We start from the raw sequence: 288358 nt of genomic DNA on the forward strand, positions 1-288358 counted from the left end.
GAAGGGATTTTACCATAGCCTGTTTCTGAGCTACAGAAATAAAATATTCCATCAGAGCACTATTTTATTATTTCCATGATTTAGTAAGGCAAAGTAGTCCTGGATCAAGGGCATTATGTGGTAGGTATCCTTGTCCAAAAAGCCCTGTCTATCCACTCTGTTTAAAGGAATGAAACAAACTGAAAGAAATATAATAGAAAGTGACATAATTTAGGACTTTGATAACCTTGCATATCCCTAAAACTTAATTCTGTCACAACTAACGTAAACACTGGATCAGATGTGAGTAAATTTACCTTCAAAAATACAAACTGAACAGAAAAATTATCACAGCAGGTTTCCAAGGAGCTTATCGCACGAGATCCCAGCCATAGTATAGTGAAGGACATACTCTCAGAAAATCTTCACTTGATTGCACCAAGCAGAAGCAACCAAGCTAGAGAAGTAAAACTGATTTATTGACAAGGGTGTCGTATACTACATGAATATGGCAAAACAATGCCTGCATTTTCTCTTCTTCTCTTCTATTCCTTCTTTGCCTGACTTCTTTGCTTTTAGTTCCTTATTAAAGCCATATTGCAGGAGAAGACAGGTGTAAATCAGGGGTGGATTCTAAATTTTTTACTATCGGTTCTGTGGGTGTGGCTTATTTTGTGGGCGTGGCTTGGTGGTCATGTGACAATTCTTTAGGATTTAGGAGAGGTACTGGTCTACCAGGCTTTTAACTGCTTGCAGAGCTGTACCGGTCTACTCATTTGTTTTTGGAGGCACTGGTCTACTCATTTGTTTTTGGAGGCACTGGTCTACCCATTTATTTTTGCAGGCACCGGTCTACTCATTTGTTTTTGGAGGCACCAGTCTACCACCACACTGCCTTTTAACACTGATCAGCTGTAGGGCGGAACTTTGAAGCCCCGTGGCAAGAGTTTAAACAGTTTTTTTCCTTCTAGCCGATCATCTGGGACTTGGGAGGCAGCAATAGATTGGGGGTGGGGCCAAATAAAAGGCAAGAATAACGCGGCGGGGTGCGGGGGGGCACGGGAGGGCCCAGCTCCCAAACAAAGAGAACCGGTTCGGTGAAGTCATATCGTCACTGCTACCGGCTTGGCGGAACCGGGGCGGAACCGGGTGGAACCCACCACTGGTGTAAATGGATCTGTAGTAATAATCTGTTTTTGTACGAATTTCATTCTGATCAGTGGTGGGATTCAAATAATTTAACAACCAGTCCGCCCATGGTCAGGTTGGCTGTCGTGGGAGGCGTGGCTCATCTCCATCCTCCAATTCCGCCACACATGAGAGACGAGTCTCCTGCAACAGCCAACCTGACCCTGGGCGAACCACTTGTTAACTTATCACCACCTTCCCACTATCAAAGTGGATCCTGGGTGCTGTGCTGCAATGGAGAAATGGACAACAGAGCGACCGGCACGAGGGAAGGATTAGAAGCAGGGAGAAGGAAAGAGGGAAAGTGACCTCCTCCTTCCCTCATGCCAGCCACTTCATTGCCCATTTCTCCATTGCAGCGCAGCACCCAGGATCCACTTTGATAGTGGGAGTGGGGGGTGGGGCGTAATTTAACAACCAGTTTGCCCAAATCAGTGCGAACCGGCTGAATCCCACCACTGATTCTGATTCATTTTAAATCTAAACAATGGATGAGTTTTCCCAAATTATCAATGATATTTTGGTGAACTTTGCTTTGATTGCTTTTGCTATTTATGTGCATACGCCTTCCAGCAGTCTTTTACCATTGTCCTTGTTCTTTGGGAAACATAGCTTGCAAAGAAAGAAACCAACTAGGCCCATAACCAGGTAGATCCATTAACTCACCATGCATGGAGAATAAAAACTACTTTTAGCATACGGCCAGGTTTACTACAGCTCATCTTGTGGCTGCAAGGGAATCCCTATGCTTGTGTTACATACTTACCAATCATGGAGAGGAATTCACTGGAGAAAACAAATGTGTTTGGAATAGTAAGCGGTAAAAGGAAACCAGACCACCAAAGAACACAGTGGTTGGACACCAACAAAGCTGACACCGGATCATAGAACAACTCAAAGAAGCAGTGAAAGATCAAAAGATGTGGAGCAACCTGGATCATAGAATCGCCAAGAGTTGGATGTGACTGAATAGATAACATCATCTTTACTTACCAATCATTTACCAGTCAAGAGCTGTGCTGGCACAGTGGTTAGAATGCAGTACTGCAGGTTACTTCTGTTGATTGTCGGCTGCCGGCAGTTCAGCAGTTCGAGTCTCACCGACTCAAGGTTGACTCGGCCTTCCATCCTTCTGAGGTGGGTAAAATGAGGGCCCAGATTGTGGGGGGCAATATGCTGACTCTGTAAACCGCTTAGAGAGGGCTATAAAGCACCGTGAAGTGGTATATAAGTCTAAGAACTATTGCTATTGCTATTTACTATGGCTTAATAAATACAATTGGCAGAGTTGACATACTATACTGAACCATAATGATTCTTGATGAACATATCTTTTCTTTTATGTACACTGAAAGCATATGCACCAAGACAAATTCCTTGTGTGTCCAATCACACTTGGCCAATAAAAAATTCTATTCTATTCTAAAGTGATCACAGTGGAGCTGGATTCACAACACACTAATCAAAAATGTGATTGACATGAACACTATTCTCCTTGCCTTTGTGTGATACTAGGGAAGTTTAACCAACTGACAATTGGCTTCATCGCTCACCTTATCACCACAACATCGAAAATATTTTATTCATATTAAGGACAACATGACAGACTTGCATTGCATTTACAACAGGGTTTCCCAACCTTGGCCATTTTAACGTTGGGGGGATTTCAACTCCCAGAATTTCATAGCCAGCATTGCTGGTTGAGGAATTCTGGGAGTTGAAGTCCACCCAACCTAAAATGGCCAACGTTGAGAAACACTGATCATAGGTTGAAAGGCAATTAACGTAATTCATTTTAGGAATTTATTCTGATACATAGGAGCAGGCTGTTTTTTGTTTCAGAATGCAAAAAGGAGGAAGATAGCCATCCATTTTTGATTTGCAAAGGAGCCATCCATTTCTGCCCCAGCTTTTTTCTTTCTGTGTCAAAACAAGGTGGGAACTTCTTCCATCACTCTCCCTCTTGTTGGATATTAGGAAAAAGACATGTCAATGAACTCATTTTTGCTTATATTCACAGCAGTCTGTGTGCTACTTGCTCATCCATCTTCCAGCAAGTCAGTGTCCTGTTGTATGATTGATGGTGGAGCAGAATGAGGAGTATAAGCCAGAGGCTATATTCCCAGCTACAGAAGCAACTGACCTTTTTCAGAGTGCATTTATTTTTGTCTAATGATTTAGAACTGTGATAAGGTCTCTCTCTTCCCCTATAAGCTGAGGCAGATGCCAGAGTTAATATACCTACAAAGTTGCAACTCTTTCTCCCTCAAGATAAATGGACCTTTCCAACCCTATGGTCAAACTGCACCTGTGACTTGATTGGCCCATTTTGCTACCTGCTCACAACTGCAAAAATATCTGCTTGAGTTGGCAAAGCTTTCCATGGCTTTGTCTTTGAATGTTTGATCAATTTAGCCAGTGTGATTTTTAAACCATTGTGTGCATAGAGCAGGGGTCTGCAACCTTAAATACTCAAAGAGCCATTTGGAGCATTTCCCACAGAAAAGAAAACACCGGGAGCCACAAAACCCTTCCCATGCCTGACTATTTCTTGAGTGGCCACAAAACTAGCATTGTAGTTGAATTAAACGTTCTGTTTTCTTCTGAAACTTTTATTTTCTTGAATTTAAACCATGTCTGGCCTACCGGGGGTTGAAAAGCTCAATAAATTGCGTGCCAGCAGGTGTCACACATTGGCGGTTGTGACGCATATTTTGAGTGACAAGGAGCCACAGCAGAGGAGTGAAAGAGCCACATGTGGCTCCAGAGCTGACCCCTGGCATAGAGTAACCCTATTGTTTGAATTGTTTGAATCCAGCTGATTCTGGTTAATCCGTGCAGTAGAAATCACGGTCTGGTCCAGGTTATATAGTTAATGTGTGCTACAATGTGTGGCTTTGGAGTCCAGTTACTGGTGAGTCACAAGAAATTCAATTTCATTACAGAGATACAAAGGACTGGTTTAAGATTAATCATGCAGGTTTTTTTAAAAAAAATAATTACTTGGTCTGTCTGATCAATATTATTTATTATTCTAATAAAATGAGACAGAGGGCACCTGGTCTGGACAGAAATTGAAATGACTTAATCAATTGTCAAAAATTAAAATAATGCTAATATTTATTTAGGTACTGAGACCAGCCTTTGTGGTGCTTGTTGATAAACTTTGGTGGAGCCATGATAGTGATGATGCATCCATCCTTGTTCCCCTTGATTTCTCAGGGGCCTTTGATACCATTAACTATTGTACCCTTCTAAGATGGCTCCATGGATTAGGAATTTGGGACACCATTTTACAATGGTTGTCTTGATTTTCTCAAGACCAGTTCCAGTTGGTGTTGGTTGGGGGGGGGAGGTAGATCACTCCCTGGGCCCCTCCTGTAGGGGGGGCACACGGTTCTACTCTCTCTCCCCTCCTTTTCAAAACCTTTACAGAGCTTCTGAGTGCTGATATGCTAATGACACCTAATTATATCTTTTGACCATGAGTTAACCATTTGAGACTGCCAACATTCCATCCATCCCAGTGTCTGGAGGCTATGCAGTTTTGGATGGGGAGGACTCTGCCTCCAAGTCAGTCTTACCACACCCAAGTGGCAGTGAGTGTTTGGCCCAGCCAGATCTGTGGAAGTTTCATCTTTGACCTCAAATGCAATAGAATTTTAACCTTCAAGATTGACATTCCATCTGGAGGTCTCCTGGAGCTGGAGGATTCACAGCTCCTGCTTGAAGAGGAGCTGTAGACTGTAGGATGACCTTTCTACAACTCCATCTGGTGTGCCAGTTGTATCCTTTCTTATATTGGGAATGCTCTTCAGACAACTACTCATGCCCTAGTCACCTTGCAGTTTGACTACTATGATGTGGTCTATATGGGATTGCCCTTGGAAGCTTCAATTTGCCCAGAATGCAGCAGTGTGAGCAATAATAGGCATGCCTCAGTATGCCATATAACAACTCTGCTGTTTTGCTTCTGGGTTTGATTCAAGGTGCCAATTGTTACCTATAAAGCTCTCCATGGCATAGGGCCTGTTTACTTGAGGACCCAACTGTCTTCCAAAATATCTCCCTGGCCAATTGCATCTTGTAGGATTAGCATCATCTGGGTTCCTTTGATTAAGGTAAAGGTAAAGGTTCCCCCAGACATGTGTGCTAGTCATTTCTGGCTCATCTCCATTTCTAAGTTAGCGCTGTCTGAAGACGTCTCCGTGGTCATGTGGCCGGCATGACTAAATGCCGAAGGTGCACGGAGTGCTGTTACCTTCCCACCAAAGATGGTCCCTATTTTTCTACTTGCATTTTTTATGTGCTTTCGAACTGCTAGGTTGGCAGAAGCTGGGACAAGTAACGGGAGGACACCCCATTACGCGGCGCTAGGGATTCGAACCGCTGAACTGCCGATCTGATCGACAAGCTCAGCATCTTAACCACTGAGCCACCATGTCCCTTCCTTTGATTAAAACAGGTCATATATCATAATTCCAGAAACAGGCCTTCTTTGTAGTAGTATGTGCCCTTTAAAATAAGGTTGCCCCAGAAATCCAACTGGGCCCCACTCTGTTGTCGGAGACCTGGCTGTTCACCCAGACCTTTGGCAAGGGAGAGTGAGAACCCTCGCTTCATTGCACTTGCTATCTTTTATCTTTATTTTTTGTGTGTGTTTTATTGATTTTATTGCATTGAGTGTTGTGAGCTGCCCACTAGAATCATTGTCAGTCAGACAGCACACAAGTTTAATTAATTAATTAATGGGGAAAGTTCCCCTGCAAGAAAATTAATCAGCCCATGGATGGGTGGTTAAGATTGCAATAGTGTTTTAAATACTATGTGGAGAAGTATTGAAAGTCATTCCAAAAGGCATGACAAAAAAAGACTGGGGGGGGGGGGGGTTAAATTATAAGGAAGCAAATGTTGGTTGGGTTTCAGGAGAATTTTCTGAATGATAGCAGCTACAGAACAGGCTGTCTGAGGGAGTCCTTTGGAGGGGGCAGCTGGTCTTGGGTCAAGGATGCTATAGCAGTAAATTCCTGCATCAGGTAAGAAGTTAGCCTAGATCGGGGTGTCAAACTTGATTTCATTGAGGGCCACATCAGGGTTGTGTTTGACCGTGGGGGGCCAGGGTGGGTGTGGCCAGCTTGACATCACTCATGTTGGGAGCGCCTGTGGTGGCCTGAGCACTCTGTCAGTGAAAATGGGCTCCCAAGCTCCGTTTTCGGCTAGGTGGCTTCCTGCAACCCTCTGCCAGTAAAAATTGAGCTTGGGGGAGGGGGTGTGGATGTGGCCCTAGCGAGTTCTGTTTTTGCCTAGGATGGCCTCCTGCAACCCTCTGCCAGCCAAAATGGAGCATGCGGCCCTCCCGAGATCCATTTTTGCTGGCAGAGGCACCACGGGCTGGTACTTTGCTGTTTCCAGGGGTGGCCCCATGGCCAGATCTAAGCACCATGCAAGCCGAATCCAGCCCCCAGGCCTTGAGTTTGACACCCCTGGCCTAGATGAATTCAGAAGTTCCCTCCCAATGCTTCTATTCTATGATAATCTAGGATTTGAGTAATACATTCCATAAAAGGCAGTGGGACATAAAAGCAGTACATATCGTAGGACTGGATTACAAGATGTTGCTCAAATACCCACTTTATGGGTAGTTCATGTCTCTAATGAGTTTCTTTCTTATGCAGCATCTTATCTTACATCCTTTTGAAGCTTGTTTCAAATCTAGCTCTGCACGGCTACCACCATCCACACAAATACCAAAGGGCTAAGGAAAGAGATAAACATAAGCACGATTGCGAACATGCTTTGTTCAACCTCAAACGACTGATGTGCCACGCGTGTAGCCATCAGTAGTTTTTCCTTGCAGTTGATTAATAGGATAAAATTCAGTGACATTGTGCTAATTCAATTAGATCAGCAAATCTGTCTCCAATAGTGAGACTTGGCTTGTAATTGAACAATGCAAGCAAACAGCTAACAGGAAAAGCCAAGGAATTGTGTCAGCACCGGTTTTACATCTTCTTATCCAGAGTTTGAATTCCTGCATAAGAACTTCAAATGAGAGCTTTGGGGTTGTTTCTGTGCTATAGATATGTGATCGAGGTGGACAAATGTCAATTTCAGTTCCTTATTTTTCTAAATTTGGTTCATTGAATTTGACGGGGGTGGGGGGGGTTGATCCAAAGTTTATATTATGTGTATGACGATGCCTATTTTTCCAAACTTACCCAGCTTTGTTCACACATTTATTTATTTAGTTCCCCACCTTTATTATTTTTTTACAAATAATTCAAAATTGTGAACATACCTAACACATACCCTTCCTCCTCCTATTTGCACCTGTAAAATCCTGTGAGCTGAATTGTGCTGAGATACAATAACCAGCCCAAGATCCCCCAGCTGGCTTTCATGGATAAGGCAGGACTAGAACTCACAGTCTCCTGATGCCTTTCTAGCCTGGTGCATTAACATATCTGGTTTTTGCAAGCTGTTTACTTTTTTCATGAAGGCTTTTCCCTTAGGTTCTCCTTTCTAGTAGGCAAATTGCATTATAAAATTGGGAAAAGTACAATTTTTGAATAACTCTGTTTCAGTCAGTGAATATCAGTGTTTGTTGATTTGCAACTGTGAGACCAAATAAATTAGCAATCCCTGCTCCTACAGGCAGTCACCAGATAAGCCCCCTTTGCTTGAACATGGAGCTGAGCTTTTTTTTTCTTTTGCAAGACAAAGAAATGGTGTTGCGATCAATGGGGTGATTGTTTTTATTTTACAAAGAGTTGTCCAGAGGAAGTGGGCCAAGTAGAAGTAAAAGGTCAGTGAAGTTCCTTGGAGACTGAACATTTACTGTAGTTCTTCTGTCAAGCACACTTTCCAATATTTTTGGAACTTTCTTATCTTATATATCCAATGTTTGCTCTGGTTTATGTTTTCCAGGATCTTATGTTCAGAGAATGTGATTTGCATCTCTAGGCAGGGCATTGTTCAGAAACATGGGGGAGATAAGTTCAAAAATGGAGCCCCATTGTATCAAGCCATGATTTAATGAATCATCTTGTATTGAATTAACCACAACTGGATTTTCATAATACTCTAAAGCCATATATCACAGTCTGAAAACTGTAATATCTGGGTACATAAATCACCCTGATCCAGAGCCAAACAAGCCACATTATGGCTTGGTGAGTTGCATGAACTCATCCTGAACAAGATTGTTTCTTATATTAATCAAACATGGGCTCTTCCTGACCAGCTTGCTGCTCTGATCTTGCCTTCAGCTTCTTGAACTGCAGGGAATGGAGCATGCTGCTGGTATTTTCATTCAAGGCTCATCCTCAGTAACTCATGAAGAATAGAAGATGGGAATTGGTATGGAATTCTTCTTATCTCAGTTCATATTGAAGTACTTTTTCCTATATATGTTCGGCAGCAAGATAGGGTGATGTTTTTTTCTCATGCATTTGACTAAGTCTAATAGCAATAGCAATTAGACTTATATACCACTTTACAGTGCTTTACAGCCCTCTCTAAGTGGTTTACAGAGTCAGCATATTGCCCCCCAACAATTTGGGTCCTCATTTTACCCATCTCGGAAGAATGGAAGGCTCTGAGTCAACCTTGAGCCTGGTGAGATTTGAACTGCCAAATTGCAGGCAGCCGGCAGTCAGCAGAAGTAGCCTGCAGTACTGCACTCTAACCACTGCGCCACTGTGACAAAAGTTGTATATGTATGCAGTCAGACCTGCATACCATCCTCTTAAATGGCAAGTGGGAAGAGGTGTCCACAACGTGTAAATAAAATAATGTGATGGTGTGATTGCAGCTGTTTTTATGTGCATTGCCATCTTGATTTTATTTTATTTTACTATACTTATAGTCATCCTTGAGAGAGAGAGATTGCCTCTTCTCTAAAATACATAATACAAGAGCACATCTGACATATCTTTACACACAAAACACACACACAAAACACATACAAACATATACACAGACAAGCACACCGTTTTCCGGTTTTAATGGAAAATTTCCTGAATTTTTCCTATAAGTTCCAGTTAGGTCTCAGTTCTCAGATAATGGAATTAATTGAGTAAAATTTGCTGGTCACCAATTGCTCATCCTTTCCTGCCAAGATCTGAATGGGTGGTGGTGGGTTTTGGTGTCAGGGTTCCAGCCGATGCCCTAATTAAATCATGAGCCTCAAGCCAAGCTTCAAAAAAAAAAATCCAGTTATTTATTAGGTGCACAAACCAAGTGAAGCAACTCTGACCTCATTTAATTCACACCTTGGCTCTGAACCTGTTTCCCCCTCCCCCCCAAAGAGTGTCATCAGTCACATTCCCCAACAAAGCAATTTCACGGGTTATAGAAGTCACTTCTTCTTGCCACTGTGGGTCCCCCTGGAGATGACCTTAACAATGCTGCTCCAATGTGCTTTGTTTTGACTGAAGGGCAAGTTTCTCGATGCAGCTGTGAGGCTTGGTTTTCCCATCCCCCTGCCTATGGCAATTCGAGAGCAGGTCAGGAATGCTTCACAAGTTGACAGGCACCTTTTCTGCAGCCATAAGACCCTTCTGGTCAACATAACTTCCTCCAGATGGTGGATCTGATAGTTTAGGTTGCTGAGTAACTCTTACTTCTAAAGACTGCATAATACAGCTAATGTAGTGATTCAAAGATTTTGCAGAAGATCAATATTTTACAGAAGACTGAATTTATCCAAATAGATGCCATTATAATGATTTTAAAACATAGCAGTGCCATGCGTAAAAGCTGAATTAAATTATGAGCAGAAATCTTGATTTTGTGAGGTGATGGTATAATGAGGGAAGGTGTTGTCTGTTCCAGCAGATTTTCGTGTAAGGTTATAGTTTTACCATTGTACGTTAATTCAGTGGTTTAAAATTAGATCTATTAATAGTAACTGAAACTGTATTAAAATGTACATTTAAAGAAGTGAGAGAAAATTCACCTTCTGCTTGTCTGTTTTAGTTCAATGAAATGAATACATTCATGTGACACAAGAACAACAAATAATATAATTATATTTTAGCCTAATGTGTATATTGCACAAATCCAGCTGTCTTAGTTTGTGGTCCAGTACTGTGTAAAACTATAATATCTAGTGTTGTACAAACCCAATAAATCATGATTAACAAATATGGGTAAGCATACCATGAAAACATGCTGATGTTCTGTCAGGCAAATATAATCAAATGCAGACTGCAGACTGGCTCTACTCTATGTGAAGAGGCCCTTAGCAAAATGCTTTGGATTCTTATTTCATTTTTATACCTCCCAATAGAAGAAATGTTCGAGGGAAATGGCAGAAAATTTTAGAACATATATTATTATTATTATTATTATTATTATTATTATTATTATTATTATTATTATTATTATTATTATTATTTTATTTCTATACCGCCCTTCTCCCGAAGGACTCAGGGCGGTGTACAGCCTATTTAAAAACACAAAACAAAACAACGATTAAAATTTAAAATCATTAAATAGATTAGGCTCCAATTAAAATTCCAGAAATTTAAAATACCCCAATTTAAAATTATTATGTTGATAGCCCGGCCTGGCGGAACAACAGGGTCTTCAGTGCGCAGCGAAACACCCGGAGGTCGGAGATCTTACGTATTTCCGGGGGCAGTTCATTCCACAGGGCTGGGGCTCCCACAGAGAAGGCCCTCCCCCTGGGTGTCACCAGCCGACATAACTTGGCCGATGGCACCCTGACGAGACCCTCTCTGTGGGAGCGGACTGGTCGGTGGGAGGCTATTGGTGGCAGAAGTCAGTCTCGAAGGTACCCGGGTCCTATGTCATGGAGCGCTTTAAAGGTGGTAACCAACACCTTGAATCGCACCCGGAAGACCACTGGGAGCCAGTGCAGCTCGCACAGGAGGGGTGTCACATGGGCGCAACGAGTTGCACCCATAACCACCCGTGCAGCCTCATTCTGGACCAGTTGGAGCCTCCGAGTGCTCTTCAAGGGGAGCCCCATGTAGAGAGCATTACAATAGTCCAACCGGGAGGTAACAAGGGCGTGAGTGACCATGCACAGGGTGTCCTGATCCAGAAAGGGCTGCAACTGGCGAATCAGGCGAACCTGATAAAAGGCCCCCCTGGCCACGGCCGTCATATGTTCTTCTAAAGACAGCCGTGTGTCCAAGAGGACACCCAGATTGCGAGCCCTCTCTGTGGGGGGCAAAGATTCACCCCCAATAGTCAGCAATGGCACCTGCTGACTATATCGGGGCGCCGGAAGCCACAGCCACTCGGTCTTGGAGGGGTTGAGTCTGAGCCTGTTCCTCCCCATCCAGACCCGCACAGCCTCCAGGCAGCGGGACATCACATCAAAGGCATCGTTGGGGTGGTCTAGGGTGGAGATGTACAGCTGAGTATCATCAGCGTACAGATGACACTTCACCCAAAACCACGGATGATCTCACCCAGCGGCTTCACATAAATGTTGAACAGGAGGGGCGAGAGGACCGACCCTTGCAGCACTCCCCATGCGAGATGCCTCGAGGTCGACCTCTGTCCCCCTGCCGACACAAACTGCAAGCGGTCGGAGAGGAAGGAGAAAAACCACTGCAAAACGGTGCCCTCTATTCCTAACCCCCTCAACCGCTGCAGCATGATACCATGGTCGATGGTATCAAAAGCCGCTGAGAGGTCTAATAGGACTAGGACAGAGGAGCAACCCCTGTCCCGAGCCCTCCAGAGATCATCCACCAACACGACCAATGCCGTTTCTGTGCTGTACCCCTGCCTGAAGCCCAACTGGTACGGGTCTAGATAGATAGCTTGATCCAGGTGCCGGGGAAGCTGTCGTGCCACCACGCTCTCAACAACCTTCGCCACAAAACGAAGGTTGGAGACTGGACAATAGTTGGCTAATTCAGCCGGGTCCAGGGAAGGCTTCTTGAGGAGGGGCTTCACTACCGCCTCTTTCAAGGCGGCAGGAAAGGCACCCTCATTCAGAGAAGCACTTATAATCCCCTGGAGCCAGCCTCGTGTAACTTCCCGGGAGGCCAGCACCAACCAGGAGGGACACGGGTCCAATAAACACATGGCGGCACTAATCTTACCCAGAACCCTGTCCACATCCTCAGGAGTCACAGGATCAAACTCCTAGCTTAAGCAGGAGATCCTATACCATTTCAAACAAATTGCCATCCAGTCTCTTCTTGAAAGCCTCTAGTGATAGAGCACCCACAACTTCTGAAGGCGGTCTGTTCCATTGGTTGATTGCTCTCACAGTTTAGGAAATTTCTCCTTAGTTCTAGGTTGCTTCTCTCCTTGGTTAGTTTCCATCCATTGTTTCTTGTCTTTGTTATTGCCGCTGTTTCTTTGTTATACTTCAGTATCAACACTTGTTTGTGTTAACCTGCTTTGTAGATACAAAGCTTTGTATCTGATAGCTAAGGTTAAAAGCAATTTAAGTGGGTGGAATGAACAACAAAGTGCCTGAATAGAGATCCTGCCCTTTTCAGCAGGTGGCAACAGTTGGCTGACCTTGTCTGAACTTTAAAGCTTAAGTTGGGCTGGATCTGATTAATACTTGAATGGGAAGCCTCCAGCTGTTGCCAGGTGTGTTGGGAACAGTGAGAAGTTAAAAAAAACCCACCCTCTAACTGCCATACTGTTATTAAGAAAACTTCAGGTTTACACTACTTGAGAGTGTATTTTATCTTTATCTTTTAGAGAGAAAAAAATCAGCTTTGTTTCTCTGCCTAAATTTTGTTAAAATAGATATGAAGAGGAAGGTGCTTCTGACAGATCTGAATTTCTACGGAAGAAAGATCATTTAAAATAGATCTTTTAGGCTAGGTTTGCACAGCATTCAAGTAGGCTAAAATAAAGTTAGTAGCTTGTGGTTTGAAGTGTTGTGGGAATCCAGTCATAGCATATTGGGTGGATTAAGCTCTTGTGTGCATTTTATTTTATTTCTTTGATTATGGAATGTTATGTTGTTGTTTTTAACCATTTAGTCATGTTTGTCTAAAGTCACTTTTGGAGAGTTTATAGGCAAGTGCTCTCCATGCTACCTTGCCAAGCACAGCTTCTTTCAATTGTTATATGTTCGACTTTGCATCAGATTGTTATCAACCCTTGAACATGTTTTTTTGCTCAACCCTTCTTTATTCACTAACCATTCCTAGCATCATTGCCTTCTCCAATGAACTTGATGTTCTGTCCCTGTACCACCCCCGCCCCCCACAGACGGCCCAGAGTTAATAAGCCACACGACAAAACTCTTTGATGATAAGAGCCTTGGTGGTACAGGGGTTTAAGGCACCCTGTTATTAAGCTTATTAAGACCAGCTGCCTGCAATTACTGCAGGGTTCGAATCTCGCCAAGGCTCAAGGTTGACTCAGCCTTCCATCCTTTCTAAGGTAGGTGAAATGAGGACCCAGTTTGTGGGGGCAATAAGCTGACTTTGTATAAATATACAAAAGGATGAAGGCTATTGCTGAGCACATTGTAAGCCGCCCTGAGTCTTCGGAGAAGGGTGGCATATAAATCAAATTAAAAAAAAATGATAAAGCTGGCAGCAACCCAGTGGCTAGCTGCCAATTTATTTTCTGTGACTTTACTCACAGAAAACAAAGATTAGTCCAAATGCAGTCCGATAAAGCAGGCAAAGTCCAGTAAAGCAGAGATCATGGAGTATTTCCAGTTTTTGCTGATCACAAACTGAACTGGCCACCACACCCACATTTATACCCTGTGGGGTGTTGTCCAGTGACTCAGCTAATGGGGAAGGCGTGCCAGTGACTCTGGCACTCCTTCCCCTCTGCTGTGCACGCTTCTCCCTGCGCTTCTGTCGAGGGTCCAGCCAGCACTTATCTTCCTCATCGCTGTCCACCTGTGGCTGCGGGGATGTGCTTGGCTCTGAGCCTATCGTTTGGCCTTCGGTGTCCTCCGGAGGCATTGCCAGAGAGGAGGGTCCTGGAGAGGGAGGCCTTGCCAACTCCTTCCCCTCACTCTCAGAGTCTGCATCTGTCGATAGCCCAGGCTCAGGCAACGGAGCCACAACACTTGCATGCATAACATGGCCAAAGTAAATCAGATGTAATCTTATGGTTTTAGCTTCCAGTGGTGTGTTTGGTTTTATAATGAACTGTTATATGAACAAAGTAATTGTGTTTTGTTAACTTGGGCTTAGCTTATTGGATAAATCTAGAATACAGAATAACTTGGATTGGAAGGGACCTTGGAAGTCTTCTAATCCAACCCCTTGCTGAAGCAGGAAACCTTATAGAATGCCAGACAAATGGTTATCCAATCTCTTCTTGAAAAGCTCCAGTGATGGAGCACCCACAACTTCTGGAGGTTAATTGTTCTCACTATCAGGACATTTCTCCTTAGTTCTCAGTTGCTTCACTCCTTGGTAAGTTTCCAATCATTGTTTCTTGTCTTGCCTTTAGGAATCTAGCCTTAGAACAGAATGGTTGCTGGAATAGGTGTTGCTGAGTATAAAAGTGTTTGAAGATAAGAACAAGCATTTTGATTGATTTGATCATAGATCAGGGTAGAGAAGTCAGAACTGGGGTAATTTGCATCTTGTTAGCCAATTCATTGATACTGTTCAAGTTTAAGATCTGTAGCCACTGGATATCACCTAAATTTGATCTCACTAAAGTTCACTATATATATGCATCAGTGGTGGGATTCAGCCAGTTCTGTCCAGTTCAGGCGAACCGGTGGTAACTGCAGGAGGCTTCACCCACCCGCCCGGATGTAATGCGCGAGCAAAGAGCATGCACAGAAGGCCGTGCGCATGTGCAGAGGAGGCACGTGCAATCGAAGCAAACTGGTAGGGAAGGTAAGTGAATATCACCTCTGATATGCATGACTCTTGTCCATTGTACCTCCTCTGGATATCATGAATTAGGGGATACCATTGCTTTTCCTCTCCTCCCAGATGCCACTCACCTTCACTTATTAAAAAAATCTCCTCCCAATTGTTGAGGACTGGCTGTAGAATAGCAGAGTCCTCCGTTCTTTTTTCCACCTTCTGACAAAATGAACTTGTCAGCAAGAGAAGACAAGAATGTAGTGGATCTCTTGTGCTTGGCAGAGTTATATTTCCAGGAGGTGTTATTTATTCTGTGAGATTTTGGTATTTTCATACCATATGACAGTAACATCTATGTTGGTGGGGTTCTGTTATTACTGGGCATTATTTATATTACTTGTGCAAAAGCATTTTACTCCTCCTCAAAAGCTGGATTTGAATTGAATTTGGCCAGCTGTTCGGATCCAATGGAAAGCATTATCTGCATGTATGCAGAAACTACTTTTTGCATCCAGACAAGACTGATCAAGGAGAGATTCAACCTAGAAATAAGGAGAAATGTTCTGACAGTGAGAGCGATCAACCCATGGAACAGCTTGCCTTCGGAAGTTGTGGGAGCTTCATCACTGGAGGCTTTCAAGAAGAGACTGGACAGCCATTTGTCAGAAATGGTGTAGAGTCTCCTACTTGGCGGGGGGTTGGACTAGATGATCTACAAGGTCCAGGGCTGGGTTCTACTTACCTTTACTACCAGTTCGCAACGGGACTGCATGCACGCATGCACAGAAACTTCCTGATGACATCCAGGTCGGTGGGAGGAGCCTCCAGCCAGTTTTACTACCGGTTCTTGTGAACCTGTCCAAACCAGGGGCAACCCACCACTGACAAGGTCCCTTCCAACTCTGTTAATCTATTAATTTAGTCCAGGAAGTTATTTTGGTCCAACAGCACACTGAAAGATTCAGTCAGTCAGAACTTTGTTGAATTGAAGAATTCCTTTAAAGCACTAACATTCTCTCTCTCTCTCTCTCTCTCTCTCTCTCTCTCTCTCTCTCTCTCTCTCTCTCTCTCTCTCTCTCACACACACACACACACACACACACACACACACACACACACACACATTTACACACATACAAACATATATATTTCCTCCAGCAATTCTTAAACAGCCACCTTTTTAATAGCAGCATACTAAACAGAGATACAGGATACTTAAAATTTCATCTGCCCACACATTACTCATCAGAATGATTCATCTTTTAGAAAAGTGTGGATTCTCCCCCCTCTCTCCAGTAAGGAGTTAGATACTTTCAAAAATTGTAGCATGAGACTTGTCAGAAAGAAAATCAGAGATATTCAATGAATTGAAGAAGTATAATGGAACAGCGTTTTCCAGATAGTTTGGATTAATACTCCCAGAATCCCTGTCATTTGCTTTACTGATGGGAAGGCTAATGACTGGTGAGGGCTAAACTACCTAGAGCAGGGGTCCCCAACCCCTGGGCCATGGCCTGTTACCTGTTCAAAACCAGCCCACAGCTTGATCAAAACCCGGCCACGGGAGAGATGGGCAAGGGTGCGAGCAGAGGACACTTGCGCTTGCGTACAAAGCTTCACTCACGTGAGTGGAGGGTGCTTGCACTCATGTGAGTGGAGCTTTGCTCACAAACACAAGCACCCTCTACTCAAGTACTCCGCTCACGTGTGTGGAGTTTCATGCATGAGTGCAAATGCCTTGCATGAGTGGAGCTTTGCGTGTAAGCACAAGCACCCTCCACTCAGGTGCGAAGCTCCATTCTCCTGATTGGAGAGTGCCCGCACCCACCGATCGCACAAATGGAAGTGTGCATGCATGTGCGACTGCCACTCACGCCCCCCCCCCCCTTTGGCCACTGATCTAGAGTATCTCAGGTTGTCTATTCCTACCATAAATCATAGATCTTTGCATGCAGAAGCCTTACATTCGGACATAGGCATTTCCAGATGGAAGGATCTCAAAGAGTAGATGAGACACATCTTCTATGGTCACACAGCTTTCTATTCGAGCTCACAAGAGTACACAAGAGATTCTTTGACAGAATTTAGGAATACAAGCATCCACTCATGCACTTATCAACAACTCCTGTAAATAGAAAGGAACAGCCAAGCTCCATGAAGGCCAATTCAAATATCTACAACTTAGGAGCACGATATGAATATAATAGGTCTCCACATCTATGTTCCTCACAACATAAATACATCTGTTGAAGGCCTTCTTCATGAATCTATCTAACTTGCTTTTCAATCCCTCCATCCATCATTTTTTTTTGTTTGTTGCTTTGAAAGCCAGGTTTTCCATTTAGTTATCCAAATTAGCACCTTTATTTTTGAACTGTAGCCCATTCCTTTGGGGAATTCAATACAATTTTCTTTTGGCTTAATAGGTTGACAGAAAACATCAAACAACTATAATCTTAAGTGGAATTTTTTGCAAGGGTGATATGGACATGTTATCTACCATGGATCAGACATCACATTTTTTCTCTAGAGTGAGTGTTGAATCACATGACTATTATCAAAGTATATATATATATTTGTAAAATTATGCCTACTCTTATGTTAGAGATTGAATATTATGTGATATCAAAGCAATATATGAAAATGTCTAACTATTCCAAAAGTCTTTCAGCATGACAAAGCTGGTGGTTATCCATACATGATGTGGGAGCCAATTGTGAAGTTCAACTGGGCATTATAAATATAAATAAAAACCTTTCCTCTGTATCTGCCTCCATTCAGCTTCACAGCATGATTCTCAGATTATGAGAGAGCTTTCTCCCTGGGTCCATTTATGATTACTGAGGAACATTAAGGATAATGACAGGCCCGCATGGAGAAATGCTTAAGGGCTGAGAGAGTTGGGCCCTATCATATTTCAGCTCACCTCACTGGATTATTTTTGTGAGGAAAAAAAATTGAAGGAGAAGACAATTATTACAGGAGAAAAAGCCATGTTAGTGTACAGTAGCCCAGAATCAGGAGTCTGGTTGCATTTTTGCAGACAAATAAAAGTAAGCTTACATCTTTTAATAAAGTTTGTTAGTTTGAAATGATGTTACCAGGCACCTGATTTGTTTTGGAGTTGGGTTTTTTTTTTCATACTTTAGCTTTTAGAGAAAGGGCAGGATATTAATCTAAGAAATAATATTTAAAACTAAACTGAAAAAAAAAACCTATTTTACTTCTGAAGGACTCCTACACAACTCTGTTAATTTTTATTTTATTTTATTTTATTTATTTATTTATTTTATTTATTTATTTGTCAAACACGTATAAGATTACAGATATAAGTATAAACATGATTATGAATACAGGATAAGGATACAAATAAATGGGGACAGTAGGACAGGGATGGTAAGCATGTTGGTCCGCTTATGCACGCCCCTTACAGACCTCTTAGGAATGGGGTGAGGTCAACAGTAGACAGTCTAAGGTTAAAGTTTTGGTTGTTTGGGGAAGAAACCACAGAGTCAGGTAGTGCATTCCAGGCATTGACCACTCTGTTGCTGAAGTCGTATTTTCTGCAATTGAGTTTGGAGCGGTTTACTTTAAGTTTATATTTATTGTGTACTCGTGTATTATTGTGGTTGAAGCTGAAGTAGTGTTGTGGCCCGTACGTGGCCTGTGCAGCTAGTCGCTGATTCAGACAGCGAGTAGGCTGGTGTGGTGCTGCACTAGCAGCCTGTGCAGCTGGCATTCGAGTCGGACAATGAGGAGGCTGGAGAAGATGTGGTGCCAGAGGCGGGGATTCAGCCAGGGCCATCAGAACCTCCAGAAGCTCCCTTAAGTGAAGAGGATGAAGAGGAGGAGCCTCTTCTCGATGCACGGGTGCGCAGAGCTGCCAAAAGGCAGGAGTGGCTCCTCAGGAGGAGGTCTCCTCGAGAGTAAGGCTTGGGGCTAATTGGTCACTCCCTTAGCCTATTTAAGGAGGAACGCCGACTGAAGCAATTTGCAGGGAACAACTTAGTTCACATACCTTCACGTCTTGTCTTGCTTATCTTATCAGCTTCCTGCAAATTGCTTCTGGGCATTCTGCCAACCATAGTAAGCTTTCAGTTATTATTCTTTGAATTCTTGGTGGCTGTTAATGTAATTAATTAACAGCCATTGTTGTAAAAGACTGGTTTATTTAGTAAACTAAGGTTTGAATGGACTTTGTGTGTGCTGCGTTCTTTGGAGTCCGTAGCTGGGGCAGAACAAGTAGTCATTGACAGGTAGGATGTTATAGCAGATAATTTTGTGTACTACGCTTTATGTTTATGTTTATTACGTTTATTAGTTTAAACTGAATGCATTTTTATGATTTGGATCTGTCCATTATGGTAAGACAGTAATGTGGGTCACCTTGTTTCTTTCTCAAGGACATCTTTAAAGCATCTGAAAGCAGAATGCTCTGAAGCCACATCAAGTGGCCCCACATAAGACAAGCTCATACTACAAGTTGCCATGCTACATTCTGCTACCAGATTCCTGATTCTGGGCTATTGTATACTAACATGGCTCTTCTCCTGGAAGGTTGATAATTGGCTTCTCCTTCAATTTTTTTGTATATTTTTCTATTCATATCTGCCATTAACATGGAACATTGGTACAGTAACATACATGCTGGCTTCAAACCTTACATGACATTTTGGCTTTTTAAAATTATTTGTTAAACTAGCTATAGTGATCTAGTTAGGCCAAAAATCAAAAGTGTTGCACAGTTTACTACACAGCTTATCATAATGCACTGTGGTCTTCAAAACCCAATAATCATTTAATATTTAGCTGAATACACATATATTGTTAACTGAATGATTGGTCTGCAAGTACTGTCCTCTGGAACAAATTTCTTTCCTCTTTACTTATTTTCCATACACACTTTGTGAAACCACTAATGTATTTTCTGAAAAATGTAAATACCTGCCATGCAATATAACCTTTAACCTTATATTTTGTATGAGGTTACGTTAATATTTATTTCTTTCTATTTGTATCTGAAAGCACAATATAATGTTATTAATAACTTGCAGTAACTGATTAGTGTTTGATAACAGCACAGTTGGCACCATGTGGTAATTCAGTTTAGAGACCATCAAAATCAACATCTCCTAAGGAACACTCAGAGTTTTTAAGCATTTTTTTTTAATTTGATTTATATGCCGCCCTTCTCCGGAGACTCAGGGCGGCTTACAATGCGTTAAGCAATAGCCTTCATACTTTTGTATAGTTATACAAAGTCAGCTTATTGCCCCCACAAACTGGGTCCTCAATTTACCTACCTTAGAAAGGATGGAAGGCTGAGTCAACCTTGAGCCTGGTGAGATTCGAATTTACAGTAATTGCAGACAGCTGATGTTAATCACAATGCTTTTAGTCTGCTGAGCCACCAGGCCCTTTTTTACAGGATAAGGAACTGGGGCTGAAAATTTACTCCTTAATAGGAATTCAAATTTTGATTTTCAGATGTATCATTCAGAATCAAAGTACACACCACAAAGTGGCAACACCTGATGAAAGCAACTATCTGAAATGGAAGGACTGAAAATTTACAAATGTCAACTCATGGGCATTCATGGCTTTTTAATGCAATGACCAAATACATGCTAAACATAATTCTGAAACTTTGCCCAGATACGTATTCAAATTGGCTTAGTTTAGTCCATCCCCATTACTGCTTTTCTTTGTCACTGACTTCAAACTCACCATTGTGGAAGTAGCCTGCAAAGGCAGAAGTCCCGTTGCAGATTATTCACGATGTTTCAGATTGAGTAAAAATTAATTCTGTTCTAACTTGGCAAACAAGATGATTCTAGGGTTTCATGTATATTAATTGTCATACTCAATTATTAAATTCACTTCAGAGACCTTTGTATGCCCAATGCATAAAATTCTAATGGATTCCTCTTCCAGCTTCCTGCTGGATTCGTTTGTTCATCTCAGGAATGTAAGCTTCATTAAATACAATTTCCATACAATTGCATTGCAGCCTGATTAGCTATCCTGCAATCCATCTTATTTAAAAACTATTTGCCTGCATTTATACATGCATAAACTCTTCTGTTGCTAATAAATAGAAGTTAGGGTGGAGATACCTAAATGGAGTAGGTGAGGTTGGAAGGGGTAGAAATGCCACTTGTGTAGGAGACAATAATCAAACATAGTTTGCAGAATTCCAAGAGAGATCCAGAGTTCTCAGAGAGCAGATACAGTTTTAGTTCTCATCTTTCAGTAGGACTCCTCGCCTTTTCCCAGAGAGGAAATGCACATATTTCATTTACTGTAGCAACAGGTTGATCTGTCCTCTAGATATATCTGGTTTCACTAGGAGGAAGTCAATAGCAAGTGGTCTCTAATTCTTTGAGAGCGTTTTTGGAATTCTAGAGCTTATTCTATCATGGTAATATATGGCTTAGGTTTCCAGAAAATAGTTGAGTGGATATTTGTGATATGTTTGCCTTCCTAAAGATGGCATTGTGCACGTATCAACCATGAGATTACTTTCAAGCATGAATGAAGGAACATGGGAAAGATAAATAGGTGCCTGAAATATGTATGAGACTGCTTCATGCCCAGCTATACACATTAATGGATATTCTGCTTGGCTATTTACTTAATTGGACCACTAGTGGCATGTTTTGGATGGATAGTTATTAATTCACTCTGACTTTGTAACCATGCTCCCATAAAAAGCATGGTGTTCAAAGCGACACGGGTTATTTGTTTCCCCTAAAAGTTTGTGGTGATTTTTATATGAGCATGCATGAACGAGACACTCTACAGTTCTGCTTCTTTATCCATCAAAAATAACTCACATTATGTCTTTGTTTATAAGCCATCTAAACTCACTAAAGCCACACGGATAAACTGTCCATGGCTTCATGTCTGCAGGCTATTTTATTTACTGTATTTTTTGGAGTATAAAATGCACCAGAGTATAAGACGCACCTTAGTTTTTGGGGAGGACAATAAGAAAAAAAGCTGATTGGCAGGTGGATCGGCCTCCCAGAATACCCCCAATCAGCTGTTCCCAGAGGTGAATTTTAGCAACAGGTTCCTTGGTTGTGAGCTCTGTGGTTTTTTTTTTTTTTTTTTTTTTTCCCCTTTTTTTTCCTGCCTCTGAAAGCCTCCAAAACAGAGCTTCAGAAAAAGAGCCTCTGAAGCCCTGTTTGGAGGCTTCTTTTCTGAAGTTCTGTTTGGGGGCTTCTTTTCTGAAGCTTCTTTTCTGATGCTTTTTTCAGCCTCTGAAACCTCCGTTTGAGAAGCTGGGCGGAGCTACATACATTCAGAGTATAAGATGCACCCAGATTTTCACCCTCTTTTTTGGGGGGGAAAGGTGCGTCTTATAATCTGAAAAATACGGTAGTTTCTTTTTAAAAAAAATACCTGGAGGCATTTTGCCTTTTGTTTATATCTTTTACCTAGAATTTTTAAACTCACACATAATCAAAATATATTAATTGTGAATGCTATTGTGGGTAATGGCTGGAACCTCGTCGGTGCCACTTTCTTTTTCTTTTAATTTTTAAACTTTTATTAATTTAAGAAACCACATAATACATTTATAAATGCAAGTAAAACAATTTACAACAAGCATCATCTTAATGACATCTACCTATAATATTTGAATTGTTACAATATCAATATCCTATATTCTTCAGTATACATTATTTCTCTCACCTTATATAATGATAGTATTTTATTGATATCTGGTGTCTCTTTCTTAAATTTCATTTGATGTAAAAATTTATTTTACTCTATTGATATCTTTTTTTTATTTAATTTTTCTTTCTTTCTTCTTCTCTTTTTTTTCACTTTCCTCTAACCATTTATACCACTTTTGCCAGACTTTCTTAATGTGTTGGATTACAGGTCCCATCACTTCCACCCAGCACCATCTCCCTATTATTTTCAGCCAGCAGTAATATAGCTTAGTGAAAGGCATTCCCTGCAGTGGGGAAAGATAATACAGCCTCAGTCCATCAAAGCAATCTTAAGAACTCCCATCTCTTTGGTGCTTGGCTTGCTTTATGTCTGTGAAGAAAGATTCTCTCTAATCTGATTGAGAAGTTATTAACTTGTCAGGGTCTTCTTAATCCAGGGGTGGACCACCTTTTTATAGCTAAGGCTGTGCTTTCAATATTATTTGTGTTTCATTTGGTCACTGAAACCTTTGGGAAGCATTATATTAATATGACCACATCCCAGGGGGATAGCAGTAGAATTGTAGTCCCTTCTGCTCTTTAAAAACTTTTTTGGGGTTGGAAAGAAGAAGAAGAAGAAGAAGAAGAAGAAGAAGAAGAAGAAGAAGAAGAAGAAGAAGAAGAAGAAGAAGAAGAAGAAGAAGAAGAAGAAGAAGAAGAAGAAGAAGAAGAAGAAGAAGAAGAAGAAGAAGAAGAAGAAGTAGAGTCATTCCCACAATATGATCTTGAGCATATACCCACAATTTTCAAGGAAAACATCAGGAAGTATTTTGAAGTCCTGAACCTAAGAATCTGATAAACTGTGGAATAAACTGATAGAAGTTGTTAGTGATGAACATGAAAAAAAGACTGTTAAAAATGAAGAAACAAAACTGGATGACAGAATGAGCTGTGGAAATTGCCAAGAAGAAAAGAGAAGCCAAAGTCAAGGAAGTCAAAAATTTAAGGAACTTAATAAAGAATTTCAGAGAACCTTTACAAGAGACAAGAAGCAGCATTACAATAACTTTTGTAAAGATATGGGAAATGGAAACACACATGGAGAAACAAGGGAAGCATTCCATGTCTCAACTCAGAAGGGGGTTCCAATTTCAAGGTGTAAGGTTAAACAATGTCATTTGTTCTACATAGAGTGGTCTTCTCATTGCTCAGCTTCTGGGAAACCAAATAGTTCCTCTTACTTACAAGGGAGAGTATGTGCTACACCTGAGACTCTGTGACAAGGAACTGAAGTTGAATATCATCTGAAGTATGTTGATTTGCTGCTGTCATACTAAGCAAGTAAGGATTTGAAGAGTTATCGCTGGCTGAAAAACATGGGTGACACCTCTATCATTAGGCCACCTTTTTGGTCATTACTGTATAGTGTAGAGGCTGCTTGTAGATGAATTATGATTTTTTTTTGTTTTCATCTAATATTTTGGAAGGGATATTAGATTTTGGAGGTCTGAGTGCTTTGCATCTTTTTAGATAAAAGCTGAAATTATTTTTAGGGCTGATGGAATTGTCAAACTGCATTTCTCACACCTCTATTTAAGTCAATTTATTTTCACATTCATTTGTCATTTTGTTTTTTTAAAAGTCTGCCTGAAAAATTTTAATGAATCTTGCATCCATATATGTGAGTTGTATGTGCTGAAATATTTTTCCAAGCATATTTATCAAATTTCATGCACATTTAGACTAGTTTCTCCAATATAAAGTTTTGTGTACATATTTCATTTTTATCTGATATTCGTATTTGTGTGTAGCCTTTTTTTTATTTTTGCTTCTTTTCCAAAGGATCTTTCAAAATTCAGAAAAGCATTACTTGAACAATTATATTTGCAGGCACCAATTTTTACCACCTGGCCTTCTGATCCCTGAGAAAAATCATTTTGGGGATTGAAGCACACACACTTCTGAGCATAAATTATTTGGGGGATTAGAAAATATATGCAAATTACTTAATACAAATAATTCCTCATCAGGCATCTGAAGGCAAAAGCTGCCCTGTTTAGTATTGGTTTCTTAAGGTCCTGATAGCTGGGAAATTATAGGAATTGAAGTCTGGCATATGTACCAAAGGTGCTTTTTCAAAAGGCAACTGGACTTTCTTTGTTTTGGCTTGAAGACATTTGGGACAATCATGACCTGGATAACTGAGAATCTCCATAGACATCTGCCCTATGTAGATGATACCACAGTAGGTGGAAACGTAGCTACACACAAGTGCTTCACATCAATTTTAAATATAGTGACTTTCAATGACACCTGTTCACATATAAGTCATCTATACTATACCTGATAAATCAAGCACAGATAATCCTCAATTTATAATGATTTGTTTAGTGACCATTTAAAGTTACAAAAGTACTGAAAAAAAGTGTTGTGGCTCTGTTGCCTGAGCCTAGGCTATCAACAGATGCAGACTCTGAGAGTGAGGGAGAGGAGTTGGCAAGGCCTCCCTCTCCAGGACCCTCCTCTCTGGCAATGCCTCCGGAGGACACCGAAGGCCAAGAGATAGGCTCAGAGCCAAGCACGTCCCCACAGCCACAGGTGGACAGCGACGAAGGAGATAAGTACTGGCTGGATCCTTGACAGCGGCGCAGGGAGAAGCGTGCGCAGCAGAGGGGAAGGCGTGCCAGATATTAGCTGAATCACTGGACCACACCCCACAGGGTATAAATGTGGGTGTGGTGGCCGGTTCAGTTTGTGACGAGCAAAAACTAGAAATAATCCCTGATCTCTGCATTACTGGACTTCTGCCTGCCTTGTCGGACTGCATTTCGACTAATCCTTGTATTGCTGAAACTTTGCCTGCTTTATCGGAATGCTTGCAGTCTAATCTTTGTTTTGTGTGAGTAAAGTCTGAATTGGCAGCTAGCCACTGGGTTGATGCTAGCTTTATCTTCAAAGACTTTGTCGTGTGGCTTATTAACTCCGGGCCGTCTGTGGGGGTGCGTGTGTGGGACGGGGACAGAACAAAAAGTGAGTTCCGACTAGTCTTTGCACTTATGACAGTTGCAACATCTCCAGGTCATGTAATCAAAAATTGAGCACTTGGCAACTGGTATGTATTTGTGACAGTGGGAGTGTTCTGGGATCACATGATTGTCATTTGTAACTTTTCCCAGCCGGCTTCCAACAAGCAAAGTCAATCAGGGAAGCCAAATTTATTTTATTTTTATTTTATTTTTATTAAATTTGTATACCGTCCTTCTCCTGCTGGACTCAGGGCGGTGCACAGCCAAAAATAAAAAACATTCCAATACAAAATTTAATTTTTTAAAAAAGAATTACACAACTTTGGCCCAAAATTTAAAACATCCCAACTAAAACCCATAGACAATTAAAAATCTAACATCTCAAAAGGTGGTGGTGGTGGGGGTTTACGCCAGCCCTGCTTGGTGGAAAAGTTTTTAGGGCACGGAGAAAAACCCGGAGATCTGGTATCATGCGTATCTCCGGGGGCAAATCGTTCAAGAGGGCAGGTGCTGCCACAGAGAAGGCCCTCCTTCTGGGGGTCGCCAGCCTGGCTGACGGCACCCTGAGGAGTCCCTCTCTGTGGGAGCATACTGGCTGGTGGAAGGCTATCGGCAGCAGAAGGTGGTCCCACAAATACCCAGGTCTTATGCCATGTAGCGCTTTAAAGATGGTGACCAACATCTTGAAGCGCACCCGGAAGACCACCGGAAGCCAATGCAGCTCACGCAGGAGAGGCGTCACATGGGAGCGCCCTTTCGTTCCCATAATCCCCCGCGTGGCCGCATTCTGCACTAGTTGGAGCCTCCGGGTGCTCCTCAAGGGGAGCCCCATGTAGAGAGCATTGCAGTAGTCCAGGCGGGAAGTGACGAGTGCCTGAGTGACTGTGTATAAGGAGTCCCAATCCAGAAAGGGATGCAACTGGCGAATCAGGTGAACCTGATGAAAAGCCACCCTGGCCATGGCCATGATATGCTCTTCTAAAGGCAGCCGTGCATCCAGGAGGACACCCAAGTTGTGAGCCCTCTCTGTGGGGGCCAATAACTCGCCCCCAATAGCCAGCGATGGCACCAGCTGGCTATATCGGGACGCCGGAAGCCACAACCACTCGGTCTTGGAAGGGTTGAGTTGAAGCCTGTTCCTCCCCATCCAGATCCGCACGGCCTCCAGGCACCAGGACATTACTTCAAGGGCATCGTTGGGATGGCCTGGGGTGGAGATGTACAGCTGAGTATCGTCAGCATACTGATGGAACTCCACCCCAAAGCCACAGATGATCTCGCCCAGCGGCTTCACATAAATGTTGAACAGAAGGGGTGAGAGGACCGACCCCTGCGGCACCCCACAAACAAGGCACCTCAGGGTTGACCCCTGCCCCCCTGCCAACACTGACTGCGTCCAGTCGGAGAGATAGGAGGAGAACCACCACAGAACGGTGCCCCCCACTCCCAACCCCTCCAACCGGCACAGCATGATACCATGGTCGATGGTATCAAAAGCCGCTGAGAGATCTAACAGGACCAGGATAGAGGAACAACCCCTATCCTGAGCCCTCCAGAGATCATCCACTTAACAACTGCACAATTCACTTAACAAATGCAGTGGTTTGCTTAATAACTCTGGCAAAAAGTCCTTCCCCTGTCCTTACCACTTTTTACAGAGACAACTGAGAGCATCCTGTCTTATTGCATTACAATCTGGTCTGGAAGCATTACTGCTTCGGACAGGAAGGCAGTGCAGAGTGATAGGGATGGCAGGGAAGATTATTGGCAGTTGACTTCTGTCTATCCAGGACATAGCATGTAAGCAATGCTTGAGCAGGGACTGCAGGATTGTCTGGGACTTTGTGGGCTTTGTAGTATCTGAACCTCCGGATTCAGTCATAGTTTTGTTCCATACAGTATCAACCTTGTGAACTATCAAGCTTCCTCCTTCCGATATGTACTGAACATTTCAAGGCGCTTCAAGGTGTTGGTTCTCACCTTTAAAGCGCTCCATGGTTTAGGGCCAGAGTATTTACGAGACTGCCTTCTGCTACCGATAACCTCCCACCGGCCAATACGCTCTCACAGAGAGGGCCTTCTCAGGGTGCCGTCAGTCAAGCAATGTTGGCTGGCGGCCCCCAGGGGGAGGGCCTTCTCTCTGGGAGCACCCGCCCTCTGGAACGAGCTACCTCCCAGAATACGACTGATCCCGGATCTCCGCACTTTCCGTAAGGCCCTGAAGACGTTTTTATTTCAGCAAGCTGGCCTGGCCTGAATAGGTTTTATGGGTTAGTTTTTTAATTGTATAGCTTTATACAATATAGGGTTTTAAATTGGGAGGCTGATTAATTTAATTTATTTTTAGTCATCTTAACTTTTATATTGTATGTTTTTTAATTTTCGGCTGTTCACCGCCCTGAGTCCCTTCGGGGAGAAGGGCGGTATATAAATTCAATAAATAAATAAATAAATAAATTTATATGTATTATATGTATGTATAAATATGTATATATTTATACATATATACATGTGTATACATACACTGGCACACATTAAAAATGAAATTCTGTTGCCTGCTGTGTACACATAGATAAAACACATATACACAATACACACACACATACACATATACACACATATACACACATATATATACATATATACACATACACATCAGTAGTGGGTTTCAATTTCGTTCGCTACCGGTTCACTCATGGGCGCACACACACGATGCTTCTGTGCATGCAGAGATGTCTGGTTGGGTGGGCGGAGCCTCCCGCCACTGCTACTGGTTCGCCTGATCTGGGGCGAACCAGGAGCAACCCACCACTGATACACACACACATACATATACACATACACACATACATATAATGTGTATATAATGTGTATATGTGTGTTATGTATGTGTACACAGCAGGCAGCAGAATTTCATTTTTAATGTATGACAGTGTGCCCACAGTAAAAAATGACAATAAAAGTTATCTTAACTTTTATCTATCTTTTACCTTATCTTAAAAAGTAGTTAAATCAGATGTGACTTACTTAACAACTGTCTTGCTTAGCAGTGACAATTCTGATCCCAACTGTGGTCATAAATCGAACACTACCTATAATGTAATTCATGCATGCATTTAGTTTAGTATACAGTTTCTTGTAAATAGTTTAGAGATCACATCGTTCATATTATGTGGTATGGATTGTTTTCCGTTTTGGCTTCCATAGCTTTCAATGCAAATACTGATGTGATTTGGTGTTGGGAATGCCCAATTTAGTGTTTTTGATCTTAACAATGTAAGTTAGGCTGGGATGTTACTGAAAAATACAGTAACAGGAGCCTCATTATTGACATACTTTCTATTTGAACTCTAGCCGGTCAGCGTAACAAATTATGCCATCCAGAGTTGCTTTCAGGGTAATAGTAAATGTACGTGGATTGAAGTTGAACTGAAATGTAACTCAGGTCTTTTAGTGCTTGATCTGTCACTCTTTTTATGGTTGCTGTGGTCATCAAAAGAACCCAACATTGGCAGGGGTGGTGGTGGAAGGATTTGAGGAATGCAATCAGCCCCAGGGAAAAGAGGAAAGTGGAAGAGTAGGAATGTAACAAATTTAAGTCAAGGAAACAGGAAAACCAACGATCCTGTGTTGCTTTAAAAGCAAATGAATTTATTATAGTGGAAAGTTTTGTGGGTCATAATTTAGGTCAGTTAAACGCTGCAATCCCTTAAGGGGAAAACTAGTAATCTTTAAGATACCACAACGTTCTTTTTAAAATAAATAAATAAATAAATAAATAAATTGCCATACAAATCCACATTTGTCCGTTCTTTTCTTTCTGGAGAGAGAAAAAAAAATCAGAAATCTCTTCTGAAAGTGACCGGCTGCCAATCCACATAATGCTTACCTGGAAGTAAGCTCTACTGAACAAGGAAAGGCTACGATCGGGTTTTGCAGGTTCCCACACCCAACAGCCTTCCAATCTCTTCCCTTTTCCACACGTGCGAGCCTGGGTTTTCCTCTCTCTCTCTCTCTCTCTCTCTCTCTCTTTTGACCTTGAATCCAGCTGGAGGCGCAGCACCCGCTTCTCTCTTTCCCTCTCCTTCTCTGCCTTCTAGCAACGACTCTCTCCCGTGCTGTCTCCACGGGCTTCAAGGGCCTTTTTGTAATTGGACTGCTTCCTGGTCATTCTGGCTACAGCTCCCTCTCCATCTCCTCCCGCACCTCGCTACAGCCTCTTCGGGTCGCTTCCTTCCCGTCATGCAAGAACAGAGGTACCTCGGGAGCCTTCGGGAGGCTGCATCAGCTGACCGGGTCTGCAGCAGAGTCAGGATGACAACCCGATTGCAGCATTTTGATGGGGGGAGGCGGGAGAAGGTCTGCGGCGAGGAGAGTTCCACTGAAAGATGGCAACCCCCCCCCCCCGTTCCCCAAACTCAGAAGCACCCTCCGTTTTCACAACCGGCTCTTTCCCCATCCCGGTTGGGAGGATAGGGGTGGGGGGGTTGTCTTTCTTTTTTTGTTTCTCCCGCCCACTTCTTTCCCCGAGCCAGGCATCCTCCTGTCCTGGTTTACTTTGTTTTTTGACACGCCTTTCGCGAAGGACTGCGTCTCGACAGCTTGACAGACCTCCACTAACAGCCATACTGTACCGTTAACCTTCAGACGCCCCTTTGGGGGAAGGAACGTGGGGATGGGAGGGGCGAGGCAAAGCACGCTGCAAAATCGATACACCATCAGCAACAGCTCAAAGGGGGATCCTTCCGTAATGCACCAGAAAGCCCTCTCTCACCGGCTTCCAGGCTTTCTATAGTCGTCTCCAGCTCTCCCCACCCCCCTTTCGTATCCTAGCTTTCTCTCCCGTCCCAGATGTTTAGACTCCTGAGAATATAATGCAGAGTAATCACGCGCCGATTCCGAGAGGCTTTGCACAAAAACTGCTGACTTGGCTCCCCCTGCCTTTCTCTCTCCCCCCCCCCCAAATTCTAGCCCCGCAAGCTATTAAAGAAAACAGCAGATGTATTCCGCTCAGTAAATGATCTACTCTCGCCTTTCAATCCTCTCTTGTTAAAACAATAGTTTAAAAAAATAAAATAAAAAAGAGTTCAGGTTATAGGTTACACTAGGTTTCCCCTTCACCTCCCCAACCGATCCTCTTTATCCGCCAACTGTAGGTATGAGACCGGCAGACTCCTGCGGCAAGATGAGTTGCTATAAGCTTTTGCAACCCCTTACCGTGGGATGGTGGAGTGGCGCAAGTGTGTGTGTGTGTGTGTGTGTGTGTGTGTGTGTGTGTGTGTGTGTGTGTGTGTGTGTGTTGGGGAGGTGGGGGTGGGGTGAGAGGCGGCGGCGAATGCTAGGCGAGAAATGCCGATCCAGCAGCCTCGGTAGAGCGGGAGGAGGAAGAAGAGAAGGAGGAGGAGGAAGGAGCCGTCGTTGTGTGTAAGGAGGGAATAGTGTCAGTGGGATGGTCCGGAAATCCCGTGATAAAAAGAGGGAGTAGTGAAAGTAAAGGCACTGTGGGCTCGTTCGTTCTCCGCTACTGGCTCACCGTCGCGCCCGAACCCTATTGGAAGGAGAGAACTTCTTACGTCCGCTCCTATATCCTTCAAACAGAGGCTTTCGCTCCTGAGGCACACATGGAATCGGCTACAGAGGGTGCTTGATCTGCTGAGAAAAGAAGAAAAGCAGCTTTTTTTGCCTTCGCTGCCACTTAAAGGGAACGCAGAACTGCGGGAGCGCAGCGACCGAGAAAGGTACCCCCTCCACACATCCCAAACCCCTTCTTTAAAAAGGACGGTGCTGTCCAGGGTGCTGATGCTTTCGTATTCGGTAGCGTATTTTAAGGAGTACTGTAGGCTGGCACCGCCCGGATGCGAGGAAGTGTCCTTGGTACTGAACAGTTTCTTTCCTCTCTTTTCCTTCAAATACCTTGCCGTTCTGAGCAGCCCCACGGAGTCGGAATTTCCCCTATCTCGCTGTATAGTGGTGGTGGTGGTGGTTTGCATGACTTTATGATTGCATAAATTGGTAGTTGGCTGTGCAGAAGAATTGGGAAAGTATTGTGATGGCTCTATGGGATAGTGTTTTGGTGTATGTAGTGCACATGAACACCTCTCTAAAGTAGAGCTGCAGGCACTGGGACTGGGCTTCCCAAGCACACTCTCCGATGATACATTACTATTTAAATGCTTCTTGTAAAAAAGTAAGCAAAAAGAAACCTTTTACCCCAATTGTTGTTTGCAATGGTGATGTATGTAATGTCACTACAACCTCGTTGGAATTTGAAACATGTACCTCTTTGGTGCAGGAACTGATCCACCCCACCACTAATGTTAATCATTCTTCAGTCACAGAAGTTTTCAGTTAGAAAATGGTTAATTGGTGCAGCACTGTATTTCCTCTTTATAAATTCTCACGAAGTCCCATTTCCTTTCTTCTTTAGAAAAATGCAGCTAATTAGGGCTTTTCAATGGCATTCTTTTTAAGTTTAATTTAAACATTTTTGCTTTGTTTTGGAATAATTTGTAGCATGTTTTATTTCCTCTGCAGAATCACGGGAGAAGGGCTATTATTGGCTAAATTTCTTACTCTTTTTTTAATAGTGTTATCTACTTTTGGAGTTTTTGTGCATGAAAATTCATAATCATACTGATTTGCAAGATCACTGCCTTAACTTTGGCCATAATCTGAAATTCTGTGCCACAATGACTGTAATCAAATCCATTGTGCTAGTCCAAAGAAAACTTCTGAATGATGTGTGTGTGTGTGTGTGTGTGTGTACGTACGTACGTATGTATGTATGTATGTATGTATGTATGTATGTACGTACGTATGTATGAAAATATTTGTGTTTTGGAGATAGGACTAGTCTAGCTTTTAGTTCTCTTTGCATTTGTGATAGTGATGTCAGTTTCAAATAATGGCATATTTTAAAATGTATTTGGTGTTTAACTTAATTTGACTAGCGTGATTGTTCTAGCAAGTGATGCAGATGAGGCTGGCCATTAGAAGCTACCAGCAGAGAAGGCTGCTGCTGAGTATTCCAAGAGCACAAGTACTTCAACCTTCAAATGCCCCCAAGCACTGCCTCTGTTTTGAAGAGCTTTACTTCCCCAATTCTGGACATTTTTTTCAAGCAACCCCTAAGGATTACTGAAGTTTAACTTTGTGTCAGATAGGAAAGGACTAAACCCTATGATTTTTGCAATGAACTTTGGAGCTCCTTATAATGGTGCAATCTAAAAAAAGGAGAGGGTAACCAACTCTGGAAAATCCCATTAAATAGTCATTTTGGAAAATAGATTAAGACAGAGAAAATGGCTATGTTCATCTGTCATTTCTTTGAAAATTAAATTCTACTGGGATTTTATTATTTTTTTATAAAATTCAGAGCAAACAGTAATCTGATTCAGGCTAAATTCAAATTTCAACCTAAATTCAGATTTTACTCCCTATAAATTCAGGCTATCCCATGATAACCTAGCAGCTACCCTTTATCAGCCTTCCTAAAGTGCATTTCACAGATTATGTTATACTTTCTAGCTATCCAAAGCATGAGCAAGTAACTTCAGTGTGAGACATGCTGTGTGCATTTTCAGTATGCATGTACACCAAGCGTTTTCAACCTAGCAGATTTCTTAAAAGACAAGTAGATCCACTGCAGAAGGAACTAAGAGAAGAGAGATATTGCCCACCCTAATGCTTTTTTTCCCCTCTTGCTTTGTAAATTCAGCTGCAGGCTGAACCTCAGGAATTTGTCTCCACCTGACTTGCATGTGAGAACCGCTCTGGTGGGAAGGAATCTAAAGCCATCATCATGGAATTTGTAATGAAACAAGCTTTAGGAGGTAAGAACTAAATTGTGCTATTGGGTAATTGTTTAATGGGTAGAAGGAATTGTAAACCATCAACATGGAATGTATAACAAAAGCCCAGTTGATATGGTGGGTGCTGTTGCGCATGACCTGAATTCATGACTTTTCCTCTGCAGTGAAGTTTTCATTGCGAACAATGCAGATTTCCTATTGACAGCTTTGGTGAAAAGAACCTTGGTCTGCATCACTGAGCTACTAAATGGAATATACAAATAATTTACATTCCCCCCTTTTACATTCCCCTCTCCCAATACGTTGTGTACACCTTAAGCATCCCATAGATCGTTTGTTTTAGATGAAGCATTATTACATTATTGAATTTTCAGTCCAGTAGGAGGCAGGAGTGAGAACTGTTTCAGGTCTATGGTGGTTTCTGAATGATCTGTCCTGAATGCAGAAATATATATTTCTTCTACAATGGGTTCACCAGTGATTCCTCCTAATGAATCGAATAACTGTCCAATTTATTATAGGAGAGGAAAAATTTGCAGGATAAGATTGAATACGTTTAAGTAAGTTAAACTGTCATTGCTTTCATTCAAGGGATGGGATATCAACAAACCACATTTTACAAAGAATTAAAGGCTTTGACACATGTTTTTAGCTCATTCAACCAGCTCAAAATTTCTCCAGATTCTTAAGGAAAATTCATATCAATCAAACTACTTTCAACTTATTTGCTAGTTGCAATATGTCACCAGGAATTTTGATAACCGGGATATATATGGACATGGAACGTTGCGATAAGAAATCCAGTGCAGCTTGTTCATGAGCGTAGTTCTCGTGAACTGTTTTGGCCACTGTCTAATCTTTTGATGGTTGTCCTATTATATCTGTGGCCATGGGGGAAAAAAAGGAATGTTTCCAGGGACTGAATAAGAAAGTAGAGTTGAGAAACCTGCTGGATGACATTGCTATTCTGAACGTCTTTATGGTGGACTCATTCTCCTTCACTTCATCCAGTACATTATAGAGCATATCTTAAAATGCTCTTTCATTGATCGGCATTTCCAAATCCTATTAAGCCTTGAGTTGAAAGACGCAGACCGTTATTCAGATAGTTTGCAAGTCATGTTGGCTTTGATTTTTGTTCCACCTCAAGATTTATCCCGTTAGTGATAGGATTGTTGTTTATATTATGCTGTGTGGATACAATTTGCAATATAAACACATTAATAAGCTATTTACTTCATCAGCCTGATTTCTATTCAATTTAATTCTGCCTTACATACGAGGAAAATAAGCACTTTTAAAAATTATTTTGCAAATGAACAAAATGAAGAGCAAGCTCCTCGAAATACAAGAAAACAATATTTATTTTCCATTTTGTTTGACTGCGGTTCTATCTCTGATTAGGTGCAGAAATCTCATTTCATTTGAATTCCTTTTTTAAAGGACTTCATTCTTGGAAGTACATAACATGATTCAGCTTTTTTATGGGTAGAGATGCATCCATAGGGAAGGGCTGACAAAGGACCCAGGAAGCTCTTTTCCCTGCATGGCTCCCCTTCAGTGTAAATACTTCATTGAATTTGGTCATTGCAGAGATAAGTAGGCATACCAGAAATCAGTTTCCTGTTTGGTGGCTTGGCCTGAGAATTAGCAAGGAAGTAAGGAAGTGGATTCCATTAAACCTTATTCTTTTTTCTGGAAAATGCCCATCAGGCCCATAAATGTCGAGGGTTATTTTCACTGCTGAAATTTCAAGTGCGCCTATTGAGAAGATTGCTTAGATTAAAAAAAAAAAAACATGGGATGAACCTCCAAATAAAAAAATGTTTCTGATGTGGATTTTCACACTCCTAATTGTAGATCTGTTTAGACCATGAATGGAGCCTCCTGCTCCATAGAACCCCAAATATAAGAATTTTGACAGATGACTCTCCATTTTTGAACACTTGCAGTGAAAGAGAGTCTACCTCTTCTTAGGAAACTCTTGCTCTTACATGAGGGTTTTATTTCTTGACATTCAAGAAAAAAAAAGTCCTAGAATGAGAAATCATTAATTGTGGTTATGCAATCTGAGATGATAAAGATGAGTCCAAGTTCTTCCTCTGGGCATCAAATGAAACAAACAAAATGTTAAAAAGTTTTGATATTTGTGTAGTTGCTTACCAAGCACCTCTTAATTATATTAAAGTAACCAAAATAGCTTTACAATCTCCAAGGCATATCACAGCTTTTGAGCACCCATAATGTTTGGAAATTGAAAGCTGAAAATTTTGACATGCCCTATCAACAACATTTGAAACTTGAAGAACATAAACACACATTCAATGGGCAAGAAAGGAAAACTACATTGGAAATTATACAACGTCTCTAAGTAGGAGTGCCAACCTAAAAGAGAATAGGATAATACTGGAATAGTAGAGATGGGGAACTTATGTCCTCAAGGTGTGTCACTTAACTACATCTCCTAGCATTTCTAATTAATACTGGTTGGGATTTCTGGGAACTATAATTCAATCTCCCCTGAAGCAGCACAGATCTCTTACACTTTCTTAAGAAAGCTTGGATAAAGTAATTCTGCTTGAAAAGAGGCCTGTTCCAGAAACTGAATTTAGTTTGAAAAAAATTCAGTATAATAATTCTGTCAGAATTTCGCATGGCCAATAGTATCTGATGTGGATGGGATGAGACTGATAAGAAGGGATGAGGATGGCAAAAGCAATGTCAAGGCACTGCTCCTTTTATACATGGATTGTGACATTGTACTCACATACAAAAGGGATGGAGCTTGTTGTGTTTTTAAATACGTAGTTTAAAATCTATAGTATTGTTTTCATCAAGGTTGACTCAGCTTTCCATTCTTCTGAGGTGGGTAAAATGAGGACTCAGATTGTTGTTGGGGGCAATATGCTGATTCTGTAAACCGCTTAGAGAGGGCTGAGAAGCACTGTGAAGCAGTATATAAGTCTAAGTGCTAAATGCTATTGCTATCATTGTGACAAAAGCAGCAAATTGCTGAAGATATTCATAGCATGTCCTTCTTAATATGTTGTGCCTTGATTTTATTATTTCGTATCTAGAAATTTATAGCCATTGGTGCTGGAGATTGCTTTTAAAATTATTCATTATTTCTTTTTTCGTAACATTTTCTTCTCTACATTTTTCTGAAACAATTAGGGGTTTTGCAGGGTTTTTTTTAGTCTTTTTTGTCTTCTTGTGAATTTCTTCTGTGGCTAACAACCTTGCTTGGATTTCACTAGGAACATCGGATCGTAGGAGAGATTTCATTTGTATATATTGGATTGAATTAATTAGTTACAGTATACTTGGAGTAACCCTTCTGAGTTCAATAAAACATGAAATAAATATGTTCTAATCATGATTGAATCCAACTCATGACCTTATCCTGAAGCCAATGACATAATTTATGGATCTATATTTGATAGTTTATGAAATATACTAGCTTACAATATACATGTGATTTATCTGTATCTGGTTGATATTGGTGTTAGATTTTCCCATATCATTCCAGTCAATCATTTTTTTAAAAAAATATGAATCATCTACATTTATTTTATGAATTTTTCCTAAAGATTAAAAAATTGATACAGTTTCCCCCCAAAATGTGCATTTTAAGCAATGCATTTATCTATCACAGATGCTTTTCTATCACATTAATTCTCAATACATATCTCCTTTTTGCTACATCTATCTAAATAATTTTTATGGTGATAATTTTTTGACTAGAAAGTGACACTGCTGAAAACTCTACTTCACTTGTCTCTGTGTCACAATACCATCTATTTTGGCATTACGTGCATTATACCTTGATTTTTTTCAATCCTTAATATAAAGGAATGGGGAGGAATGGGGTAGGTTGAGGATAGGGAGGGAGAAGCAATAGATATCAAGTTTCTATCATCTTAACTCAAATCAAATTGCCACCTATTTTAAATATAGAAATGTGGACTACTTCAAAATCATACTGCTTGTAGACATGCACAATCAATGGTTAGAAATATACACATGTACTATATTTAATTTTGTTAATTTTGTAGTACAAAAACTCATTAGGAATCAGCATGAGAACTGCTCACTGCATCAATTTAAAAACATCTATTGGGAAACCAGTAATGTTTTGACTAAGGTAATACATGCATTATTTAAAATTATACATTGTAATATGTTTAGATTTCATTTCTCCTAGATTGTCCCTTTTCAAAAATATCTGTTATATTATATTAAAGGGAGGAAATACAAGTTGTTATAACAGTTTCCTGTTTTCTAATTTGGTGCCTTAACCTCTACGCCAAACTGGCTCTCAGAAAATGCTTCAAAATATGCTTTCTACAAATTTAGCCTGCAAATATTCTGCAATTGGTGAAATAAATCAGGGAATCAATATAAAGGACAGAGAGGCAATGTTCACCACACAGGCTGGAAATGCTTTGTGAGTAAAAGTGCATTTTCCCTCTTTGGATCAGGCTGAGGTTATAATAACAGGGTTGGCTTCCATTGATTTGTTTGGCAATTTTAAATAAGCTAATTTTAAAGGAGTTGGACTTGGTCGCTGCACAAACACATTAATATAAAACAAAGCAAATTAAATCTACCAAGTCCTTTGATGTGCGTTTCAGAATGTGATTTTGTCATTACCTAGAAACAATAGCAAGCCTGCTTATGAGCTTGACTTTATTCAGAATTGCCAGACAGTTAGAATTCCAGAATTTATTTGCAGCAATATTGACATTGGAACAATGTCATCCAAGTAGTTGCTATTTAAATTCAGAGCAATGCAAGCTGGAGGAGGAGGAGGAGGAGAAGGGAGGAGGAGGAGGAGGAGGAGGGGGGAGGAAGAGGAGGAGGAGGAGGAGGAGGGGGGGAGGAAGAGGAGGAGGAGGAGGAGGAGGAGGAGGAGGAGGAGGAGGAGGATCTTTTAGTCAGGAAAGTTTATAAAGTTGACTGAGTAGGAATGATGAAAACTGGAGAAAATATAGAGGCTCAATTCAAGACATTTTTGTCTCTGAAGTGAGCCATTTAGCTGCTATTTCTCTCTTATAGCACAAAAATATAATTCTAATATAAATTAAATGTTAGGCAATCAGGTACTCTTTGATGGCACTGTAAGGCCAGAGTTGGGAATAAATTGTGTTGCATTAAGTGGAGCTTATTTGTGAATAGGTATTTATATTGTACTGTAAATTTGATGCTTGAGGCTACTATAATTACAGAGCACATCCGCTACCAAGGGGCATTAGGAATACAGCTGGCTGGAGAGATAGATAAGTGGCAACTAAAAACATGCCATGTTCTCTGATGTATGCACACTGCACACTCAATGGCATGAAATCATCCCATAAGGTAGTATCAGCTCGGCACAAGAAACTAAAGGGGCAGAAGATAGCAACAGGAGGAATTGAATGTGGACCATCCTAATTGATCCTAGAGTTTCTGGTAACATGAATTTTAAGTCAATCAGGTAGAATATACTCTCTGCATTACTTTTCTCTCTTGGTGCATTTGTGTTTGTACTTTGTAATGATGTAATGTATTCAATGTATAAATAAAGAAAAAGTGGCATATGCATTTCTGAATGGATCTAATTTCTGGATTATGGAATTATATTGTACTTTTCTCTGAAAGCCATAGGATAGGGTAGCAAAGTAAGAGGTAGAGGTTTGAGATGGTCTGCACTCTGCACAACATAGGGACACTGTTGTCTTGACAGTTTTGAAACACCAGTTTGCCTAGAGATCTGTTTTCACCCATAAGAGAAATTTGCTGATAAGACATTCTTTACATCAGCCAATTAAAGAAACAAAAAGCACAAGGTCTTTTCAAGGTCTTCATACTTATATTTATGTTTATATTTATGATGCATTTATGGAGCAAACCTTCTGTCAAAGAAGGTTTTGAGTTTTGCCCCTAACTCTGTTTTCTTTTATAGACTAATTTTATTTCACTTCTGATTGAAAAAGAGAAGCTGAAACTTTAACATTTCACCTAATTTTTAATGGCTGGACTTAGTCCACTTTGCACATCAGTCTTTCATTAACTATTTTGTGACACTGATTTTAAATGGTTCATGATGTTTATTGTAAGTCAGATGAAAACAGGTTTGTATAAATAGATAACATGGCCATGTTGCTTTTTTGGACCTCTTTTTTTAGCACATAACTTTCAATGTTTTGCCCCCCCCCCACTTCTTCATGAATGTTCATTGTTTGAGCTTATTCATTGTGAGCAAATACAATACTTGAAATCCCTGCTAGATGGCAGGATAAACCACTTTGGAAGCTTGGAGTATCTGAACTTCTAATCAAATCAGGCAGAGAAATAGATGCTGTTTTCTTGAAAAGGTTTCTTCTTAAAGCACTTGTTACTAAGATTTTTCACTCAGGTCAGACACACCAAGTATAAATTGAAAAGGGAGGTCGAAATTATTGTAACCTGATGAGCTCCTTGTTCTATAATTCATTCCTTTCACTAGATCATCTTTTTAACGGTATGAGGGGGGTTTGGGTTGCTTCTAGGACCCATAGTTGATATGATTGCATAGGTGTTGGTAGCCCCTATACAAGACGTCTTTAAAATTTACTTTTTCTTTACTTTTTCTTTCCTCCCCCCTTTATGTAATACTTTACTGTATTGTAGAAAGGTGACTCAAAAATTCACATGTAATTCTTTTTTTAAAAAAATCAACGGAAGGTTGAACAGACACCATTATTGTTAATTAATGCAGTCACTGGAATTAAAAATGAAGAAATGAAAACTTCATATAAATTGACTGTTCATTGTGAGCCAAAGCCAGGTGCTTCGAGGAGCAATTTCATCCTTACCTAATTCTTTCTTACTTTATTTAAATAGGCTTTTTTTCTTCACTGTGCAATTGCATTTTTTTAAAAAAAACCCACAATTCTTTATTGTTTTAATTTAAAAGCAGTGTGTTACCTTTGAACTCAAACCTGGTTGAATAGAAAGGAAATGCAAATGAAGCAGAAATACCTGCTTGCTGAAGTTGATTAGTTCTGAAATTTTTCTACTTTGTTTGCATTTCCTTACTCTCCAGCCAGATTTGTGTTTAAAGGTAGCGCTCTGCTCTTAAATTAAAACAATAAAGAAAAAAATAGGGTCGCACAATGAAGAAGGAAAGACAATTAAACCAAGTAAGAAAGAAATAGCCAAAGCTATCTCTATTTTGGTTGTTTTCTTAAACAGATACGCTAAAGTAATCAATGTAACATGTGAATTCAGGATTGAAATGATTGCAGTGACATCAGAGGTGGGTTTCAGCAGGTTCTGGAGAACCGGTAGCAAAAATTTTGAGTAGTTCGGAGAACCGGTAAATACCACCTCTGACTGGCTCCACCCATCTATTCTCTGCCTCTCAAGTCCCAGCTGATCGGGAAGAAACGGGGATTTTGCAGTAACCTTCCTCTGGAGTGGGGTGGGAATGGAGATTTACAGTATCCTTCCCCTGCCATGCCCACCAAGCCACGCCCACCAAACCACATCCACAGAACCGGTAGTAAAAAAATTTGAAACCCACCACTGAGTGACATGTGTATCAAATGGGTATGAACATTGTTTTTGGAGCTTCTTTACTTGCTCCAGTTTCTCTTTCAATCCAGACTGTTATTTGCCTCCTTGAATAACCTGCCACCTCACCTTGGTGCTCTGATAGAAACTTTGGCTACCTTATGTGGTTAAGAAGAGCAGAGCTGCTATGACATATGCCTCATCAGCCTTGCCAGCTAGAATTGTTACTCTAATAATTTTATTTACTTTAAGAGCTGTGTTGGCACAGTGGTTAGAATTCAGTATTGCAGGCAAATTCTGCTGATTACTAGCAGTTTGATTCTGACCAGCTCAAGGTTGACTTAGCCTTCCATCCTTCCAAGGTGGGTAAAATGAGGACCCAGATTGTTGGGGGTGGCAATATACTGACTGTAAACTGCTTAGAGAGGGCTATAAAGCACCATGAAGCAGTTTATGAACGCTATTGCTATTTAATTTTCTGAGTGTCAGTCCTTGTGCCGCCAATTCCTAGCGCATCTAAACTGCAAGGGATATTCAGAAAGACATGTGTTTGGAAGGAAAATCTAATAAGAGGTCTTTAAAAATCCACCCTGAGTCACCTTGTAGGGGAGATGGGAAGCATAAAATTTAATAAATAAAACAGCCCTGTGAGTACAGAAATTTGAGTGGCTGGGAGGAGGGAAATAATGGATTGAATTGGGAATAGAGTTATGTATCCTCTTAGTGTCAGGCAGAAAATTCAGGTCCAATTAAACTGATTTTTTGCAATACCTGCCTATGGACAGGAATATTCTCAACTAATAGTTAACACTTGGTAGGAATTAGTTAAAGAGTAAACAAAATTCAAGAGGGATTGGACATAGCTTGTTTGTGGCTATGTAGGGATTCTAGGCTGATATCTCTTTTAACTCTGCCTCCAGATTCTACCACTCCTTCCTTTACACTTAGTGAAGGTGGCTGTTTCCTTGAAGAGGAGAATTTGATAGAGATATATACACACATATTCACGTTTTGTAGATCCAATTTGTAAAGCAGACAATTGTCTTTTCTATCTAGAACTCAACTGTACATGCCGCGCACACACACACACAAAATTATCACCCATATGATCCCATCTGTAAAATTATACTGCTTCAATGAAACAGGTTTACTTAGCAGAAAAGGAAGTCTTGACTGAAGTAATTGCAAGGGATGGACTATGATGTTCTACACCCATTGATATATTGAATGTAAGCAAATGACTGGTTTCAGATGGTCTCCATTCAATTTCATCAGTGAATTTCATTTTTCTTTCTTTGAGCAGAAATCTGTATCCCCTCCATAGGACTAGACTGGAAAAAAAGAAAATATAATTGTCTAAAAATAGTCAGTATTATAACTGACTTAAAGAGATAAAGAAAATTAGAGCTCCATGTATGTATAGATGAATTGAAGGAAGCATTATTAAAGCTAAAATTATCGCGCGTGTTTGACAAATTTTCCTGGAAAGAAAAGATTGTGGTCTCACTGTCTCACTAAGCTTTAGAAATTTTTTTGAGAATGTCACTGAATGTATGGATTCAAATTTGCCTTATTTTCTAAACTTTCAAAGTGTCTTCTTGGCATGGCTTTTCCAAAAATAAACTGGGCAAAATTAGCAATTGTGCCACAAGTAGGGAATTCTGTTTTGGATTGATATGTGGTTAAATGAAAGAAAACAGAGGTTGGAATAAATTGACACATTGACAAATAAAAAACAGCAGGAGCCCTGAAAGATTTATATGGGAACAAACACTTTTAATATATTCTGAAATCAGCATTTGAAAAGGGCAGGTTACTTTTAAAATGGAAATGCACTTCTGCTTTTCCACTTTTTAAAAAAATGCAAAGTTATATATGTACAGGAAGAAAAAAAAATACACCTGATAATTTGTAAATATTGTCTTGCCCATATTTCTGATCAAAATCCAGCTCGGTATGTGGTTTTTTCTGCTGTTTGTATTTCCTCCTAAAATGTGATATATTTTTTTTGTATATATTCACTAGTGAGTTTAAACAATTAGGCATATGATCCTGCACTGCCCCTGTATGGAAAAATTTGGAGAATCTGCAAAACTCAAATTAAAGGGAAAGGAATACTGAAACTGGAAGAAGAATATGTTACATTATGTATTTTCAGGGTGACCTTAGTATGAAAAAATAGACAGATTTTTATCTAGTATGATTACTCTTTAATAGCATATCTTCATGCCACCTAAAGGGAATAATTATTCTTAAATCAACTGAGAGATATTTGCCCTGGCTAATTGTTCTACGGTATTTTCTTTTAAATGCATTTGTGCCAACCTTTCTGCTCTTTGACTGTAACTGCAACTAAGCTAGACCTTTTATTCAGCAGATCAAAAATTGATTTTCTTTTAAGGAGTCTGGCATCGGAATCCAGAAATCTAAGTAGGAAATCTGAATAAGATCAGATTACTTTAAAATGCTAAAAAAGGGGGAAAAAAACAAGCAAACAAACATGTAAACATTTCCCGCAAGGAATTCCAACAAAGTTGAGCTTGGGCAAGAGCTGAGCTGATCATTCTCATCAAGCTTGTTGACCATATAAATTTTGAGAAATTCATTGTTGCTGCAGGACAAATATAATTAATACATTAACTTTGGATAAGGTAAATCTAGAGTCTCAGGATGCTGAGATCACCCTGCAACATATTGAGTATCCCAGTTTGCTAAACTCTGCAATGATGCAAAATTGACTGATTGTTAGATCCTTTGGTTGATGAGATAGAATTCTTATAGTTTATGACTATTCCAATCCTGTAACTTCCAATTCTAGTCTGCTCAATCGTGGATCAGTCTTTTGAACAGAACTAGGAGCATTTCTGGCAGACAGTTCTCCATACTTTAGGTCAGTAATTTTCCTGATCAAATCCAAAGTAATATTTTTAACAGTTTACCTTGCACTGAAGAGCTATCAGCTATCATACTAAAAAGCAGAGACATCAGCCTGCTAACAAAAGTGCGTATAGTCAAGGCTATGGTGTTCCCAGTTGCAATGTATGTACCAAGTGAAAGCTGGACCAAAAGAAAAGCTGAGCACCAAAGAATTGAGGCCTTTGAACCATGGTGCTGGAGAAGATTCCTGCAATTCCTTTGGACTGCAAGACGATCAAACCGGTCAGACTTAGAGGAGATCAACCCTGACAGCTCTTTAGAAAGCCAAATCCAGTAGTGTGTTCCACTTACCTTCTCTACCGGTTCAGAACTGTGAGTGTGCATGTGCTCGCTTTGCTCACATGCAGCATTTCTGCACATGCGCAGAGCATCCGTGGTGATGTCTGGGTGGGCGGGCGGAGCCTCCTGCTACCGCCACTGGTACAACCGGTAGAATCTCAGCACTGGCCAGATCCTGAAGATGAAACTCAAATACTTTGGCCACCTAATGAGAAGGAAGGACTCATTGGAGAAGAGCCTAATGCTGGGAAAGATTGAGGGCAAAAGAAGAACGGGACGACAGAGAATGAGGTGGCTGGATGGAGTCACTGAAGCAACAGACGGGAGCTTAAATGGAGTCCAGAGGATGGTAGAGGACAGGAAGGCCTGGAGGAACGTCATCCATGGGGTCGCGATGGGTTTGGACACGACTTTGCAACTAACAACAACAATGAAAAGCTATCACTTCCCATCACTGTCACCTTTTCCTCTTGAATAGACATCAATCTCACAACTATGAGTCTGCCTTTCTTTGTCTTCAATGGCAAGATTGTTTATGCCCTCCCACCATATTGCCTTTAGCTATTACTATTTCCATGTTCACTCCAAGCCTCTTTTCTAATTCCTCATTCTTCCAGTTTTCTTACACATCTGTTAACAGCCAACCACAAGCAACATGCATTCAGACCCCTCCATTCCCCTTCTCCTGGTCTCTGCACAAATATGCAAGAAATAAAAATAGAAGGATGGCTTCCAACTCATGGGAAGTCTTAATTCTATCTTTATCTTGACTCTGGAAACCATGCTTCAAGAATTTATTGCAAATTAATAGTTTTCAAATGAGAAGGGAGCAAAAAAAAGAGAGAACCTTTTTCATGGATGGTCCCTCAAGTCAACTGATGTAAAAGATTCAAGAGATTATATACTGAAAGCAAAGAACCAGGTCTGGGGTCATCATGAAATGATTCTGGTGATACTTTAAGAAGTGTTTCTAGCTTGTCAACTCCTGAATGCTTACGGAACAATATTTCAATGAATATATTGTTGACTATTCGCTCTGGGAGGAAGGTCTCAGTTGATCAATGTGATCATGCTATATTAGGCCACTTTCACACTAAATTTGGTGCAATACGGGTCTCGTATTTTAGTAGAGGGAACGGCATTGGATCTGGCTTCATAATTTCTTTCAAAAAGCTGCTCATGTAACATACAAGAGTAGAGAGTAAGAGCTGATACAGCAGTGTCTCAGACATGTTTCTTTAAGTCCCCAGGAGGCAGTTGGCTTTTAAAGGAACACAGCAGGATTGAATTCCTGGAGATAATTGGAGGGAATAGCGATGGCTTGAATAAGATTATTTCTATAAAATCTTTCAAGTCCTTTGAAATAAATGCCGACTTGTTGTCTGAGTCAGGTCAGACAACCAATGTATTGCAAATAATTGGTGTTGTGCTGTTGTTGAAGACATTTGTGAAGATGCTAAAACTACTTACACCTATTTTTAATAAGACTATACAATTAGGAAGTTCTTTCCTGAAATGGCCTTTCAACATCAATATGGAGTCTTAGGAATGGGAACCTAAGTGCTCTCAGCTCAGGGTATTATGTCATGTATGAGTCAGTTTCTGCCTAACATGTATAATTTCTAGCCAAAATATTTATGTGCTGCATTCAATGCACTTAGAATGATTTGATGTCTCCCCTCTGAAATAACAATATGGTCCTTCTTTTGAAGAGACAGCCTTCATGCAGACATCTATGTCTGTGGGTTTTGAATGGTTTAAATTCTCCTGGTGCTGTAGTTTGTCAGCCAGCCAACCTTTTCACAGTAAGTTTAATATATTTAATAATTCGGGATCCTGAGCAGTTAATTTTATAATTTGATACGCCTGAAGCGAAGGATCTCCAACAAAAAGATGTTCTAAATTAATTGTAGTACAAAACACTATGTTTCTTGTAGGCGAATCCGAGCATCAGTACTGGTTATTGTTTGTCTTGGCATGTAGGCAAGTGTATAATCATAAGCTTTAAACATATAATCATCTCTAGTGCTGCATGTGTAACGATAACATTGATATTTGAAAACATTCCCAAAGAGGCTTACGGTCAACAGGACACAGGTGTGAAACTGCTTGACTCCAACAATAATAGCAAAGACACTTTGTGAGTATAGTTCCATTCAATAGGAGACAGTTTTAGAGTAGTAAGCAATTTGTGTGCTTGTGTAATCTGACAATTTGGGACCAAGCACAGCCCCAACCAAAAGGCAAACAATCAATGGTCAGCAACAAAGTTGTTTGCTTTAAAGATCATAATGTACAATACAAGCACAGCATCAAAAGTCAGTTTCTTAATGTCTATTATAATCATGGAGAAAACACAATGTCCTCAACCAGTATCCTTGAAATATCGACAGAATATATTATGGTTGTTAATGGACATGTCAGGTGCAGAGTCAATTTCCATCTTGCTATCTTCCATCTTTCTATTAGTTAATATCGTTACAAACATTGCTTCATTTTAAGGCTCCTTCTTGTACACATTCTGAATGTGTTGCAGCTACTGATCCCCGTTATCTTCTGAACAGTTAAGTTCATGTGAAACTAAACAATGTGGCTTCTTGGTACCATCTTTGGTTTCGCACTAATGGAGCTTACGTGATATACTTATTTAAAATGGCATTTGTTCCTGCAAAGCTTGCATTTTACCAGTGGTGGGCTGCTACCAGTTCAGACCAGTTTGGGCGAACAGGTAGTTCTGACTCCTCCCACCCACCCCTGCTCCATCCTGTCCTATATTTCCTTCTTTCTGGCTCAGCTGATTCGCGCGGCACAGCTGATTTCTGCACTTCCGCTGTTCTACTCCACTGTTCTACTCCACTGTTCTAAGGGCTGCCTTAGAAGGTAAGCAGCTGAGCTTCAAATTGCTATATTTTGAATGCTGCGCACAAGCACGTTAGGCACACAAGCATGTGAAGCCCACGTCACAGAACCAGTTGTTAAACCAGTTGCAGCCCACCACTGCATTTCACATTCTTGAATCTGAACCATGAGTGAAGATGAGTGCTTACTCCAAAAGCTGAGTGAGAATCAGGATGTCTGCACCTATGTACAGCCAGTATGGATAGCACACTACCCATACTCAGCAGAACTGGTTGCTCTGAATTATAGATCTATTTGGTTGAATTGTTACTTATATTATTTAGTTTGTTGTATATTTGCTATCTTCTTCCATAACATGTAGCGGTGTGGAGCTTCATTTGGGTATGCCCTTGCTTGATTGAGTCATGGCAAATGCCAATTTTGACTTTGACAAAAGCTTCTGTTGGAGTATTTCCTGAAAACCTCCAATTCAAGTTCCTCCAAACTGCAATGTTGTGAATAACTATAAATTTTGAGATAGCTTGTTGAACCCCCTTATGCTATTTAAATCTCTGAACAATGATTAATGGTGCAGGGTAGCTTCAGTAATTTCACAAGTAATAGCCCTTATTATAGGAAAAGTCTGGGCCATGCAGACAATCAAAATGTGAATTCATGTTTGTTCAGGACTATCTTTGAGAGAAAAGCTTCACTGCCTACAAGTCCCAGGAAGTAGGGTAACAAATATCTTCCACTATTCAATGTGTCCAAACCCAGATATTTTGTTTTTTTCTGAGGATTTCCAAACAGAGGTTGCTTACCAAAATATGTTAATATCATATCATCTTCCTCGTTGTCTATCAATAATGCTATTTGATAGTGGAAAGAAGGGAAACAACATATGTGGGCTAAAAGAACAACCACTTGATGGGAGCAAACTGTCAAGCCTTGCTGATAAAACTCTGTCCAATAGAGGTAGTCCTCAACTTACGACCACGATTGAGCCCCAAATTTATGTTGTTCAGTGAGAATTTTGTTCAGTGAGTTTTAACCCATTTTACGACTTTTCTCACTAATGTTTGTTATGTGAATTACTGCAGTTCTTAAATTAGTCACATGGTTGTTAAGTGAATCTGGCTTCCCCATTGACTTTGCTTGTCAGAAGGTCGCAAAAGGGGATCACGTGATCCCAGGACACTGCAACTGTCATAAATGTGAGTCAAGCATCCAAATGTAAATAACATGACCAAGAGGTGGGGTATGCCGCAATGGTCGTAAGTGTGAAAACTGGTCCCAGGTCACTTTTTTCATTGCCGTTGTAACTTCAAAAGGTCACTAAATGAACCGTTGTAAGTCCAGGACTACCTGTATGGCTTTCAAAGTACATGAGCTTCCCTGGACAGAAAATATGGTAAAAACTACACAACAATCCCTTGCATACATAACAGAACACCCAGGCACTTATTCCGCTTTGTCAGGGATTTTTAATCTAAGATGGAATTCAGACATTGAAAAGTTAGAATAATTTTCCATAGTATGTAACATTTCAGAAACACATTCATGCAAAGGTGTCTTTGACAAATATTATTTGGATTACATGATATGAATTGGGGTCAAGACAGAATCACCCAAGCAGCTGTCACAAACTAAGGGAAGACTGAAACTCATATTCTCCTGTTTTCTGGTCTAGTGCCCTAACCACTATATCAAGCTGGATCTCATATTGGCAAGTAGGTATTCATTGGCAAAATACATTGGCAAGAATATACTCCAGGAAGATTTCCCTATCACAAAAAGAACTGTGTTTGGCTGACTTTTTTTTGTTGAGTATGCACTCAAGGCAAACCTGTGTTGTAATTGTGCCACTTGGAGGAATCACCTGAGGCCAAGTTCAAATTCAGTATATTTTTGAATATGGTCACCCATATATTTTTTCCAAACATGCCAAACAGTTTATAAGATGTGGGCAGGGGTGGGCTCCTAGGGGTTCAGTAGGGTTCGGGCGATCCTCTAACCAAGGATCGCCGGGGTTCAGCAAACTCCCAATGCCACCCCTGGCTGGCCACGCCCACCCTGCCCTGCCCCTCCCACCCACCCCGCCCCTCCCAGGAATCTCCACGTGGCCCGTTCATCATTCCAGGTAAGTGCAGGGACCGCACGGCAGGTCCGGGAGGGCGAACAATGGGCCTCCTGGAAGTTCCGGAAGTCCAGAAATGGGCCTGTTTCCAGCCTTCGGAGGGCCTCTGGACCCTGGGGGAAGCAGTTTTCGCCCTCCTGGAGGCTCAAGGAAAGCCTCTGGAGCCTGGGGAGGGTGCCCCGTGGTGCAGGTGACTGACTAGCCCATGCCCACCATGGCCACACCCACCCAACAACGGGGCAGCTAAAGGATCTGAACCCCCCCCCCTTGGATGTGGGTGTCCACACTTGCAGTACTTTGACTGAACCGTGACTTAGTTATAATGTTTTCAATGGAGAAAGGTATGAAAAATGAGACAAACACACTTTAGAAACTCGCAACTGTATTTTCATACAAGTGTTCTTTGATTAAATTACCTAACCGATGACATGGAGATGATGCAGAACAACTCATGTAAAAATAAATTACATGAACTCTAAGGAGCCGCAATATTTTTAATCTCAGTTAGAATGGAAATGCGGGCCAAAAGGGAAATTTAACATATATCAGGAGTTCAATATTTTATCTCTTCCCTAACCAGGAAAAAAAAAAATGCTGAAAAGAAGCTAACAGCATTCAGTTTAATCATTCCAAGGTGGTATTTCTTCCTCCATATTAATTGATATTACAGAGAAATGCCGCAGCATTTTGATGAAATCGGTGTTTTGTTCTTCCCTCTGAGAGTTGAAAATGTGATGTGGTCATTTATTTAAAAAGGCAAAATAAAACATTGAGAGCACTGAGAGCAAGAGTAAGCAAACCCTATAGCAACCATCTTCATCCTTCATTTGGTGGCAAGCCCATGAAATATGTTGACGTTAGTTGTCTATTTATCATTCTGATGCATCTGTAAATGAAGTCGATTAACTCACAAATTCAGCAGGAGGGCAGATGACTAACTAGCGAAAGTACATTTTTATGAGGACGCTTTTGGCACAGTTTTTGCCATTAGAAAACAAATAGAGCCTGGGAAGAAAATGAAAAGAAAAAAAAAAGGTATCGGGGAAGTGAAATACAGCACTCTTCATAACAATAGACCTTCCCTGGATTTCCCTGCGGGTTTACCTTGATAAGATTTGGGGTGCATGATGGTGTCCCAAAGTTCTAGTCCAGTGGACCACCCACAGAAGTCTGGTGTATCAAGTCTTTGTGAGTAAACAAAGACTAATCACACTAGAAAAATCTTCTTAACACTGAATTATTTATCAGAGCCTTGAAGGCTTTGCTCTGTATTACATGATTCCCAGAATTTAAATCATGCACCCAAGAAGAAGCAAATGGGCTTGACCCATAATGACCCAGTCCTAAATCCTCCTTCCCCCTCCCCTCCCCCTCCCTTCCTCCTCCTCCCCTTCTTCTTCTTCTTCTTCTTCTTCTTCTTCTTCTTCTTCTTCTTCTTCTTCTTCTTCTTCTTCTTCTTCTTCTTCTTCTTCTTCTTCTTCTTCTTCTTCTTCTTCTTCTTCTTCTTCTTCTTCTTCTTCTTCTTCTTCTTCTTCTTCTTCTTCTTCTTCTTCTTCTTCTTCTTCCTCCTCCTCCTCCTCCTCCTCCTCTTCCTCTTCTTCTTCTTCTTCTTCTTCTTCTTCTTCTTCTTCTTCTTCTTCTTCTTCTTCTTCTTCTTCTTCTTCTTCTTCTTCTTCTTCTTCTTCTTTTGTTCTCCTCCTCCTCCTTCCTCTTCTTCTTCCTGCTTTGTCATTGGCCAAAGAAAGGCCATGTTTCTAGTAGTAGCTGACATATCAGCAGATGGGCTGGGCTCTGTGTCTCTCCATATTCACATAGCATGTTGTTATCTGCTAAGAGTCTCCACTTGAGAATATTTGTGCATATTGAACATATTTGTTTTACATTTAGGCAGTCCAACTCTCAACCTATTCAGGGTCATCCAAGTATAAGGGAGGTCAGATCCGGGGTGAAATCCAAAATTTTTCCCTACTGGTTCTGTGGGTGTGGCTTGGTGGGTGTGGCAGGGGAAGGATATTGCAAAATCTCCATTCCCACCCCACTCTGGGGCCAGCCAGAGGTGGTATTTGCCAGTTCTCCGAACTACTCAAAATTTCTGCTACTAGTTCTCCAAACTGCTCAAAATTTCCGCTACCGGTTCTCCAGAACCTGTTAGAACCTGCTGGATTTCACTCCTGGGTCAGATCCTTCATCCAGATCCTCCTTAATGTTATTGGTTTAAAGTTAAACTTTTGCTCAGTTTAGATTTTTATCTCTTGCTCCAGAACTCCTTAAGGCTACACAAGAGAGTTTTCCTGCTTGTGTAAAACCCAATAGAAAGGAGTGAAGACAAGTTGGAGGATTATATTTTGTGATTAACTAGACCATCCTCAATTCAGAATGACCCTTGTGACTAGACTCTCATTGATTGTTCCAATATTAGCAATCCTTGAGCTCAGATCACTATAGATTGCTCACATTGTGATGAGATCACATTGGTAGGTAGCACAAGTTTATTTAGAGATGTTGAGGAAGGGCAGAGCAGGGGTAGGTCTCCAATTATGAGCACAAAAGAGTTTGGAGAACACTGTGAACCTAATCTGAACAAGTGGTTGTTGAGCTCAAGGAACTAAAATGAACAACAACAACAACAACAAAATAACATTTAATACTAAATCAACTGAACTCAGGCAGAGGGTTGCATCTTGACTTGGGAGGAGACACAAGGATTGTTGTTGCTAAAGGGATGCTCAGGAGGTCAAGTTTTATGCTCGATGAAATGAATTCAATTTATCTGTTCTTAAGCCTAGAATCAGCCCATCTCTATTCTCTAAGAAAACTAGCATTTAAGGATTTGTATACTCTTTGAAGGAAAATGCACACATATGTAGTGTCTCAGTTTTTGTAGAATTATCTGTAGGAACTGCCATGAGAAGACACGAAGGAACACAGGCATTGCGTGTATGGCGCAGTGGTTAGGGTGCAGAACTGCAGGCTACTTCTGCTGATCACTGGCTGCCGGCTGCCAACAGTTTGGCAGATTGAATCTCACCAGGCTCAAGGTTGACTCAGCCTTCCATCCTTCTGAGGTCAGTAAAATGAAGACCCAGATTGTTGGAGCCAATAGGCTGACTCTGTAAACCACTTAGAGAGGGTTATAAGTCTAAGTTATAAGTCTAAGACACACAAGGAATTTGTCTTGGTGCAGACGCTCTCAGTGTACATAAGAAGACAAGATACATTCCTCAAGAATCATAAGGTACAACACTTAATGATAGTCATAGGGTACAAATAAGCAATCAAATCATACTAGGAAACAATCAATATCAATATAAATCGTAAGGATACAAGCAACAAAGTTACAGTCATGCAGTCAAAAGTGGGAGGAGATGGGTGATAGAATTATACATCAACAGCTAGAATTTCACAGAGTAGGGATGCTGGTTATATCAGCAATTATCTATTACTGGCCCAGATTGGATAAAAACAAGCAAAGTGTCTATTAAATCTTGGGAGAAGTGGGGAAAGAAGTACAGAGTATAACAAGGATCTGCATTCTCATGTTGATAGAGGGACATCATCCCACTATTTCATTCATTTCATCCAAATGGATGCCTCCAGAAGTTGTGGGTGCTCTATCGCTGGAGACTTTAAAGAAGAAGTAGGAAAGCCAGTTTGTCTGAAATAGTATAGGGTCTCTCCTGCTTGATCAGGGGTTGGACTAGAAGAATTCCAAGGTCCCTTCCAACTCTCTTATAATGTTATGTGTTAGCCTTTTTGTCTAGCTGTGCATATCAAAGATCTGGATAGATGCAAGCCAGAAAAACTGAAGCAGCACTGGCCCTTTGTTGGGCATACTACCTAATATATCCATATATGTATACAACTTTAATCAAAATATGCTTTTGTTGCAATATGCATTTTTGTCAAATACAGTTTCTGGTGTGAATTTTTGAGTGGAGAATAACAGCCAAGACTAAACACTCTTCTTTGTGTCGGAGTCTGTTAAAGCAAATTACAGCATTTTGATCTCACTGAAATGGTAGCTGGCCTCTCTCTCACTCTCCAAGGATTTTTTCCTAAACAAATCTGCTCCTCTTATCAGCATACTCTGGAGTAAATAAAACACCCCCTCTATAGTTAGCCTGGTCCCAAATGAAAATTCAGTAGGCTGGTTAAGAACAGAGGAATATATCATTTCATCTTCAGCTGTCCAGCTTGGGATGCCCATGGTTAAAAAGGTATATGTTAAATAATTTAAATGGCTACTTGAGTCTGGAGTATTTAATTTCTATTCCCTTCATTAATTGCAATGGGAAAAGGAATTAGCAATATCAGCTCCTGGGACTTGTATCTGAGAAGCTCAGATCCAGGTTAGGATGCAATGGAACCAGCTTCTATCTATTTTCTCACCTTCAGCCTTACAAGTCGTGGTTTTTGCCTATTTTTTTTTCCTTTAAGAAGGTGGATTAAGGGGCAAAAGAAGCATGTTGAGTCTTTTATCCTCACATGACCCAATTCTGACTTCATTATTTTTGTCATGTAGCTCTTCACAGCCTTCAGAGGCTGCGTGCAATATTTGGGATGGCTCAGGAAATTGCAAAAACAATGGGAAACTAGGAATATATATAAAGTGTAGGATAAGAAAGTGACTCATTGGAATCAGGTTGAAAATGCCCATGGTTGGTCATTGATAAAATGGTTGGGTTTACACTCAGTGAAGTATTAATAGCCCAATAGCTTCTGCAAATCACAACTCTTTTCATTGCCCCAATCAAATCCAAGGATGGATTCTGAGTTGCAAGAGTCCATTACAATCTTGTGTAATCAACAAGGTTCCTCTAAAAACAGCCTATGTTTATACTTCTCAATGACTCCACTTAGATTTTCAAAGTTACTTATTTATACAGGTAGTCCTCGACTTACAACAGTTCATTTTAATGACTGTTCAAAGTTGTGGCACTGAAAAATGTGATTTATGACCATTTTTTTTTACATTTCGACAACTCTCAACAACATAGCTAGAAAGGTCATAAAATGGGGCGAACTCACTTAGCAACTGTTCTTCATATATTTTAGCCTTCAACTAAAGGCTAAAAGATTGAAGGAGTGAACATGATTGGATTTCACTGTCTCATCTCTGGACTTGGTCCTGACAATTTCTTTGCACTGTCCCCATAGTTCAGTGGTTGCCATCCATTCCATGGTGCAAAGGAAGGCACATGATTTATATGGAAATGAGAATGCTGCTCACCACTTCTCTCTGATCCAGCTACTCCTGATAAAAATCCAAAATACAATGTGATTTTAGAACAGTCTAGCCATAAACCGTCTTCTCCTCCATATCTATTACATTAAAGGCTAGTTCTTGTAATACAAAAGGGACCTTTGTGAAATGGCAGAAAGTGTGTTCCCTCTGTAAAATAATTAGAAAGAAGCTTCCGAGGTAAAGCTTCTAGGAACCAAAGTCCTAAATTCAAAACATCTCTTTTTTAAAAAGAAGCTTGGCTGGAACTTCATAAAATCTGGCCAGAATTAAGTTTTTAATTAAAGTACCATTCAGAATGATACTTAGAGTCATAATTAGCATCAGCAGATTTAATTCCACAACTTCATGGTAATTGGGGGTTTTTTTCCGCCATTGCCTTAATTATTTTCTTTTCGGTGGAAGAGGGACAGGGCAAACTGATATGAACCTGAAGCAGTAGGTTGGTTTGGCACTTTCATTACCAAATTGAATGTGTCACCAGTATAGAGGATGGAGTCAATCAAATACAGATGTGGTTCCATAACAGTGATGACTGGTGGATTCCAACATCAAGAAAGTGGTACTTGGTCACAATTCACCATTGATAGTCTATCCTTCCCACTTGGGCTTTAGACATCTGGACATTTCTTGGACTTTCAAGGAATGAAGTCATGTCTTTCTTTGGAGAAAAGATAGCTTGACATTTTTTAAATAGAAAGTTAATGGAATATTGCATGGCCCAGCTGCTTTCCTCAGCCTTTCTTAAATGTCAGATTTTACTCTTGATGGCTTATAATTCCGATGAGGCCAGAATGACAACAAGGCAGAAGCCGGAGACCAGTTAAATTTATTAATGTTACATCTGAGCCCAGGGAGCCCATTCTCTTAGAATGTTATTTTTTAACCAATATTCCTGGTTTCTACCTAACATATCTTTTTGGAAGCCATCCATTTGTTTGGGAGGAAAATGTACCGAGTGCTGATATTTCACCAGTATGACTCCTTCCCTCCTTCAGAAGAAGATGCATTTCATTATTAATTGATGCGAATAAGTAATTTACATAAGCTTTTAATGGGCCCATTTGATTCAAGCTTGATGCAACACAATGTTATTATCGGAAGACCTTTGCCTTCCCATAACTAGAATTAGATTTCTATGCCGCAAACAAATTGCTGTCGCTTCTGTTGGTTGTGAAACCTTAGTAAGCTTGTAAGTTGCAAGTCATTTCAAGTATTTTATGTAATTATAGTAACCCATGTTGTGTTATCATGGGTTACTTGGAGGGACTTTCAGGTGGAAGGTTTTCCAGTTCTCCATGGAAATGCTATGGATCTTTGTCTGCACAATCATCTGTTTTTCCATAAGGAAAACATAAGGTTATTTCTCAATCACAAAGCAAAGGAATAATTGATCATGGGGTTGTAATGTCTACAGCCAATAGTAATTTGTCTTATAATTTTGTCCTATAATGCGGACATCTTTCACCTCCAGGGGAACAGAAAGATGCTGATAAAAGGAAAATCACACTTTCAACCAAGGTTGATTGCTTTCATCTATTCTTCCAGTCCTAAGCAGAAGGGGAAGCCCCTTATCACAAGCTGGCTAGGTGGCTCAGTGGTTAAGCTTGTCGATCAGAAAGGTCAGCAGTTCGGCGGTTCGAATCCCTAGTATAGGTCTCTTGCATGAGCGGGGGGTTGGACTAGATGACCTCCAAGGTCCCTTCCAACTCTGTTACTGTTATAAGCTGGGACTGAAGGGTTGGGAAGTGAGGCCAAACCTCCTCCAAGCCTCGTTTCAACCTTCTAGTTTCTTTTGATATTCTTCAGAGATGTTTTGTGCAAAGGAACAAATTATCTTAATCATTTACCTATTTATCTTAATCATTTACTTGGAGGAAAACTGATGGCGATATTTTGAGATCTGACAGGCCCCACCCTTTCAACCTTTTGAAGGCTGTAAAGGCTCTTTCCCCAATCAAAGAAATTCTGTGAGCTTATGTTGAAGGGCTACCTGTAATTAATAATTGTGGGTTTCTCATCCTTTTTTGAGACTGCAGATTTTATGGTATTATGTCATGGTCCTCTTCAGATGAATAGGTGGGGGATTATGAGTTTCTGCCATTGCAATACCATGTTTATATCTTAATATTTATTTCCATCCAAATGTCCATCATTCAGTCATGTGACAAGTAGGACATCAACCTTTCATTCAGCTGAAGGACAATTTAGATTTCTATTCCCAGACCTTCATCTGATGGCATTACTGCTTCATTTGTCCATAAATCAATGAAAGGACAACAAGCAGAACATTCCTCTCGCTGTTCTTGGCTATGTCAGCCATTTTAATCAGTGTAATTAGTCTCAGGGCAGTATACATCACTTTCAATTTTATTTCAGCGAGGAGAAGGAAAAAAATAGTGAGATGCTCAGGGTTTGTTCAGATTTGCCTAATTGCCTAACGAAGTAAGAATGGTGAAGATGCTGGTTTTCACTCCATGGAATAGGACAACTTAGTGCAGCCAACTCACCATGGCCAACTTGCCACTGCCAACTTCCCACCACCAACTTGCAGTGGGACAACTCACTGTGGCCAACTCATCGTAGGACAACTTGCTGCAGGACAATTCAACATTTCAATTTAAGTATTTAAAATAATTTTAAAAATAATTTTAATTTTTGGCATTCACATTTCATTTTTGTCCCTCCTTTTGCATCCTTGGTCATGGTGAGTTGGCCATAGCGAGTTAGCCATGGCAAATTGTCCTAGACCAGTGATGGATAACCTTTTTGCCATCGCGTGACAAAAGTGGGGGGAGTGCGGGGTGATCGCTTGCGTGCGTGCCCACACCCATAATTTTATGTGCCCGCCCCCCATGCATGCACGTGTAAACCCCCCCCCATGCTCCACCCGTTTATGTCATGTGATGGCATGGTGGTGCCGGTAGGTCTGTTTTTCACACTCCCCAGGCTCCAAAGGCTTTCTAGGAGCCTGGGGAGGGTGAAAACAGCCTTCCCCATTCCCCAAGAGGCCCTCTGGAGACTGGAAACAGCCCGTTTGCTGACTTCCGGTGGGCCCAGAAGGCCCGAAAATCAGCTGACCAGCATGCACATACGTGCTGGAACTGAGTTAGAGCAATGGTCGTGTGCCCACCAATATGGCTCTGCATGCCACCTGTGGCACGCGTGCCATAAGTTTGCCATCATGGTCCTAGATCCTTCACTGCATTCTCCACTGCACTCCTTTCTTTCTAGCTTCCCATCTTTCTGTTCAATTATACAGGAATTCTTAGGGATAGGTCTCCTCCTACTGATTTTTTTCCCCCAAATCAGGAACGATCTCTTCCACTCTCCTGAAGCAATAAAATGATTTGACGTACTTCTGAACAAATTCTGTAGCATCTTGAGAACTGCGCTCCAGGAAATAGACAGACAAATACTTCTTTTGTAAGGAAATAAATTGGAGGGGGAGAGATACAGAAGATCAATATTATTGAAAAGCTCTCATTAGCAGGAGTGAAAGTGGAGAAAGAAAGGAAAGCAGTTTGGGTTCAGCTGTGTTTTTCCCTATTATAAATGCTCAAGATTTTTTGATGATTGGAAATCGTGCCGGTTGACTTCGCACACCTCTCTGGCTTAATTTTTTTTATACTGTATTTGCAAAACTAAATTTGCAAAATTTGCCAATAAAGCATCAAGAGAAACATGGTTAGGAGAGAGTCACAACATATTGTATAAAACTGAATAACATGATATGATTATTTGGGCTAAAAATTTTGGATATAATATTAACCTAGAAAATTGGGAGAAAATGTGGAAAGTAAATACTAAGCTGACAATGTCCGTGCCCTACAAAGAAAATACATACAAGATGTTTTATAGGTGGCATCTCCCCCCTGCACGTCTGGCAAGGATGTTCCCCAATACTAATCAGAACTGTTGGAAGTGTAAAACACAGAAGGGGACCTACTACCACATGTGGTGGTCATGCCCAAAGATCAAAAAATTTTGGAAAACAATTCAAAATCAGCTGGAAGAAATCACCACCCAAAAAGTGCCCCTCAGACCGGAAACATACCTATTAGGAATACTGACAAAGGACTATAAAAAAGAGACACAATACTTGATAATACACATCCTGACCGCAGCTAGAATCACTTTCGCACAAATGTGGAAACTGGAGGATACGCCATCAGAGGAAAAAATACTACAAAAAACAATGGAATGTGCGGAAATGGACAAACTTACCAAAGAAATACAGGGAAAAGAAGATTCAGTTTATTACTTAATTTGGCAAAAATGGTACAACTGGTTAGATAAAAAGAACACGAAATAAGGGAATACCACCCAATGATACAAAAATAAGGAAATAAAATGAAATATCGTTGTATAAACATTGATACATGATGAAGGATAAATATACACAGATATATAGATATATAATTACCGAAGTAGCTCTATTTTCAAAGTTCAAGCTGTATGACTTGAACTTTGATTTTACTGTATAGTTAGTTTATGTATAGTTTGTTTAAATGTCTACGTCTGTATATGTATGTTTGTTTATTAAATAAAAATAAAAAAACTGAATAACAAGAGTTATAAATCCATATGTAAAACACCTCCAATTTTTACCCCCACAACCTTAGGAAAGGGCATAAACAAACTGATGGGTGTTACCAAATAGGCAACTCCATCTGAAAGTTTTTATTGAAAGGCAAGAAAACAACAACAACAAAAGTTGCCTTCATTGCTTTTGTCTGCCTACTAGGATGGTGCAGCTAAACATCCAATAAGATATGGGGAAATAGCTGAATAGAGAAAGGAAACCTGCAGAAGAACATTCTTCTATTTTTGTACACTTCCTGATGCTTTCCTGTTGCAGAACTAAGTGGACCTTAAGATCTTAAAGTTGATCTGGAACATTCCATGGCTGATATTATTCATCACTAAGTAATGGCAAAGGTGCTTTGTTTTTCTTCCTGGTATCTTCTTCACTAATTCTTTCCAGTCACCTAGTCCATCAACAGTCTACCCTCAAGACTGCTTTCCATGCTTTTGTAAAAAGCAGAAGATTATCAGTGTGTATGTTGTCCCACCAGCCTCAAGTAACTCTTCTCTCTTTTTCTACATTCCTAGTGTCAGCTATCCAGTTGGCAATTCCAGAAAACGAAACTCCTGGGATCATTATTCTTACCAAGAACATAAACTTAACTGAATAAACCACATTGGCATAGAAGAAGCGAAACCAGCTCTGGGGTTTCCTGTGTAAAAGCAAGCATAGTTAATTCCCCCTTTACCCTATGGGCCACCCGTGGTCCAAAATGTCCACCAATCACACATGTTCCTTTTGTTATGGGAAACAGTCTGCAATGCCAGGACATCTTCTTGGTGTGTATTTGAGGTGCCAGCAATGTCCACAGTGCCGATGGGTGCTTGAATGTCATTCTCCCTCCCTTGCATTGCAACCACTCCTCCCTCCCTGTTTTTGTCAAGCTGTGAGTGAAGAAGAAATGTAGGTGAAAGTGTGACTCAGTCTTGACACCTAGACTCTGCTGCCCTATTTGTTCCATAGCTATATCTAATGGCTATGGACCCATGGTCCAAAAAGAAGGTAGTTCCCATGATTATGGAAGACTGTACAGACCGCTCATTTTTGAAGAGGTTACGTAGGGAAGAGGTTAAGTGGGGTTTCCTTCTCCATGTATTACCTGTTCTAGATAGAAGCATTTTCCTGTATGTTTTGCTGCCAGCTTTCATTCAATTTGATGAAAGAAAGCTTGTCTTAAGAATTATTTCAAAGGAACAAACAAGAGAACAAGAGAAATCCTTGTGGGTAAAGTATGAAATAAAGTTCCTGCATTTATTTATAGTTCAACCAAGCTGTGCGTGCATGCATGTGTGGGTGCGTGAATGTCCTGCTTTTCATTATACAATCTCTTCTCCAAAAATTCTGATTTTTCCTTGTTTCCTATGCTTCAATTAAATCCAAAGGGAAGGAAAAGGAGAAAGGAATAAAAAAAAAAGGAATAGGAAAATTGATCCCATTAGATTTTTTTCAGTAGTGTACTACAGTCTTTACCCATTTGCTTTCTGCTACAGGAATTTGAACAGATTATCCACCCATTTTCTCTTCCTACAGTTTAGTAGAGAATTTGCTTCCAAGGGCCTTTTGTATTTTGCTCCAGTTGTGTCCTAGTGGGTGTTTTTTGGGCAACCCCACTCTAGCTATAACAGTACCATTGTATCTATTCAGAGGGTAAACTTCCATCACACCCAACGTCAAGCCAGAGTGGAGTTTAGTAGGATATATAAAAAGCCATTGTTGTTTTTAGTCCATGTTTATGGCTGAACATGCTGTATAAATTCAATTACTTTTTCAACAAACCAAGGTCAGGAAAATCAGGTCCCTAAGATATAATTTGGAGGTATGGAAATGATCTACCTTCTAAGATCTGAGCTACAAAGTCACTAAAGTCGCTATCCTATATATTCATGTTTTCAAATAGGACCAGAAGAATGTTTTCAGCTGAACAGTTCCTAAAGGCTGATTTCTATAACTGGAGGTCAATCTTGATAGATGAAGCCGTTTATTTCTTTTAGAGGTTAATTTGATCCTATGTTATTTATGTAAAAGGGAATGAAGAAGATATTTTTTCTGCAATCAAAGAGTTACACTGTTTATCCACCTGTATACCTTAATACTAGTTCCAATAGCTCAAAGTGGCATTGGGGGACGGTGGGAAATCTAGGAAATGCACATTTTTTTTTCAATTGAGACTGTTAATCTTTTGTTTTTGCCAAAACATCAGAATCATTGCACTGCACAAATTTTCAAGTTATTTCTTTTCTACATTCTTGTCACCAAATTTAAGGAACGGGCACTTTTGTATATGGGAATCCTTTAAATAATATTTTATAGACACATTCTTATGTGCTGCAGCATCCTTTTAGCTGCAATGCAGCGTGTTGGCAAAATAGTTGATAATAAAGTGAAATGGTTTCTGCTATAAGAATGTTGCTTGGTCAAAAGTCACCTAAGAGACTACAGCTTGTCCCCATTTTTGTTATGTTCATCATCTAAAATGTTTAAACAGCCTTTATCTCTGTCTCTATGTTAGCCTTTGTCATTCCACACATTATTTAGTCCTGTAAGTCAGGGATCCATGGACTGGCAGTGCCAGCAACCAGGCCGTGCAAACAAGAGAAGCTCCATCTGCAGGATGCAGGCAGCAAAGCCATGCCCCCTCCAGTCCGTGGAAAAGCCTTTTGTCAACGTTCCAAGTAATGCATCTATAGAAAACAGAACTCTGAGGCAGGCACGTTCCTCAAAGAACAATTTATTGGATACATCTTATTGGCAGAACTGGTGAAAGCTGACTCTGAAAGTTCCTGCGGCTTTCATGAATCATATGTATAAATGGTAAATTGAAGTAAGGGAGAAAAATGAATATGTAAGAAATATTTACTGATGCGAAAATGTTGAAAAGAAGAAAATTGAAAAAAAATTCTTTTTTTGTTTTAAAAAAACTGTTTAATAAAAATTATATATATAATTTTTTTTATAATAAGTTTTATAATAAAATATAAAACAGCTGCGATCACACATTGCTCCTAGAAGCACAAAGCCGAAAACATCAGCCTGAAGATGACGAATGAGACTTCGTCGAAACGTCGCCAAGACGCTTCCAATTTTATGCGGGAGAAAACCCGAATAACCAAAGACCTACACACACACACACACACACACACACACACACACACACGTATGTGTGTGTGTGTATTTCTCTTTAGCCAGGTTCTTCCTACATAAACCAAGATTTTTAGGCAGACCTAGTTCAGTGAAATCCCAATCCACTAGTTTCTAGGCTTTTTTTTCCAGCAGCCAGCACATTTTTTCCAGCTGGTTGTGGAAAAAAAGCCTAGAAACTAGTGGATTGGGATTTCACTGAACTAGAGCTGCATAAAAATCTTGATTTATGTAGGAAGAACCTGGCTAAAGAGAAATACACATAAAGACCTACGAAAGCTGTCCAATCAAGGTGCTAGCCGGTTGCTTGATTACTTCACTCCTCCTCTGGCCAGCCACCTGTCCTTGGTTCCCACAGGAAAACTTTCTTGTTTTGGCTATAAAACCCCATCTACCTATTTCATCCCTCCCCATCCCTTCTTCTGCTTTGTGGCAATCCTGAAGCCTCCAAGATGGACCTCAGCCAGATTCACTTCAGGGTTGACACCTTTCTCCATGGAACCAATGCTGGTGCACAAAAGCTAGGGGGCTACTGATGTAAGTGAAACAGATGTTGGTAAAAGTCTTCATTAGCATGTTTTCAGGCCACAGAAGAAGCGGACATTGAGTCATAAAAAACAGTTGTAAAAATTCCCTAAAACTATAGGTGTAACTTGAAATGGGGAAAGCTTTTTGAAATGTGACATAATGAAACAGTTTATCATCCAGTTGATTTAAATTACAGAGTCGGTATTATTTATCAGTTGTTGAAGGCATTGCCAATCCAAGTTTGGAAATGCAGAACAAATTAGCTGGAAATTTGAGCTGACAGGTCAGAAGTTAATTAAGCTCTAGATCTGATAATGACAATGGACTTCTACTTTCTTGCTTTGGTGTTTGACAAAAGGGCAGAGTTTGGTTCTCCTTCAGTAAATCAAATTCTGTGTGCAAGGAAGATTAAGGTGTAGAAGGACTAGTAGAAAACTCAGAGCATAGAAATGGATAACCAGACAACCCCCAATGCTCCCCAGCATTATTCATTGAGATAAGAATCACAGCAGATCACAGGGAAGCAATCCATCTGGACCAGACCAAGTCCAGATTCACAGCCAAGAATGATTGTGTAGCAAGTCACATAACTCACTGAAAGGCTGAGATGACACAGAAAGAAAAGTGTGACGCTGTTGTCAAGGATTGGAAACAAAAAGTTTCAGGGCAGCTCATTTTGAAAGACTTCACCATTCCTGCATATTCTGATCAGACTTTTGCAAAGTTGACCAACTGGTAGTGCAGCAATGTGAATAAAAGTATGCATGTATGTATGTGCGCTTAAGCAAACTACATCTAATAAAGCTTTTGTAGGTTAATAGATCCTTTCTGTGCTATGTATTCCTTAAAGCAGCTTTGCATTTTTCCTCCGTACACTGGTCTGAAATATTCAAAAGGACAGAGGAATAAGTTCTATACAACACCCAAAGGATGATTGCCATATCTCTGGTAATACAAGACGTTTGAAATAGCAGTTGCTTGTTAAATCCATAGACCTTTCTGAATGAGACTCACTGATACATGGAGAGTGTTTGTTCCTATGGTGCAGTTTATTAGTAGGAGGGCTAGTTTGAAAAAAGTTAAGGCAAGGGTCTACATTCAAGATTCTTTATTATCCTAAAAAAATGGTAGCTACAATAGCTATGTCTATGCAAGTGTATTTAGGGGACAATATTCCATTAAATGTGTGTTTCTGTTGAAATGAATGGGACTTATTGCTCCTTGCACTCACTTTTCAGAAGTCATGCTATAGAAATTCAGGTAACAAAACTTAGTTATTGCGGATTGATTTAGAAGTTCCACAGTTGTGTCCTGTTCCTTCCATACTTTGAAAGAATTGAAAAAGGCAAGAACATTCTAGAGAATGGGTACTAAAATGTGACGAGTTCAGAAGAACAGCAAAGGTTGATTCAAGGGTTGATTCTGATTTGAATTTCAGAAAGAAAGTGGCTAATAGAGAGCAATTCTTGCTGTAAGTGCTCTGAAAAATTGAGAATCAGCTTTAAGTAGTAAACAAGAGAATGCTTTACTCTTGGCAACTCTTGGTGGGTTTCTTGCGTGGCTATAAAATTTTGCTTCTCTGGAAGTGAAAAAGGCTAAAGATAGTGGACAATAAAATTCTGGTGCAGATGTAAATGTATCTGATATGTGGACACTGAATTTTTTTGGGGGGAGGGGTTCAATATTTTTTAAAAAATTGATTTTAAATTTGGTTTTTGCTTTTATCCTTATCATTGCCCTGAGTTCTTTTGGCAGATAGTCAGCTATGAAAAGGAAGGAAGGAAGGAAGGAAGGAAGGAAGGAAGGAAGGAAGGAAGGAAGGAAGGAAGGAAGGAAGGAAGGAAGGAAGGAAGGACCATAGATTGTTATATCCTTGTTCCAGACATTTCTTTCTCATTATTCTCATATCTAGAAAGATGAACAAAATGGACAGACTTTCTTTCAGCACTAAACGGTTTATGATTTATGCTTGATAGTTAGTTTAATATATACAAGCCAATTCTACAGAGATCAGCCAAATATTCTTCCTTGAGTTTTTGATGCAATGCATGATTGCAAGCTACTTTTTGGTGCTTCACACATCTTTTGATGAACAACCAAGCGTGAACCAACAATCTCATATTTTAAATTTATTCATGAAAATCATTATGAGCAAGGAATATTCCAGGGGCATTTTATATGGAGAGCATTTCATGTGATGCAACTATCAGGTCACAAAAAATTTCCAAATTCCATCTCTTTATGTAGTAAGCACTCTCTTTCTATTACAAAATGATGCTGTCTCTTCTATTCCAGTTTATGTCATAAAAAAACTGGTTCCTGAGACTCTTTTAATCCAATTTAATAACTCACATTTCAGGGTGATGATCAACAGGTAGAATCAAACAATAATAATGTATTCATGGTTTGTTTTGTAACATTCAGAGAGCTATGAGCGATCTGTGTTCTGTGTAAAACCCTCTAAGAAGGGCCTAGAGAAGCTCTTGTCTAAGACCTCTAAGAGTTATTCGATATAACTATATTGACTTAGAACCTCCCAGTAGTCTAATAATTTAAGGCACCATGCAATGTTCCACGATTAATTTATACAAATAATATTAACCTGGATGTAAAACTGCATCAGTGTTGATGAGCATAAAATCCTACTTGTTTAGATATACAAGCAATACAAAAAACAAAAACACTTGGGTGCAGTTCACCAGCATTTGATGCAAATGCATTCTGTCAGTTGTGAAGGGCCTTCTTCTGAGAAGTGTGTGACATACTGTATGTTTACAAAAATACTTATGTGTTGCTCAGATTGCCTTTACAGAAGCTGACATTCAACTGGTAGATTTCTATTTTGATTTGTGCTTACTGATATTCATTATGTGATTTGAGTTCACATATTGAACTAGGCTGGAGATTATCACCCCTTTCAGCAACAGACCATATCCCATGAGTTTTCATGAGGTTGTAGACAACAAATGCAATAAAAAGTTTGTGAGTCCCCCTGTAAGAATCCTGTATAAAGTTTATTATGCAATTTGGCTATCTTCCAAGATTTTGTGCTATTTCTTTTTTCAGTAGACATAATTTAGGAGCATACTGCTTGCAGTATCATTTTAAAATTGTAGAGCTAGAATGAGAAAGGAAAGAAAGGAAAAAGGAAATAAATAGTGAAAAGAAAAGACTACAAAGACAAAATAAAAACAACAGAAGTGCGTGTTACATTATTCAGTGTAAAAATTACACTGTAATTGTACAATTTAAAAACGTATTGTTAAACCTTGACAACAGAATAATATTGATCACTTGTTTTATTACATTGATAGAAAAGCATTGCTAAGATGAAAGTGAGCACATATTGACAATTGAAGGTTGGAAATCTTTCTTTCTAACATTATAATCTTTTTTTGCTGCCTCCCATTACTGAACAATCCATAATTCTTCATATAATGATATTTTTCAAGTTTGGCGTATATAATTCAAAGTACATTCATATCTTTAAACCATGTTGATTTTTGTAACACTATATGTTTAACCCATTCACTGGGATGTCCATTAAAGGTGAAAAACAATCTTTTGCTGATTTAGTTTTATCATAAAATTGTCAAAAACATCTTTCCATTCTTTAACATCCTGATTAATATGGAATATTCCAACTCTTTAATGCAAATAACTAATATTTACTTCATTAACATTCTTCAATTGTTTATATTTAAAATTCTATGTTCTACTATTAGTAGTAATTTGGGTATTCTATACACCATGAAAGCATTTGGATCAGAGGTGGTATTCAGCAGGTTCTGACCAGTTCTGGAGAATCAGTAGCGGAAATTTTGAGTAGTTTGGAGAACCGGTAAATACCACCTCTGACTGGCCCCGCCCCCATCTATTCTCTGCCTCCCGAATCCCAGCCGATTGGGAGGAAATGGGGATTTTGTAGTAACCTTCTCCTGGAGTGAGGAGGGAATGGAGATTTTACAGTATCCTTCCCCTGGAGTGGGGTGGGAATTGCAGTATCCTTCCCTGCCACGCCAAACAAGCCATGCCACACCCACCAAGCCACACCCACATAACTGGTAGTAAAAAAATTTGAATCTGGTCTGGACCAAACTGAAATTAAGAACTGTTTTATTGAACATACTGTCATTTCAAAATTTTGGGCAATCCAATTTGCAGTTAAACTGAGGGATGAAGAACAGGATATGTACCTTAAGCATAGAAGTAATGTTCAGGATTGCTTTGTAAACTCAACTCAGCTTTCTAATAAATTGAATTCTTGTTTGCCTTGACCTCTTTATTTTTTTTAGTCAAGATGAAGTAATTAGAGTGAGTATAACAGAAACCTGGTGGATCAGAGAAGATAAGTGGAAATCAGTGATCCTTAGATACAGACTTTACAGAAAAGACTGGGATGGAAACACTTGGAGAGCTGTTGCTTTTTATATCAAAGAATGTTTAAGATCTGAGAAACTAGAAAATGGATTCTTTCATAGAATCATCGTGAGTGCCCATATCTGGCCAGAAATATAATTTAGATCTAAGGGTATATTTTTGCCATCTGATCAAAATGCTGAGAGTGGTCTTCAGATGGTAAAAGAAATTGGGGAGGCAAGCAAAATGCCATTCTAATAATGGGGAAGTTAAATTACCCACATATGGAACTGGGTCCATTTGTATTCACGCCACGGAAAAGAAATCCTGGTTCTAGATAAATAAATAACTGTGCCTTAGAGCAATGGGTCTTTGAATTAGTTAGAGGGAATATGGCCCTACATTTAAGTGCATACATGTTGACCATGAGCATGACAAAAATGTAGATCATTGAGCATGAGACAAAGTGACAGTGAAATCGATGAGATATAATTCTATTATGTTTAATTTGAATGCAAAGAGGAAACTGTCATCAGTAGCAGTGATGGGTTTAATTTTTTTTTACTACCGATTCTATGGGTGTGGTTTGGTGGGCATGGCATGGCTTATAGGCGTGGTTTGGTGGGCATGGCAGGAGAAGGATACTGTAAAATCCCCATTCCCACCCTACTCCAGGGGAAGGTTACTGCAAAATCCCCATTCCCTCCCGATCAGCTGGGACTTGGGAGGCAGAGAATAGATGGGGGTGGGGCCAGTCAGAGGTGGTATTTGCCAGTTCTCCGAACTACTCAAAATTTCTGCTACCGATTCTCCAGGACTGGTCAGAACCTGCTGAATATCACCTCTGATCAGTAGGTCTTACACAGTGCATTTGGCTACTTAATGGGAAAACTTCTTAAAAGCAAGAGGGCTAGTGAAGAAGAAACTAAAGAGAGGTTAAAAATCCTGAAGATTATTGAAACCCAGAAGAATGGTGGCCTGAATAGTATATTCAATAGTATATTTTATTTGGACTGGCCAAGAGGACCTACTGGGGATCCCGTCAATCAAAGAATTCTGATTGTTGGGATCCAGAAGAGTCGAAGATAAAGAACTGGAAAAAATCACAAAATATCACAACCTGGCCATCAAAACTACACGATTATGGATGAAACATGTAACAGTGATACCCATTGTCATTGGGGCACTTGGTACCATGTCCAAGAATTTAATGAAATACATCAAGAAATTGCAGCTTCCTGCAATAACACCAGCATGACTGCAAAAAACTGCGTTACTCAGAACATCATACATCTTAAGAAGGTACTTGGTTGATACCTAGGACGCTGGCAGCAACCTGTATCAACCATTAGCACCAGTCAATCGTATTTGTGACACATTTTTAAATGTTCAGTTGACTGAGTTTCATGTTTAATGAATAAAAGAGATAATAATAATAATAATAATAATAATAATAATAATAATAATAATAAATATTATTATTATTATTATTATTATTATTATTATTATTATTATTATTATTATTATTTCACAAAATTTCACAAACTGACTACCTACAACGCCATGACCGTGTTGCTAAAATCATTCACTGGAAATTGTGCCAGAAGTTTGGATTTGAGTACAGCAAAAACCACTGGGAACATCAGGTTGAGAAAGTTTTAGAGAATGAGAAACTCAAGATCTTGTGGGACTTTAGGATTCAGACTGACAGGCACTTGGTCCACAACACACCTGACATAACAATAGTTGAAAAGAAAAAAGTATGGTTCATTGACATTGCAATACCTGGTGATGCACGAATTGAAGATAAGCAGCAAGAAAAAATCACAAAGTACCGGGACTTACAAATTGAAGTTGAGCGACTGTGGAAAAAGAAATCGTGTGTTGTCCCGATTGTAATTGGAGCCCTCGGAGCAATACCCAAGGGCTACCCCGCTATTTAGAAATTCTAAATTTGCCGGACTTGAACATTTTGACTCTACAAAAAACCACCTTACTCGGAACAGCTTACATCCTCCGACGATACCTTAACAGTTCCTAGGTCCTTGGTTAGGACTCGAGCTGCTGAGCTATTAACCAGCCTCAAAGGCTGTGAATCTCACTAAAGATTAACCAATAAATAATAATAATAATAATAATAATAATAATAATAATAATAATAATAATAATAAGAAGAAGAAGAAGAAGAAGAAGAAGAAGAAGAAGAAGAAGAAGAAGAAGAAGAAGAAGAAGAAGAAGAATTCTCTTCAAGTTGTGTTGACTCCTGGTGGTGCCTGGACAAATCCCTGCAGTTTTCTTGGCAAGATTTTGGAAGTGCATTTGACTCCTTCCTAGGCGCTGAGAGAGATGGGCTCATTCCAAGGTCACCTAGCTGGCTTTGCACCCAAAGCAGGATTAGAACTCACAATCATTTGGTTTCTTGCTTTCTCAACACCATCACACTGGCTCTTGGTCTGAACAGCAGTTGAACAAAAATGAATGAAAATGAACTATAAGCAGTGTAACGTGAGTCCAAAAGCAAAATGAGGTAACAAGAGAAGATATTTCAAGACCTTTTGAGAAATGACCCTAAAACTAAACGCAAACACCATGAGACATCTACCTGGAAGTTAATAACTCAAGGGTGAAACAGCTGAAAACCTAGCAAAAATAAGAAGCACAACCTCTAAATAAGGCTAGCCATGTGTTCAGTTTTATAACATGATGTAATAAATGAAGCATTTGATGGGATCAAGGCATAGCATCCAGAAGTCTTAGAAAGGTGCCAGGTTATATTCTATAAAAAGATAATTTTTACCGACTGGGGCCTTACTGATCTCTGACTTCAATAACAAGATGGGTTTTCTAAAAAGTACCAATAAAACTTGCAATTGGACTAATCCAGTAATATAGAAGCTGCTTTTTCCTGTTAGAGATTATTGATCTCAGAGAATGGATAAAAATGAAAAGGGGAGAAAATGTCTTGAAAATTCTTTCCTAGAATATTGGTACTAAACATTCTACCTTCAAAATGTGCCACTGTTTGAAAAAGATTCATTTGATACTTGTAATTTGTAATTGGATTAGATGTAAGGATTAGTTATGTGGGGGGAAAGGGGGAGAGGGAAAAAAAGAACTATATGATAAATATGTCTTTTTAATGTTTTAATGTTCTTTTTTTCCCAAGAGATTTCTTCAGGGGCTCTTGCTTCTATTCTCCATTAAACAAAAGAGACAGAAAATCTCTATACCATTCTTGCCAGACATAATATATCTACTGAGATATTGACTAAAGTTTCACCAAATATTTGATATTTATGTTTGAGTTTATTCTTAGATATACCTAACCATATTTGACAGCTGACATTATGTAAAAATCCATGGAACTGGTCCTTGGTACCCAAAAGGTTGGGGATCACAGCACTAAGTTACCTTGCATTTGTATGGAAATGGTGAAGACTGAAAAGCTCAGCCTAAATTCATGGCTGAGTTTAGAGTTGAAAGGGGCCCAACACATAATTGATATATCCCAGCAGATACAGTATGTTGATATTTCATGATCTGCAAATGTCATGGTTCTGAGTAATGCTCCCAACCAATTCAAGACTCTGAGATCTTGGCTTCTTCAAAAATCTGGTTTATTGGGTACATCATATCAACCACGGTCAAAGGTGAAACCAATACTGAATAATTCCCATGTTTTTGCTATAATTAAAGAATAGATACTGTCCACCACCCCCCTCGTGTCACAGGTCACGTTAGTCAATCAAGCAGATGATGAACTTCTCAGCACTCCCTCCTGCCATTGCTAGGGCACGCTGATTTAGCCTTGGTTCTCAGGAGCCTTATCATTGTTATGTCTGGCACATTGGAGGAAAAGATTCTATATTCCATAAAACCTCCTCCGCCCCACATAAGTATAGTAACTAAGAAACGAAGCAAGAAAAATATCGCTTCAGCTAGAGTCATTTTGAGAATTGACAGCAATATTATCCTTTATACTACAGGATGAGCCATAGACTGGGACTTTCACCAGGAGATTATTTAAGTGTTCCTTGCTTCCAACCATCAAAATATGTCTGAGGTTTGTCAATGAGGTGGTGACTAAGGTGTGAATAACATATCCGAGTTGTTAGTCCCTGCCAGTTTAATTCTAATTTACACATCTTCTACTCCTGAATTTCTCTTTATTTATTCGGCATATAAGGTAAATAAAGAAAGATAACAGCATAAAACCATCATCTTGTTTAATGCTTTCCCCAATTTAGAAACATTTAGATCCATATTCCAATCTAACCATTGCTTCTTGGTTATCATATTCATTCCTCATTCTTGGCAAATGAAGTGGCCAGGAACTCCTGGATTGTTAAGGGCTTTTTCCAAGTTGGTCTATAAATCAATACCTTTAGTGTAATCATTAGAGCAAAAAATAGATAGCCTTTTGGAACCTGACTTTTAACAGGGTTATTAAATTTGCTTGGGTCACAGTTTTATTACCTTCCATAACAGAATGGGATTCTGTAAATTTCTTGCCTGAAATCAGCAAACATTGCTGCTGTGATTTTGGAAAATGTAAAAAAAAAAAAAATGGGGAAACAAAGGATGTCCCACTCCATTAGTCAGATGAAGAATGATGCTATTCAAATACTAAGGAAAGAGTTCCCATATTGCAATATATTTTCTGTTGAGCCACATCATTGGCATATCTGTAGTTCAGATTGTCAGCATGGATAAAAAAACCTTCCTGGAATCTCCACTGGAGAATTTCCAGCCCTTTCTGAGGATGTTTGGGACCTAGGAACAACTGCATGTCAACCAACTACTCCAGCCACCAGGCTACAATCACTGTGAAAAATCAATAAGGCAAAGAACCGAAACCATCAGAAAAACAGTTAAAATATCTAAAGGAAAAGGAACGTTATTAATATCTCCCATCTGCTAAACAAATACAATCTTAAATAAAAATATTTAAATATCCCCATACCTGAAATGGCTCCAGAAAATGTCGTATTTTTTTCAGTCTCCTTCTCATTCCCTGGAAAGTCAGTTAGATACTGTGGTTAAGGCATCAGGCTAGAAACCAAGAGAGTCTGTGTTCTAATCCCATTTTAGGCACAAAACCAGCTGGGTGATCTTGGGCCAGGCAACTCTCCCACAGCCCTAGGAAGGAGACAATACCAAGCCACTTCTGAAATATTTCTGAAGAAAACTGAAGGGACTTATCCAAGCAGTTGTCAGGAATCAACATTGACTCAACATACACACGCACACACACACATGCGCGCACACACACACACACGCAGAGAGAGAGAGAGAGAGAGAGAGATTTATGTCATCAGACAATGGCATACTAATGCAAATAGAAAAGTTATTTTTTAAAAAATTAACCATCTTATAAGGTGGCTCAGTGGTTAGAGTGCAGTACTGCAGGCTACTTCAGCAGACTGCTAGCTGTTCAAATCTCAGCAGGCTCAAGGTTGACTCCGCGTTCCATCCTTCCGAGGTGGGTAAAATGAGGGCCCAGATTGTTGGGGGCAATATGCTGACTCTGTAAACCGCTTAGAGAGGGCTGTAAAAGCACGATGAAGCGGTATATAAGTCTAAGTGCTATTGCTATTGCTATTATAAGAAACTCTGGGTGACTCCCAATCCAAATAGTTGAAGTTGTTACAGAGTTTATATTCTCAGGCTCAGAACTTCAAAGGGTGGTGACAATTAAATAAAAAGAAGTCTGCGTCTTAAAAAGAAGATCATTTAGACAAAATATTAAAATGTAGATACATTACAGAGAGAACAAAAGTACTCAAGGCCAAAGTTTTCCTAATTGTAATATGTGGCTGTGAAAACTAGATCAATCAGAATGGCTGAATAGAGAAAAATTGATGCCTTTGAATTTCATTGAAAATATCTTGGACCACCAGAAGAATAAATCATTCAACATCATGAAGGAAAGCCAGATTGCTCCCTAGAAGTACTAAGAATGAAGCTAAAGCTTTAACATTTTTGACATAATGCATGAGTCTCTGAAAAAGATCCTGATGCTAACAAAATCAAAGGCAATTAAAAAAGACACTGACGGAAGGGAGCTAGATAATATCACTGATGACACAAATAGGACCTTACAAGGAATCAAAAGACTTGCTGACTGACAATCAGACCAAAAATGTCCATCAGGTCATAAAGAGCTAGAAGCAGCTCAACAGCAATAACCATAAACAGATGGGAAAAGAGCTCAGCATTTGATCTCCCTTGGTGCTGCAATTATTGCTTTTCTTCTGGTCACTTTCACTGCTAAAAAAGAAAGCATTCCATCTAACAAAATGCAAAAATGTTGTTTTCCTTTGCCCTAGAGCAGGGGCGTCAAACTGGCGGCCAAAAGACTGGATGTGTCATGCGCAAGCCATGCTCACCCCAGCTCCGCGAAGGGAAAAAAAGTCACGATATGTCACACGACGGCAACATGACAGGGCGAGTTTGACACCCGTGCCCTAGAGATAAGAAGAGGAGTTAAACCTTCCCACTGACAAAGAGGAGAGAGAGTGGAGGTTTAATAGAAGTTGCTAGACTTTCAGCTTTGGCATTCCTTTGCTTAAACTAGAAGTCTTATAACTATAAGTTGGCCAAGTTCATCTGGATTCTACAACCCAGCCTCAGCTGTTGCAGCAAGAGAACAGGACACTATAACAAAGAGAATTTATATTGTCCTGCTCATCCATTAGAATGAGAATACAGGAAAGAATTTTCACCCATTACTTTTCTAGCAAGTACCTAGAAAGTGCCTTTTCTAGCAAATACAAGCAATGACATCTATTTGTAGAGTCCTTTTTGAAGGAAATGGGACAACTTGCCACAGCCAACTCAATGTGGCCAACTCACCATGGCCAACTTGCTGCAGGTCAATTTGTCATGGCCAACTCAAAATGGGACAACTTGCTGTGGGACAATTTAACAATTATAGTTAATTATTTAAAAGAAATAAAAAATATTTTAATTTTTCCAATTCACATTTCATTCTGTTCCTCCTTTTGCATCCTTTCTTTAATGATTCTATTCACTATTTCATTGATATTATAGTATAACTCTTTGATATTATAGTATAACTCTTTGATATTATAGTATAACTCTTGTCTCACAGCGAGTTGTCTTGCAGCAAGTTGGTCGGGGCAAGTTGGCCATCGTGACTTGGCCATGGCAAGTTGGCCGTGGCAAATTGTCATAGACCCTTCTGAAGATATGCCCATTTCCAAAAGCTTACTATTTTGTAGTCAAAATAGAGACTTTTCTTCTGTGTATCTTTCTGGCTATGGAATACAACTCCCAAACAGATTTGCTTGGCACCTATATTCCCAGCAGTTTGGGAAATGGCAAAAAAAAATATTTCTATTACCAAACTTCTAATGCTTAGTTATTTTAATAATACTTGTCTGAATTTAATTTTTTTTAATTTAATTTCGATTGTAGTGACTTTATGGTTCTGTGTTGTGTTTTGCATTTTTAAAATTGTGATAAGTTTGCACAAATAAAATATGGATATCAATTGAGTAAAAAGTAAACACAGGCTACAAATATTCTACTGCAGTTGGTTGGCAACCCTAGCTGGGAATTAGCCTTGAGTCAAATGGACTATTTGCTTAAAAGAGTACATCCTAGCTTTCAAGATGCACAAATATATTTAATTTCAACTCTGAAACCTTGAATGTTTACAGAAGAAGCCCTGATCTGTTATTGCCATTTATGTATATCCAAAATGAAAGTGATATTGGTTTAGTCATCTTACTTTTGCCATTGATTTTAAAAGCAGTGGCCTTCTAGAAAATATGGTTTTGTAATGTAAGACCTATCAGACTTTTGTTACATCTGGTGCTAACAAGAACCTCCAGAAATTCTTACACATTTAACATTTCCCACCAGGGTTCTGGTGGAATGTAATACTTTTATAGCAAGTAATCACTAGAAAACGTCAGCAGAAGCTTTTAGATGAATAACCTGCTGGTTTTTGAATATCTTTATTAAAGAATACTGATTGAAATATTAGCTTCTCAGCAGGGGTTATCTATATTCTGGCGAAGAAGGGCTCTTATCAAAGTTCTTTAAATATTTAGACACACTGATATGTTTTCCCCTTTTGTTAAAGAAGAGTTCATTTTTGGTTAAAGATTCTTCTGCTTTTATTCTAAGTAAATCTTTGCTGAGAACAAATGAGAAACATTCTAAGCAATAGTTCCAGAATCGCAGTAATTTCCAGAATTATAGGTAAAGAAGTATCTTCAATTGTTTAGTCTATTTTGAAAGGATGATGTGACGACTCACAGAAAAAGGCTATCAACAGGATCTTCAGTATTCATAAAAATGGCTATTATAGTAGGGCTTTGACTGCAGCCATCCATTTTTATTTTCTATGGATAATTGGTGAGCCTTATGTGGAGCCCATTCTTGGAAATAAAGATAATGTTAAAGAACTGGCATTTGCTTTATGATAGCCTTCTTTTCCATTTCTTCACAAAGAACATATTTTGAAGGTCCTCTTCATATAATCTCAGCTTCAGAAAATGGCATATGGGGATTTATTCTTGTATGATATCTCAGTGATTGAATGTTCTTCCTAGAAGTTTTTGGCAGCATCTATTTTGCAGTTATCATCCCCAAGCATTTCTACCCTAACCCTAACCCTAACCCTAACCCTAACCCTAACCCTAACCCTAACCCTAACCCTAACCCTAACCCTAACCCTAACCCTAACCCTAACCCTAACTTATCATCCCCAAGCATTTTAAGCCTAAACCTAAACTTAAACCTAAGCCTAAGCCTAAGCCTAAGCCTAAACCTAAGCCTAAACCTAACCCCAACCCTAACCCCATCCATCCATCCATCCATCCATCCATCCATCCATCCATCCATCTCTTTTGTTCCAATTCAGGTCCAATTCTCAGATAATGCCTGATAAATCCCTCCAGTTTTTTGGCAAGATTTTTCAGAAGCAGCTTGCCATTGTTTCTTTCCTAGGGCTGAGAGAAAGTGACTGAGCCAAAGTCACCCAGTTGACTTTGTTCCTAGGGTGCTACTAGAACTCATAATTTTTTTTTTAATTTGATTTATATGCCGCCCTTCTCTGGAGACTCAGGGCGGCTTACAATGCGCTAAGCAATAGCCTTCATACTTTTGTATATTTATACAAAGTCAGCTTATTGCCCCCACAAACTGGGTTCTCATTTAACCTACCTTAGAAAGGATGGAAGGCTGAGTCAACCTTGAGCCTGGTAAGATTCAAACCTGCAGAAATTGCAGGCAGCTGTGTTAATAACAGGGTGCATTAAACCACTGTTCTACCAAGGCTCATTTTGATATGGCCCAAGGGCTAATCAATAAATAAAGGCTGAGATAGAACTCATAGTCTCTTGGTTTCTAGCCTGATATCTTAACCTATCTCAAACTGGCTCCCTTATAGCAATAGCACTTATATACTGCTTCATCGTGCTTTTACAGCCCTCTCTAAGAGGTTTACAGAGTCAGCATATTGCCCCAACAATCTGGGTCCTCATTTTACCCACCTCGGAAGGATGGAAGGCTGAGTCAACCTTATATCATATATTTCAAGACTTACCAACTGCACCTTTAACAAAGTTAAAACACAGAATAGCGTTAGTGTAAAAACAGCAACTGATCAGTGATTGCTGTTGTTAATTAACTAATGAACAATGTGCAATGTGGTACAACACTTCATATCCATTGTGTTTAGAAACTGACAAGGCGATTTCTCTAAGAATTTAGAATTCTGACTAAAGTGCTACCCCGTGGAAGCAAAACTGCAAACGTGGAATCTGCTGTCAGAATGCACACTTAGTATTTACTACTAGAATGCTTTGAAGTGCCCATATCACTTCACTCACATTTATCTAGTAATTCTAATGAATGTATTATGATGCATTCATAATTCGTGCATTATGGTTAATTCATTAATAATATATAATTTTCTTTCTAAACCACCATGCATTTAGATTTGGTGTCATAATCACCACCGTCAACTCAACTCCATGGAGCAGAGACTGAGGCTGTCGGATAAGAGGCTTTACTGTGGCCACCTAACGAGTTTGTGCCTGCAGTGAGCTTTGAATAATTCAGACGGAGAACCATAGAAGCATGGAATTGGAAGGCGCTATTTAGGGCATCAAACAGAACTTTCAGCTTGGTGCAAGAATCCAGAAGAAAAGCAGCCTTGATCCTAGGGTTTCAAACTTATCCTTGAACTCTTAAGTTTCTATAAAGAGCAGGCTCTGGTTATGAAAACAGGAAAGGAGATTAAATCTCCTTCCCCACGCTTTATGTCATAATCCTGTCTCCAGATATACTGAAGCATCCTTCTTTTCCAGAAGTGCCCATACTTCCCAGAAGCATATCTCCAGATATACTGAAACATCCTTCTTTTCCAGAAGGGGTCAAGAGCATGCAAGTTAGATTGCTCTCTTGATTGGACCATCTGAAGTCTCACTCTTCTATGCCAAGGTCACTATTTACCTATTTCAAACTATTTTTACATTTCCTATTATCCTCATGACGCTGATGCGTTTGTCCTGAACTGTACTTCATACAGCAAGCTTCTTATTTATTGTTTAAAAATACACAGGCTCTATCTCATAGTAACAGGATATCTTTCAAATGTAACGAAAACAAATCACATTTAAAGTAGAAATGACATATACAGGATAGTCAGTCCACCTTCCCTTACGCTCTCAGAGCAGGTGTTAACATTATCTCATGCCCCTCTGTATGGGGGCCCACCCATATCTGACAATTCCCAATAAGGAGGATACGCAGTGGTGGGATTCAGCCAGTTCGCACCACTTCAGGAGAACCGCTTGTTAAGTTTCTGAGCAGTTTGGCAAACTGGTTGTTGGAAGAAATCATAAGGGCAGAAAACCAGTTGTTAAATTACTTGAATCCAACCACTGAGGACACAGGTTACTCCATGCCCCCTGATGATCAATATAACCATGAATAAAAGAGTCAGGGAAATCAATAAACCAATATAAAGTACCTTAATAAATAAATAATAGTCTAACAATAGACTATTGGACAAATAACAAGTAGACAAGCAATATGCTTTTATTACTGGAGCAAGACGGTTAGTCCATTAGAAAAGAGCCTCTATGGATGATTTTTACACAAGGGCAAACTCATAGAAGCACCACTTAAAATATTTAGATTGCAAACTGTTTTAAGGCTGTGATTTTAAATATATGTAGACCAGGGGTGTCAAACTTGTGGCATCACATTGTCATCACGTGACGTATCATAACTTTTCCCCTCTTCACTAAAATGGGGGTGGGGGTGGCCAGTGCATGACGCATCTGGCCCATGGGCTGCAAATTTGATGCCCCTGATGTAGATCCTTAAAAATACAAAATAATCAGTAGTGGGATCCACTTACCTTTGCTACCGGTTCGAAACTGTGCGCACGCACGCGGGGCACTTCTGCGTATGTGCAGAACCTTTTGCGCATGCGCAGAGTGTCCGTGATGACATCCAGGCAGGTGGGCGGAGCCTCCTGCCGCCACCACTACTGGTGGTAGTGATAGAAACGCTACTACCGGGGCGAACTGATAGAAACCCACCAATTCTCCCACTAATTCTGCTTGGAGGTAATTTGAGGTCCTGCTCCCACTAGACTTGGCAATGTGGTGAACACTGGCATCAGATGCTACAGGGTGTGCTTCTTTTCCAGATCAAAATTTATCAAAAGTATATCTGAAAAAGGATCTGGTGCCACAAGTAACCTGTGAACAGCAATAATTACACATAAATAATTCTCTCTTAATGGGATGATGTACAGGTAAATGGCTATCAATATTTCTATGCATTTTTTTTTAAAAAAAAACTGGAGATAAAAGTGATATATTCTGCTAATGTGGACAGGAGCTTTGGTGGTTTCAGCTTCTAGAGATTGCTGAATTCTGTCTCCCAACATACTTCATCCTTGGTGATACAGATTGGGTAGATGGAAGCTGAAATTCAAGGATGGCTGGAAAATAGAACACAGAACAATAGGGTTGGAAAGGACCTTGGAGATCTTCTAGTTCAACCCACTACCCATGGCAGGAGATCCTATGCCATTCTGGACTTTCTTGGGGCTTGATGGAATCATAACAGAATAACAAAACAGGATAATAGAATGGGAAGGGATCCTGATGATCCTCCAGTCAACCCCACACCCAAGCAATAAACCCTATAGCCGTGATGGCGAACCTATGGCACTTGTGCCACAGGTGGCACGTTGAGCCATATCTCTGGGCATGCGAGCATTGCCCTCGTTCAGCTCCAGCGCGCATGCACACACCGGCCAGTTGATTTTCGGGCCTTCCGGGCCCACCGGAAGTCAGGAAACGGGCTGTTTCTGGCCTCCAGAGGGCCTCTGGGGGTGGGGGTGGGGAAGGCCATTTTCTCCCTCCCCAGGCTCCAAGAAAGCCTCTCGAGCCTGAGGAGGGTGAAAAACGGGCCTACCGGGCCCACCATGCCATCGCGAGCCAAAAGTGGGGGAGCATGAGGGATCGCGTACGCATGCACGGGGGGCAGGGGGCATTGAATTATGGGTGTGGGCATGTGTGTGTGCAACCCCCCAGCGCTCCTCCCGCTTTTGGCACACGACAGCAAAAAGGTTAGCCATCACTGTCTTACACCATTTCAGAAAAATGGCTGTCCGATCTCTTCTTAGAAACCTTCAGTGTTGAAGCACCCACAATCTTTGGAGGCAAGACATTCCACTGTCTGATTGTTCTCACTGTCAAGAAATTTCTCCAAATCGCAGTTTGGGACTTTAAAGGCAAATAAGACATGACTTGAATTGAATTGGAAGCATGTCAATATTAGTGTAGCCCTTCTAACATTGGTATAAAATAATTTCAGCTGTCTGTACCCATTATGATCCTGGCTCTCACATTCTGCTCAAGTTTCCACGTTAGCTTCAAAAGCAGTCACATTTTCAGTGCCTTGCAGTCATCTGGTTTTTGTCAAGGCAGCCAGCCTTCAACCATTTTCTAAAATTAATGAGAAATGCAAAACAAGTTGGGCCACCAATTGTTCTTGTTTCCATGGTGCAAATGGCAGGGAGTTCTTTTGGCCATGTGCCTTCCTGCCTTGTTGATTGATAGTGGGGAGAAATACCAGTTCTTCTGGTTGCACAGAGAGATCAGTTGCTCAGCATCTGCAGATTGCCAATTGATTGTAGTCTTTCTGAGTTCTATCTTCCCTGCCTTATGGTGCATCTCACTGTGTGTAGATCAGTAGAAAAAGGAAGAGTTTTGCTATTGCGTTTTTTTTTTTAGGGCAATCCAGCTTTGTTTAAATCACAGTGACATGATTAGCAAAAATAGACAACCTGGAGCCATCCTGGAAGAAAATGGGATTTGAAGTTAAGGTGACTATTTTTCTAAGATCTAAAAAAAGGAAGAATAGAAAGAATATGAGCTCTGCTAAAAATAATCGCTAGAAGCATTTTTATATAAAATGTATTATAGTTCGTTTTTTATCTAATTATTCTGTTAAGGTCCTACAGAACAGCACTTTGCTCATCCGTGCCAATGTTTAAGAAGCCCAGCACAATTTAGGATAGTTTCAAACTGTTATAGTATCTTATAAAACCTAGTATTTCTTACATATTTATATTTAATTTATATTTAATAAATATAAATATATTTATAGTTATATATTTATGTATATAAATATAAATATATTTTATAGTTATCTATCTCAACTGTTTATAGCTTTTTAGACTATAGGTTGTAATCTTATAGTTTTTCTTCTGGTTTTAGGTTTATACTTTATTTTATTTATTTTTATTTTATTTTATTTTTCAATTTATATACCGCCCTTCTCCCTGAGGACTCAGGGCGGTGCACAGCCAGAATTAAAAACATGAAATACAAATATTAAAAACAATTAAAATCTATATAAATTTGGCCCAAAATTTAAAAAACCACAAACCAATTAAACATTTAAAAATTTTAAAAAAATTCTTCCTAAGCCAGCCCGGCTTGCTGGAAAAAGTGGGTTTTAAGGGCACTTGGGTTAAGCCTTAGGTTTCCTCTCCCCAGTGCCAATACCTCCAAAAATTATTAGCACATTTTATTTTTTTAAATGAAGGAGGGGAAAAAAATGATTAAACCCAGGCCACTCAAGGTCAGTGGTGACTCTCAGCTTGGAAAAAGCTACACATCCCTACCCATTTTGTTTCAGTTATCTTCTAGTACAGTAACAAGTTAACCTTCTCTTTCATAATTTCTTGTAAAAGCAAAGTAAAGCCAGAATACTACATCATAGAGCTGAATTTAATAAAATTTATCCTTAGATTAACAATTGATGGCTATATTTTCTCAACATATAAGTCACATGTATAGGATTAATTGATCTCTCTCTCCAATCTTATTTCCACCCCAAAGTATGGGATATATATAATCCTATTCATTAGATCCTAAAGTGTTACTGGGCTCTAGATATGATTATTTCTTAACCCCTCCCACCATGATAAGGAAGCCAAGTTGATGTGAGTGAGGACCCTTCAAAATGAGCATTGTCCTTTTGAGCAAACCCTGGCAAGAAGTAGCCCTTCAAAAAGATGATCAGTAATATGTGGTAACACTGGCATATCGTTCTTTAAAGAGTTTTTGAATGTAACTAAGAAGACCTTTGAATCAAGGGACATACCAAGCAGTGGGCTGCATAGTAGTATTGTTTACCATGATATCTTTGTAAGGAGCCTAGAACCATTAGAAATACTCGGTATATGTGTTCTCTACATGTAGTAGTATGAATTGAGTATTGAGCCGGAATACAAATTCAAGATTGTGTGGGGAATATTTCTCCAAAACCATTCAGGGAAAAAAAAAAAAAGACTATCTCTGGGTGAATTGGAAAACTCTTCAGGAAACAGCCTCCATGGAACAACCACAGAAAGTAAGGCCCATTTCCCATATCCATCCCAGCCATGTATCCATGCAAGGAAAGGGGTAAGGGAAGCAAAGCAAAGCTTTATCCAATCAGGAAAATCAAGGGGCAAGTGTTTTCAAAGAACATTTGCCTTTCAGGGAGCCTCAAGGAGGAAGCATTGCCTGTGGGCCCAAAGGTGTTTGGTATTTTGCAAATGAAGTAGAATTTTCCCAGGACTATATTTGAATGGGACACCAGGACCCGATTATATAAAAACACAAACAAGTGTCAGAATCAGTAGCAAAGGCAGAATAGAGAAGGCCATGGACAGTTGGAGTCACAAGTCCTTTTAGTTAGACTTATGCAAATCATTCTTCCATTTGATGGACTACAATAATAACTACAGAAAGTCCTTATTTGTGCAACAGGAGATAGCACTTGGTGTGGGTGATAAGGTCAGTGAGTGGGTTGATTCATCTGAATATTGAAATGTGGGTGGGAAGAATGAGATGATGCATGCCAGTGGTGGGTTGCTCCCGATTCGCACCGGTTCACAAGAACAGTTAGTAAAAATTTGTAGCAGTTCGGAGAACTGATAATAACATTGGCTGGCCACACCCCCAAACTGGTCCCCGGCCCGGTCGCCGGTCGCTTACCCTGCCCACCTCATCAGAGGCTTTTTTTTTTAACTTTTAAAACCATTTTTTCTACAACCTCTTCAGCTGAAAAAATGTTTTTAAAAGTAAAAAAAAAAAGCCTCTGATGATCATGCGTCAGAGGCTTTTAAAAGTATTTTTTTCTACAACCTCTTCAGCCGAAGAGGTTGTAGGAAAAAAAATGCCTTTAAAAGCCTCTGGTGATCCCAGTTGAATTGCCTGATCATCAGAGGCTTCTAAAAGCATTTTTTTCTGCAACCTCTTAAGGTTGTAGAAAAAATGCTTTTAAAGATTAAAAAAAAAAAGTTGGCCACACCCAGTCACATTACCCCCACCACCAAGCCACGCCCAAAAAATAAGCCATGCCCACAAAACCGGGTGTGGCCAACTTTTTAGAAAAAAAAATTTTCTAAAAATTTTTAGAAACCACCCCGGTTTCTAAATTTTACATTGCTCTGTACAATGAATAGTTTAGATTGAACAAAAAGTGTATATATTTAGTGCGCGTGTGTGTACGTGTGTGTTTTACCTGGCCACTACTTAAAAATCTTGAGTTCCCAGGCCAGTTAATTCTTGGCAGCCAGGATTTCATTCCTGCAGTTAATGCTTTCATTTACGCTTTTCACTTAAGTTCACTTCAATTTGCTAATGCTTATTACATTTGGTGCTGCTGAATATTCCAAACACCCAATTGTCCTTTGACTAAGCAAGTGACCCTGTTTGATATGGAGGTTATATGTGGGTTTGTATTTTGATCTGGGGCCCTCAGTTTTTCTCCCGCACAAACCTCAGGTGTGATTGTACTGTTAGGAGCACAGGAAAATTAGCAATTATTGCTGATATTGGAATGGAAACCATTCGTGATAGGAGCTGGAAGCCCTTATGCCACACAAAGGCATTTGAGTTGTCTGTGGGAGACTTTACTAGAGGAGGAAAAATAAAAATGATCACTGCTGATTTTTAATGAAACTCATGACAAGCCTAGTTAACAAGGAAAAGCCTGAAAATTCTAGCAGCAGTGTTCCATTTATCCTTGAATGAAAACGCAAAACAAGGTGTTTCAGTTTTCAGTTTCATATTTATTTGGGTCATTGACTAATAGGGAAAAAATGAAAGAAAGGATCTTGTGTTTAAGCTGAAGAATAATTTCTTAAACTGGAGACCTAAGGAAGTTGACATATCAGGCTCAAGTATGCAGAAGGAGATCTCTGGTCTACTGGTATTTCTCCATAAACTCAACCACCACCGCCTTGTTCCTTTCAAAGAACAAGGCTCCATTCACTTTTCTTCTCAGTCATATGACAACTTGATACTTCTAGACCAGGGGTCCCCAAACTTGACCACTTTAAGACTTGTGGACTTCAACTCCCAGAATTCTCCAGCCAGCATAGCTTTTTGTTCCAGCCAGCATAGCACAGCTGGCTGGAGAATTCTGAGAGTTGAAGTCCACAAGTCTTAAAGTGGCCAATTTTGAAGACCTCTGTTCTAGACTGAGTCTTTCCTCTTCTATAAACACCAAAAAGACACACTTTGTCCCATGCTTACTTCTACCCTACAACCTTTGAAACTTGGATGAGCTATCCTCCTAACTGCTGGCCTGCTTCTGTACCCAGTGTTGACTCATGTCAACACTGAGTGAATTTAGGCTACCAGATCTGGTAATCTTAGTAAAGGTGGGAATCTCTTGTCTCTGATATCAAAACAGTTTATTAGTCCATCTAGCCAGGTAGAGGTCATTCCCAACAATGATTATTGATAATGTTGTAAATTGAAGAACCAGAAATGGACTATGAGCCGCGGTGGCGCAGTGGTTAGAATGCAGTACTGCAGGCTACTTCTGCTGACTGCCAGCTGCCTGCAATTTGGCAGATCAAATCTCACCAGGCTCAAGGTTGACTCAGCCTCCCATCCTTCCAAGGTCGGTAAAATGAGGTCCCAGATTGTTGGGGGCAATATGCTGACTTGTAAACTGCTTAGAGAGGGCTGTAAAGCACTGTGAAGCAGTATATAAGTCTAAGTGCTATTGCTGTTCCTATGCATAGAAAGCAGGGGTTTCTGGCATTTGAACTCTAAACTTTCAACTCAGAGATGCTGTCAAAATTGAACCGCTTTGCTTCTTTCAAACTTTAATGCTTTTCAACTTGCCAATGAACTGGGGGGAGGGAAGGGGGAAGTAGAATGCTGAGAATGTGTGTGTGAATCGTGAGAGCTTGGCAACCATCAAGGTCTCCCCTGCAGGTGCTTGAGAAAGAGATGGACTGTTCTCATAACAAAAGGACGTCTCATAATTAGACAAAGTGACCACACAGGAGTGGGGAGAAGAGGAAGCTATTGTTTAACTAGGCAAGCATCTGCATGGGAATCCAGAGCTGGTTTTTGTTTCTTCAGTACCAAAATGGTGTATCCAATAAAGTTTTACTTTTGGGAATTCAAAGCTCCTGAGAATGTTTCCTTATTTGGGGTTCCTTAGCCAGGCAGTTGACAGATGCCTTCAAGATCCACCGTCTGCCCTGCCATTTTATGATTAAATTAATAAGCCAGTTCAATTTGCAAAATTGATATATTATTATAGGTCACAGCAAATGTCTTCCTTTTCTGAAGCAGCTGTGCAATTAAGGATGAAGGAGGACCACTCCTCTAACAACAGAACATTATTCACTTACTTTCTCACTTATTAAATGCAGGGATGCAGACACCCCACATTTAAGTACACAACTCCTTCATTTAAAGAATGGAATCAATAGGATTCAAGGCCACAATCGAGATAGTTTATAATTACTCATTTGAGTTGGGAACAAAAGTTATGTGGCAGTAATAACCCCCAGACCATTAGGAGTTTTTATATCTGTTTTCACAGGCTGGATTGTATCAGAGTTTGTTCGGTCTCTTTTTAGCTCTCTGTACAGAGCTGAAGATTTCTTACTGCTGTCTAAATATATAGGCCACATGCTATTGATCCACACTGCTTTAAGCTGTGGAGATCAGGTCACCTTGGTCTGCGAAGCTACTTAGAAAAGCTGAAGGGATCAGAGTATAATTGGAGAAGAAAAAAATAATTGACGCCATTTCATTTCCTTTTTCTGGAGGAAAGTCAAATGAAAATTGAAGGACACAGAACTTTTAAACTGAATAAAATGTATGGGGGGGGGCTCTAGTTAATAAACAGTATGGCATCCTTGTGAGGGAGGAAAATGAAGAAACAAAAAGAGTATGTCATATTGGACTTAATATGCATAGCATACTTTATTGCGGTCATAGACCAAAAAAAACCAAAACATCCAAGGCACGTAGCTGGCACACGACCAGACCGAAGTGCAAAACGACAACAAGATCAGTCGTAGAAAAACCACTCTGTCAAGTTCATAGTTCATGTGTTACAAAATTTTTTAGCTCCAATCTATATGCACTATGGTCGATTAAAATTATACATAGGTAGAAAATACTATATTGCAATTTGCATAAAATCCACACATCGGCACTTTATACAACCACCAGCTAGCTCAACCGCTGACTATCAGTGAGGCTGACCTCAGTCAATGGGTCCAGCCCATCCCTTCCCCTGACTCTTACATACCAATACTGCAGCAAAAAATTTTGCTACCTTTAATGTAATCTTAGAATCAGTATTTTGGAGTAAGAAGCGAAGGCTAAGATTTTCAGATGTTCCAGGAAATCTTTGGCAAATGGGAGAAATAAGTTCTGACCTTACCTCTCGATAATGGGGGCATATAAATACGATGTGAGCCAACGATTCTGGAGATCGACCGTCACACGAACAGTGGGTGGATTTCACACACCCCGAGCACCTGCTTTCTAGGACATTCGAGGGGATCACATTAAAACGTGCCTTTAGAAAGGCCAACCTGTATTTGACAAAGGATAGCACAGAAAGGTATTTAGGGGGGTACATTTGGGGAGTAATACCAAGAGAAAATGGAGAACATACTCCCGCACCAAATGCCAGATTCTGTTGTCTTTCAATATCATCCAATCGCTGGAATATCAGTGATTTGACTGCATCTGGGCCAAACATAAGAGCTTCAATAGGGGGAATACCTATTTTCATAAGTTTGGTGTGAATATTGCTGCCCAAGGATTGTGGAAGTCGTCCCGCCATAAACACTGGCCTAAATAGTAATCTGGAAGTCTGACCCACAGGGTCAGCCAGTAGCCAATAGCACGCTTCCACAGAACAGTAGCGAGTGATGGTGTGCCCAGTTCCAGGCGGATTGCAGCATTGCTCACACAGGGGGGGACTCCCATTAGACGACGTAAGAACTGGCTTTGAACAGACTCGAGGAGGGAAATATTTGTTTGAACCCAAAGAGGGGCGCTGTATGTAATGGCAGCTATCACCTTTGCCCTATATATTTTTAATACTGAGAGAATATGTTGGGCTCCCTCCGTGTAAAAGAATTGCAGAAGGGCATGCGTAGTGACCTTGGCCTTGGTGTGGAGGGACTTGACCTGTGCAAGCTACATGGCATTAGATTGAAAAAGAATGCCTAAATATTGGAATCTATGAACCTGTTCCACTGGTAGGCCATCGAGCTTCCATTGATAGATTTTCCTGCTTCTTTAGAAAATCATAATCTTAGGCTTAGAATAGTTGATAAACAGTTGGTTGACGCAACAATAATTGGAAAGAATTTTAAGGGCTCTAAGCAGATCCACCCGAGAGAATGAAAGAATCGCAGCATCGTCTGTATAGAGCAGGAGCGGGCACCTGTAGTCAGCTAATCTCGGGGCATGGATGTAATCAAGTTGGACCATTAACGCCCTTCTCCAATTGCTAATATATAAGTTAAAAAGGAGGGTGCCAATATGCATCCCTGTCTGACCCCCTTATTAACAGGGATGGCATTGGAAAGGTCCCCTTGTGGGGTAAGGCACAATTTTGCCTCTGTTCCCTCATGCAGTTGGGAAATGAGCCAGAGAAGTCTTTTATTGATGCCCCAGGAAAGGAGTTTACCCCACAGTTTATATCTGGGGATGCTGTCAAAAGCAGCCTTTAAGTCTATAAAAGCAACACAGAGACGGCCTTTCCTAGGGGTACAGTATTTTAAGGCTAGATGGTATAGGATCAGAGCATGGTCAATAGTAGAATGATCTGCTCTGAACCCCGCCTGCTTGTAACCGAGCAGACCAGCCTCTTCAACCCAGCACTCCAGCTTGGACAGGAGGAACTGGGCATAGAGTTTCCCCAAAACTGACAGTAAACTGATATTGCGAAAATTGCCTGGATTGGAAGGGGAGCCTTTCTTATGAATTGGCACGATGATGGCATCCTTCCAGACTTTGGGGATAATGCCTGTTTGATTAATCGCATTAAATACCTCAGTAAGGACAGTAGTCCACCAGTCCTTTAACTGAATAAAATGTATGTGGGGGGGGGCTCTAGTTAATAAACAGTATGGCATCTTTGTGAGGGAGGAAAATGAAGAAACAAAAAGGGTGTGTCATATTGGACTTAATATGTTCTTCAGATCACATGAAGGACAGACAGAAGAGTTGACCTAAAAAAGTGTCCGTTAAAAAACAATGAAATACAGACCTTATACTAGGTACTTCAAGTTGTCAGACTTGGAAGCAAAGATGATGGTATCTGGATAGAGCTATATGTATGTTTAACATAATATCCCCAAGTGCAGGGGTGGGCTGCTGGGGGTTCACACGGGTTCGGGCAATCCTCTAGCTAGGATTCTGCCCAGTTTGGCGAACCCCCAAATCCCACGCCTGGCTGGCCCCTCCCACCCCTCCCCTCCCAGGAGTCTCCACGCCGCTTGTTTTGGATGCCAGGTAAGTACAGGGTTCATGCGGAGGCTCTGGGAGGGCAAAAAATGGACCATTTCTGGCCTCTGGAGGGTCTCCGGAGGGCCAGGGGCAGCCATTTTCACCCTCCCAGAGGCTCCAGGAAAGCCTCCAGAGCCTGGGGAGGGTGAAAAATGCCCCCCCCCCATGATGCAAGAGGTTGACTAGGCCACGCCCACCATGGCCACACCCACCCAGCAACGGGGCAGCGAACCCATTGCTGAGATTTTTGAAGCCCACCCCTGCCCAAGTGGCATGTCTCTGTTGATTTTTGTTAACAGTGCATGGTGATTAGCCATTCTCTTCTGGCATCTGAGAATTTGAATGCCCTAATGCAGCCCAAAGTCATCATATCAGGAAATAATGAAGGATCACTTATCTCCATTGAGGTGATGATATGACAAGGAGAGAAGAGAATCTCGGGTTTCTATAACATCAAGTAGATTGAACAGGTATAGAAGCAAAGAGCTCAATGTGACCATTAGCTGGTCTGTAGAATGTAGCTGTGGTTTGCCTCTGTGAGCGAGGTATCCATGCTGCAAAGGCACTAGCACTGAGGGCCAGCACAATGCAACTTCATTAGCAATAGCAATAGCACTTAGACTCATACACCCCTTCACTCCTTCACAGTGTTTTACAGCCCACTCTAAGCAGTTTACAGTCAGCATATTGCCCCCAATAATCTGAATCCTCATTTTACTGACCTTGGAAAGATAGGAAGGCTGAGTCAACCTTGAGCCTGTGAGATTCGAACTGCTGAACTGTTGGCAATTGGCAGTCAGCAGAATTAGCCTGCAATACTACATTCTAACCACTGCACCACCACAGCTCTTAGGTCACCTTGCCCTGTTTTACTACTTATAATAGCCAGATGTGATCTCCAGAGCAATATAAAATAAGCCACATTATGATAGCTCTTAAGAGCAAAGTTGATTTGAAGGGGACGCATTACTTATTTAGTTATTAAATGCATATGCTATTCATCTCAGAATGAAGCGACGCTGGGTGATTTACAACATGATAAAAGCAACAATATAAGACATTAAATATTGAAATCAATAAAAATTAGCTCAGATAGGAAACAGGAAACAACGGAGTATGGGTGGGATCTTCTTTTTAATCCACTAACCACTTCCAGCATAAAATGCTCCCATTGGGCCCCCAGGCCAATTGGCTGAGCCAGGTTTTGAAGCTCTTTTTGGAAAGTCAAGATGGGGCAGGGTGTTCCAGAGGGTGGGAGCCACAGCAGAAAAGACTTTTCTCCTGGATCCCACCATCTAGAATTCCTTGACCGATGGAATCTACAGCATGCCCCTTCTTCCAGTACAAGTGAGGCAGGTCAATCCCATTGGGGTGAGACGATTCCTCAGGTATCCTGGACTGTGCCATAAAAGGCTTTAAAGGTAAAAACTGACATCTTGAATTGGACCCAGAAGCAAATTGGCAACCCCAGCTTGCGCAACAGTAAGCTAACAACCCCAGCTTGCACAACAATAATCTTACATGGGCTACCCTGTAGGCAGGGGTGGGATTCGACTGGTTCAGACCGGTTTGGGCAAACCGGTAGCTCCGACGATCATCAGCAAAGCGCGCGATCACCGAACTGGTTGTTCAACTGGCAGGATCCCACTACTGCCTGGGGGTCCCTAGAACTGTCTATGCAGCTTCTGTGTCATCTCTAACTTCTGAATACTCTTCAAGGCTAGCCCCACATAGAGCCCTATTATTGAAGCCAGGCTAACCATGTCTGGGCTGCAAAACTCCAGTGATCGCTAGGTGGTGGCCAAGAGGTAACACAAAACAAGTGGCCATCTGGATTTTTGCAGCCTAGAGATGGTAGCACAAATTGAAGCAAAGCACTTCCCTAGAGCACGACCCAATCCACCCATTTAGGTTATCCAATCTGAATGGTACAGTGCCTCTTTTCACCAGATGCTTTTTTTTGAGATCAAGATTTATTATAGGCACTGCTAGGTCTACTAAGGAAATTACAGAATGAAAAAAAAAAAAGAGCTGTGGTCAGTTGGGCTCCCTAACAAATGCATGCAGAGTTCCAATCATCAATCTCTGTCTCTTCAATTAAGATCTATGGAAACGTGAAATCCCAGATCTTGATAAAACAAGCATGACCTAGCCTCATTCAAAGCAACTGGAAAGGGAGGGGTGGGGGAAGTATTAAACTTTCAAACTCCAGCTACAGCCAAATGCTTCCAAGAAAGCCATCTGTAGCAATACGCTGCCACTGCAGGGTTTTTCTTCCTTACTCTGGTCTGAAAACATAGATCACTCACTGAAAATACAGATTGCAATCTTAAACTTATTACAAGGGCTTGAGTATCCGGAGACCAGGGTGTCCAGATGCAAAAAAAAAAAAAAAAAGACAGGGCTCTTGCCAATTTAATAAGTGTGTGCAATGAAGCCAATGTAGCTTGCCTGACAAAATGCACCTGCTCCTACTTCTTCACTAATATTAAAAATGCAGGGATATCTACCCTTTCCACTTTGCAACCAGTTACCAGTAGGTGACAAGAAATTCAGCATTATATTTTGAATCCAGGATCAGCAAGCAGTATTCTTGGATGATACTTGGAGCCGGCAGGATCCTGAGCTTTTCTTCCTTGCCTTCCCCACTCCTTAGGAAAAAAAAAAAAGTAGCTGGATCAGGAAGTTGCTATCTTCTTTTTCCATAATGTATTTGATACCCCTGCTGGATTCTTTTTTTCATAAGAGATTTGACATCTTTGCTACAGTGGTGGGTTTCTACCAGTTCGCCCCGGTTTGAGCGAACCAGTAGCGGCAGCGGCGGGAGGCTCCACCCACTCGCCCAGCCGTCAACACGGATGCTCTGCGCAGGCGCAGAAGGTTCTGTGCACGTGCGTGCTCACAGTTCCAAACCGATGGAAGGCAGGATGGTGGAGATTTTTAAATTCAGCCAATTTATGCTATCACTCATTAAACAAAGATCCCTCAGAGGAAAGAAGTAATCTGTCAGAATACTGGCCATCAAGGACATCAACCTTCTGGATAGCCTTGGTATGAAGGAGCACTACTTTTATTTGTTCTAAACCTTCCACTGATCATTTTTATGAGTGATCTTGATTTCCACTGCAGGATCCAATCTGAGTCTATCACTGGGGTCAAAGGATTTACTGTATTCTTCCAAACTTTTGGGCTTGTTGTAGAGCCAATTCTCAGGGAACACCTCTCTCTCTCTCCCTCCCCCTCCCTCCCTCCCTCCCTCTCTCTCTCTCTTTGTGTCTCTCTCTCTGTGTTCCTCCTTCTCTCACTCTCTCACTCTCTCTCTCTCTCTCCCTCCCTCCTTCCTTCCCTCCCTCCCTCCCTCCCTCCCTCCCTCTCTCTCTCTCTCTCCATAATGTGTCTGGAGATTTCTACTATTACTGAAGTGGTTTGGGGCTCATCTATCCTTCCTTCCCTGATTATACTTTTGTACCTCATAGTCATTCCTGTTAAAAGCAACCTTTGCTGGTCTATGATCAAATAAAGACTTTATTGATTGATTGACAAGCAAACTTTTAAGAAAAAACAATTAAAGCTCCAAATAATTAGTGTTCAGTGGTCCAATCCCTTAAACAATTAAATTTCTTTTAGGTTTAATAAAATTTTGGAAAACACAGTTTCCAAAACACTTTAAATATTTATATCAAAATATTTTAAAATTTGAAGTAATTTTGGAAAGCTACTCTCTATTGATGCAAATTTGCTGCTAACCTAAATTCAAAATATTTATTCCTCAAATAAATCAGACCCATCCAGCACTATTTGGTACACAGCAGCTAATTGGATATGTTTGGGATGCTCATCAGGCTGGGCTAAAAAGAGATCAGCTCATCCTTGTACTGCTTCCTAACACCAACATTTAAGGCATATTGTCCATGATTCAGGAGATATTATAAAGCTATCAATATTAATAACCATCATTAGCCTGATCCTCTGTGAATTTTTTCAGTCTTAACCTGATCCGAATTGGTTGGCAATGCCTAACGGCTGACAGCCAATGCCCCAATTTAACTATACTTTTCAACTCAGAAGAAAGCCTCATTAAATGTAATGGTATTTACTCTTAGGAAAGTCTGTTCAGAATTGTAGCAGCCATGACTGTAGCTGGGGAATTATGAATCACATTATCTGTTTTATTGTCAATTCTACCATTCCATCCTTGACAGACGTTTGAATTTCCACCCACCCACTGACAATAACGGGGTGGGTGAAAGGTTACATCAGCTTCAGGATTTGCATAACCAATATTGGCGTAATTATTATTTAATTTGTCTCATTAAATATATTGGATTTGATAGCAAAATTGGGAGGCATTTCATTTTAACTTCGGAAGCTATGCCAAGTATGCAGATATTTAAAAAGGAAAGAAACTGTACAGTACCTACTTTTTGACTTTGTCCTTGCTGCTGATTTATAATGACCTAGCCTGTGTAGCTTTAAATGCATGCAGTATAAAAACTCAGCACATTCAAAGATGCCAATTGTGACTATTTTAAATCTGTCAAAAGAAATTTAGATTGAAACTGCTTGCCAGATTGCAAAGTTGACTATTAAATGCTCCAGTTTCCTTGCTTCTCTAGATAAGTGCCAGAGGCTAAGTTGAATATTAATCTTTTCCTGCAAGTCATATACTGTTAAATTTTTGTCATTAAATAACTTGGCACTGTCTGAGTGAAATAAGTAGGATGGAGGGTGAGGAGAAATACGTTGGGTTCATGAGAGCCAAGGGAAGGTTGAAATATTGTGCCCTAGGAAAAAGTCATTTGTGATTAAAAATATAACCAGTTCAGCAAACTTATTCATGCCAATGTCAGATTCTTTTATATAATTTCCAGTTCTGTTGAGTTCTCTTAAATATTTTGATTGCTTTGTCTGCAAAGACATCATCCAATTTTCTCAAAAAAAATCTTTGGATGAAGTTGGGGTGGCTATTTTATGTACAATAGGACTGTTGCTTTGGAAAATATTATGAAAGTCACCTAACCCTACTTGTTACTCAGTGTAGAATCTATCTTTAGAACACAACCACTATGACGTTGTTAACACATGACCAGCTGGTCAAAGTTAAAATGTGTTTCAGAGTGTGCATGGCCATATATCAGGAACATCTTAAGTTAAAAGAGATATTTTCCTGACTGTTCTATTCTATTTTCCTAGGATTGCAGGGAAGCTTCATGAGTTTAGGAAAATATGTAGATTGTCAGGTTTCGGTGCTATCTTAAATAAGTTTCATTTTCAAGCGCAATCTCTCTAATGAATCATTTTTATTTAAGAACATAAAAAGCCGACATTCCTGATTACTATTAACAGGATGTGTCACATTGGGGATATAATTTTAAGTAGTTTTTGGATCTTCCTGTATACATTCCTTCTTCTTCTCTAGCTGATCTATTGATTCTCAATCACTGGGCACTGCTGTCCATGACCACTATAGCTTGAGCTCTAACAAAGACAGACACCTTGTTCTGTCCCCGTCTCACACATGCACACAAACAGTCAGCCAGGAGTTAATGAAACCAGCAGTCAGGAATTTCTTTGAGATAACAGAATTGGCAGCAACCCAGTAGTTGCCTGCCAAAAACTTTACTCACAAAGGGAGGTTTTTCTCCTCCGTCCGATAAACCAAAATAAGTCCACAAAGCCAAAGAATTGTCAAGTCCAGTCCATAATAAATCCAAGGAGGGCATATAACGAAGTTCCAGAAACGCAGTATGATTTGCTAGCTTTTCAGTTTTGTCCGTCACAAGGCCTGAATGGCCACCACACCCCCTTTTATCCCCTGTGGGGTGTGGTCCAGTGACTCAGCTTAATCTCTGGCACGCCTCCTTCTCTGCTGCGTGCGCTTGTCTTTCCGATGCTGTTGGGGATCCAGCCAAGACTCATCTCCGTCGCTGTCTAACTGCGGCTGCTCGGAAGTGCCTGGCTCCTGGCCTATCTCTTGGCCTTTGGAGGACACCTGAGGCATTGCCAGAGAGGAAGGTCCTGGAGTGGGAGGCCTTGCCAACTCCTCTCCTTCACTTTCGGAATCTTCTCCCTCTGATAAGACGGGCTCGGGGGTCAGAGTCACAACACACCTGGTTTCTTTAGAAGCATTCTTTAGAGGCCAAGTAATACCAGACCAGCATCTTCTGATGCACTTATCAGACCTCATGAAGCTCCTTATAAGCATGGTTTTGCGTTCTCTGGTCTTGTACTATAACTTGATTTAAATCAGGAGAGGGAGCCAGGTTCTGGCAGCTATGTACTGCTGATTCTGACACCATTGGCTGTATGAGTCAGGGTGGCACAGTGGTTAGAATTCAGTATTGCAGGCTAATTCTGCTGACTGCCAGCAATTCGATCCTCACCAGCTCAAGGTTCACTCAGCCTTCCATCCTTCCAAGATCGGTAAAATGAGGTCCCAGATTGTTGGGGCAATATGCTGACTCTGTAAACTGCTTAGAGAAGGTTGTAAAGCACTGTGAAGCAGTATATAAGTCTAAATGCTTTTTTGCCTACTCTAGTCTAGCTAGCCACATAGCCACCCATGGACTCAATGGAACAGGAAATGAAACTGGTCAAGTTCAGCAACACTTCCTGCCCTCATCATGGAGGCAAAATAGAGTTTGGCATGTGGGTAATAAGAGATCTTACACTGGCATGCTTTACTGTTGGTTCAAGGACTAGTAGATTGCAATTCAACAGAGGGATCTGACTGTGTCCATAGACAGCATTATTAAGGAGTTATGCACAGCTGAGCCAAGAACTGCAATTGATGGCATCCCTGCAAACTGTGAGGCACAAACTTAAAACGCTTCAAACAAGATGTTTCCCTAGGAGGTCAGATGTTGTTAATTGCCTGAAACTGTGGAGGGATTTTTCATTCTGCAAGACAGTGTGCCTCAGATGCTCCCTCTGTCTGGCCTCTCGTAATAGGAAGACTAGAAGACTCCAGCCATCCCTCTTAATCCCGATTCAGTTCTGGCACTACTGCTTGCTCTCTCCATGACCTTAGCCTCTGGCTGTTTGTTTCATGTTTCATATGGGCCTTGCCCTACCATTGCTCTACCTTCTCCTAATTTGAGAGCTCTTGTAACCACGACAAGGGGGATTCATGTAATCCACTGCTATAATCTGTTCCACATTCCAAACTGTGTATCTTTTTTTTCCTTACCAATTGGCGATTCTTCTATCATTGAACAGAAATCAGCTCCCTTGTCATTTGTTCTAATCCTGCCTGCTTAACCAGTGCAGTTCCATTATCTGCCTGAGAGCTTTTCAGTTATTCAAAGACCACAACTAAATCTGCCCTTCGTTTATTGATTGAAATAGGTGGTTGTTGATGATCAAATGTTGTTTTAGGTGACTGCTTTACCTGTTAAGATTCTGGCTTGATTGTTTAGCAAGGTTTCTCTTTTACATGTATATAGTGGGTGGATGAGATTGCAATGCCTGTGAATTGTGGTGTTATTGGATTATTCTTTGATGCTGTATAATGGGGGGGAAATGGTAATTACAATAGATCATGCAGATTTCTCCTTTCTGCTTGGGCTCTCTGAATATGACTCATTAAAGATAGATTTTGTTTTTGACAATGTAAACCCAGGCAATCCAGGGTTTGCACCCAGAGGAGCTTCTTCAAACCAGAAATACAGCTGCACTGTTAATACAGACAATGAATCCCCCCTCTCCCTCCCTCCCCCTCTCCATATTTTTCACAGGTGAGATGGGATCACATAACCCTTCTTTACCACACACCAAGCAGAGGGGTTATTCTATCACAAACAGAGGGCAAGCATTCTTTCTTTGACTATGCCTATTGTTCAGATGATGGAAAGATCAGATTGTATTTTGCACAGAGAAATGACAGGCAATTCCTCCTTGTGAACGCAAGTAGGGAGGGATTCTTTGATAGAGATTGAAGTGTTCGGTGTGTGTTCCTGGCAAAACAAATCTGGTTAATGAAGAGGTGTTATTGCTATAATAAAAAGAAGTACTTACAGAAAATACTGTACATTACAGGGATAGGCAAAATCTGCTACAAGCTAGCTACATCCAACCAAGAGGAAACCAAAGGACCTGTCCTCTGTCCATATATTTGTAAGAAGGCTGCAGAAGGAAGTGACTTCAGATTAGCAATCTGTTAGACAAGGAGGTATGCAGAGTGATAGACAAAGATTAGAACCAGAGTAAACTTTCTAGCTCTTTATCTGCACCATACTGCCCCTTTGTGATTAGTAGGCCATGAAACACTGAAGAGTAATCCCAATGGTGCTTTTTCAAAAGGCAACTGAGAGAGAGAGAGAGAGAGAGAGAGAGAGAGAGAGAGAGAGAGAGAGAGAGAGAGAGAGAGAGTGTGTCCAGTTGCCTTTTGAAAAAGCATCTTTGGGACAACCTGGATGACTGAGCATCTCCATAAACATGCAGCTGAAGAGTAAGTGCCATTGCTAAAATGCTCTAGAACTCCAAGTGTGGTCATCCTTTTTGGAATCTGCCTCCATCTTTAACATGAACTGCTCACTCATGGAAATCCCTCACCTGTCTTTCTCCTCTAATTTCCTGACAGAGTCAATAATGCAGAGATGGATTTTGAAATGCAGAGATTTGTTGTGATATATACAAATACATCTCCAAACTACATCTGATGGCATCATGCCTAATATTGTAGAAGTAACATGATTGCGGTCCTATGCATAGTTCTATAATACGTTTTATTGGAGTTAGTTGTACTTATATTCAAGTCCCTAGGCTAACTGATAAAGTGCACTGAGATTTAATCATAATGCAAACTTCAGTTTTTCATTAAAAAAGATAACATCTTGGAAAAAGCATAATTTAAACTGCCATGTAAAAGACTAGGTCTATCATAAACAAGAAGCAAAGTTTCAAATCTTTGCTTGGTTAATCTTCTTAAGTGGAAAAATATGTTGATGATAATGTCCTGCCCAATAACCCCAGTGCCTATTTATTCAGAGATAAGTCCTCTCAGAATTAAAAAGGATACGCCCAAGTAAATGTGGACAATATTGCAAAGAATTAAAATGACTGCTATCTAGTCATCATTCTGATCATACGATTTTGCATAAAAAGACAAGATTACACACTATTTCTTCAGCTATACGTTATTTTAATGGTATAATTTTGTTTGTTCTGTAGAAGCCACAACCATTGCATTATCTTTTCTGCTTCAATAATATTTTATTTCCTTTTGACATGAGGTATGATATTAAAAATGCAAAAATGTCTGCAGAACATCTTGATAGCATCTATGTTTGCGGGACAGTAAAAGAAGAAAATTCTATAAATATTAATTTTCGTACTGAAAACATGAAGGTTAGGAAAACAGTGCTGCAGATACATAACACATCATAAATAAAAGACTGTTAGCTTGAATGTAAATTTCAGGTTCTTCCCATGCTGTCACTCTTGCATAAGTTCTTCTAAAGTTTCAATTAAAACTTGTTGACCTCCAAAGGACCTTAATTCTCTAATTTGGAGCCATCAAAGGCATCAAGCTACATTTCCTTTCATTGCAATAAATGTGCCCAGGAAATGGTGCTTGGAGAGGATGACCATTGACTGCAAATGCTCTGCAATGAAGGAAACATTTCCATAAACTGTGGTATTTTTTCTGTGCTTGAAAGTCCAAAATTCTGTAAAAAAAATATCCCCCCATCTCTATGTCATGCTGTCCCCCCCCACCAAAAAAAACCCCAACAACATTAAGATTGCAGAATTGAAAATCCATGCATCTCTGTAAGGTTTATGTATCTATATAGACTGTGGGCTGTATTTATAGTCATGGTCAATTCTTCATAAGGACTGAAAATAAGGCATGACTTCTTGCTCACATGAGTAATTGCTACCTCCCAGAATGGACATGATCTCTTAAGAAACAGCATCGGCCAATAGGCAAAATGACTTTTTAAAAAGGAATAAAAACTGGAGGCTGCTTGGGAGGGATGGCTGCCTTCTGGTATAGCTCAGCCAGGAGTGGGCTTCAAAAACTTTAGCAAGGGGTTTACTGCCCAGTTGCTGGATGGGCGTGGCCTAGTCAGCCTCCTGCACCACGGTGGGTGGAGGCTTTTTGCCCTCCCCAGGCTCCAGAGGCTTTCCTCGAGCCTCCAGGAGGGCGGAAACAGCCTCCCCAGGCTCCGGAGGCCCCTGGAGACCAGAAACGGCCCCGTTTCCAGCCTTCCTGAAGTTCCAGTAGGCCTGTTTTTCATCCCCCTGAACCTCCATGCGTGCCCTGCACTTACCTGCATCCAAAACGGGCCATGTAGGTACTCCTCCCCTCCATGTAGGGGAGGGGCGGGGTAGGTGGGACCAGCCAGGATTGGGATTTGAGGGTTCTCCAAGATTTGAGGAGGCCCATGAAGGCTTGAAGAAATGTTATGATTTAAATTCTTTCTTGGGGGTCCGTGCGTGGCCACAAAAGGTATTTAAAAGGGGTCTGTGCTGAAGAAAAGATTGAGAACCACTATGAAATGGTTTAACCCTACACCAAAGAGGCCAATCTGCTTCATTCACATCTTAATTTACTAAAAACAATTACTGTAATTTAATTGACAATAAAATAGATTTCCCTAATATGAGGGATGACTATGAAGAAGGAACTTTCTTTCATCTGCATGAACTGGCTCTAGGGCAGCTGTGACCTCTACTCACAGCTTCACAGAGTTCATTAAGATAGATTCGGAGAGGACTATCATTCAGACAGACATCTGTCAAAGTGTCCTTTGTAAAGTAAAGGAGACAATATAATTATCCTAATACAGACAGAAGCACCTATACACTCATATGTTTAGAGTTACATGTACTTCTCGACCCCCAAATTATAAGTATAGAACAGATGAAATATTGTTTCACTCCTGAAGTCAATCAGGAACTATAGTTCATTTCCAGTCCTTCTTTGCCCCAAAGGACTTGGCCAGTCCTTAACTGACATCTCTAATTTACAGTAATATACAGTCCATATCAATGTACCTGGTGTTCATATATTGTTTACCATACATTATCATGCAAATTACTTTTGAAAAATGAAAAGAACACATACACATACACACATACAACTGATATACGCAAAACTATTTTTGTATACCTTTTTCTCTGACTGAACTTATTCTCCAATATACACAAGTTTGAAAGTAACTATTCTGAATCTGTGGAATTTCCCCCCCTTTTTTTTCTTGAATATTTATTAAAGTTTGCAAACATAAATAGAATAGAATAGAATAGAATTTTATTGGCCAAGTGTGATTGGACACACAAGGAATTTGTCTTGGTGCATATGCTCTCAGCGTACATAAAAGGACAAGATACATTCCTCAAGAATTATAAGGTACAACACTTAATGATAGTCATAGGATACAAATAAGCAATCAAATCATATTAGGAAACAGTCAATATAAATCGTAAGGATACAAGCAACAAAGTTACAGTCATACAGTCATTAGTGGAAGGAGATGGGTGATAGGAACGATGAGAAGATTAATTAAAGATTAAAGATAAAAAATTAACACAAAAGGAGAGATCAAAAATGAAAAAAGAAATACAAAAGGATTGAGAGAAGAAAAAAAGAATAAAACATAAAGATGATTCTTTCCTCCCTCCAGAAAAGCATCTGTAATTTCACTAATTTAACTCCTTTTCTAATATTTCAGTAATCAATATTATCATCATAATAAAAATCTTTTCTTCCTATACATCATCCCTTATCATTAATCAAAATATAAAAATATCATCACCCTGCTCAGCAAAAGTCTATTAAGAGCTATCAGGAATAGTTATATATATATATATATATTGCTCCTGGAAGCACGAAGCCGAGAACACCAGCCTGAAGATGACGAATGAGACTTCGTCGAAACGTCGCCAAGACACTTCCAATTTTACGTGGGAGAAGACCCGAATAACCAAAGACCTACATATATATATATATATATATATATATACACACACACACACACACATATATATATACATATATATATATATATATATATATATATATATATATATATATATATATACATATATATATATATATATATATATATATATATATATATATATACATATATATATATATATATATATATATATATAACTATATATATATATATATATAACTATATATATATATATAACTATATATATATATATATATATATATGGGATGATGTATAGGAAGAAAAGATTTTTATTATGATGATAATATTGATTACTGAAATATTAGAAAAGGAGTTAAATATATAGCTAATATATATATATTAGCCTCAGTGAAATACATCTATTTTTAAATCCGATTTATCACTTTCTCTAAAACATAAAACAAAAGAATTCTCTTCCCATTTATAAAGAGAATAGAACAATGTTGGAAGGAACCTTGGAAGTCTTCTAGTCCAACTTTCTACTCATGCAAGAGACCCTATGTCATTCCAGACAAATGGTTGTCCAGTCTTTTCTTAAAAGCCTCCAGTGATGGAGCACCCATAATTTCTGAAGCTTTTCCACTGATTAATTGTTCTCACTGTCAGGAAATTTCTCCTTGGTTCTCAGTTGCTTCTCTCCTTGATTAGTTTCCATTCATTGTTTCTTGTCTGGGGTTGTGGTGCTTTGAAAAATAGATTGACCCCATCTATTTTATGGCAACCCCTCAAATATTGGAACACTATGTTTAAAGAACTATTCTTTAAACACCATATTTAAACAATTATTCTTTAAACATTCAATTCTAGTAAAAAAAAAAATTGCCATTAATATTTACCAGAAACAACAACAAATCCATTTTTAAGCCCTATAATTCACTTTATAAACTTGTTTTCTTTTGAAAAGTTTGATCTTTAATCCCATCAAATAATGCTCCAGAAGTTGATTTCTTATCATTTTCACTTTGCCTCCTTTCAGGAATAGCTCGAATAATGTCACTCTCTCTTCTCTCAGGAACAGCTTGGTTAATTTAACACCTTCCTTTTAAAATCCAAGATGAGAGGGCTTTCCAAGTCACTCTTCCGATTGTAGGTTTCCCTTTTCATAATTAAAACATCAACTGGTTTCACTTAAGCATCATTTTCCATATGATTTTTATATTCTGCCATTTTAAAATCCATTTTCAGATCAACAGCATATTTTTCCATATCAGTTTTGTAATCCACCATTTTTAAAAAATCAAAATCCACATTCAAATCAGTCTCAGCCTCTATTTGATCCACTAAAATCTGTTGTTCTTCTAAATCCTTTGCTATGGTATCAAACAATTTTTAAAGTAACTTCTGAGCATATTGTTCCCAAACAGCTTTAGTTTATGTTATTGCTCCATTGTTCTCTTTTAAGAGTAATCTTTTATTCCCAGTTCACTCCAGCAAGCCTTCAAATCTCCTTTTATCATCTGTTTATTTTCAAATGAACAAAACAGTTAATTTCAAAAACTTCATATATTTCTTTTTTTTAAAAAAAAATTTAAACACCCCACAGGAAATATTCTTTCAAGTCTGTCTAGCCCTTTAACTTTCCAAAATAATTTTGCTCCCCTTTTTGCTGTTTTCCAAAAATCAAAGCTTTTCTTGTTAATGCTTAGTTTCTTTTATCCAGGGTAGAAGGCAAATCTCCTGATGTAATACAGCTTGTCTTTTGAAAGGTTCTTAGCATCCAGAAAATCATTAACAAGCAACTTCCTAGGGTAGTTAAGAGAGTAGATGAACGCAGTGTCCCTTGCAGGCATTAAAACCTGATTTAGGCAGATGTGTTCTCCTCTCAAAGAGTTCTCAAATCCACTGGAGATCATTACTTTATGATCTCTTTGCAGGGAGGCTCTAAATAGAGCAAACCTCTAGGTGATTTTAGTCCTTTCCTTAATCCGGAAAGAAATTCCAAGGAGCCGATCCCCACTCCCTGGCCCCTATTTTGACCATGATCATTGACTCCACTCTTACAGGGCCATTTTCAGTCCACCATTGCTCTCCTGGAAGTGCAATCTATGCAGCTTTTCCAAAGTTACACATTTAATATTTTTATATGCATGTTTTCTAAGTACAGTTTTGAGTTCAGTATTATTCTGAAGTGGTAGTTACTTGATTAAATGAATTATGTACCTGCTCTGTGCCATAGCAATTTTGGTAGGGAGGGGGCAAATGAAACAACTGGTTTAACAAGGGCATTCTTACAACCTTAACAGAAATAAGTAAGAGATGGGGGGGGGGAGTTTATTTAATTTTAATTTATATTTATACACTCATCTCACAAGAGAATGACTGGGTGGCTTACAACACTCAAGTACAATCAAGGCAATTGCTAACCCAGAAAACTGAATTGTTTTCATTGGACATTCTAAGGACTTTTCTCACCAGATTCCAGGAACTATACTCATAGCTGAGAAAAATAGCAAAATCACCCTTGTCCACCAAGGTAGGCAGAAGAATTCTGATGAATTCCCAGAAATACCACTGTTGGAAACAAGTGGTTAGATGACCTCCATCTATTCCTGTAAGCAAATTATTCCAGCATTGAGAGAAATATTTGACATCTGTAGATCCTGGAAGATGCATGATGTGAAGAACAGTTTTGATGGCATAACAAAGAAGATAGAAGTTGCAATATCAAATTTCCCCTTAATAATTTTTTGCAGAAACACAAATCTGCATCTTATTGATCAAATGCAACCTCTCCAACTGGTACTGTTGAAGTATGCTGAGATCATAACTTTTCAAGCAGCAATATTCTGGAGATATAGTCTTCTGAAACCTGGAGGACATCAGGTTGAGAGCTGTCCACCATTTAGAGTCCTAGGCATCAATTTGGTCCTGATTTTCTCCACAGCACAGGCAAAATAATCAGTGTCAATGCATTGTGCAAGAATTAATGGCAAACAAACAAGATGGTCCTCTGGGAAATGTAGTCTCTTTTGCGTCTCAGTTTAACAATTGTTGATGATTAACATTCTGCAAATTTTGCATAGCTCTTTTTCCTTTCAAAGGAAAAATTATTTGACAGTAATTTAAGATCACAAGGCCAAGGGAACATGAAATTGGGCATCATACCAGAGTAAGTTCATAGCAGAAGATTATTTCTACTGGAGCATTCTCAATTTTTTGAAATAATTTATTGCCTCAGAAATTAACTGCAATAAAATACTGCATTGTCGCATGTTGATGTTCAGAATTCCGGTGCCTTCTTTCTATGTTCTTCCCCACCAAGAATTCTCCTTTTTTTTTCTCAACAGTTAGACACATTCTGTGCTTACTAAGCATGCTAATTTTTCACAGGGCTGTCCTTTTTGGGTCATTGGGCAAGGTGATAATTAGAAATTCTAGCTTTATGAATTTTTCCATTGCAAGAAATGTCAATTTAATAGTGGCTGTTGTCATTTAGAAAAATGGAAGGGATCCCACCCCACCACCACTCATTGTTGATTTTCTTTTATGTTCTCTTAACTGTCCATCAAACTCAAGAACACAATGCACTTCCAAGTATTTCCCCCCTCCTCCCATTCATGTTCAGATGTAGTGAAATATTCTTTCGCATTGTCTGATTCATAATACCTGGAAAACTTCAATGAGGAAAGGGGAACACCGCCAAATTCACTTTCCCATGCAGTGCTGATTTTACATAGACTGGTACTGAAACAACTACAGGAAAAGAACCGAGTTCAGAGAACACCGAGAACCCAGAATCTTGCCTTAACTCCCAAGTCTGCCTTCATTCACCCCAGCATTCTTAAAACCAGAAAACCCACTTGTTGCAAACCACGGCCACTTTCTGCCCAAAGAAAAGAAAAGTGCCCTGTTTCCACATGGATGGCAGGTGCATATGGGGCATGTTCCCCCCCCTTCGCTCCCCCTGCCCCGCCTCCTCACCTCATGCTGTTTGCACGGGAAGATTGCTTGAGGCAGCAGCCTGAGCAGCACTGGCAAAGCATCTGGTCAGTGCTCCGGGGCCGAGGTTTAGGGATAAGACACACACACACACACACACACACACACGATAATAAGGTCAAAGCCATATTTCATGGGTCAAAAGAAAATAAGACCCTGTCTTATTTTTGGAGAAACACAGTAGTAGGAAAATGCCCTTTGGCAAGGTCGTCACTAATGAGTTATAGATCTAGTTATCCAATCATCTTCTTAATAAAACAGAAATGAGGACAGGTATTGAACTTGTCAGTGATAGCTTAGCGATACAAGAAGACACTGAAATTCACTAGTGGGGAAATGGCTTTTCCCCTCCTGCTTCCTACAGAATAAAAGCTGGCTTCCTTCTTTTTCCTTCTCCCATAAAGAATCTAAAGAACCAGTCTCTGGTAACTGACTAACTAACTAACTAACTTCTTTTATGCAACTTTTATTTTTTTAAAAAATCTTACTTGTCAGTTGGGACCTTACGCATATTTAAATGATTGGTTCTGCCAGGGATGGAACTCCAGTAAATGAACTCATTTGAACGAAACTTGGATGTTGTTGTATTAATAGAAAACATGCAAGACATTTTTGTAGTGATGTCAGAAGCATGTCAGTCAAGCATGAGAGTAAGATTTTATTTGTACTGAATATATAAAAGATTCTATGTTATGGGATGAAAACCAACATTTTGCAGTGAATGTTAGATAAGATTATATAATGCAGCAATAAATATGGATCTGAACATGAATGCATGGAACCTCAAGAGAAAGTGGAAGAAGCAATTGCAATTTAAATACAAATGACCAAAAAAAAAGACCCTCTACAGCAAGTAGATGAAATTGGTACTGTGTTTCCCCCCAAATAAGACCCTGTCTTATATTTTTTTGAACCCTGAAATAAAGCGCTTGGCCTTATTGCCATGTTCTCAAAAGCCCGATTGGGCTTATTATCAGGGGATGTCTTATTTTGGGGGAAACAAGGTAGAATGACATAGGAAAATGGATGGAGAAATTTTAAAATATGCCAATAGAAGGATAGTGGGTTGCAATGAAGAACTAATCAGCTGATCCCATAGGTCTATAGGTCAATCTACTATATAGTGTCAGTATGGTATACTGTATAACCTGAAAGTGCTGCCATTTGCTGAAGGCTTAAGACGGACTCCATATATGAGACACAAGCTCTGCTGAAACAGCAACAAGACTCAAAACATTTCTGAAAAGCGGAATCCCCAAATTCACACAATGCCTGAAATCTTTTGAGAATTTTCTTTCTGCGCCATCTGAGAAGTCACAGTTGAAGTGGCTTATAGCTTTGTGCCTCCTATTCATCTTTGGGAGGGGGGAAGCAGGCTCAGTAGATTGGCAGGACATTATAATACAGATATGGCATTTGTAAAATCTTATTCTGGAAACATTCTGCTGCTGGCTTCATTTTTTTTGTATAAAGCAAATTTGGACTGAAGAGACCTATGCCCTGCAAATAGAACATTTTTTTCCCCAAAAGTGTATTTTCATGCAAGGACATTTTGGGGGGAAGATATTGAAGGGAGGAATATCTAAGATATTAAGTGAACTTAGAGGCTACATATGGGAAAAGATTTCATAAAAAAGGAGAGATAGTGTGCTATGGAGATTAAGTTCAGGATAATGCCAGAGTCTTCAAGGTTTCTGTCTACCATCACTCATGAGTGAGTTATGCTCTCTCTAAGCCCAGCCTACCTTACAGTGTTCTTATGGGGAAGAATTGATATAGGGAATGCTATGAGCAGAAAGCTGCTACAATGTGGAGTCCTTGGTGCTCTCTGAGTTTGGTTGTTTTCTCGCAGACTTTTCATCACTAGGAAACATCATCCGTGCTAGTCACTGGTCACTGACTAGCACTGATGATATTACTAGTTTGGGTAATGAAACGTCTGCACAAAAACAGCCAAGTTCAGAGAGCACCAAGGACCCCTCATTTCAACCCTGAGTGACAAATATTCTCCTTTATTGAAACTGCTACAAGCTCTAGGAAGGAAAGTGGGATATAGTTATAACAAACAAGCACATTCAAAAGCAAGTCATCAAGTGAGGAGGTTTTCATAAAAGTTCTTCCAACATCAGTCTAAAGCAGGGGTGTCAAACTCGATTACATTGAGGGTCACATCAGGGTTGTGTTTGACCTGAGGAAATGGGGGGCGTGGTCAGGGGGCGTGGTCAGCTCATGCAGCCTCCCAGCTCCGTTTTCGCTGCCAGAGGGCTGCAGAAGGCCATCGCGGCCAAAAACGGAGCCCGGGAGGGCTGTGTGCAGCCTGCTGGCAGAGGCACCACAGACTGGTCCTTCTCTAATTCCAGGGTGGCCATGTGGGCCAGATCTAAGCACCCTGCGGGCCGGATCCAACCCGAGGGCCTTGAGTTTGATACCCGTGATCTAAAGTATTATTTAAGAATTTAAACATAAATTGACAGATATCTATCTTCTCCCAGAATAAAGAAAAAAATTATCTTAACCACTAAGCTTTCTAAACATGCATTCCTTGGACTTGAGTTTGAAACTTACACTGGGTGAACAGCAGAATTTTATTTTGGGAAAGGGGTGGGGTCTTGGTTTGCTTCTTTTGTTGTGAGACAACAGCAACAAAACATACTTGGTTCTTGGGGAGAGTCTATAGTTCTCATTCAGTTTGTCAAGAGATGATTTGTCTTGGATTTTTCTCTCAAAGGAGAGGTAAACATTAGAAAAAATTCTCATAGGTGGTAGAGATATTGCCAGGATCTGCAGCCTCCCTGCCTTCTCCTGCATAGTTGAATCACAAGGGAAGACATTGTCAGCCCTGGTTTGAACAGCAAGAGTTTAATTTTCCATTGTTTTCTGATTCCTGGATAGATTCCATTTTGTAGCTAGCAGCTTTGCTTGCCTTTGGATTGAATACGACAACAGAAACTCACAATAATAAAAGTATTAAATGTAATATTTATTCAAAATACTTTTCAAGAGACTTATTCCCTGGGGTGTTCCAAGCGGCAACCTAATTGGAAAAAAGAACTGCGGTTTATTTCATATCCTAGGAATAAATGTATACGGAGGATAATATTATTGATATGTAGCTAATGTTTTGACAGTGTGTGAATGTGTGTGTGCGTGTGTAAATCTGGCAGCACACACTGTTAGAAAAGGCTGTGATTCTGACCATGTTTTGCTTGTGGGTTTCCAATGACATTTGGTCAGCTATTGTAGGAGAAGAATTTGGGGGCAAATGGACTTTTGATCTGATCCTTTGTGTTTCCTCTTAATATTCTTAAGAAAAATATTCCTAAATCAAAGCTTAGCTATGGTACTATAGTGATTCCTTATGATATCTTAATGCCTTAAAGGTAAAGGTAAAGGTTCCCTTGCATATATGTGCTAGTCGTTCCCAACTCTAGGGGGCAGTGCTCATCTCCCGTTTCAAAGCCGAAAAGCCAGCGCTGTCCGAAGAGGTCTCTGTGGTCATGTGGCTGGCATGACTAAACGCCAAAGGCACACGGAATGCTGTTACCTTCCCACCAAAGGTGGTCCTTATTTTTCTACTTGCATTTTTTACATGCTTTCGAACTGCTAGGTTGGCAGAAGCTGGGACAAGTAACGGGAGCTCACCCCTTTACGTGGCACTAGGGATTCAAACCACTGAACTGCTGACCTTTCGATCGACAAATTCAGCATCTTAGCCACTGAGCCACCACGTCCCTTATGGTACCTCAATACTCATTGTTAATTGGTTCCTGGAGACATGAGGAGTACCAAACAATTTTTCCCGATAAGGAATAATGTAGTGAGTCACAAGGCAGCTGACAGTGATGAGTTCTAGTTTGAGTATCGAGTACCGAACAAATGACGAATATCAGGACAAATTTTTTAATTCGTTAAGTACCAAATTTGATGAGTTTCAAAGCAGTTGACTTCCAGGGTACCACTCTACTTGATGTTTATGCTTTCTGTGACTACTTCTTTCATAATATTTGGTTGTTTGTGGTATCAGAAGCAATCGGTGGAAATTTGAAGCAGGCAAGCTGCAAAACATAGACAAGTCTCTCTGAGTTGGAAAACTAAGCATTCTTTGCCATGTCACAGAGGCTACAGTTTAGAAATAATCTCAAATTCTGTTTTCTTTATCCATCACAGTGCTGTATAACCTTGAAGGGTTTTGGACTGATTGGAATGTTCCACCTTCATGACTTTTCCTAGGTGAATAGAAATGGATTGGAAACTCATACAAAGTGCATGTTTTATATTACTAGCAGATAATCTATTAAGGCTGCAGGGGGTTCCATACAGAAAATCTCTTTCCATTAGTTCGTCTTTTTCTCCTTTTTCTTCTTCTTATTGAATACCACCCCGTGAGAATTGGCTCGAATGAAAAATAAATCAACAGATATAAAAGTGCCACTGTGGATATGTTAACTAATTCTAGTGCCCAAGTAGCATCAGTTGTGAGTAGCAATGAAAGAGACATAAGCCACTCTCCCTGCCACTGTAGACCACATTAAACGTTTTCAACAAAGCAGTTGTTTTTAAAGCCATTGCAGGCATTGCAAATTAGATCAGACTTGTGGCTCTAGAGAAGACATTATTTACATTTTGCCTTGATGTGCATTTCTTTAGCTATTGTGAGACACCTTCCCTGCCATTGCTATTAGCTTTAATTGGGGGAGAAAGGCAGAATAGATGGAAGGGAGAAGACTGGCCTTAAGGGGAAAGAATTAATAGGAAAAATGTTTAGCAGACCTGTCTGCAGGTAAAGAAAGAAGGAGGTGGCCCATACGGAGCACTATCATATGTGTGGCACAGCAATTAGCACAGCAAGTAGCATACAGATTAGTCAAGATTCAATAGACAAGAATATTTGTAGCTCAGAGTTGAACTGTGGAGTCCTTAGTGCTCTCTGAGCTTGGTTATTTTCTTGCAGAAGTTTTATTACCAAACTAGGTAACATCATCAGTGCTAGTAGGGAGTGGGGTTGCTTTCATTTTATATATTAATGGCTTGGCCTGTCAGGGTTGGTGGTTATGGTCTTCATAGCTCCTATATTAAGCTGTTGTTTACTGCTTTGGTAGTTCTTTGATTGTGGTATTGTGGTATTGTGGTATTGTTGAGAAACTGCTTAGGTTTGTTTGTCTGCTTTGGAGTTCTTTGTGGTATTGTTTACTTCTTGATTGCTGGTCTAGTGTTAATCTTAGTGAAATATCTGCCATAAAACAACCAAGTTCAGAAAGCTTCAAGAATCCTACAGTCAAGGTCCAATTCAAATGTCAGATTTCAAGAGTGTGTGGTTTGATTCAAACCTGTGGTCTGAGATTGAGCTATCCAGATTCAGTTCAAACCAATTCTAAATTTAATTGGGTAAAAGAATCAACCATCGGCCATCATGAGAAAACATTAAAACATTGTGACTTCTTTATTATTTGGCAGAATGGGATGAAAAACACTGTACTTTCTTCTCCATGCAAGTTTTCTTTAAGTTTAAGAGATTCTAGTAGAAGAATGAAAAGGATTCTTGTTCTAATACATCAAACAGAAACTTCACCATAGTGGTATGTCTGATCTTAAGGAGAAATGCAAACATTTTAAGCTTCACATTAAATATATTTACCAAGAGCAAATGTTGGACAGATAGAAATTATCTGTTAGAGAAAATGTTAACAGGACTGAGAGACTGTGACCTAATTTGAATACATATAACCATTGTTGTAAGATTTTTTTAAAAAAAGCTTTTGGTCATTGGGTTAGTTTTTCATCCAGAATAATGTCACCTACTTTTCCAATATCATTAATAAAACAACTATCTTTGTTTCCCAGTATTTCATGAATGAACATCTTGAAATTAATTTTAAACATAATTTCAATAATTGAGATATATGCATTTTCAGACACTGACAATTTTTTTTTCATAAACATAAATATATACATGGTCTGCATATACATTCCTTGAATATTTCCCTCTGGATAAATACTCATAACTATTTCTTACAGATTAATAATCTATTAATATTCTAATTAAGCAACTTTCACAATTGTGTTTTATGATCAAGAGTGATGCAATCTTTTCTGTAGATGCTTATTTGGTTCATGGGACTCAATCTATTTAGAAGGAAGGCATCCATACAAAGAAATACCATTTTCCTCCTGATTAGGAGATGATCCTCCTGATCATCTTCTCCATTGCAGAAAGAACGTAGAGAATTTATTGTTTATTATTGTTTATTTATTTATTGGTTCAATTTATATGCCGCCCTTCTCCGGAGACTCAGGACGGCTTACAATGCGTTAAGCAATAGCCTTCATACTTTTGTATATACCTGCTTAGTAGGGCTTTGGGGCCCTCCCAGCAGTGTTCTTTTTTATACAAAGTCAGCTTATTGCCCCCACAAACCGGGTCCCCATTTTACCTACCTCGAAAGGATGGAAGGCTGAGTCAACCTTGAGCCTAGTGAGATTGGAACTTGCAGTAATTGCAGGCAGCTGGTGTTACTTAAGAGCACTTTAATCTGCTGCGCCACCAAGGCCCACCAAGAATTAAAGAATTTGTTTTAGTACAGGCTTCAATCCATCATGTTGAATTGCCATGGCTATATATTTTGTAATGATAAATTTGTAGAATGTGTATTTTGTACATAATACATTTCTGGGCTATGTATTTTGTAATGATAGATTTGATCAAAGTTTTATATAAATGCCTTTATATCAATAGTGAAATTACAGTTTTTCAAAATATATGCATTTTTCAAGCTTCAAACATGTGTATTTCTCTGGATTATTTATGAAACTAGCTGTTTTTCCTGATCTTTAGCAGAGAATCACCAGATTACTTTCATTGATTAGACTTTGAAATATTTCATATCAGTTCCATCTGGACCCCAAAGAGTAAGGTTGCCTGTGTAAAGCTTTAAACTGATTCTGAAAAGAGGCTTCAGAGCACTTGGAGTCCAAAGCCAGCACCTGTTTGGAACTCTTTAAAGCAGCTGTATCCTTTCCAAGGATGACACAGCTGCCTACTTCAGATGTCATATGATTTGAAGAAACCATGTGGCTGCTTCTTGAATGTTCCCATATATTCTGAACCATCTTCCCAAAATGAAATACAAAGCAGTATTTCATAGCCCTATTAAAGGAACTTCTCGCTTCTCAAGCAAACTCACCTTTACAAGTGCTCAGAATAGGTATCACTAGATCAGGCCAAGGCAGAGCCTTTGCCTGAAATTCTGAGAATCAGGTACAAGTTGCCCCAGAGAGCAAATATGAAATTGATAATCCTGAGGATTTCAACTGTGAAAGCAGAAGTGGATGAGTCTTTTTTGGACTTAGTGTAAGACTCTATGACAGTGAGGCTAACCTTTTTGCCGTCGCGTGCCAAAAGCGGGGGGAGCGAGGGGGTCGCGGGTGCATGTGCCCACATCCATAACTCAATGAGCCCCACCCTCCCGTGCATGTGTACATGACCCCCTTCACACTTCCCCCTGCTTTTGGCACGCGATGGCACGGTGGGCCTGGTAGGCTCGTTTTTCCCCCTCCCCAGGCTCCAGAGGCTTTCTAGGAGCCTGGGGAGGGAAAAAAACAGCCTTCCCCATTCCCCCGGAGGCCTTCTGAAGGCCGGAAGCAGCCAGTTTCCCAACTTCCGGTGGGACCGGAAGGCCTGAAAATCAGTTGGTCGGTGCACGCATGCATGCTGGAGCTGAGCAAGGGCAACACTTGCGTGCCCACCAATATGACTCCGCGTGCCACCTGTGGCAGCCGTGCCATAGGTTCACCATCACAGCTCTATGATGTTGAGCAAAATGTTCTAAACCGGAAATCTACTCAACTGTCATTCAAGCCAAGGTAAGACTTTAGAATTACAGCAGATCATATTTTTACCTAATCTATATTATCACAAAGGCCATTCTACTGATGTTTGCTTATCCTGAGCAAAAGGTCTGGTTCAGCTCTTACTATTTATTGTGCCACTGATCTACCAGATGCCAGTTTAGAAATCTCCAATACAAACCCTTCCTTCCTTCCTTCCTTCCTCCTTCCCTCCCTCCCAGGAGATATATTTAAAAGTATAGCATTGAATATGCTTATATGTCAGCCCTACAAGAATACTAATCCTATCTTTATTGTAAGGTTACAGTTAGAGAATTTTGCAAGTCTTTAAGTGCTTTCCCGCTCCTTGCCTTTATATTCTAGAGAATTAGGGAGGGTGAATTCTGAGATGTTTCTCCATCTCTATTCCTTCTTTGAACTTGGATTTATGTTACCAGACTATTGTCTAAGCTGCAGCTCTTCCTCCGGTCTCACAAGGTTAGTCTCACTACCCATTACATCAGAAGAGTAATTGCATATAAATTAGGATATAAGGACTCAAAATCCTATTTTTATCTAAAAGAAAGCTCTTCTGAATATAATGAAAGTACATCTTTGGCTAATAATTCTTTAGTGCCTTTATGTGTGTGCCCTAATTTAATTGTAGTTAGCTTGTCACACCAATTTTGATATGATTTGCCATAATAAACAGTATAAAAAAAATCCAAGACAAAAATTCAGGTTTCAAAGGATTTAATCAAAGTTTGTGCTCAAAGAAGGTATAAAAATTGCATAAAGTGCCACTCTTGAATATTTTCTCACATTTATATTAATTCTAAGTGGATTTTTTCTTTAAAACTATTTGTATTCATCTGCCGATATTAAGCATCCAAAAATTTAATCAATTCAAATATACTTGATGAATCAGTTAATACCACAGACCTGTACAAATTGACTCAGAAGTAATTGTTATTGATTTATTCTCAGATCAATATATATGGCTTTAATCAGCTAAAAATCTGAGCAATACCCCCAATTTATGAGAGAAAAATTAAACTTATTTTTTGTAAGGAGGACCCACAGTAATATAAAGTAAAGATAAATAATAAATCTTTAAGGCTTCGTCTATGCACTATAGTAGTAGATCAATAGAAAAGTTTTAGAAAGATGAAATATAATCATATTGAAAACTTACATGTATCTTACAAACACACTTGAAATGTAATTATAATTCACCATTACTTCCTTTGTCAATGCAATTTGGCAGTGTTTCAAAAAATCAGGTACAAGCTTTAAAATAAGACCAGGCAATGTGTAATAAAATTTAAAATGTCAGTATGTTCAAACTTCTATCCAAAACTCCCCAACCTTCCCCTGAGCTGCTTAGCAAAGTCATGGTGAATCTATCTATCTATCTATCTATCTATCTATCTATCTATCTATCTATCTATCTATCTATCTATCTATCTATCTATTTATCTATCTATCCATCCATCCATCCATCCATCCATCCATCCATCCATCTATCTATCTATCTATCTATCTATCTATCTATCTATCTATCTATCTACTATCTATCCATCCATCCATTGATCCATCCATCCATCCATCCATCTATCTATCGTCTGTCTGTCTGTCTGTCTGTCTGTCTGTCTTTCTGTCTGTCTGTCTGTCTGTCTGTCTGTCTTTTGATCGATCGATCGATCATCTATCTATCATCTATCTATCATCTATCTATCATCTATCTATCTATCAGAATAGAACTGGAAGGGACCTTGGAGGTCTTCTAGTCCAACCCCATGTTCAAGCAGGAGACCCTATACCAGTGATGGTGAACCTTTTCGGCACCAAGGGCTGACAAGGGAGCACGTGTGCATCAAGGCCACAACCCGGAAGAGGAGCTGCCCAGGGTGCATGCGCATGCCCAAAAATGAACTTCCGGTTTCAGCTACTGAACTTCCGGTTTCAGCTACTGAACTTCTGGTTTCGGCACTGCCGCATGCAAAAAGGCCAGCTGATCATCGCGTGCACATATGTGCCAGAAACCCGGAAGAGGAACAGGCGACACCGGGCATGCCAGGCGACATGGCTCCGTGTGCCACTTCGGGCACGCGTGCCATAGGTTCGCCATCACAGACCTATACCATTTCAGACAAGTGGCTGCCCAATCTCTTCTTAAAAAACTCCAGTGATGTAGCACCCACAACTTCTGAAGGCAAGATGTTCCAGTGGTTAATTGTGCTCACTGTTAGGAAGTTTCTCCTTAGTCCTAGGTTGCTTTTCTCTTTGATTTGTTTCCAATCATTGTTTCTTTTCTTGCCTTCTGGTGCTTTGGAAAATAAGTTGACTCCCTCTTCTTTCTGGCAGCCCCTCAAATATTGGAATACTGCTATCATGTCATCCCTAGTCTTTCTTTTCTCTAGACTAGCCATACCCAGTTCCTGCAACCATTCTTCATATGTTTTAGTCTCCAGGCCTTTAATCATCTTAGTTGCTCTTTTCTGCACTTTTTCCTAAGTCTCAACATCTTTTTTGTAATGTGATGACCAAAACTAGATGCAGTATTCCAGGTATGATCTTAGTAAAGTTTTATAAAGCGGTACTAATACTTCACATGATTTTGATTCCATGCCTCTGTTTATACAACCAAAGATTGTATTAGCTTTTTTTAGTTGCTGCCACACACTGCTAGCTCATATTTAAATGATCGTCCACTAGCAGTCTATGGTGAGTTATTTTAGAAATGAAATTTCTTTCTGGCACTTATGGTACAGAAATAGACCATTTAAACATTATTTTTTATTATATTTTATCACAAGGTGATAAAAATGTCCAAATGTGTCTGGATGAAAATCAAGACAATATAATTTTGGAAATCAATTTGGAATAATCAAAGAATTTCTGTTCCCTTATAATATATTCAAGCTGTAATCAGGCAAGAGGCAATAATTTATGCTGATATTTACTTCCATAGTAACTACATGGGGAACAGCTGTTAAGGATGGAGTTACAGCTCTAGATACAGCATGTGCTTTGCATGCAGAACAGTTGTTCATTGTGTAGCATTTTCTGGCCAGACTGGAAAAACAGTCTAATAGGACTGTGTGACATTTCTAAGCCCTTTGTGTAATGAGTTGAGGGAACATGCTCCCTAAAGGAGGTGGTACTTTAAGAAAGAGATGGGTGGAGCCAGAACAAAGAATCATAAAACCATAAAGTCAGAAGGGACCTTCTAGGTTTTTTTAGTCCAATTCCCTGCTCTGGCTGGAGGTCTTTTATTGGACAAATGGGTGTCCAATCCTGTCTTGAAATCTTCCAACAATGGTGCACCTACAACTCCAGGAGGCGAGCTGTTTCATTGGTTCGTTGTTCCCACTGTCAAGAAGTTTCTCCTTATTTCAATGGCAATTTAAATTTAATTACACGTTAATCAGTCAAATCAATTCAATCAATAACCACTTTTCTTCCAAGGGATTTAGATGTGGATCTCCATTTATTTTATCCTTACAATGGCACTATAGGTAGATTAGGCTAAGAATGAGTGACTAGGTGAGGATCCACGAATGAAAGTAGATACGAAATTTAGTCTCCCTGGTCTTAGTCCAATCCTTTAACCACTATGCTACACTGACTCTCACATACATTATTATATGCTTCTAAGGCATCTGTGATGGAGGCAGCAAAAAAGGTAAGAGAGCAGGGCTTGGATTGCTTAGTTGTGGCCACCACTGTAACTTTTTTGAGCCCCCCAAGCACACCCTAAGTTGTGTTAATTAAATACAATTAATCAAATTGTACCCAATATATTCCATGTTTTGTTTGTTTTTGCCATTAGAACAATGTACCAATTATAATTTAGTGGAAACTTTTGAAAGGGTTCCTAGATGCAGCCATCATGCTGCTTGGAGCCACAGATTGTACTTTAGACATGCAGTACAAATGGTGATGGTATGAAAACGATGGAACGTGATGCCACAATTCAAACCTTGGCCTTTTATACATGTGCCATAATATTGCACACATGTATATAAGTCACGTGATTTGTATTGTGACTTTCTGTTCTCTGTTTTCTGTTCTCTGCTTGTGAAGAAGGCACAGAAGAGGCTGTACTTCCTGAGAATACTCAGGAAGATAAATCTATCTCAGCATCTACTTCTGTCCTACTATCGCAGCACCATTGAGAGCGTCCTGACATACGGCATTCTTGCATGATATGGGAGCAGCTCTATAGCAGACAAAAAAGCTCTACAGAGAATCATTAAAACTGCTCAGAATATCATCGGACTCCAGCTACCAGCCCTGGACTACATCTTCGAATCTCACTGTTTGAGAAAGTTGCATAACATTCTCAGAGACTCTTCTCATCCTGCTTACAATCTTTTTGGACTGTTGCCTTCTGGTAGAAGATACAGAACAATTAAAACTCGGACCACATGTTTTCTGAATAGTTTTTATCCCAGAGCTATAATTGCACTCAACAATGAACTGAAGGGCCACCATCAGTGAGCTGTTGGACAGTATTACTTGGTCTGTTATGTGGATGTTTAGGTGGTTTGGGGGTGAAGAATTGTGGTGGGTGGGAGTGTGTTTGGGATTGTTATGTGTGTTGGACCTGGTCTTTGGGTGTTAAGTGAATTTCGTTGTATGGGTATACTGTGTATACACATACAATGACAATAAAGTTATTTATTTATTATTTATTTATTTACCAGTTGCCCCCCTCACCCTGCCCCCCTCACCTATAGTCACTGATTTGAGATAAATCAATAAATGATCAACAAATGATCAACATATCATCAACAAATCATCAACAAATCATCAACAAATCATCAACAAATCATCAACAAATCATCAACAAATCATCAACAAATCAACAAATTAACAAATCAATCACTCACTCACTCACTCACTCACTCAGTCAATCAGTATGGGCCAGGGAGAGCAGATACCAAACAATGTGGAGAAAATTGAGTAGATTACCTGATTTGTTAGAAAGTATTTTCTCTATTCTGGGGCTTCAGCTGAGATGCCAAAATGTTGAAATGCTGGGAGAGTCTTCCTGTTCTTGCATTCAGACAAATATGGAGTACGTGCAGAATAATTATTTCATTCCTTCTTTCCCCATCCATTCTCATTCGATTGGATGAAAGAACATTTGCTTCAGAAATCCTTTTGAAGTAAAAAAAAAACATATTGAAGAACTGCCTTGTTCATGGATGAAGTGTGATAACCGTGGACTCTTTTTTTTTTATGACAAGGAGGTCAGTGGATGCCTGCAGCTATCCTGCCTTTGCTTATATCAGTATTTCTCAACCTTAGCCAACTTTAAGATTTGTAGACTTCAACTCCCAGAATTTACCATCCAGTATGGGAATTCCACGAGTTGAAGTCCACACACCTTAACCCTTAACCATAGACGTACTATTTCGGCTATGCTATTACAGACATGAGGTCATAATGACCTCAGTAGCAAAAAGACATTTGATGTTTTCATGGTTGGATCTAAAAATTGATATATAGAGCAGTAAACTAAAAAATGTATTGATCTCTATCAAATCCACATTGCGCAGGTCACTTTTTGTTTCTCCACCCTTGAACTTCAATCTTTCTTCTCTAATTTTTACATTGATCCACTGAATGATGGCACTAATAATTTCTTTAGAAAGTAATAATTTCCAAATCTCTAGGGGATTAGGTGAATTTCCAAGATTTCTAGCTGCTGGCCATAGTCCAGGTAATTGCACAACAATATTGTGACTAGTGGTTCTGGACCTATTGCTTCCAAAAGATGCAGAAGACCATTTGAATTTGTTCTTGCCATATAAATTATTGCACCACATAGATTGTACCTGGTCATCAATTTCATTGGGAGCTTCATCATCGCTGATGTCAGATTCAGTGGTGGCGGCGGGTTCCTCATCGTCCATTACAAAATTTTTGTCACAATCTGATTCCACTTCACTCAGATCACTCTCTGCTTCTCCATACCATTTTAGAACACTTTCTTGAAGTTTGGATCACCAAATTGCACTCTTTTTGGCAGAAAAAGTGGCCCCGACATTATAAAAAAAATATGTTAAGAAAGATCTGCGGTCAAAATGACTGAAACTCAAATTCAAATGCTGCTACAGAAAACACCAAATAACTGACACAAGTGTGATGCTACATACAATCTTATTGGTGGGAAAATAAAAACTATTCACAACCAGAATGGTCCATTTCTAAAAATAGGGGTGTTCCGAACATTTTGGAAAACAGTTGCGATCACTATGACCGCAGGTCTGTGGTTATGGGTTAATGTTGCTAAAAGTGAGAAACACTGGACAATACAGTCCTTTTCCCATTAGTTTGCAAGCATCCCTGGTTTCCTTTTGTTGTGGTCTGCCAGCAGCCTGCAGAGTTGGCAGCAGAGTCGGACAGTGAGGAGGCTGGGGAGGAACATGGGCCAGTCCTGGAATCTGGGGAAGGCCCAGACGAGGGCTCTGCATCAGAGGCAGAGATGGGGCCAGGGCCATCTGGGAGTTATGCACGGACTCTGGAGCCTCCAGATTCGGACAGCAGAGAGGCAGAGGAAGAGCCTGTTCCTAGTGCACTCATGTACAGAGCTGCCAGAAGGCAAGAATAGTTAAAACAAAAAGGACGACTTGGGAGTAAGGCCTGGAGATGATTGGCCCCTCCCATAAGGCTTAAAAGAGGAGCAAAGGCATGTGGGCCCTTTGCAGGAAAGCAACATTGTTAATTCTGTTCCCAGTCGGCATCTCTGTTTGATTCTGGACTCCGTGTGTCTTTGCCAAGTAGGTCTTTGGCAGCATGTCAAGGGAGATAAAGGTTGGTGATTATCCCGAAGGACTTCTCCCGAAAGACTTTTTGCAACTAATTGGGACTCAGCTGTGACTGAAAGTAATTCACAGCTGTTGCAATAAAAGAGGTTTTTGGGACTACTTGTGAGTTTTAATGACTCAGTAAACCTAGATCACAACACTTTTCTTCAATTCAGTCTCATGAGAAGATCATAAAAAAAAAGGAAAAAAACCCTGAGAAGTGTGGCAGCCAAGAAAATTTCAAAACACTATAGAACTTAACAGTAACAGCAAAATAAGCAGTTGTGTCCTGTATTCCTTGTAACAAGTACGACAAGCAAATGTAAGTTTAGAAGCTCCTTTGCTAGAAATATGAAACGAATTTTCAAGCATCTGAGAATAATGTAGAAAGCTAGAAGTCTTCCTGAAAGAAACAAAACCTCTCACAATTTGCAAGGCAAACTTAAAAGAACTAACCCCACTCCCCACCCCAAATCTATGATTGTGTTTCTCTCTATCTCTCTTCCTTAATTTTTAAACCAACTGAAAGTAACCTCAAAGTACATCAAAAACTATGCTTTTTTTAAAAAAAAAAAAAATTCCTGGTGAAAATTCCATAGCCCTTTCCTGTTTGATTTTTTTTTTAGAGACCTGTTTATCTTTTCTTTATTGGTTTGGAAGAATCAGCCATGCAACCTTTTTTTTAAAAAAAATATTAATACTCATTTATTAATGATTAGATGGTCAATGCACAGCTCAGCACGCCACTTAGATTATCTCAGTATTATATAGGATGGTCTGATGTGAAAACTACAGTCTTCAACCTCAATATTAAATATGTAGGAGTTTGATTCTCTTGCACCTTCACACTGTAATATAAAGCAAAAGAGGTGTGGCTTTGGTTTGTTATTGAAAGGGAAGTATTTACCAGCCTCCTATAACCCCCTTGGATTTTTTTTAGAGAATGCAAGAATTAATAACATCGCTGTAAGTAAAGATATAAAACAAGAAATTATTATTTGTGGATTGAAGAGGACAATAAGGCTTTTTAAAGGAACCATAACTGCTTTACAAAAAGAAAACCAAAAAATCCTCTGGTTTTTCATTAGTTTGTTGCTCCATCAGCTTCATAAACCAAAGACTTTGTAACTGACATATGCATTCTCACTTCCAAGAAATGATTGGGTTTACAGATAGTCCTCAACTTACAACAGCAGGATCCTCAAGGTCACGTGACCAAGATTTATATGCTTGGCAACTGGTTCGTATTTATGATGGTTGCAGTGTCCCCAGAACATGCAATCTCCTTTTGTGACCTTCTGACAAGCAAAGTCCATGGGGAAGCCAGATTCACTTAACAACCGTGTAATTAACTCAACGACCGCAATGTTTCACTTAACAACTGTCATAAAATGGGCCAAACTCACCTAACAAATGTTTCACTTAACAACATAAATTATGGTCGTAAATCGAGGACTACTTGTACTCTATGCCTCATCTGGTGAACTATCTTCTACATTGCATTGTGGCCAATAATGATTTGATTGACTATCATTAAGTGTTGTACCTTATGATTCTTGACGAATGTATCTTGTCTTTTTATGTGCACTGAGAGCATATGCACCAAAGACAAATTCCTTGTGTGTCCAATCACACTTGGCCAATAAAGAATTCTATTCTATTCTATTCTATTCTATTCTATTCTATTCTATTCTATTCTATTCTATTCTATTCTATTCTATTCTATTCTATTCTATTCTATTTGAATGTAAAAAGGTTGAACTGCACTGGTGTGATAAAATGAAGAAATCCTTTGAATGAGTGGGTGGCTTGAGAATGATTCCTTCTTTTATGCAGAATTAAATGCCCGTGGCTCCTCCCCCCCATTTCCCCCTTTTAAACTACATTTTGATAATTTCCTGAGAGAAGGGGCATAGTTTTCATTCTAATTCACTATCCACCTTCTCAGAAAATCAGAGCTTTATAGTTCCACAAATCAGGGAAACATTATGTGGAGCCATAGGTCCAGAACATTGCTTATTTGGGAAGCTGAATCAAATGATTTTTTTCATTTATCCATTCATTCCTGAGGTTCTGTATTAGAAGCAATTGAACAAACTGCTGACCAAGCAAGGTGCCCCCTCAACTAAGCACACTATCTGATGTTGACTTTTTCAACATTGTATATTTGCCCTCATACCTCTTCCCTTAACCTAGCTTCATCATCTATCGTAAGCATTTTTTATTCAGAGTGTTATAAAATACAAAAGTAAATAGAAGAGCAGTGAGTGGGGGAAGGGAAGGGGAAGGAGGAGAGAAGCAAGGAAAGATAGGGGGTGGGAAAGAAAAGAAAAAGAAGCATTGACTTCCGACTCTCTCTTTTACAGTAAAATAAGGCATTAACATCAACTCACAACTTTTTGCTTTTCCATAACAGTATAAACAAGCCATTTCTATAAAGATCTATCAGTCTAATCTGTAAAACCCAAGGTCAGAGTTTCATTCTTTTCCACATTGAGCCCGAAGTTCAGAAGCGGTCTCCATGTGGAAACAAAAATACTTATATGTTTTTTTCTGTAATCAAAGTGGTCAATTTTGTCATTTCAGCCAACTCCATCAACTTCTGCAACCATTCTTCCATAGTAGGAATCAAAGTGTCCTTCCATTTTTGTGCATACAATAGTCTTGCTGCTGTCAACATATGTGTTTCCCCAAAAATAAGACCGGGTCTTATATTAATTTTTGCTCCAAAAGACACATTAGGGCTTATTTTCTGGTTAGGTCTTGTTTTGGGGAAAATACGGTACTAAATGCATCCATCTGACTGACAATCTTAACTGGGGCTTATTTTGGGGGTAGGGCTTATATTATGAGCATCATGCAAAATCATGCTAGGGCTTATTTTCTGGTTGGATCTTATTTTCAGGGAAATAGGGTAGTAAGAAAGTTCCAATTTTTTTCTCCAGTTCTTTTTCCATTGGGCCCAAAAGGAAAAGTTCTGGTTTCATTTTTATCTCCATTTTCAAAATTTTCTGTATTAAAATATGAATCATACTCCAAAAATGTTTTGCTTTATCACGTGTTCACCATAGATGATAAAAAAATCTCTTCTTTGCTTTTACACTTTTAACATTCATTTGACATACCTTTATACATCTTGGATAACTTATCTGGTGTTAAATACCTCATCTTATAGAAATTTTCTTTTAGATTATGATTTAATGTAAAACTTAGCTTCATCATCATAACTGATGTAATTTTTTACATCAAAAATCATGAGAGAAAATACAGCTAGAAAATGTAAAGAGGAAACTGAAATGAAATCTAGAGATTTACAGTAATCAAAAAGAAGGAAAAATAATTTGGCTTCATTGCAGTAAGTGATGGAAGCTGCTGAAAGAAAACTGTGAATTTTAATGTAATGTGGTTGAGGGAAAATGCTTTTTATCATCTTCAGTGTCATCATTCATTCAAAAATTGTGGTTGTGACAGCCATTATAAGTGTAGAATTGAACAGAAAGATAGTAGCTAGTTAAAACACTTTCTCAAGAACTGGCTGATATCTTACTCATTAAAAGGGATATATAAACAATAAACCAAGAGAGTGACCTGGATAGTTTTCCTGTATTGGATTTACAAAAAATGCTTGTTTAAATTTTGAATATTCTAATGAGGCAAAGAAAACAATGAAAAGAGATCACGTTCTATGACATTATTTGAATGGATGAAAGATTAAATTGGTTAGAAGTAAAAGGAAGGAATATAAAATTGGTTTATTTGATCAACATTAAAATAGATTTGTAGATTTCTTTTAACCCTTAGTGGGATTTTGCTGAAATGATTATGCTTTATTAATTGTTAATAGATAAGAGATGGAATATTGAAGAAGAGATAATTTATTGCATTTCAAGAAGAAGTGATAAATGATCAAAATTTATATTTGTAATGAATGTGGAAAGTCACATCTTTAATACACTCACACTCACTCTCTCTCTCTCTCTCTCTCTCTCTCACACACACACACACACACACACACAGAGTATATTGGGGGTTCATTCATTTATTAATTCAATCTGACCATTAATCACTTACCTTTGTAACCACAGATTGTACTCAAGGTAGCAAAACCAAAAATTTAGAACATGTAATCAAAATACAGTTAAAATACAACCCAAAACTTATTAAAAGCACATCTAAACAACAATAAAATCTGTCAATTTTTTTATTATTATTATTTTATTATTTTTTAATTTGATTTATATGCCGCCCTTCTCCGGAGACTCAGGGCGGCTTACAGTGCGTTAAGCAATAGCCTTCATACTTTTGTATATTTATACAAAGTCAGCTTATTGCCCCCACAAACTGGGTCCTCAATTTACCTACCTTAGAAAGGATGGAAGGCTGAGTCAACCTTGAGCCTGGCGAGATTCGATCTTACTTTAATTGCAGACAGCTGATATTAAATTACAGTGCTTCTGTCTGTTGAGCTAAACCAGGCTCCTATCCTGCATATAAGATTTATTTATTGGGAGGGAGGTTACTGCCAGAAAAATAAGTGAAAAGAAGCTGACCAGAACTTTCCTAATTCTCAGCAAAGTACAGAAAGATTATAGGATATTTTTTCTGAATGTTACAAGCCTAATAACATCCTAAAGAGGCATAGGACAGGCAGCAAAGGATGCAGAAGGATGTGTCAGACCTTGTAGGAAGCTGCAGAAAAGAAAGAATGCTCAGGGAAGGTTGGGTCTCTAGAGAAATCTACTGTAATGCAGTGAAGTTTATACAAAAGAATTTGAAATAAGATGTGATGGCTCAATTAACAGCACAGTTTGTTATGAAATCACACAATCACCCCATGACAGATATCTATGCTGAAAATCTAACCTGATTGAATATCTCTTGCACCATAGTGCTTTTTCATTTTCTTCATTGAAATATAAGGACTCTAACATTTCAGCCAGAGGTTGTAGCTGCCACATATTTCTTGGCTCTCCAACTTTTTTGTGTGTCATTGTCTCAGTTGGCAATAGATTTTGGAAACAGTTCAGGTAGTGTAGATTCTTTATTGCAGACAAGAAGAGAACAGCTATAAGGAACAATCTGCCTTCTGCAACTCCCAGAAATACAAACCTCTCTACATATCAGGGTTTAAATTTAGGTGTTTCCTTCCCACCTTTCCAGGTTTGCATCGCACACGTGTCAGAAGCACCAAGGCACTTTTGGGTTGAAAGGATTAGCTGGTGACATTACCATTGCCTGGGGGACACCCAATTGAGACTCCTTTCATGTCCATGACAGGAGTTGGAGAGAAGGATAGGAGCTCAACCCAGCCCCATGGCAGCACTCAGGTCTCAAAAGTGGGTTTGCGAGACTCCATCCCAGCATCCTAACCACACGAGCCAACATGCTCCTTACCTTTCCAGGTTAATGGAAGCAGATGGGATTTTGTTGATATGATGGCTCTTACTAGTCTGAGTACTTCCTGCTATATCAGCCTAATTCCTAACAACATCGTGGATTTTCATTTTAAATTACATTTGTGTAAATGAAAATTAGGTCTAAACAGCAGCGATGCTATTAATGGATCTGTGAAGTTAAAATCATTTGCCCCTCTGGTTGTAGCAATCTTTGTTTATGTAAATAATATTGAGGGAGGTGAACCTTCCATTAGACCTCTTTCTAGATTGCATTAGTCCATCTGAAACCAATACAGAATGTCAGCATGCATTTACAAAAATGTCTGCTATAAGTGGCTTCAGCAAGCAATTCAATGTTCCTATCCATGTCTAGACAAAAAGACCAGGTGTTGGAAAGAATCCTGAGAGCAAAGGATTTGGCAGGGAGAAACAGTTGTTATCTGGTACCCACAGGTATGTAATCCAAGCATGAATGCTAGCTTAATGTATCCATATTTTTAAGATGTCCTTTTTTGTTTACACTGTCTGACTCTTCTTCGGCCTCGATCTCCATGTCAACTTAGTTATGGAACAGTGCAGGCAAGTTCACGTTTTCAAATTTTCAAATTATTTTTATGGAAGGCCGTTTTTTTAAAAAACATTCCAGCCAGTTGCCATTATGTAATTTCATTTGGGACACAGCAGAGTTTGATATTGAAATGCAGACTCTTCTTGTGCCTCAGACATAGTTTAAGTGGAATATCCATTAAATTCAGATTCAATCAATTCTACCCATCAGTCATGAGTTATGAGAAGAAGAAAAAAGAGGTGGCTATGGAACTTCTCCAGAACTGGTCAGAACCTGCTGAAACCCACCTCTGAATAAAAGTTTGAAAATATTTGCTTCAGAGTCTTTACTTGGAGCTGGGGGGGGGGGTTTCTGGAATGCTGACATTTGCTTCAATCACTATAAATCAGGGATGCCAAACTCAATTTCATTGAGGGCCACATCAGAGTTGTGCCTGACCTTGGGGGCCATGGCTGGGGGCATGGCCTGGGGCATGGCCAGCTCAACATCACTCGTGTTGGGGATGCCTGTGGTGGCCCAAGCGCTCTGCCAGTGAAAATGCGCTCCCGAGCTCTGTTTCTGGCTGCAACAGCCTTCTGCAACCCTCTGCCAGCAAAAATGAAGCTCAGGAGGCCATGTGAGGCCCTTGCAAGCTCCGTTTCTGGCTGCAATGGTTTCCTGCAACCCTCTGCCAGTGAAAACTGAGCTCAGGAGGGCCACGTGTGGCCCTCACGAACTCCGTTTTCACTGGCAGAGGCACCATGGGCCAGTCCTTCGCTGTTTCCAGGGAGGCCCACAGTCCAGATCTAAGCACCCTTGAGTTTGACACTCCTGCTATAAATGGAAGGGTTATAAGAAGTAAAGGCAGGAGAAAGAGTTACTTACCCTGGCTTGAGTGGAGCACCGTTCTTTTTGAAAGCAGTTTGGAAGTCTTAGAGGCAATGCACAAGGAAGATGGCACACCCTTTACCTACACACACACACACACACACACACACACACACACACACACACACACACATATATATATATATATATATATATATATTATTTATTTATTTATTTATTTATTTATTTATTTATTTATTTTTGTTTAGTTTGTCAAACATGTACAAGAAAACAGGTATAAGTATAAACATGGACATGAACACAGGAAATGAGTACGAATAAATGGGGACAGTAGGACAGGGACGGTAGGCACACTGGTGGGCTTATGCACACCCCCTTACGGACCTCTTAGGAATGGGGTGAGGTCCTTGGTAGACAGTTTAAGGTTGAAGCTGCGAGGGTTTGAGGATGTAACAATGGAGTCAGGTAGTGCATTCCAGGCATTGACCACTCTGTTGCTGAAGTCATATTTTCTGCAATCGAGTTTGGAGCGGTTTACCTTGAGTTTGTATCTATTGTTTGCCCGTGTATTATTGCGGTTGAAGCTGAAGTAGTCATTGTTGTGGCTCCGTTGCCTGAGCCTGGGCTATCGACAGATGCAGACTCTGAGAGTGAGGGGGAGGAGTTGGCAAGGCCTCCCTCTCCAGGACCCTCCTCTCTGGCAATGCCTCCGGAGGACACCGAAGGCCAAGAGATAGGCCCAGAGCCAAGCACGTCCCCGCAGCCACAGGTGGACAGTGACAAAGGAGATAGGTGCTGGCTGGATCCTCGGCAGTGGCGCAGGGAGAAGCGTGCGCAGCAGAGGGGAAGGCGTGCCAGAGATTAGTTGAGTCACTGGACCACACCCCACAGGGTATATATGTGGGTGTGGTGGCCGGTTCAGTTTGTGACGAGCAAAAACTAGAAATAATCCATGATCTCTGCGTTACTGGACTTCTGCCTGCCTTGTCGGACTGCATTTGGACTAATCCTTGTATTGCTGAAACTTTGCCTGCTTTATCGGAATGCTTGCAGTCTAATCTTTGTTTTGTGTGAGTAAAGTCTGAATTGGCAGCTAGCCACTGGGTTGCTGCCAGCTTTATTTTCAAAGATTTTGTTGTGTGGCTTATTAACTCCGGGCCGTCTGTGGGGATGCGTGTGTGGGACGGGGACAGAACAATCATTGACAGTTATAGCAGACAATTTTGTGTACTACGCTTAGGTCACACCGTAGGTGGCGTAGTTCTAGGTTGTTATTAAAGTATTCCTTTATTTTATTTTATGTATACTTTATTCTAGTTGTTAAAGTATTCCTTCTTTTCTTCTGTCTTCGTGAGAGTGGCATGTAGAACTTTGCTCAAAATAGAAAATCCAGTGATTGCACAGAAAGAGAAGATAAGCTTCCCAAAACTATTGTGCCAATAGTAAAAAAAAAAGCATATGATTCCCATCATTCTGTTCCTTGCCAAACTCATAGTAGTTAACACCAGGAACTCAGAGAAGATTACTTTGATCTCCTGGAGTGACTAAACCCCATTAGCCTATTCATTCTCCAGTTAGGTTCTGTGGCAAATAGAATAATCAGGGTTGTTGTTTTTTTTCTTCCTCTCTCTGTTTTGCTGTCATTGAGATTAAGCACTAACGTCTCATTAGCAACAGGTTAACATTTCATGTTGAATGATTCCAGCTCAGGCTATGCAAACAGTACAATGATGCCAGAGTTTCGAAGGCAGAAGGGGTTCTATTTGGAATGCTCCCTTGCTTTAGCTGAAGAAAAATTAGAGTCACAGTGGGAGCATAATTAAAATCATTCTTTCCTATGTGCTTGTTATGGTTTTCTGTGCCATAAGTTGTGGTGGGCTTATCCTTATAACCAAGGAAGACATTCTGAGAAGGAATCTGCAACCTTCTGCATCTCAGATGCTGGTTTTTGCAATACAACAGCTATTTCATGATTTCAGAATTCATTTCTCATGCTGCCAGTGAGTCCAGGCCTTTTGCAGAATATGAGTTGATGATAGAGATTGGACTCACACTTCGCTGTAAGTCACAAAATGGCTTTTTTGTTGTCATTTTGGCTTAAAGTGGTGTTCAAATGCAGCCACTGAGATCTGCCAATTATATTTCATGCAGGAGATGGCTAGCCTGTGATCACCTATACCGAGAGGTGGGTTTCAGCAGGGTCTGATCAGTTCTGGAGAACTGGTAGTGGAAATTTTGAGTAGTTTGGAGAACCAGTAGTAAAAATTCTGACTGGCCCTGCCCCCATCTATTCTCTGCCTCCCAAATCCCAGCTGATCGGGAGGAAATGGGGATTTTGCAGTAACCTTCCCTGGAATGGGGAGGGAATGGAGATTTTACAGTATCCTTCCCCTGCCACGCCTACCAAGCCATGCCATGCCATGCCCACCAAGCCATGCCACGCCCACCAAGCTACACCCAGAGAACTGGTAGTAAAAACTTTTGAAACCCACCACTGCCTGTACCTATACATCATCACAAGAATTTACCATCAAAATTTAGTGGCAAAATAACCACATGATGATAGTGCAACTTGGTGCATGTGTGTGTGTCCCTGTTTAAAATTAAATATGGGGATTGAAAAAGCAGGGCTGTGGGAAGAAAACCACATTCATTCCCAAATATCAATATCCTCAAAAAAGAAGAATTTTCCTCCAAAAAGAAAGTCCATTTTTCAAAGGTCATTAGAGGAGAAATAAAAAGATCACTAGAAAGGCTTGGTCTAATATTTTTGATATGTTTTTCACTTTAGAGGTAGGGAATGAGGGAGCTAAATTTTCTTTTTTATAGTGATTTAGATAGAATTCTACAGAAACCACTTCAAGGATAGGTTAAGCATCTGTAGAAATTGTGGAAGGTCTGTAAAATAGAGGGAAGCCAAGCAACTGGGTCTCTTCTTTTTTTTTTTTTTTTGAAATGAGAGGACTTTATGTTTGAAACAGCTTTGAAAAGATGCTTCATTCAAACTTTATCAAAATAAAGGCCTCTCCTGTGATTGGTACTGTGCTGGTTGGCACATCAGGAAATTCACCTAGGGAGTTTATAAAACTTTCTAAGAGAGTGGAGGGAAGGGAGGGCAATTAAAAGAGGAAGGACATGTAGAACCATGCTGAGCCTCATTAATGAGCTTGCATGCTCATTCCACTGGAGCTAAAATAAAGTAGTAAATATTGGGCCAATTGTACACATTTGTTGAACATTCATCAAACACTGATAGAAGAGAATATTTGTAGCTCAAGGGTTGAATTGTAGGGTCCTGATGCTCTCTGAGCACCAACACTGACAGGACGAGCCACATTAATAATTTTAAATTTTGATATTTGTGTATTTTTTGTTTTAAAATGGCTGTACACCACCCCGAGTCCTTCGGGAGAGGGGCGGTATAGAAATAAAATTATTATTATTATTATTATTATTATTATTATTATTAGTAGTAGTAGTAGTAGTAGTAGTAGTAGTAGTAGTAGTAGTAATAGTAGTAGTAGTAGTAGTAGTATATAAAAATAAAAGCAATAGCAATAGCACTTAGACTTATATACCGCTTCACAGTGCTTTACAGCCCTCTCTAAACAGTTTACAAAGTCAGCATATTGCCCCCAACAATCTGGGTCCTCATTTTACCGACCTTGGAAGGATGGAAGGCTGAGTCAACCTTGAGCCATTGAGAATTGAATTGCCGAACTGCTGGCATCTGGCAATCAGCAGAAGTAGCCTGCAGTGCTGCATTCTAACCACTGCACCACCATGGCTCTAGCACTGATAATGATAATAGTTTGATAATTAAATGTACTACCAATTCAGAGAGCACCAAAGATCCCACAATTCATCAAACATTTTTGATTGTTAAATGTATATTTATTTTTCACAAATAACTCAGTAGAGTGCATCTATCTCTCTCCATCCCTCCCTCCACTAATATTTCCCTGTAAGGTAGGTTGAGCTAAAGGAGAGCTATTGGCCCAAAATCCCCCAGTGGACTTGGACCTGGATCCACCCTTTTCTTAGACCAATATTTTAACCAGTCTGTGTGGTACCTCATGACAATATAATGTTAGTTTTTCAAACACATAATGGCATTTGAAAGCATTTTTATATTACTTGAATAAATATTTGGCATTCCATAGCTTAATATTTCTTACATTTCTTACATTTTCTCAATTAATATAGATTTTTGCCCAAACAGACCAAGATACCTATAAATAATTTGTGTGGGTTTGTGGGGAAGAGGGATTCCTGATCATTTATTCTACTTTCTGAAAAGAACATTTTTTTTCCTCCTAATAAAAGAAATGACACAGTATATTTCTGGTTTGGCACAGATTTCATGATATTTTACAGTGGAGATTTTTTTTAAAATTTGAAAGGTTAATTTATTCTTTAAGATGTAATATATAGGTGCTATTATTAGTTAGTTTATATTTTCCCTTTTCCTATTTTATTTGTTTATTTATTTTATTTTATTTATATACCGCCCTACTCCCGAAGGACTCAGGGCGGTGAACAGCCACAAGATAAAAGTACATCATACAAAAGTTAAAAACCATTTAAAAGTATATTAAATAATTTTGGCCCAAAAAATGAATTTAAAAACACCCAATTTGTATAAAACTTAAAAGCAAATTAAAAGAGAGAGTCAAGCCAGACCAGCCTGCTGGAATAAAAATGTTTTGAGGGCACGGCGTAAATCTGGGATCCTCCGTATCTCCGGGGGGAGCTCATTCCAGATGACAGGTGCCCCCACAGAGAAGGCTCTCCCCCTGGGGGCCACCAGTCGACACTGTTTGGCTGACGGCACCCTGAGGAGCCCCTCTCTATGGGAGCGTACTGGTCGGTGAGAGGCTACTGGTGGCAGAAGGTGGTCTCGTAGGTACCTTGGTCCTAAGCCATGGAGCGCTCTAAAGGTGGTGACCAAAACTTGAAGCGCACCCGGAAGACCACCGGGTGCCAGTGCAGCTCGCGCAGGAGGGGAGTCACATGGGAGCACCACGTTGCTCCCATAACCCCCGCGCGGCTGCATTCTGGACCAGCTGGAGCCTCCGGGTGTTCCTCAAAGGGAGCCCCATGTAGAGAGCATTACAGTAGTCCAGGCATGAGGTGACGAGGGCATGAGTGACCGTACGTAACGAGTCCCGATCCAGAAAGGGACGCAACTGGCGAATCAGGCAGACCTGATAAAAAGTCCTCCCAGCCACAGCTGTCAAATGCTCTTCTAAAGACAGCCGTGAGTCCAGGAGGACACCCAAGTTGCGAGCCCTATCTGTGGGGGCCAACGACTCGCCCCAAATAGTCAGTGATGGCACCAACTGACTAGATTGGGACATCGGAAACCACAGCCACTCGGTCTTGGATGGGTTGAGTCTGAGTCTGTTTCTCCCCATCCAGATCTGCACGGCCTCCAGGCACCGGGACATCACTTCAAGGGCATCATTGGTGTGATCCGGGGTGGAGATGTACAGCTGAGTGTCATCAGCGTACTGGTGGAACTTCACCCCGAAACCACGGATGATCTCGCCCAGCAGCTTCACATGTTATTAACTATGTTTTGTTTATAGCTTGCTTGTTGATAGCAGATAGCAGAGAGATAGATAGAAAGACAGACAGACAGACAATCTGTCTATCTGTCTGTCTGTCTGTCTGTCTGTCTTTAGGGTATTTTTTTTGCATCTTTGTTTTTTCCCCCCAAATTTGTAATAAATAAACAAAGTGTGTTTTAAAGAAAGAGAGAAATCCCTCTGAAACATATTATGGAGGAAAAGAAGTATCTGAAACCAGAGAGAAAACGCATTTCTGAAGTAGAATAAAACAATTTGAAAAACAGATTGCATGTGCTACAATGAAAGTTGTTTCTATCAATTAAACTACACATCTGTTGTGACATGTTTTGATCTCTGTGAAATCATAGCAAACTCATTGTTTATTTACAGTAAAACAAGTAAAAAAATAATGCCAACATGAATAAAGGGAAAAAATGGGAAGACGGGAACAAATGTTTGTTTCACAGTTGGACTCAAAGCCATTACAAAATTTTTGTCACAATCTGATTCCACTTCACTCAGATCACTCTCTGCTTCTCCATACCATTTTAGAACACTTTCTTGAAGTTTGGATCACCAAATTGCACTCTTTTTGGCAGAAAAAGTGGCCCCGACATTATAAAAAAAATATGTTAAGAAAGATCTGCGGTCAAAATGACTGAAACTCAAATTCAAATGCTGCTACAGAAAACACCAAATAACTGACACAAGTGTGATGCTACATACAATCTTATTGGTGGGAAAATAAAAACTATTCACAACCAGAATGGTCCATTTCTAAAAATAGGGGTGTTTTGGAAAACAGTTGCGATCACTATGACCGCAGGTCTGTGGTTATGGGTTAATGTTGCTAAAAGTGAGAAACACTGGACAATACAGTCCTTTTCCCATTAGTTTGCAAGCATCCCTGGTTTCCTTTTGTTGTGGTCTGCCAGCAGCCTGCAGAGTTGGCAGCAGAGTCGGACAGTGAGGAGGCTGGGGAGGAACATGGGCCAGTCCTGGAATCTGGGGAAGGCCCAGACGAGGGCTCTGCATCAGAGGCAGAGATGGGGCCAGGGCCATCTGGGAGTTATGCACGGACTCTGGAGCCTCCAGATTCGGACAGCAGAGAGGCAGAGGAAGAGCCTGTTCCTAGTGCACTCATGTACAGAGCTGCCAGAAGGCAAGAATAGTTAAAACAAAAAGGACGACTTGGGAGTAAGGCCTGGAGATGATTGGCCCCTCCCATAAGGCTTAAAAGAGGAGCAAAGGCATGTGGGCCCTTTGCAGGAAAGCAACATTGTTAATTCTGTTCCCAGTCGGCATCTCTGTTTGATTCTGGACTCCGTGTGTCTTTGCCAAGTAGGTCTTTGGCAGCATGTCAAGGGAGATAAAGGTTGGTGATTATCCCGAAGGACTTCTCCCGAAAGACTTTTTGCAACTAATTGGGACTCAGCTGTGACTGAAAGTAATTCACAGCTGTTGCAATAAAAGAGGTTTTTGGGACTACTTGTGAGTTTTAATGACTCAGTAAACCTAGATCACAACACTTTTCTTCAATTCAGTCTCATGAGAAGATCATAAAAAAAAAGGAAAAAAACCCTGAGAAGTGTGGCAGCCAAGAAAATTTCAAAACACTATAGAACTTAACAGTAACAGCAAAATAAGCAGTTGTGTCCTGTATTCCTTGTAACAAGTACGACAAGCAAATGTAAGTTTAGAAGCTCCTTTGCTAGAAATATGAAACGAATTTTCAAGCATCTGAGAATAATGTAGAAAGCTAGAAGTCTTCCTGAAAGAAACAAAACCTCTCACAATTTGCAAGGCAAACTTAAAAGAACTAACCCCACTCCCCACCCCAAATCTATGATTGTGTTTCTCTCTATCTCTCTTCCTTAATTTTTAAACCAACTGAAAGTAACCTCAAAGTACATCAAAAACTATGCTTTTTTAAAAAAAAAAAAAATTCCTGGTGAAAATTCCATAGCCCTTTCCTGTTTGATTTTTTTTTTAGAGACCTGTTTATCTTTTCTTTATTGGTTTGGAAGAATCAGCCATGCAACCTTTTTTTTAAAAAAAATATTAATACTCATTTATTAATGATTAGATGGTCAATGCACAGCTCAGCACGCCACTTAGATTATCTCAGTATTACATAGGATGGTCTGATGTGAAAACTACAGTCTTCAACCTCAATATTAAATATGTAGGAGTTTGATTCTCTTGCACCTTCACACTGTAATATAAAGCAAAAGAGGTGTGGCTTTGGTTTGTTATTGAAAGGGAAGTATTTACCAGCCTCCTATAACCCCCTTGGATTTTTTTTAGAGAATGCAAGAATTAATAACATCGCTGTAAGTAAAGATATAAAACAAGAAATTATTATTTGTGGATTGAAGAGGACAATAAGGCTTTTTAAAGGAACCATAACTGCTTTACAAAAAGAAAACCAAAAAATCCTCTGGTTTTTCATTAGTTTGTTGCTCCATCAGCTTCATAAACCAAAGACTTTGTAACTGACATATGCATTCTCACTTCCAAGAAATGATTGGGTTTACAGATAGTCCTCAACTTACAACAGCAGGATCCTCAAGGTCACGTGACCAAGATTTATATGCTTGGCAACTGGTTCGTATTTATGATGGTTGCAGTGTCCCCAGAACATGCAATCTCCTTTTGTGACCTTCTGACAAGCAAAGTCCATGGGGAAGCCAGATTCACTTAACAACCGTGTAATTAACTCAACGACCGCAATGTTTCACTTAACAACTGTCATAAAATGGGCCAAACTCACCTAACAAATGTTTCACTTAACAACATAAATTATGGTCGTAAATCGAGGACTACTTGTACTCTATGCCTCATCTGGTGAACTATCTTCTACATTGCATTGTGGCCAATAATGATTTGATTGACTATCATTAAGTGTTGTACCTTATGATTCTTGACGAATGTATCTTGTCTTTTTATGTGCACTGAGAGCATATGCACCAAAGACAAATTCCTTGTGTGTCCAATCACACTTGGCCAATAAAGAATTCTATTCTATTCTATTCTATTCTATTCTATTCTATTCTATTCTATTCTATTCTATTCTATTCTATTCTATTCTATTCTATTCTATTCTATTCTATTCTATTCTATTCTATTCTATTTGAATGTAAAAAGGTTGAACTGCACTGGTGTGATAAAATGAAGAAATCCTTTGAATGAGTGGGTGGCTTGAGAATGATTCCTTCTTTTATGCAGAATTAAATGCCCGTGGCTCCTCCCCCCCATTTCCCCCTTTTAAACTACATTTTGATAATTTCCTGAGAGAAGGGGCATAGTTTTCATTCTAATTCACTATCCACCTTCTCAGAAAATCAGAGCTTTATAGTTCCACAAATCAGGGAAACATTATGTGGAGCCATAGGTCCAGAACATTGCTTATTTGGGAAGCTGAATCAAATGATTTTTTTCATTTATCCATTCATTCCTGAGGTTCTGTATTAGAAGCAATTGAACAAACTGCTGACCAAGCAAGGTGCCCCCTCAACTAAGCACACTATCTGATGTTGACTTTTTCAACATTGTATATTTGCCCTCATACCTCTTCCCTTAACCTAGCTTCATCATCTATCGTAAGCATTTTTTATTCAGAGTGTTATAAAATACAAAAGTAAATAGAAGAGCAGTGAGTGGGGGAAGGGAAGGGGAAGGAGGAGAGAAGCAAGGAAAGATAGGGGGTGGGAAAGAAAAGAAAAAGAAGCATTGACTTCCGACTCTCTCTTTTACAGTAAAATAAGGCATTAACATCAACTCACAACTTTTTGCTTTTCCATAACAGTATAAACAAGCCATTTCTATAAAGATCTATCAGTCTAATCTGTAAAACCCAAGGTCAGAGTTTCATTCTTTTCCACATTGAGCCCGAAGTTCAGAAGCGGTCTCCATGTGGAAACAAAAATACTTATATGTTTTTTTCTGTAATCAAAGTGGTCAATTTTGTCATTTCAGCCAACTCCATCAACTTCTGCAACCATTCTTCCATAGTAGGAATCAAAGTGTCCTTCCATTTTTGTGCATACAATAGTCTTGCTGCTGTCAACATATGTGTTTCCCCAAAAATAAGACCGGGTCTTATATTAATTTTTGCTCCAAAAGACACATTAGGGCTTATTTTCTGGTTAGGTCTTGTTTTGGGGAAAATACGGTACTAAATGCATCCATCTGACTGACAATCTTAACTGGGGCTTATTTTGGGGGTAGGGCTTATATTATGAGCATCATGCAAAATCATGCTAGGGCTTATTTTCTGGTTGGATCTTATTTTCAGGGAAATAGGGTAGTAAGAAAGTTCCAATTTTTTTCTCCAGTTCTTTTTCCATTGGGCCCAAAAGGAAAAGTTCTGGTTTCATTTTTATCTCCATTTTCAAAATTTTCTGTATTAAAATATGAATCATACTCCAAAAATGTTTTGCTTTATCACGTGTTCACCATAGATGATAAAAAAATCTCTTCTTTGCTTTTACACTTTTAACATTCATTTGACATACCTTTATACATCTTGGATAACTTATCTGGTGTTAAATACCTCATCTTATAGAAATTTTCTTTTAGATTATGATTTAATGTAAAACTTAGCTTCATCATCATAACTGATGTAATTTTTTACATCAAAAATCATGAGAGAAAATACAGCTAGAAAATGTAAAGAGGAAACTGAAATGAAATCTAGAGATTTACAGTAATCAAAAAGAAGGAAAAATAATTTGGCTTCATTGCAGTAAGTGATGGAAGCTGCTGAAAGAAAACTGTGAATTTTAATGTAATGTGGTTGAGGGAAAATGCTTTTTATCATCTTCAGTGTCATCATTCATTCAAAAATTGTGGTTGTGACAGCCATTATAAGTGTAGAATTGAACAGAAAGATAGTAGCTAGTTAAAACACTTTCTCAAGAACTGGCTGATATCTTACTCATTAAAAGGGATATATAAACAATAAACCAAGAGAGTGACCTGGATAGTTTTCCTGTATTGGATTTACAAAAAATGCTTGTTTAAATTTTGAATATTCTAATGAGGCAAAGAAAACAATGAAAAGAGATCACGTTCTATGACATTATTTGAATGGATGAAAGATTAAATTGGTTAGAAGTAAAAGGAAGGAATATAAAATTGGTTTATTTGATCAACATTAAAATAGATTTGTAGATTTCTTTTAACCCTTAGTGGGATTTTGCTGAAATGATTATGCTTTATTAATTGTTAATAGATAAGAGATGGAATATTGAAGAAGAGATAATTTATTGCATTTCAAGAAGAAGTGATAAATGATCAAAATTTATATTTGTAATGAATGTGGAAAGTCACATCTTTAATACACTCACACTCACTCTCTCTCTCTCTCTCTCTCTCTCTCTCACACACACACACACACACACACAGAGTATATTGGGGGTTCATTCATTTATTAATTCAATCTGACCATTAATCACTTACCTTTGTAACCACAGATTGTACTCAAGGTAGCAAAACCAAAAATTTAGAACATGTAATCAAAATACAGTTAAAATACAACCCAAAACTTATTAAAAGCACATCTAAACAACAATAAAATCTGTCAATTTTTTTATTATTATTATTTTATTATTTTTTAATTTGATTTATATGCCGCCCTTCTCCGGAGACTCAGGGCGGCTTACAGTGCGTTAAGCAATAGCCTTCATACTTTTGTATATTTATACAAAGTCAGCTTATTGCCCCCACAAACTGGGTCCTCAATTTACCTACCTTAGAAAGGATGGAAGGCTGAGTCAACCTTGAGCCTGGCGAGATTCGATCTTACTTTAATTGCAGACAGCTGATATTAAATTACAGTGCTTCTGTCTGTTGAGCTAAACCAGGCTCCTATCCTGCATATAAGATTTATTTATTGGGAGGGAGGTTACTGCCAGAAAAATAAGTGAAAAGAAGCTGACCAGAACTTTCCTAATTCTCAGCAAAGTACAGAAAGATTATAGGATATTTTTTCTGAATGTTACAAGCCTAATAACATCCTAAAGAGGCATAGGACAGGCAGCAAAGGATGCAGAAGGATGTGTCAGACCTTGTAGGAAGCTGCAGAAAAGAAAGAATGCTCAGGGAAGGCTGGGTCTCTAGAGAAATCTACTGTAATGCAGTGAAGTTTATACAAAAGAATCTGAAATAAGATGTGATGGCTCAATTAACAGCACAGTTTGTTATGAAATCACACAATCACCCCATGACAGATATCTATGCTGAAAATCTAACCTGATTGAATATCTCTTGCACCATAGTGCTTTTTCATTTTCTTCATTGAAATATAAGGACTCTAACATTTCAGCCAGAGGTTGTAGTTGCCACATATTTCTTGGCTCTCCAACTTTTTTGTGTGTCATTGTCTCAGTTGGCAATAGATTTTGGAAACAGTTCAGGTAGTGTAGATTCTTTATTGCAGACAAGAAGAGAACAGCTATAAGGAACAATCTGCCTTCTGCAACTCCCAGAAATACAAACCTCTCTACATATCAGGGTTTAAATTTAGGTGTTTCCTTCCCACCTTTCCAGGTTTGCATCGCACACGTGTCAGAAGCACCAAGGCACTTTTGGGTTGAAAGGATTAGCTGGTGACATTACCATTGCCTGGGGGACACCCAATTGAGACTCCTTTCATGTCCATGACAGGAGTTGGAGAGAAGGATAGGAGCTCAACCCAGCCCCATGGCAGCACTCAGGTCTCAAAAGTGGGTTTGCGAGACTCCATCCCAGCATCCTAACCACACGAGCCAACATGCTCCTTACCTTTCCAGGTTAATGGAAGCAGATGGGATTTTGTTGATATGATGGCTCTTACTAGTCTGAGTACTTCCTGCTATATCAGCCTAATTCCTAACAACATCGTGGATTTTCATTTTAAATTACATTTGTGTAAATGAAAATTAGGTCTAAACAGCAGCGATGCTATTAATGGATCTGTGAAGTTAAAATCATTTGCCCCTCTGGTTGTAGCAATCTTTGTTTATGTAAATAATATTGAGGGAGGTGAACCTTCCATTAGACCTCTTTCTAGATTGCATTAGCCCATCTGAAACCAATACAGAATGTCAGCATGCATTTACAAAAATGTCTGCTATAAGTGGCTTCAGCAAGCAATTCAATGTTCCTATCCATGTCTAGACAAAAAGACCAGGTGTTGGAAAGAATCCTGAGAGCAAAGGATTTGGCAGGGAGAAACAGTTGTTATCTGGTACCCACAGGTATGTAATCCAAGCATGAATGCTAGCTTAATGTATCCATATTTTTAAGATGTCCTTTTTTGTTTACACTGTCTGACTCTTCTTCGGCCTCGATCTCCGTGTCAACTTAGTTATGGAACAGTGCAGGCAAGTTCACGTTTTCAAATTTTCAAATTATTTTTATGGAAGGCCGTTTTTTTAAAAAACATTCCAGCCAGTTGCCATTATGTAATTTCATTTGGGACACAGCAGAGTTTGATATTGAAATGCAGACTCTTCTTGTGCCTCAGACATAGTTTAAGTGGAATATCCATTAAATTCAGATTCAATCAATTCTACCCATCAGTCATGAGTTATGAGAAGAAGAAAAAAGAGGTGGCTATGGAACTTCTCCAGAACTGGTCAGAACCTGCTGAAACCCACCTCTGAATAAAAGTTTGAAAATATTTGCTTCAGAGTCTTTACTTGGAGCTGGGGGGTTTTCTGGAATGCTGACATTTGCTTCAATCACTATAAATCAGGGATGCCAAACTCAATTTCATTGAGGGCCACATCAGAGTTGTGTCTGACCTTGGGGGCCATGGCCAGCTCAACATCACTCGTGTTGGGGATGCCTGTGGTGGCCCAAGCGCTCTGCCAGTGAAAATGGGCTCCCGAGCTCTGTTTCTGGCTGCAATGGCCTCCTGCAACCCTCTGCCAGTGAAAACTGAGCTCAGGAGGGCCATGTGTGACCCTCACAAACTCTGTTTTCACTGGCAGAGGCACCATGGGCCAGTCCTTCGCTGTTTCCAAGGAGGCCCACAGTCCAGATCTAAGCACCCTTGAGTTTGACACCCCTGCTATAAATGGAAGGGTTATAAGAAGTAAAGGCAGGAGAAAGAGTTACTTACACCATTCTTTTTGAAAGCAGTTTGGAAGTCTTAGAGGCATTGCACAATGAAGATGGCACACCCCTTTACATATATATATATATACATACATACATATTATTTATTTATTTATTTATTTATTTTTGTTTAGTTTGTCAAACATGTACAAGAAAACAGGTATAAGTATAAACATGGACATGAACACAGGAAATGAGTACGAATAAATGGGGACAGTAGGACAGGGACGGTAGGCACACTGGTGCGCTTATGCACACCCCCTTACGGACCTCTTAGGAATGGGGTGAGGTCCTTGGTAGACAGTTTAAGGTTGAAGCTGCGAGGGTTTGAGGATGTAACAATGGAGTCAGGTAGTGCATTCCAGGCACTGACCACTCTGTTGCTGAAGTCATATTTTCTGCAATCGAGTTTGGAGCGGTTTACCTTGAGTTTGTATCTCTTGTTTGCCCGTGTATTATTGCGGTTGAAGCTGAAGTAGTCATTGTTGTGGCTCCGTTGCCTGAGTCTGGGCTATCGACAGATGCAGACTGTGAGAGTGAGGGGGAGGAGTTGGCAAGGCCTCCCTCTCCAGGACCCTCCTCTCTGGCAATGCCTCCGGAGGACACCGAAGGCCAAGAGATAGGCCCAGAGCCAAGCACGTCCCCACAGCCACAGGTGAACAGTGACAAAGGAGATAAGTGCTGGCTGGATCCTCGGCAGCGGCGCAGGGAGAAGCGTGCGCAGCAGAGAGGAAGGCGTGCCAGAGATTAGTTGAGTCACTGGACCACACCCCACAGGGTATAAATGTGGGTGTGGTGGCCGGTTCAGTTTGTGACGAGCAAAAACTAGAAATAATCCCTGATCTCTGTGTTACTGGACTTCTGCCTGCCTTGTCGGACTGCATTTGGACTAATCCTTGTATTGCTGAAACTTTGCCTGCTTTATCGGAATGCTTGCAGTCTAATCTTTGTTTTGTGTGAGTAAAGTCTGAATTGGCAGCTAGCCACTGGGTTGCTGCCAGCTTTATTTTCAAAGATTTTGTCGTGTGGCTTATTAACTCCGGGCCGTCTGTGGGGATGCGTGTGTGGGACGGGGACAGAACAATCATTGACAGTTATAGCAGACAATTTTGTGTACTACGCTTAGGTCACACCGTAGGTGGCGTAGTTCTAGGTTGTTATTAAAGTATTCCTTTATTTTATTTTATGTATACTTTATTCTAGTTGTTAAAGTATTCCTTCTTTTCTTCTGTCTTCGTGAGAGTGGCATGTAGAACTTTGCTCAAAATAGAAAATCCAGTGATTGCACAGAAAGAGAAGATAAGCTTCCCAAAACTATTGTGCCAATAGTAAAAAAAAAAGCATATGATTCCCATCATTCTGTTCCTTGCCAAACTCATAGTAGTTAACACCAGGAACTCAGAGAAGATTACTTTGATCTCCTGGAGTGACTAAACCCCATTAGCCTATTCATTCTCCAGTTAGGTTCTGTGGCAAATAGAATAATCAGGGTTGTTGTTTTTTTTCTTCCTCTCTCTGTTTTGCTGTCATTGAGATTAAGCACTAACGTCTCATTAGCAACAGGTTAACATTTCATGTTGAATGATTCCAGCTCAGGCTATGCAAACAGTACAATGATGCCAGAGTTTCGAAGGCAGAAGGGGTTCTATTTGGAATGCTCCCTTGCTTTAGCTGAAGAAAAATTAGAGTCACAGTGGGAGCATAATTAAAATCATTCTTTCCTATGTGCTTGTTATGGTTTTCTGTGCCATAAGTTGTGGTGGGCTTATCCTTATAACCAAGGAAGACATTCTGAGAAGGAATCTGCAACCTTCTGCATCTCAGATGCTGGTTTTTGCAATACAACAGCTATTTCATGATTTCAGAATTCATTTCTCATGCTGCCAGTGAGTCCAGGCCTTTTGCAGAATATGAGTTGATGATAGAGATTGGACTCACACTTCGCTGTAAGTCACAAAATGGCTTTTTTGTTGTCATTTTGGCTTAAAGTGGTGTTCAAATGCAGCCACTGAGATCTGCCAATTATATTTCATGCAGGAGATGGCTAGCCTGTGATCACCTATACCGAGAGGTGGGTTTCAGCAGGGTCTGATCAGTTCTGGAGAACTGGTAGTGGAAATTTTGAGTAGTTTGGAGAACCAGTAGTAAAAATTCTGACTGGCCCTGCCCCCATCTATTCTCTGCCTCCCAAATCCCAGCTGATCGGGAGGAAATGGGGATTTTGCAGTAACCTTCCCTGGAATGGGGAGGGAATGGAGATTTTACAGTATCCTTCCCCTGCCACGCCTACCAAGCCATGCCATGCCATGCCCACCAAGCCATGCCACGCCCACCAAGCTACACCCAGAGAACTGGTAGTAAAAACTTTTGAAACCCACCACTGCCTGTACCTATACATCATCACAAGAATTTACCATCAAAATTTAGTGGCAAAATAACCACATGATGATAGTGCAACTTGGTGCATGTGTGTGTGTCCCTGTTTAAAATTAAATATGGGGATTGAAAAAGCAGGGCTGTGGGAAGAAAACCACATTCATTCCCAAATATCAATATCCTCAAAAAAGAAGAATTTTCCTCCAAAAAGAAAGTCCATTTTTCAAAGGTCATTAGAGGAGAAATAAAAAGATCACTAGAAAGGCTTGGTCTAATATTTTTGATATGTTTTTCACTTTAGAGGTAGGGAATGAGGGAGCTAAATTTTCTTTTTTATAGTGATTTAGATAGAATTCTACAGAAACCACTTCAAGGATAGGTTAAGCATCTGTAGAAATTGTGGAAGGTCTGTAAAATAGAGGGAAGCCAAGCAACTGGGTCTCTTCTTTTTTTTTTTTTTTTGAAATGAGAGGACTTTATGTTTGAAACAGCTTTGAAAAGATGCTTCATTCAAACTTTATCAAAATAAAGGCCTCTCCTGTGATTGGTACTGTGCTGGTTGGCACATCAGGAAATTCACCTAGGGAGTTTATAAAACTTTCTAAGAGAGTGAAGGGAAGGGAGGGCAATTAAAAGAGGAAGGACATGTAGAACCATGCTGAGCCTCATTAATGAGCTTGCATGCTCATTCCACTGGAGCTAAAATAAAGTAGTAAATATTGGGCCAATTGTACACATTTGTTGAACATTCATCAAACACTGATAGAAGAGAATATTTGTAGCTCAAGGGTTGAATTGTAGGGTCCTGATGCTCTCTGAGCACCAACACTGACAGGACGAGCCACATTAATAATTTTAAATTTTGATATTTGTGTATTTTTTGTTTTAAAATGGCTGTACACCACCCCGAGTCCTTCGGGAGAGGGGCGGTATAGAAATAAAATTATTATTATTATTATTATTACTATTATTATTATTATTATTATTATTATTATTATTATTATTAGTAGTAGTAGTAGTAGTAGTAATAGTAGTAGTAGTAGTAGTAGTATATAAAAATAAAAGCAATAGCAATAGCACTTAGACTTATATACCGCTTCACAGTGCTTTACAGCCCTCTCTAAACAGTTTACAAAGTCAGCATATTGCCCCCAACAATCTGGGTCCTCATTTTACCGACCTTGGAAGGATGGAAGGCTGAGTCAACCTTGAGCCATTGAGAATTGAATTGCCGAACTGCTGGCATCTGGCAATCAGCAGAAGTAGCCTGCAGTGCTGCATTCTAACCACTGCACCACCATGGCTCTAGCACTGATAATGATAATAGTTTGATAATTAAATGTACTACCAATTCAGAGAGCACCAAAGATCCCACAATTCATCAAACATTTTTGATTGTTAAATGTATATTTATTTTTCACAAATAACTCAGTAGAGTGCATCTATCTCTCTCCATCCCTCCCTCCACTAATATTTCCCTGTAAGGTAGGTTGAGCTAAAGGAGAGCTATTGGCCCAAAATCCCCCAGTGGACTTGGACCTGGATCCACCCTTTTCTTAGACCAATATTTTAACCAGTCTGTGTGGTACCTCATGACAATATAATGTTAGTTTTTCAAACACATAATGGCATTTGAAAGCATTTTTATATTACTTGAATAAATATTTGGCATTCCATAGCTTAATATTTCTTACATTTCTTACATTTTCTCAATTAATATAGATTTTTGCCCAAACAGACCAAGATACCTATAAATAATTTGTGTGGGTTTGTGGGGAAGAGGGATTCCTGATCATTTATTCTACTTTCTGAAAAGAACATTTTTTTTCCTCCTAATAAAAGAAATGACACAGTATATTTCTGGTTTGGCACAGATTTCATGATATTTTACAGTGGAGATTTTTTTTAAAATTTGAAAGGTTAATTTATTCTTTAAGATGTAATATATAGGTGCTATTATTAGTTAGTTTATATTTTCCCTTTTCCTATTTTATTTGTTTATTTATTTTATTTTATTTATATACCGCCCTACTCCCGAAGGACTCAGGGCGGTGAACAGCCACAAGATAAAAGTACATCATACAAAAGTTAAAAACCATTTAAAAGTATATTAAATAATTTTGGCCCAAAAAATGAATTTAAAAACACCCAATTTGTATAAAACTTAAAAGCAAATTAAAAGAGAGAGTCAAGCCAGACCAGCCTGCTGGAATAAAAATGTTTTGAGGGCACGGCGTAAATCTGGGATCCTCCGTATCTCCGGGGGGAGCTCATTCCAGATGACAGGTGCCCCCACAGAGAAGGCTCTCCCCCTGGGGGCCACCAGTCGACACTGTTTGGCTGACGGCACCCTGAGGAGCCCCTCTCTATGGGAGCGTACTGGTCGGTGAGAGGCTACTGGTGGCAGAAGGTGGTCTCGTAGGTACCTTGGTCCTAAGCCATGGAGCGCTCTAAAGGTGGTGACCAAAACTTGAAGCGCACCCGGAAGACCACCGGGTGCCAGTGCAGCTCGCGCAGGAGGGGAGTCACATGGGAGCACCACGTCGCTCCCATAACCCCCGCGCGGCTGCATTCTGGACCAGCTGGAGCCTCCGGGTGTTCCTCAAAGGGAGCCCCATGTAGAGAGCATTACAGTAGTCCAGGCATGAGGTGACGAGGGCATGAGTGACCGTACGTAACGAGTCCCGATCCAGAAAGGGACGCAACTGGCGAATCAGGCAGACCTGATAAAAAGTCCTCCCAGCCACAGCTGTCAAATGCTCTTCTAAAGACAGCCGTGAGTCCAGGAGGACACCCAAGTTGCGAGCCCTATCTGTGGGGGCCAACGACTCGCCCCAAATAGTCAGTGATGGCACCAACTGACTAGATTGGGACATCGGAAACCACAGCCACTCGGTCTTGGATGGGTTGAGTCTGAGTCTGTTTCTCCCCATCCAGATCTGCACGGCCTCCAGGCACCGGGACATCACTTCAAGGGCATCATTGGTGTGATCCGGGGTGGAGATGTACAGCTGAGTGTCATCAGCGTACTGGTGGAACTTCACCCCGAAACCACGGATGATCTCGCCCAGCAGCTTCACATGTTATTAACTATGTTTTGTTTATAGCTTGCTTGTTGATAGCAGATAGCAGAGAGATAGATAGAAAGACAGACAGACAGACAATCTGTCTATCTGTCTGTCTGTCTGTCTGTCTGTCTTTAGGGTATTTTTTTTGCATCTTTGTTTTTTCCCCCCAAATTTGTAATAAATAAACAAAGTGTGTTTTAAAGAAAGAGAGAAATCCCTCTGAAACATATTATGGAGGAAAAGAAGTATCTGAAACCAGAGAGAAAACGCATTTCTGAAGTAGAATAAAACAATTTGAAAAACAGATTGCATGTGCTACAATGAAAGTTGTTTCTATCAATTAAACTACACATCTGTTGTGACATGTTTTGATCTCTGTGAAATCATAGCAAACTCATTGTTTATTTACAGTAAAACAAGTAAAAAAATAATGCCAACATGAATAAAGGGAAAAAATGGGAAGACGGGAACAAATGTTTGTTTCACAGTTGGACTCAAAGCCAAATATCCAGAACACAACAGTTTCTGATTCTTGGTTCTTTAATTTTCTTTCCTTCCTTCACTTTTTGTACTTTCATCTTGTATTCTCTCCCTTCCCTTCCCTTTTTCTCTATATTTGTCTTTTATCCATGGAAAAATTCTCAATAAAAATTACACATATATTTTAAAAATATGTAACTCAAATATTTACCTGGCATGTTTTTCCAACTTAGCATCTTTGATGTACTAATATTACAATTTGTGTAATCTCCAGTTGTCACAGCTCATGATGGGTATATATTCTGCAAGCAATCCCCACATATCTCGATAATACTTGGCTGTCAGAGGTCTTAAACAGAATACCGTAGCTCTCAAATAATTAAATGATTGTGGGAATATTATTCCATTTCATAAAGCAAAATGGTGGCCTCCTAATCTTCTATGCAAATTGTATCTCTAACTATGGATGCTTTTTTAAAAGATTCTGCTCAATTTATATTGCTTGAATTGGGTGAAAATGTTACCTGACTTCTCCAATGGAATAAATATGGTCCCACATGAAAGATGGTCAGTGGACAGAGATAACCCTGAATTGTTGCAATTTACTATCTGGACATTATCCTGGGGTTCTACAAGGCTGAACTGTTGCTTTGGAGGAGACAGAGGAAAGGATGGTGACACAGTTCATTCAAGCATATGTTTCAAGTCTTTATCTTCTCCATTTGACAGCATTTTCTCAACACGATACACCCTGGACTCCAAAATAAACTGTTTGGTGGCCACATTTGCCAGCATTTCCAGAATTGTCTCTCCCTCAGTACTCCATTTTGGAGAAATGGACTTCTGTTGGAACAAAACATTCAGTAGCACCGGGGTTTTCCACAGCTGGAGAGCAAGCTGGGTAGCAGACACAAATATTGCTAAATGTGTGACAGTAGTGAGTGGGAGGGGGGGGAGTCATCTCTAAAGACAGAGGAATAGGAAACAAGATTCACCACCTCTCTCCATCTATGCTTGCACCATTTATCATGCTCCTTGGAATATCTGGTCTTGTCTTTGTAAATAAACAGGTCTTCCCCTAATCCTTATTTCTTACCTCCCCAGTTACCTTTCTACACAATTGTGTAGGAGACGGGGGGGGTGGGAATCTGATTTTTAAAGGAGGGAATAATTATTCATCCTTGAAAACACAGCAGTAAACGTCCCCATCCCACTCTGGATTGACTCACTCTTTTAATAAGCTTTATTGACCTTCAATTAGGGTTCAGATAAAATAAGTTGTTCAACTATAATAATCTCATCTCTCTCTTTTAAAAAAAAAAAAAAAAAAAAACCTGTCATGGAATGACTTGATTATTAAAATGTCAAGGATATTTTCTTTAATAAAAATAAGTCTGCCTGCTTTAGAGAAATAATTAACTTCTAGATGTCTATAAAATAGATACAGTGATACACATTAGCTTAAGGAGAGAGATAGATACAGAGAGAGATAAGAAAGACAGAAAAAGAGAGAAAGATACACAAACAAAAAGAAAAAGAAAGAAGGCAGGCAGGCAGGCAGGCAGGCAGGCAGGCAGGAAGGAAGGAAGGAAGGAAGGAAGGAAGGAAGGAAGGAAGGGAATTGTCATGCCTGGAAGCCTTATTACCTGTGTGCCTTGAGGATCCAGGCCTGCCACAATCATACCGTGGGAAATTGGGAGGGGGCGATTGCATGAGTGAAGTAGAGCTAGCCATAACAAACTTCTCTAAGAGAAGTTCAAGGCCATGATGTCCAGCAGCTGTGCAAAGAAGAAATTGGAGGATGTCTTCTGTTCGGGAAAGAACTGATTGGAGCTGTGTGGACATGTGGGAGATGTGGGCAAGGTCTTGAACTTTCTTGTGGGTGAGGAAAACCCAGAAGCTTTCAGATTCGGGTTTTCCCAGATGTGCCAATATGACATCCCTAATAAAAGTTAGCTTTGAGAAACTTCAAGCCTCAGAGTCTGATTTTGTTGGGGGTGTTACTTGGAACCCTGACAGGAATGGTGTTTCAACAATGGGTAACCATGACTAACCAGTGCCTCTTTGTTTCTAGTTTATTACAAATGTTAGATGCTGTCTGTAACAGACAATGAAAACAAATTACCATCATGTCTATTTGTGTAGTTCCATAGGGCAACTGGAACTAATGTCTAAAATATGACGCTGAATGGATCCTTAAACTGACTCAAACAACCTCACTGCCTTTAATTTCACTGGATGGTATCTTCAATTTTAAAAATGAAACAAAATTTCAGCCTTGCCTAAACCTTCCTATGTATTCTGACTAAGTTTATGTTGGGTCTTAATAATAGCCTATAAATCAGCTTTAAGAAGCAAGAATCGTATATTTCCTTCTGATATGCTATGCCTGAATTCAGTTTCCCCAAGTACCTTATTACAATCAGGGGAATTTTAACTATGGATCAACTAACTAGAACTCAAGCTGCTGTGGCTTCATTTATCTAACAAAGATGTCCAGGGGAAATAAAAATGTTTGATTTAAGATGTCTTTCCATGCTACCAGCAAATTGAATTGCAATGTGCTCTATATGGGGCTTTCCTTAAAGACCACCCAGAAGCTGAAGCTGGTCCAAAAACTAGCAGTTCTGAATGCTACTCACAGTTCAGCTGAGTTACACTAGTTCAGATAGGGTGGGCATCAGGGGTGGGTTCTACTTACCTTTACTACTGGTTCGCAGCGGGGCCGCACATGCGAAGCGTTTTGATGATGTTGGGGTCAGTGGGCAGAGCCTCCCGCCAGTTTTAGTACCAGTTCTATAGAACCGGTGCGAATCGGAGGCAACCCACCACTGGTGGGCATGCTTTAGTCCTTTATGGTGTCATCTAATGGGGCCTCAGAAGTGCTCGTTCTTGGTAGCATCCCAGGCCTTTGAAATAGTATCCCATGTTTAATAATATTTGTGCACCACCAGGCTCAAATGATTAGGGTAGTTGCCAAAATTGTGAAAACAAATCAACAAAAGTAATGCACAGTCTCCAGTAGTTATGATTTTTATTTGGTAACATTTCTCTGAATTATGGTGATGCTGCATCTCTCGGTAAGCCCAAAAAAGCCTGGTTAATCAGTAGTGGTTCAGTGGCTGGCCTAGAAACCAGGAGACTGAGTTCTAGCCCTTCCTTTGGCATGGAAGCCAACTGGGTGACTTTGGGCCAGTTCTTCTTTCTCATCCCAGCCCAGTTCACAAGGTTGTTTTATGGTGTGGAAAAATAGGAGGCAGCTTTTCCTTTCTTAGTTATATAGTATTTTTGGAGCTTACATGCTACTCCAAACCGACAGTTTACCTTCCTTCTATGAAAGGTTCAAATCCAAGAACAATACAATAAACCAGCACAGCTACCATCACAAACTTGGCCTTCTACTTTTTCCTTAGGGGCTACCAAAGACATGGGAAAGATGTTGGGAGGAGAGGAGGAGAAAGATCCTGATGCTGCCAAGAAAGAAGAAGAACGACAGGAAGCGCTCCGACAGCAGGAAGAAGAAAGGAAAGCGAAATATGCCAAGATGGAGGCTGAACGGGAGGTTGTGAGGCAAGGGATTCGGGACAAGGTAAGAGTCACTTCTCAAAGTCATTAAAAACTTGCTAGTAAAATGCATTCATTAGAAAAGGCTCTATCAGAGTCCTACAAGTGTTTCCCTCCAAGCATTGGAGACTGTACTTGAACCCAGGGGAGGGGGGATGAAGGTACATGAAGGATGTGCAGATAGCCTCTCAAAGTTCTCCAGTTTATTTAGAGGTATCATGATCTGATCTTGGTCCAGAAAGGTGATCCAGAATGAATTGGGCAGTCTGACTCTAGGACAGGGGACTCCAAGATTGGCAACTTTTAAGACTTGTGAATTTCAACTCCCAGAATTTCTCAGCAAGCCATGTTGGCTGTGGAATTCTGTCAGTTTAAGTCCTCAAATCTTAAAATTGTTATGGTTGGAGACCACTGCTCTAGGGAAAAGACAAAAAGAAAAATCTTGGAAACGTTCTCAGGAACATGTAACATTCTCAGGAGCAATGTCATCACTACTTGGTATGAAATAACTTCATGGAACATTTTGCACTGGATAAAATTTTGCAGAAAAGCTTTTCTTGGAACCCTTTAGGGATTGTAACAATTGAAATTATGATGATGATGATGATCATCATCATCATCATCATCATCAATCATCATTATCATGAGACCATGAATTCTAGTCCTGCTTAAGGCATGAAGCAAGCTAGCCAGTCCTTCTCTCAGCCCCAGTAATGTTGAGTTTCACAAACTATATATTGACGCATTAAACAGGAAAAAGAGAAAGTATTTCAACCTGCATAAAATTCTGACCCATGTAGGTTTTGCATTCTCAGTAGGAACTATCTGGGGAGAAAAGAGTTTTGGAGACTTACATAAGAATGCCCAAAATGATCTCTAGAATACTTTCTATCCTTTTGGATTTAAAGCCTTATGCTTAGAAATGTTTGATAGGTGGATGATTTAGTTTATAGGTGGCTGGCTTCGGAGTTGACTTCTTTTCAAGGGCATGCCAGTTTTGTGAGGTGTGCTTGTCATGATGTGAAATTGTTTTAGACTCTCCATTGTATACAATTCCAATAAAAGTATTTTCCTGGGAGTTCCAGAATTCCCTGATCAACTTCTTGACTCTGAACCTCTAACTCCCTATGAGTCTCATTAATACTAGCTATCAGGTACCAAGAGATCAAATTAAATTGTTGTTTTTATAGATAGATAAAATATAGATAGATAGATAGATGATAGATGATAGATAGATAGATAGATAGATAGATAGATAGATAGATAGATAGATAGATAGCACAGAAAGACAGAAAGACAGAAAGACAGACAGACAGACAGACAGACAGACAGACAATAGATAGATGATAGAGGTTTTCCTTAATTTTGGTCTGCACAATAAACATTGTAAAAGAAAGGTTAACCTATACTTATTTATTTATTTAGCGTATGGCTGGTCACACACAATATTAAAACACTTCATTTTTACAGGTTAAAACATTTAAAACAATTTTTAAAAAGCAGTAAGAAAACCTAAGAGGAAAACAGAAATAACATTTCAGAATTTAATGTCGAGTTTGGAGATCCAGTCAGTAGCTGTCGTTGTTACGCAGAGGAAGTCCCTAAAATCTCCTGGGTACCTTCTGTTAGAGCATTCCCTCACTGTATGTTGGATAGTCTGTCAGGGGCCCCCACAATCACATTGTGCTGAAGGTGTCTTACCCCATTTATACAAAGAGTCGGCACACACCCCATGAGTCGTTCTAATTCTATTGTATCTCACCCATATATGTCAGGGTAGATTAAATCCTGGAGGTATGCTATTAGGATTAATATGCTCACCAATATCTTCGGGGGAATAGCTACTCCACGCTTCCATCCACTGTTGTGTGGTGTTCTGATGATCGGCCAGCAACTTAAGCGCTGTCAAGAGTGGTGGGTTTCTTGACTTGAATCGGCATCTTGAGAGATCAGGAATGTAGCCATGAACGGGTAGAGAGGAATTTAACAGGATCTTACTATACTCCCGCATGAGAGCTTCTTGTCGTTGTAAGTGCGGGAGAAGTATGTGACTAAGAACTGGTAACCAGTAACTAGGTGTAGATTTTATGCACCCAGTAATTATTTATTTTATTTATTTATTTATTTATTTATTAGATTTTTATACCGCCCCCTCTCCCGAAGGACTCGGGGCGGTGAACAAAGTTAAAAACATACAATATAAACAATTAAAATACGTTTAAAACAGAATTAAATCTAAAATGGCTCCCCAATTTAAAACGCCTTACCCATACCCCTATAAATAAGATGAATTTAAAATTTAAAAATTTAAAATTTCCACATTTAAAAAGGGGGAAGATTTAGGCCAGGCCAGCTTGATAAAATAGAAAAGTCTTAAGCGCGCGGCGGAAGGTGCGCAGATCTGGGATCCTACGTATCTCCGGGGGGGAGCTCGTTCCAAATCGTAGGTGCCCCCATAGAGAAGGCTCTCCCCCTAGGGGCCGACAGCCGACATTGTTTGGCCGACGGCACCCGGAGGAGCCCCTCTCTATGGGAGCGTACTGGCCGGTGGGAGGCTATTGGTGGTAGCAGGCGGTCCCGTAAATAACCAGGTCCTAAGCCTCATCGTATGGTTAAGTTGAACATCAATAAGTCCTGTATGTGAGCTGTTTATCCATACAGGTGCGCAGTATTCCGCTGCAGAGTAGCAAAGCCCGAGGGCTGCACATCGAAGTGTTGGGGCTGAAGCTCCCCAAGTTGTTCCACATAGTTTTTGTAGAATGTTATTTCTGCTGTTAACCTTGGCAGCCATATTCTGAATATGTTTTTTAAAAGACAGAGTCCTGTCTAAGGTGACCCCCAGGTATTTTGTGTTGCGTCATATGGGAGCAGTTTGTTATTTAGGTATACATTGAGTTCTCTTTTTGCCAATTTGTTGTTAAGGTGAAAACATGATGTAACTGTTTTGCTTACGTTTGGGATTAACCTCCATTGGTGGAAGTATGTGCTCAAAGTTGTAAGGTCGGCTGTAAGTACGCCTTCTGTAGTTTTGATGTCTTTGTGGCTATATGCTAATGCCAGGTCATCAACATAAAAGAACTTTGTTGATAGAGTGTGTGGTATATGGGAAATATATAAGTTAAATAGAGATGGGGCCAGCACGGAGCCCTATAGGTTAACCTATAAAAGATTGGAGTGATGGGACTTTTGGTCCAAATAATCTAAAGTGTAATAAAGTGAAAAAGATTAAATAAACAAAACTGAATTGGAAACAATCAAGTGTGGCTTGAGGTATAAGATCATTTCAGAGATTGAATAAAATTATAGATGCTATGTATTTATTTTGGCTTCTAAGCTGCTTCAATTGCAGACAGCTGTAAACAACACATATATATTCCAATGCAATGAAAACATGATATAAAATTAAAACACGACAATGCTATAATAGAAAAACAAATAACAAGGCTTACTCCATCATACCAAGGAATATCTCGTCCCATAATAAAAAGTGTATATTTTAGGGGGTGGGGAGCCACTACTGATTAACATTATCAGCCCTTTATATGAATTCATTTGTGGATTTAAACCTTCCTTCCCTCCTGTTTTGTTTGTTTGTTTGTTTTTTCTTATTATATTCTCTTGTGTAATGTGAGCCATGGAAGGAAGGAAGGAAGGAAGGAAGGAAGGAAGGAAGGAAGGAAGGAAGGAAGGAAGGAAGGAAGGAAGGAAGGAAGTTGGTGAACCCAGCAAACCCCAAACCATTCCACCAACATCTAAAACCCAGCAATGGGGCCACTAGCAACTGTAGCCCAAAGCCTGGGAGAATGGCAGATGTTTATGGCCCTTCAAAATGCCAACAGGATGGGAACCATCCAGATCTCATTGCAGAAACCAGGCAGAGTGACCAAAGAGCCACATTTCTTAGGTTCTGATAGGAGACAACCACACCAACCTGAACCACACCAGCTCCTCAGTTCAGATTGGCTGGGAAGGCACCATGGCAGTTTTTAATCCTAGTATGCTGCCCACAGTGACTGGTATGTGGTCAGCCCCCAAAATGTAAATTTAAAGTAAAATAAATATCCTTAAACTGTTCTGAAATAGCCAACTCTTTGAGACTTTCCTAAATGACAGCAAGGGCGTTGCCAATGCAATCTCTGATGGAGCACTGATCCTAAAGAAAGGAACCACAAAGCACAACATATTCCATATGGTCCATGGTGTTAATGCTGCTTCAGAAATGGATTTGAAAGAGTGCCTTCCCCACTAGGTCTTACAGGCTGGGCAGAGTCCTCTGAGAGAAAGCAGCCCTGAAGACAGCTACTGAAAAGCAAAGAAAAAAAAGCAAACGTATTAAGCATTAAATGAAATTTAACATGTATGGCATAGTTTTGATTTACTGAGACTCACTTCAATCAATTCCAACATTTGAAAAATGCCAGATGACTGTTGAGCAAGGAAGTTCTGAATAAAAGCAATTTGATCATTCCAGAGCAAAGCCCAGGAATAATACTTAGGATCTAGCCCTAAGATTAAGGGTTTGGGTACCTTCTTCAGTTTGAAGCATTGCAATTCAGAATCTAGACAAGTCCAAATGTTAACGGTAGATTTATTCCAACTGATATACTGGTTTCAGAAGTGGGAATGCAGTAAACTGTTACAGTGAACAAGGTTTTCCAAGTGTTTTATAAATTCTGACTAAGAGTGGTGCGATTGCCTAGAGGTGAAGACACTCGCCTCCCAGTCGGAAGGTTGAGAGTTCAATCCTAGGCAGTGGCAAATGTTTCCGTATCAGGGCACAAAGAGAAAACTATCTGCTGTGAACACCATGTAAGCATCAGGAAGGGTATCTGGCCAGTAAAAATGCCTAGCTCCATCCAGTTGCACAGAATAAAGGAAACAAACGTTCATAAAAGTTAAAAAAAAAAAAAGGTTCTGACTAACTTTTCCAGATCCATATTTTTGCAACTTATTTTTTGTTCCTTAGTACCTGCATATAATAACAGATAGATAGGCTTCTCCACATGCAAAAAAATCAGTTAGATCACCAGTACCATGATAAAAGAATTTAGAGTTTTCTATCGGACAAAGCACTGGTGAGACTGCAGCTGACTGAAGGGAAAATAGTGTGATTATTTACTTTTTCATTCATAAAAAAAGAAGCTTTGCATAGATACAACTCAGGTGTATTTTTTCCAGCAAAGCAAAATGGCTGTGCACAGCCAAAAGCAGATTCTAAAGCAGCCACAGGAGCTGAGGAAAAAGTGGTTGCTTGAATAAGTTGAAAAGAGGTGCTTCATGCATATTCCTGTGTATTGTAAACTTTCATAGCCCTAACATCCCATGTAACAGGATGCAAAGCAAAAGATTAAAAAACCACTATAAATACTAATCAATTTCCAGGGATTTTTAGGGGTTGGGAGTGAGGGGAAAGCTCCAGCACCTGGAAAACAGCAGTGAGGAAATTTTATACAATTCTTGGAATGGAATCCTGAAGTACTGAGGCTGTTACCATGTCCCTCACTCACCTAACATGCCAATAAGATGATGGTGAAATCAGTGGTGGGATTTAGCCGGTTCATGACAGTTCAGGCAAACTGGTAGTTAAATTGCTGGCTGGCCCTGCCCCTTCCTGCCTCGCCCCTTCCAGGAGTCCCCACGTGCCCCATTTTGGCTCTCAGGTAAGTGGAGGGAGGCCTCCTAGGCCCAAAACAGGGGGCAGGGGGCAGCCTGTTTTTGCTCCCAGGGGGGTTCAGGAGGCTGAGTACTGCCTGTTACACCCCCTGGTCACGCCCACCAAGCCATGTCCATAGAACTGGTAGTAAAAAAAATTGAATCCCACCACTGGTTGAAACCATGACTTTATGAAAACATCCTAAGTGGGAGGATGTTTAGGTTAGGGGTGTCAAACTGGCAGGCCATGGACTGGATGCGTCACACACTAGGCCACTCCCACCCCAGCTCTGCAACTGGGGAAAACGTCGCAAAGGTCACATGATGGTAATGTGACATAGTGAGTTTGACAGCTTGCCTTAGATTATTAGATACTAAAGACCTCAAAAGGAATCAAAATCTGTCTAAAGACTAATGATCTTGTGATCTGATCATATCAGACCACAACTGTCAACTGCTGGAATATAGAAGCTTTTTTTCCAAATTTATATAAAATATTGGCAAAGTTTAAGGCTTTTAATCTGGACCTATTTTAAGGAAGCATCTTTTCCCTGTTGCTCATTCTTTTTCAAGTTTCAATGAGTTACCTTTTGTATGGGAAGAAGACAGATGATGCTATTGGGTACCACAACTGGGACAGTACTAATTTCCATTTCTGAAAGGAATATTGTGTAAGTGCCCAACTGTTTCAATTTTAGGATAATCTTTTAAAGGCATCCTCTCTTTAAAGAGATGTTCATATCAAGTCCAGTTTGAAGGAAGAAAAAAAAACTCAGAAGGAAGAAAGGAACTCAGGGATCTTGACATTCCCCTTCTAAAATTAGCAACTAAATAACAGATAAAATAAATGCCTCATCCAGCAACACTCTTTGTTAGCCATACTGGCTGGCCTAATCTCTCCAATTGTGTATTTTAATTTGGATTTTTAATGGAGGATTTTAACTGTTGGGCCAAATTGTTTAATTTATTTTTAAATTGTTTTTAAATTTTGTATTTGATGTTTTTTACTTCTGGCTGTTCACCGCCCTGAGTCCTTCGGGAGGAGGGTGGTATATAAATTTAAATATTAAATTAAATTAAATTAATTAAATATGTTTTCTCAGTCTCTCATATAAATGGCTACTTTAGCTGGGAGAAAGTCCTCAGAGATGAAGCTCTATGGTCAAATACAAAAATCCCTGCTTAATTTTCAGTAGACAATATAGATACTATAGTTAATAGTATTGCTTTAATCAACATTGTACAGAGAAATCCATGTATAAACAATTGCCAAAAGAAAATAAAGTTTTTATTCATTCTGGTTTAGATAGTAATAGAAATGACTCAATCTTTTTAGGTTTATCATCATAAAACATACAATTGTTCTGAATCTGAATCACTCTTGAACAGGAATTCGTTTTGAACTCAGTTTGATCCATCTCCCAAAACATGAAAGGGTAGGAAATTATTCCTCTTCTGGGTCAAAGATTCTCCATCAGAATAGAGATTTCATATAAGATAATTTATAGAGGTATTATTTAAATGGGCAAGTCTTTTTCCTATGTTTTAATTCTTTTCTTAAATCAATAATCAGAAATAAAGAAATCTAGCCAACCCATATGAAAGAAAGCTATAACAAATTCAGAAATAGTCCCCTTATTGTCTCTGTAGCTAATTATTTAGAGAAAAATAATTTCTTATAACAGCAAGAAATAAGAAACAGAGGGAAACACACCACACCCATGCCGCAATGCTTTTCCACTTTCTGTTTTTCTTTTCTTATTTCTTTATCAAAATACCAGCTTCTTCTCTTGCCTTCTAGCAATGGATCTTTTCTTTATTCTATAAAATAGGTTTCACGTTATGATTAAAAGGAACAGATCTCAAAGATATTAGAGCTTAGCAATAGCAGTAGCACTTAGACTTATATACTGCTTCATAGTGCTTTACAGCCCTCTCTAAGTGGTTTACAGAGTCAGCATATTGCCCCCAACAACAATCTGGGTCCTCATTTTACTGACCTCAGAAAGATAGAAGGCTGAATCAACCTTGAGGCAGTGAGAATCAAACTGCTGAACTGCTGGCAGCAGGCAGTCAACAGTAGTAGCCTGCAGTTCTGCACTCTAACCACTATGCCACCATGGCTCATTAGGATCTATAGGATCCAATTAAGACAACATGATTGGTTCTCCAGGGCCTTGTTAGCATCTCCTAAAAGAAAAAAGAAAACTATGCAGATGTCAGCATGAGGACTAAGACAGGGTCCTATTTTTGGGAAAACATGGTATTTCAGCACTTCAACCAAGACCTCCATCATGAAGGAAGCAACGAAACCATAACAAGATTCAACATTTTTATTAAATCTCCCAGTGTGAGTGAAACTCTTCTACAAGTATATGTGTGTGTACCTGAGACAGAGTGGTGTAAGCAGAAAAGGAAGGAAGAAAAGGAGGGAGGGAGGACGGATGGGTTCTCTAGAGATCCCCAAGAAAGCCAATTCATAAAAAAATTGTTGTCTGAAAATTCTGATTTTTTTTCCTGCTTCTGAGAGAATTCCTGCAGCTGCCTGTAGGCAAAATTTTATTCTGTTCATATCTGAAGGCCAAAAGCTTCCAACAAGAGGAAAGTTTGCCTCTCTTTAACTATGTTAGTCTACAATGCTGTAGAAAACTTTGTTTACATCCCAAGTGACTGCACTGAACTCCCTAGCAGAGTTTCTTTTTAATTATTGATATGTTACCAATGATATGATTTTCAGCACCCTTCAATGATGAGGGCTGGCATAAATAAGGAGCCTCAAGTTTTTCCACCAGCAAACCATTTTCCGTGAAGAAGAAAATTAGGAGCTTTATGAATAGCAATAAAGTTTCCCCGTTATTTCAAATATTTGTATTCCAGAGTCATTGATAGCTGGATGGCATATATATTTAATAAATGATTATTATTTGCAATGCCAATTCTTTAACAAGTATATCCTTAAGTTCTTCCCAAAAACCTAAAATGTCGCAATGCATATGTGTGTGCATGCAAGCAACGTAGCCTTTTGCGTTTGACAAATGGAAATTTTGTTAATTTTTTATTATGGTTCTTTACACAGTCAGCCAGATGTTTAGACTGGCTTTTGGCATTTTTATCCGGATAAGGAGATGTAGAAATAAAGAACTGAAATCTTTAAGAAACATTTTTATTTACAATATTGGGTATTGCTTCCATTTTCAATCTAGTTCCAATAAATTCATTCAAAACAACACAGTATAATTGTGGATATATCATATTTCTCAAGCAAGGCAATGATGAGAGGCTTAATATATCTTTTTCTACAATGTCCTATCAAATACAAATTTTAATATTATGCCTTCTATCTATTACTAGGGAAAGGAAGAAAATGTTTTTCCTTCCTAGGGGTTCCCAGGGTGTCACATCCCTTAATTCTACTGTGGCTTGGTTATAGGTGCCACTAGGAGCCACATTGGAGGGGTCTAATAGAGAAGCTACTATAGTTGTAGCAGGAGATTAATGTTTAAGATGTCTTGTACTCTGGATCTCTTTGCAAAAGTGGAAATGATTTAAAAAAAAGTGGCTAGCAGATTCAATCCATAAAATGAATCCTATGGCTCAGGTAATGAAATTAGAAGAGTAGGACCAAGCCCTGCTTCCTGTACTCTCTAGGATCATTACTTTCCACCCTAATACTTCTTTTGGTATCTCAGATCTGTGGACTATTTTGCAAAGCACTTCTCTGAACTTCTCAAAGCAAGGTGTTTTGTAGGTAAGAACTAGGGACTGCAAGACATAGATGGCTTGCTCAGAGGAGATGCTGAAACTGGAATGTTTCTTTATTGTAGTAAAGAAAACAGTTCAATGTGTTTACTGAACAAGAGATGATACTGTAGGTCATATTTGGAGTTATATAGTATTTAGATAAAGAGGGATGCAATGGCTCAGTGGCTAAGATGCTGAGCTTGTCGATCAAAAGGTCAGCAGTTCAGCGGTTCAAATCCCTAGTGCTGCGTAATGTTACTTGTCCCAGCTTCTGACAACCTAGCAGTTTGAAAGCACGTAAAAAATGCAAGTAGAAAAATAGGGATCACCTTTGGTGGGAAGGTAAGAGCGTTCTGTGAGGCTTTGGCATTTAGTCATGCCGGCCACATGACCACGGAGACATCTTTGGACAGCGCTGGCTCTTCAGCTTTGAAATGGAGATGAGCACTGCACCCTAGAGTTGGGAACAGCTAGCACATATGTGCAAGGGGAACCTTTACCTTTACTAGTATTTAGATAGCTACTTGCAGAGAGTACAATAGCTCATAAAGGCTGCAACCTAGCAAAATGAGAAACCCATAGGTTTTGGGATGTTCATTATAGGAAGCTACAAATAAAGAAAACACTAAAAGCCAATGATCTAGTATCTGGCTTTTGTAGAGCACCATAGGGCCTTAACAAAACTTATTCTTTAGTTTCACCCCTGTTGACCATACATAGACATAAGTGATCCTGATCCTTTTTTGAAAAAGTTGTGTGCTTCTCGTTCTTCATGACCTGATGGACACCATTTCAACAGGACTGTCCATCAGTAACACTTTTCTGAGTTCTTGAAAAGTCCTAATTGTGTGTCATTAGTGATAGTATCTAGCCATCTTGCTTCTATCAGCCTCCTTTTTTTTTTTACTGTTGTTGATTTTTCCAAGCATTAGAATATTTTCTAATTATGCTTATTCTTGCATTATATGTCTGAGATGATAATGTATTGATTTCCCCTCTATTTGCATATGATCTCTTGTGCGTATGTGCACATGCACTTACACCCACACACATACACACATGCAGAGAACTATAACCAGAAACATTGTCACTTTTGGTTGTGGGGAAGGGTGGAGGAAAGATAATGTAACTGAATAATAAATGTAAAATAATGCAGTTCTGGCTACCTGTTAGACTGGCCACAACTTAAACCTCTAAACAGAAACAATCCTTGACTCCATTTGTTGATATAGTTTTATTAGAAATCAAGTGTATTGCAACATTGCATAGCCAGAACTGAGAATTGCACACTAAAACCCCTAAGTTCTACTCCACCCCCCACCCCAACTATTCCTCACTGTCCACCCCACTGAAACCAATGAAGGCCATGCAAGATGTTTTCATAACAGTCAGTCCAAGTGAAGCTTGGTATGAGGCTTCCTCCTACTTCCAGCTGGATGGCCTTGAGGCAGCATCTCGAGGAGGTAGAGTCTCTACTTTTGATTTCCCAAGTATCCCCCTCCTTGCTCTGCCTCCCCACAGTTCATGGCAGTCTGGCACTGCATAACAGCGAAACCCAGGAAGCAAAAGGTGGCATCTGACAGTCATGCCACAAGTGTCCGTATGATGCACCCAGTATAAAATCTGACTTTTCCTCTCTCTTTTCTTACCTCCCTTTACACTGGTGTTAAAACTACCCAAAAGTCCAAATTCTATATAAACATGACTGACCAGATCTTGACTCATTGATCTATGTCATCAGGCCTGTATGAGTGCTTTAGCTTCTCGATTAGTGCTTCTTAATCTGTTATTTTTGAATCTGAATAATGTTATTTTTATAGTCCAAGGTATTCTCAAAAATTTTCTCAGCACCATCACTCAAAGGCATAATTCAACTTTTCCTCACTCAGCTTTTATAGCAACATTTGACAACAGGGAAACTCGACAGTATGCCCCTTTGTTGTCAGCATGATGTCAGCGTAATGTCTGTGCGCATTTTTTTTTAAATTTAATTTTATTAATTCAATTTGTATGCCACCCCTCTCCGAAGACTCAGGGTGGCTCAGAATGCACTTAAAATCATTTTAAAAAACATTTAAAAATTAAAAACATTAAAAACATTAAAACTCATTCACACCATTCATGGCCGGATCTTGCCAGATCACAAGAGTGAGATCAATGGCCCCAGGCCTGCCGGAAAAGTCAGGTCTTCACCGCTTTTCGGAAGGCCAATAGGGTGGGGATGGTCCGGACCTCAGGAGGTAACTGGTTCCAGAGAGCTGGGGCAGCCACAGAGAAGGCTTTCCCACGCGGGCCCGCCAGCTTGCATTGTTTAGCTGACGGGACCCAGAGGAGACCAACTCTGTGGGATCTTACCAGTCGTTGGGAGTTATGCGGTAGAAGGCAGTCTCGAAGATACCCTGCCCCTGAGCCATGTAGAGCTTTAAAAGTAATAACCAACACCTTGAATTGTGACCGGAGACCAATAGGGAGCCAGTGCAGTTCGTGGAGAATTGGTGTAATGTGGGTGTACCTAGGTGCACCCACGACAGCTTGCGCGGCTGCATTCTGGACCAACTGTAGTCTCTGAACACTTTTCAAGGGTAGCCCCATGTAGAGTATGTTGCAATAATCTAACCGTGAGGTGACATTAATATTTTGCCTAAATATATCATAGTCTTTCTCCAATGAAGCATCTGTTTCATGGCACATTCGCATCCCTGTGAATTTTTGAGCCTAGGAAGATAATCTCTCTTACTATCAACTTCTACTCTTTGCATTACTGTTGCATTAGATTGGCATTGTCTGTGTGACATAATCTTAGATGGCTTTTTCTTAAAATATGAATAGCTTTTAAAAATATGAAGCAAGATCCCGGCTTCTGCATACTTCTTTCCACAGTTTCTCTGCAGTACTTATTTAGATAGAACTACGTGTATCATTTTGCTTCTCATCTGGAACTCTATTTTAATTTGGCAATTTTTCCTCTCTTTTGTTCACTTTTGGCTTTTCACCTTTATTCAGCTATTTTCAACATACCAACAGATAATCATATTATTCATTTTTGTTTTTTTGTATTATAGAATTCTCTATTTGCGTTATCTTTAATGATGGCATGAATTTCAATCCAGAGTTTTTCAGGCACTGCATTTATCAACTCTAACCCATTCTTTATCTTCACTGAATAATCAGACAGAGTATTACTGAGATTGTCTGATATTATTGTTTTCTATAGTTTTAAGATATAATTTTGTAATACATTTGTGACCTGAGGTACATCTAGCACCAGGTTTAATTTTGGGTGATTAATATAGGTTCTCTGTTTGCTTCTTGTGTATATATACAGTACAATATATCTTCATTACCACCTTAGAACAGAATAAAAATGTTACATATGGGAAAGGTATAACAACATAATAAAGTTAGTGAATGTCAAGTCCTATATTCTAGGAGATATAATTGGCAGTCCACTGCAATGGAGAATATAATAGAACATCGGGGGGTAACCGCAAAAAAGTAAAATATTGCAATAAATAATTTATTATTTGGGTCCTGTCAGCTAATAAATAATCTATATAAAATTCCAAAAGCTAAATTAGCTTGAACTGAGAATCAGCAAATAATATAAGTAATAGAAAGACACCTGTGACATAAATATTATTTTAGTTCAATGTTACCAAGGAGAAATTCCAGAAATGCTTAATATGGTGTTAGAAGCAAAATAAGAAAGAATATGACTTAAACCTGACAGGACTCCAACATCACTTAGGTCTCTGGGTATAGTTCATTTTGATACAAACAGCCATAACAACAACAACAACAACAACAACAACAACAACAACAACAACAACACTTGTTACATTAGTTAAACTTATATAATCCTAGTATTGATTTACATGATAGTTTTAGAGGAGTTATTCAATATTTCAATGTTCCATTTTAATGCCAATGATATTATTAAGCATACATAGTAATACCATCTTTCAACCTCTAATCTTTCCATCTAATTATATTCTATTATATGAAAATTTTATCTGCTAATATTCCTCTTATTTCTACCTCTATTCTAGCTTCTAGTCAGGCCACCATTACTAATCCTAGTGTTAATACACATGTTTATATTAAAACATAGTCCTTCCTTATTTGGTTGTTCGAAGTCACAATACGCCATTCAAGTACCAGTCATCTTATTATTTAAGCATACCTAATAATGCCATCTTTCAACTTCCAATCTTTCCATCTAACTATTGCTTTATATAAAGGTGTATATTCTTATTTCTACTTCTATTTTAGTTTTTAATCAGGCCTTCATTATATTAGAGAAAAAGAAAATATCTGTATGTTCTATTAGATCTGGCAGGAGAAAGCTCCAAGTCCCATCTGCTAGGAAGCTGACAATATTCTTCCTCTAGATATTAGATTGGCCCCAACTCTGTTGGTCGTCCATAAAGCCTTGAAGACTTGGCTCTGTGCTTGAACCTGGGGCCCCAAATGCATAAGACAGTGAAGATCTTGTGGAACTTTCAAATACAGATGGATCGTCATTTGGAACATAACATGCTAGATATCATGGTTGTTGAGGGCCGAAGTGTACAGTTTGTTGATATCACTGTACCAGAAGACGCCAGAGTCGAAGAAAAAGAACTGGAAAAAAATACGAAATATCATGACCTGGCTATCAAAATTAAATGGCTATGGATGAAACATGTAACAGTTGTCTAACCCTAACCCTAACCCTAACCCTAACCCTAACCCTAACCCTAACCCTAACCCTAACCCTAACCCTAACCCTAACCCTAACCCTAACCCTAACCCTAACCCTAACCCATTGTCATTGGGGCACTTGGTACCATGTCCAAGAATTTTACAAAACACATCAAGAAATTGCAGCTCCCTGCAATAACACCAGATACTCAGAACATCGTACATCTTAAGAAGGTATTTGGTTGATACCTAGGATGCTGTCAGCAACCTGTATCAACCATTAGCACCAGTTAATCATATTTGTGACACATTTTAAAATGTTCAGTTAACTGAGTTTCATGTTTAATGAATAAAAGAGATAATAATAACAACAGTGCCTTTTTAAAATATGTATATAAATATAAATTATTTTACTTTTAAATTTTAAGGTTTGAGGGTGCTTTTTAAAAAATTTTCATGGAATGGCTCTGCTCAAGTGCCACCAGGACAAAAGTAGAATCACAATGATAAAAATAATTCAACAATTAAGTAAAAGTCATAAAAATAGATTAATTCAGATTCTAATGGATTTAAAATTAAATTTAGCTTAAAACAAATGTCAACTTAAAAATGTGGAAAAATAGGGGAATTAAATTAATCAAATTAAAAAAAAAATTATATAAAGCTCAGAAAACTTCCTATTGTCATGTTCAAGAGCTCAATGAAAGCCTCTATTTCAGGAGAATATAAATCACACCAATTGTCCTGAAACAAAACAAAATCTGCTTATTTAGTACTTGGGAGTCTTCGTTTATTGGAAGACCTGAACTGGTGGAGATTCTGAATGTTAACACCAGCAAAACAAAGCAACTCTATTAATAATTCCAACAATAGACATTTTATCATTCATATTTCAGATGTGAACTTGAAAATTAAATTATTGAGTATCAATTATTATCTGTAGCCCCAAGTGTAACAGACCGACTGACACATCTGATTTTGGAAGGTGTCAGGTATTCAATGTCAAATACCAAGTCAGCTGTAAAATATCATAACATATTTCTTACAACTCTTGTCAGATAATATGCACTGCTGCATGTCAACTATTACATATTGCCAAATAATAAAGGATATGACATGTTGGCTATCATTATATGCTATTGGATAATAAAGGTAGACCCATCACTATGCTGCACTCAATACCAATTACAATTAAATATTGAAAGGTGGTTAATTAAATATTTAAAAATTTCAGCAATCCTTAGAAATGTAAGCATTTCAGAAAAGAAAACTGAGATGATTATTTCAGTTTTTCTTCCTAATAAGGGTTGCTTCTTCGGTGTTGTGGGGCAGTGGTGGGATTCAAAATTTTTACTACCAGTTCTGTGGGCATGGCTTGGTGGGCATAGCATGGCTTGGTGGGCGTGGCTTGGTGGGCATGGCAGGGGAAGGATACTATAAAATCTCCATTCCCACCTCACTCCAGGGGAAGGTTACTGCAAATTTATTGAAAAGTTACTGCAAAATATTGAGCCGAGGTGGCACAGTGGTTAGAGTGCAGTACTGCAGCTACTTCAGCTGACTGCTAGTTCAGCAGATCAGTGGATCAAATCTCACCGGCTCAAAGTTGACTCAGCCTTCCATCCTTCCGAGGTGGGTAAAATGAAGACCCAGATTGTTGGGGGCAATATGCTATTTAGTATACTGTCTTTGGTGTAAGCTGCCCAGAGTCCTCGGAGAGTGGGTGGCATAGAAATATGAATAATAATAATAATAATAATAATAATAATAATAATAATAATATCCCCATTTCCTGCCGATCAATTGGGACTCAAGAGGCAGAGAATAGATGGGAACGGGCCCAGTCAGAGGTGGTATTTACCGGTTCTCCGAATTACTCAAAATTTCCACTACTGGTTCTCCAGAACTGGTCAGAACCTGCTGAATACCATCTCTGTTGTGGGGCTACCATCTTATAGACCAGTGTTTCTCTCTTCTTTTTTTTCTTTTTTTTTTATTGAAAAAGTTTTCAAATACAAATTTTTCCCCCTTTTTTCCTTCCCCCCCTCCTCCCTAACCCCCCCTCGCCACCCATCCCCCGTGACTTCTTCACACCAAAAACCTAATTCATAACAGATTACATAATATTTTACCATCGTCTTACTCCCTCCTCTATATACTGACCCTTACTTACTAAATATATTATTAGTATTGTTAGTTTCCCCTTTTACCATACTTTTCAAAAAAAAAAAAAGCAGTCTGCTATAACATTGTATGATAACTTCTAGTTTAGCATAATATTATTATAACTCCCAATTTAGCAATAATCTGCCCTTTTTGTCCTCCCCAAAACTTATATCTATATATTATTACAACATTTCAAAGCAACTTTCCACTTTAAGACTATATAATAAATCCTACTTTAACATTTATTCTTTATGTATATTAATATAACATTTCAAAGCAGCCTTCCCCATAAATCCTAATTTAACATTTATTCAACTCTATCCATTTCCTCCACTACCCTAAATATATCACTTAAACATCCCTTTTCTTAAACTAATCAATCAGTAGACTAACATATTTCCACCCACTTTCCTACAAAATTACCATGCACAACAATTCTTGATATCTTTAATCCACTGCCCACTCTGCTAGAATATATATATATGTATGTATGTATATATTCCGTTGTTTAAAAAAAAAAAAAAGACAATAACTTTAAATTTATAATCCATATAATATCTTCTTTGATGTCTTTCCACTGGATTGTTGAGTCCCTCATCCATAATTGGGTAACGTAGCATCCTGGTGCAACAGTTTGTTCAAAGTCTTCAGTCATCATCTGCCCCCATCAGTAATGAATATCCTCATATATATATAAAAGTAAAAACAACCACCCGAGTGACATTATGATTATATTCCATATAGTTGTAATTGTGGCTTTCATCAGAATTATTAATTCCCATCATCCTAATGGGTAACAACCAGATCTTCTGCATGCCCCAACGTAGCTCTCTTGCCTTATAGCTCAGAATAGTTATAATATATTTATCAATACAAGAAAGAAATCCAAAATAGATAATTCAAATCCAACAGTTTAAGGCTCTTTTCACATCCCAAAATTACGGCATTGCAGAGGTCTGTCACTGTCCTCAGGATGATATTAACCAATACTTCGCCTCCACTATCTTTTCACATATTCATTCATTTTTTTAAAATCACTGGCTTCACCGTTGCTTAATTTAGAAATTTCTGTTTTTATGAGACCTATTTCTTTTTTTCTTTTCTTTTTGTGGGTTTAATTTCCATCCTGTTTTCCTTTCTACAAGTTGTATATCAACTGATCGGTTTTCATTCTGCTTTATAAGTTGATCTTGTTGGTTTTGTTTTTGTATCTCATATTTCTTTTTTGCCAATTGTATATCAGCTAATTGATTTCCATACTTATCTTTAACTTGGTGAATCATCACGTTGAAATCAGATGCCGCTTCTCTCATATTTGTAGGTAATCCAGCTGGGGTATCAAGAGAGTCCAAAGGCAATTTGTCTACCGCAACCTCTGTAATTCGATGTTTTCCCTTTATTTCCAACTCCTTCTGCTTATCCTGTATTGTGCCTATAGATGTTAAGTTCATTTTCAAAATTTTTTGATAAAATTCTTCTGCTTTTTCAACCGTATCTAATTGGTATCTTTCTCCTTGATATCTCAATATTATGCCAACTGGGGCATCCCACCTAAATGGAATATTTCTGTATTTTAGCTCAGTCACCAGAAAACCAAATTTCTTCCTTTCCATTAACATCTTGGGGGGGGAGCTCGTTGTAGATCCATATCTTTCTTCCATACAATTGCAAAGTAGAATTGAAGGAATTTTGCACGATATTATTCCTAATTTCTTTATCTGTAAAATAAATCACCACATCTCTAGGCAATTGCCTTTGCTTTGCAATCCAGGAGTTTATTCTGTAGACTGTATCAATCCTACAAAACACTTCCTCAGGTTGAACCTTTAAAATCCCAGCCAGAATTTCAGAAGATATTTTCCTTAAATCATCTCTGTTATTTTCCTGCAAACCTCTGAGTCTGATCGCATATTCTGTAAAATTGTAATGCACCATTAGGACCTCTCTTTCAATCCGTTGTTGTAAATTTTCTGCATTACAAGACTTTTGTTCAACCTCCATTTTAGGTTTTTCTTCTGAGCTATTGTCTTGAATGTTATTCAAATCATTTTCAATTTTTTGTATTTTATTATCCAAATTGTCCTCAATTTCTTCCACTTTAGACTCTAATAAGTTAGTATTTTCACCCAACTTAATCATAAATTCTGCAAAGCCATTAGCCATTTTTATAATCTTTCGATCCAGAATATCAAGCTTTAATTGCACTAATTCTTTAATTTCCTGCTTAAATTTTTCAAAGTTCTGATTCACAATCTCATCCCTTCTTACAATCTCCTCCAAAAGAAATTCAATTATATTAAAATCAGTTTTCTGAGACTGGAGCTTTAAAACTTGATCACGTAATTTGTTAATGGGGGAATCCCCCCCCCTTGCTTGTTTGTCCGGCTTTAATGCCATATTTCAACACAGACAAACTATTTTTTAAAGAGAAGAGAAGCAGCAGAGAAAAAAAAAACTTCTTTCCAACCAAGATCAATATCAGATCTCCAGGAAGAGAAAAAACACAAAAGTAGAGCTTTATTTTCAAGTGTAGCAAATATTTATTCAGCTACTTTGTATCTCAATAGGAAACGGAAGGACTCTCCCTTTCAGCCCCTTCTCAAGCCTCGGCAATCGCCCTTTTTAAAGATTCTTTTTTTCCTTTTCCTTTTCCTTCTTCAATAATTATTATGAAATAAGTAAGATACTTGCAATTCAGGGTCACAGGTCCAGCTCATATCTCTTCAAATGTAGCCAGGAGCATTTATTCTGCTACTTTGTAACTTAATAAGAAACGGAAGGACTTTCTCTTTTCAGCTTCCCTGCTCCAGTTTCGGCAATCGCCATTTTAAAAGGTCTTTTTTACTTTGTTGAATATCCTTTGCAAAATAAGTATTAATACTTGCAATTTAGGGTCACAGGTCCAGATCCAAATCTCATCTTTAGTTAATCTGTTAAATATCTTAAAAAGCTTGTCTTCGTAGCCTTGTTCTGCAAAAAGGCAGAAGTCTCCCAACGCCCGGAGCGGACGGCGAGTGCTATAGGGAGCTTCCTCCGCCCGCTCCCAAGAGTAAAAAAAAAACCCTGGGGGCTATGGAGAGCTCTACCTACACTCACCTGCTCTATCCCACATTTCCTCCTGGAAATGGGGTTTTTCGAGCCGCCTTTGCGCTGTACAGGCGGCTCTTTACAGGCGAAGGGGCTGGCGGTCCCGAGAGACCGTCTGGTGGCTACGAAGAGCAAACCCTAGACCAGTGTTTCTCAATCTTGGCCTCTTGAAGGTGTGTGGACTTCAACTCCCAAAATTTCCCAGCCAGCCACTCCCAGAATTCTGGGAATTGGAGTCCACATATCTTCAAGAGGCCAAGGTTGAGGAACACTGTTACAGGCCATATGATTCTTAATATCTTTGTATATTTCAGGTAAGACAGAGTGATTACATCAATATTAAATGCTGCAGCTGTGAAGCAACTTGATTTTCCCCCCTCAGAGAAAGTAATTTCATTGTAATTTATTCCAAGGACCTCAGCTGGCTTGGTTTAGCTTTTTTGCACATTGACATTATAATGTCTACTCAATAAGGCATTTATAAATTGGCTCCTCTTGTGATTCATTTCAACTAGAGTAGACTTACAGTATTTGGAACATTTCCCCTACTCCTAATAAGTGTCAATTCAATTGGTTCTCAGAGTGTGTAATGGGAAGGAATGTTTAATAACCTATTATATTCAGCTGAAATGAACCGCAGAGCAGTGGTGTTGACTGCTAAAGTCCTTCATCTCTGAAGCTGTTGAATTGGTTCACACATGCATGTCCATATCATGGCAACTGCAACATCAGAAGACTTCCAGGTGTGAATGAATTACAACTACAGTGACACAATAGAGAGATAACTACAGAGATATGCAAGATTCAGTTTTCCTCCTCATAAAAAAAAAATAAAAAAGAGAGAGAAAAGAAAAAGTTGGCATAAAACTTCTAATGAACAATACACCTGGAAACATAGCAGTCATTGCTATAATTGAAGCAGAAATAAAATATAGACTATTCTTTCCTAATCTACTGTCCAAATACAAACTGGAGTTAAGCAAATTAAAAACCTCAGGTTTCTCTTTTTATTGAGATACTTTCCATGAACTGGGAAATATGATACTAAGCAGAATGAAACGGGATCACAAAGACACAATAATCTACAACTTTCTAAAAAGTGGACTGCTGATAGTCCCCAATGTACAACAGTTCATTTAGTGACCGATCAAAGTTACAATGGCACTGAAAAAAAGACTTATGACCATTTTCCACCATTACAACCTTTGCAGCATCTCCATAATCGTGCTCAAAATTCAGATGCTTGGCAACTGGTTCATACTTATGACCGTCAGAGTATCCTGGGGTCATGTGATCACCTTTTGCAACCTTCTGACAAGCAAAGTCAATGGAGAAGCCAGATTCACTTAACAACCAGGTTCCTTGCTTATCAACTGCAGTGATTTATTTTACCAATGTGGCAAGAAATGGCATCGTAAAATGGGGCAAAACTCACTTAAATGTCTCACTTAACAGAAATGTTGGACTCAATTGTGGTCGTAAGTTGAGGACTGTCTGTACAGAATCCCACAGCTGATAGTATCCATGAGAGGTTTGCAAGATTTTAGTCCTCCTGTCTTCTGAATACTGATATTAATACAAGGGTAGCAAAGGATTTCCAGCAACTGACCTGGCCAGAAGATAGATTGGAATGGATTTAGATCAGAAGTAAAAAAAAAAAAAATCAGAAGCTGCTAAGCTGCACATCTTGGCCAACCTAGCCAAAACAAATTATTCTTGGAACTGTGGTTCAGTAAATCTGACATCCTTTATGTTATCCAGGAGTATTTGGTCTTCCATTGCTGCCATTCGAAGGTTTGGTCCATGATTTAGTTGAGCCAGAGGTTCTTTAACAAAACTGCTAGGCATCAGATGGATAAAGTTCTCAGATTCTCTCCAAACCAAGCTCAGGTCCTATGGAATTAACCTCGCAATGTTATCTGGATTGAGTTTTGATCCTGTTAGTCTTGAGGAAGGACTGCAAGCTTGGTCATCTGTACACTAGACCAGTGGTGGGTTTCAAAAATTTTTACTACCAGTTCTGTGGGTGTGGCTTGTTGGGCGTGGCATGGCATGGCTTGGTGGGTGTGGCAGGGAAAAGGATACTATAAAATCTCCATTCCCTCCCCAATCTGTTCTGTCCCCGTACCACGCACACACCCAACCAGGCAGCCGAGGGTTAAATAAACTCTTCAAACCCTCAACGTCAGTGATAAGGAACTTGGCAGCAACTCCGTGGCTGCCTGCCAAAAACTTTTACTCCGATAACACAGACAAAAATACACACAGTTTGAATAGTCCAGTTTGTAATTAAATCCACAACAAATAGGTGTTGTGTCCGAAGGTGCAAAGTGCCTTGCCAGAGATTAGCTTTGTCCGTCACAGAGTCCGAATGGCCACCACACTCCCTTTTATAGCCTGTGGGGTGTGGTCCAGTGACTCAGCTAATCTCTGGCATGCCTTCCCCTCTGCTGCGTACGCTTCTCCCTGCACCTCTGGCGAGGGTCCAGCCAGCACTTATTTTCCTCGTCACTGGCCACCTGTGGCTGCGGGGACGTGCTTGGCTCTAAGCCTATCGCTTGGCCTTCGGTGTCCTCCGGAGGCATTGTCAGAGAGGAGGGTCCTGGAGAGGGAGGCCTTGCCAACTCCTCCCCCTCCTCTCAGAGTCTGCATCTGTCGATAGCCCAGGCTCAGGCAACGGAGCCACAACACAATCCAGGGGAAGGACACTGCAAAATCCCCATTCCCTCCCGATCAGCTGGGATTCAGGAGGCAGAGAATAGATGGGGTAGGGGCCAGTCAGAGGTGGTATTTACCAGTTCTCCGAACTACTCAAAATTTACGCTATCGGTTCTCCAGAACTGGTCAGAACCTGCTGAAACCTACCTCTGCATTAGACCTATGACTCTCCTAGTTAACTAAGATTCCCCAAGATCAGAGGTGGTATTCAGCCGGTTCGTACCAGTTCAGGTGGACCAGTAGCAGAGATTGCAGGTGGGCCTGCCCACCCACCCCGGCTCTATGCTGTCCTATTTAGATACGGTTTTGAGGCCGGGTGCATGCACGGAAGACACGTGTGCAAGCAAAGTGCATGTGCAGAAGGCATGGTACATGGGTGGAAGGTACAGGCGCATGGCGTACCAGTAGCAACAAAATGTGAAACCTACTGCTGTCCAAGATATGACATGCAGGTAGGCTCTGGCAATACTGAATGCATTTTTGAGGAAGGGAATGGTCCAATCAATGTTTAAGGAGATGGTTTCTCGATAAGGGGACAAATCACCATTCTTAGACCCTCCTTCAGCTGTTTTAGGCACCTTTCTTACTGCCCTTGAATAATGTTTAGAAATTTCAAACAGTTAGTCCCTTTTAATAATTTAAACAATACAACCAAAAGACGAACAGAGGTAGATTTAACATTTAGAAGTTGCAGTTAGTTCAGAATGCTGTGATGGAGGCAATTATGGATTTACCTTGATATGCCCATCTTTGCATCTTTGCTTTGCCCATTTCACTGGCTAGCAATAGAGCACAGTTCAACATGCTAGTTGTTATCTATATAGCCTTTCTTTGAAAAAATCCAGGGTATCTGAAGGACTGTCTTCCTCCAATTGTTTCAAATTGTCCTACCCATCAGATATAGCAGGAGGGATACTAGCAGGAGGGATAGAGCACCAGGCTCTATCTTATAACGAGTTGCATGTGGTAGAACCAAGGAAATGTGCCTTTTAGAAGACTGTTAAATTCTGGCTGTTCTCTCAGGAAAGGAGGTTGGGAGGTTAGGTGAATGTGTGTATTATTTTTATTTGCAGTGATGATCTTGGATGCCATTTTCATTATGCCTTGATGTTTTATTATTATACTGATGTTTTTATTTCTATCCACCGGCTAGAGTTGCTTGGATGGGATGGGTGTTATATAGATTGAATGAAGTAAAAAAAATGCCTCTATTTTAACTCAAAAATGACAGTAGATAATTCTGAAATTCCAAGAAAGGTTTTCAAAAAGAATCAACAATTCTGGCTGTTAATCAACTGAAAGAGGCGTACAGATTGGCCATGCTAATTGAATTTCACAAAGTTATGGCCCATTCTACCGACTATTCTTTTATCAGGAGGAATATTCTGTCAGAGTATGAATATTCATAGACTGGAATAGGCAACAGATCAGCCAATGGGGACTGTTTGAATAGACATGGTAACAGGCCAACCAATGGGGACTGTTTGGATAGACATGGTAACAGGTCAACCAATAGGGACTGTTTGGATAGACATGGTAACAGGCCAGCCAATGGGGACTGTTTGGAAACTAAACATAGTATTTGTTTGTATGGGGCCATAAGAGACAGTTTGGAGTCTGGGCGTGGCTTAGACTTGGTGAACTGTGTGTAAGAGTTAATTTGGCCTCTGTAATGGGGACCTCTGTACAATATATTAGCCTTTGTATCTCTCTAGTCTGTAATGACTTGCTTCTATGAATATTGCTTCTGTTTTCCAGATATTGTATGCTGAATTCTGCTGTATGGTATTATATATAAAGAACTTTTCTTATATAATTTGAATCCTGCTGAAGTTCATTTACTTGTGTGTCTGATAGTGTGTGCTGCAGCAAACTCTGACATATTCATGGAAAACGTAAATATTTCTGAGATTCTTTTAGCTATATAGGAGCTTCTGCAAATAGGCCTATTAACCCACCACTTTGCACTTAGTGTTCACTGCTTATTTACAGCATATAACAATCACTTCATAGGTGTACATGAATATTTAGATGCATTCTTTAACAAGAATATTGGCCCATCAAAGGCATTCGGTTAATAATATCAGCCTTTCTCTCATAATTGTAAATTGATAAATAGCTTCTGCCTACCTACAAAGCTAAATTATGCAAAAACTTTTAATACAGGAGAGACTTCCTTCTCATCATTACTGGGATGAATGCTCTAAACCCCATAGAGAAATATAGAATTTTATTTCTCCAAGCAATTTTTGCTTAACTTAGAATCTTAATCAATAGAAAAGTGTAATAAAGTTAGTAGATTAATCACAAAGTCTCTTTTGGGGAAATTCATATGGTAGATGCCTTTAAGAACTGGTATTTTGATTCCTGTCACTACTACCTCTTCGTTCTTTTTATATAACATCTATTATAAACTAAGAGAGGTTTAAATAATAAATGCTATATATCCATAAAAAAGAATGAATACCATATTCTTGAAATTATAATAGGAAAAATAAGTACTTTTTGTTATATAAGCTGCCCAGTGAATTTTTTTTTTCTCTGCAACAAGGCAAGATGTTCTATTCCAGAGAATATTTAATCCCATCATAGCTCTCTCTGCTCTATTCCCAGAAGTTCCCGTTTTTCTTTGGTGAAATATGCAGCCATCTCTTCAAGGAGAAAAATGGTGTCTTAACACACTTAGTGATAAATTGGAGGAAAATTCCAAAGGCACCATGGATATTCAGAGTCACTCTTGCTATAGAGATGGATGGAATATAAATTAAATAAATATTGTTTTTCCCTCTATTTGCGGTTGATCTCTTGGGTGCACATGTGTGTGTACACACACATACATACAGAGAGCTATAACCAGAAACTTTGGAATCTCTGGTTGTGGAGAAAGGTAGAGGAAAGATAATGTAACTGTATAATAAATGTAAAATAATGAAGTTCTGGCTACCTGTTAAACTGGCCACAACTTAAACCTCTAAACAGAAACAATCCTTGGCTCCATTTGTTGAGAAAGATATAGTTTTATTAGAAATCAAGTGTATTGCAACATTGCATAGCCAGAACTGAGAATTGCACACTAAAACCCCTAAGTTCTACTCCACCCCCACACCCCAACTATTCCCCACTGTCCACCCCACTGAAACCAATTAAGGCCTTGCAAGATGTTTTCATAACAGTCAGTCCAAGTGAAGCTTGGTATGAGGCTCCCTCCTACTTCCAGCTGTATGACCTTGAGGCAGCATCTCAAGGAGGTAGAGTCTCTACTTTTGATTTCCCAAGTATCCCCTTCCTTGCTCTGCCTCCCCACAGTTCATGGCAGTCTGGCACTGCATAACAGCGAAACACAGGAAGCATAAGCTGGCAGTTGACAGTCATGGCCCAAGTGTCCGTGTGCTGCACCCAGTACAAAATCTGACTTTTCCTCTCTCTTTTCTTCCCTCCCTTTACACTGGGTGCTAAAACTACCCAAAAGTCCAAATTCTATATAAATACTTCTGACCAGATCTTGACTCACCAGATCTATCACACCAGGCCTGTCTGAATGCTACATGGATTTCTATGTTAGAGATTTTACTCAAGAGGCAAAGACCTCCTTCACTCAAAGTTATTTAAATGCTGAACTGTTTTAGAGTTGAGCCATAGTCTACCACCAGGATAACATAATAGGACTTCTATGTAATACAAGTGGTAGAAAGATGTCTCTTTGGATTTAAAACAGTTTTTGCAACATGGTATCTATTAGTACTGCTTTCTTAGCAACATTATATAGTAGATTTGCCAATAATTGCCATTTCCTTCTTACAGCATTTTTTTTAAAAAAAAAATCCTGAAAGTATGAGCAAAAGTAGCAGAATGATTAAAGAACAGATCATAATCTCTGAGAAAACCCAGTCTTGTTCTTTTGGAATGTCTGTGCAATATGAATCTGAATTAGTTATGAGAGTTATAATATAGGTCAGTGATTAAGATTAGTAATATATTTTTCTTAGTGAAAACATTGGGAAAATAAATGCTTAGGGAACTTATTTTTTTCTAAAGAAAGCCATATTATGAATTAAGTCCTCTTTTAGGTCATGACTTTATTAAGGGGGATTTACAACTTTTTGACCTCAATGCTTGATCATCCCTGTTGCTGTACATCGTTTTTCAACTTGTTTATTTTTGCTGTAATTCAATAGAGATAGATGCTTTCATCAGAAAAGGGGGGGGTGTCTAGTCACACTTGGTATGTTATATAAGCTGTACAATGCAATTTAAAACGGTCATATTTCTTGTCTTTGAGAACGAGGAAACGGCTCTTTTGTATTGTTTGAATGACATAATGAGATACTGCTCCAGGAAACACACAGAGCTAGTAAAGGACAAAGGAAGGTTATTTATTTTTAAAGCAAAGGATGAGCTAACGGCTAGAGATGCACCATTGCAAAGTAATTGGCTCACATTCATTCCTTGTATAATGTATAATTGATAATTGTCCCTCATCATGGCAGGAAGGGTTTGATTGGAACTGAAATAAGCCTTTATCTGGTGAGAATTTATATTTGAAGTCTCTGAATTACTCTACAAATTCCAAGAAAGGTCAAATGCATTGATCATGTTAGGAACTATCTATTTTGGATTATCTCATCCTGTCTACAAGATCTGACAGGGTGAGCATGCTTTGAGTCCCTTCCATGAAACAATGCAATCTGACGGGATCCAGGAAGTCTGCTCCTCTCTCACTGTGCCTGCCTATAAGACCATCTGCCATTCCTATCATGCTCAGGAAATTTCATGTTCTGTAACCACTGAGCATGCCCAATCTTCAGTAGGTTATTTTGGGTTTTATTTATGGTTAGGTGGTTATTTATATACCCCTATCCCTATCTCTAATCTCTGTCTTCCAGAATTCTTGAGTTCCTCTTGAGTTCCCCCTCATACTTCCTTCTCCTTTCTCAATGGCTTTGTTTAGATTATTAAGCATCATCCTTTAATAACTGAATTCATTATAGTTAGGTAGGTCTGGTTCTGGTTTTCCATCTCTTAATGCTGTTCCAGTGCAGAACAAATGAAAACCATTTCTAGAAAAAAATAGAGAAATATCAATGTACATTTGCCATGAAAAATTAAATTTGGTAGCATTTCTCTGTTATGTGTTTTTTAATATTTCTAATTTTTATGTTATTAACACTTCTATATTGCTTTCTTTCACATGGAAATGTATCTCAAAGTAGTTTATGGTTTAAAAGTACAGGTAGTCCTCGACTTACGACTACAATTGATCCCAAAATTTCTGTTGCTTAAGTGAAACATTTCTTAAATGAGTTTGCCCCTTTTTCCAACCTATCTTGCCACAGTTGTTAAGAGAACCACATCTTCCCTTAACAGTTGTTAAGTTGGTGACACAGTTGTTAAATGAATCTGGCTTCCCTATGGACTTTTCTTGTCAGAAGGTCACAAAAGGGGATCACACAACAATCACAAATGTGAGCCAATTGCCAAGAATTTTGATCACATTACCATGGGGATGCTACTATGGTCCTAAGTGTGAAAACTGGTTATAAGTCACTTTTTTCAGTGCCGTTGAAACTTTGAATGGTCATTAAATGAAGTGTTGTAAGTCAAGGACTATCTGTAATGCTATGCCAAACTATTTCCTGCATATTTCTTCAATAGTTCTCTTCTAATTCGATGGGAAAAGTGATTCACCAATATCGTTTCAGGGAAAAAGGAAATGGTGAAATTCTCATGGATGAGGGGTAGAGTTCTGACATTATCTAAGTTACAAGCCAGTTGTGGTTGGGTGTGAGTCTGTCTTTTTATAAACCATCATTGCTCTCACAGTTTGATTCATTTTGATGTCAAAGCCATGCATCAGAAAGGAATTATTATAACTAGAGCCTTTTTCATTCAGGACATGAAGGCAACTAGGAAGGCTTAAGATGAAGTGGTTACAAATTACGGTAGGTTTCAAAGAACCCTGAAACATAGATAGATAGATAGATAGATAGATAGATAGATAGATAGATAGATAGATAGATAGATAGATAGATAGATAGACAGACAGACAGACAGACAGACAGACAGACAGACAGACAGACAGACAGCAGGGTGGATTAAATCATGATTTAAATCACTAGTAAAAAGGTTTGATTTAAATCAACTCGATTTAAATCATAATTTTTAAAGAGCACCTGTCATCTCTGCTACTCCTTTGACCCACCGTTGACTCACTGATAGTCCCAGTGTTGCAGAATATACAGCCTCATGCTACATAACTAAGCTCCATTTCATGCTGAATAAACTAAATAATGTATGTATCTTAAATAGAAAACTATCTTACGATAGATTTTTACCCCAAAAGTTTTTTATTAAAATAAATTCGATAAAAATAAAAAAAATCCGATTTAAATAAAAAAAAAATCCGATTTAAATAAAAAAAATCGGATTTTTTTTGATTTTTTTTAAAAAAATCATTGATTTTTATCCACCCTGATAGACAGATAGATAGATCTATTCTGAGCAAGAAGTAGAAAAACAGTATCCACATTTGCATGGGGAAGACAATTGAAATGGATTTCAGCACTGTATTACTTTTAATAAACACTTCCCTCGCTGAAGTCCACAATGAAGCTGCCAGGTGCTGTGCTAGGATTTCTGAGGAAGAAAGCAATGTGTCTGGCCTTGGCTATCTAAGACAATTGGATTTATTTATTTATTTATTTATTTATTTATTTATTTATTTATTTATTTATTTGTAGGGTTTGATTTCAATGTTACAATCATTTTCTGATAAATGATCTGGAGCATTCTTTTGCCAGTAAATCTGACTCGGTGGGTAAATATAATGATATTTCCTAGAAGCCCAAAGTATGTTTACCTGAGCTGTTCCTCATCAAACGTTCCTTGCATGGTTTGGAGTCTACCAGGCTTCCTATTCTGAGAAGATTCACTTTACAAATGAATGGGCTGAGCCACTACTCCAAAGACATCACTTTGCCGCATTTCCTCTGTGGCAGCAGGAGGAACAGTTCCTCACTATCAGGAACTCCTACTGTGTTCCATCTCCTGGAGCTATCCCTTATGTCCTGAAATAGAAGCATCAATTCCTCCATTGCTCTCTGGCCTTTCTGAGCGGAAGACACCCCCCCCCCGCTCCCAATTAGAACATACTCCCCTTTGAGATCTGACTGCCCCCTCCCCTTTTAAACTTCTAGCAAGCACCGAAGGGATGGTTCTTCCCCTAAACACTGGGATTGGGTGAGGTCACAGTAATGGGTTGCATCAGGGAAGTGTGGCTGTGGCGCCAAGTTTTTTTTTTTCTTTCTTTCTGATTTTGATTTTATTGTCTTTTTCTTGCTTTCATGATTTGCGTATATAGTTTTTATTGGTTGAAAGCTGTCCAGAGTTTGGCTCTGAGTGGCAACCGTGCAAATGGTTTAAGAAAAATAAAAATTGGTCCCCGTGTTTTTATGTTTAATTATTTTTTCCCCCTTGTTGCAAGGAAATGGGTGAGTTGCCAGCAACTTGGTGTTTTAAGTACTCCACATTAGACAGCTGAAGGGGTTGCTGATGGCTCAAGGAAGGATGGTAAGGACCCTTGCTGAGCTTTGTAGTGCAATATAAAAATGCTTTTTACAGTTGAAATGGCAACTCTGGCAGCCATTTGGAAAATGTCTCTATTCAACCTTGAAGGGAATACAAGAAGAAATCATCTGTATCAGTGTTTCTTAACTTTGTCAACTTTAAGATGCATGGACTTCAACTCCCAGAATTCCCCAGCCAGCATGGGAGTTCAATTCTGAGAGTTGAAATCCACCCATCTTAAAGTTGACAAGGTTGAGAAACATTGATCTATATCAGGGGTGTCAAATTGGCGGCCCGTGGGCCAGATGCGTCACACGCAGGCCACATCCACTCCAGCTCTGTGAAGTGAAAAACATTGTGATACGTCACGTGATGACAATGTGACACTGCAAGTTTGATACCCGTGATCTATATTAACTGTGCATATTTGCTTCATATAGAGATTTGATTGCTTCTGTCTCTTTATAATCCATTGGTGTCCATTTGCTATCACTGTTCCTCAATCACTCTTCTTGAATTTCTTATCAGCTCCTGTTTGTCTCATTATTTAGCCATTTTGACTCTTGTTGGCCTTTTTTTTTTTTTTTACTCTTTTGGTTTTTCCAAACAACAGTGTCTTCATCAGTGATTCCTGCCTTTGCATTTTGTGTCCAAAAAGGCCTAAACTTTAGTTTCATGATTAGTGCTTCCAATGAAAAGTTAAAAGTTTTATTTTATCAAGCATTACGTGATTTATTCTTTTTGGTGTCCAAAACATTCACAACCATTTTTCCAGCACTACAATACACAAGGAACACTTTTGTTTCTAATGGTCCAGTTTTCACAACTCATTTACAACCAGGAAAACTGTAGAATTGACAATACATTGTGGGGTTTTTGTCTGTGTAATCTCTCTAGTCATTATTTTATCTAGCTCTGCCATAGCTCCTCTTTGAAGTAGCAGACATGTCTCTTTTCATGGTAAAAGTTAGCATCTCTGTGAATTTGTGAACAAAGGAAGATGAATTCTGTTATTATTTAAATGGAATAAATACTTTTTTTAAAGCACATCAGCTTGATTTAATGATAGATCATTGAAACAAAAATCTCAAATCCAGGTTTTTGTTTTTTTAAAAAATATCCCTGGTGGTCTGCTGAAGTCATTTGCAGCATTGCTTCTCAGCTGGACAATTCAAATGGACATAATAGAGAATATTAATTATATTGAAAATATCAAGCAGTTTCCAGATTGTCAATTGTCCTGGATGTAGTAGAGCAGGAAAATAATATAAAAGCAATTTTACCCTCTCATAAATCCTTGGATAAGCTATCTTTTCTACTTCAACACTCTACAATGGCAATAAAATTTGACAGTGTATTTCATGGAGAGATGAAACCAAGAGATGAAACTTAAGGCTCCAATATTGAACATACTGACTAGACAAATATTGAAGTGGGGACTTAATTTCCCAGCAAATACGTTTAAGTATTATTTGAGATCAGTCCTTTTGTTATATCAAATGTTATATGTATCTGACATTTATAGAAGCATCCATCCATACATCTGTGTAGCTCTTTTGAATTTATAATTATACTTGTGAATATGTATGGGAATACCTACCTACTTCCCCCAGAAGCCTAGAAATTATACTTTTTTACAACCTTCCCAGAGATTATAAAGCTATCTAGTATTAGTCCCACTAGAATTGCTTGCTATCCTCCAGCTGTCTTGAGACAACAAGCCCCGTAATTTTCTACCAGGTGAAAATTGTACATTCAGAGGGCACCAGGCTGTGGAAAGTCAGTTACAGAGAGACTAGCTTCTGATTCAAGCCAAGCGGTACTGTGGATTTAACTTCTGATCATCTAGGCTGGGAAGATCAATTCTGGGCCCTTCCTGATAGTTTCCCTCCTCCTTTTGCAGCTTATGTCATCAAGCTGTTCTAGCTGAACTTATCCTGGCTGAATTTATCCTGAATATATCAGTGTACTTTCTACTTGATGGGATACAAGCAATATTATGTTATCTTAAAGATAGACTATAGAAAACTTAGCTTGCATGAAATGGAAGCATACTTGAGATAAAACTAAGTTTGCTTCTATTTATGACCTACAGTACTGGTCAAAATGTGTCCAAACTGGCCAGTAATGGTTCTTACTATTAGCAAGAAATGGCATACATTACACAATTTTTGACTAACAACCTAGTCTACGCTTCCTTTTTCTTAATACCATACATTCTATGTAAGCTCCGTTTGCAAAGCTATCATACTTTTCTCCATTGCATCAATTATGGCATCCTTTCAAAATAGTTACTATCCCAAATGCCTGTGAAAAGAAAAAGCTGCTGTCAGGGATGCTAATCCAGATCTTTTAAAAACTGCGGGATGATGCCTTGTATTGAGTCAACCTTCTGGCCCATTTAATCTGAATTGTCCTCCCTGAGCAGCAGCAGCTCTCCAAAACCATATGCGATATTTTTTCCTATGAAAAGTAGCCATTATAAGCGCAGCTGTCCCCGTTGACAATTTTGAAGGCTGGTCAAAAGAAGCTGGAGAGGATTACAAAGATGCTTCCCAATCTTTCTGCATCTGTTAGTTATCAATACCTACTTTATCTTTCCATTACAAGCTAATTTCACTTGGTGCTTTAGAGGGGAATCGTACGGACAATTGCTTTTCTGAGATATTTGGACAACATACAGTACAGAGATGGGCAGGTAGTAATTCCGTGCTCAGAGATTCCCTCCAACCTTTTTGTGTGTGATTCAAAAGAAGATTCAACATTAGCAACATAAAAGGTTGGCTCAACAGTGGCTACTTTGCTGGTGAAGTCTTTCCTCACCCAATTGCTGGGATCTTCTGCATGTAAAATATATCTGTCAGACCTGCCCCAACTTGGTCCATTATAAAGAAAGACCCTTGACTCCATTGCGTAGTGAAATATATATTTTTACTAAAAGCCAAGTGGATTACAGTAAAACAAAGCCAGAACTAAGTATTCACGTGTCAATTTTCCCCAGTTAACTTTTGCCCTGTTAGACCCTTTCCTGACCCCCTCCTTTGCAGGCCCATTTTGTCCAATTAACTTTTAATAAATTGTTTTGGGAACAGTCTCTTTCATGGTGGGCTAGTTGGTGGGCTGTTAGCTGTTACATCCTGATCTCTGTAATTTGACCTTGAGCGGTTGTCTCTGGAAAGTACGGTGAGTGGCTATCATTTCTCCTCTCCCCCAGATCCCTCCCCCCCGTACTCTATAACAGACTGGCAGATAATGTTTGCAAAGCTCAGTGTAAGATGGCAGTTCTGACAGTATCCCCTCCCTTGCTCTATCCCAGTCACTCTCCCCACTCCCTGAAAATAAACATCCTTGCGTTGTTTTTGTCCCAATAAATGTTCTGATTCCCACTCAGAAATACGACAGAGGCTCCATGTGCTGTAGGAATGAATATGCATAGTAGCAATGCTGTGAAATCAGGCTTTGCATGTTGCTTTTCATGGGTGGTGGAACAAATCTGCCATATGTATCTCCCCAGGTTGGAGGAGGAGGGCTTTTGCTGACTTCCTGGTGCCGAGGGAGGAAAAAATCTCTGCCATCTGTGTTTGTAGAATGCTTTGGAATATATCTAGGGCAGAATTTGTTGCCCCAGTCCAGCCCCATCCCACACATGTTCCTTCCACCTGATGTGCTCACAGTAATCTCCCAAAGAATATGCCTCCTCCTCCTCCTCCTTTACCTCCCGTCCTTTTCTGCTCCCGACTTTTCTTCCCTCGTCAAAAGGCAGCACACAATCTTCAGATTAAAGTAGACATTTTCATTTTGTCTCATTTTCCATCTACACCAAAACCACCCTGTGGTATTTTCTTTACATAAATTCAAATGTTAAGGTTGGAGTGGGAACAAAAGGCTTGCTTATATGAAGAGCTCTGCTAATCACAGCTGTCACTCCAGTTCTTCCTGCTCCATTGTGAGAGTCGCTTCCCTCCCATCCCGCCACTTGTCTCGTTTGTTTCATCTGCATGATTACTTTCCCACCTCCATTTCATCGCAGATAAGCCTCTTCAGGACTCTTCGAATCTTTGAAGTTTTCTTTCCTAGGATTTAAGAGACCCTGATCCTTTTTTTCTTTTTAAACTTAACAAACATGAACAGGTTTTTTTTTTTAAAAAAAATGTGCAATATTTATTTTTGTGATTTAACCTTTGAGAGAAGCCTGGTTTAACCCAGTAAACAGAGCTAGAGACAGCTCTCTAAGGATAATTTCAGGGGTTTCAGCTAATCCACAAATTCTTTGAAAATGAATCCAATTCTTGATGACTTTTGCAATAGGCCAATATCTTTTAGTCATAAAGTGTTGGATAAGAACTGGGGAGACCTATATCAAGTCCACCCTTAGCCTTGGCAGCTCAGTTGAGGTCATTCTCTCTTAGCCTAACCTACTTGGCAGGGGTGGAAATTGGAAAAAGGAATGCTGTCCTATGGTGCTTTGACCTTCTAGAGCAGGGGTGTCAAACTCGATTTCATTGAGGGCCACATCAGTGTTGTGTTTGACCTCATGGGGCCAGGGTGGGCGTGGCCAGGGTGGGCATGGCCAGCTCGATGTCACTCATATACCTGTGGTGGCACATGAGTGACATGCCAGTGCTCAGAGCACATGGTGCTCTGCCAATGAAAACGGACTCCCGAGCTCTGCTTTCAGCTACAATGCAGGAGTGAAATGCTCATGGTTCAGACTGGATCGCCCGATCCGATAGCGATGGAGGCGGGTGGTCCGGAGAACCAGTAGCAAAAATCCCTGCCCCCCCCATTGCCCAGCTGAGCCGCACAATCATCAGAGGCTTTTTTTTTTTAATTTTTAAAAGCATTTTTTCTATAACCTCTTCAGCCGAAGAGGTTATAGAAAAGATGCTTTTAAAAGTAAAAACAAAGCCTCTGCCGATCAGGCAAGTCAGCTGCGATTGTCAGAGGCTTTAAAAGCATTTTTTTAACAACCTTTTCAGGCAAAGAGTTTGTAGAAAAATGGTTTTAAAAAGGAAAAAAAATAGTTGGCCACGCCCACTCAGTCATATTACAACCCCCCCACACACCAAGCCACACCCATAGAACTGGTAGTAACAAAATTTACATTTCACCACTGCTACAACGGCTTCCTGCAACCCTCTGACAGTGAAAATGGAGCTCGGGAGGGCCACCCACAGCCACCCCGAGCTCCATTTTTGCTGGCGGGCTGGTCCTTTGCTGTTTCCAGGGTGGCCACGTGAGCCAGATCCAGCCCCTGGGCCTTGAGTTTGACACTCCTGTCTAGAGGAAAGGCAGGACACCAATCTAACAAACAAACAAACAAACAAACAAACATGTGCAATGCAATGCAATACAACACAATAATATGCCCTCATACAGTTTTCCCTGTGGCAAGACTTGAATGCAATTACTAATTTTTGCTTGATTGTGGGAGCAGTTCTCTCTCACCCTGAACTCAAAGTGACCAAGTAGTACCCCTGGAATTGTCATGATGTGTAAAGCCATGGGCTGCACTTGTCTTTAATATTATTTTGAGAAGCCAAAGATCACTAGATTAGGAAGCAGAGTGATGACACTGTAAGGTCCCTCCAGTGAATAAAGCCTCATTCCAATGGATTCTGAGTGAGGTTTGCTGCTTTCAATGTTCTACCTCTATCCCAATTCTTAATGTATCTAATTTCTTTATTAATTGCTAGGAATCAGCAGGAAATTGCATTAGCTATTAGTGGAAATATGCTGTTGGATTTTTGGGGGTGTGATTCTAGGGGATTTGGGGCGGGGGGGAAGAATGTCAGGAACTATAAGAAACTACAGGATATGTATTGCCTCCTAAGGTAAGAACATCCATCCAAGTCAAGGTAGCACAGCATGGAGTTTGAGGTAGGGATCAATGACAGCTGCTACATTTATTTAGGTGTGTGGATTTTGAATATGCTATTCCACTGTAGAAGGCTTCCGGGCATTATATTAAATCACTGACCAGCAATTAATTTCCCTAGAGAGCAAAATCATGTTGGGGCTGAAAGATGATAAGTTAACATCTCAATCATCATTCCCAACTCTGGTTTCCATAAAATCCATTTTGAATCCCTGCAGCATCCCTCTGGCACATTCAACAGCTGATACTAATTGGAAATGTATCTGTGCTTATGCACATGCATACATATAGGCACACCAGCCTGGATCATGTAGAACTGTTTTAATTCATGATATTTCCAGGATCAGAATACAGTTTGAGTTGATCAACATTTCATTCAGTCATCAGTTTACAAAAATCTGCCCTTGAGCATTAGGAAACCCTCTCTACTACATGGGACATGATAAACCTATGGAAGAAAGATATTTTCTCTGTATTGTTCTCAACAGAAGTCAGTCTCCTGCAAATGGAAGGATCTAACCAGCTAACATAAATGGGTTTTCCCCTAGAAGGCATATTCAGAATGCATTTTGTATGAAAATGCATTGAACTGAGCCAAATCCAGTTGATTTTTATTTATAGATTGACGCATCACTTCAAGAAGAATTGATTGAGTAAGCTCACTTTTGAGTGCACGGATATTCATATGCTAATAATCTCTTTCATCTGGCTGCAATAGCTGGTTGCTTAGGAAAGTCCATTAGAATGGAAGTTTTTTCAGGAAAAATGCAGATTCCATATTTTACATGTCCTCATTCAAGGGCCTTAGTGAGAAAAAAATGCTTTTGCTGTAACACTGTTGCTTTTTTTTTTTTCAGAGAAAGTGAACATTTTCTGAGTTGAAAGAACCAACACAATTCTTTTCCGCAGCTCAGAAGAAAGGTTATGTAAAACTTGAAACGTGTTATATAAATCAGGATGTTTAGAGAGTACTGAGGCGTGTTTTCAGAGTCTCCAAGGTTTAGACAAAGTTAGAATAACCTTCACAAAAGTCTTCTGTGCTATGTTGTTTTGGCACAGAAGGATTGTGACTTTTCCTATTTTTGTGCCGTTACTAGAACTGTAAGCATAATCATCAGTGGCAAGATGGCCAATGCAAGATGAATCAATCATTTGGCTTTGTACGTGTAAACCTTATTGCATTTATGCTGATACAGTTGTTCTATCTCTATTCCAGTCACTGGAAACTGGGGCAATGAGAAAAAAAAGGAGAAAAGCTGGTGAATCAGTTATTTAACTGCAGTCTGGGATAATATTTAGAATATTACTTTCTGTCTGCTGGCTCTGAGTAATCTTGGAAGCAATTAAACTAGCTTAGATTATTTATTTATGATAATATATAAACATTATTTTATACTTTCAAATCTTTCAGATTTTCTTTCTGCTGCATTTTAATGTCACGATTCCATTTATACTTAACAGTCACAGTTTAACACCACCACCAAATTGCTTGGAAGTATGCTGTGAAAGAACAAGAATAATCTATGCAGCAGAATTAACTGCTGAAGGACTCTTGTGTGAGTTCACTAACATTAGTACACTTTGCTGTCTTATTGTAGGAACCTGGGCATTTGTACAAAAGTCACTATTGCACATTCTGTAGAAAGAATTCCTGTTGTTTCACGTTTCTAGCAGCCAGTAGCTGGTCCCCAACCTTCTTCATTAACCTCTGTCATTTTGAGCCAACTTAGATTGGTCTGCATGTAGGAAATCTAGTATATGTGGAAATTCATTTCTTACTTGTATATCCTACCTTATTACTTTGCTTGCCAACACTTCTTGATGCTACTGCTATTGCTGTTGATGTATCTTCATGATACTTCACTTCAATAGCACTTAGACTTATATACCGCTCCACAGTGCTTTATAGCACACTCTGAGCGGTTTACAATGTCAGCATATTACCCCCAACTATCTGGGTCCTCATTTTACCGACTTCGGAAGGATGGAAGGCTGAGTCAAGACCAGTGGTGGATTGCTCCGGTTCTGTCCGGTTCTTTAGAACTGGTAGTAAAAGCATTGGGAGGCTCCGCCCACCCACCCAGACATCATAATTGATTATCTGCACATGCGCAGAAGCGTGCACGCGCGTTCCCATTGCAAACTGGTAGTAAAGGTAAGTAGAACCCATCCCAGTCAAGACCTTGAGCCAGTCAGGATTCTGTGGGCAGAATTAGCCTGTAATTCTGCATTCTAACCACTGCACCATCACAGTTCATCAAGTTGTAGATGTGGTGCAACTTATTTTGCAAACAATCCTGTATTCTACTAGTCCTGCTTGTCAGAACATGTTGAAATGTCATCTGAAAATTGTATGTCAGTGCTTATCTGACACTGCTAGAAGTGTTTTGACACCAGTGGTATGCTTTCCCCATCCCCCACCCCAATTCTAGACAGTTTTAATTTCCTTTTCATCCCAGTCAATATACCCCATCTAGATACCATACTGTAGCTTTTCTTTTCCTTTTTTAAAAGTTGTTGAACATGCTTGCTCATCACTGTGATGCCCTTTGAAATATTATTAGAAGGGGTGACTGTTCTCAGTTTTCCAGGAGTGCCATCTAGCAAATATGTCTTGCTTACATCCCATAAGAAAAATATAATTAAATATTTACTGGTTGAAATTTCCATTTGCTATCAGAATTGATATTTTAAAGATGAAGTTATTTCAAATCCAGAATTCACAGACCAAGCACTTACAGATGTTTCTTATTTTTTATTTAATTATATCCTACCTGTATTATTTCTATAAATAACTCAAAGTGGCAAACACACAAAATACTCCTTCCCCCCATTTTCCCTGCAACAACCACCTGTGAGGTGAGTTGGGTTGTTAGGGAGTGATGGGCCCAAAGTCACCCTTTGCCTGGATAATACATCTATCTTTGACGTTTACTGGTTGACTTCAGACTGCAGTTTAAGGTGCTGGTTGCTACATGGCTCAGGACTGTAGGGATACCTTTGGAGCTTCCTGCTGCCCCAGTAAGATCTGCAGGATAGGTTCCCTTTGGGTTCCCATTCAGAAAGAATGTTATTCCCAGATACAATGAAGGTGAGCAATTCCATTGCTGCCTGAAACATGTCAGTACCAACTTTGTTGGTTTTTAGAAAGGTCATTAAACTTAGATTTTTATGGAAGCCTTTGTTGTATGACTGAAATGTGGACTTCCCTGGGCTGTATATGGATTATGTATTGTCAAGTCAGTGTCAGCTCTTAGTGACCATGGACGTTTTCTTGATGATATGTCTCCAACCCGATGTTTCAGATCTTCTAATGGTGCACCAATCACTGCTGCTGCAATAGGTGGTGATTGTTGATCTATGGCATGATATATGAATGATTGATATGTTCTGTCACTTACTACTTTATTATATTTTGTTATTGGGCATTGCTATGTGGCTTGGAGTTCACCTCCATCTCTTGGGATAAATGCCACCACCTCAATGAATGATGTTGTGCAATTCCTGGAAAGTCAGGAGCTGTATTAAAAGGAAGGAAACCTTCTCCAGAAATATATGTAATGTAGTCAAGATCTCTTTGAAGGATGCACATAATTAATATATAAGCAGTAAATTAGGGTCTTCTAATTGTTTCCTCTTTCAAAAAAAACCACAACAATTTCACTTCCTCATTGAGGGAAAGTTACAGTTGAACTACATAACATCTCTTCCAGGGATGAAATCCAGCAGGTTCTGGAGAACTGGTAGTGGAAATTTTGAGTAGTTCGGAGAACTGGCAAATACCACCTCTGGCTGGCCCCAGAGTGGGGTGGTAATGGGGATTTTGCAATATTCTTCCCCCAGGAGTGGAGAGGGAATGGGGATTTTGCAGTATCCTTCCCCTGGAGTGGGTGGGAATGGAGACTTTGCAGTATCCTTCCCCTGCCACGCCCACCAAGCCATGCAACACCCACCAAGCCACGCCCACAGAACCAGTAGTAAAAAAAATTTAGATTTCACCACTGATCTCTTCCACTTACAACCATCCCATAGTATATCTGTTCCTCTTCTGTCTTTTGGGGTTTTTTTCTTTCCATAAAAAGAAAGTCTATTCAGGAAGAAAATACAGAACTGCACGGTATTTTTTTCTGCTCCCTAACACTAGGAGTCTTGTTGTGTGTTTATTTGAATGCCAATGATTTGTGTGAACTTTATTAAGGCATGTCAATAAAATTGTTGTTAGGCAACCCACACACGCAGGAGAATCCAATGGAGCAATTTCCCCTCATTTGCATCATTTCAACCATAGGTATGGTGTAACTTATAGGTTAACAATATTCCCTCTGCCTTCAAAGTAAAATCTTTAGCTTTTGGTAACCATTAAAGTCACTTTGTGCACTGCTTCGGGAAAAAAAAAAACTGTAGGTTGAGAATAAAAGAGGGCAAAACATCAAAAGAGAAAAGCTCCATGTTTTTCACCCACATACTATTTTTGCTTTTCCTATTAGATGTTTTCCCCTCCTGTTGGCTTTATGATGGGAGCTTCAGCATAACTGAAACACCCAATTCTATCCTCTTCTTGTAGAGTTTGCAAATGAAATAAAATTTCCAGCAGAAAAATAAATAACTGAATCCTCAGGCCACCAGGTTGCAACTACAGAGAGAAAGTAATAGGCAAGGGCTGTTTAATTCTTCTTCCCACTCAAAATCTCCACTGTTTCACACCCTGAATATATTTTTTTTTTGTTCATTAGATTTCCAAACATCTATTTCCCAGATTAAATAGGAGATGTTTTGGATACACTGAAAAGGTAACTCAGCTAGATTTTCAATTGGGACTGAAGAAATGTCCTTCATTGAAGAGTATTGTCTTCAGAATAACAGAGTTGGAGGTCTTCTAATCCAACCCCCTGCTCAGGCAGGAATATGTAGCATGTATATACTGTATGCAAATATGAGAGAGATCATTCTCTGTAGTTGTAGAATGGCTACAGAGAAGACATGCCTTTGAGGTCCACCAGAAGACAATGTAAGAGAAGAGACCTGGAGTACAGCTATCTCAACTGATCTCAGGAGATGGGCAAATGCCATCAAGGAAGTTGGTCCTATAAATAACTGGGCCCTGGGCCGTATAGGAATTTAAATCTGTGCCATAGAGAACGTTATTGGTGATAACCAGCATTTTTTTTTAAGTGGGTGAACTGAGGAATCTCCATAACTAGCCCTGCTACTACATTCTGAGCCAGCTGCAAAATTAACAGTTGGGGGCCACATTGTAGGGTGGAAACAAAGTGTGAGTAGGAGTCCATCCTCTCTCGCAATCCCCTGTTTTCGTTCTTTTTTTTTTCTCCCATGCTTTTTCTGACAACTTTTTTTTTTTTTTTTGCTTTAATTTATATGCCGCCCTTCTCCAGAGACTCAGGGCAGCTTACAATGCATTAAGCAATAGCCTTCATACTTTTGTATATTTATACAAAGTCAGCTTATTGCCCCCACAATCTGGGTCCTCATTTCAACTACCTTAGAAAGGATGGAAGGCTGAGTCAACCTTGAGCCTGGTGGGATTTGAACTTGCAGTAATTGCAAGCAGCAGATGTTAATAACAGTGCTTTAGTCCACTGTACTACAGGCTCTGTACTTGTTTTCTTTCTACTAATTGACCGGCTGAGGGAAAACGACAGATGTATCTTATCAGAGGCCTGAACCAAAATTAGACTGAGAGCTGCATTTCACTATGACTCCAAGTGGTCCAACTTTGGGTTAGGGAAGGCACAGAGTTAGCCATTTCTTTCCTACAACTTCCCTGCATGCATGCCCACACGGGAACCAATCCTAAGCAGCATCTCATGTTTTGTGAGCCAGTTTGGCCTCGTGGACGGTGACTGTAATTCCCATGTGTTTTTTAATCACTCTTTTCAAATAACTAAGGCTGTTTAGCAGTCCCCCCCCCATGGTTCCCAATTTGTTCTCTCTCCTGACTGATTTGTGAAAATATCTACGTGTGTGCTTCTGCCTCTATTGTATTCCTTCCTAGATAAGGCTGGTGTGCTGTTCATAGTGCTGTGTATCTACTTTTTTCATACTGGTGGTAAGATCAGCTGGTTCCCCTCCTTCCACCCCCTTCCTTCTCCAGGCAGTCACTGTTGCCCTATAGTTCAGTGGAAAAATGATTGCCTTGTAATTGCTTTTGTAGTTCCCAATGTGGCATAAATCAAGCCAGCCTTGGCTTCATATGGTCTTGTAAATAACATTTTAAGTCTGCTTCCCACCCTAAACTATTTTTTCCCCTAACTCCATTTCAGTCTATTCCATCCCTGTCTCCTTGTATATTTTTACAATCCCATTTTGCTTTCTGCAGCATCATTTCCAAGCATGAATAATGGCAAGGCTGTCTTTTTCACCACTAATGGGCCACAGGGGACAATTACTTACTGTAGGGGAAGGAGGTCCTTCTAGCTGCCCCAAGTTCTGAGAACAGTTTTTCTTACTTAGCCAGTCACTGGCCTTGTGCACTTTCTTCAGCCTGAGGCACATTGGAAACACATCTGTTTCTGTCTTTTCCCCAGCGAAGGGTGGTTTGTCCTTTGAAATCCATGTTCTAGAACAGGGGTCCCCAACCCCTGATATGTGGACCGGCACTGGGACATGGCATGCTAGAAACTGGGCCATAGAAATAAGCGAAGCCTCATCTCTGGGGTATGGGCAGAATGCAAAATCAGGCCCCCTCTGGTCCGTGGAAAAATATATCTCCAGGGAAATGGTCCCTGGTGCCCAAAAGGTTGGGAGCCACTGTTCTAGAATGTCTAGATCTGTTTATTGACACTAAAGTAAGCTGAGCATTCTACTCCGCCTTTCTCCACTTGCTTTCATCTTGACCCCTTAAGAGAGCAAGCTTAAGATGTCCTTAGTTGTACCTGCGTGAAGAGTCTTCTCTCCCCCCCCTTATTCCAATAACAACCAAGAGTAGAATCAAGATGTATGAGTACTGTTAGGTTTTATCAACCACTATTTTGGAGGTCAGGTGATTACAATGAACTGGAACATCTATGGAGATCAATCATGCAGGTCATGGTTGTCCCAACGATGGCTTTCCAAAAGACAACTGGGCTTTCTTGGGGGGGGGGAGTTATTTTATTTTTGCTTGGAAACATTTTGCTTCTCAGAATTGAAGAAGCTTCTTGGATGAAAGTGAAACATTTTCAGGAAAAAAACAAAGTCCAGTTACCTTTTGGAAAGCTACCTTTGGGACCATGTACTGAAAGGCAACAGAGAGGCTAGGAATATTATTTATACAGTATACATCCCATTAAATTCAAGCCAATATTTTTGCCGAATTCTTCTGAGTGAATCGGGGCCTAATGAGACAAAGAACAGCTCTATCCCACTGCTGTTTTCACTCCTTAAGTAATAGTCTGAAGGTAACCTGCAGTCATCTACCTTGACATCAGTTCAAAGGTTGAAAATTGTCACCTGAGCCAAGCAACTTTCTCCCCAACTGGAAAAAAACATTAGAAAAAATGGAGGGAGGAATCTCCTCACTGCTTTCTTTCTTCCTTATTCTTAGCTGATGCTCTATTCCAGGGCTGTCAAACTCACGGTCCGCAGGCCAGATGCCTCACGCACTGGCCACACCCACTCCTGGTTTAGCAAAGGGGTAAAAAGTCACGCTATGTCACATGACCTGCTCTATTCATATGTTTGCTGATGTGTAAAAGACTGATTGCAGATGGAATGGATGAGTTGAGGAATGCCAAGTCACCATCCTTTTGTTCAAGTTTAAAAAGCTGGTGAAATCCTCAGGTGAAGCTACAGCAGCTGAATCTCTGTGGGGTGGGGGAGAAACCAGAGACCCATCACTTAGGCAAATGGGAGCTCCATCACTTTCTGACAAATGCTAAATTCGTTATTGTTTTTGAAGCACTGCAGCTGAGCTGGAAATAAACAGCACAGCTGAGGGATTAGACAAATGGGATGCTGATTTAGGAATTGTATAAAGACCATATGCAAAGAGTCCAAAGAAAAAGACACTCTGGAAGGAAATAACAAAAGATAAAAATTATCAAGCAGCCAACAAAGCTGGTTCTAGGGAACAGAAGTAATTAATGAGTAAATGAGGCCTCCTGTAATTTTTAAGCATTTAATGTTGTTGTTTTTTAAAGTGGTAATCACCTGTCTGACAAAGCATCTGCTCCTTCCAGTCTCAAATTTTATTTTCTGAGAAGTCCTGGGAATAAAGAAAACCCATGAATCTGATGCTTGTCATTGTAATACAGTTTACTCACTGGTAAGTAGAAAGATCTTAGCACTGTCCATCTTTTAAGCATGAACCAAGGGATGGGTGGGGGAAAAAATGGGGCACCCAGAAAAATGTCAGGAAGAGTACCAGATGTGAAAGAATAGGGCACATATCTTGTACATGTCTCTATTTCTAGCTGGAATTTTGGTCCTAAGTTGTGGTACAGTAAGTCAAGGCCATGACCAGACTTTATTTTACGACCATTTTTATGGCAGCCATAAATTGAGTGACCGAAGTTGTTAAGCAAATTGTGTGGTCTTTAAGTGAAACCAGCATCTGTCAGAAAGCTGCCAAAAAAAAAAATCATCACAATTGCAGAATGCTAGAACCAGTCATAAATGTGAGACCAGTTGCCAAGCACCTGAAATGCAATTGTGTGATTGTGGGGAGGTGGCAGCCATAATCTTGAATGTGATTGTAAGTAGCTTTTTTGAAGTCTGTCATAGCTTCAAACAACCAGTCATAAATTGAGGAGTACCTGTATATCCAACTAAGATGAGAAAACAGGGACTCAGTGAAGTCTACCTATTCCAAGCATCAATTTAGCCATTCAGATTTAAAGCCCATTCTATCATCAATTGTAGGGTTTGAAATTCAGCTAAAAATATTAATGATAGGATAGCATGATAGCAGAGATCTTTAAAAGGACTCTCCGATGTCTTTAGAACTTTCTTCTCCAACCTAATCCAGCTATTTTAACATCCATTTCCAGAAACTCTCATCAAAATTTTATATTAGCTAGAGGTGAAATATAATGATGAATAAGCCTGGAAAACAAACTGCTTTGCATTTTTAAAAACAGCAGCAGAGTAAGAAAGATTGTTCCACCTGTATTGTTTTTACAAATAACTCAAGATGGAGAACGTATTCAACACACCTTCCTCCCCCTAATTGCAGTGTTATATAGTATCATTTTAGAGGATTGTGGTAATATTCTGCTTCCTGGTTAAAAATCTAGCAAAAGACCATGATGGAGAAAGATGAATAAATAATATTCACTTAACCATTTCCTCAGTAAAGTCAAAACAACCAGAAATTTTAGGAACAATAATTCATCTAGTAGGCAAATAGTAAGGAATATGGAGTCTTTGGTACTCCCTGAGCTTCATTGTTTGCCTGCATATGTTTCATTACCAACCACATAACATCAATGCTAGTGAGTATGGGATTTGATCCCTGTTTGTATATAATAGCTTACTCTGCCAGTGTTCATGGGGGTGTAGTTTTCTCCAAAGTTTCTGGTTTGGGGTACTGTTTTCTGTTTGTCTGTTTGTTTGTTTGGTGTTAATTCTTGCTTAGGTGGCATAGTGGTTAGAATGCAGTACTGCAGGCTACTTCTGCTGACTGCCAGCTGCCTGCAATTTGGCAGTTCGAATCTCACCAGACTCAAGGTTGACTCAGCCTTCCATCCTTCCGAGGTTGGTAAAATGAGGACTCAGATTGTTGGGGGCAATATGATGACTCTATAAACCGCTTAGAGAGGGCTGTAGAACACTTCAAAGCAGTATATAAGTCTAAGTGCTATTGCTATTATCTGGGGCATTGGCGACTGGTGAGAATGTGGTCTGGTGTTTTTTGTTTCCTTCTTAGCTTTCTGTTGTCTTTTTTGAATGATGTGAAATGTATCTATTGATGGCTGATTTGTCTCAATGCCATGTTGCCAGGATTTCCCTAGCAATTTTGGATTTAGCTTGGTTTAGGATGCTCACAGTTTCCTTGCTGAAACTATGGTTGAGTCTGTTCATGTATTGTGAGATTAAGTAGTTTTCATTGTGTTTTTCTGAGTGCTAGTTGGTATTCCTGGATGCACTCTGCTAGTATTCTACCTCTTTGTCCTACATAGCGACTGTTTCAATCAAGGGTGGGCTTCAAAACTTTTAGCAAGGGGTTCTCTGCCCGGTTGCTGGGTGGGCGTGACCATGGTGGGCATGGTCTAGTCAGCCTCCTGCACCACCGGGGGGGGGGTGTTTTTGCCCTCCCTGGGCTCTGGAGGCTTTTCTCGAGCCTCCAGGAGGGCAAAAATGGCCTCCCCAGGCTCCGGAGGCCCTCTGGAGGCCAGAAATGGGCCCATTTCCAGCCTTCCCAAACTTCCAGTAGGCCTGTTTTTCAACCTCCCCAAGCCTCCATGCGTGCCCTACACTTACCTGCATCCAAAACAGGCTGTGTACAGACTCCTGGGAGGGGCGGGGGGGTGGGGCCAGCCAGGAGTGGGATTTGGGGATTCTCCAAACTGCACAGAACCTTAGCTAGAGGTTCTCCTAAATCCCTGCGAACCCCCAGCAGCCCACCCCTAGTTACAGTCCTTACACTGCATGTTTTAGATCAGGGGTGTCAAACTCACAGCCCGCAGACTGGATGCATCACATGTTGGACACCCTTACCCATGGTTTAGCGAAGGGGAAAAAACTTGTGATACATCACATGATGATGTGTCGTTGTGAGTTTGACATCCCTGTTTTAGATTACTCCTGTTTTTTCCTCTTTGGTTGCTGGGTGTTTTGGTTTATTTCAGATGTTTTGTAGGACTTTACTTGATTTGTGTGCTTCAGTGATGCTATGTGGTTGAAATAGTTTGTTGGTTGTTTCTGAAATGCTTTTGATATATGATATTATCTTTTTATAGCTTGTGTTCATTGTGCTATCTTGGGTTGAGTGAGTGGTCAGGAATTTTTGATAAAATTGTGTGGGTATCCATTTTGTTATAAGATGTTACCTGGGCAGTCTGATTAATTTTTCTGGTGTTTTGTTTACTCCAGTCCATTTGTTCCCATCTGAAGTAAGGAATGTTTCTATTTATGCAACATTATTTTCTCTTATTTCAATCTTATCCTACTCTCCTTATCTGCATCCCAAATAATTCAATTCATCCATTTAGGGAAAAAAAATCCATTTAGAAACTATTAATTTAGCTAGATGTAGGACTTGTTCTTGATGTCCCTTAGAAACTCACAGATGTGATGATTATCACAAATTGTCCTTAATTTAATGATCTACTCTTTAAGTAGCAAATGCAAATAAATGAATACATATCACTTTGGTTGTAAAGTAACAGCATTCCATGCAGCTTTGGCCTATAGCCATGCTTTGCTACAGCTAGGTGGGCAGGAGCTGAGGCAAGGAACAGGGGCTCACCCTGCTGCAGAGTGCTCGGGCCTTGAACCCAGGCTGTCAGCTTTCCAGCTAACAAGCTCAGCATCTTTAACCGCTGAACCATCACTTCCCAATTAAAGTAGATCATTAAATTAAGGATAATTTGTGATAATCATCACATCTGTGAGTTTCTAAGGGACATCAAGAACAATGCTGTGGATGTAACAATGGAAAATGTCTTTGGATAACGCTGGGGTCCCTCACTAGGTAATGGAGATGAGCAAAGCCCAGTAGAGTTGGACAGGACTCAACAGGGAAATCTTTACCTTTTTACTCTTTAGTTACATCCACAGCATTGTACATTCTCTAAAAGAATCAGAGCTCATGAGATAGTAACAGCTTATAACTGGGTCAGGATAGGCCCACTGGTTTGTTAGATAAGAACTCGGGACATCCTCCGGGGGAAAATAGGCAAGTCCAAAATATCATAATTGATGGCTGATGATGAGGAACTCCTGCTGCCCAGACTGCAGTTTTAAAAACATAGCTGTCTGGTTGGTAATATATTGTATTACTCATTTTGGGAGGAAGACTTGAGCGGCTTCTTCTTAACTTGCAGATCTGCTTCAGTGCTAATTGCATGTATTAACCACTCTGACGGGGTCATTCAGATTTAAATAGCAAAGCAGAAGAAGGAGGCTCTTGAGGAAAGAGCTGCTGAAATTTCTGTACCTTTAGCATCCTTGCTTTCAAGTTCAAATGAACTTCTTTGATGAGGAAGGCTAATCTACCTCACAGTCATTTTGGAGACTTTTCAGTAATTGGGAGAACCAAAAAAGAAGATGGCCAATATTTTCCTACCATGTTCCCAGACATGGTGGAGATGACCCCTTGATATCAGTGGTTGAGGTCCAATTCTGAAGCCCAAAATAAGAACTTTCCTAGGGAGTTTTATATACAAGAATAAGACTTTGGGGGGAGGGGGGTGCAGGGAGGCATTGGTATTTTCTAGATTGGTCTATTCTATGTAACAAGAAGTCTTCAAAGAAGAAACATTCTTCTCCTTTAATCAGTGGTATGGTTTTTTGAAAGGTTTTAGTCAAAATAGTTTATTCCATGGAGCACCTTCATATAAGATAAGAATGGTTGCAGGAATTGGGCATGGCTATTCTAATGAAGAGAAGGACCAGGGGGTGACATGATAGCAGTATTCCAATATTTGAGGGGCTGCCACAAAGAAGAGTGTGGTCAACCTATTTTTTGGATGGAAACTGATCAAGGAGAAATTCAACCTAGAAATAAGAAGAAATTTTCTGACTGAGAACAATCAACCAATGAAATAGCTTGCCTTCAGAAGCTGTGGGTGCTTCATCACTGGAAGCTTCCAAGAAGAGATTGGACTGCCATCTGTCAGAAATGGTATCTCCTGCTTGAGCAGGGGTTGGACTAGATAACCTACAAGGTCCCTTCCAACTCTGTTATTCTATTCTATTCTATTCTATTCTATTCTATTCTATTCTATTCTATTCTATTCTATTCTATTCTATTCTATTCTACTCTACTCTACTCTACTCTACTCTACTCTACTCTACTCTACTCTGTTCTATTCTATTCTATATACTGAAATGAATGAAAGCATTTCTGACTTCTGAACTTGCATTCAGCCATGTCTTTTTTTTCTTGTCTCTCCACAAATCCATGCCAATAAACAAACTTTGTGCTAGCTAGCTGATAAGAAAAACTGAGATTACAGTTGGTTCAGTTCCTCACAGGAAAATACTTCTTCTCTGAAAGTTGCACTGTTTTTTATCTTGTTAAAAAAATCATTTATTGGGCTGTTGGACTGCATGAAAGGTAGAATTTGAAATTATGGGAAATTTTGGAAAGAGAACTGGGAGAGAACACATGATGGAGGTGTGAGAGACTAGAGTGGATTCAAACAGAGATGAATGTTGGGAACTTGGTGGTTTCAGGAAGGAATTGGTTAATCTAAACTGAATTGGACAGTGTTATATTGATAGAGTCTTGTCAGTTCGATAGAAATTACTTGTAAGATGGTTGTACAGAAATGTGACTCAACATCCAAAGAACACGATGTGCCATGGGACCTTGTCTATCCTTTACAGATAGTCTGTCTGGAACTGAAGATGATGGAAGATAGTAATAGCAATAGCACTTAGACTTATATATCCCTTCATAGTGCTTTACAGCCATCTCTAAGCAGTTTACAAAGTCAGCATATTGTCCCTCACAATCTGGGTCCTCATTTTACTGACCTTAGAAGGCTGAGTCAAGTCAGGATCAAACTCCTGGCAGTGGGCAGAGTTAGCCTGCAATACTGCATTCTAACCACTGTGCCACCATAGCTCAAAATCAAATATTCTATCAGTCAGAGGAGAGAGGGAGGGAGGGAGAGACAGAGAGACAGAGAGACAGAGACACAGAGAGAGACAGACTGCCCAAATCTGCTACGGTTATTTTTTACTTCTTTTTTTTTTTAATTGAAAAAGTTTTTCAAATACAAATTTTCCCCCCTTCCCCCCCTCCCTAACCCCCCTCCCCCTCCCCTCCCCCCATGGCTTCTGCAAGATGAAATCCAAATTAACATCACATTATATAATACTTTACCACCCTTTTACACCACCCCCTATGTGCTAAACATTTCTTTCTAACATTATTATTATGTCCCCCGTATACTATACATTTCAAAACAGCATTCGGCTATAAAACTATATAATAGATCCTAATTTGGCATTTATTCTACTCATAATCTACCCATTTCCTCCACCCCCATACATATATCTCTTAATTCAAATCTTTTAAGTATATTAATATCTAAACATAACATCCCTTTTCCTAAACTAAGCAATCACTAACATTACCTATCACCTTGTACCATATCAATTTTGTTTCACCCACTTTCCTACAGGTCTACCATACATAATATATTTAATATCTTTATTCTTCTGCCCATATCACTAAAAGATATTTCCATATATAAATAAAACCCTCAAATGACTTTAAATTTGTATTCCATATAGTATCTTCTATAATGTCTTTCAACTAGATTGTTAATTCCATCGACCATATTAGGGTAACATCAAGTCCTGCTTCCAACAGTATATTCAGTATCTTCAATTACCATCTGCCCCCATCATTAATAAGTATTTCTGTATATATATATATATAAAAAAACCCAAGTGACTTTATATTTATATTCCATATGGTATCTTCTGTAATGTCTTTTGTCTAGATTATTAATTCCAACAACCACGTTAGGGTAACAGCCAGATCATCTGCATGCCCCAATTCCATAGTTCTCTTGCCTTATAGCTCAACATATACGTAATCCATTTTTCAGAGAGTCCAAAATAGAAAGTTCCAATCCGTTCAATCACAGGCCATCTTCCACATCCCAAAAACACCAGCACTGCAGAGATCTGTTATTCTTCTCAAAATAGTATAAGTCTGTAATTTGCCTCAGCTATATTTTCCTGTATCAGCCTTCTATAAATCCCGCTTATTATATTTAATCGTCTCTTAAATAACTGGCATTAATCTGTTGGCTAAAAAAGAATTGTAGTTTAAAATTTTTTAGTTTTGTAGAACCTGCTTCTTCTTTTCTTAACTTGTTGTGGTTTAGATCTCCACCCTGGTTGTCTTTCTAGGACTTGTATATCAGCTGATTGAATTACATGCTGGTTTTTAACTTGATAAGACATAAAATTGAGATCCAAAGCCGCCTCTCTTGTATTTATAGGTGATCCAGCTATAGCCTCTGAAGGAGAATCCAGAAGCGGCTCATCCAAAAAGCCCTCTATAACTTGTCGTTTTTCCATTACCTCCATCTCCATCTGCTTGGCCTGAGTTTCAATCTCTTGTTCATTTTGCTTTTCTTTATCCCCCTCCTGTATTCCTGACACTGATGAGATACGTGGAGATGTTGGGCCCATTTTAAAAACCTTGTAGTAAAATTCTTCCGCTTTTTCAACAGAGTTTAATTGATATCTTTCTCCTTGATATCTCAATATTATACCAACTGGAGCATCCCACCTAAATGGGATGTTTTGTTTCTTTAGCTCAGTTACCAAAAATCCAAAGTCCTTTCTATCTTTTAACATCTTGGACGGCAGCTCTTTATATATCCAGATCTTCATTCCATTCATTTCAAGAGTGGAGTTAAAAGACTTTTGCACAATATCATTTCTTATTCCTTTATCAGTAAAATAAATCACCACATCTCTAGGCAATTGTCTTTGCTTTGCCACCCAAGAATTTACTCTGTAGACCTTATCAATCTTACAGAATACTTCTTCAGAGCTGACCTTTAAAATCACAGCCAGAACTTCAGCAGACATCTTTCTCAAGTCCTCTCTGTTATTTTCCTGTATTCCCCTCATTCTGATCGCAAATTCCATGGATCTGAATTGCATCATTGTAACTTCATTTTCAAACCTTTGCTTTATATTATCTACCTTGTAAATCTTGTGATCAGCTTCCTTTATTTTAGACTCTACTTCTGAGCTATTTTCTTGAATCATTGTCAAATCATTTTCAATTCTTTGTATTTTATTATCCAGATTATGAATCTTATAATCAGCTTCCTTCATTTTAGACTCTATTTCTAAATTGATATCTTTATCCATCTGTACAATTACTTCTGAAAAGCTTTTCAAAACTGTTACAATATAGCGCTTCAGGTTATCATACTTTTGTTGAACCAACTCTTTAATTTCCTGTCTAAATTTTTCAAGATTCTGGTTCATAATCTCATCATGTCTTGCCAACTCCTCCACAACAAATTCCTTTAAATCTTTAAAACCATTCTTCTGCATCTGCAAGCTCAAAAATTGCTCTTGTGATTTATAAATGGGGGAGCCCCCCCCAGAGCTTGATTGTCTGGCTTTGTCAGTTTTAACGCCATCCTGCCACACAAACAGACTCTTTTTAAAGAAAAAGTCTTCTCTCCACACAATATCAATATCAAGTCTCTAAGAAGGAAGAAGCATGAAACAGAAATTTTTCTCTTCTCTTGTAGTCAGCACTATTGCTTCAAATACTTTGTAACATATTAAGCAATTCAAATGGAAAGACTTTCACTTTCAGCTTTCTTCTCAAGCCTCAGCCAGCCGCCATTTTAAACTTTTTTTCCTTTTTCACTCTTTCTTCATTCTTAAAATCAATCATAGGGTTGTTACAAATACTTGCGATTTAGAGTCCCAAATCCGGATTTCATCCTGTTTATTCAAGCAATCTGTTAGTTTTTGCTGATTAGGTTGGTCACATCGTCTAGCTCTGCAAAGCGCAGAGTTCTCCCGAAGCCCGGAGCCTCATCCTGCTTCCTCCCCAAGAGTAAAAAAAAAAACTCTGGGGACTTCACAGAGGGCTCTACCTGCTCTTGCCGGCTCTCCTCACATTTCCTTAAAGAAACAGAGTTTTTTGAGCCGCCTCTCAGCTGTAAAGGCGGCTCTTTATGGGCGGCAGGGGTGGCAGTCCCAAAAGACCATCTAGCGACGACGGAAGCCAAACCGGAAGCCCATTTTTTACTTCTAAAATAAGACATGAATATAGAATAGAATCCCAACTTTATTATTGCATTTTTATAGAACAGCAATTAGAGCCACGTTTTCACGAGATGGGTGGTCATATAAAGCTGATGAATAAAATAAACTTCAAATAGCTATGGCCATGTGCATATGTTGTAGCTTGCAATCATATACATAATTAAAGAAACAGGCTAAGATAAGCAGTAGTAGAGAAATAATTCAGTAGTAGACAAATAATTCTGTCTGTAAGACAGTTTAAAAGTCAAGGCACTGTCTTTTCAGGAGGATAAGGATAGGATTTGGGCTATAGAAAGCAATGCAATTAACTAATTATAAATTCTGGGGGAAATGAAACTGATTCTAATTAGCTTGATATTCCAATTAGCTTATTCTTAATACAGGGGGAAAAAATTGAAGTGCTATTTCTATCAAATGCTGACAACCTGCAAAAGTTCCAGTTGCAAACTGCAAATATGCATCTGGAATCTGACACAGATCACTGGCATGCAAAAGCAGCCCTGTGATAAGGCTGAGTAAAGCAGTTGCTTCAAGTAAGAGATATTGGGTGGTAGAACAAGAGGTTGGAAGTGAAAATTGAATAACAAATTCCTTCCAATATTCCTTACCTGAGCTTTCTGCTTTCAGTTCCCTGGACTTTTATCACCATTAGCTTTTGTATATAGAAAGGGATAATTATTTTCTTCTTAGATCTGAAGTGGCTAACAGGTGAGAGAGAGAGAGAGTGAGTAAGAGAGAAAATACCCGAAAGGATCTCATAGACTTGAATTCTGGGCCCAAATAGTATGAAATTTAACTTACAGTAAATAACATAAAATCCTGTTTCTGGGGAGAACAGAAAAAAGGCACAATTATAAGAATGGGGGAGATCTAGATTGGTAGGGTTTTGGTTTTTTTTAATTTTCCCTTCTGTTCAATCAATTGTCAGAGACTGTCTGGACAAGTCCCTGCAGTTTTCTTGGCAAGGTTTTTTTTCCAGAAGTGGTCTGCCATTGCCTCCTTCCTAGGGCTAAGAGAAAGTGACTGGCCCAAGGTCACTCAGCTGGCTTGTGCTTAAGGTGAGATTAAAGCTCGTGGTCTCCCAGTTTTTAGCCTGATGCCTTAATCGCTACTAGTAGTAGCGCATTTGAAAGAATCCAGCTACTTTGGAATGAGTTGATAGAAGGATAGAGTTCAAATCACAGGGAGCAATAGCCCCATTCTATTCTGCCTTAGCTTGGAATGATGTCTCTAGTTCTGGCTTCACTAAAATGGTGAGTGAAAATCTGGAGTGAATAGGTTACTAAATTGTAATTAGGACAAGCAAATCAGTCCTATGAGTTAACTGGATCTGTTTAGCCAACAAACAAACAAACAAACAAAATGTTTGACAGGAGATACAGTATGACTCCAAGCAGCTAAAGGATATGCAGGAGGGAGTGAAGATACTCGCTACTAAACCACAACCAAGGACTTGGAAACTACAGAGAAGCTAATGTAGCTTCTCTGTAGTTATTGTAATGTAGCTTCTCTGTAATGTATTAGGAGGAATTTCCTGATGGTTAGTGCTGTTCACCAGGTGATTAAGTTGCTTCATGAAGTGATGAGTTTTATTTGATACCTTCAAGCAGAGGCTGGATAGCCATCAGTCAACGTGTTTTAGCAGATCCTGCACCTAGCAAGGGTTTGGACTAGGTCAGTGATGGCTAACCTTTTTGCTGTCGCGTGCCAAAAGTGGAGGGAGCGCGGGGTGTTGCGCGCCTATGTGTCCACATCCATAATTCAATGCCCCCCTGTGCATGCGCATGAGACCCCCTCCTTGCTCCCCCTGCTTTTGGCACCCGATGGCAAAAAGGTTACTGATGGGCCTGGTAGGCCCGTTTTTCACCCTCCCCAGGCTTTCATGGAGCCTGGGGAGGGCAAAAATGGCCTCCCGCCCAGAGGTCCTCCGCAGGCCGGAAACAGCCCATTTCCTGACTTCTGGTGGGCCCGGAAGGCCCGAAAATCAGCTGGCTAGTGCGCGCATGTGCGCTGGAGCTGAGCTAGGGCAACGCTTACGTGCCCACAGATATGGCTCCGCGTGCCACCTGTGACACGCGTGCCATAGGTTCGCCATCACAGGACTAGGTGATCTTTGAGTTCTTTTCCCATTCTGTGATTGATGTCTTTATTAAGTTAGGGTAGGGTTTCCCACCCTGATCAATTTTAAGATGTGTGGACTTCAACTCAGAGGTGAAATCTAAAATTTGTTACTACTGGTTCTGTGGCTTGGCTTGGTGGGGGGGGTTAATGTGACTGGGTGGGCGTGGCCAATTTTTTTTTTACTTTTAAAACCATTTTTTACATGTAAAACCATGTTAAAAAAATGCTTTCAAAAGGCTCTGACGATCCCAGCTGAGTTGCCTGATCGGCAAGCAACTCAGCTGGGATCATCAGAGCTTGGATCGTCAGAGCCATTTAAAAGAAAAAAAAGGCTCTGATGATCGCGCAGCTCAGCTGGGCATGGGGGGCGGGGGCAGGGATTTTTGCTACCGGTTTTCCGAACTGCCCACCGCCATCGCTACTGCTTGCCCGAGCCGGTCAGAACCGGGAGCATTTCACCCTGCTTCAACTCCCAGAAAGGATCTAAACCAAGGCAAAGGATCCACAAGTCTAACATGAAGCATAGATCAGGCAGCTACTGATAACAGCATCTGGAACAAATCATATCCCCCTGGACTGTGTCTCTAGAAGTACAATCCAAGTTGTCGGGCCTCTCACAATTAGACACAACCAAGGAACAAAAATTACACAATGATATTCACAATGATAGCTTTAATACTAGTCAGGGTTAAATAACAGTCTTGGAAACAATAGTCAGAATTTTCCAGCCTCTTTTTTTGATGAGTTAATTAAAGAAAAAGTCATTTTCCTGCATCATAGCTGTGATAAAGCTGTGTATAATAATGTCAAGAATTTCAGGGACGAGTTACTTGTATTAAGGATCTTATTTATATGATGCAGATGGTTTTTTAACAATTCAAAATTGTTTATGAGAATTGGCTGATTATTCATCAGCAACAGTGGTGGATTTCAAATTCTTTTACTACCAGTTCTGTGGGCGTGGCTTGGTGGGCGTGGCAGGGGGAGGATACTGTAAACTGTCCATTCCCACCCCAATCCAGGGGAAGGTTATTGCAAAATTCCCATTTCCTCCCGATCAACTGGGACTTGGGAGGCAAAGAATAGATGGGGGCAGAGCCAATCAGAATTTTTACGATTGGTTCTCCGAACTACTCAAAATTTCCGCTACCGGTTCTCCAGAACTGGTCAGAACCTGCTGAAACCCACTTCTGATCAGGAAAATATATTTAAAAAATCAATATGCAACATCTTAGATGGGCAACACCACAACGAGGCCAACAGATTAAACATGAACCTCCTGAGCTCAGTGTCTAACTTGTCTGCCATTTTTGTTACCTAGAATGTCCCACTTTAGTATCATTTCTGAGACACTTTATATACTGTAAATATACTATAAAGCTCTTGCAGGTGTACCAGCAATGCTGCATGAATGTTAATTTTCAGATGTGACCTGCATTCAATTTGAAAGAAGAGCTAGAAGGGATATCCTTGCTTTTCTCCAAAAAAAAAATCCATTTAATGAAAGCAGACAAACTAAGGAAAAGAAACACAATAAGTATTTACTAATATCCTAGATAATAATAGTTACAAACAGAGCACATGTGATCTTCCTCTCTTGTGTCTTCTTTGCCAAAAACTGAATATTCATGAACATCTGGACTAGTTAGATTTGCAGGTAGAGAAGGGTAACCAAGAACCAGATTGTTGGAAATAAAAACCAGAGTGCCCATCTTTAATTAAACTTTCCTTTACCTGTGTTAGTAAATAAAAGAAGCAGAATGAGAGCAATAGGGCGGGGAATGCCAACTTGACTTCCATTAATGTATTAATGCAGGCTTTTGCACATTACACATTATATGTGAATTAGCATGGTAAGCACTTGATGCACTTTGGATTTTGTTCTGTTGTGTACCATGCACAGAGGGCTATTTTGAAGATATAAATCTCAAAGTTCAACTCAGTCAAAGCATTTATGGGTTGCCCTTTTTTTATTGGAGGCGAGGATACTTGAGTAAGACCAAGAGGTGTTCACTGGGCTCCTTTTCCTGAATGAATCTTATTCCTAGCAAGAACATTCCCACCGCTCTTCTATTGACCTCCTCTTTCTGGGCCAAGTTTCCACACCTGGCTAGAGAAAAGAAGGACATATACAGATACTGTTCTGCCCCAGCTACGGACCCCAAAGAACGCAGCACACACAAAGTCTGTACCAAACTCAATTTACTAAAATAACTCAGTCTTTTTCAAACAAAGGCTGTTAATAAACTTTCTTAACAGCCTACAAGAAACCAAAGATAAAGTAATCACAATCTTACTATGGTTGGCAGAAAGTCCAGAAGCAATTTACAAAGAATCCAGATGCAAAGGAGAGTGAACTAAAGTTGTTCCCTACAAATTGCTTCAGTCAGTGTTCCTCCTTAAATAGGCTAAGGAAGTGGCCAATTAGCCCCAAGCCTTACTCTCGAGGAGACCTCCTCCTGAGGAGCCACTCCTGCCTTTTTGCAGCTCTGCACACCCATGCATCGAGAAGGGGCTCCTCCTCTTCGTCCTCTTCACTTAAAGGAGCTTCTGGAGGTTCTGAAGGCCCTGGCTAAATCCCTGCCTCTGGCACCACATCTTCTTCAGCCTCCTCATTGTCTGACTCGAGTGCCAGCTGCACAGGCTGCTGGCGCAGCACCACACCAGCCTCCTCGTTGTCAGAATCAGCTACAATCCACTGACGGGCCACAACAGATACCTGTCCAAGTAAAAAAAGTATGCAGATCTTAATAATGTTTGTTTCTGCCAACTGGATGTGTAGAAACAAGTTTAAGAAAGCAATGCTATAAAAGTAATCGATTGAGATGAGTGAGGTCCATGTCTGATCTTCTGTCAGGTATAAATACCAGTGGTCAACTTTAAGTCCAGTGACTGCTTTCCTGTCTTATATCCTTCGACCTCCAATCCCAAGAAAATAATACATTTATAAACATAATGGAATTCTGGGAGGGGGGGGAATAACATGGGTAATCAAAGCCTTCCAATTAGTGGAATTTCATCTTACTGATAGGATATTTGTAGCTCAGGGCTGAGCTGTCAAGTCCTTGGTGACTTTCTGAGCTTAGTTGTTTTCTTGCAGACAGTTTCATTACCAGTCATTTGGTAATTAGTTATTTAGGTAATTATCTAGTTTGGTAATGAAACATCTGCAAGGAAACAACCAAGCTCAAGGACTCCACAGCAATTTCACTTAATTTTACACTGCAATATGTGGGTGTTTTTCACTTTTCTTGGAGGGAGGGGAAGGAGCCCCCTTCAAGGGCATTCCTGGAAACCACCTGGATAAAATCTAATAAGGTGGTCCTTGGTGCTCTCTGAACTTGCTTTATTTCTTGAAAATGTTTCATTACCCTAACTAGGTAACATTACCAGTGCTCAATCCAATTCAATCAGTGCTCAATCAATCCCAAAAAATCCAATACATTTCTTCTCAGCAATCAGAAGTCTGACAACAGGACTCAAACAAGGACAAAGCAATATTAAAGAATATCAACTTTTTGAAACATTCCGTTGCAGATCTCAAATTAGCCCATGGGGGGGAGGGGTAAATATATATTTTAATAGCACAGCCAAGCAAGGAAGAGGCTGCTGAACTCAGCATATATAAAAGGTTTCAGACAGGGGTGAAATCCAGCAGGTTCTGACAGGTTCTGGAGAACCGGTAGCAGAAATTTTGAGTAGTTTAGACAACCAGCAAATACCACCTCTGGCTGGTCCCAGAGTGGGGTGGGAATGGGGATTTTGCAGTATCCTTCCCCTGGAGTAGGGTGGGAATGGAGATTTTGTAGTATCCTTCCCCTGCCATGCCCACCAAGCCACGCCCACCAAGCCACACCATGCCCACCACACCCACCAAGCCACACCCGCAGAACCGGTTGTAAAAAAAATTTGGATTTCACCACTGGTTTCAGGCCATCTCAAACACAATACTTTTTAACATGCTACAATTGTTACTACTAATCCATTTTATATGTAATCTGCATCTACCTAAGCACCCTTGTTTTCCTTCTCCCCTACTTCACCCCAATTTAAATGGTGTGAGACAGGGGTGGTGTTCAGCCGGTTCGGAATGGTTCGGGCGAACCGGTAGTTCCGGCGATCAGTTGTGAGCAAACTGGTTCGTTCCAACAATCAGCTGGGCCCACCTGCCCACCCCTGCGCTATACCGACCTATATTTCCTTTGCTTGAAACCCAGCTGATAGGCGCAGCAGAGCGGATTGCTGTGCCTCAGCTGTTTTACTCACCGGGGTTGCAGTAGAAGGTAAGTTTTAGAGCTTTTTTGAAATGTACTGCGCACACATGGAGCGAAGTGAGTGCTCAGCAAATTGGTTGTTACACCGGTTGAATCCCACCACTGATACCGCTACATTAGATGAGCTTTGTAATAAAACTTGTTGATCTGAGAGGTGCTATCAGACTCATTCTAATTTCCTACACACACACACACACACACACACACACACACACACACACACAGACACACACCGCCTCACCTGTCCTGCATTCCACAAATATACTTTGGAGAGCTAGGGATGTTGCTGCTAAATAGATTTAGAGGATCATGGGGAGTGAAGTGGGGAAGAGTAGAGAAATTCACATTTGCAATAATGGAATTAATGTCCTTCTTCCAAATGCAATCAGAGATTAATCTGTCTTGGAATTTGCAGTGGAATTCATCTTGCCCCTTAATGACTGAGACCCTGACAAATTTCTGGTACTGAACATATTGGCTCTTAGCTGGTATTCCAAATCAATATTTAGAATCATCATCATGTATCCTCTATGACTCTTCTGTTCAGAGGAATATGATGGATATATTGCAGTGGTGGGATTCAAATAATTTAACAACCGGTTTTCTGCCCTAATCACTGCTGAGTGGGTGTGGCTGGGTGGTCATGTGATTGAGTGGGTGTGGCCAACTCAATGTCACTCACATCTAGGGGCGCCTTGCCTGGCCTCTCCTCTCCTCGTCCCTCCCCTCCCAGCCAGTCCTCGCCTCGTCTTGTATATTATGGTGAAAGAGGAAGCTTTTTCAAAGTCATCTTCCCCTTGATACTAGCCAATAAGATGAGATTTTGCTATCAGAAGACCTAAAGTACATTTCCAAGTATTGTTTATCACCATTCTCTTGGTAAGACTGAATGGAGAGATGTATAAAGAGTAACAGAATTGGAAGGGACCTTGGAGGTTTTCTAGTCCAACCCCTGCTCAAGCATGAAACCCTATACCAGAGGTCAGTAACCTGCAGCTCTGGAGCTGCATGTGGCTCTTTCATCCCTCTGATGTGGCTCCCTGTCACTGGTCAGCACCACAATTTTGAGAGGACCTTCCAGTTGTGGGGGGGAGCACAGCACACCAGGGGGAGACTCTATGGCAAGGGGCAGGTTTTCTGGTCGGCTCCACAATTGATAAGGTTTTCAGTTAGGACAGATAGAGGAAAAAGGACACTGCACTAGGAGGAGACTCTATGGTGGAGAAACCGGACTTCTGGTAAGCTCCAGAATTGAATGGGGGGCTTCTGGTTAGGATCTTTGTGGCTCCCAGTGTTTTCTTTTCTGTGGGAAATGGGTCCAAATGGCTCTTTGAGTGTTTAAAGTTGCCGATCCCTATTATGGACAAATTTCTTCTTAAAAATCTCCAGTGATGGTATACCAGAGGTAGATTTCTGCAGATTCTGACCAGTTCTGGAGAGCTGGTAGTGGAAATTTTGAGTAGTTCGGAGAACCGGTAGTGAAAATTCTGACTGGCTCCACCCCCATCTATTATCTGCCTCCCAAATCCCAGCTGATCGAGAGGAAATGGGGATTTTGCAGTATCTTTCCCCTGCCACGCCCACCAAGACATGCCACACCCACCAAGCCACACCCACAGAACCAGTAGTAAAAATTTTTGAAACCCATCACTGTGGTATACCCACAACTTCTGAAGGCATCCCATTCCTCTGATTAATTGTTCTCACTGTCAGGAAATTTCTTCTTATTTCTAGGTTGGATCTGTTTGATAAATTTCCATCTTACAGATCCGTCTCACAGTTACTTCCAGTTGAGCCACCTGTGCATTTGGTTTTTTTTCTTGCCTAAGTTTAAAATTTTACTTTACTCTCCATTAAATTGCATTTTTGGTGAGAAATGATGTTCTCCAATGGCATTCATAATGATTTTTGCAAAATGCACTAAAGCTTGAAGAATACATTTCTGCTTATACTGATAAAGATTATTCTTTTTGAATATTAAAATATATAGTCAAGCAAATATTTCCAATCCATTGTACTGTAAATGAAAACACATTTAAAAGGCATTTTCAAAACAGTCAGTAGTGGATGTCTTTCCATTCTTTCTCTTTTCTTTTAATTAAATCTTTCTGCTTTATTTTTTTTTTTGGGCCTTATTGCAATATTCCTAAACTTTCGCAGATCCTTCACAAAGTACCACTTCTAATTTAACTGTTTTCATTCTCAGTTTTTCTGAGAACTTTACAGAACTTCCCTTCTCCTTCACTCATCGTTTCTTCCTTTAATGATGTTTGGGTGTACTTGCAAGAAAAGGAAGCATTTAATTTTGGAGGCTCCCGGGTGAGGGCAGCCACCGTATCCAGTTGCGGCTTCATCCCAAGCAATGATCCCAGCACCGGTCCGGTGGTGACCACTGCCTCATCAGCCAGCCAACCAACCTGCCTAGCCCGAGCCCACCAGTCACTCCAGGCCAGTCTCCCGGGGACCAGGCATGAAGGGATGATTGTGCCCAGTCCTGCGTTGCTTGGAAAGGCTGGCAGGCAAGGCTTCTGGGTCCAACAAAGGGGCTGGGGGTGGGACTTCCTCTCTTCCCTCTTTTGGGGAGATTTTTAAACAAAGGGCTGGGAACTTCAAGTGAGGCGTGCGCTGCAGCCTCGGCCAACCTGCTGGCAGCTCTGGGCTAGGCAGCGGTTCAGCTTTCTAGACTGGCTACGACCTTATCTTCCTCCCACAGCTGGTGGTAGAGGGGAAGGTGAGCCAACCAGGGCTGAGGCATCACCACTCGATCCCCCCAACCCGCATCTCATCCCATGCCTGTATTCTCCACAGCTGCTGGGCCTCGCCTGCCAGCAGGTGGGGGTCAACCAGGGAGCACGATGCTATGTCACCCACATCACCTCACTGCCAGCCATCTCTCCCTTGCCCACCCACCGGCCCGCATGCTTTGAGCACGAGCCACTACTGTGAGAATGGTGCAAGCCCTATGGGCTGGAAGGTAAGGCTCACAGTGGCGGCCCACGCTTGGCTGAAGCACTCTGGCTGGTGAGCAGGCAAGAGAGGGGTGGCTGGCAGAGGGGCAATATGAGCAGCATAGCCTCATGCTCCCTGGTCATCCCCGCCCTCCGGCAGGCAAGGCCCAGCAGCTGTGGAGAATCTGGGTGGGGGAGAAATGCAGGCTGGCGGGTAGCCAAGCAGCAACGGCTCAGCCCTGTCTTGCTCGCCTTCCCTGTGCCACCAGCTGCAGGAGGAAGGTAAGGTCACAGGACAAAGAAAGAGGCAGTCATTGGGGAAGAAGCAGGAGAGTGAGTAAGGGGCCTCTGAAGGAGGGGAAACAGAGTGGAGGTAAATGAGCCATTTCGGCAAAGGGTGAGACCGCGGTGGAAACTTTCAGGAGCAAGCGGGGCAGTGGGGGGAGAGGTGTCCCTTTAGAAAGTCGGGAATTGGTGTGTCCCCCAACCCAAGGTGAAGGGCAAGTGGGCGGCATGCGGGTGGAGGCCAAGAGAAAGGCCGGAGCCAGGGACTGGCACGTCCTTCGACCAGAGGCAAAGGGCAAGCAGGTGGCAACTTCAGCTCTGAAAATTAGATGCCCTCTAAATATTATCTTGGGTTTGTTAGCCTTAATTCTATTAGAGCATTTGCTATAAAGGACTAGTAAGGAAGAAGGTACCATCTGTGGTTGAAAACAGTCATTCAGCATGTATAGTATGCACTACTATTGCTTCTCCTACAGCTTGGCCCAAATTATTTCAATTCCTGAACTCAAAGAGTGAGGAGGAACCACTACCAGCACACAGAGAAAAGATCCTAAGAGACGACATCTTATGCAGAGAAGTTGATCATGTATATTTCAGTAGAGTTTACTTCTGACTGGTATGCACAGATGCTATTGACCTATTTGAGTTTGGAAATGAAACAGGGTTACAGCTAGTTAGTAGTTGAATGAGAGATTGACCAGGAATCCTAGAGTTGTAAACTAGATCAGAAATTTGAAAAATCACATTTATATATCCAGTAAAGTGTGCTTTTTCAAATCATCCTCTTGGCCTGTCAGAATAGCTTTACTACCTGTGATAAATAAAATAATAGCGATACAGAAATTGAAACATTATCGCACAGGCATAGGAATAAATGAGATGAATTTTTGTTTTGTCCTGTAGAGGAAACATGCCATGAATTAGAATTTTGTGTCTCCTTCTCCTACAACCCTGAGAAATCGTAAAGGGTTAGAGTACATATTTCAAAAAGCCAGCTCTTCTGAATAATGTCCCAAATCAATGGTTGGGTCTGCAGAAGTCTAATGTCATGGTTTTCCTTGAATTCCTCAGCTTCGACAGCTCTTGAACCCTCCTTCTGGGTTGGATCTTTTCAATGCTGGTCTGCCTGATGAAGTCTATTTCTACTCTTGGCTCTTCAAGCCTTGATTCTTCCATGATCAATCTAATCGGTACTTTTCTTCCTAGTGAACATCTGCCAATTTCTCTCTGTATATTTGGCCAAGTGTTGCCAAGAGAAACCCCTTATTTCTTTGCAACCTGGGCTCTCCCTCCTCCCCCTTAGCTGCAGAGAGTGGGCACCTGTCAGCCCTTCAGGATAGCTCAGATTAGGAATCCAATGCTAGGTAAGTCACTACTAATTTTAATGTAAAACTATACAGTAGTACCAGAATCTTGCAAATCTGGGTGCACTTCTCATCTCCTTCCCCTTATTTTCATGAGAACCAGGGAGGTTCTTCTCTGTGACATTCACTCAAGATACATTCCTGCCTCATACTTAGTCTTCTTTTATTTGATCATTATTTTGAGGGATAATGAGCTACGGTACTTTTTCTCCTGTCCCTCAAGGTCACTCCCTTTATCCTCTAGAGCAGGGGTCTCCAACCTTGGCAACTTTAAGGCTTGTGGACTTCAACTCCCAGAATTTCTCAGCAAGCTTTGCTGGCTGAGGAATTCTGGGAGTTGAAGTCCACAAACCTTAAAGTTGCCAAGGTTGGAGACCCCTGCTCTAGAGCACCAAATTGGGCAGAGTGCTATAGGAAGAAAAACATGTATCTTTTCTTTTAATCTTGCTTAATCATGGCTAGGTCTCCTTATTCCAAAGAGATAAACAACCATCCAGTTCATTCTCTTATTCCCTTATCCCTTTTGAGTTGCTTACTTTTCATCTATTTCCCTTTTTCCAGATGATTGCCTGCCTAGACCTTCCACTCTTTCCTCCTCCCACTTCTCCCCCATACGTTTTGCACTTGCAGCATCAAACCTTTAGATTTTTCCTAACTCTGGATTTCATTTCTTTCTTGGCACAAAGCTCTTCTATCCATACACCCTTATTCCATTGGCTCCAACACTTCTAACAGCAAATACCTTATCACTTCTTTTAGTTTATATTGTCTATTTATCTTAGCCTCCCTGAGGTTCCTATGTTTTCTGATTCTTTACAAAGCAGTAATCACAGACCTTTGCAACTAAGTTTTAACTCCCTAACTTCTCTTAGCAAGCTTCTGCCAGTTAGCATCAAGCTTTAAGTGCCTTAATTATTTATCATTTCTAACACAGCCTGCTGGCTTGTATATAAGTGGCACTGAATTCAAAGTGACATGAAGAAAGCTTTTAAAATTGCATTGAAAAGCCTGCAATCTTAGGAACAATGGAGAAGCTGCTCAAGTCTGAAAGGAAGTTTGACCCATTTGTACGCAGCTGCCAACACAAGACCCTCAGTGAGTAACAAGATATGAAACACATATCAAATATATCAATGTAAAAAGCTTAAGACAGATCCAGCCCAAACAAAATATATGGCATCAAGTCCCAATAGCTCTCTGGAAAAGCTTCACATTCAGCTTTTTTTCTGGAAGGTAGACACTGTCAGAGATAAATGAATCATCAACTGGAGATCATTTCAGAGGGCCGGCTCCATCACCAGAAAATAATGCTTCTAGGCTTCAGACCAGCTAACCTCCTGCCTGGAAAAAGCAACCAGATCCACATGTGTAAAATTCAAATTAACTAATTCATTGCAATTCTACTTATAATACAGGAATCTCTCCAGATTGCTTACCTTCTTGTGGAAACAGATAGATAAGATTCCATGGAGTTTGGGGAGCAGGAGGGGTCAGTTCCAGGTCTCTTGCAGCTGTGCAGCGACTCGAGGCTAATTCCCTGCTTGATTCCCTCCTCCTTGCCTTGCTGGCAGTTTCCCAACACCTCCTGAATATGGGGGGGGGGCAACCAGCTGATTTTTCTGGCATGAACAGAGAGGTTGGGGTGACTCTGGGGAGACACCAAGCCATATATGAAGTGGAATCCAATAACTGGACGTACTGTTTTACATTGCTAAATTATGTTTCTATAATCGATTTGGGGCCTTGAGCCAAAAACTGGAGGAAAATGTAAACAAACAATTGTATGGACATCTGCTATCTCTCACATACCTAACTTGTTTCCAAATCTTTCCAAAGAGAATCCTGATTTATGTTGTGGGAACTCTCCCTTGCCTTATTGTAAAGCTATGCCTTTAGCATCTCAACCCCTGTGCACAAATGCTTAGATGAGTGAAAGTTGTGTCCTTTACTCTTCAGTAGTAGATCTTATGCTGAACCTTAGTATCAAGCTAGAAATGAGTGGACTTTCCCCTCTTCCCTTTCTTTTAGGTAGGAATATGTCATGGAAGCTGCTATTAACTGGACAGTCCTACCCATTTATTTATTTTATTTATTTATTTCATCAAGCGTGTATTTTATGACAGATAAGTGTAAACATAATTATAAATACATGAAAAGGATACGGATAAAAGAAAACATTAGGACAGGGATAGTAGGCACGCTGGTGCACTTATGCAGATTCCTTACAGACATCTTAGGAATGGGGTAAGGTCAACAGTAGATAGTCTAAGGTTAAAGTTTTGGGGATTTGGGGAAGAAACTACAGAGTCAGGTAGTGCATTCCAGGCATTGACAACTCTGAAGCCGTATTTTCTGCAGTCTAGTTCGCATCGGTTTACTGATCCAATGAGTTTGTATCTATTGAGTTTGTATCTATTGTGTGCTCTTGTATTGTTTTAGTTGAAGCTGAAGTATTTATTGGCTGGTAGGACATTGTAGAAGATGATTTTATGTACTATGCTTAGGTCAGACCGAAGATGGCGATGTACATTGTGTACATCCTTGAAGAATTCTATATTATTTGACCATTAAATTTACTTTCTGTTTTTCTTCCAAACTGTGTTAATTATACTCTCATTCTCACAATAATCCTGTGAGGTAGGTTAAGAGTCAGTCATTTGCTCAAGGTCATTCCCTGAAACAAATGGGGGTTTCATTTTGATTTGATTCAGTCCTAGTGTATCTGTTCTCTGCTGGTTTTCCTGTTATTCTCTGCTGAGCTTTTCAACTCAAGCAACCTCACCAATGGAGGCAGCAGCTAGTTCTCAAATTCTTCTACTTTGAGGGAAAAGGAAGTGGGGAGTATTATAGCAATGCATCATTGGAACTGCTGATCATTAAAACTGTGTAATTAAGATCATCATCTCTATTGCTAGGAAGAAAGCATATGTATATGTTTATATGTATAACAGGTAGTTCATAGAAAAATAGTTACATTCTTTTTTTGAGGCATTTTCGGGCAGGGGGGGGATACATTCATGATGGATCAATGTTCTTTTTGATATTTCTCCTGTTTACTGTCTTTTACGCTGTAGGCAAATGCCCAAGATTCCCAATTGGCTGTGCCAGGTTGAATGATATTGTGATACACTAATATCACCGATGCTTGAAGATAAAGAAAAGTGGATTGCCTGAAAGGAGTGCAGAAAAGAGAACATGGCCAGTGTTGGCAAGGGAAATTCTAGCCAGAATGCCAAAAGAGGTGCCAACAGAGCATCAAAACAACACAAATGTTCCAGGGATTTCGTTCTCTGCCTCAGCTGTCCTTTCCTCCCTTCTGCTATCTCAGAGGGCAGGAGAGTAGATTTCATTTGCAGCTTCAGTACCCCAACTCCATGGCAGAGGCAAGATGGCCAATTGGTTGACTCATCTCCATGTTGTTGCCAAGGCAATCCGTATGGGCCTTATGCCCATGTTCCTGTTACAAATCCTGTTCATAGGCTAATGAAGGAGATAATGAATGAGCTTATGAGAAGGGAAATTGAGCTCTTCACACCTGGTAAACAGCCCACCCCAAAACAGATGCCTAATGTAAATTAATGGAGCGTCTTTGGTGCTTAATTGTACTAAAGTAATATCACCCCAAATAACCTTAAAAAGGTCTAACATTTCTAGGAAAGAAAATAAGACCTGATGCACTTCATTTCTTTTGTTTCTTTCTCTTTTGGTATGTCCTTTTCTGTTTAGAACCTTTATCAAGATGACAAATTGTTTTAAAGTCTCTCCATTCCTGGAAGCATTGCCAGAATGTGTCATGCCTAGTTAACCCTAACCTAACTGTGTCTCCAGGTACTCAAATAGCTTCATATATGTACATCCATGACATTAAAATTCTGAAAAATAAAGCATTAGAGACTCTTGTTTGAGCCTGGTACTGCCTGTTCAGGAATCCCCAGAACATTGTTAGCTACCTTTTAGAGAAGAAAGTAATGAGATACAGGATAGAATACAGAATAATGGAATTGGAAGGCACCTTGGAGGTCTTTAGTCCAACCTTTAAGTCCAAGACCTTATACCATTTCAGACAAATGGCTGTCTAATCTCTTCTTAAACCCTCCAGTGATGGAGAATACACAGCTTCTGGAGATCATCCTTTCCATTGATTAATTGTTTCACACTGTCAGGAAATTCCTCCTTAGTTCTAGATTGATTCTCTCTTTGATTAGTTTCCATCCATTTCTTCTTGTTCGGCCTTCAGGTGCTTTGGAGAATAGGTTGACTCTTCTCTGTGACAGCCCTTAGATATTGGCAGATTGCTATCATATCACATCTAGTTCTTCTCTTAGCTAGACTAGACATATTCAACTCAGTTCCTTGATCAGATGCTAGATGGGATCAACATTTGCCTTTAGACCGATATGGGGCACGAAGGGGCAGTTTGAGAAATAATGTGGAGCTAACCTTGAGAATAAGGTAAAAGTAAAGGTTCCCCTCGCATATATGTGCTAGTCATTCTCAACTCTAAGGGGTGGTGCTCATCTCCGATTCAAAGCCGAAGAGCCAGCGCTGTCCGAAGACATCTCCATGGTCATGAGGCCTTCATGACTAAATGCCAAAGGCGTACGGAATGCTGTTACCTTCCCACCAAAGGTGGTCCCTATTTTTCTACTTGCATTTTTTACATGCTTTTGAACTGCTAGGTTGGCAGAAGCTGGGACAAGTAACGAGAGCTCACCCCATTATGCGGCACTAGGGATTTGAACCGCTGAACTGCCAACCTTTCGATTGAGAAGCTCAGTGTCTTAGCCACTGAGCCACCACGTCCCTTACAACCTTGAGAATAGTAAAGGGATAAACAATTAGATCTCTCTCTCTCTCTCTCCCTCTCTCTCTCTCTGTGTTTGAGAAAGCCTTCAGAAAGAGGAGAATGTGAGAAAGAAACTCAAAATTACTCTACCTTGATTTTGTTTAGTATAAAACTTGGACAGACTTTTGAAATTCTGTTATTTTTTTCATAGTATAAAGTATGTCTGAAATCCATACCATGCTTTTTTCTTGACTTGTCCTTCCCTTAAGGGCTGACACAGATATTCCTCTTCATTGTTATTTTAGCCAGGGCCCAAGCGAGGAAGAACCAGTGTGAGGGGACTCTGTCAGGAGTTGACAAATGCTATATCACCACCTTCAATAGAAATCATGGCCTTTTTGGTAGAAAAGAGATGGGGGGGGGGGTGTTTGCCCTCCCTTGGACATTGAGTTCCAAAGGCCAGTTGGAATAGAATGGATAATTGAGAAACAATGAGAAATGAAACTTGACAGAGATCTCTTATTTGTAAGCCAATAAAGACAGCAGTTCTGAGCTCATCGAAGGGATCACAAACATGAACAAAATAAAGGCAAGACCCGTAGACTACAAGAGAGAGAGACAGACAGACAGACAGACAGAGACAGACACACACACACATAGAGAGAGAGAGAGAGAGTCAGAGAGAATTTTACATCTGGTCTAAAAATACCTCCACCCAACTTTCAATTATGTTTCAGAGGCTGGAAAACATGCATATACAGTAGGCATTTCAAGCAAAAACAAGTAGAGGTCTCTGAAATCCTCTCTCCCTGTTTTGTCCTCAAAATAACCACAGGCAAATATTCAGGATAAAATTCATTATGTATAGTCATTAATTATTCCTTTTGCTTCATCTCCTTTTTCTTCTGCATAATTATGGTTCATCTCCGTCTCCTTTTCTTGGATGGATTAATTATGGAAACAAACGGCAGCTGGGGATTCAATGACCCTCAATGCATGATATCTTTTCTGCTTAGGATGTTTTTATAAAGGTGTCCATTGGATTTATGATCGCCTAAAAATAACATTACAGGGAGATTGGTGTGAGGTAAAGCAAGACCGGCATTGAGGATCTGCTAAGGCAGTGGCACCTCCTAAATTTCTTTTTCTGTCTTGTTATTGTCCACCTGTTTATTCCTCTGATCTGTCCCTAAGGTCCAGAAATGAATATTAATGCTTATGTAAAAGATGATGGAGTCAGGGAGGAGCCCTGAGAGGACTTCCTCAATGGCTTTTTAAAACCATGTTTCCAGCCCTCATTGAACAAAAGCTCTTTACTGCAATACATCCCCACCAATATCTCCAGGAACCTAACCTGCACAACCAAAAGTATATATGACATTTAGGTCCCATATATAGAAACAATCTAAAGTATCAACCAATGATTAGGAGGCTAAAACATAAGAAGATTGCTTGCCGGAATTGGACATGTCTAGTCTAGTGAAAAGAAGGCCTAGGGGGGACATGAGAGCAGTGTTCCAATATTTGAGGGGCTGCCACAAAGAAGAGGGGGTCAACCTATTCTCCAAAGCACCTGAAACAATGGATGAGAACTAATCAAGGAGAGAAGCAACTTAGAACTAAGGAGAAATTTCTTAACAGTGAGGACAATTAACCAGTGGAACTGCTTGCCTTCAGATGTTGTGGGTGCTCCATCACTGGAAACTTTTAAAAAGAGCCACTTGTCTGAAATAGTATAGGTCTCCTGTTTGAGGAGGGGGTTGGACTGGAAGACCTCTGAGGTCCCTTCCAACTCTGTTATTTTGTTATACTGTATATAAATACCAAAATTCCTATTTTGTCTCCTTATATTTGGATGCTTGTCCTCCTGAACTCAATTGAATTTACTTCCACTTAACCAGGCATAACACTGGGCTGTCAGTTGCAGAGTGGTAGGGAATGGCTTTCAATAATGAGAGTCATTGTTGTGTTTAATTTCAAGATCCACATAAGCTGTGATGAGTTAGTTCAAACTACTACTGGATGGGGGAAAGGGGCTGATCTCTATTGAGCCCTCTTAATACACATAAAAAAAGACTTTTTAAAAAATAATAATTATGTAACATTACTTGTGGTCTTCCCACGTCTCTAGTCTTGGATCCTGATAGTGCTGGTGTCACTCAAGTTAGTGGAAAATTAATAAGAAATCAACAAGGGCATTGAGGGGGAAAACCCATAATATAGTTTGCAAAGAGAAAAATGCAGAAATGGATGCACCTGTCAAACTACGTGCAAGATGAAAGGTAGCCATCAAATAGAGGGAAGAATGCCGGAATCAAAATATGCCTGATCCTGTTTGAACAGTTGCCAATATTGTATACTGAGTCTTGTTGAAAGTTATTGTCTTGCAAGGAATGATCTGATTTTCTTTTGACTGAGTGGGGAGTATTTCCCTCCATAAATTTGCCCTGGGGAAGGAGCAGTGAACTATTTTTAAGCAGAAAAAAAGGTTTCAGGGTTAAAAACCTACACGGAGGATCTCTATTCTGTCCATGGAATTATGTTTCTCTATATCCGTGATGGCGAACCTATGGCACGCGTGCCACAGGTGGCACGTGGAGCCATATCGATGGGCACGCGAGCTCAGCTCCGGCGCACATGCGCGTGCCAACCAGCTGATTTTCTGGCCTTCTGGGCCCACTGGAAGTCGGCAAACAGGCCGTTTCCGGCCTCCGGGGGGCCTCCAGGGGGTGGGGGTGGGGAAGGCCGTTTTCACCCTCCCCAGGTTCCTAGAAAGGAGCCTGGGGAGGGCGAAAAATGGGCCTATCGGGCCCACCAGGCCATCACGTGCCAAAAACGGGAGAAGCACAGGGGGATCACACATACATGCACAGGGGCAGGGCACATAGAATTATGGGTGTGGGCGCACACGTGCGCCCCCCCCCGCACTCCCCCCATTTTTGGCACACGATGGCAAAAAGGTTAGCCATCACAGCTCTATATTAACTCTATTGTTTGTAGGATGGGAGCTACTAAATGCAACAGAAATGAAACATAAGCCTTCAGCTTCAGTGCAGTTACAGTATATTTTTATTGATGTTAGTTTTTTTTTTTTTTTTTTTAATTACAGTTAACTTTTGTAAAGCAGTTTCAAGTCTTTGGAGTGTTTCTTGGGGCCATGCTAAATGCAGTATCTCTATCTATCTATCTATCTATCTATCTATCTATCTATCTATCTATCTCATCTATCTATCCATCCATCCATCCATTAATCCATCCATCCAGCCATCCATCCAACATTTAGGGCAAGAGAGGTCTGAATTAGGTTACATTAGGACCATAATGGAAATATTTGGGCTTCGAGTTGATTTTTAACTCTTTACCCATAGTGACTGCATTCCAAAACTGGATCCTATTGCCTCACATACCTACTATTTCACTGGAAGGAAAGTTTCCACATTCAAGTGAGGAAATGCAACATATCCTATACTTCAGACTGGTCAATGTAATAACCGTATCATTTTGCGGCTGAAGAAGGATGGTTGACTTTTAAAAAAAGTAACCCAGCAGATATTGGAACATGGTTAGGGTACTTGTATATTGTTCTTTTGATTGAGTAATATTATATGTGCAGTTGGTCACTTGATGTCCTCCATGGGTTTTGGACTTCAGTTCCAATCAACCCCAATCAGCATTATTAATGAGGAAAACTTGTGGAAACTGTAGCCCAGGGATGTCAAACTCGATTTCATTGAGGGTCACACCAGGGTTGTGTTTGATTTTGGGGGAACAGGGTGGGCATGGCCAGCTCAACATCACTCATGTCGGGGCACCTGTGGTAGCCTGAGTGCTCTGCCAGTGAAAACGGGCTCCCGAGTTCCATTTTCGGCTGCGATGGCCTCCTGCAACCTTCTGCAAGCAAAAACAGAGCTTGGGAGGACCACTAGCAGCCCTTCAGAGCCCCATTTTTGCTGGCAGAGGCACTATGGGCTGGTCCTGTTTCCAGGGTGGCCCCATGGGCCAGATCTAAGGACCCTGCAGGCCAGATCCAGCCCCTGGGCCTTCAGTTTGACACTCCTTCTGTAGTCTAAACCATCTAGAGAACATTGGTTGTTTTTTATAAAGCAGGGAAAGTTGAAATTCTCATAAGAAGCAATGGAAGCAACTACTTAGGTTACTTATTTCCATGAACAGATCATGTAATCAGGTGGGATTCAGCCAGTTTGGACTGGTTCAGGCGAACCGGTAGTTGGGACCTGTGGGTGGGGTGGGGTGGGATGGGCCCGCCCCTGCCCACCCATCCCTGCCCACCCACCCTGGCGCTATGCCATCCTATTTAGCTGTGTTTTTTAAGCCGTGTGCATGCGTGCAAGCCGCACATGGGAGCAAAGGGCATGTGCAGGCTGTGAGCATGCATGCAAGGTGCACGCGTGAGCAAAGTGAGCGTGCGTGCGTGCTCACATGTTCGGTGCTGGGCAAACCGGTTGTTAATTCATGTGCCGCCCACCTCTGCATGTAATCCCATGATAATATTAGAATAAAATCTCACTAATTTCAGGGGAAGTAGTTAAAGTTGTTGCAATCATAATGTTGATTGCTGAATTTTGAAGCAACTGGCCTTTAATCAAGTGGTTGCATGAATTAATTACTATGAAAAGTATCGAGGGGTTTCTTGGGGCCTTGCTGGGTGTATGTTCTTCCTTTGAAAGGTATAGTTTGTTTATCTGCTAACTTATGGAGATGAATTATCAGTAGCGCCGCTAATCACTTCGACTTAATTTAATAGCTCTCTTTTCTTTTTAAAAAAAAAAGCCATCAAAGGAACATCTGCACTTCACATATTCGAACCAGGAGGATTGCTGAAAAGTGTTGTCCTGATATAATCCTTTAAATCTGTTTGAAATCCCACGTAATTTCTTTTCAGGTTTTTCACTTATTCTCATCACATGTTTTGCTAGCCTGAAGAATGTACCCCTAACCAACTATCCTTTTGCATGTGTATATTGCGTTCCATCATGATTTCCGTACAGTGGCTTAATTAGAATGCAAAGCCAATCAGAAAAGGTGTAGGGACCATTCAGGAAATGCAATTACTTTTGGATCCAACAGACGAATAATTTCATAGAAGATGATCTGACCTCTCCAAGTCATTTTGCTTGTGAAGTGCATCCTTAATGCTGCATAATTGAAATGACACCTCATCGCCGCAGGATATTTTCAAGACTGAGAGTCTGTACATAAGAATCAAAGCTGAAGGCAGGGAATTTGATAAGATTTTTGTTTTGTATTGGTTTTTTTTTTAAAGCCAAAACTCTTTATTCTGGTATTTCTAAAATGAGGTGCAAGCATTTTATTATTTAGCAACTATCGGCATATTCCATTTTCATGATAGAGCTCCATAGATTGGAATGCAACCCTGGCTGGGAGAAGATGATCATAGAGTGGCACACATTTATTCCAAAAAGTGGCATTTAGGCTCAAGGTCACAACATGGTTTTGGTTGTCATGGAGGTGAAAGAATCAGATCCTGTAAGTGTTTCTGGCACCCACATACGGTTCTTGATGGGGAAAGATACCACAGGCAGGTGCCATTTAGAGTCTTTCCTAAATTGGGAAAAGCCTAGACTGGTTCCTGGAACTATTCATTCATTCCATACTCACTGCCCTGGTGGTGCAGTGGTTAGAATGCGGTATTGCAGGATAACTCTGCCCCGTTGCCAGGAGTTCAATCCTGATGAGGCTCAAGGTTAACTCAGCCTTCCATCCTTCCAAGGTCAATAAAATGAGGGCCCAGATTGTGCTGACATTATAAAGCACTTAGAGAGGTCTATAAAGCACTACGGAGTGGTACAGGTAGTCCTTGACTTACAACAGTTTGTTTAGTGACTGTTCAAAGTTAAAACAGCACTGAAAGAAGTAATTTATGATCATTTTTCACAGTTTATTTATGACCATTGCTGTGTCCCAAGATCATGCGATCCCCTTTTGCAACCTTCAGAAAAGCAAAGTGAACGGGGAAGCCAGATTCACTTACAACTGGGTTACTAACCTATCAACTGAAGTGATTCACTTAACAACTGAGGCAAGAAGAGTTGTAAAATGGGGCAAAATTCATTTAACAAATATTTCGCTTATGTGTATGATTGCATAATCTCTAAATACATTATAGCTAGTCCTTGATTTACAACTATACATTTAGTGACTGTTCAAAGTTACATGGCACTTATGACTTGCAGCATCTCCATGGTCACATGATCAAAATTCAGACACTTGGCAACTGATTCATATTTATGACAGTTGCTGTGCCCTAAGATCATGTGATCCCCTTTTGCGACGTCTGAAAAGCAAAGTCAATGGATGAAGCAGGGTTCACTTAACAACCATGTTACAACTGTGGTGAGAAAAGTTGTAAAATGGGGCAAAAAACTCACTTAACTATCTTGCTTAACAACAACAAAAAATTGGGCTCAATGATGGGTTGTAAATGGAGGACTATCATGGGCTTTAAAGATGAATTCTGCATTTCTAATGTTTATGCGGCAGAGCAGGAGAGTCTAAGGGCTTAGCTGGTTTGTAATGTTTCTTTGCTTTAAGGAAAAATTAGCCTGTCTTTCCTCAGCTCTATCATTCACCACCTGGCCTGACATTTAAAACTATTATTTGATTTAAAGGCAGAGTGCAGCATTGGCCAGAATAGGTTCTGGCATGATGTCATCCTCCTTAAAGCAAATGTTGTCATTCAGCCAATAATCCTCTCTGATTATAACAGAATAACAGAATTGGAAGGGACTTTGGAGGTCTTCTAGTCCAGGGGATGGGCAAATGTGGCTCTTTTACAACCTGTGGACTTCAACTCCCAGAATTCCTGAGACGGCTGTCTCAGGAATTCTGGGAGTTGAAGTCCACAGGTTGTAAAAGAGCCACATTTGCCCACCCCTGTTCTAATCCAACTCCCTGCTCAAGCAAGAGACCCTATACCAGGGGTGTCAAACTCACGGCGTGACGGCATCGTCAAGTGACATATCGGAACCTTTGCTAAACTGGGCATGGACATGGCTAATGCATGATGCATCCGGCCCGTGGGCTGGGACTTTGACAGCCGTACCCTATACCCTTTCAGATAAATGACTGTCAAATCTCTTCTTAAAAGTCTCCAGCGATGGAGCACCCATCACTTCTGAAGGCAAGCTGTTCCACTGATTAATTGTTCCATCAGGAAATTTCTCCTAATTTCTATGTTAGTTCTCTGAGTGGTTGGTTTCCTTCCATTGCTTAAAGCCTCTGTTCTTTCTCTCCCCTTTCTGTAGTATGGCATTAAGAAGAAGGAAGAAAGAGAAGCAGAGGCCCAAGCCGCTCTGGAAGCAAATGCAGAAGGCAGCCTGACGCGTCCCAAGAAGGCCATCCCGCCGGGCTGTGGGGACGAGGATGAGGAGGAAGAGGAAAGCATCCTAGATACCGTTATTAAATATCTGCCGGGTCCGCTTCAGGATATGTTTAAGAAGTAAACTGCGACAGACTGCCAGCCTGTCCATGGACAGTAAAGCAATGGATTTCTCATTGACCAATGGGGAATTTAGACTTACCACCACCTCTCACGCCCCTTCCCTTCCCATGCTCTGCTCCAATCCCAGCCATTCCCTTGAGCCCCGCCCTCCCTTCCATTCCTGATTTTGTACATCCTCACTTCTAGGCGATGCCTCCAAAGGGATGGAAAAGATTAATGAGCTGCAGTCTACACAACTTTTTATTCTTCTTATTATTATTCTAAAGCCATAGTTTTACATGTGTTTTTAAACGAAAGGACAGGTGTTTTCTTATACAGAGAAAGGGAGAGGGGCATATTTGGTTTGCCTCTTCCGGAAAGAAGGAAGCTTCAGCCAAAGCGAGCTACAGGTAGCTTCTTCCTGCCCAGGAAAAGTCTAAGAAGGAATTAGGCTGTCCCCAACATCACAGCGTAAGAGAGAGAAATAGCAGAGTGAAGGTAGTCGTTTTTTACTCTTGACAGTCTTTGAAGAAAAAAAACCCATCCTTGTTTCAGTACAAGTAGTCCTCGTTTAGTGACTGCCTTGTTTGGAGACTGTTCACATTTACGACGGTGACAGAAAGGTAGCTTTGTGACCAATCCTCGCATTTATGGTCTTTGCAAGTTTGTAAAGCAAAAAAAAAAAAAAGCTGAAAGAAGATTGTAAGCACAGTTGTGGGTTCATGTAACGACCGCTTTGCTTAACAACAGAATTGTCGGTCCCTATTGCAGTTGCTAACGAGGACTAGCTGTAATTTGTATGATACCTATGAAAACATTTGACTGTGTATGTTCCTTTCCCTTTCTTTTCTTCTTTTCTTCTCCTCCCACCTCGTGATTTTGTTTGCCCTCGTCACATACCGGTACCTTAAAACATATCCTTTTTTGTTGTTGTTATTTTACTCTGTCTCTTACACACAATCCACATATTATGTTTTGATTCCTGATTGTCTGGGATCATTCATGTGATTTCTCAGTGATGCATTATCCTCAGTCTCCATTTAATTTTTTACCCCCTCCTATTGTCACTGGGTGGGGGGGGCAAAACTATTGATCATTGTCCCAGTTAATATATCTTTTCTAATCACTTTATGAGGTTAAGCTCAGAAAACTGAAGTAGAAGCCAGAACCAGATGGGAAGGGAAAGAGAAAGGTAGAGCAGCAGAACATCTGGCAAGGGGGTGGTTGTAACTTCAACAAGAAAAATGGAATGTTCTCCAAAATACGACTCCAAGAGAAATATTCATCTCCATCAAATAACTTTTTTAATCACAACATGGGTGACTATTCAGCTCTGTCTTTATCTTCTGAGAGAAAGTAGTCGCTTATACATTAGTAGTAAAGTATACACATTTTATGGAAGAGAGTAGTCAGAAATATGTTTTACTCCAAGTACATATGGGATAGAGAGGCCTGTACTTTTTCAATAAGGATCAAAGCTCTCAAAAATCATTTTGGCAACTCACTTTTACTGTGAGAATAGCCACAATGAAGAGTTAATACAAACGAATGCATTTTAAAAGCTGTTTTCACATCCTATAGCTTGTTTTCCCCTTCTAGCATAATCCTAAGGGGACCATGAAGAGCCAGGTTCAGCTCTGAAAGTCAGCAACATCCCCAGCAAGGGATCCAACCAGCCGGTGTGAGGAAAGTAACATTGTGTTGACCCCACTTCAAGCCCTGTACCTGCTCTTGGGTTATGACATCAGACAGACATCTAGCGGGAGGTCCCTTTTGTGATTTTGATGAAAATGGGAGTGTGGCCATCCCATGCTAAAAGGATTGTTACAAAAATCAAATAAACAAATCAAATAAACTAAACATAATTCCAGGGGGGGATTCATCTGGTTTAAGATGTCATAGACAGGTAGTGTGTCTGAGCTTCTGCAGGTTCCAAATATATTTTGATATCAAATACAAAACACCACAAAGCTAGGGTTACCAGATATCTGAACAGATGGAAGGGGGACACTAACAAGTGGAAAGGAGGACAAATGAGAGGAAAGGAGGACAGACAGTGATAAACTGCAAAAAAAAAAAAAGGGACTTTCCCTTATGTGTATATAAAATCACCTTTCTCAGCATCAGAAATACCCTTTCTTCCAATCACAGACATGGGCTACAGCCCATTAGGATGCAAAGATATTCAGCAAGTAACTGATGAAAATCTTGTCAATTTCAGGCAGCAGCACAAGCCCAGGAGTCACTTAATTAACTAAGGTTATAAAACTGTGCTGGTTAACTTGTTAGAACTTATTAGAGAAACTGTTCTTGGAAGAACTGAACTGGCCATCTAATGAGAAGAGAGGACTCGTTGGAAAGGTCCCAGATGTTGAGAAAGATAAGGTGACAGCAGAGGATGAGATAGTGTCATTGATGCCATGAATATGAATTTGGGCAAATTCCAGGAGACATTGGAGGACAGAGGACTTGGCATGCTATGGTCCATGGGGGTCACAAAAAGTCAGATACAACTTAACAACTGGAAAACAATTAAAAAGCTGCAGAGAAAGCCTATTAGATGCTCAAAAAGCCTGATAATATTTGATTTTAAGACTATGCCTGCTGGATGGAGGACATTGAAATAGACAAAAAGGAGATCATGTTGTTCTTTTGTTGGACAGCTGGTAACTCTATGTTAACTCTTTAGTTAACAGGCAGATAGAGTTATCCTGTTAAATTTCTTTCTCTCTCTCTTTTTTACAACAGTCAATAGGGTGTTAGCTACTAAAGTGAGTTATGAGAGGCATAGTTTCTTAGAGGTGTTAAAAGCTTCTTCACTAAAGTTTGAACTAATCCTAAAAAAAAAAAAAATTCAAAGTCCTTTAACAATTTAAAGCCTGAGATCAATTTGTAGGCCAATATTCCATGTCACTGGTCACACAGAAGCCATCATATTCCAGATACTTATTATTAGTTATACTATTATTGTACATGTACAACACATAAACTTCCATCCAAAGAGAATAAAAGGAACTAAATGACAATGGTTCATACTGATTCAGAGTCCAATTTGCATTGGCTTATGTCAGTTATCTTTTACGTACTTAGGCTGCCCATCATAATAAAAATCCTTGTTTTATGTCTGATAGCCACTTACTGAAACTAAGCAGACTAAAGCCTGGCTCAAAATCAGGGAATGGCTATAGTTTAGTAGCTCAGCAATATTATATGTATTTTTATTTTATTTTAATTTTTACAATCCCAAATTCAGTTCCTGACCTTTTAATTAAGAGTATATGTCTATACTTTTTAGTGCTATCTCGTGATCATCTGGATGTTTGTAGCCCAGATTTGGCAAAACTGCAAAAGATTGCTCTGCATTGCTTCTGTTCTCTAGTGTCTTGGCATCAAGTCAAAGTCATCAATCTTGCCCATGATCAGAACTGGAACTACCAATATTAGCTCTTTGAAGTTGACCTGATCAGGAAACGAGTCTAGAGTTTGAGTAGAACATTATCAACTGAAATAGACTCTTGTTTCTCAAGCTCAGCAAGTTTAAGATGTGTGGACTTCAAATTCTGGAATTCTCCAGCAGCATGATGGCTGGAGAATTCTGGGAATTGAAATCCATATATCTTAAAGAGGCTGAGGTTGAGAATTACTTAGTTATCATAACAGTGTCTTACAATCCTGACTATGGTTTTTTTTTTTTCCTTTCTTCTCTCTTATATCCCAGGAATCAGGAAGGATTCAGCCTGATCCTTTCTCTGTTTTTGCACTGGTTGTTGTAATCATCTCTGAATAGTTTTCTCAAGGTTTTCTTGGTGTGTCCCTATACCTAGCCTACACCCAGTGGGAAAAGACAGTTGTGTTTACTTTAGAATGGGAATCAGAGCAGGCCCCAAGATTGGCAGCATCATGTGATAGTGTCATTTTTTGTATGACTACAGCCTATATAGGGAAGACAGATGTGGGAATGACTATAATGTAGAAGAAATGTATTTTTATATTTAGAAGAAAAAAAACCCTTTCCATATATGTTTCTTTTTAACCCCCCCAAAAAAAGCCAAAAAAAAAAAAAGCCAATATGTCTGGGAATCTCTTGATGTCCCAAAGTGAAATATTTTGTTTGGGGGAGCATTCAAATAATTTCCTGCCCCCCTGTTAGCCAAAGTAACATTACAAGGACCCAATTTGTTGGGGACAATATGCTGTCTCTGTAAACCGCTTAGAGAGGGCTATAAAGCACTGTGAAGCAATGAAGTCTAACTGCTATTGCTACATTGCATAATGGGCTACGTATGGCAATAAACTTAGAGAATAATACAGCTTATTAATGGGTTTTAAAGAAAGCGTGAATGCTCAAAACATCTTTTTAGTCTTCCTGATCTTTATAATAAAGCTTAGTGGGGAATCATCCCAGTAAGTTTTGTCAGGAAATAATGTGCTTAAGTGGTGAGTGGTGCAGCCATATTGAAACTTTTTATTTTAAATTATAAAGATGTTCATTATTGAGATTACAAGGTTGAGCACAGCATTTCTAAATGGGGAAGGGAAAGAGATCATTGTGGTGTTTTCTTTTAACGTGCAATCTTGGCAACCCCTCTTGTGAAAAGAGAAGTCAGTTTCCAAGACAGGAATCATTTGAGCAGAATTCCCCTGACAGGTTTTTCCAAATCCTTCATATGTGTTGACATTAGGGTTGACAATAGTGAATTTTGAACTAAGAATTAGCTGTAGTCACATCTAGTTATAATTCTATAACATTGGGATTGTACCCATTTAGGCAAAGAAAAATGAAGGTTTTAAACCTTGTTTGTGTTCTGTTCAAAATCTGACTTTGAGCACATGATTCATTTTTTATTTCTTGTTAATTATTTGATTTCCATTTCTAATGACAACAGTATTTCCCTCATGTGCCAGTGACTTGGTTGGGGAAATAAATTTTCCATTTAGGTATTTCCTCAGTCACTTATCATAAGAGTTTTCTTACTTTTTTGGGCTGTGTTGCTTAAACAAAATCTAACTTTAAAAACTGTTAAACTATTAGTTTTTTGTTTTTGTTTTTTAAATCTAGAAATCCTGATCAGGAAACAAAGCTCTGGTGATGGAAAATTGGTTGCATTCAATTTTTTAAAATTTTATTTTGCATTTAGCCTTAGAAACTGTTACATTCTCATAGAACTCCAGTTTGAAAAACCCTGACTTATAATATTTCCCATTACAAGTTTTAAAAGGTAGTTTATAGAAACCATAACAAGAAACATTTTTTTTAAAAAAAGTGCAGTGTTATTGACAGGAACACAAGTATATACAATACAGCTATCATGATAGAAAACAACATTCTAGACCTACGAATCCTAAGGTCAAGAATGACACATTCCTTACCAGCTTTTCAAAGCCATTGGAACCCACGTAATATTTATTCCTACCGAGTACTTCTTCAAAGGGTCATTTGAAACAAACCAACCCTTTGGTCCCAACATCTTCATTCCATCAGACAGAAAGGCTCAATAGATGCCTTCATGACAATAAGGTGATCTTCCCAAAATCATGCAGGCATCTTTTAATTTCAATAGATTCTTAATATACTCAAATGGGGGATTATCAAGTGACAGATGCATTCCTTCATGCTTCTCAGTTTAGCCAGCAACTTCCAAATTCAGCATCTTTTCCTATTTTTCCAGGCTGACCTAACTTTATTTCCTCCTTCTTCCTTCTCAGATTTAGTTGAAGGCTCAGGCTGCTGAAGTTCTATCTTTAGTATGAATGCAAGAAAGCATCTTTTCATGCGCTATTTTAATTGATCTGAGCTCCCCACATGAATCTTAGAAAATGAAATTTTGCAAAGATGAAAAAAAGAATTTTTGATTAGTCTCTGGTTGTTGTCTTCTTACCCAGAACTATAGTTCTCAAGGAATTACATTTAAATCCATTTAAATTTCTAAGTGAGCATGTGCCCCCCCTTTTTTAAAATAAATGTATCCAGGCATTCAGAAAGCCTGGATTAGACATTGATGTCTAATCTAACCCTATCCCTTTCCTTTTCACACACACACACACATCCAACTTTGCCATGTTGTTGAGGATGATCTAAAGCAGGGGTCTCCAACCTTGGCAACTTTTAAGACTTGTGGACTTCAACTCTCAGAATTCCTCAGCCAGCTTTCCTTTGCTGGCTGAGGAATTCTGGGAGTTGAAGTCCACAAGTCTTAAAGTTGCCAAGGTTGGAGACCCCCTGATCTAAAGGAAAACTCAAGCCATATTCCTATGACCATAATCAAATCCACTCTATGGTCAGCAGATATGCCCAGTCAGGGTTCTTGGCAGGCCACATTCAGGGTGCAGGCCACATTCAGCAAGATCCAATTCAGATCTTCCCTGTCATTAAGATGAGATCAGAGGTAGAGAAAGTAGGGCTGACTTGGGTCAGTTATTCCTACTTCACCTCCATGCTTAGAATTTTAAATACCTTGCCAAGGCTAAAGTTCATAGCAAATGAACCTCTGGTTGCTGTTTTTCAGTGCCTGGCCATTCAGCACTATCCATGCAACTCTTGTATTTTCTAAATTAAATAAAAAAATGTAAAAGAACAATTTAAACATAGCAGCAATCAGTGCAACGGACAAATCTGCCTTCAAAGATGATGAGTTCCAATGAGCCATCACACGATTATTCAAACAGCATGCGATTTGACTAGTTCATGTAATTTCAGGCAGCTGGGAACATGGCTTTGTGTGCCAGAAAAAGTCACCATCCTCTGTTATATCGGTGCACTGATCGTGAGCCCAGGTCTTCTCCAGCTATGCTTATCTCTGTATTTGAAATTAGTCAGTCCTTGCCTGGTGTGAAATGCAGCCGGTTTTGCCTCTTGCAAAATCCAATTTGTCTAAGGGTTGGTTTCATCCTTCATTAAAATGAGAAGAAATATATTATTTCATTGTAGGTTAAAAGATCATACCTGTGATAGCCAGCTATAATTCTGTATGTTAAGTCTTTTGAATCTGATTTGAGTTCAGTTTGGAGCTTCTGAAACAGAACAGCTTTTGTCCCTGCTAAAATAAAGGGAATATTAGTTACAATTCCATCTTGAGTCCAATAGGATTTAAAGCCATACGTTTTTCCTATTTTTTTTTAACAAATAAAAACATACATGGTGGATCACTGGGGGGAAAAATCTAAGACTGGAGGAAAAGCTAATGTATTTCTCTTAAATCAGCTCTATTAAAGTAAGCTTAGGGACAAACTATGATGAAATTATATAGTGGGATCCTTTCAGGATTGTTCTACTTCAAGCATTAAATAGGTCTAGTTCAGGGATGGGTTCTACTTACTTTTACTACCGGTTTGCAACGGAGCCGCGTGCGTGCTCTTCTGCGCATGCGCAGAAGCATTTTGGTGACGTAGGGGTCGGTGGGCGGGGCCTTCCACCTGTTTTACTACCGGTTCTATAGAACTGGTGCAAACCAGGGGCAACACATCACTGGTCTAGTCTCAATGTTTTCCTATATTAACTTATTCACCATTGGGATGTCAAAACTAAGGAAATCAGAGAGGGGGGATCATTCTTCTGATGTGCTAATTTTTGGCATTCAAGGCTTTTTTTAAAAAAAAATGTTTTTCATTTTTTAAAAATGTATTTCTTACCCATTCAATCTGAACCGACAAAACATACTCCGGACTTTGGCATATCATGTTGCTGAATGTGTGGTTTATACCTGAAAGCAATGCCAGTTTTGAGGGGTTGTCTCCCTCAATGTGCCAGTAGTTGTGTGAACACAATTATAATAGGCACTTTCCACCTTGAAAAGAAAGATCAGCACAGTCCCTGGGTTCTCAGCTTTTAAATTTGTATAAATTTTGGGACCACTTCCAGAAACTCTGACATCTAGAACACAGCCAGTGAATACACATTAAGAAGACCAAAGAGAAGTGAGATTCTTTCCTTAGATTCTGCATATCTTTTTGTTCTTCCAGAATACATAACATTTTTCAACATTTATTTGGGTTTTGAAATTCCATCATGATAAGTTCTATCTCAGGTACAAATGCTTTTCATTGATTACACAAGTTTGAACAGTTCCCTCATTTCTGTGTTGTCTCCCCTACATTTCTGTTTAATTAAATATAAATAAAGCAGTGTATTAATCCCTTTGGGGGTTGGGAGAAGCCAAGGGATCAGTTAAGTTTGGCAGTGGAGCTTCATGAATTTGCATCTATCCTTAGAGAAAGCCATATAAAATCAGACTGCAATATTAAATCACAATGCTATTCTGTGTTTGAAACAAAGAAACAAACAGGAAGCAAAACCTTAGATTGTGTGCTATATCACTTTGGGAATTTCCATCTCTGTTTCCAGGACAATATGTTAGCTTTGTTTCCATCTGCCCTAACTTTCTACCAAGAAACAGCACTCCAGTGATGTTTAATGCATTCTTTCAAACAGGCTCTTAGAACATTAGAATCAACCATTAGGAATCTGTTGTTGTGATTTGAATGTAATGTCCTACTTATATCTGATCCCGTTACCTCTGTATATGTTTGACTCCGTGTTAACCGCGATTCTATGTGCTCAGTCGGCAACATCTTTCAGTCAATGTCTTTTTAAACCATGCTTGTTTTCACACTCCACTCACATAATAAACAGAGCAGAACATGTAATTAGGTGGGCATTTTCTAATAAGAGGGGGGAAAGCTCTCCTTTTCTTCCCCCCTCTCTCGAATGCATGCAGCACCTTCCAAATCAACCAGAAGGTGACTTCAAGTAGAGACTTTGTGAATGTAACTTTTGTTTGTAACTTGCCTGCTACCTTTTCCTGCATGATGTGGGTTCAAATGGTACCATGTTCTTTTCAAATGGAGTCACAGCCAATAAACAACAACAAACAAGCAAACAGTAATAATAAAAGTGATTACATACTCTTCCCCCTCCTCCCCCATCTTTTCCTGTGAAATTCCTATCGTAAAATTGGACCATGGGCTTTTCTGTGCACTGCCAGGTTGCAAAATTGGGTTTACTAACAAAATGTCACTTGACACAAAGATGTAGCCAACTCTAGTTGGCCAATGCATAAGCCTATATGATATATGAAGTCCGAAGATGTTTTTTTCTTATCCATGTATTGTATTTTCAGATTTAACTGAAAACTGAATAATTGGTCACTGAAAGTTGAGTCTTAGGTAATGCCTACCTAAGAATAAGAACGCGGTGGCTCAGTGGCTAAAACGCTGAGCTTGTCAATTGAAAGGTCGGCAGTTCAGCAGTTCGAATCCCTAGTGCTGCATAATGGGGTGAGCTCCCATTACTTGTCCCAGATTCTGCCAACCTAGCAGTTCGAAAGCAGGTAAAAAATGCAAGTAGAAAAATAGGGACCACCTTTGGTGGAAAGGTAACAGTGTTCCATGCGACTTTGGTGTTTAGTCATGCCGGCCACATGACCACAGAGACGTCTTCAGACAGCGCTGGCTCTTCGGCTTTGAAATGGAGATTAGCACCACCCCCCAGAGTCGGGAACGACTAACACATATGTGTGAGGGTAACCTTTTCCCTTTCCCTTTTAAGAATAAATGTCAAATGGGTGTCTGACTGAAAGCAATACAGTATGTTTAATAAGCAGTTAACTAAACTACCTAGAACAGGGGTCAGCAAACTGCGACTCTGGAGCCACGTGTGGCTCTTTCACCCCTCTGCTGCGGCTCCCTGTCACTCAAAATATGTGTCACAACCACCAATGTGCGACACCCACCGGCACATGACTTATTGAGTTTTTCAATCTCCGATAGGCCAACCATGGATAGATCCAAGGAAAGAAAAGTTTCAGAAGAAAACATAACATTTAATTCAACAACATATGCTAGCTCAAGAAATAGGCACGGGAAGGGTTTTGTTGCTCCCGGTGTTTTCTTTTCTGTGGGAAACAGGTCCAAATGGCTCTTTGAGTGTTTAAGGTTGCAGACCCCTGACCTAGAACTAAGGACAAATTTCCTAACGGTGAAAGCAATTGACCAATGGAATAGCTTTCCTTCAGAAGTTGTAGGTGCTCCATCCCTGAAGGTTTTCAAAAAGAAACTGGACCAACCATTTGTCTGGAATGATATAAGATCTTCTGCTCCATCAGGGGGTTGGACCCCCAAGCTCCTTTCCAACTTTATTATTCTATGTTCTAAAGCAAGGGTCCCCCAAGCTTAGCAGCTTTAAGACTTGTGGACTTCAACTCCCAGAATTCTCATAGCTGGCTGGAGTATTCTGGGACTTGAAGTCTACAAGTCTTAAAGCTGCCAAGTTTGAAAACCTCTGTTCTAAAGGAATCCATGCCAATATGCAATTGAATATGGTCTGCACATCATTTCTGGTCCTAGTTCTGGTCCCAGTTCTAGACTGATTTTGTGCACCAGGCTTCCTAGCTCAAGACAATTTCACCATGAACTTCTGCTTAGGCAGTAGATTCAAGGCAGAAGGTCTCTTGGTTTCAACCTTCCTATTTTAGAGTATGACTCTAACAAGACTTAGCAATATCACCACTTCGAACTAAGTTGTCATTCCAGCTTTCTTTCCTCCATATTGTTGTAGAGAAGAAGTGCAGATAATCTACAGACCTTAAACCAGTTGTGGTGCCCATCCTCCTCCTTTCTGCTTCTTCTGCCTTAAGAATGAGATCTCTTACTGAAGTATATAGGAAAACATATTAATTATTCTAACCCTTTTATTACACTTAATTCCCCTTAAACTACAATTCAAACTTTATTTAAAACAAACAAACCAAAAACTACCTAGGAAAATTGTCATTAGCATTTGTCTGGATTTTTCAAAGCAGTTCTCAGACTAAAAAAAAAATATGCGTACAAATATTGATATGTTTAGCAACAGTGCACAGCAAACTGTGTGCAGTCTTAGAAAAGATTATTAAAAAATACATTACATTAAGAGAAATTGCTTGCAAAAAATGTGACTGTTGCCAAGTAGGTGTATCGGGAAATGCATCTGAAAATGTGTACTTCTTTTTCCTTGCTGGAGGAAAAAAAACCAGAAACTGGTGCAAAATCATGACAAAATGAACGCAAGACTACACAAATGAGAAATTGAGAGAAAACACAGGCATGCACACAATAAATATATACTATAAAGGCAGCCTAACACTAACACTAAAATGCAGCATAAACATTAGCTGACACAGCTCGCCAACTGACAAAGGTAAAAAAAAATCCTGATTCTTGCGCCTTTAGTAATTATACACTGCACATAAAATATTCAGAGCCTTTTCTTTCATGTCTAGATAGAAAAGGGGAGGTAGAAGTGAAAAATTGGTTTGAGCATGTCAAGGTGAAGAGGTTAGCTTTTAGAAGGCTTTTAAATTCATCAACTTGACAGATACCAGGAACTTTTCAAAAATATATTTAAAAAAGCAAAGTGAAAGTGCACATAAAAAGAACAGAAGGTTAAATAACAATCCTGTGTTTGTGTATAAATGAATGAGAGAAAGGCAACATGCAATTCTTAACAACCGGATGACAAAATCTCCTACAACATCTCTGGTGCACAATGTTAATGGAATGTTTGCTTCAACATTCTATTTCTTTGAGCTGATAAAGATGGGACTTTATTTGACTGGTACGGAGTATTTGGGTGGAGAAACTAAGCTCTCCAACAGAATTCAGATTGAAAAAGCAAGCACCGAGAGGCTGCCCTTACATGACTCGGCATCACAGGACTCACCTTAAGTCCCAGATCTTGGACATCATTAAAGACATTTCTTTTTACATTACTGTGTACAGAAGTTATTTCCATTTCAGGTGTCAAAAAAGCTTAGCAACAGTTTTAGTCACCTATATCCCTTACCCCCTCTCCCCCCCACCACCACACACACACAAATATGCACAGCCAATTCAGTTATCTTCAGAACTGACTCCAAGGGCAGATGTTATTTTTTCCCAGGCAATGTGTTGGAAATGATGTGAGATCATCAAATAACTTTATACCCAGGTGTTTTAGAGACATTATGTCATTCCTTAGATCAAGCCGTATCTTTGCAAAGAAACAGATGAAAGCCCAAGTTCATTTTGTCACACTTACCTGGGTTTATGAGTAAATGACAAATTCTACACTCAAAAGTAACAATTGATTTTTTCCCCCCCACGAACAGTGGTTTCATTCAGACAGAAGAAGCCAGAAAGCAAATATCTGGTTTGTTTTTAATATGTTACATGGACATGGACATGCAAAGGCATAGGCCAATCTATACATTCCATCTTCTAGTTTAAATGAAAGCTAGATTCTTAGAACTGCCTGCTTAGGCAAGTGAGATGTGTGAATGAGACTAAAGAAGAATGGGATGTAAAGTGTTAATCTTAGAGATTGCTCATTTGAGGTGTTCCCTCTCCCATAATGAACCTGTCAAGATTTTCAGATCAAGAGAAAAAGGCCTTCTAGAGATTTGTGGCTTTCAGAATATCCTTTATGGGCCTACAGAAAAAAGGTTGCTCGTAAGCTATGAAATGCACATTTTTCAGAAACTGAGCTTGAGTCCCACTCTCTGCACTTAGAACAGCATCTTCCCTAAAAATCTACTCTAAATCAAAGAAATAATTGAAATATAGTATTAACTAGCATTGGATAATGCACATACCTCCTAGAGATGGTTGATACAGTCAGAGTTATACTGCCACTCCTCCTGCTAAACCTACCCTGGAAAGTTCCAATTTTTTCCTAAATGAAGAGGTGGCTCTAGGAAAGGGGTCCTCAAACTTGGCAGCTTTAAGACTTGCCTGGGAGTTGAAGTCCACAAGTCTTAAAGCTGCCAAGTTTGAAGACCTCTGCTCTAGGACAACTCAACATGGCCAGCTTGCTATGGCCAACTAGCTGCAGGACAACTCACCAAGGGATAAGACTTATACTACTTATACTACTATCAAAGAAATGGTGGAATGGAACCATTAAAGTAAGGATGCAAAAGGAGGGACAAAATGAAATGTGTATGACAAAAATAAAAATATTTTTTAATTATTTTAAATAATTAATTAAATTGAATTATTTAATTCAATTTAATTATTTAACTCCCAGGGTGAATTGTCCCGGGGAAAGTTGTTCCTTAAGGAGGTTGGAACACAGTCTTTTCTACTTTGGCATTTTCACCTGAAGGACATAAAGAATATCTTCTCAGTGGGCTGAGCCCATGACCTCTCCTACAGATCCAAATAAAATGAGATCAGAACCAGGTGTTCAAGAGGGGTTGAAAGATAATGCAAGTTGAGGATTTAATGGCAGACAAGGACTTTTCTTTTCCAGGATTGCCTTGTCTTGTTCCAAGCCCAAATTTAAAAGTCTTCCAATTCTTGCTTTTCAAAGCAATTTGGGGTTTTCAAACCAAATCTTACAGTTTCAGCAATGCCCAATCAGAAATCCAAGCGAAAGCATCACAAAACTACTTTTAATTCCTCAGATTAGTCAGAGAGGTGGCAGATTCATAAAACCCTCTGAAAAAGAACACACATGTTTTGTGAAACATGTGCCTGGGATGTCTCAATAATCTATTATGGGATTCATAGTGTAAAGCCCGATATAGATATTGTCAGCGCTCTCTCTCTCTCTCTCTCTCTCTCTCTCTCTCTCTCTCTCTCACACACACACACACACACACACACACACACACACACACACACACACAAGAAATCACAAGAATTGGAATTCTCCCCATCTCTAACTGAAACACTGGTGCGCTTTTAATACAACTCAGGAAAACAGACAGAGCTATGAATGTAGAACAATGCTTTCTTTTCCTCTCCATTGCTGCACAATTTGCTATTTGGTGTGAATGACAATTGCAGTTACATTGTGTGCAGAATATTTCCTGGCAGTGAAATAGATTTAAAAAATGGGCACACAAGTCAGCCACTAGTTTTAAGACTGTTCCCACAGTAGTAAACTTTCCTTCAGTTCCAACTAACTTTCATGCATTTTTTTAGACTTTTGTATCCTACCCTTTTCAGTTTTATAAATAACTTGGAGCAGAAAACACTACTCCTTCCTTCTCCTTCTCCTTCTCCTTCTCAACAACACTCTGAAGTGAATTGGGCTGAGAGAGGGTGATTGATCCAAAATCACCCAGCCAGCTTTCGTGCCTAAAGCAAGACTAGAACTCACACTCTCCTGATTTCTAGGCTAATGCCTTAACCACTACACCAAAGGGCAACGCTTCACCAATAATGGCAAACATTACAGGTAGTTTTCGGCTTATGACCATAATTATGGTAGTAAGTCATTGAGATCATAAATTGAGGCACTCACATGACTAGAAGTAATTTTCTAGCCCTTTTTCCAGGCATTATTAAGCAACTGCCATGGCTGTTAAGCAAGCGCTATGGTTGTTAACTGAAACTATTCATTTGAATGCCAAACCACGGCAAAAAAAAATGGTGGAAACCATAGCCAAACATCACAAATCCTCTGACTTCAGAACACCAAAAGCTTGACCCATCTGATATGCAGACATGTGACCCAGTGGTAAAATCCAAATTTTTTTAGTACTGGTTCTGTGGGCGTGGCTTGGTGGGGGTGATAGGGGAAGGATACTGCAAAATCACCATTCCCACCCTACTCCAGAGGAAAGATACTGCAAAATCTCCTTTCCCACCCGACTCCAGGGGAAGGATACTGCAAAATCCCCATTCCCTCCCCACTCCTGGGGGAAGGATATTGCAAAATCTCCATTCCCACCCTACTCTGGGGCCAGCCAGAAGTGGTATTTGCCAGTTCTCCGAACTACTTAAAATTTCCGCTACCGGTTCTCCAAACTGCTCAAAATTTCCGCTACCGGTTCTCCAGAACCTGACAGAACCTGCTGGATTTCACCCTTGATGTGACCCCCAGTGGGTTCTGTGCAACCATTTACAATGGTTGGGGATTCTTTATGTGCTGTAAAGCACCCATTCCATGGCTGTTGTAACTTCAAACGGTCATAAAACAACAGATTGTTAAGCAAGGATTACCAGTACTACTTTAGCTCCTGTCTGGTTTTGTGAGATCCATCTTTTCAGATTGGTGACATAATATATATGCTAATTAGGCACAGTAAGTATGTCCCTTTTCTGATCCTGATGTAGTGGCAGATATGAATATTTCTATTGTACTGACTTTCTTCTGGGGAAAATTTCCTTAAAGTGTGTGCCTTCCCATTAAAATCCCCACTTCACTAAAAGAACTCATTATACATTGGAGTGAGGGTTGGAAATGGATGTAGATCTCAGCTTAGCTATAAGTAAAGCTCTCCACTTGAGCCTGAAAGAAGTTAATGACATTGCACACAAATAAGGCAAATTCAGGATTTTAAAATCATAGTTTGCTGAGCAAGTCATTACAGGTTAATGGCTAGACCTGAACCTCATCTAAGCCCAATAAACCACCATTTTAACTGCCTCACAGTCTCGTGTGTCATATGCCTCATTTAAGATGAACATGAGATTCCCTTTTCCGAATTAAAAATTGGGATCCAAGAGTAATATTGATCACACATCTATTTGAATCAAATCTGGGTTTGGGACAGGGCCTAAAATGCTATAGGCGGTGACCAGGATTCACTGGTTGTTTTAAATTATCTGAAAGATGGAAATATAATGAGAAAGTAGATATCAAATATCTGTGAGAAATAGGAAAGAAGAATGGTTTGAACCTGTAAGCTGAAACCCTCCTTTCCCTGATAACGGGGAGCAAATTTCCTTTGTTCCTGGCACAGGAGAGATGGAATGTTCTTGTCTTGCTGGACATCAAAGACATGCAACAGCCAATCAACTGCTGGAAAGCCAGTCCAGAAAGAAATGAACTGAAGGGCTGCAATCTTCACAGTGGGCCATCCCTGCCTAAATGTGAGGTCTCTGTTAGGGTCTAGAATCAGTTGGCCACTCTACTTTCCCATTTTCTTACCCTTGATCCCAGTTCCTTTAGCAACAAAGATGATTAGGGGACTGGACTGGAGGCTAAAACATATGAACAATGGTTGCAGGAACTGGGTATGTCTAGTTTAATGAAAAGAAGGACTAGGGGAGACATGATAGCAGAGTTCCAATAACTCAGGGGCTGCCACAAAGAAGAGGGAGCCAAGCTATTCTCCAAAGCACCTGAGGATAGGACAAGAAGCAATGAGTGGAAACTAATCAAGGAGAGAAGCAACTTAGAACTATGGAGAAATTTCCTGACAGTTAGAACAATTAATCAGTGGAACAACTTGCCTCCAAAAGTTGTGAATGCTCCAACACTGGAAATTTTAAGAAGATGTTGGATAACCATTTGTCTGAAGTGGTGTAGGGTTTCCTGCCTAAGCAGGGGGTAGGACTAGAAGACCTCCAAAGCCCCTTCCAACTCTGTTATTCTATTCTATTCTAATTTAGGATTGCCAAATATGTTAAAGAGCCAGAGTTGGTTGAAGCAGCACAATAAATGAAAACTCAGGTTTCCAGGTACCATCTGTTGCTATGACCTTTTTGAGCTTTGGACCACATCCATTGCTGAAGGAGGCAAGCAGGAAGTGCCCTGTGAAGCAAAGAAAAACAAAGGGGATCCCCTCCTTCATGTGCTAGGAGCAGCACAAAACCTATGAAAGATTTGATGAACAGCTGGAGGGTTGATGAAGAAATTTACCAAACAGCTGCAGCTGAGGTCCAGCTAAGGACCTGGAGAAGCCTGGAACAGGGCACAGCATTAGAAGTATGTCAGTCTCCATCAAATAAGGTTTTACAGGGAGGAGGAAAGGCTGGATGTCATAAAGAAGGCTCATTTCAAAATCCAGATGTCTTTTCTGGCATATTGAAGCAAGGTAGCAACCATTTTGGAATAACGCTTTAAGGAGTTTCTTGAAATCTTGAAGTTAGGCAGATTCCTCCTCTGTTGCCTTAGGATTTGAATAGATTTCTGCTTCTGTATTTTTTCAAACAAAAGGTAGACTTTAATTCAAATTTGTTATACAGGTAGCAATTTTCATGGATTTTTTTTTTCAGTTTCCTGCTAGGCTTCAATCAAAACACAGCCAGTGAAGACTTTGTCCTTCTTTCTCTGATTAAGTCAATAAGTGCACAAGGGTGCACCTCACTCTCATGAGACAAGAGATCCCAGTTCCCAGTTCCCCATCCCCACCCTTTCCCCATACATCTTGATCTTATCCCAAAGTGGATGAGAGAGAATTCCATATAACCACAACTATACTTAGTCCACCCTCGAATGGGCAAAAAAGAATATATGAAAGTATCAGAGGAGGCCTTCTCTTATCCAGTCCTGGATAAGAGAATGGATTTGTTTATCAAACAAGCTGGTTGAGAGTTGGCCTGACCATTCCAGGTGCCACCAATAAACTTGTGAGCAAGTCATTGCATCTTCTTTATATCCTGTCCTTCTAGTTTTCCCCTTATATTATCTCCATTACTTTAAATGGCTTGCCATCCAAAGGATTTCAATTGTGTTTCATCTGGGTACATTTCAAATTGAGATGTCAGAGAACTGAGCAGGATGGAATTGAAGAAAGTGTGAAAGATTCACAGAATAGGTCTAGTGGTATTTTGGGATATATTTCTTTAAGCTGCCCCCCAAACAGTGCAATTTAATATTCTGTAATAAGCAGTGTGAGAAATAATTCAGGTAGTAAGTGAGGAAAGAGCCATATTTTTAACCTGCCAATTATGATAGCTGGATCTATGGTTGTCTTATCAGTGGGGTCAAATCAATATAGCAGTGAGGGGCTTATTGTGGCCAAGATTAATCATGGCTATCTATTAGTTTTATTCATTGAAATTAGAAAATGCTCCCTTGGATGACTGGTCACAAAAACAGATCAGAATAGCCTGTTGTTATCTTACACAGCAATTCCAGTTTGAATGAAGGTGCCAAACAAATGGGCCTTTTATTTATTTTTTTACAAAAGAGCTTTTTCATTTTCTTTTGGCAAATAATGTCTTAGCCTCTGTTTTTTTCTGCCTGCCAAAGTGTTTTCTCATTTTCTCAAAAATGCCCTTCTCCTCCACCTCTGTTTCTCTTTCTCTTAAGAAAGGGAGGGAAATCAAAATCAATTCCAAATGATGATGACATAAAATAAGTTGTGGTTTCTCCGTTTCTTCCTAAGGTTTTATTAATTCTCCAGCTTTGGTGAATTATAGCTCTAGCCCTTCCTCACTTCTGATTTTTGCCCCTCACAGTTCAAAGAGACGAACAAGCAGAATGTGATTTGCCCCGTCAATATTGTGATATTTCTTTTCCTGTATTTATTTACGCAGATTTAAAAATGCCTCATTCCAAATGATTCTGGGTGCTGAGGAGACTACAGATAGTCCTTGACTTATGACCACAATTGAGCCTAAAATTTATGTTGCTAAGTGAGACAGACTGTGGTGAAATTCAATTTTTTTTACTACCGGTTCTGTAGGCATGGCTTGGTGGGCGTGGCAGGGGAAGGATACTGCAAAATCCCTATTCCCTCCCCACTCCTGGGGCCAGCCAGAGGTGGTATTTGCCGGTTCTCTAAACTACTCAAAATTTCTGCTACCGGTTTTCCAGAACCTGTCAGAACCTGCTGAATAGCACTCCTGGAGACAGTTATAGGAGTTTGGTCCCATTTTATGTCTTTTCTTGCCACAGTTGTTAAGTGAATCACTTCAGTTAAGTAAGTAACATGGTTGTTAAGTGCATCTGGCTTCCTCATTGACTTCACATGTCAGAAGGTCACAAAAGGGGATCACATGATGCGAGGCCACCGCAATCATCCTAAATACATGCCAGATGCCAAGCATCTAGATTTTGATCATGTGACCATGGAGATGCTATAACAGTTGTAAGTGTGAAAAATGGTCATAAGTCACTTTTTCAGTGCTGTTGTAACTTTGGTCAGTCACAAAATGAACAGATGTAAGTCGAGGACTACCTGTATATATCTTCTTCTTTGGGAATCCATCTTTTGAAAGGGCTCCTCAATGTTATCTATTTCATACTTCAGTCTGACTTCTTCCCTCACAATCTGCCTATGGCCCAATTCCTTCCTATCCTCTTGCTAGATCTTTTCTCCAAGGAACAAATATTACCTTAAAATAGCCACAAAATAGTCTCCCCCATTTTCCAGGTAGAGAAGCTTGCTCTCTTCACAAAGGGCAAGAAAACCATCTATAAGTAATCCCCAAACTGCTTTTTCAAGAAGCAAATGGATTTTCTTGGTTTTCTTTGAAGATGTTTCACTTCTCATCTGAGAAGCTTCTTCAGCTCTGACCGGATGGTGGGGAATGGAAGGATGTATATTCCTTGCAGAAGCTGGTCATTTGCATCCTTTTAGAGGGTTGTTGAATCACTTGGAGGTTTATTTGTCTCCTCAGGGTCACTGGAGTAGTACTCCTGGTTCCTATAGTCTGCATATAAATCCTTCCATTCCCCGCAAAAAAGCACCTTTGGCAGAGGTGGGTTTCAGCAGGTTCTGACCAGTTCTGAAGAACCGGTAGCAGAAATTTTGAGTAGTTCAGAGAACCAGTAAATACCACCTCTGACTGGTCCCCTCCCCATCTCTGCCTCCCAAGTCCCAGCTGATCAGGAGGAAATGGGGATTTTGCAGTAACCTTCCCCTGGAGTGGGGTGGGAATGGAGATTTTACAGTATCCTTCCCCTGCCACGCCCACCAAGCCACACCCATCAAGCTACACCCATGGAACCGGTAGTAAAAATTTTTGAAACCACTGACCTTTGGGGCAACCATGGCCTGGATGATTGATAATCTCTACAGACTTTGAAGATGGTTATTTTCTTGCTTAGGACCCGACAGTTCAACCCTGAGCCACAAATATTCTCTCCTGTTGGTACACTTTTGAGGAACCTGAAGGAACAGGTAAGCTGATGAAGGTCCTTCTACTGGTCATTAAGAGTCAACATTGACCTGATGATACATAATCACTTGAATTTCTCAAGGACCCACCCAGCCACAATAAATTGCTTTCAACCTGATGATTTGGAAATCAGGTCTAAAATAATGTGTTTTGAGAGTAAATAAGTGAGAAAATAACGAAGTATAATCAAATGTAAGCAGCTGCATTTGGGGACAAATAAATAATATGAACTTTTTTTTAAGATGGATTTTTGTATGTACTGAAGATTAACTAACTAGCGGTTCAGTAGTCACCATCCCTTTGATTGGAGGGAGTAACAGGAAGCCTCCTTAGCAGTTTGCTTTCCAATAAATTAGTGTTTGTCTGGTAAATTGATGTTCATCTGTACATTATGACAACTGTTTGTGAAAGGTAAATTAGTCATGGCAGCCATTTTCTTAAGCACTCGTGCCATGCTTTCAACAATAGCAATAGCACTTAGACTTATATACCGCTTCACAGTGCTTTTACAGCCCTCTCTAAGCAGTTTACAGAGTCAGCATATTGCCCCCAACAATCTGGGTCCTCATACCCACCTCAGAAGGATGGAAGGCTGAGTCAACCTTGAGCCTGGTGAGATTTGAACTGCTGAACTGCAGCTAGCAGTCAGCTGAAGTAGCCTGCAGTACTGCACTCTAACCACTGCACCACCTCAGCTCTTACAAGTGTGCCTATTGGCCCAAAATATTTGGAAACACTTTTAGTAATATTCAGAGGACGTTTGCGGAATAATAAATCATTAAACTCAAAACATGCATTCCACAGGAGGCTATCTTCAGCCTCTCCACATGATGTTTTGTTTTGCTCTGGTCTAACTTCTTCCACTGCTGATAAATCACTCTATCACAAATATAAAACTGGATGATTTGATTACTCCAACTTCTGTAGAAAAAGCCCACCCAAACAGTGATTCAAAAACAGAGGAGATGGGTATTCTTAAGGTACCATGGGCAGTCCTTAATCTTACATATTCTCACTCATCTGTCCTAGGCCATTTGGAAGCACAATTTAAATTTTGTAGTGTCCCAGCCTGTATCAACCCATGGTGACATAGCTATACCTTTTCTAAGACCTTGTCCAAACTAGAGGTAGCCTTACCTATTTGGCCATTCTAAATTATATTTTCTTTTGAGTGATGTTCTCTAACAGCGGAGCTTTATTTATGACAAATTATGTGACAGTTCTGGCTGGAAGCAAATTCTCCTCCCTATGAAGGTGATCATAGTTCTTTTTTATCAATGGGAATCGGGCTAGGTTCTACTTACCTTTATTACCGGTTCACAACGGGATCGCTTGCTCGTGCGCCAAGCTTCTGTGCATGCGCAGATCACCTATGACGACATCTGGGGCAGTGGGCGGAGCCTTCCACCAGTTTTACTATCTGGTTCTTGCAAACTGGTCCAAACTGGGGGAAACCCACCACTGATGGGAATCTTTACACATGTCACTCTTTCATAACCATGTGACATCTTTGAGGAAAGGTCAGCTTTCTTCCCGGGAGCTCATAAATCTTCTAAGATACTGATCTTCACAATAAAATTGTCAAAGCTTTGTTGTTCTTATTGCTGTTTTGGAGTTACAGGGGCTCTCCCCCTCCCCGCCCCCAGCTCATTTTTTTTTCCACTCCATCAAATTGCTGAGACTTCAGTGACTGCCATCAGTTTGGTCGCCTGTCAGAATGTTGATCCCCCTTCTGTTATGAAAGGATTTTTACACAGACTGTCTATTGATTCACAACACTGGCTTAAAACTGAGCTTAAACTCCATCAGACATAGTCAGAGTTCATGTCTCTTGAGGACTGGATTCTAATGATGTCTTTCAGCTGACATTTAACCCCAATTGCTTTGAAAATACTTTCAGGGGATTCAAAAGCTTGATGAGACATTCAAGTTCAGTGTAAGGTCAGCAATATCTGGAAAGAATTGTCTGTATCCTGACCTCTTTAATTTCCTCAAAGGGACAGAACAGTGTTCGGCTTCTCTCGAAGAGAGTAAAAAGGAGTTTTGCTTTGTTTTACTTTAAAAATGTATGGATATGATTACATATTACTGTGTTTCCCCGAAAATAAGACCCTGTCTTATATTTTTTTGAACCCTGAAATAAGTGCTTGGCCTTATTGCCATGTGCTCAAAAGCCCAATTGGGCTTATTATCAGGAGATGCCTTATTTTGGGAGAAACAGGGTAAGACTATGGGAACCTTTTTTTTTCATGAGGAAGAGATATAATTAGGAAAGAGTTATCTGTTAGTCAAAGAAAAATAAATTTTAAACTTCCCACAAAGCTGCCCTGGGTGCTCATACACACACACACAACGGTAGATTACTAGGCCTTTATTGACTGCTGGAATCCAAGTATACAGTCCTCAGCAGCTCTTGAATAAAAAAAGACCCACATACCCCTCTAAGTTCCACCAGGAGATCTAAGGAGCTGGCAAGAGTGGTGGTTTCAATTCCCGAAGCCAGGCAGAAGCCAGAACAAGGCGTTCAACAAAGCAAAAGTTTCAAAGCCTTGATTTAGTCCACGAGGCAAGGCACCAGGTCAAGGCACAAACCAGAGGTCCAAAGTTCAACATGAGTTCGAAGGCAAAACCCAAGAAGCAGGAATCATAGAGCAAGGAATCCACACACATTGTTCCACCAATGCCCATTATGTTGGGCGGGATTAAATAGGCAACACCAGTACGGCCTCTTATGATGAGCGAGGCTGCCTCCTCACAAGTAACTGACTGACCAGCAGTATTGTGCCTGTTACCTCTCCATCCTGTGCATCCTTGATTGGGGGGGAGGAGGTGTGCACTACACCTCCTCATCCTCGCTGGCTGCAAGCAGCTGTTCCTGTTTTTCACCTGAAGCCTCCAGGTTGACTTGCTGCAGCTGTGGCTCCCTCTGCTTGGGCTCAGCCTGCTGCCCAACTGGTTATTCTGGCTGTGGCTGCTCCATAAAATGGAACCCTCTGCTCCCTGGTCCATGTCTCCATGCACCCACGCAATCCCTTCCCCAGAGATGCCAACATCTGACTCTTCCTCCGCCACTGCCAAACTCATGTCCAGAAAGGAGGCCAGAGGCATGTCCATGACAAAAGCTTCTGATGTAGCAACTCTCTGATGCATGTTTGATAATTGGCCACTAGACTCAGTTTCTAGCATTACAAAGAACACCAGTTCTGATGCCCTTGAAAACCATTAGGAAGATTCAAGTGATCCAGAATACAATAGCACCAGCAGAAATGGACATGTAACACCCCTGTTTTGTGAGCTGCATTGGTTGCTACTTTACTTCCAGGTGCAATGCAAGGTGCGGGTTTTCACATATAAAGCCCTACATGACATAGAGCTTGGTTCAGGGGTGAAATGCTCCCGGTTCGGACTGGATCACCCGATCCGGTAGCGATGGAGGCGAGTGGTTTGGAGAACTGGTAGCAAAAATCCCTGCCTCTCCCATATTGCCCAGCTGAGCCGCGCAATCATCAGAGGCTTTTTTTTTAAAAAAAAGCATTTTTTCTACAACCTTTTTGCCGAAAAAATGCTTTTAAAAGTAAAAAAAGAAGCCTCTGATGATCGTGCAGTTTAGCTGGGATCATCAGAGGCTTTTAAAAGCATTTTTTCTACAACCTCTTCAACCGAAGAGGTTATAGAAAAAAATGTTTTTAAAAGTAAAAAAAGCCTCTGCAGATCAGGCAAGTCAGCTGGGATCGTCAGAGGCTTTAAAAGCATTTTTTTCTTTTTTTTTTCTTAAACTTTTATTTCATAGTCAACATACATCTTAAACAAAAAAAATCAATTATATATATATATATATAAACTTAGTTTACGTAGGTAAAACCTGGCTAGAAAGAATATGCATATATATATATATATATATATATATATATATATATATATATATATATATATATATATATGTTTTTCTTCTAGCCAGGTTTTCCCTACGTAGCCAAGGTTTTTTTGTAGCTCCAGCAAACTTCATTCAGCAAAGCTTCAAAGTACTGACAGCTATAACGACCTTAACAAGCGCAAACAAGCTTTAACAATCACTTTCTTCTTAAGCTTCCGTTCTCAATCAGCGCCATTTTGGATCTCTTTAAAACTTTCACTCAAATCTGAAAGGACTCATTATTCATCAGAGTTAAAGGAAGAAAAATACTTGCGAGAAGCTCTCCTGTTTTGTTCTGCCTGCGTAAAAATCAATCCTTGAAATCACTTGTTTCGCAAGGATGGTCGCGACGCCTTAATCTGTCAAAGACAGAATCCCGAGTCTGGAGCTGCTTTCCAGGCGTTTGGGGAGCCCTCACCCTCTGCACCTCCAGGATTAATCCTGGAGGTTTTGGGGGCCTCTACCCTATACACCTGAGCACTCACCTCTCCCTCTTTACCCGAGGGGGAAGTTCCAGCCGCCAAAACAGCTGATTTACGCTGTTTTGGCGGTTTTACAGATCCCGGGAGTAGGAGCTCACAAAGGAGCTGCAGCGGTGCTGGCGGTGCCAGTGGAAGTCAAAAGCATTTTTTTTACAACCTCTTCAGCCAAAAATGGTTTTAAAAATGGTTTTAAAAGTTTTTTTAAAAAAAAGTTGGCCACGTCCACTCAGCCACCACCACCAAGCCACACCCACAGAACCGGTAGTAACAAATTTTACATTTTACCACTGGCTTGGTTACTTATCGGACTGCCTGTCTCCCTTAACATTACCCCTGCCAATTCATTCTGGCTGGGTTTTATTTATTTATTTATATTTATTTTATTTAATTCGTCAAGCATGTATTAGATAACATATATAAGTATAGACATAATTTTGAATACATAAGATGGAAACAAATAAAAGGGAACATTAGGACAGGGACGGTAGGCACGCTGGTGCACTTATGCATGCCCCTTAAAGACCTTTTAGGAATGGATTGAGGTCGACAGTAGACAGTCTAAGATTAAAATTTTGGGGATTTGGGAAAGAAACCACAGAGTCAGGTAATGCATTCCAGGCGTTGACAACTCTGTTGCTGAAGTTGTATTTTCTGCAATCGAGTTTGGAGCGGTTTACCATGAGTTTGTATCTACTGTGTGCTCGTATATTGTTGTGATTGAAGCTGAAGTAGTCATTGAGAGGTAGGACATTGCAGCAGATAGTTTTATGTACTACGCTTAGATCAGAATGAAGGCAGAGTAGTTCTAAATTGTTTAAACCCAAAATTTCAAGTCTGGTGGCATAAGGTATTCTATTGTGGGTAGAGGAATGGAGGACTCTTCTCATGAAATATCTCTGGACTCTCTCAATTGTATTAATGTCCGATATGCAGTGCAATATGGGTTGGTATATGCAAGGCTCCTTCTATTAAACAGAGTCATCTATTGCAGGGGTGGGATATTTAATAACGGTATCTAGGATGCTTTCCTCTTCCTCCTCATCCTCGTCCCCACAGCCCGGCGGGATGGCCTTCTTGGGACGCGTCAGGCTGCCTTCTGCATTTGCTTCCAGAGCGGCTTGGGCCTCTGCTTCTCTTTCTTCCTTCTTCTTAATGCCATACTACAGAAAGGGGAGAGAAAGAACAGAGGCTTTAAGCAATGGATGGAAACCAACCACTCAGAGAACTAACCTAAAAATTAGGAGAAATTTCCTGACAGAACAATTAATCAGTGGAACAGCTTGCCTTCAGAAGTGATGGGTGCTCCATCGCTGGAGACTTTTAAGAAGAGATTCGACAGTCATTTATCTGAAAGGGTATAGGGTACGGCTGTCAAAGTCCCAGTCCACGGGCCGGATGCGTCATGCATTAGCCATGCCCATGCCCAGTTTAGCAAAGATCCTGATATGTCACATGACGATGCTGTCACGCCATGAGTTTGACACCCCTGGTATAGGGTCTCTTGCTTGAGCAGGGAGTTGGATTAGAACAGGGGTGGGCAAATGTGGCTCTTTTACAACCTGTGGACTTCAACTCCCAGAATTCCTGAGCCAACTTGGCTGTCTCAGGAATTCTGGGAGTTGAAGTCCACCAGTTGTAAAAGGGCCACAGTTGCCACCCCTGATCTATTGGGATCCTGGAAGGCATGGCCCTCTGAAGCCATGCCTGCTCTCTGGGACCAGGTTGCCCTCAAGATCTGGATATTCTTCACTCTGAAGAAGAGCCACTGTCAGGGGAGAATGAGACCTCTTGCTTTATTGCACTTGCCATCTTTATTTTTTTCTTGGTTTTTCTTGCATTTTATTTTATTGCTGTGAACTGTCCCGAGTTGTTGAGAGGTAGGTGGCATACAAGTTTAAAGGAGGAGGAGGAAAGATCTGGAGAGGTTGGAGTATACCAAGCAGAAGCCTTGGAGACCAAGAGCTCAGCTGGTCTATAAATACAACAAAGCTTTAGATAGTTGAACCATAGAGAACAACCAATTATCCCTAAGGGATAGTTTCAGAAGCTGTTTTGTGATAATGTTCCCAGTTATAAAAGAGCTCAGCTAATTACCTGGGAATGGATGTTGAAAAACACAACTATTAGATAATAGAATAAAAGAGTTGGAAGGGATCTTGGAGATCTTCTACGCCAACCCTTTGCTCAAGCAGGAAATCCTGTACCATTGCAAACAAATGGTTGTCCAATCTCTTCTTAAAAGCCTCCAGTGATGGAGCACCCACAACTTCTGACGACAAGCCGTCCCACTGGTTAATTGTTCTGTCATGAAATTCCTCCTTATTTTTAGTTTCTCTCCTTGGTTAGTTTCCATCCCTTGTTCCTTGTCCTGCCTTCAGATGCTTTGAAGAAAGGTTGACCCCCTGTCTTCTTTGTGGCAGCCCTTCAAATATTGGAAGACTGCTATCATGTCACCCCTAGTCCTTCTTTTCATTCAACAAATACTCAATTCCTGCAACCGTTCTTTGCATGATTTAGCCTAATCATCTTCGTTGTCTCACTTTAATAGCTGCGCTGCTTAAATGCTTATTCTGGAATGACTTGTTTCCATTAGCCAAAAAGCACTTTGCATTCCAAGCTGGTATTAAGATTGTATTTATAGATAGCCAAATTGGCAAATGCATGATTCACAGAGGTAGCTAATGTTCTTTTAATGAAATCTGCCAACATCTTGAAAGACAACAACACCTTAAAGAGACTTCTAAATTTGAGGAGAAAATTTGGTCCAAAAAAAAAACAGGAGAATATTAGGTTGCAGATATATGCCTCAACATTTGAGCAAGGGAAAGCATGCTGTGAGCACACGCTGCAAGTAAAAATCGGTTAGAGGGATTTGTTTTTCTTATAAATCGCATCCTTTGTCCTTCTAATCTTAACAGCATCTCTAATTAAGAGAGCTTTGCAGTCTTACAAAAGCGACTGTTGAAAAACATACATTTCTTTCTCAGTGCTTAACAAAATGTTTTACTTTTTAGTTGAGAAAGGAGTAAAGAAACCTAGGAAACATGAAAGAGAATTCTGCCAAAGCACAGGCATCAGCTGCTGGATACACACAAACACAAAATAACTTCATTATTACCAGTTTGGTGAGTTAGACCCAACCAGACAATTCATTCAATTGAGTTTATCCTGAATCTACGTCGTGCTTCTTCAAAGCCAAAGGCTTGTTAATTGCTTTGGCCCCACAGCCTTGAGCGGGAGTTAGTGCTAAAATGATCATTGTCTCCAGAGAATGGCTGCTAGTCAGCGGAGAAAGTCAGATAAAGTCAGCAGGCACAGTTGGGAGAGATTATCGTATACTAATTTGAAAAGGGGGGAAAAAAAGGCTACAAAGGCGCTAATAGGTTTGCAAAGGGGAATTAAAATAAGCTGGTGAGTTAATTGCATCCATCTGGAATTCACTAGTGTTGCTCATGGCTTATTTCCTAAAAAGAAGAACCAATGTGGGGTCTTCCTAGCAGGGCCAGCATCCTGCAGAGGTACCACCCGGATTTCAACAGGCCCTGCCAGCTTTTGTAATTGGCGGTAACTCAGCCTTTGTGTTGTCCTGGGAAGAAACAGATCAGAGCAATTCTGGCATAAAATAATCCTACGGGAACATTTGTCGATTCTACGATAAGACTCATTTGTATGCCACCCTGAGTCTTCGGAGAGGGGCAGCATACAAATTGAATTAATAAATTGAAGTAATAAAGCAACCCCTCGGGACGAGTGAGTTACTGGAAATACAACAGCCCCAAAGAAATAAGGAGAAATTTCCTGACAGTTAGAACAATTAATCAGTGGAACAACTTGCCTCCAGAAGTTGTGAATGCTCCAACACTGGAAGTTTTTAAGAAGATGTAGGATAACCATTTGTCTGAAGTGGTGTAGAGTTTTCTGCCTAAGCATGGGGTAGGACTAGAAGACCTCCAAGGTCCCTTCCAACTCTGTTGTTCTATTCTATTCTGTTCTGTTCTGTTCTGTTCTGTTCTGTTCTGTTCTGTTCTGTTCTGTTCTATTCTATTCTATTCTAAATAAACCTTTTAAAATGTGAAAGTGGGGAGGTGATTTGGGGACCATTTGAGAAAGCATTGAATAACTGGAGGGAAGTTTACAAAGCCAAAGTATCATTTTAAAGGAAGCAGTGAATTCTGCATTCTGTTTCAAGAGAATTTCCCAGAGCTTTCAGGCATATTTTTCAGAAAAAAAAAAAAAAGGAATGATGAGCTTTTTTCCCTTGAAAGTACTATCTATGAATTGTCTTTAATATTCATTGAAGACTTGTCCTTCTAAGCCTCATTAATACATATCCCTCCTATCAGCAGAAAAGTCTCCTCGGTTGATGGATGCTACCCCAATGGTTGAAGTCTCTTCTACCTCAATAACAAGGACATGAATATACTGTCCTTACAGTTTTAGTGGGAGACAGGTTGAGGACAGCAATTGATGGATTCCCAAAATAAAGTGTCACTAGTCAGAAGGAAGCACAACCACCGATTAATGTTCTTTAAGTGTGTAAGGGAGATCTTGGACAATTGTGGGAGAGTGCCTGGGAAGGTAGCTGTAGCCATATTTCAAGCTGTCCAAGTGAGGGGTGCTCTGTGCTGGTGACACTAACCCAGTCCTCTTCTTATTACTGGGAATACAATACAGTAATAGAAGAAGTGGTTGAAAGCATTTAAATAAATTGAACATGTAAATAATGAAAGCAGGTGGCTGATACACAGAAACAGATGTCTTTATTGTATCCAGTAAGGTAAACCTGCCTTCGTCACATTATCCATTGTGTGTGAGGGTGAAGCTTTGTGTTAGAGAGTCTCCTCTAACTATGAAGGGTGCTTCAAGTGCAAAAGGACTTGGGAAAAATTAGGTTAAGACACTGAGCAATTAGCTCACTTAAAGGTGTCTGATAAAACATGTACTGTGATGCGCACTCAGTCCTGTTTGTATTGGCACTGCAACATCACTGGCAAATATTTAAGGACAAAAGCCTGCACTGTGACCACATTTTGGTCTTTTGACAAAATCTCAGTTTGTGTTAAATTTATATTTTACCGACAAAGAAAGAAAGGGAGACTAATATACTAATATTTTTCAGACTATAAGATGTCCCAAAGTATAAGATGCACCTAGCTTTTGGGGAGAAAAACAAGGGGAAAAAAATCTGCCTCTGCCTCCCAGCAATTTATTTCCTTGGAACAAACAGCAAACAACCTAGTCAGCTTCAGCACAGCCTATTTAGCACAAGAAGCTGATTGGTGGTTGGATCAGCCTCCTGGAATATCATCTATCAGCTGTTCCAGGCTGCGGGGATCACCACCGCCTGTCGCCACCATCGCCGCCCATTGCTGCTGCCACCTATCACCACCTCCCCATGGCCCATTTTCAGCCTCTGTGCCTCCCATTTTTGGCCTCTGTGCACCCCATTTTCAGCCCGTTCCAGGCAGCAGGGATTGCTGCCGCCGTTGCCTATCCCCGCCACCTGGAACGGGCCAAAAAACAGGATGTGCGGAGGACAAAAATGGAGCACGTGAAGGACAAAAATGGGGCGCTTGGAGGCAGTGATAGGCAGCAGCAGTGATGGGCGGCAATAGTGGTGATGGGCAGTGGCGATCACTGCAGTCTGGAACAGCTGATAGGTGGTATTCTGGGAGTCGATCCAACTGCCAATCAGCTGCTCGTGCTAAATCAGGCTGTGCTGAAGCTGACCAGGCTGTTTGCTGTTTGCTACAAGGAGGTAAATTGCTGGGAGGTAGAGGCCAAAGGGTGGGGGCCAGCGGGTGGGTAGGGCTTCAGCAACATTCACTGTATAAGATGCACAGACATTTCCACCCATCTTTGGGGGGGGGAGTGTGTTTTATACACCAAAAAATAAGATAGATCTATTTCAATCTATTTAGCTCTTGTCAGCTAGCCATACCCTTCTGGAATTTGAACCTACCTAATACTAACATATTAGGTAGATGTATTAACCTCTAAGCCACGGGCTCTCCTCACTTTGTCAGCTATATCAGGGGAGAGATTTTTTGATTTTTATCAGGGCAACCTCCATCCCATATTTGGGTAGACCAGGTTGCCTTGATAAAAAACACAAAATCTCAATTTGTTGTAGACCTCTGGGCATAAGATCTGCAACATATATATCTTAGACTTCCTTAGACTTGTGACACACCAAAAGTCTCTATTGACCTAGTTTCTTTTGGTAATTAACATAATCTACTAAGTACTCCAAGGATCTCTTCCAATTTCCATCCACTTTTCACAGAGAAAACTGGACAAAGAAATCTGTACTCAAAGAGTTAGTAGCTTCCTATGTACTCTTACCAGAAAGTAAACACCATTGAACTCAAGCATGTCAATTTTTATGAATGTTAAATCCAGATTTGCATGATCTCTGGGTGCATGAATGTAGACATAGGGGAATCAAACAATTTTACAAAGTATCTTACTTTATAGCAGGGGTGAAATCCAGCAGGTTCTGACATGTTCTGAGAACCGGTAGCGGAAATTTTGAGTAGTTTGGAAGACCAGCAAATGCCACCTCTGGCTGGCCCCAGAGTGGGGTGAGAATGGAGATTTTGCAGTATCCTTCCACTGCCATGCCCGCCAAGCCACTCCCACAAAGCCACACCACTCCCACCAAGCCACTCCCACAGAACCGGTAGTAAAAAAAAAATTGGATTTCACCACTGCTTTATAGGCAATTGATTTTAAAATTAATTAATTAATTAAAAATAATAACATTAATTAATAGCAATTACTGCATTCAGTTTAATTTTCTTTTTCTTTCAGTCCTGCCTTTTTCTGGAGCATAGTTTCCGGCATATTTATTTACAGACCTATTTGGCATATAAAAGTTTGACATGTGCCTACCACATCTGCTGTCGGAAGAAGAGTCCTCTAGGATTGCTTTCAGTAGCACTGCTGGACAGTATAGAGGGATTTTCTGTGAATTTCTAATCCTACCTCTGTCACCTTTATTTCAGCTCTTACTACATGAGATGAAGCAGAGACATTTCAACACATTTTAATTGTTTTGGTCCCTGACTTCATCATAGACTCCATTTAGCCAACCTCTAACAGGTGTAAACAAATCAGCAACTGTAGTGAGTTAATAGAGCATCAGTTTAGGGCAACTTGACAGTCTAGTCACTGTGTACAAATAAGGATGCAAACGTAGACCTGTTGCCTTTTCTTCCTGATTTACAGATCTGACCTATTTAATTAATACCTGGGCAGAAGTCTGAATGCTAGTCTGAAGGGAGAAAAAGCCTTTAATAATTATTTGACATTGCTGGATAAACGGGGAACTGGATCTAAAGCCATTAGTATTAGATAAAACTTCTGGTTAAAGAATATTGACAGTAGCAATGCAAAACGACTCCATACTGTAAGCTTCTTTTTTAAGAAAAATTAAAAGCAAGGAGAGATTCTACTGGTTCTACTGGTCACTTTAAAGAAGTGAGGAATTTCCAACAAAGAGTGCATGCATTATGCTTTTGTGGTTTAAATCAGCGGTTCTCAACCTGGGGGTCGTGACCCCTTTGGGGGTCGAATGGCCATTTCACAGGGGTCGCCAAAGCCCTCTCTCGCCCCCCCCCACACCTTCACTCACCCTCACTCTCTGCTCTGTTGGATCGCTGGCCACCCACTCCCAATCTATTGCTGCCTCCTGAGTCCCAGCTGATGGCTAGAGGAAAAAAAACTGTTTAAATTCTTGCCGCGGGACTTCAAAGGGCCACCCTATAGCCAGTGGTGGGATTCTGCCGGTTCCGCCCCGCCCCCTGCCAATAAATAGTGGTGGGCGAGGGGCGGGCGAGCCAGCAATTTAACAAATGGTTCGGTGTTTTTTTGTAATTTTATTGGCCCGCGGAGCTTTAGCATAGGCTAATTAGCCCTTGATTAGATCGGCTGCTGACTCTCAGCTGATTTGCTCTCAGCTGTTTTGCGGAGGGCTCTGCTGCTTCCTTGCAAAGAGTCCTGGAGCAGATTTTTTTTTCCCCTAGCTATGCTGAAAAATGAAACTGAAAGTAAAGCAGGCTGTTGGCTTTGCTGTTGCTGCAATGTTGGAAAATTAGGCAGGCAGATTTCTTTTCTTTTTCCTCACCAAAAAAGGTAGGTGCAAACAATGGGAAATTTAGGGGAAAAGAGGAGAGTTCAAGATTTTAAAACACAAAAGAAAAAAAGCTCTATTTAACTAGGGAATTGTAATAATTGAGATACTATTAATTGTATATTGTGTTGAAAGCAGAAATGGTTAACTTGTGGTTTGGAGGAATATATGGGGGAAATTATTTGGTTTATTATTATTGGTAAATATAATTAATTGATTTGTAAGAAATTGGATTGCATGGAAATAATTGGAATATTCATGTTCATATTGATTAATATACAAAAAAGGTAGTTATATAACTAATTGATTTATATTAAAATGTTGAATTTATATTAAACAACTGTAATATTACATAATTAACCAATGTGAGGATGGATATAAAAATAGATGACAATGGGAAGGGGTATAATATAGAATAGAAGGGAAAAATTGAATTTGATTAAGATTAGAGATGAGGATGAAGGGTAATATTGGTTTTTTTAAAAAATAGATGAGGAATAAATATGGCAAAAAGGAAATATAGAAATTGTAAATTTAATTGAAATGACTAAACACTGTTTAAATTTGTGAACTGGCCAAATACTCTGTTCAAAGAAAATACATTGTATGTTTGTATGTGTGTTTCTAATTATTGCTATTTATTCATATTTGTTCTCTTTTATTCTTTAAAGTTTAACAATTCATTCTTTATCTTAATATCTTTATATTTGTTTGGGGTTGGCTTTCTTCCCTTTCATCTTTTTTATTGTACAGCAATCTTTCTCCTCAAATCTACCACCTCTCTCTTTTCTTTCCTCCTTACTTTCTCTTCCTCCCCCTCTTCTTCTCCTCCCTACTTCCTCTTCCTTTCTCCTTCTCCTCCTCTCTTCCTCCCTCTCTTACCCTCACTCCTACTCTAATTTCCCTTCACTTCCTTCATCCCTCTCTATTGCTGTATCCTTTTATGCATATGGACTACTCAGAGGGCTGAAAAAGTTATTTTTGACTGGTCCTCGCACTTTTGACCAGTCCTCGAACTTACGACTGTCCTCACATTTTACGTTTTTGCCCTATCTTGTCACCATGGTGAAAAGAAGCAATTGTGAAATGAGTGACACGGTTGTTAAGAATGCTACAATGGGCATAAATGATGATCAGTCATAAGTGCTAAGACCGGTCAAAAGTGCGAGGACCTGTCAGAAATCACTTTTTTCAGCCCTCTGGGTAGTCCTTTTGTGCACATGGACTACTCAGAGGACTGAAAAAGTTATTTTTGACTGGTCCTCGCACTTTTGACCAGATCTCGAATTTACGACTATCCTCACATTTTACGTTTTTTGCCCTATTTTATCACCATGGTGAAAAGAAGCAGTTGTGAAATGAGTGACATGGTTGTTAAGAATGCTGCACGGGCATAAATGTGAGGATGGTCATAAGTGTGAGGACCAGTCAAAAGTGCGAGGACCTGTCAGAAATGAGTAGTCCCTATACACATAGCCATGGCCACCCAGTCACATGACCAGCTAGCCACGCCCACCCAGTCACATGACCTCCAAGCCACGCCCACAAAATAAGCCACGCCCACAGAACCGGTAGTAAAAAAATTTAGAACCCACCCCTGGTTGGGGGTCACCACAACATGAGGAACTGTATTAAAGGGTCACGGCATTAGGAAGGTTGAGAACCACTGGTTTAAATGATTTGTCTTCTTTTTAATGTTTGGTCTGTCTTTGGCTATTTTTTGTATTGTTTCTATGTTTTTTGAATCATGTATATGAGATGGGCAGCTATATAAATTGAATAAAGAAATAAACTATCAGCAGAAGTAAAATGTACATCCTTTCTTTGAGTTGTTACTTGATAATGAGTGTGTGCTGTTCATTTTTATCAATGGGTAGGCAAAACATGAGAGTTATGCCACCGAAGGAATCCATAAATGGCCAGGAATTTGAAGCCAAATTTTCAGAACATGCTATCCACCACCATCCTCTTAGAATTCAAAATGGAATAGTAAATATAGATAACAAATTCAATAGCAAGAGGCATCTGGAGGAGGGGGGGCAAGATGGTAACTGTGATCATGTGATTAAAGCCTCGCTATTTCTTATGTAACCAGTCAGTCCTAGAGGAAATCAACCCTGACTGCTCTTTAAAAGACCAGATCCTGAAGATGAAACTCAAATACTTTGGCCACCTAATGAGAAGGAAGGACTCACTGGAGAAGAGCCTAATGCTGGGAATGATTGAGGGCAAAAGAAAAAGGGGATGGCAGAGAATGAGGTATGGATGGAGTCACTGAATCAGTCGGTATGAGTTTAAGTGGTCTCCAGGGGATGGTAGAGGACAGGAAGGCCTGGAAGAAAGTTGTCCATCCTGGAAGAAATTTGACCCACCATGGGGTCGCGATGGGTCGGACACAACTTCACAACTAACAACAACAATTTCTTATATGTGGTGCATGTAAAGAAAGTTGTCCATGGGGTCGCGATGGATCGGACACAACTTCACAACTAACAACAACAATTCCTTATATGTGGTGCATGTAAAGAAGGAGTCAAACTTCACTTCATTGCAGAAACCATCTTCACCATTTTTTATTACAACTCCTAAACACTCCTCAGGGTATGGTCTATTTAAAATAGCTAGGCTAGAAAACCGACTTCTTTGAGCTGTGTTGCTGGAGAAGGCCCCTGCATATTCCTTGGACGGCAAAGGTAACTAACAAGCAAGTATTGAGTGCATAACACCAGGCATGTCACTAGAAGGCAAAAATCACAAAACTGCGTCTCATTTACTTTGGCCATTGCATGCTGAGGAATTCACTGAAGAAAGCAGTTATGCTTGGAAAAGTTAGAGGTAAAAGGAAACCAGGCTGCCAAAGAATACAATGGCTGGACACCATCAAAACTGACACCAGCCAGAGTATAGAACAACTCAAAGAATAGTGTAAGATTGGAAGACTTGGAGATACTTGGCCCAGAGAATTTCTATATCCATAATAATGGATATCATCATCATCATCATCATCATCATCATCATCATCATCATCATCATCATCATATTGTGCTGCATACCATGTAGGTCTAACCCCCTGATGTTGCCTACTGAAGATTTTAGGAGTAGAGCTGCCTTTTCACTAGGAAAGGAGGCTCCATCATAGTGGCGGACCTGTCCACTTATGGACAGTTTGCAGAAGGGCAAGATATGAAACAGGAGTTTTGAGCACATAGATGGGTGGAGAATATTTTGGATTTGAAGCCACTCACTTCCTGAAGGGACTCAACTGGTTCTTTTACCCTATGCTTGCTGGGAACTAAGAAAAGAAAATCCAAGTCAAGACAAATTCCCAACTTTCAAATAGCCATTTCCATCAAATTTCAGGAAGTATAATTGTTAAAGAAATACCCCCAGATCCACATTTACAGTTATATGGAATTTTACAGAATGGATTTTATCTACCAACTACCTATCAATTTCCCAATACCTGGTTTAAACACAAGTGAAATCTGAAATCCCTTAATAAGTTCTCCTAATGTTCTTTGATTTTTAATCCACTTTTCTCAGCCCTGTGTTAGTTTTTCAAAACTTTTCTGGCTGATGGCTAGCCATAGGCTCTAGTGCATTCCCATCATCCATAGCAGAGTATACTGTATATTTAGCACCACAGTTTTAAAACAAAATTTCTCATTAAATCTTTCCTTAAGTCCAAAGCTGCATGATTCACACCTACTGCATCTTCTTGAGTTTTCAGAGATTTAAAGGGCTTGTTAAATTCTCTACTTTGGAGCTTTGGAGAAGAAAATCCAAGGCATTGCTTTCTTCTGAATAAGCACTTCTAAATGTTACGGTCAAAAACAGTCATACCTCACCAGTCCTATAGTTTCTCTATACAGATACCCAAGGTGAGGATGAAACCAATATCAACACACTGACAGTCTGCAGATTCCAGTATCCATTCCATCCTAGGTCTCTGGGTTTTTTACCCGATTATACACATTTCTATATCTCATTCATTTTTACAAGAGTTTTGTAGTAGAATAGAAATAGAATAAAATATTCTTTATTGGCTAAGTGTGATTGGACATGCAAGGTATTTATCTCTGGTGCATAAGCTTTCAGTGTATATACAAGCAACAAAGTGATAAATCATAAAATACAATCATAAATCATAACATATAACCAGTGGTGAAATCTAAAATTTGTTACTACTGGTTCTGTGAGTGTGGCTTAGTGGCGGGGGGGTAATGTGACTGGGTGGGCGTGACCATTTTTTTTTAACTTTTAAAACCATTTTTTCTATAACCTCTTCAGCGAAGAGGTTGTAAAAAAATGCTTTCAAAAGGCTCTGACGATCCCAGCTGAGTTGCCTGATCGGCAGAGGCTTTTTTTCTTTTAAAAGCCTCTGCCAATCAGGCAACTCAGCTGGGATCGTCAGAGGCTTTTACCTTTGACGATCCCAGCTGAGCCCCGGGATCATCAGAGGCTTTTTTTTTTTTTTTTTTACTTTTAAAAACATTTTTTTGGCTGAAGAGGTTGTAGAAAAAATGCTTTTAATTTTTTTTAAAAAAAAAGCCTCTGATGATTGTGTGGCTCAGCTGGGCATGGGGGGGCAGGGATTTTTGCTACTGGTTCTCCGAACCACCCGCCTCCATCGCTACCGGATCAGGTGATCCAGTCCGAATCGGGAGCATTTCACCCCTGCATATAACCAATAAAGTCATAGTCAGAAGATACCAAAAGGAGTAGGTAATAGGAAAGATTTATTTATTTATTTATTTAATTAATTAATTAATTAATTAATTAATTTTTATACCGCCCTTCTCCTGAAGGACTCAGGGCAGTGAACAGTCAAAATAACATATATATAAAAATGTGAAATAGAAGCAATTTAAAATAATTAAGCCAATTTGGCTCATCAGTTAAGTTAAGATCCTCAGAATAAAATTTGGACAATTAGAAAAATTTATGCCAGCCCGGCTTGGTGAAACAGAAAGGTCTTTAAATGCATGACGGAAAGTATGAAGATCTGGGATCATTCGTATCCCTGGGGGTATCCTGTTCCAAAGGGTAGGTGCCCCCACAGAGAAGGCTCTCCCCCTGGAAACCACCAGTCGACACTGCTTTAGTGACGGTACCCTGAGAAGGCCCACTCTGTGGGAGCATACTGGTTGGTGGGAGGTTATCGGTTGCAGAAGGTGGTCTCATAGGTACCCAGGTCCTAAGCCATGGAGCACTTTAAAGGTAAGAACCAACACCTTGAAGCGCACTCGGAAGGCCACTGGGAGCCAATGCAGCTCGCGTAGGAGAGGTGTTACATGTGAGAGCCATGTCGCTCCCAATATCACCCGCGTGGCTGCATTCGGGACCAGTTAGAGCCTCCGCGTGCACCTCAAGGGGAGCCCCATGTAGAGAGCATTACAGTAGTCCAGTCGAGAAGTGACGAGGGCATGAGTGACTGTGCATAAGGAGTCCTGATCCAGAAAGGTCGCAACTGGCGAATCAGGCGAACCTGATAGAAAGCTCTCCTGGCCACAGCCGTCATATGCTCTTCTAAAGACAGCTGCGTGTCCAGGAGGACACCCAAGTTGCAAGCCCTCTCCGTGGGAGTCAATGACTCGCCCCCAATAGTCAATGATGGTATCAGCTGGCATATTGGAACGCTGGCAGCCACAGCCACTTGGTCTTGGAAGGGTTGAGTCAGAGTCTGCTTCTCCCTATCCAGATCCGCACGGCCTCGAGGCACTGGGACATCACTGCAAGGGCATCATTGGGGTGGTCTGGGGTGGAGATGTACAGCTGAGTATCATCAGCGTAAAGATAGCACTGTACCCCAAAACCACGGATGATCTCACCCAGCGGCTTCACATAAATATTGAACAGAAGAGGTGAAAGGACCGACCCCTGCAGCACCCCACAAGTAAGGTGTCTTGAAGTTGACCTCTGCCCTCCTGCCAACACAGACTGCAACCGGTCGGAGAGATAGGAGAACCACTGTAGAACAGTGCCTCCCACTCCCAGCCCTTCCCATCGGCGCAGCAAGATACCATGGTAGATAGTGTCAAAAGCCACTGAGAGATCTAATAGAACCAGGATAGAGGAGCAGCCCCTATCTCGAGCTCTCCAGAGATCATCAACCAATGCGACCAATGCCGTTTCAGTGCTGTAACCAGGCCTGAAGCCAGACTGGAACGGATCTAGATAGACAGTTTTGTCCAGGTACTGCAGGAGTTGCTGTGCCACCACACTCTCAACAACCTTAGCCACAAAGCAAAGGTTGGAGACAGGACGATAGTTTGCTAGAACAGCTGGGTCCAGAGAGGGCTTCTTGAGGAGGGGCCTCTTTCAAGGCGGAAGGCAAGAAACCCTCACTCAGAGGGTTTATAATCCTCTGGAGCCAGCTTCGTGTAACCTCTCGGGAAGCCAGTACCAACCAGGAGGGACACGGGTCCAATAAACATGTGGTCGCGTTCAATTTCTCCAGTAACCTGTCCATGTCTTCAGAGGTCACAGGGTCAAACTCATCCCAAATAATATCCTCAAGACCCGCCTCCATCACTCCGTCTGAACCTACCCAGTCAGAGTCCAAGCCTTCCCAAATTTGAGTGATTTTATCGTGCAGATATTGTGCAAAATCCTCAGCTCGACTTTGTAAGGGGTCTTCCCGTGCTCCCAGATGGAGGAGGGAGCGAGTCACCCTAAACAAGGTGGCTGGGCGATTATCTGCCGATGCAATAATAGCGGAAAAATAGTTATATTTTGCCGCTGTTATCACCACTAAGTAGGTCTTAATATAAGACCTCACCAGTGTTCGGTCAGATTCGGAATGACTGGCTCTCCAACTACTCTCGAGGCGTCCTTTCCGGCGCTTCATTTCCCTCAGCTCCTCGGAAAACCAAGGAGCTGGGCGACTTCAACGCTGGGTCAGAAGCCGCAAAGGCACAACCTGATCCAAAGCACCAGTGGCCATCCTATCCCAGGTTGCCTCTAGGTCTTCAATCGAGTTGTGAGCTAGAGTCTCAGGAAATGGCCCAAGTTCCATCTGGAATCTATCAGGATCCATCAGGCGCCTGGGACGGAACCACTTAATCAGTTCCGCCTCCCTGCAGTGGGGTGTAGTGGACAGAAAGTCAAGCTTAAGGAGAGAATGGTCTGACCATGACAAAGGTTTGATGACTATGTCCCCTATATCTAGACCATTCAACCACTGGTCAGATACAAAAACCAAGTCCAGAGTGTGTCCCCCCGTGTGAGTAGGGCCATGAACTAACTGGGTCAGGTCCATGGCTGTCATGGAAGCCAAGAAATCCTGAGCTACCTCAGACTTTTCACCAATGGATGGCAGGTTGAAATCTCCCATGACCAGAAGCCTAGGAGTCTCAACCACCACCCTGGCTATTACGTTGAGGAGCTCAGGCAGGGCTGCTGCTATGTGGCAGGGAGCCAGGTATGTAATCAGCAGGCCCATCTGTAACCCATGACCCCATTTCACGAGGAGGGACTCACATCCGGCTGTCTGAGGAACAGTGGTCTCCCTAGGATCAAGACTCTCCTTTATAATAACCACCACCCCTCCACCCCTACCCTGTGCCCTTGGCCGATGGAATGCGCGGAAAGATGAGAACGATAATAGTAATACAGTCCTACTGATATCCGTAGGCGTAAGACTGTGCTGTGAGATTTAGCAGAGAGATAGTATAGAGCTGTGATGGCAAACCTATGGCACGCGTGCCTGAGGTGGCATGCAGAGCCATCTTTCCGGACACACGAGCTGTCACCCAACTCACCTGCAGCTGCGCTGTTTACCTACCCCACATAACCCGCCCCACCAATTGCCTTCCTGACGTCTCTCTCTGGAGAAAGAAAGTAATCCCTAAAATGCAAGAACTTGAGAATAGGTTTATTTTATTCAAGGCTGTATCGGCGGATGTTCTGTTAAGGAAACGTGCATTTATTTTTACTGTTTGGTGGGATCTATGCCCCCCTCCCCCAATTTGGCACCGCAAGTAGCTTATTTTAGCAATCAGCTATGCTTTCAAGGTTAATTATGGAAGCAAAATGCCAGGGTAATTAGATTTAACTTGAGTTAATGGGGTGGTGGGCAGATTAAGGAAATAAAGCTTCTCTGTGGGGGGTGATCTGAAAATGGATGCAGCCCTGTGAAAATCATAGCGACAAGGCAGAGTTTTTCTATAGATCTAAAAATATATAGTATCGTTCTAGTTCGCTGAAAGATCAGGTTTTGTATTGGGACAACACATTGTTCTTTCTCAATTCAGTGACAATTTATTAATCGCCATCCTTGGAGTCTTCATGAAATTCACCGATCTGGAAATAATGTGCTTCAAATGTTATAGGGAGACATAAGACAATTTGGATATTTTTTCCCCCTCCTTTCAAAATATGTTGTTCCATCAGATGAGAAGGAATGGGAAGTGCAGCAATATAAGTGTATTGCTAGTAACACACTTATCACAACCATAAATAGCTCTCCAAAGGTAGAGCTTGGTTTGGAATTGTTTGTTTAATGACCTTTTGAAAGTGTAATGGCACTGAAAAAATAACCATTTTCCACACGATTGTTGCAGCAGCCCCATGGTCTCACATGATCAAAATTCAGAGGCTTGGCAACTGGTTCATATTTATGATGGTTGCAGTGTCCTGGGGTTATGCAATCACCTTTTATGACCTTCTGACAAGCAAAGTCATCAGGGAAGATTCACCAGATTCACCTAACAACTGTATTATTAACTTAACAACTGCAGTTATTGCCTTACCAGCTGTGGCAAGAAAGCTCGTAAAATGGGGTGGGGGAACTCACTTAACAACTGTCTCCCTTAGCAACAGAAATTTTGGGCTCAATTGTGGTCGTCAGTCGAGGACTTGGAGTGAGCTTTTTAAGGATAGCCGAGCCTTTGCTGAGGAAGGACAGGCCATAGGAAGACTACTCAAGATGTCTGACAAATAATGTTCAGATCAGGGGTGGGTTCTACTTACCTTTGCAATGGGAGCGTGCACGCAGAAGCTTCTGCGCATGCACAGATCATCCATTATGACATCTGGGCGGGTGGGCGGAGCCTCCCGCTGCTTTTACTACCAGTTTGCAAGAACCAGACAGAACCAGGAGCAATCCACTACTGGTTCAGATTCTCTCCCAGGTAGATTTCTTGGAACTGATGCTGAGGTTTCTCTCCCAGTGTCTAGAAGCTGTGGAGATCTGGAACAAGCTTCAAGGAAGAACTATTATTGGCTATGGGTTTTGAGGTCTCCCAGTTCTTAAGTTGTGAGAGTTTGGGGAGATGGGATGAAATTGAAAGAATTCTTCCAGAATCCCTTCCTAGCCTGGGTGAAAAGAAGACTGGTAAACCTCTGTCCAATTAGCCCAGCCAACTGAGCTGTGAGGCAAATGTCAGGTGCAGGAAGACCAAACTAGCCTCCCCACTGTTTGAAGACAAACTTGCCTTGATGTTGATATTGGTTTAATTGTCGATTGGGAGCTGGCCAGAGTTCAACATAAGATGAGTGACTCTGTAAATGTTTTAAATATATAAACAAACTTCCATTGGCATGGAATGGTGAATAAGAACGAAACATACTCTCTTTCAATACCTGGAACATCTGTTTCATACCATAAGATTATTTTTTTTCCAGTTACATCGAGTCAGTAATGATCTATAGCTGTAAAAATATGTTTTTTACACGTTCAATTTTCTACAAGGACACATTAGTATCAGTCTCTTTTCACCGAAAAGTCTATTTTCAGGTCTAGTGAAATATGTTTTTTTATAAAAAAAAAAAACTCACAATGTACAGTTTGATGCTTTTCTTTCTTTTATTTAACTAGAAACTTCAGGAGAGAATTAAACGTATAATGTTTTAGGACAGCTTCTGATATTTCAAGCCAAAACGTTATACTTGAAACATACAGCTTTGCCCTGATTTATAAATGATGTAATCAACTGGATAAGCACGTGCCAGATTATACTTTTGATCACCGTGTATTGAACTTTCAATTCACCAACAATGAATGCTGCCCTTGCTCAAGTTGAAGTTGAATACCAATAATTGCTTAGTTGCCCAGATTGTTAGAATCAAAGGTATATGGAAATGCATCAATCCACTTCAATATAATCGGTCACGCATAGAAAACCTATATAGGTAGGCTTTCATCACTCAGATCTTTATTTCTCAGTCTAAAGTTAAATCTAGCTCTGGCTGTTGTTGATTGTGATGCCCTGCTTCACCATTGGAAAGGGGAAACTATTTAAATTTCCCCAGTATTCCAAATTATTATAAAAGAAATGGAAAATGGTAGTTTGTCACTACTTAATAATCCTGAGCTTGGGGTTCCCATAAGATTAAAAAAAATATTTTTCCCCCCTTGCTTCTTGAAAATTTCTTATTTCTGTGATTGTGAAACTATGTTTGGATGTGCATGATGTCATCTACCTCAGAACCAGACTTCAACTTTTTTATTCATGGCATCCCCAGCGGACTCCATTGAACAGTTCTATTTTATAATGAGATCTGGTGTGACTAAGTGTTTTTAAAAAATCATAATAATCACAAAGGCTTGTGAAGAAACAATTAGCTTTGATGTGACGTTTCATATGTTCTCAACCCCAGTAAATCTCAGAGCTGCATTCATTAATGTCCTGTCTTCTTATTTGAGCATGGCACCCCCGATCCCAATGAGACTTTTGAATTAAGATCTCTGTGACTATATTTTAATCTAAAATGTCAGTCATTCCATGTTCCTGTTTATAAGGGGTTGTTGAATTATAGTGAGAAACGAGTTAGGAAGAAATCTGGCAACGCCATCTTTAAAGGAATGGGAAAGTCAATGTTACATATTATTCTTAGACTGGATCTACTTAGAAGTTTTGGAATGGGAAAAAATCTTAACACGGTGTAGAAAAATCTGATTCAGTTTGTTTTGATTATCTAGTGTTCCATTTGTTTTAATTTTCTGAAAGTAAGCAAAGAGCGCAGTAGGAGATGGACTGAAATCTTTTTTTTTTTTTGCCAAAATTTAAGAATTTTAATTATACTATGTGCTTGAAGATGGGTGGGGGAGATTCTTAAGCCTAGTTGACCTCTCCTGAAATCTAAAGTGGTAAGTCCACACTTCTACATTATCTTTTCTTGTTGGAACAGGTCCTGGGGCTTAGGTTCCCACAACAGAATGGCATTGAATCTACTGGGAGATTGAATGGCAGGGAAGGTTTGACTTCCTTCCCATATGCCAATAGTATATTCCTTTGCTCTGATCTCAGGGACCTTGGAAGTCTTCTAGTCCAATCCCCTGCTCAGGCAGGAAACCCTATACCCGTGATGATGAACCTATGGCACGTGTGCCACAGGTGGCATGCAGAGCCCTCTCTGCGGGCACGCGAGCTGTCGCCCAGCTCAACTCCACTGCGCATGCTCCAGAGCTTCCCGCTGGCCAGCTGATTTTCGGGTCTCTGCCCTGCAAGCAGAAGACACGCGTACATGGGGGGGGAGCTACCTTTCTCCTCACTTTCTGCTGTCCGTGCCTTCCCAGATCTCCGGAGATTCCCCTCCCAGGGCTGTTTTGGGAGGTGAGGCTTTTTCCCCCTCCCAGCCGTTTTGGAAGGCGAGGCTCCCCCCCCGGCGCTGTTTTGGGATGTGAGGCCAAAAGAGGGGGTCGCGTGCGCATATGCAGGGGGTGGGGCATGCGGGAGGGGCATTGCATTATGGGTGTGGGCACGCACATGCATGCAATAGCGCATGCACGCACACTTTTGACACCCAAGGAGAAAAAGGTTAGCCATCACTGCCCTATACCATTTCAGACAGATGGTTGTCCAATCTCATCTTTAAAACCTCCAGTGTTGGAGCACCTACAGCTGTGATGGCGAACCCATGGCACACGTGCCACAGGTGGCACGTGTAGCCATATCAGTGGGCACGCCAGCTCAGCTCTGGTGTGCATGCGCATGCCAGCCAGTTGATTTTCGGGCCTTCTGGGCTCACCAGAAGTAGGGAAACAGGCTGTTTCCTCCCTCCGGAGGGGCTAGGGGGTGGGTGGGGAAGGCCCGTTTTTCTTTCTTTCCTCCAGATCCTCTCTGTGGATCTGGGAAGGGCGAAAACAGCCTTTCCCACTCCCTCAGAGGCCCTCTGGAGGCCTGAAAGGGCCCATTTCCCAACTCCCGGTGGGACAGGAAGTGACTTTTTTGCCGTCCCCAGCCTCCAGATCCATTGGGAAATGGATCATTTCAGGCCTCCTGAGGGCCTCCGAGGGAGTGGGAAAGGCTGATTTTGCCCTTCCCAGATGCATAGAGGGGATCTGGAGCAAGGTAAGGAAGAAAAATGGGCCTACCGGGCCATCGTATGCCAGAAACTGAGTGGGGAGGGAGGGTTGCGCACGCATGCGCAGGGCAGGGCGCATAAAATTATGGGTGTGGGCACGCACACGTGCAAACTTCCCCCGCCCCCCCCCCCCTCGTGGCACGCGATGGCAAAAAGGTTAGCCATCACTGACCTACAGCTCCTGGAGGCAAGTTGTTCTACTGATTGATTGTTCAGTGGAACGACTTGCCTCCAGAAGTTGTGGGTGTTCAAGTAATAACAAACTTGACAAGAGGCTTCTGCTTGCCAATGCCCCTATCTCCATGCCAGGTACTGGGGTGGGGCCGTGGGGCCAAGGGGAGGGACTATTAAGAGTATCTGATGATCAATTAGCACTTTTAAATTAGAAGTGGGCAACCTACCACCTACCTAGATCTCCTGCCATGTTTTTCTCTGCCACACACACTGCTCAGATGTATTTTGATAATTTTGGCAGCATGATTTTATTGTATGTTTGAATAAGAATAAGTCTTTGGACTTCTTTGGCCTCTTCACCTCTCTCCCATAGAGACCTACAGACAGCAGGGGGGATGTTGGGGGCCACATAGAGAATATTTTCATTTTATACTCCCCCACCAGAGCTATCATTATGACAATAATCTTGCCCTCTGCATCAGTGGTGGGATTCAAATTTTTTTACTAACGGTTCTGTAGGTGTGGCTTGGTGGGCGTGGCATGGCTTGGTGGGCGTGGCAGGGGAAGGATACTGTAAAATCCCCATTTCCTCTCGATCAGCTGGGACTCAGGAGGCAGAGAATAGATGGAGGTGGAGCCAGTCAGAGGTGGTATTTACCTCCGAACTACTCAAAATTTCAGAACCTGCTCTGCATTCTTCAGTATACAATAGTCCTCAAGTTACAACCGTAAGGGAGCATGGCCATTTTTTGAGGAGTTCATTAAGCAAACCTGGAGGTCATAAAGTGAATGCAGCAGTCATTAAGCAAACTCATTGTTCACTTTGGTGCAGTTTTGCCACTTTTCAGCAAAAATATAAAACCTTCTCATGGGACCCATGAGACAATACAAATGGCTATACATGCAGCCATGTTCCCAAGCGCCCAAAGTGTGGTTTTATGCCTGGGGTGGGTGGGACTGCTAGAATTTCTGATTCAGGTTGTAAATCCACTTTTCTTGGATCTGTCATAGCTTTGAATGGTGCTAAATGACGAGTCACAAGTTGAGGACTGCCTGTAAACCCTCAGTCCAGTGGTGAAATCCAAATTTTACTTCCGGCTCTGTGGGCATGGCTTGGTGGGCATGGCAGGGGAAGGATACTGCAAAATCTCCATTCCCACCCCGCTCCTAGGGGAAGGATACTGCAAACTCTTCATTCCCACCCCACTCCAAGAGAAGGATACTGCAAACTCCCCATTCCCTCCCCACTCCTGGGGAAGGATACTGCAAACTCTCCATTCCCACCCCACTCCAGGAGAAGGATACTGCAAATTCCCCATTCCCTCCCCACTCCTGGGGAAGGATACTGCAAACTCCCCATTCCCTGCCTACTCCTGGGGGAAGGATACTGCAAACTCTCCATTTCCACCCCACTCCAAGAGAAGGATACTACAAACTCCCCATTCCCTGCCTACTCCTGGGGGAAGGATACTGCAAACTCTCCATTCCCACCCCACTCCAAGAGAAGGATACTGCAAACTCCCCATTCCCTGCCTACTCCTGGGGGAAGGATACTGCAAACTCTCCATTCCCACCCCACTCTCGGGCCAGCCAGAGGTGGCATTTGCTGGTTCTCCAAACTACTCAAAATTTCCACCACCAGTTCTCCAGAACCTGCTGGATTTCACCTTTGTTTCAGTCCCCCGTTTCATACACTCTTGCCAAGCTTGTTCCAAGCTTCTCAGACTGATTCCAACAAACTGGTCAATACTTACATTATAACTTCACCCTCCCTTTTGTCCCTTTTGTCCCTTTCCTCTCTCTTTCCCTTTTTGCATTGCTCACCAACTCCTTCGCTCTTCCCTATGCATGGCAGTTCTCAGCCCTTCCACAATCACATTTGCTACTCAATCCTGGAGAGATGACCATTTTTCCTTTCATTATAAATGGATGTCTTGTTGTCAAAATGGGCAGACCAAATCCCTTAAACTTCATCCTTTCTCTCCACACTCTACTATTCAGCACCTGGAAAGGACTATTTTTTTTTTCTTTCACGTTTCCACTGCCAGGAAACTCATGGGGACCGAATTTGTGCACGTAGGCCATTTTGAACATCTGGCCCTTTGTAATATCTTTGCTAATAATTTTCCTGAGCGCTTGTATAGCATGGGGGGCATAATTGAGTTGTGACGTCCCTAAACAAGCTCTTGCAAGAAAACTTTTTTAAAAGCCCAATATTTTCCTTGCTTAATGGAGCTCGGGTTTTGGCTGCCAAATCCATATTAGCAAACATAATAAAAATGGTCTCATGAGAAGCCTGGCAGATTAAATGACCGTTGCCAGGCTGGTGAAACGGAATGCACCAATGACAGATGAAAGCCAGTTTTGCATGAGATAATAAGGATGTTTATATATATATATATACCCTGTTTCCCCCCAAATAAGGCATCCCCTTATAATAAGCCCAGTCGGGCTTTTGAGCGCATGGCAATAAGGCCAAGCGCTTATTTAAGAGTTCAAAAAAATATAAGACAGGGTCTTATTTTCAGGGAAACACGGTATATAAAAATACAGCATTTAATTTCTTTGAGGGAGGATGGATTAGACACAGCACTTAATCTAAATGTGTGCATTGTGCTGCTAATGTCACACTCATTACAGGGTGCAAACAGTGTTGCATTTGCCATTTTTCCAAATGGCTGGATTATCAACTATTGCAGCTTCCTTAGGTTTTAGATCAATGCCTGCCAAAGGACTACTGTGGTAATGGAATATTCCAATTTTTAGTGTGTCCTGCTGTCCATGACAAACTGGTCTCACAAATATGCACCTGTGTCTAATAGAAGATGTCACATACTTCCTGACCTCACTGCATAAGTGGCATATATATAATGTAATTTGCATCCATTGCCTCATGGTGCAAATGATGTAAAATATTCCTATCATTTATGTATCGGGGTAATGCCCCAGTGGACTCCCAAGATAATGAGATTTATTCATTTTGGCTATAATCCAGTGTTTATGGCATTTGTGAGAACCTGTGCAGTTATAGTTTATTCCATAAATGACAATGGAAGAAATGATGGCTTAGGACAATATGCGAGCCTAGGCAGCGGTTAACTGGAAACAGAAAGGGATAGCATTTGTTGTTGTTTCTAATTCAGGGTGTGTGTTGGTGTGAAAAAAAAAATCTTCTGTTGTAAATTCACCTTACATTTACAAATGTGGTCGAGAACAAGAGGGTCTTTTCTTTTGTCCCTTTAGTCAATGGTTGACTCCTGGTGATTGCCTAGATTAGTCTCTGCAGTTTTCCTGCCAAGGTTTCTGAAGTGGTCATTACCTTTCCAAGAGTTATTTATTTATTTATTTATTAGTTTTTATTTAATTTGTCAAGCATGTATTAGATAACATATACAAGTATAAACATGATTATGAATACATGAAATGGATACAAATTAATGGGGACAGTAGGACAGAGACGGTAGGCACGTTGGTGCGCTTATGCACGCCCCTTACAGACCTCTTAGGAATGGGGTGAGGTCAACAGTAGAAAGTCTAAGGTTAAAGTTATGGGGGTTTGTGGATGAAACCACAGAGTCAGGTAGTGCATTCCAAGCATTGACCACTCTGTTGCTGAAGTCGTATTTTCTGCAATCAAGTTTGGAGCAGTTTACCACAAGTTTGTATCTATTGTGTGCTCTTTGCTCATTGTTGTGTTTGAAGCTGAAGTAGTCATTGACAGGTAGGACATTGTAGCAGATAATTTTATGTACTACGCTTAGGTCAGAACGAAGGCAGCGTAGTTCTAAGTTGTCTAAGCCCAAAATTTTGAGTCTGGTGGCATAAGGTATTTTATTGCGGTTAGAGGAGTGGAGGACTCTTCTCATGAAATATCTCTGGGCTCACTCAATTGTATTAATGTCCGATATGCAGTGCGGGTTCCAGACAGATGAGCTGTATTCGAGAATTGGTCTACCAAATATTTTGTATGCTCTAGTTAGCAGTACAATATTACCAGACAAGAAGAAGAAAAAGAAGAGTTGAGAGACAGGATCTGACACAAGATCACCCAGCTGGATTCATGCCTAAGGCAGGACTGAAACTCATAATCTCCAGTTTTTGGTGTGGTGTCTTTAACCACTACACCATATTGGCTCTCCAAAGGACTTTTAAATTACCAATAGAAGAGAGTATCAGTAGTTCAAGGCTGAACTGTGTGGGCCTTGGTGGTGTCTGAACTTAGTTGTTTGCTTGCTTACTAGGTAACATCTTCAGTGCTAGAAGGAGTGGGGTTTGCCCTCCGTTTATATACAGTAGCTTGCCTTCTCAGTGTCCTTTTAAGGTCCTGCTTAAAGGTCCTTATTCCCATCTTTTAAGACCTTGCTAAATCCTTAGACCCACTTAATCCTCATCCTATTGCTTTCTTTTGTGATTTTGAAAGGCGAGTTTTAATAGTATCATATAATCTGCAGTTAGAAATCTCCCTCTAAAATGGAGTGTAATCCTTGGAACTGGAACTGGGCTGCAAAAATGCAAATGACCACTAGATGGTAGCAAAGTGATTCAGAAAAATCTGTTTTCTGCCATCTAGTGGCTGTTGAGGGTTTTTTTGCAGCCCAAATCCAACAGATTCTGCAGCTCCTAGAATGTTGTTTCAGGGATTATAAAATTGTGCCCATGTTGTTATAAATGCACACTTCAAATATAAAGGTTGACCACAGAATGCTTATTGTAAAACAGTTTGATCTTTCTGGATCAGCTGCCTACTTAACTTACAGAGCTAGGTGAGTTAAATCTGATATAAAACATGGCTTGCAGAGGGGGGGAGGGGGAAAATATTTTTGATAAAAAGACATATCACAGATTTTAGTTGGAGTATGTTAATTATCTTGATCCCAATTGGCAAAGAAAGCTTGACCCAATTCTCCTTCACTTGAGGTCTAATGAAAAGTATTCCTATAAAGCTGTTCTTTGCATTGAAAGAAAATAAATGATCAAAACTCTGGATCACCTGAGACCTTACCTCATCTGATGCATAGTCCCAATCTTTTACTACAGTAAATGGGAATTTATGGATAGGGACGTTTTTTTAGATAGATAGAATACTTTATTGGTCAAGTGTGATAGACACACAAGAGCTTTGTTTCTGGTGCATAAGCTCTCAGTGCACATGCAAAACAACAGAGTAATAATAATCACAATGTCAAAGTAATAATAAACATAATAATGATACCAATAAGAAAAGGTAGTGGAACAGATGAGAAGGATAAAAGTAATACAGCCATACTACATGAGTAAATATACTTAGACATAAAACAGTACACTGGGAATTAGGTGTTCAGCAGAATGATGGCACAAGGGAAGATACTGTCTCTGTGTTTAGTTGTTTCGGCATGCAATGCTCTGTAGCAGCAGCGTCCTGAAGGGAGGAGTTGAAACAGTTTATGTTCAGGATGTGAGGGGTCTGTAGATATTTTCTCAGCCCTATTTCTGTGCAATATATAGGTTTGCTTGGTGGGAGTGAGGATTTTTGACTTTTCCCATTTTTTCCCTGGGCAACTTTCTCGCCATCCTCTTCCACCATCCACAACAGTTTCTGCTCCATTCTGATTTTCAAGCTGGCTGAGAGGAGGAACGTTTTCATAAAATCCTGGTTAAGAACACTGGTATGGCATTTATTCAGGAACCGAATGGGTGTGAGAAAATTACCTAATGATTCTCCTCTGCTAAAGCTATTACAACCACCCACTCCAAGAAAGACATGATTTTGAAGACACCATGTTTCATTTCTAACATTTCATTTGGCCTTCTCAACTTGCAGCAGAAGCCCACATGGCTACTGAACATTTGTTCCTCTTTAAAAGGAACAGGCAAGCATAATTAGTATGATCTTCCGCCACCACATACAAGAACATCTTTTTCTAGCTAGAAAGGTTGTTATCTGTTATTTTTTAAAACACTAGATTCCAATTCAGGCAAAGCAATTTCCCATAGATTAGGAACTACAATTAACCCTTTATCCTCCTGCAACTCAAAAAGCATAGAATTTCGATAAAAGAGAGAAACAGTTGACATTGAGTTAAGGAATTCAAAGCAGGGAACATTTTCTCTTTGTCTCTGCCAGAAAATTACCACATTGTCTAATTAGAACCACATCACCCCATCCATATTTATTCTGGAAAAGTGTTAATTTAAACTGCATCATATTTCTGATGATATTCTCTTGGTTTAGTAAATTATTCCAATGTGCAATTACACATTACATTCAATTTAATTTCTGAAAACTAAATGAGAGCTCCCAATATTTTACAATTGTTTTTTTTTTCCCCAAATAGCAAAGGCATTGTTTTTACAAAGATGTGGACAATTTATGTCCACTGAGATTTTAATTAGTCAATGATTTTAGGAAAACATCTAATATAGGATGGATGGATGGATAGATTGATTTCACATCACCTTTTTCAGACAGAAGGGCTGTTCCCATGTGTAAAAGGTTTCTAATGGATGCAGTGGGAGGCTCCCCATCCCTCTGACCATCTGGATTAAGGAAAAAAGCAATGCTGCTCTCCTCCTCCTCCTCCTCCTCCTCCTCCTCCTCCTCCTCCTCCTCCTCCTCCCTTCTCCCTCTTTACTCCTGACAACTGCCTAGATAAGTCCCTCCATTTTTCTTGGCAAGATTTCAGAAGTAATCTACCATTACCCTTCTTCCTAGGGCTGAGAAGGAGTGATTTGTCCAAGATCACCCAGCTGGCTTCATTTCTAAAGTGGCACAAGAACTGATGGTCTCCTGATTTCTAGTTGGATGCCTTAACCCCTATACCAATGATGGCTAACCTTTTCTGGACCAAGTGCCCAAAGCATGTGTGTGTGCCCCTGGATACGCGTGTGCATGCCCGAACCCCCAAAATGCAATGTGCACGCAGTCCCCGTGCACACCTCCTCCCCCATTCTTGTGCCCCACCCTGCGAATGTGTGTGCGCCTGCCTGCACGCACCTTGCCTCCACACATGCGGGCCCCCCACACACACACCACCCCCCGTGCATGCGCAGCAGAGACCTGCTGGCCAGCGGGAGGTGCACGCACATGCGTGGCAGAGTTGAACTGGGGCGATGGCTTGCATGCCCACACAGAGGGTGCTATGTGCCACCTGTGTGCCATCATGGCCCTATACCAACTGGCTCTTGCTAGAAGCTCACAAGATGTGAATTGGTTCCTTATTTCTCCACTGATGGAAGTAGAGTATAACTTAGTGGACTGTTCCAGGAGGAAAAAGTGTCTGTTAAAGCCAAAATTGTCAGTTTGTTTGATTCAAAGTTGTATCACTTGCATCAAGTTACATCGTTTGCATTAATTTATGCCACTGGGTACAAATTGCAAATTAACCCCAGTAATATAATTATGCAAACAACATTAACCAATAACATTTAAACTTATATACCACCCCACATTGTTTTACAGCACTCTCTGGGTGGTTTACAATGTAAGCATTTTTTTTTTTGCATATTTCCCCAACAATCTGGGTCCTCATTCTACCAACCTCAGAAGGACGGAAGGCTGAGTCAACCTCGAGCCCCATCAGGATTGAACTTCAGGCTGTGGGCAGAGTTTGCCTGCAATACTGCATTCTACATATGATTGCCGTGAGAATATAATCTCTTGTAATTATGTAGGGAACATATTGGTAAAATAATGTTTGGAATGAATGTACTGTTTAGTAGGAAATGAATTACAAGCACATACAATCCATCTTGAAGTGGGTCATCCCATTTTCAGTTGGGCTTTCACTTGGGAATGATACTAAAAGATAAAGAGCTTAGCTCACTTCCTGGTATCTACAAGAATATAACAGAATATTTCTAGCTCAGGGTTGAAATGAGGGGTACTTGGTGCTTTTCTAGTTGTTTTTATGCAGACCTTTCATTATCCAAACTAAATTAACATCATCAGTGCTAGTAAGGACTAGCAAACCCCACTCCTTACTGGCACTGATGTTACCTCCGCCACCAGGGCAATATAATTTATGTAAGTATTCATGAACCATCAGGATACTTTCAATATTGCGGACCTTATTTTCTTGAATGGCATTTGAACACATGCTTTGTCCAACGTCTCCAAAGTCCATTAAGTCAAGAGTTTATCATACTGAATAGAATTGTTTCTCCTGGTGCAACAAAAAACAAACCCTTGCAATACTGGAGCAGAGAAGTATGTTTGTACCCACCGCTGCAAACAGGGCAATCCCAACCCCCCATTAATAAACCCCTGGAGCAAGAACCATAGCAGCAATAAAAGACTAAAAATAGTCATGTTCTAAATCTTGATATTACTCTTGCTGGGATTTGTACATTGGAGAAGTGCAGGAAAGGAATCTGCTTGAGAGCAGCACCAAAGGGCACTCACACTGAATTAGAGGACTGCTGTAGATTGCTCCAAGGAGTTAGCTTGTGTCAACAAAGAGAGAAGGAAGGAATAGAATGGGAATTGCTCACCTATATACATGTAAAGGCATCTATTTAATCTTACTTAGTTTGCTGTGCCTTTAATCTGCTTGAATCTCCTACTCTCATTCTTGTGTTGGAGCTTTGCTCCATAGAATAACAGAGTTGGAAGGGACCTTGGAGGTCTTCTAATCCAACCCCCTGCTTAGGCAGGAAACCCTATACCATTTCAGACAAATGGTTAGTCAATCTCTTTTTAAAAACTTCCAGTGTTGGAGCATTTACAACTTCTGGAGGCAAGTTGTTCCACTGATTAATTGTTCTAACTGTCAGGAAATTTCTCCTTAGTTCTAGGTTGTTTCTCTCCTTGATTAGTTTCCATCCATTGCTTCTTATCCTGTCTTCAGGAGCTTTGTAGAATAGTTTGATTCTCTCTTCTTTGTGGCAACCCCTGAGATATTGGAACACTGCTATCATGTCACCCCTAGCTCTTCTCTTCATTAAACTAGACATACCCAATTCCAGCAACTGTTCTTTATATGTTTTAGCCTCCAGTCCACTAATCATCTTTGTTGCTCTTCTCTGCATTCTTTTATGTTTCTTTCAGTCAGCTGTTTTGATGGCACTCAGAGTTCAACTGACTTCCTGTCTTCGTTTGTGTAGAGCAGTGGTCCCCAACCCCCGGTCCGCGGACCGGTGCCGGGCCGTGGAGTACCTGGCACCGGGCCGCACAGCGGCCGGGGGACATGAACGCTGCAGCGCAAAGGCTCCTGGGCCGTGCGCAATGGGCCGTGCGCAAAAGCTCCTGGGCCGTGCCCCCACCCCTGCGCGCGCTCAGCGGGCCGCGGCGATAAAAAGGTTGGGGACCACTGGTGTAGAGTAAACAATACCCCAATCTAGGAACTGCCAAAGAAGCTAACAGGAAACACCCACTCAAATAACCTCCAAAACTATTCTCACCAAGACTGATAGGGCAAGCCACTAGAATATAAATTGAGAGCAAACCTCACTCCTTATTAGCACTGATGGTATTACCTAGTTGGGTAATGAGACATCTGCAAGAAAACAGCCAAATTCAAAGAGCACCAAGGACACACACACCCGCATTTCAACCCTGAGCTACAAATATTCTCCTTCATTTGTGTAGCTTTGTGTTTTTAATGGAGAAGCTATTCTGGGAGCCAAAAGGCAAGTTAGTCCTTTCTAGTTGGAACAAATTGGTCGTCAGAGTAGAAATATGGAAGGAGAAGTTCTGCCAGCTTCTCGTTTAATGTGAAACATTTCAACTTCTGCCAATGTCCAGAGACAATATCAACTAGCACCGAATCAGGTGATCAAAGAAGGCCAATGGTATTCTTTGGAGTCTTGCATGCTCTTTCAAGATAGAATAAGCTTCTCATCCCTGATGCATGTCTCCCAATCAAGTATATTATACAGGCTATATTATAGAGCATTTCCACACAAAGAAATACATGTTTGCTTATTGAGGGATGTCAGTGCCTACCAGTTTCATAGTTTAAGCTAACATTTCTTAATTCAATCCCTGAAAAGGTGCTTTTCTAGGAAACAACAGACCATGAGCCAATCCAGTATGTCTTGTTAGCCAAATGTCAGTGACTCAGGTAGCAGAACAGATGGCGATGCAACCGCAATGCAATCTACTGATTCTTTCCTTTGTTTTAAATCAAACTATAAATACTGAGCTCTGAACTAGAAATCTCGAAATCAAATCATATTTCTGCTCTGAATATGGTACAATAAGTACCATATTCTGGTAGAATATGGTACCTATTCTGGTAGAATATGGTACTGAACCAATTCATTGTTCGTTTAAATCTCTATCACATCAAAAATATTGGAATGATGTTACTAATCTATAGGACTATAAATCATCTCTACCATAAATTTGGTTAAGAGTGGATTAGGGCCCTTCATTCCTGTGAATCCATGGAGGAACAAGGGAATACAGAAAGTCTGGCTAGGGTTGGCCTAGAAAAAAAAACTGATTACTTTGGTCACGTCACATGGTCATTCCAAGAAATTCTATGGAACTTCTGGAGTATCAGAAGTACACTAAGAAGTACTAGCTCTAACTTTATTATTAGGTTACATTAACAGAGTCTTGCAAGTTTGAAAGGACCTCTCTGTCTTTATAGTCCCAGAAATTAAGGAGTTGTCATGTCTCAAGAACCAGGAAAGACACATAGCATTACTTCAAGGCCTTTGCTTTATTGTTCCTCTTGTATAGACAGAAATCTTTCCAAACTAAAACAACTACTTGCATCGTTAATTATATATTCTAAAAATTGTTAGGGAGGAGGTGTCTTATATCAGATCTATATTGATGGTCGTGCTCATTTGGTTCTATGGGGAAGTTATTTGTTCAATACAGCTTCAGGTTCAAAAAGTTGTTTTTAATATTTACAAATATATATATGTATACGATAATGAACAGGGTGTCCTGTTACATTTTTACCCTAACTGTATGACTCAGATGTTGAGAGGAGAGAGAAGTTCACGTGTTGTCTGAGAGATAGATGAGAGAGAGAGAGAGAAAAAAAAAGGGGAAGATATCCAAGTGGTTTCCCAGGGTAGAGTCCAATAAGAGAGTTCATTGGCTGATATAGTCACATGTGATGTCTGTAAAGACTTAACCCCTTCTAGTCTCTGGTGCATCATATGCAGGCAATATCTGGCATCTTAATTCTCCTTTTTTTCAACCAAACTATCTAAACTTTGCTGTCTCTTGGTCCTTTGGAATGCAAGCCCTCCCTCCTTCCGAAGGGACCCATCAGAGAAGGGTCCCTTCAGAGATGTTGCTATGCTCCCACCCACCCAGGTCACTTCTATGAACCCAGCTGCAGTTTATCTGACCAATGTCTAGTCTGCAGCTCTTCTACCTGTTTCCCAATGATTCTTACAAATCATTACATAGGAGAGGCTCCACATTGTTGTGAGGTTTTCAGGTATTTTTGCTATAAATAGAAGGAAAAGCCTAACCCTAACCTTGTACAATTTTAGAATTAAGAAAAATCAACCTAATACAATCCACCCTAAATACAGCAGCAAATGTATGTCTAAATATTAATCTGTTGGAATGGAGTTATTATTTGTTTGTTTGTTTGTTTGTTTGGAAATGGGGAAGTAAAACAGGTAGAGGTTATTCTGATTTGCACATTTATATGACCAGATTATTGTAAAAGTGTTGGATTGCTAATTTTCCCTGTAAATAGTGTATATTATTCCTTTTAAGCAGCGGTGAAATCCGCCTGGCCCGCCAAACCAGTAGCACCGGTGGTGGGAGGCTCCGCCCACCCGTTGGGATGTCATTATGTCCCATTTTTTACCTTCTGCGCATGCGCAGAAAAGGTGTGTGCATAGCACTTCTACGCACTCCCGTTCCTGAACTGGTAGCAAAGGTAAGTGGATTTCACTGCTGCTTTTAAGTATGATAAAATGTTTTCATAAAGTTAAATGGTGATATGTGCTATATATAGGCAACATGACTGTTTCATCTTGGAATGATATATTTCCTGATAATAAAGTTTAATATATGAAATCTTTGATGTAGTGAATTAATAAGGGAAAAGAGGTGCTCAGTAAAACACAAAGCCCATTAAATATGAGTGGGATGTTATGCATATCTACAGTATTTTATACATTTTTACGCATCTCTAAAACGGAAATGGGATCTTATATATCTAAATTTGCATGTGTGTATTAATGAACAGTAAGATTACAAGAAAGCATAAGGTTATAACTCAAGAATGTAAGCAAGTATTCTCCTTTCAAATGAGATTTCTATTCATAGGCAACCTAAGACAACAAAACCCTTGTCTGTTTTCTTGTGCTTTGTTGATGCAACACGGGGTTGTATGAAGGTAGAACAGCCTGCATCTGATCACTGTTTTGTGTAACTGCTGTGCTTTTAATCAATATAAAAAATAGCTCTCTCGCTATCTGACTTCGATTTTAATTCTTTTGTGGATTTTATTTCTTTGTTAAAAATATTTTTACTGTTAAACTAGTGGACTACAAAAGAGAGCAAGATAGAAAAAAGGATAAGGCTACTAAATGTAGATTTATATCTTTCTTTTTCTATCTCTATTACATCCAGGGATGGGATTCAGCCAGTTCGGACCAGTTCGGGCTAACTGGATGTTAATTTTAATCTGGTTCACCGAACCGGTAATTGCAAGGACTGGCTGACCACACCCATCAGACCCTGCCCCTCCCAGGAGTCTCCACGCAACCTATTTTGGATGCCAGGTAAGTGCAGTGCCCACGCGGTGGCTCTGGGAGGGCAAAAAACAGGCCTCCCAGAAGACCGGAAACCGGTCTGTTTCCAGCCTCCGGAGGGCCTCCGGAGTCTGGGAGAGGCCGTTTTCGCCCTCCCATAGGCTCAGAAAAGCCTCCAGAGCCTGGGGAGGGTGAAAAATGGGCCTACTGGAAGTACCAGAAGTCCAAAAACAGGCCCCTTTCCAGCCTCCCGATGGCTTCCAGAGCCTGGGGGAGGCCATTTTCACCCTGCCAGAGGCTTGAGGAAAACCTCCGGAGCCTGGGGAGGGAGAAAACACCACCACCACCCCCTACCTGGTGCAGGAGGCTGAGTAGGCCACACCCACCCAGGACCGGGCAGAGAACCGGTTGCTAAAATTTTTGAATCCCATCCCTGATTACATTTTTAATTTCAACACAATGGTGATGAATTTAAGTTAAAAAAACATTGGAGGCAGGCTTCATTCAGCCCATGGGCCTTATGTTATGCAAAACTGCTTTAATTAAATATTAAAGACTCTTGCTGGGGGGGTGGGGTTTGTTGTTGTTGTTTAAGTCTTAGAAACCACATGCCAAATGTCTAAATTTGCCTTCCTGTGCAATATTTTTTATATAAGGGAGCTTGAATTTGGTTAAACATTTGTTATAAATGATGTTGGAATATTTTCCTTGTATCTTCACAATAAGTTTAAATTTAAGGAAAGATTGTATAGATAGAAGTAAATAGACAGTAGTAATGCCACTTTATAAAAGATGGCTTCTCCATTCTCCAAACAATAGAGATATCTTATGCATATAAAAACATCTGTCTAGCTCTAGATAAAGAGACATTTGTTTAACTATAAATAAGGGGCATCTGTTTTCACTCTAAGATAAGGAAAATTTTGCTTGGAAGAAGCTAACGTATTCCATTCGATTTATAATGATTGGCTACACCTCTAAACTACAAAACCTTATAAAAAGAAAGATAAGGAGCAGTTCCTTACAGTCACCCATCCAAACCTATTTGGAAACGTTGGATGAATAAATATATTTTCTTTGACCTCAACTGATCATCTGGTGAGCTTTATTGAATTCTTAGCTTGGGAAAGGAACCAAGGGAAAAGGAGTCTGGTTCTTCTAACAGATATATACTGTAAATTTGGCAAGGTTTCGCTTTTTCAGCACAGTGTAGCCAGGTTTGTTCTTACAGATATCAAAATATCTCTTGGTAAATTATTATATTTTTGTTTATATTTTCTGGAATTATATCTGATAAAAAAATACTTGTAGTTTTAGTTCAAATCGTAATTTTTGGAAGGTTTTAAAAAATATTTTGATGTATTCTTTCAGTGCTTTTGAGGGGTTGTTTTTTTTTTACATAACTACCACATCTAGTAAAATGGTACTTCTTTGTTGTAGTATTTCCAACATTTTGGGAAACATTTCCAACGCAGCAATGAACAGAATCAAGTGTTTGCATTCCATGTTATGCAGTTCAAGTAATAATATTCATAACAATATTTCTGTCATCTCTAGGACTATGTGATATAGACTAGGTGGCTCAGTGGCTAAGACATTGAGCTTGTCGATCAGAAGTTTGGCAGTTCGGCGGTTCGAATCCCTAGTACAGGTCTCCTGCGTGAGCAGGGGGTTGGACTAGATGACCTCCAAGGTCCCTTCCAACTTTGTTACTGTTATTATTATTATATGATTGGCTGAAAATCATTTGGAGAACTGCAGTTTGGTTGACTACCTCCTCACAGACATTTCTTCAAGGTAATACTGTATATTCATTGTCATGTGCAAACAAAGGCTTGTGCTAGTTTATATGGAACTTCTTATCCATTCATGTTTATGCATCAAGGCATTAAGTGCAGTGGTGAAATGTAAAATTTGTTACTACTGGTTCTGTGGGCATGGGGGGGGGATGACAATGTGACTGGGTGAGCATGGCCAACTTTTTTTTTTTACTTTTTTTTGTTTAAAAGTTTTTATTTTTTTATAAACAAACATACAATATATAATCAATCAATCAATCAGTGTATCATCTGAATACATCATTTTTCCTCTTACTCCTCCAATATTTATCATATCTTAATATTATTATTTCATTTGTTATAACATTTTCCCCACATTTACTTTTATATTTGTACCTTTATCTATTCAACAATTTTATCCCAACCCAACCCTCCCCCCTCCCCACCCCCCCGACTTCCCAGAGCAAAAACAGGGTATAACATTTAACAAGTAAAAGCTAAAATATACTAACCTACTACAAAGTTTAAAACTCCCTCACACTCTTTAACTCCTCTTTTACAAATTCATCAACCTCCCTTTTGTAAATTCTCAAAATCATTTGGGTTAAATTCTTTCTTCCTGAATATAAAAGCCTTTTTCTTGGTATATAATCCAGTAACTTTACCAATATTACAAGCATTAACAAACACTGATAAGTTTCATTTTCATCCCTCAAACACCTTTCTTTTTCAACATTGCTCCCTAATAAGATTCTAAATTAAACATTTATCCTTTTTATTCCTTCATAAACCAATTATCAATTTCTAACTATTCAGCATTAAAAATTCTAAATTAAACATTTTAAAACTTTAAACATTTTATCACCTATACCTTTTAAAATAATATAATCTTATATTAAACATTTTAAAAACCTCTTAATGCATCAATAAGACCTTCTTAATTCATTTCTCAAAATATAAATTCCAAAACCTTCAGGAAACTATCCCTTAAATTTTTAATTAACCATTTCTATATTTTTTCCAGTCCTTCTTCCTCAATCAACATTACTCCCTAATAAAGTTCTAAATTAGACATTTATCCTCTTTAATCCTTCATAAAATTAAACATTATAAAACTTTAAACATTTTATCTCATATACCTTCTTAAAATACTATAATCTTATATTAAACCTTTTAAAAATCTCTTAATACATCAATAAGACATTAAGTCATTTCTCAAAATATAAATTTCAAGCCCTTCAGAAAAATATCCCTCAAATTTTTAATTAGCCATTTTAATACCTCAATACCTCTTAAAAAGCTATCATTTTTACCTCGATAACTGTTAAAAAGCTATCATTTTTATATCCAAAACCAATTGTAATAACACACTATATTATTATCTTAGAATAAACTTTAAAAATACAAATTTAATTAAGCTTCTCAACCTATAGCCAAAATCCTCCCCCCAAAAAAGAAATTAATCTTCAATTCTTCCCTTCTTTCTGTATTTTTTCCAATCCTTTTTCTTCGATAATTCTTTCTTCTTCAGCATTGCTCCTGCTCCTGCTTTTATTTTCGAAAACTTCAAAATTTGGATTTGAGGTTGATGTGTCTTTGAAAGTTTTTGTAAAGTTATTTTCAATAATACTTTCTCCTTCAACATTGCTCCTCCCCCTGCTTTTATTTTTGAAAATTTTTGGATGTAGATATGAGACTGATGCATCTTTGAAGATCGCTCTCTCCTAAAAGTTATCTCTTTCATTTTGAAACCTCCATTTCGACTCTTCCTGCTTATATAATCAGTCACTTCCTCTCTTAAAAGTTGATTCTATCTGTAAAACCAAGAATTGTCGCAATAAAGTTTATTAGTCTGCAGGAAAGAGTCTATTTGCTGCTTTTCAATTAACTGCATAGAAGCTCTGCCAAAACTTCTGTTTTCAATGTGGTAACTTCCATTGTGTCCCTGACAGACTCTTTTCCCTGCTCCAAAGACAAGTTAATTTGATTTCCTTCCTTTTTTCCAGCCAGCAAATCATTTTTGTTCTCCAGATTATAATTTTGAAAAGTCCTTTCAATTGATTCCAGTATAGCAGAAGCATAGAAACTTAAAAGTTCTTGTAAAACCTCTACAGTCACAACTTGTGAATTTACTGGCTCATATAGTAATGATCCTCCATCCTTGATGTCAGCCATATTTCAATTCCCAGTTTAAGTTTGTTCAGCTATCAGGTCAATAAATCCAATAATTTTCCACTCAATTTAGAGGTATAAAGTAATTAAGGTCAATACCATAGTCTTTTTCATTTCACTAGCACTTTAAATCTTTTTCTTGCCGCATAATCCGGTAGCTTTTACAATGTTGCAGCTTTAACGATCACTTTCACTTATAAGTTTCGTTTTAAATGCACTTAAGCGTCATCTTTTTTCCTTTTTCTTTTAAACGGAGTTAAAGTTTAATACTTGCATTTTTTATTCTCCTGATTTGCTCTGCCAGCATCCAGGTTCAAATTTTAGTCCTTAAAATTGCGCTGCTGGTGTGGTCGTGACCCCTTGTTCTGCTTAAAGCAGAATCATCCCGGATCCAGAGCACTGAAGGGCTTTCAGGGAGCTCTCACCCTGCAAACCCCAGGCTTAAAAAAAAAGCCTGGGGGTCTAAGGGAGCTCTACCCAGACCCTTCTGCTCTTCTCTCCCCCTTTTTCCCTGGGGGACAGTTTCGAGCTGCTGGAACAGCTGATTTTCGCTGTTCTAGCGGCAAATGGAATCGCGGGGCTGGAGCTCCTAAAGCAGCGTCCATTCGGGAAAAGCGGAGCCACCGGAAGTCTTTTTTTTTTTTACTTTTAAAAGCATTTTTTCTACAACATCTGAAGAGATTGTAGAAAAAAATGCTTTTAAAAGCCTCTGATGAACCCAGCTGAGCTGCACGATCATCAGAGGCTTTTTTTTTTCTTTTAAAAGCATTTTTTTGGTCAAAGAGGTTTAGAAAAAATGCTTTTAAAAGTTTTTTAAAAAAGCCTCTGATGATCGCGCGGCTCAGCTGGGCATGGCAAGGGGGGTGGTGCAGGGATTTTTGCTACCGGTTCTCCGAATCACCCGCCGCCATCACTACCAGATCGGGCGATCCGGTCCAAACCGGAGCATTTCACCCTTGATTAAGTGATAGCACTTGTGTACAATACTATGTGTTTCCTTTTTCTCCTCCATGAGGATGCTTTGAGTATTCCATACCATGTTTAAAGTGACTTAGATGGCCTATTTAAGAAGAAAGCCATTGCATATTTTTATGATTATGAATAATGCATATGAGCTATTAATTCATTCATATCTTCTTTGCCTTCTCCACTTCATCCCACCCCCAAATACCTCTCCTAACATAGTTTACTATCCACTTATTCAGATATGATCAGTGCACTCAAGATTGTTAAGACCAATCTTTGGAGGCCACCAATCTATTCAATGCTGGAGTTATAGTCAGGGACTTCACACGCATTTCGTTGATCAAGCAAATGACAGTTGTTGTTCTGACAGTGTATGGTTTTGTCAGTAGCAAATGTGTTCAAAATCCACCTTTGCTAACAATCAGTTTATTATATATCAATTAACCTGCCAGATTGAAGATGTGGTTTTTTGCTTGGCCATCTCAATATCAATATTGATATTTCCCAATATTTTGATGAAACTGGGCCTTCCAGGCTCCAAGCCCTTTTTAGATTTAATCAAGATTGTATTATTGTTAACTCAGATGTGTCATATTTGATTAGTTGTTCCTGTTTATTTTCTCCCCCAGCTTCTCAAGACATTCAGGACAATTTTCTTTAATGGTCATTGTACTTCTAAAAAGGCTAGAAAACCGGGGAAAATAATTCCACAACATCTGGAAATGTACTATTTATATTGAGAGATATTCAACTTTTGTTAACAAAGAAGTTCATGCATTTATTTTCAAGGTAACTCCCACAATTTCCCAGCCAGTATTAGAACAGAAAGCAGATAAAATAACTTTGAATTGATAGTGACCACTTAGCAGTCAAATACTGCAGAGTAAAGAGTCTAGCATTGCCTCGCCATCCCTCCATAGAGGCTTTGTTTCAGGGGTGAAATGTAAAATTTGTTACTACCGATTCTGTGGGCGTGGCTTGGTGGGGGGGGTAATGTGACTTGGTGGGCATGGCCAACTTTAAAAAAAAAAAACTTTTCAAAGCATTTTTTCTAATGCTTTGAAAAGTCTCTGCTGATCAGGCAACTCAGCTGGGATCGTCAGAGAGGCTTTTTAAAAAATACCTCTCTGCCAATCAGGCAACTCAGCTGGGATCATCAGAGACTTTTCAAAGCATTTTTTTTACCACCTCTTTGGCCAAGAGGTTGCAGAAAAAAAATGCTTTGAAAAGCCTCTGACAATCCCAGCTGAGCCGCGCGATCATCAGAGGCTTTTTTTTTTTTTACTTTTAAAAGCATTTTTTCGTCGGAAGAGGTTGTAGAAAAAATGCTTTAAAAAGTAAAAAAAAAAAAAAAAGCCTCTGATGATCGTGTGACTCAGCTGGGCATGGTGGGAGTTTTGCTACCGGTTCT

At 40.1% G+C, this 288358-nt stretch overlaps 1 protein-coding gene across 1 annotated transcript; it reads left to right on the top strand.

The window, feature by feature from the left end:
* The first annotated feature begins 33404 nt into the window (after positions 1 to 33404).
* On the top strand, positions 33405 to 224566 carry CPLX1 (complexin 1). The gene is made up of 3 exons (XM_070935438.1): positions 33405 to 33491; positions 148737 to 148912; positions 224369 to 224566. The coding sequence occupies exons 1-3, from the start codon at positions 33461 to 33463 to the stop codon at positions 224564 to 224566; spliced, it is 405 nt and encodes a 134-aa protein (XP_070791539.1). The 5' UTR covers positions 33405 to 33460.
* Positions 224567 to 288358: the final 63792 nt, after the last annotated feature.

This window comes from Pituophis catenifer, unplaced genomic scaffold, assembly GCF_029215685.1.
Source record: "Pituophis catenifer annectens isolate HBS135680 unplaced genomic scaffold, rPitCat1.0.hap2 SCAF_2, whole genome shotgun sequence".
Classification (NCBI taxonomy): domain Eukaryota; kingdom Metazoa; phylum Chordata; class Lepidosauria; order Squamata; family Colubridae; genus Pituophis; species Pituophis catenifer.

Excerpts from the sequence above, each read along its gene's own strand:
- CPLX1 (XM_070935438.1), top strand. The coding sequence starts at position 33,461 with ATGGAATTTGTAATGAAACAAGCTTTAGGAG. Across the intron at positions 33,492-148,736 it reads AATGAAACAAGCTTTAGGAG|GGGCTACCAAAGACATGGGA; the intron begins GTAAGAACTAAA and ends CTTTTTCCTTAG. Across the intron at positions 148,913-224,368 it reads GGCAAGGGATTCGGGACAAG|TATGGCATTAAGAAGAAGGA; the intron begins GTAAGAGTCACT and ends CCCTTTCTGTAG.